The following is a 286,643-nucleotide window of genomic DNA, read 5'->3' on the forward strand; positions in this document are numbered from 1 at the left end:
TAATTAATAATGTGCAGTTTAAATAAACTCCGGGCCCTGATCTCCAGCCTTAGTTCATAGGTGATCTCTATATAACCAGAAAGATAGAGTTTACATATCTAAATTCTTTAAATTCTGTATGCCATGTACCTTTTCAATGGTCATCTCGGCGGGTGATCCAGATTTCCTGGGACAGCCCGGCAGTGGAGTCAGGCAGGCTGAGGGACATGTGTGATGTGGGCTGACGGGCTCTTTGATGGACCACCTGCCCATCATTGTGTTGAGCTGTTTCCTCAGCTATAGAAAGGGCACAACAGGGCTTATCAAACAGGATTGTTTTAAAGGCACACAGTTAAACCCTTTGGATTAGGATCTCATTAAATTTGAATGCGGATGGGATTGAGGGTGAAGTTCACCTTTGTACTATTCAAGGAAGAAAAGGTTTAGAAAACCAAGAACCATATCAATCACATTGCTGGGTAGGTAGAGGGATGTGAAAAAATACCTAAGCAGAGAAACGGCCTTTCAGCCACTTCAAACACCAGGCAAGCATTTATTTGCATGTAGATGAATGACAGGACTGCCTCTGCCTGGAACTGCTTTCCTGTTTTCCCCTTGTGCCTAACTAACTTTTACTTACCCTTCAAGTCCTGCCTTAACTGTCAATGGAAGTCTCAACCAACTAAGTGACTAAGTGACTCACTCCTATTAAACTCTCAGACTAGTATACGTCCTCCATTATTATTTTTTTAGACTAGACTAGTGACTAAGTGACTCATTGTTATTATACTCAGACTATCCTACATTCTCCATTATTACTTTTTAAAATTTATTATCAGAGTAAGAGAGAGAGCACAAGCAGGGGGAGCAGCAGAGGGAGACGGAGAAGCAGGCTCCCCACTGAGCAAGGAACCTAATGCGGGCTTGAGTGCAGGACCCTGAGATCATGACCTGAGCTAAAGGCACATGTTTAATGACTGAGTCACCCAGACACCCCTCCTCTTTCATTCTTTCATCGACTGTTTATTAAATGCTTACTTTGCACCAGATTCTATGTTATGTGATGATGTAGACACAATTTTCTGCACAAAAGCAACTCACTGCATCCCACTTGTGTATATACAGAACCCCCTGTAATGCTTTACAACCCCTGTCTGTGGAGGTATTGTTCTCCAAACCCAGGTTGTAAGCTCTTCGACCTGAGAGTTGGGGTCTTGCCCATCTGACATCACCAGCTGCCGGCACAATGAGTGGCGGCACTTAGAGTAAGTATTTCATAATTACATGTGGTGCAGTGAGCACACTTCTATCACCTCAAAAAGAAATTCATATCCTCATCATTTCTCATTCTTTATTAATCCCCATGTCCTAAAAACAGTAATACACATTCCATTTTTCATATAAATGGAATCACACGATGTGTTGTTTTCTGTCACATGCCTCTTTCAAGTAACGTGATTTTTTTTAATGTTCAGCCGTGTGATAACATGCATCACTACTTCAGTCCTTTCTACTGCCAAATAATATTCCATAGTATGGATACACCACATTTTGTTTATTCATCATTCGATGAACATTCCAGATGTTTCAGCTTTTTGGCTATTATAACTAATGTTGCCGTGAATGTTCATGTACAGGTTTCTTTGCAAACATATTTTTAATTCTCTGGATATATATCTAGGAGTGGCATTGCTGGGTTATATGGTAACTATATGCTTAACATTTTGAGAGAAAGAATTTCCAAAGTGGCTGCATCATTTAATATTATGCGAGCAAGGAATAAGGGCTCCAATTTTCCCACATCCTCATGAACATTTGCTAATGTGTGTCATTTATTTTAGGCATCCTAATGGGTGGAAAGCAGTATCCCATTGTAGTTTGGTTTGCACTGCCCTAATAGCTAATGATGTTGAACATCTTCATGTGCTTTTAGCCATTTTTATCTATTCTTCAAAGAAATGTTTATTCTAGTCCTTTGCCAATCTTTAAATTCAGGTTATTTGTCTTTCTGGTATTATTATTAATTATTTATTCTGGATGAAATTTCATATCAGATAGATGATATCCTCTCAGTCTATGAGTACTTTTTCATTTTCTTTTTGCTTTCCTATTTTTAAAAATTAATTAATTAATCTATTTGATAGACAGAAATCACAAGTAGGCAGAGAGGCAGGCAGAGAGAGGAAGGGAAGCAGGCTTCCTGCTGCGGAGAGAGCCCGATGCAGGGCTTGATGCCAGGACCCTGGGATCATGACCTGAGCCGAAGGCAGAGGCTTTAACCCACTGAGCCACCCAGGTGTCCTTATTTTTGCTTTCCTTTGAAGCACAATTTTTATTTTAATGAAGTCCAATTTATGTTTTTTTTCTTTTTTCATTCCTATGTTCGGTGTCACAACTCAAGATCATGAAAATTTGCCCCTATGTATTTTTCTAAGAGTTTTATACTTTCAGCTTCCACATTGTAAGTTTATATGCCATTTTGAATTAATTTTTGTACCTGATGTGAGGTAGGAATTTAACTTCATTCTTTTGCCTGTGGATATCTACTGATTTCAGTACCGTTTGTTGAAAAGGTGTTTGTTGAAACAACCATTTGTTGTTAAATATTCTTTCTCCAGAGAATGCTTTTAAGAGAAATAAGAAATTCTTCAATAACGGCTGAGAACAGAACCAAGGAAATGGAGTTATTTATTGCTAATGTAGTGTTGCTATATTTAGAACATGAAAATGCAGGATATCCAGTTAAATTTGAAATTCAGATAAATAATGAACAATTTTTGAGCATCAGTGTATCCCAAATATTGCATGGAGCATACCTATATTAAAAATTATTTGTTGTTTATGTCAAATTCAAACTTAACTGGATGTCTTGTTATTTTTCTGGCAACCCTATACAGTGTCTCTCCATTTTATGAACCAAGATGCTGAGGCCTGAAGAAACCAGTTAGGCATTGCACAGAGATAACTGGAATTGTCACCATCATTGGAATGCCCTCCCAGCATCTTGTGTCGTATAATCCAAAACCATGTGACCTTGAATGTGTTTGTCTTTCAATAACTGAGTTTCTCCTATTGCAAAATCAAATTCTTACTAGAGATAAGTAGAGCCAGTAATTGTATGTAAGGCCTCTTTACACAGTGTCATATGCTTGGTAATTTAAAAAATTTTTTAAAAACCCACAAAATTATCCTGTGATTTTGAGATTTCTTTATACTTCCCTGACAGCTTTACAGCCAGCCATTCCGCTTCTTCTCCATTTCTTTTTTTTTTTTTTTTTTTTTAAAGATTGCATTTATTTATTTATTTGGCAAACAGAGATTACAAGTAGGCAAGAGAGGCAGACAGGGAGAGAAAGGAGGAAGCAGGCTCTCCAAGGAGCAGAGCTGCGGGGCTCGATCCCAAGACCCTGGATCACAACCCGAGTTGAAAGCAGAGACCTTAACCCACTGAGTCACCCAGGTGCCCCCCACCCCTTATTTAAGGGTAGGAAATTGAAAAGGCTTAGAGGTTTGAGATGTAGTCCTGATATAATCTATAAGTGACATATACTCTGTTCAAGAGGCAAATCTCTGGTTGTCCTTCAAAGGTGGCAAGAAATTTTTCAACAAATTGATCAACATTCTCCTTTCTCTCAAGAGAGGACAGAATGTCCATCAGCCTCCAAGCACACTTGCATCTATGTCCCTCAGGTCAGGTGTGGCTGATTATCCTAACATAGCCTATGAACCAGGTAGCAGAGGCTTCTAAGTAGACCAGGCAAACACACTGAAGCAAGCTGTGAGAATTGCTCTTGATACATCAGAATCTATGTCAGAGTTACAGTGGAGACCTTGAACTTTACAGGCTGGAACCAGAAACCTTCCTGTGAGTACTTTGTAAAATCCATAATTTGATAGATAGCACCACTATACATCCATAAATGGTCTACTATTTTCTCCATTAAGCACACATGTTCCAAGATTTATAAATTGCTGCATGACTCTCTAACAGATCTGTTTGATCCTTTTGGAGGACAAAACTTAAGTGCTACAGAAATGAGATATTTATGATTTTCTGATAGAATCTTTAAATAACAAGAGGTTCAAATGTCCTTTTTTTTTTTTTTAACCACTTCTCAAGATTTCAGAGTGGATCCCTTTATACAGAAAAAATCTGAATATGTATTGTGTTTTTAGCACTTGATAAAATTCCTTCTTTATAGCTGTTCCCGCTTGAAAAGGTCTAAGAAAAAGTAATGATTCTTTACAGGTTTTTTTTTTTTACTTGATTGATTCATGTGGCATCTAAGTGTAATTGTGAGATATTTACAGGATCTCAGGTTCCCTCTAGAAAAGTCCCAATATACATATGAGATATATATATATATGGCAACCCTAAATATATACATAATAAATATTTTATATAATAAAACCATATATATGTGGTTTTATTACAACTTTTATATAAAATTGTAATAAAACCTTATCAAATTTAATGAAGGGGGCCAAAGTAAAAAATAATTCCAAGAATTTAGAATTCACAAAACTTTATACATGAACCTCTATCTAATTACCTAAAATAAAATAATTATCTAAAAATAAGCATATTGTTTCCTCAAAAGTGTTTTGGTGATAGTCAAACTTTAAAACTCTCTTAGAGTCTGAGATACTTTTTAAGAGAAGAAGTTCCTATGTTCTTCTGATTACAAACTGTAAAACACAAAACACAATTTTAAATAATTTCAAATACAACTGGTATTTTAACCAAGTTCTTCTGCTTCACATACAACCATGTACAACATTTAGATGAAACATTATTTGTAACCACTATGGGTTTAATGAGATTATATGGCTTAAATTAACATTAGCAAGATTAACAACTTAGGCATTGATAGCTTTGGCGTGGTTGATATTAACGTCAATAATAAATAAGGAGAATGTTGATTGAAAGAAGCCTAAGACCTTGGAAAGCAATAAAACTTTGGCATGTGAGGAGTGCTCCTTTCTGAAGGACACATTTACAAGAGACATGGCAGTTGGTTCATAATCTCCATCATTGCCAGGACGATCACATACTCAAGGGTGTGTGGGTGTGGATCCATTTCTCTCAGCAGCCAGAGCTCCGTCACCCCAGATTGCAGTTATCTCTGTCCTTGATGTTACAGCCTCTAGGGTCAGGAGTCCAGCTTGGAAACAGCTCCTCAATTACCCATTTATAAGGAGGCTTTCGGTGTAGTACCCTTGACATGTCCAGATTTCACGTTCTCTTCCCTTTGATCTATAACAGTGAGCTTTGTCAAAACACAGGAGTCAATGGGGGAATCCTTTCAGGATGCCATAAAAGCCGAGCTAATTAAGTCATTTGACCCTTCATAAAAATCATGCATGATGGCCAAGTTGGTCTTCTTTTAGCTGAGTAAAAGTAAGAGGAATTCCAGTACAACTAGGAAACTACAACATCTAAGCTAAGTACATCTCCTTCTCGCTCTTTACTTCAACTTTTAAAATGTGCCTTAGAGGTTGGGAAGCTTTCAGATCAAAGTATACAAAAGGACCGCTAAGTATCTCTCACTGTAGATTCTGCAGCATGTGAACTTCAACTTGGACAGGAGAACTCAGTGCCACACTGGGCTCCTCTTGCAGGCTTTGCCTAGAGAATTCAAATTCATCCTTCAGTGTTCTGCTCCTAGTTTTGCCTCATCTCTTAGCCACACTGGCTTCCATTTTCTTTATACGTAAAATTAAGAAATTAGATTAAATAATAGAACTCTAAATAATTTCCCACGTCCCCACTCTATGATTTCCAAATGATTTCTGGGGGAAAAAAAAAAATCACTTCCCACTTTTACTGAAGCTCTTGTCCTGCCATTGGTGCCCAAGTGGAAGCTGGGTGTGTTTGAACTTTGGGGAGTAGAAGGTGAGGGAGGGGCCAGGAAGGTGAGAAAAAAGCTCAAGGTCAATCAAAGCCTAGGTCTTGGTTTCCTGTCTGTCCTGAAAGAGGGGATTTCCCAAGCTGCAGAGCCAGAGCCCCTACTTATGACTTGTTACTCCAGTGTGGATAACAATCAGCGTAATTAACAATGGAGGCACGCCACACAATCGAAAAGACCTAAAGCTATTTGGCAACAAAATTTTCAAAAAGGAATTGTTGGCTCCCTTTTGTCTGCACTTAGGTACAGATGAAAAATAGAAAAGTCAATTAAAATCATCCTAGCAACCTTCCATTACTTGACCAAAAAAAGAGGTTGAAAATAACTCCAGACTACATAATGCCTTTGAAGACATTAACAGTTCTTAGTGTTTCCAGAATGTTTACTGAAGGCCCGGAGAGAAGCTGGTTGTTTATAGAACTTTCTCATTCCAGAAAGATCTGTGACTACCTAAGTGGCTTGACTGTCCCCTGTGTGCAAAGGATGTGTTTTTTGAGCACACAAAAAAAGAAGGCCATCCAGTGTCTCCCATGAGGTACTGTGTGGGAGGGAAAATCAGTCTCAGCCAAATCACTGTCCTGCAGTGAAGCGCCTTACATGACCTGTGGGAGAATGAGTCAAGAAGCATCAACTCCATGAGAACATCTTGTATTTATTTATAGCAGAAATCAGAGGATTGAGAACACATGGCTGAATCAGGAGCCAGAGTACCATGTATGAATGCTGAGTGCCTACTAAGCGCCAGCAGTGCCTAGGCCCCAGGGACTTGGGCAAAAAATGAACCCAACAGGGTCCCAGCCCTTACTGGAGCTTACAGGTTAGCAAATGAGGCATATGGTAAAGGAATCAAGCCAGGCTGTGAGTTCCCAGCTGTGAAGAGATTAGGACTTTCCAAGCTGCAGAGATAGTTGGTCTTAAGTCAAGGTACCAAAGAAGATGAGTTGGTCCATGTTTGGGGGCATGAGACCTCGCACAACATCCATCCTCAGGACTCTCAAGGTGAATAATGGGAAAAATGGTGCCATTTTCTGGGTCTCAATGATTGACTAGCGACCAGGTACTTTTGTACGTGATCTCATTTAAAATGAGGTCACTGTTGGGCCCTTGATACCATATAATTGTGGTGGTGTTCCACTGGTAATGAGAATAAGCTTGGGTTCTTACAGGGTCTCAGCTAGGTGGATGGCTGGAGGCCAAGGGTCTCATGGTGTCAGGGAGCACAGAATCATACCCTCGGTGTCCCAACTCCCCACCCCAGTATCACTATCCCTAATCTGGGGCAGAGGGCGATGGGAGGGGAGCAAATGCATACAATTTGCCTTATATTAAGCTCAGAAATGTGGCTTTATTCACTCTATCCTCTCTCAATACAGCTTCATAGATCAGACATCCTATCACTGAAGCTCGAGTGTAGGGACTGTGTAATTTTACTAATGTCAAGATCATTTTATAAGCTACTATGGAAAAATTAAATGCACATATTCAAATTCCCACTAAATGTGGATTTCCCTGGACAACTAACAAAGCAGGTCAGTGGACAAAGAGAAGATTTAGTTTTAGGAGGCCTAAAAATAAAATGTGCCACTAGCATCTTTACCCAGTAACAATGAATACTAATAATACATTAAAAAGAGAAATTCAGGGATGCCTGGGTGGCTCAGTTGGTTAAGCTGCTGCCTTCGGCTCAGGTCATGATCCCAGCGTCCTGGGATCGAGTCCCACATCGGGCTCCTTGCTTAGCAGGGAGCCTGCTTCTCCCTCTGCCTCTAGCCTGCCACTTTGTCTGCCTGTGCTTGCACTCTGTATCTCTCTCTCTCTCTCTCTAACAAATAAATAAAAATCTTTAAATTAAAAAAAAAAAAAAGAGAGAAATTCATTGGTGGAATATTTATTAGTACTCATGCCAAGTCATTCACCAGCACAGTTTCCTCATTTCCCATTTTTCTTCCATCAGTATAATTTAATAGCAGGAAAAAATATAGAATTAGAAAAAAATGTAAAAAATATTTCTGGCACAGTTACTTTAACATTAAGTTTTAACCAAAATTTGCTCAGAACAAAAGAGAATCTGGAAACCATGTGAACACTCCAACTGAATGAGTAAGGTAGAAAGTGGGAGGCAGAGAGAATATATGGTAAAAGAAAATATATGATTCATATTGTTGATAAAAATAGTTGTCCTTTAAACTGAAAATTTTCAATAATGCCTAAAATAAGTCATTGTCCTGGAACTTAATGGGGTCAAAGTCTCTTAAATTACCAGCCAGTATTTTTTATTTCTTTTGGAGAAGGTTTTTTTTTTTTTTTTTCCTAATAGTTTACGTAGATTTCATTGAATTCTCTCCCACATAGCATTTAACTCTTGAAATGTGGTCATTTAAAGACATTTTGGATTTCACTAAACATTGGTGCAGCAGTGGGTAGTAGAAAGAATTAAGATGGGAGCCATTCATTATCTTTGTCCCCTTAATCTGTATGCAGATCCCACTGAGATCCTGGAAGAGCCTGATTTGTTGGAGTCTCACTCTTCTGGTCATCCTAGAAACCTTTTGATCATTTGGGCTAACCCCCCCCCTTTTTTTTTAAAGAGAGAGAAAGGGGGAGAGCATGGGTGGGAGGAGCAGAGAAGGAGAGAGAGAATCATGTGGACTCCATGCTGAGTGCTTGCCCATTGCAGGGCTTGATCTCACCACCCTGAGATCATGACCTGAGCCAAAAGCAAGAGGGGGACGCTTAACTGACTGAGCCACCCAGAGCCCCTTCCCCTACTTTTTTTGAGGAAATGAAAGAGAAATATCAGTAGTTCTAGTGTGCCAAATTAGAGGTAGGGTTGTGATAGATAGAGGTGGGGTGAAGAGGAAAATGAATTTCATGAAGGAAATAACGTGAACAATTGTGGGCATGAGGCCAGGAGGACAGAACAGCTTACAGTAGCCCAGTCTGGCTGGTGCAAAGACATGAAGCAATGAAGAAAAGAAAATGAAGGTAGGTTAGGACAAACTGGTGAGATCTCCACCACAATTAAATGATACATGCTTCAGGCATGTCTATAGGTCTTGACCATGTCTATATGGTCTTACAGATTCCTGTAAGTCAGGAATCTACCCCATGTTTTTTTCCAGCTCTGCATTTTCAAATGCCACACTATGGACTTGAATATTGATGAGAAGAGGTTGGTACACAGATTCAAGAGTTGTTGACATAGAGATGAACTTTAAAGCAGTGGTTGGTGAATTTACCAAAGGAAAATGTACAAAGAGAAGACTAGAGGAACAAGAGTAAAATATAAGATCACACCCATGGTCAAAGGAAAGAAGAAGGAAGCAGACCACCAAGTAGATTAAAACTTTGTGTGGAGAGGAAGAATGAGAATCAGGATGGGACCCTCCCAATGGGGTCATTACCACAAGAAATTGAGAAAGATGGAAAATGCTCAAGGAAATGGGATTTGGCAGTGAAGATCTGATTCCTGGTCTTTAAAAGAACACAGTATGTAATAAGCATGACTAAGAACGAGCAGCCCAGAGATCTGGCCCACACTGAGAATGATGAAGTAAGACGAATTCCAGAACCCTTGGTTCTCGATTGTAACATGCCCACTGATGTCTTGAAGTAGGTAAGTTTGGCAAGATCAAGAAATCCAGATGAACAGAACTGAAGCTCCTCCAGAGGAACTGAACAGCTGGCTCACCATTTCGACACTAGCGTTAGCTGGACCAAGACGGGGTTAGTTGGGCCATGTCCATCTCATGATTAATTTCTTGCCTCTGATGGAGAAGACGGTTTGCCGTGGTGATGCCTGATTTATGATAACCCCTTGAGTGCATGTTACCTAGTGCTCCCTGGTATAGCCCTTTCTTCAGAAGCAGGAAAAACAGAAGAATAATTAGGAGCAAATGAAGGTGCCAGAGAGGAAGAGGAAGGTTAGAAGCAGGTTCTTTGCAATGATTCTGAATGCTTGGGTGAACATTTTCCCACAAAGATGAAGTGAGGAGGCCATCATGGGGAGCAAGACCCCTGGAGGGAACCGGTGCTTTCCTCCCCAAGTCATCCATACTCAATAAGAAGTGCATACCAGATAACACACACATTGAAGTCTGTGGGTTGTTGGAAGCAGACACAGGCCTATGGGAATCCCCTGAACCAAGGCATGAAAAACATTCTTTTCCTTAACACCTGTAACACTCTCCAGGATGACTGTTTCTCTTAAAGCCATAGGCATCTGTTTTCGCATTTGCTCCTTGGAGACAGAAACAGGATTACGATATATGATGTTTTTTCTCATTTCCTGCTATGTGTTGTTTCAAGTTTCTGTGACAGTTCTTGTATTCTTTCCTCCAAATGGTCAATCTACGTGTGCCCCACCCCCACCCCCAACAACCCCTGTTGATGGGGCACAGACTTAACAATGGGAATGTTTGGGGCATGGAATGTTCTGTAACCAGTGATTCTTTATCTGCTATTCTTGGGAAAAAAAAAAAAAAAAGTCTTTCTACACATTTCAAGCCCACTTTGCTAGTGCAATAGAATGACCAGATAGAATCTCTCTTTGAAGATTTGGAATCGCACTCGGCTTCAGAGTCATCATTTAGATCATCATTTGGGTCATCACTGACCTCAGTGCCATGAACCATGGGGCAAGCACTGAGGATTGGAGCCAGAAGACGTGGGTTTGGGGATCAGCTCTACTTGAGGAGCCCGGAGGTTCAGAACAAGTTGCTTTAAAAACAAAACCAAAGAACAAAACACTAAGTCTCCGTTCTCCGTTTCCTTCTGGAGATAACAAGCAAATCTACTTACTTCGCAGGATTATGTGAAGATTATGAAAATCTCCCATGAAAGCATTTCCATTAACTTAAAGCACTCTGTAACTACAAGGGTTTTATAACTAGAGATGTAGCTCTAGGGGCATAGGAGCTCAGGCTCAATTTTTGCAGGTGAGTTGGAAAAGTTGGCGGACAAAAGAAATCCCCACATTGAGTCTGACTTCTTACTATTTATTATTTTGCCCACTGAGTGGGATGCTAGGGAAAGAAAGAAATTGAAGCTGCTTTCCAGTTAGCTGCCAGTATCCCCATACAACAGGTAAGGAAACCAAGATTTAGAAAGTTATTGTCTGTTTTTAAGTGGCTTGACCCAAATCTCACAGCTAGCAAGTGTAAGCACGTGATTCACCCCTGAAACTGAGGCCTGCAGAAATAGGCTGCCAGAGGTCCTCGTTTCAGGGAGGGGCAGAAGGATCATGGAGGGGGCATCTGCCTGAAGGCCCCGTGCCAGGACCTGGACTCAGAGGTGAGGGCCACCCCACGACTACTGGGAAAGCCACCCTCGGGAGAGGAGCTCATGCTGATGGGAGAAGCCTGAACGGGGACATCGGAAGGTAGGATGCTTGTGGATGTCACACTGGGGGACACAGGACTCACCCCCTTTGGCAGCTTGGGCCAAATCCTCGAGCAGAAGAATAACACACTTCATGAGTCAACAAAGTAATAACATGCAGCTCTGTGAACAACGGATGGGGCAAGTCTGTAAAAAATTCCACGGATGGGGAGAGAAGGGCCCCTCTCTCCTTTAGTCAGCACTGGGGCTGACAGAGACAAGAGGCCAAGACCTGCGTGGGTGACATCACTGCGGGGCCTTCACTGACGACATGGCCCATTACGGCTGCACACCAATGACTTACATGGTGTTATTACTGCCCAGATTTTCTTCTCCCTTTATTTCATTCCTGTGCTCCCACCAGTGCCTGTGTTTGAGTCAAGAGTTTAACATCTGGGGCGCCTGGGTGGCTCAGTGGGTTAAAGCCTCTGCCTTTGGCTCGGGTCGTGGTCCCAGGGTCCTGGGATCGAGCCCCGCATCGGGCTCTCTGCTCAGCGGGGACCCTGCTTCCCCCTCTCTCTCTGCCTGCCTCTGTGCTTACTTGTGATCTCTGTCTGTCAAATAAGTAAATAAAATCTTAAAAAAAAAAAAAAGTTTAACATCTAAACTTCACATCTAAGTTTTTCTCATTATTCAGGCCTTCTCCGTGGGACCCCTGTTTTCCTTCTAGCCATACCTCCCCTGCCCTGCGAAAACGCACCATGCATAATGTTCTGGGGAGGCGCAGCGGCTTTATGAGCAGACAGAAGTGGGCCTGAGCCTGGGCCTGACTTTTACTGCCCCTGAGACCCCAGAAGGTCACTCAGCACCAGGTCCGTGTTGTTAGAACAGAAGAACAGGAATGCAGATGTCATTCCAAGTTGAATTTCACATCATCGCTCACTATCCCACCCCTTTCTAACATCTCCTCCAAATTTAACATCGTTAAAATCCCTCCCTCTGTGGTATGGTTGATTTGTTGTTGTTGTTGTTTAGGGGGAATTTATGTTTTCCAGCTAAGAAATCCTGTCCTGAACTTTGCCGGACACATATGAACAAATCAGTTTCCCATTCACATTCTGCTCTCCTGGGATGCTGGGAGAATTCGTGAGATGTGGCCTGCAAGACACAGCCTGCTCTTGAGAGAAATATGATATATGACTATCACATTGGACAGAATGCTCTTCTCACAAAAGGCAAGTAACTGGCCGTTAACTGGTTTCAGATCGGCCCATCCCTGCCCTGGGCGACAATGCCTGTGGTCTCTGTCACGCATGGCGGCTTGGCTCTTCTGTGGGTGCAGACCCACAGAATCTGTGTAGGATTCTTTCTTCAAATGTGAGTCTAACACATTGCTAAGGAACTTGCTCATGTGTCCCTCTCCGATTGTGTTCCTACTCTGTGTGTCCTCTTCTCCCACCGTTCTAGGGGAGAATCCCAAATCCATCCCATAAAACGAAATTTTGCTGTAATGAGAAACCAGATCAGTTAGCATCAGCAGCTAACTGAAGGCTAAAAAAGAAATTCAAAGTTTGGACATAGTGTTGGCCATGGTTCTAATTATGTAGTGCGATATTTTTCATTCTTGTCTTCTCTCTTCTGTGCTACTGTACCTGCAACTCCAGGCTGAGCAGAAATGCCTTCTGGAAATGCAGTGCTCAGAAAAGAGGAGAGCAGGTCGACGCAGGCAGCCAAAAACCATCTTCTTGATAAAACGCTGCCCTTTTCCTCTAACTATGAACAACAATAGCAAAGGCCTAATTAGCTTAGTCAAGTCTATTGGAAGGGAAGCATCACTGACTCTCCAAAGGCAGGTTCCGAGGAGCTGCTGCCAGCCCCAAACTCAGCAGCCCGCAGGTCCCCTATGCCACAAGTGGGGCTGGCCAGAGCCTTCCTTTCCTGGAGGATGACATTTCTGTGTAGGCCCTTGGATACAGTATCAGTCACTCCCTCTCCTTTTCTCCTGCTCTTTTCTTTTCTCTCCTGACATGGCAAGTGGTATCAATCTCTTTTTGCTTTATGTCCATTTTGTTCTTCTCTTGGAGATGAGAAGGACGGGGGCGGGAGGCATGAATGATGTCCTCACTTTGTGCCTTCTCCTAGGTGACAGTTCACGTGAGGCCAGCAAGTGGACTGTTCTCAGAATTGTTTCCCAAGTGCTTTGCTTTGTTCTGTTTCCCCTATAAGCCTCCCTGACTTATTTTTGCTCTTGAGAAATTTGAACTCTTGATGGAATGAATATGAGGAAAACATTTTCTGTTTGTTTTCTTTTCTTTTGTTTGTTTGTTTTTATTCTGGGCCCGCTATAAAATCTCTTAGCAAGTCATTATGTTTTCATAAGGAAAGCCCAAGCTTTTGTCTAGTGATCCTTCCCTTTGTTCCTGTACAAGAAGGAGGGCCTGGGAAGGTTTCCTGGTACCATCAGGGGACATCACTGACCCAGGAAAGGTCACTATGGTGGGTACATGATGATAGCACAAAGGCCAAGAGTGGAACAGGGTGCCAAGAGTAACTATTCAGACAAGCCCTCAAGGAAGAATTCCAGTAGGACCCTTTATCTCCCAAACAGATTAAGGTGCTGATTTTGTTGACTTTAAAGCATGACAATTCTGGCCAAGATTCTCTCAATAACGCCATCAGAGTAGGGAAGGAATCCTATTCTCTTGATGCAATTGGAGGCCAGACTCTTAATACCACGGGGTGAGAGGATGTGCTTTTTCCAGCTACACGTGGCCCCGCCCACCCAGAATTACTGCTTTTGAGGAGAAATGCCACTCGCTCATGGGAGTGAGCTAGGTCTTGATGGGGAAGAGGTTAAACAAAACAAAGCTGTGGGGAACCGTTAGAATCTGCCCTGTGTGTGTGTGTGTGTGTGTGTGTGTGTAGCCCATGAGAAAAATGATTCCCAGCTCTCAGACTTTCCTAAAGTATGAACAATGTTAAGAGATCCAACTTTTGATTTGGACTTGGGATTTTAAATTTAATGTGACATATTAATGAAAGCAATGTGCGGTATTTACTCAAATCATGGTTTTCTTCAGGGTAGTGCAAGACTCAGTCATGGATAAATCAGGAGCGTACTCCAGACTCTGAAAGGCAAGAGGACCAGAAATTGCAATGCTGGGGGATGGGGGGGGGCAGACAAAAAGGCACTACTCAAAAAAGAATTACTTAAGTGTAAGAGGCAAGTGATACTATTTGAGGGAAGTATTAAAAGGCATGCAAAGTCATAAACTCCACGAAGGCCAACAGTTGTATGCCCTCTGCTCACCCTCCCGGCACGGCCTATGTGTGGTGGCACTGGGGGCCCTCGTGAAGCGAGAGCCCTGTGCACTTGGTCAGTGAGCATGCTTCTCTCCTGAAGGTCAAGCCGTTTGATGGCTCAGCCCTTGATATACATTTGGATGTAGCGAAGTTGTGTTTCCATTAGTAGTAATGCAAGTGAATCGAGAAACATGACAGACTGAGCCTAACATTTTGTCAGGGTTTAATAACATTGGTTTAATAACACTGGTTGGATTTTAGAAGGACACATATTTTTCTATTTAAAACATTTCTCTGAGGGCTCTAAAGGGTCCAGAGCATTTTTTTTTATAAAGGTGAAAATGTATTCCTGAGCACAATGAAAAAAGTTGGGATGCAAATGTGAAATTTTCCCTAAAATACGGGTACATAGAATTATGAAGATTCCATAGAGACTTTCTGGGAGCTATTATTTACTGAGTGCTTGCTCTGTGCCAGCCCAGCTGGTTTACACAGGTTGTTGGATGAATGGATGAATGAATGAATAAATGAACAAATGAACAAATTACCAGTGAGGAAACCGAGGCTTGGGAGGCTGTAAAATATCACCCCACCTGATAAATCCTGGAATAGAATTCAAACCAAACTCTCTGATTCTATGTGATATAAAAGAGATTCAAAACAGTGCTGGGAAAAATCACATATCCTAAAAACCCTTCCGCCTTAGGCCGGCTGATGAAGATAGCTTTTATTTTTCTCCTTGAAGTTCCTAACTTCCCCAATGAGTGCCGATATCCTCATTCATTTTCTCACATTACTCATCTCTTTTACCCACAAAACTCTGGTTGAAATTAGTGGAATCTTCATGCTTAGGAGCTTCTAATGACATAAAGAACTGGGAATACTAACCCAATGTTCTGATCTTTTAAAAAAGCCCAGACAGAAAAGAATATTGGCCCCAGTGGTCAAAACCCAGACAACTCCAGTTTTGATGGGACAGCTCCCAAAAAGTTCAGATGCTTCCCTGAACTTATCCAAACCTTGGGCGGTCTCCTGCTTTTCCGGAGGGAACATGCTTGGTAGATGATGCACCAAGTTTGAAACACATGGAGAATGCCCTCCATGGGGACTCTTGGGTCTTATGTGAGGTTAAATCCCAACTGCACATCAGGCTGCTATGGTATTTTTTTCTCTGGAGAAATATAAGCAGGCTTTGTTGTGTTGCAAATGAAATCTCAACCACACAGAAAGCACTGGAAGTTATATTAGGTGAAGTTATCAAGTGTCTGTTTATGGTCTTCATTTATTAAGCACATACCGTGTGCCAGAAACTTTCATAGATGCTTCACCTATGTTATTTTCTTTAATCTTGTCAACAAACCCACAACACAGTTGTTATCTCCACTTAACAAATAAGGAAACTGAGGCCGAGCTTGATGAAGTAACACGCCCAGGGTCATATGACTTATAGGTGGCAGTTGGGATTGGAACCAATTATGTCCATATCCAAAATGTGTGCACTTAACCACACCATTATGTGTCCTGATTAGCCCGGAAAGACATGAGCAAAGATTTCATTTGTGGGTGATTTGTATCCTAGCTGTATTTCCATCTGACTGCAGCTTCCTCTCGTCCATTTCAGGAGCAGGGACGGAAGTAGCAGAGCCAGTGGGCACCTCTGGTTCTCTTACAGCAAACATGGGCAGTGTGGTCAAGTCACTGGGTGGAGGTCACCAGCTTCAGGCCAAGTGACAGAAGTTAATGAGTTCTGACTTTAACATCTGTCAAAGCAAACCATCAACGGGCTGGAACCTCTGAGAAGCCACCAGAAAAAAGTCTTACATGATAGACTAAGAAATTCATGGGTGACTTTAGAAATCAGAAATAAATCAGGAAGAAAAAACAACTGATGGGCAAGTCAATTCCCTAAACACTAGAAACTCACAGAACCATTAAAAGTCCCCATAACTTGGGCCTGACTGAAACTGTGGTCACTTCACTGTAGTAATTTAAATCAACTATTTATTTTGGCTTCCCTCCTCAATGACTTGTTCTAATCGAAATGCTTTGATGAGATGTACAAAAGGAATAAAAATATGATTGAGAAGCCAGAGAGTAATATCTTGGTTTAAAACAATTGTGAACATAAACTTTAATCTCTGGCCATGTTACAAGGGCTATTTTGATTGACTGGGGCAGAGAATTTTAAGATACTATTTAGAAAAGAATTTTGGGTTTCAGAGTGGGTGTAAATATATTCTAACACTATCCTTACAGAACATATTTCCACCAAAATGCCTCTTATTCCACCTATAAGTCAATGCACATTTGATATCTAAAACTCCATGTTTTGGAAGCTTTTATAATAATCTATGGCTTATAAGAAACTAAGGTCAGCTTCATGCTGAGTTTGAGCAATATTTGGGGGACCTGGGCTCCTTCTTCTCCTACAAGCAAACCAGTGGGTCTTCCTTCTGCTCGACATGAAGTACTTCCATTCATCTACCTAAAATTCATCTGTGGGTAGTGTGTTTATTTGAACTGGATATTAGCTTCCTGAAACCATTATCAACAATAAAAAACAAATGTTTATATTTATTAAAATATTACCATATATCAGGTATCTTCTAGCAGAACTAGGTTTGAAGCCCAGCCAAGCTATTTGATGACCTATGAGATCATGGATAAGTTACTTATCTCTCAAATCATCGGTTTTCTTATCTACAAACTGGTGATAATAATACATTGGTTTGAGAAAGATGAATGCCATATGATTTCACTTACATGTGAAATCTAAAAAACAAATGAACAAACAAAAGTCAAACTTTTAAATACAGAAGGCCAACTTGGTGGTTGTCAAAGAGGAGATGGATGGGAGATGGGTAAAATAGGGGAAGATGATTAAGAGATAGAAACTTCCAGTAATGAAAATGTAAGTCAAGGAGATGAAAAGTACAACATAGGGAATATAGTCAATAATACCATAATGGTGGTGGATGGTGGTGGATGGTGACTACACTTAACCGTGGTGAGCAGCGAAGAATGTAGAGAATTGTCAAATCACCATGTTGTACACTTGAAAGTAATATAACATTGTATGTTAATTATACTTCAATTAAAAAAAAAAAAAGAGTTGCAAGGAGAACCTGAAAACTAAAGGAGACTTCAAACACTAAGAACCAAAAACCTCAACAACCCAACACTGGTCTTCAGAGAAAAGTCAATAAGATAATATATGTTGTATTAATTTGCTAGGGCTGTCATAATACCACAGAGCTGGTGGCTTAAACAAAAAAAAAAATTATTTTCTCACAATTCTGGAATCTAGAAGTCCTGGGTCAAGGTGTCAGAGGGTTGATTTGTTCTGAGGCCTCTCTGCTTGGCTTGTCCATGGTTGTCTTTGCCTCCAAGTCTTCACATGGTCTTTTCCCTATGTGTGTCTGTGTCCTAATCTATTCTTTTATCCAAGGAGACCAGTCAAATTGAATTAGGCCTATCCTAATGACCTCACTGTAACTTAATTATCTTTCTACAAACCCTGTCTCCACATATAGTCATAGTCTGGGATACTAGAGGATTTCAATATATGAATTTTAGGGAGAAAACAATCTTAAAACATATGTGAAATGCCTAGAATGTGGTACACTTTCAATAAATGCTAGCTTCCCTCTCCTCCCCACTTCTAAGATTTGGTGTAAAGAAGACACAGATTATGAGATACATGGTCTTTTAGTGGACTTTCATGTTCTTTAACAGACATGAAAATGCAAAATAATCCCATTAAAATGGGATGGCCATTGCTGCACACTGGCAGACCTTCAGTTTAAAAACAGAGGCAAATGACTTCATTTTACATCTCAGAAAGTATATGTCAAGGTATAAGGAGGAGTTTTTACTTCCAGAGCTCTCAGTTCCCATTGATTCAACTTGTAGTCAAAGTCAAACAAAGAGCAGAATAACGGTGACAGCAACGACAGTGTGACAGGGTGGTAGCAGCAGCTCCCATTTACGGAGGACAGACTCATATGAAGCTCTTCAAGTGCATTCTCCGTTTCATCTATCACATCTTCTACAAATGAGTAGCTGTGTGTGGTCTTTCAAATAAACTGAAAAAATTTTTAGGACTTTTTTTTTTTTTTAAAGAGAACACATGAGGAATTTCTGCACACAAGAAAGGGTAAAATCAATGTTGATTTCATGAGAAGACTCACCAGCCTAGATGATCATTGTCACTCTAACTGTAGTTTTGCTGATATTTAAGGACAAATAAATCATGTCTGAATTGACTAGAAAATGCTGACATCCACTTTTGGAAGCAGAGCATGTTCTGGAGAGCAGATTGCTTGATAGGTGCTGATTGACCAGGAGAGCTGGAGATGACCTGCTTTCGAGTCCCTGTCCACCTAGCACACTGCTCTGCTTGCCATGAAGACAAAGAAATATCTGTGGACGGAATGCTGCCCCACCCCATCGGACTTCGGAGTCGCTCTCTCCTTTTGGGATCAGCATGCCTAACAGCTCTGATGGACTCACTATTCAAACAGCCGTCCATGCCCCTCTTCTAGACACTCAAAAGAACCCCAAGAACACACTGCTGCAGAAGGAGACAGGCCACCACTTGGCCCCTTTGTAATTTACTCTCAAGTGCTTTGGGGGTTTTGTGCAAGAATCTCAGTCATGTGAACGTATGTGTAAAACAATTGTTGGGAAAGTAGAAAAAGCAAACTTTGACATTTCCAAGATTTTAATTTAGTGGCACTTCTACATCTACCTCCCAAGAGAGACAGATGTGGTGGCTGCCACTGACATTTGATGGAAACACACATTTTGAAATGTTGCAACTTATAGAAACATCTAGGCCAAGGTGATGCCTGTCAGATTCTGCTTTGTCTACACATTTAGCTCAATGCAAGCATCCATCAAGAAGGGTCAAGTGGACATTGCTTTTGGTTAGTTTTCCAGACTTGAACAAAGGCACAGGGGAGACAGATGCATGGGGAGAGCTGCTTCCTGTCAGCTCACTCTCTGGACATGCTCAGGCCTGCGGGCAGGGCTTTTGAGTTTCTGGCCTGCAGTCAACCCCATTGAGCAGCAGCCTTGGCTGGGTCATACACAACATTTTTTCTGTCTGAAGGATGACCTGGTTAGCAAAGGACAAATAGTAGAGCTCCCAAAAAATAATTAAGTCTTTGGACCCCTTTCCGCAAACACAAATCTGTGTGAGGTTTTCTGGAGCAAATGCTGTAGACTGCATTCCAAAGGCCAAAAGGCAAAACACCACACTGGTCAGTAACCCATGTTCCCTCCATAAATAGTACCATGCCTTTCTGAAGAAATGAGACAGAATGTTAGACAGTCCCATCCGTGGTACCAGCCAGATGGAAGCTTTCACTAACAGACGGGAATACGACAAAGACAACAACAAGGACGGACAGAGGACCAATTCAGTCAAAGCACAGTATGTCGGGACAATTCACTTAACTACTTAGGGCCTCAGTTTCCTCAGCTCCCAAGTTAGGCTAATAACTCTGTTCCATGAGGTAATCCATTTAACTGGAACACAATCACTGAGCACCTACCACGTGTGTAGTACCAGGCTAATGTCTGGTGGTAAAGACCAAGAAAATGTGAGGGCCCAGCTGAGCAGCTGCCTCATAAAAGTCTTCCCCAAAATGTTTGTTGACTATGAAAGAAGAGCTGGGAAAGAGATATCCCCGGGTTTCCTTTGAAAATGTGGATATTTATTCCGATTCCTTTGAATTATTTATTAAAATTATTAAAAATCACTTTCTTCTAAGCAAAATGATTAAGTACTAGAAACAGACAACCAAGACCCTGGGAACAGAGAGTTAAGACAGGAACAGTGGGCTCTGTTCCAGCTCAGGGGACCTCAACTGAACTATGACATACGCGAATAGATGCCCAGGAGAATCCGTGGCTTCAGATCTAAGTCCAAAGAGGTAAAGAGAGGAGGGGAAAGGTGCCGGGGGTAGAGGGTGATGAAAGGAGCAAATCAATCTATTACAGTGAAAAGTATAGGATAATTCCTAGGAACACACTAACAGACATGTTTATGCTGTGAGCAGCCTTAGTGATTTCAATGGTTGGCTGGAGGGAGGGGAAAGTCGAGCTAACATTAATCATGCTCCCAAGTCCAACTCCAGCTTCTCAGAAAAGAGACAATAACTGGTCACACCATCCTGGTCCTCACAACAGCCAGGGTCAAGACCTGGCTGGAATTACCCAACAGGATTTCAGACAAGGCGTGGAAACATGTGCACATAAGCTCCTTCTGGAACGCATGCTGCATGCAGAAATGGATTTTTCTCAACCTAATTTTAAGAAAATCTGAACTTCAACCTAATTTTAAGAAAATCTGAACTTCAGAAGAAAAACTCAGTGCTTTAGAGAATCACATCCTTTTTTTTTTCTCAAGAGAAGCATTCTGTGGCCCAAACCAGCTAATGGCACTAACCACACCTATCTCAAGTCCAAGTTTGGACAGTCACCTTTTTTTATTCAATAGAAAAATAGAAATCCTTTTTTAACTACCATATATCATCCAGTTGCCTTTTCCTTGTGCTGTGGGGTTCCTTTTGGCATTCTCATGCTCCTCCAGGGGTTAACAGAAGGTTAGCAGAGATGACCTCGGGGAGCAGAAGGAGCTGGTGCTTCCAAACCTCCCTGGGCGGGGACCACAGATGGCAGGTCAAAGTCGACATCACTCTTCAGCTGCCTGGTATGCACCTTATGAAACCAGGCACACCCACGCTAAAATAACGAACTGGCCCGCACTCAGGGAAAATCACAAATGCGTTTCTTGTTCCCGTGATACATGTAGAAGCAAAGGGTGGAGGTTGGGGATGGACAGAGGAGAGGAGGTGAGACATGGGGAGATGGCAGACAGGGGAAGTAAGGAGCACCAAGCATCCGATGCAACCGAACTGCGAGGAGACCCTCCGAACGCTGGAAGGCCTTCCATGTCAAAGATGCTCAGGATGAGTCCAATTTTAGCCCAGGAGAAATGAATCATCTATAGGGCAAAAGGTTTAAAGAGAAAAAAAAGTATTATTCCAAGTATGCAGCGCTGTCCACATCCAAAACTTCTAGGTCAAATACAGTGAGGAACTGATGTGGGAAAAAGAAAGCAGCCTGACCTCTCAGTGCTCTGGGTCGGCTGGCAGCTGTCCTCGTCCTCACACCACTCATGTCCTGGCCTTGTTGGTGGGCTCTGGGAGGAAAGCTCAGGCCTCGTACCTCTTACTGCTTGGGGAATGCAGGCCGGGAGTTTCTGACTTGTACACCCTCTAAATAAAGGGAATATGGCGTTTGCAATGATGATGATGGTGATAGAAACACCTCAAAAAAGAATGGGGGCATGCGCAGGCTTATGTGTCATTCCAAGTTCTGTGGAAGGCGAGAGGGTCTGAAACAGTAAAATCTCATTTACTCATGCAGCTCTGAGTAACTGAAGGGGGAAAGAGCTCAGAAAATAATTGATTAGATGCCAATTCACATAGCTCACTTAGTCTGCTTTTTATTATCAGTATTTCTTTAAAAGGCTAATAGATCCTGTTCTTGACAAGCATGAAGCCAGAAGGTGGGCTCTTATCCAGTGTTTTCATTTTTCAGCCCTCAAGAGGCAATGATTAGATCTTACTATTGAATGCACAAACCACACTCACTGTGTGAACTCACTGAGAGCACTCCCCACCTAGGGATGAAAAAAAAGTAGAGAAGTTTTATTGGAAGGACTGTAAAAGGAAGAGGGAGGAGCACTGTGGGTCTCTTTGGGCCAACTGATTAGGGATGAGTTGATATTCTTATGACCACTCTAAAGCTACTCTCCCCGGGAGGAGGGAAACGTGAGAAGACTGGACTTCAGTGATTTAATTCCAGGTCTAAGAATAGCCAAACCTGGGCTGGGGAGCAAAAGTCAACCAGGGAAAGTGCGTTCGCGAAGCGATCGAAGATCCTGTGAATCCTAGGTCATTTTTGTGAGTGGAGTTTCTCCCTTCCGCATCTTATAAACTGTCACTGAACTTAGGACGGTATGCCCATCAGTGGAGGCCCTCCCCAGATTGTATGATCTAAAACTGAGCCACAAGGAGCCAAATGTGATTGAAACGTGCTTCCAGTCATAACTTCTTGGCATGCTTCTCAAAGGCATCCTTGAGTCCGATAAGCGCTAGACACATTTTATTCATTACAACACAGTCTATATCAAGTTGCCACACATTGTATCTGCGTCTGCCATTAACTACCCTCAATGTATCCTAAATGTGCAGGTCTCTCTCCTTCCTAATGGGATTGATTAGTGAGTCTCTGGGTGTGCCCTTGAGGGTTAGCTCTCCACGTCCATCACCTGTCCAGTGAATGAAAAGAGAAAAGACTTTTCTCCAAGGAAAAAGAAAAGACATGCCAGTGAATGGATGGCCTAAATCCTAGCCTTTGGGGTTAGCTCCTAGATGATCCCAGTTCCTTCTGATGGTGGCAAACTCCTCCTGTGGGGTGCAGGAGAGGCTGCGTGGGCTGGAGCTCCTTTTCAATATTTGGTTGGTTAGATAAAAATACATTTCCGTTCTTGAGTATTTTGCTGTGCTCGGTTTTTCTGAGCAATTACCCTACTCTTAAGAGAAGCTAAGAAGCAGTGGGGCTGTTTGAGATAATGAGACAATACACACAACTCTAATTCATACACAGCCATCAAATTTTTATAGGTTCCTATCTGTGATGCTGTAATTAAGGAATTTTTACAGTTTTCAGGTTAAATTCCTATTCTTTGGGGATTATAATTCAGTTATAAAATGTTTCTCTTAAACTGAAACTTGGTATATGAAGTCTTAGATCAGAATAAAAACATTATTAGAAATTTCCATAAACTTCACTTATATCATTAAAAGTTATTTTGTAAAATAGTTAAAACCATATCTTTAGAACATATGCAAATGTGACTTAGAATTACATGTTTCTTATTTCTTTGTTATTTGTTTATGTACAAATATGTTCGCCTACCTTTTAAAAAAATCGGGTTTTTCATTATACCATTCAGATTACATTGTTAAATTTAAAATTACCTTTCAATATTTACAGATTAATATTGAGAACATAGCCTCCAGTATAACAATGTGTAGAAATGACAACATAGATGAGTCCAGATATTAAAAAGGCAATACACAAATCAATCTTATTACTTTAAGGGCACATTCAATGTCTCTTATCAATGCCATTGTGCACTGGCAGTGAGCCCCTCTGTGTTCCCTGGGAGCCGTGAGAAGCAGGTGATAACACAACCCCAGGGAAAGCAACAGGTGAGGGGGTTAAGGGCAAACCCGTCTTTTCCATCCTGTTAGAGGTGAGACACTACTACAGCATTTCTCCCACGGTATCTCACAAATATAAATATAAATACAAATATAAATAAATATATATGTATATGTATATACACATATACCTATATAGGTATATGTGTATATACATATACATATATATACATATTTTTTTAAAGGGAGTTTAAATATGTTTGAGCCTTGGGAAATTTGTTACTATAACCACAGCACCAACGATGTGAAACCCATATACCACTGTACTCTGTTACTGTTTTGTCTACCATGTTTTTCCCAGTGCTCAGCCAGGGGGCGCCTGGGTGGCACAGTTGGTTACTCAAGCAACTCTTGTTTTTCGGCTCAGGTTGGTTGGTGATTCAGGGTCATGGGATCAAGCCCCTCATCGGTTCCATGCTCCATGCAGAGTCTGCCCCACAAAATAAATAAATCAATCCTTACCAAAAAAAAAAAAAAAGAAGAAAGAAAGAAAAAGAAATGTTCAGCCAGGTTCTCACCCCTTGCAGCTCCATGGGTGTATGTATTCGAAGGCTGATAGGCAGTTGGGAAAGGTGGCTGTCACACATTCTTGTGGAATTGAAAGAGTTGACACCATCATGCCAACTACTAACACTATATTAAAAAGGCCACAATACTTTTTTCCCCTATTTTTCTAATTGAAGTCCTTTTATTAGATAGGGTTTTTTCACTGCCTCCCTGGTGTCTGTTGTTTTCTCACACTCTTGGCTGACTTACCTTCACTCCCTGGGCATTTGGGAACACACTCCCTGTTGGGTGGAGGGGCCTCTCAGAGCTGCCAAATTCAGAGTGAGTTTGTCCTCCACAAAAAAGTAATTAAAATGTTCCAATGTAGTTCCTCTGAGAGGCTAGAAGCTCTCGCGTTCTCTCCTGCTACTTTATCAAGTAGACATTGAACACCGTTAACAGTGACAAAAATAGAATGTTTTTGTAATCGAAATAATATATGTATTTATTCTTAAGGCCAAATGAAAATCCACTGTTCTCTTTTTAGATATTTTTATTGGGTGGTGCGTGTGCGTGTGTGTGTGTGTGTGAGAGAGCGCCACCCCAGATGACAGCCAGATTGTGTCCCCATCTAATGGGAAGTCCACACTGTATGCTATTTTTCAAAGAGGGGCAGGGAGAATCCCTGAGAATTTACCAGTCGCTTCCAATTTTTATCATTTCACAGTTACTTTCAGAAGTGGCTTACGAAGAGCAGCTCATTGAAGCCCAGGAGTAACTTAATACGTCAAGAGAAACCTTCAAAACCTTGATGCCTTTTGTTTGTAATTTCCTTGTGTGTTTTATGTCCCCCAGAGCAGATAAACAAGGGGTGTTCACTAATTAGAGTCAGAAACCTCGCAACCCAAAATGCCTGGAAAATCCCATGTTCTGCTAGTTCTAATATACCCGCATCAGCCATAAGGGATGTCTAACAGTGCAAGACCATAAAATCCCTTCATGTTTTCTGTTTTAGGGAAATCCTGCGTGGTTGCTCTAGGGTCATAAAAAATTACTAATGTGTTTTCTCATGGCACTGGGCCATAACCTAAGGCCTGTACAACGGTATTGTAAGCAGCCTGTAATCACAAACAAATGTATTCCACCAGCAGATGAGATGTTATATGAGAAAGTGTGAGAGGTTAGAGCTCGAGCCTTGGTGTCAGCTCTGAAGCAGGTCCCTCCATAGCTGAAGGCCCCAGAGGCCATGCAAATGAAAATGACAGTGCCTGGGAGATGGGGGTGAGAAGGGGGATGCCAAGAGAGATGAGGTCACCCCAAAGAACATCCAGCTTCCCTCTGAACAGAAAACAAGAAGAGGCTTCAACTCTGGTGCTAGCTGGATGAAGAAAGGAGTCAGTTTGAGGGAGATATGGGAATCCCCACAAGGAGAAGACAGGTGACATTAGTGGGGGGGTCCCAGGAGACGGGGATGGGTGGCCAACTCTGGAGCCAGCAATCCTGGAACCAGCCTTGTATCGGCAAGGGAAATGGGGTTTCTGTTTCAACCACCACTTATCTGTTATGTTCAATGGTTAGGTTAGTGCACGTGGAGGCAGATGGTTAACATAAGGGCAAGGTTGCTCGCCCACTATAGGTCTGGCTTGGTAGGACATTCAGGGCTGCTTTCATAGACCAAGTATCATTGGCATCGTTCTGTCCCAGATGAAAGGAAACTCTCATAGAGAAGATGATGTGGTTCGCCTTAGCCTCCAAAAAGGAACTTTTGAGCTGTGAACAGTGACATTTCTCCAGGTGAGTTCCTGTCCAAAGTAGGAGTGTTTTCCAGAATTTTCAGATGGGGGTGTGGGGGGATTCCATAGGAGCAACACAATCAGATTACTGGGATACAGTGCAGTGACCCAGAAACAGTGCTGTGCAGTGGAAATGTACAAGTTAAAAATCCTGGCTCCACCATTCCCTAACTGATTTTGAGCAAGTTATTTATTGCTTTCCAAATTTTGGCTCCCTCTTCTGAAAACAGGGAGAGAAATATCTGCCTTAATGATTGTTGTACAAGTAAATCTCCCACTTAAACAATACTCTTATGCCAGCAACTTCCAGGTCTGTTCTCGCCGGCCCGAATTTCTTTTCTAAGTTTCACAACTGTATACTCTATCCCATGTCTCACAGGCTCTTCGAACCAAATGTTCCAAATGGAAAACAGCATCTTTCCTTCCCTCTAACCTCACAGATCGGTTCTCTACTCAACTAAAGAGGCTATCATGCATCACCAGAAAACTTAGAAGTCTCTCAAATTTCTTTCCCCCTCACCACCACTCTCCAAGCACAGAAACCAGCAAGCTTCAGTTCTTGATTCCGGCTCTTTTGAAGCTCACTATCTGTGTCTCCAATCTCTAGTTTAGGAGCCACCATTCCAGCCTAGAGCATTCCAAGAGTCTCCTGTCCCTAAGGTTGGCCCATTTTCCATCCTCCATCCAGAGAGACCTTTGGGAAGAGCAAATCCTTTTGGTTCACTCCCTTCCTTACACAGCTTCTCACTGCCCTCAGGATATTTCTTACCCCCGCTGGTCAAGATCCAGTCCTTTCTTAATACTCTGGAGTCCTATTTGGTCTCCACAGTTCTGGCACCGTAAATTCTCTCTATACTGAACTCTGTTGACTTTTACTCATCTCTGGGCCTTCATAGACGTTGTCTTCTCTTCCTGGAATCTGCTTCCTTCACCGCCCCCTCCCCTTTACCTAATCGCCACTCTTTCTTCAGGTCAATGTAGATGTCACCTCCCATAGGAGCTTTGCCTGTGACCCCAAAGCTGGCTATGCACCCTCCTATGTGTGGCTACCATAGCTTATAATCTCCTTACCTCAGGCACAGGACCTTACAATACTGGACTCTCTGGGAACTGTCAGTCTCTACTAGAGAGTAAACTCTTTAAGGACATTGTAACTTCTTTAAAGGAAGGAAGAGAGGGAGAGAGGGAGGAAGGGAATCATATAACATGTTAAGCACCTAGCACACAACCAGTCACATACCAACAAATGCGAGTCTCCACTCTATAGTGATGAAATGCACATCTTACATTTCTTTCTTTTTTTTTTTTAAGATTTTATTTATTTATTTGGCAGAGATCACAAGTAGGCAGAGAGGCTGGCAGAGAGAAAGGGAGAAGCAGGTTCCCCGCTGAGCAGAGAGCCTGATGCGGGACTCAATACCGGTACCCTGAGATCATGACCTGAGCCAAATGCAGAGGATTTAACCCACTGAGCCACCCAGGTGCCCACATCCTACGTTTCTTAAGCAGGCCCCATAATTATTTTTTCACACTCACTTCACATGCTAAATTTCTACCATCAGCCAAGCCTCCCCCAAACCCAAAAGGCTGTATCAGTTTCAGAAGCCTCCAGACTGGAGGTTTTATTTGTCCAACAAGGTCTCTCATCTCCTTCACTTTTTTTTTTTTTTTTTAATTAACAGACTTTATTTTCTAGAGCAGTTGTGAGTTTACAGAAAAATTGAGTGGAAAGTACAGAATTCTCATATACCTTACTTCTCACCCACACACAGTTTTCCCCTATTATTAACATCTGGCATCAGTGTGGTACATTTATTACCACTGATGAACCAGTGTTGATATCTTTTTATTAAATAAAATCCATAGTTTAGATTAATGGTTACCCTTCATCTTGTAGAAATTTGGAGGTTTCAACAAATGTATAATGACACGATTCCACCATCACGACATCATTCAGAACAGTTTCATTGTCCTAAAATCTGCCAGTGTTCCATTTACTCATCGTTTTCTCTTAACCCCTTCTCATCTTTTCAAACTCCTGGCAACCACTGATCTTTTGATTGTCTCTGCAATTTTACCTTTTCCAGAATGTCATGTAAGTTGGAATCCCACAAAATGTAGCTATTTCAGATTGGTTTCTTTCACTTGATAATGAGCAATTAAGGTTCTTCCCTATCTTTTCATGGCTTGATAGCTCATTCCTTTTTATCACTGAATATATATTCCATTATCTGGATGTGCTATAATTTGTCCATTTACCTACTGAAGGACTTTTGGGACAAGTCTGAATAAGCATTTCTGTGAACATTTCTCTGTGGACATGAGTTTTCAACTCCTTTGGGTAAATATCAGGGAGCACAATTGCTGGGTCATCTGGTAGACTAGGTTTAACTTTGTAAGAAACTGCCACATTGTCTTCCAAAGTGGTTGTGCTATTTTGCATCCTCACCAGCAATGAATGAGAATCCCTGCTGTTCCACATCCTTGTCAGTATTTGGTGTTGTCAGTGATTTGGATATTCTTCATTCAAACAGGTGTGTAGTAGGGTCTCGTTGTTGTTTTAATTTGCAGTTCTCTAAAGATATACATTGAGGATCTTTTCATATGCTTCCTTTCCATCTGTATATCATCTTTGGTGAGGTATCTGTTCAGGTTTGGGGCCACTCTTTGTTGGTGCTCTTGTCCAAGGTTTATTGGGATTTTACAGTCCAGCAGAAGGATTCAAACAGTTCCACGTGGTGTTTTGAAATTCATCCCAACTGTAGGCTGAGTGACCTGTAGACTGGACACACTGCCAAAGTCCAAGAGTTTCAACATGTCCTTAGTGTCAGGATCTACTTCCATGATCTCCTGATGCAGGGCTGAGACATGAGGAACGTCATTCTCTCTCCTTTCTCTCTCCACCTCCTGCTGCTTGCTGGAGATCCCTCTCTCCGGGCCTCTCTGAATCCCCTTCACCAGTTATGTGACATGGCCCACTATCTTGTCACAGAACATCTTGCTGGGAATAACAGTGATATCTTTGCACAAGCCTGTTGGTGTGGAAGTTCTCTAGGCACATGTCATACTCCTCAATTATGAAGGCAGCTGCCTTCATGGTTTTGGTATGAACATTCCAGGTTGGTGGGGATGGTAAAAGAGAACTTTTGACCTATTTCTTACTTGGGTTGTTTGTTTTTTTATCATTGAGTTTTAAGAGTGGTTTGCACATTTTGGCTACAAGTCCTTTATCTGATGGGTGGTTTACAAATATTTTCCCCAGTCTGTGGCTTTTTTTCATTCACACAATCTCCTTCACTTTTCAATGACAGCTTTGTTTGAGGGATGTAGAACCTTGGCTTGATGGATTTTTTTTTCCCAACATTTTGGATATTTCACTCCACTCTCTTGTTGCTTGCATGGTTTTTGATAAGATGCCCAATGTAATTTGTATCCTTGTTTCCCTATAGATAAGATGTTTTGTTTCTCTAGTGTCTTCTTTTTTTTTTTTTTTTTTGAGAAGGGGGTAGTGGGGAGAATAAGCCTGCATAAGCCAGGGCTGGGGAGGGGCAGAAGGAGAGGGAAAGAGAGAATCTCAAGCAGACTCCACTCCTAGTGCAGAGCCCAACATGGGGTTCAGTCTCACAACCCTGAAATCATGACCTGAGTGGAAATCAAGAATCAGACACTTACCTGACTGAGTCACCTAAGTGCCCTTTTTCTGGTTTCTTTAAGGATTTTCCCTTGGTCATTGATTCTCTGAAATTTGAATGATATGCCAACGTGTATACCTTTAAATATTTATCCAACTTGGCATTCTCTGAGTTTCCTGGGTCTGTATCTGTTCTTGGCCATTATCCCTTCAAATATTTTCTCTACTCCATTCCCCTTTTCTTCTCCTTCAGATATTCCAACAATGCATATGTTTCATCTTTTGTAATTGTCCCACAGCTCTTGGATGTTCCGTTTTATTTCATTGCCATTTGTTTTCCCTCTATGCATCTCAGTTTGGGAAGTTTCTGTTGACATATCTGAAAGCTCACTGACTCTTTCCTCCTTCATGTCCAGTCTCCTGATGGATCCACTGCACACACATTCTTTACTTCTATTACAGTGGTTTTGACGTACAGCCTTTCTTTCTTACAGTTCTCATCTCTTTGTTTACATTACCCACTCGTTCGGCCTGTTGACTATTTTTTTTTTCCATTAGAGCCCTTAACATAGGAAACATAATTATTTTAAAACTAATAATTCTAGCAACCGTGTCATATCTAAATCTGGTTCTGATGCTTGCTCTCCTTCTTTAGGCTGTGTATTTTATTTGCTTATTTTGCTTTGTACTTTTTTGGTTGAACGCCTCACACGATATATCAGGTAGTAGTAGGCCTTTCGTGGGAGGTATTATATTAGTCTAGCTAGGAGTTGGGATGTATGGAATATTTGTGTAGCTGCAGGTTCCAGAGACTTCCAATTTCTCTTACCTCTTTGTTTTATCTCCTTTGCCAGCTTTGGGCTTTCCTAAGTACTTCATCTTAGACAAAGCCTGTGTCTTGCAACTCTTGCAGTTATAGGCCACTGCTATTATATTGAAGCCCTGCTGGGTGATAGTGGTGGGGACAGGTGTGGGGGAGGGGAAACCTTCTATAATCTTATTACTACACCTCAGTGTCTTAATGGGCCTGTGTCCCTGGGCTGTGACTTTGCCAGCTGTTTCTTAGCTATCTGCCCTTCCTCCTTAGATAAGACAGGAAGGTTAGAGAAGGGTCTATGAAAATTAAGTGTAGGGCAAAACTGTTTGGGGCCTTAGTGTACATTGTCTGCGCCTAGGAGCAGTTTTAGGTCCACAGGTATTGAAAAGAGTGAGAAGGACAAAGCTTTCGGGAGCCCTAACTCTGAAGAAAGGCTGGAGATGTTGGGATTGTCTGAAACAGAATTTGGAGCAAGAGCGTGATGACTGGGGCGATAGGTAGTGATGTTAACTGGCTCCTGTTTTTTCTGTGGGCTGAAGGAATAAACAGGGAAGTCTTGGGCTAGGAGAGAAAATGCAGGTGAAACTAGTAAGGGAGGTTTAGGTGTTTCAAAGATTGAGAGAATGGATGAGTCAACTAGACAGAAACTGCAAGTTACAGAAATCATGGTCAGTGAACTAAGCTGTATCAAGGTCCTGTCAGTGACCCTGTGCAGCAACTACAACAGAGACTGGAGTGTGTCTGCGACCAGGAGAAACCAGCCCATGAGAATGCATTCAGTGTAGACATTGCAGATTTGTCCTGTCTCTTTTGCTGCCTCTGACATTTGGCATGCAGAGTGAAAAGGATATAATATCGAGAAGGAGATTTTATATATATATATATATTGAGAAGGTTTCCTGATAGCAGAGCATACAGATATTTAAATGTTGCAATTTGAAGCATTTCATGATCCTAATTTAGCAACTGACATGCCCACCTGACACTCTGAATCCAGGTGTAAGCCCCACTCTATTCCTCTTGTAAATCACAACATCGCCTTCTTCCCTTTTTGATCGGCTCAGTTTAGGTGATAATAACACTACCAAACAGCCCAGTTTGCGCAAGGTCAAGAATGGGGAAAAAAATGGCTCTTCGTTTTTCAAACAGTTTCTTTTTTACAACAGAAAAATTCTGCTTTAGTCTCCCTGATTTATCGTTATCTCTGATGTGTAGGCTTACTTCAATATTTATTCACATTTTAGTAAGGAGTTTTCCTCTTTCGAAAGAACAGACTAGAGAAGAAACTATGGAGAAGTTTCTATGGAGAAGAAACCATATGAAGGAGGGAGTACAGAGCAAAGTAAATGGGAAGGGTCAGCTGTTCCCTGATACAGGAACAGGCTTATCCATTTAGACAAGGACACAATGTATAAGGGAATTGAAACAAAATAAAGCAAAACCATACAGCGTCTTGTTCTTTGGGGTGGTGTCAACAGATAAGTGGTCATGGAGACAATTTCCTCAGAGTCTTGTGTATGAGCTTTACTTGAGATTTGCTTCAACACCTGGCTTAGAGCAAAATACGACCATTTGTTCAAAATATTTATTAATATTTTTCTGACCCATTATGTACCAAATATTATTCTCAGCACAGACATAAAGCAATAAAGAAAACACACACACACACACACACAATCCCTTTATACACGGAGACTACATTTTGTGGATGAGAGGGAGAACTTCAGTAAACAAGTAAAATAAATAATATATCCAATGGTGATACACGCTACGGGAAAAAATTAAACAGGAAAAGGGAAGAGAGTGCTGGGATAAGGGATATGGTTATAATTTTAAGTTGGTTGGAGAAGCTTTCTCTGATTAGGTGATATTGGAGCAAAGACCTGAGGGCCAAGTGGGAGTGAGCCATGTGGCTCTGTGGAGGGAGAATGTTGCAAATGGGGAATAGTTAGTATAAAATTTCCAAGTCAGGAGAATTCCTGGAATGTCAGAGAAACAGAAAGGAGGCATGTGGCTGGAGAGGTGTTAGACCTGGAAGAGGAGAAGGAGATGAAATCAGACAGGTTTTAGGTGCCAGGTCATGGAAGGCCTTTTAAGTCATTGTAAGGACAGTTTTTTCTTTATTTTTTTACTCTCAATGAGCTGGGAGCTGCTGGAGAATTTTGAGCAAAGAGGTGACGTGAGATGATATATTTTAAAGGCTCACTCTGCCATGTTCTGGGTAGACGGTAGAGGTACAAAGGAGGGAGCAGGGAGAAAGCTCCTGGTAGCTTCCAGGAAGGAGTTATGGCTAAAGTTGGGGGGAGTAGTGGAGATGGTGAAAGGTTCACATTCTGGATACATTTCAAAGACAGACCCAGCAGAATTTCCTGACTATCAGGATGTGGAATGTGAGAGGAAAGAGGAGTCCATGATGACTCTAAGTTTTTAGTGTGAGCAACTGGAAGGAAAGGGTTGCATCTCTTGAGTGGGAAAGCAGGACCACAAAAGGTGTGGAGGAGTGCTCATGAGCTTGGTTTGCCCTCCAGATGTTAGGGTGTTGGAAAGATGAAGAAGAACCAGTGGAGGACAATGGAAAGGAACAACCAGGATGTAACAGGAAAATGGAGAAAATGTGGTGTTCCAAAATGATCAAGTAAAGAAAGTGTTTCAAGGAGGAGGGATTGATCAACTGTGTCACCTGTTCAGATAATTCAAGTAAAATGCAGACAGAGAAGACCTGTGGATTTAGTCATGGAGAATATGGGAAATTCCTGCAATCCTGGTGCCCATGATCACGTAGGTTAAAACTTCAAAAAAGAAAGCAAAATTAAGTTGCATGTAATTCAGGTGGAGGAATGAGGAATTGAGGTCATTGTCAAAAGGTTGAAGTCTATTTGGCAAGTTATCTGTACAATAAAGGTGTGACTTTTGCTCTATCTCATATCCATGCTCAACTACTGCTCATTAATTACGGTTCAAGTTTGCTAGTGAGTTCAGGGATGGGGTCCATGCTCTCATTATGTAACCTTGAACCTGTGCCTAAAATGACTTAGATTTTCTCATGATGAAAACAAACATAATGGTCACCACTAAACTAAAATATCAAAGCCTGGGAATTGTTGGCCTGAGGGAACAATGCTGGCACTGGATTTTCTGAAAAGGAAAGCCACATTCCACAGCTACCTTGAGGTCTGTAGAATGGAACAATTAAAAATACAGAAAAAGAAAAACTGCCAATCCAAATCCCTTTGGGAGGATTAGATGGCTCCTTCATAACTATGCCCTGATAAGAATGGACATTCCTCACTAGCATAATCACCTGTTGCCATTTGGAATTCAGGAAGTGTTGTAGAGTCAGGGAATAAATGAAATGAATCAATGAATTAGTTATGGTTCAATGGCTCTCCCTGACTCATCTGACCACATGTCAATTATTCTTTCTTATTTCTTTGGCCCTACCAGACTTATCTCTACATTCCTTGAAGACTATATCAAGACTCTATTCTTTGACACACTTAGTTCAGTTTTCGACACTTCATGTATTCGTCAGGGTTCTCCAGAGAAACAAAACCAATAGGATATATGTTCTAAGAGGAGATTATTATAGGAATTGGTTCACATGATTATGGAGGCTGAGAAGCTTTGTGATCTGCCCTCTACAAGCTGGAGAACCAGAAGCTGCTGATATAATTCAGATAGAGTCCGAAGGTAGAAGAACCAAGAGCACCAACATCTGAGGACAGGAGAAAATGGATGCCTTAATTCAAGCAGAGAGAATTTGCTGTTCCTCTACCTTTTTGTTCTATTCAAGCCCTTAGCTGATTAGGGGATGCCTGCCCTCACTGATGAGGGTACTCTTCTTTATTCAGATATGGATTCAAATATCAATCTCTCTAAACACATCTTTGTAGACAAGTCCAGAAATAATGTTTCAGCATGTTATCTGGGCATTCTTCAGTCCAGTCAAGGTGAAGCATGAAATTAACCATCATCATATATAATAATTGACAGAGCAAAAACATTTCCTAAAGAAATTGAACTAATCCAAATCAAGAAACTAAATTTAATTTAAAATCCTCAAGATAAAGAGACAAAAGGAACAATCCAAATAAACTTTACCAAATTCAGATTATTATGGTTTGTAGGTTTAAATAAATTGGATCCATATTGTCACACCTTCCTCCCATGTTTTGGTATTTAAGACTCTCATCAGAAGGTTTCCACCATTAATCACTAACTATTATTTGCTGTTGTCAATCACTGGTAAAGGACTCTCCAGCACAACAACAGCATCCGTCCAGAACCCTGTGTAACTATGTAACTGGTGCGTAGCCCTGTGTAACTGGTGTGATGTTTTTTGCCAGGGATTTTGTTTTCTTGGTTGCACAAACTTAGAGGTATCTCAATGAAATCATGTGATTTTAGTCCACACCACACACACACACACACACACATACACACACAACCTGACTCCTTATGTACCACCCCAGGGGATCTCAGCTAGCATTCTTGCTTGTTTACCCCCAAATAAGTTTACATCATTGCTTAGGTGTTGAGAGGTTTGATGGTGGTCCATCCTACTCAAAGATTGTTGGGCTCATATTCCTTATTCACACTGAAGATAAGAGTTATTGTAACGGTGATCTTCAGCAGTGCCATGGATAATGGGAAGGAAAAGCAAAACGTTGAACTCTAATCTTAGACCTAATTTGTGATCTTTCTCTCTTGCTGACTTAGTAAAGCAGATTTTGTGAGCTTTCAAACAATAGAGATGTGTATTCGGAAATAGAATGTTGCTCTTCTCTGTTTTTACCTCTGCTGCTCTATTGGTAACATGATACTTGAGGTTGCAGCAGAGCTTCCAAAATAAACTTGATCTTTAGAGTTTTACAACAATGATGGGTGAGCCCACAAAGTTCAGAGATTCTGTCTAAACGGAGAGTTAATGGTTTTGCGCCAATTTTCTTTACCTCTGAGTTACGAGCTGAAGTTTTCACAAAGATGGCAATTTCTTAACTGTTTCATGCCACTGATAGAACATTACACAAAAAGAAAACATTTCCTAAACAGCCATTCATCCATCCAACAACAACTCATTGTAGTTTCTAATGTTTTGCCCAAGCCTAGATTAAAACACTGAACATAAGGAATATGGTGTTCAGATTTGCAAAGTGGGATATGAAAGCCCACTCTTCATAGACTTGTACCTTGACACACCCAGTCCTCTCTTGTCCACCAACCTTTGATGGAGGCCATCCTCCAGAAACACTTACTCTTAGGTTGTTAGCTATGTCAACCAAGAGAAAGGCAGATTTCCCAGCCAGGGCTTGTCAAGAAATGAGGAGGGATTTCCTATTCTTATCCTTTGCAATTATTTTTTTAAAAAGAAAGAAAGAAAAGAAAAGAAAAACAAAACAGATGTCACTGAAAGATATTATAATAACCATGGAATCAAATCCTAAAATAAAATTCAGAAAGCCAAGCCAGTATTCTTCTAGATATGGGGATACACTATTAGGATCTCAGAGCTATGACAATAGTGGTTTGGGTTATAGGACAGGATAGTTAGTCACTGGCAATACTACTCACTGAGGTGACATGCCCATGAGGAGGCTGGAACAGACATTCATGCCCACCACACAGTTCTGAAGGGGAGTCTTTTCCACCACATAGATAACAAACTACAGAGTCAGACCTTGGATCAAGATTTCCAGCTTCTAAGTCTGTATCATTCATCTGCCTCTGGGGTGAAATCTTGAATTACATAGACAGTTTCCTTTTATTTGACTAAATATTTGAAAATTGATTTTGAATTATAAAAGCATTATTTGTGCCTAATCTAAACCTACTGCATATAAGTAGGAATTAATGTAATCTGTTCAGCACCAGCCTCTTGGAGTTGTAAGAATTAATTTTTTTTTTAATTTTTATTTATTTAGTTGACAGAAAGAGAGAGAGAGATCACAAGTAGACAGAGAGGCAGGCAGAGAGAGAGGAAGAAGCAGGCTCCCTGCTGAGCAGAGATCCCAATGCAGGGCTTGATCCCAGGACCATGAGATCATGACCTCAGCTGAAGGCAGAGGCCCCAACCCACTGAGCCACCAAGGTGCCCCATGGAGTTGTAAGAATTAAATAGAATAACGCACACAAAGCAGAGAGCTTAATAAATGCTCAATAGACTATGGCTATAATTATTGGTAATAAAAATAAAATATGTCTGTTGTAGACAATACATGCAAGTATAAAGCAGAAAAATAACAATTATCCGTAAATCTATCACACTGATTTAATCACTGAACCATTATGACATATATTCTGGTTTTCTAGATAATGCCACATAATACATTTCTTTGTTATGAAAACTTTCAAATTTATATAAAGCTTAAAAGATAAATATAAAGAATACCTTTATATCTTCAGCCTAGAGACAATATTTATAAACACTTTGCTCTATCTATCTAAATATGGGCATATGTATATATTTTCATAAGTACATATTCATTTTTGCAGACATATTTTAAAATAAATTGAATTCACCATGGGATCTCAACCCTAAATATTTCAATATGCATCTCGTATAAAAAAAGACATTCTCACATGTAATCATCATATCATTATCACAACAGAATATTAATGTTTTTCCCTATGCCATTTAATATCCAGTTCACAATCACATTTTCTTAGTTGTCCACAAAATTACTTTTTCCTTTTTTTCTCCCCAAATCAATTCATGCATTGTGTTTGTTTATATCTCCTCTGGTCTAAAACCATCTTCTCACCAGCTTTAAATTACTTTAATCATATATTTAATGATGCATACCTTCCAGTGTAGGCATGGCCCTCCCAATCCTTTAGCTATAGACACACAAGTTGTTCCCTTTTTTTTTCTTCCTCTTACAAGCCATGCTATGAACATTTGATTCACTAACTTTTCATCTTTTTTTTTAAGATTTTATTTATTTATTTACACAAAGAGAGAGATCACAAGTAGGCAGAGGAACAGGCAGAGAGAGAGGGGGAAGCAGGCTCGCCGCCGAGCAGAGAGCCTAACGCAGGGCTCAATCCCAGGACCCCAAGATCATGACCCAAGCCGAAGGCAGAGGCTTAACCCACTGAGCGATCCAGGTGCCCCAACTTTTCATTTTTTCTGATGACTTCCAAATACTTGTTTTTCCTAAAAGATATACAAATATTTACATATTAACAGATCATGTTCCAGAAAGTTTGATCTACTGCTATTCCCTAAAGTATTTGAGTACGCCAGCTGAGTTGGGGTTCTCAACCTCTAGGTTGAGACTTGAACATCTCCCCTCCAGGGGACATTTCATGGTCATCTATACTGTGTGAGCTTCTGTCTTGTTCCCGTAGTTCATCCTTCCTGGGATTACTTCATTATCTGCCTCCTCCTGCAGAAAAACAAGGAATCTCTACTCGAAGAGGTCATAATTTTTCTCTGAAACTGGAAGCTCAGTGAAACTGATGCATTGCTTTTTTTATTGTGTTGATATTCATAAACTTAACATAAAACTTCTGGCTCTTTAATTTTTGCCAACACTATACACATTAAGATTAAACATTACCATATGTACATTAAAAATTGTCAGTATTTTGAAACCAATGAAAACTAATCCATAAGGGAATCCTTTGAAAATTCTTATTTTAAAATAACCTAAATAAGCAATATTAGGTGAGTGGGCAAGTGAGTGTGGCAAATCTGTATAATAATGCAGTCTGTAGTGATTTGCAATAGTGTTCATAAAAGGTTTGTAATAACATGGGGGGGATATTACTAAACAGTGTGATACAATAATTGTTAGAAATTCAGAATAATAAATATAGGACAAAGAGACTAGTCAGATCTAGTTAATGTTGCAAGTATGGGTGATCAAAATTACTTTTATTAGTGTTTTATTTCTTTCTATCCAAAGCACAACAATGAAAGAATGAACTTTGAAAAAACATTAAACATCCATGGTTCCTGTTTACCAAACTAAAAGTTGAAAAGGAGTTTTCACTCACAAAAATTTCTAAACTTTTTAATCTGATTTTTGTAGCATGAACCTAATGATAATAGTACTTCAATCTATAAAGAATCTGGCAAAAATAAAACAAGCAAGCAACCATCGAGCAAATAAATCTTCTGTGATTTTTCCATTTCCTTCTGAAGATTTTTAGCCATGTTTTCTTCTAGCACTATTTATAATTATTCCAATTTTTAATTTATAGGCCCCTTGACGAAATGTATCCATATCTCTATTTAATCTCGGTATGAAAATAACATAGCAAATGCCAGGTGATTTTACTGTCTTCATTTTGAGCAATAATTAAAGAAGATTTACTAAGCATTTCGAACTCAGCATTATACTTGGTGTTAAATAAAGCAGCTTGCACCATAGACTTGGCCTGAGCTCTAGAACCTTACAGCTAATGACCTGTGATCAACAGACTCATCTTTCGTCGAACCACATGACAAACCTCCTGGACCCAAAGCCAGAGGAATTTACAGCTTTCCAGGGGAAAACGATATTTGCTTTGACAGTTTCACATAGCTTTATCCCGAAGCCAGACAAAGAGCTAAAGTTTCATCTTTACTCGCCTTTCCTGGGATCAAGCCCTTTGATGGAAGAAGATCATTGGGAATCCATCCCTAGGTCTGGAGGTGTTAGAGGCAGAAACCAGACATACAAATCCTGCTCTTTGCATCTCTGGGAAAATACCTAGCCATCGTTGCCCTGATCTACCAGTCTCCTGTTGTCCGTCCAGCTCCAAGGTCAGCACAAGTGCTGACTTGGAGGTGGAAGAGAATAAGAAAGGGAAGGGCAAGAGGTGTGGAGAAGGGCCAGCTAGTAATGCCTGCCCAGAACACTGGCAGACCTCACTGGGTTCTGGGGTGAGTTTTGAAATGCTCTACCACAGATCCTGCCTGGCACCCGAACCTCAACCATTTATAAAGCAAACTTTTAACATTCCCATCTTTTCCCCAGTCCTACAAGGTAAGATCTGAGCCTTTCTCGCAGCTCTGACATCAACACCCTTTTTGAGCAAAACTTTTGCAAGCAATAGATAGTCCTAGTGCCAATGTATCTTAGCCAATTTCTGCAATCCAAGTAAAACAAAGAAAGGAAACTTTTAAAAAATTGGTGTTGTGGAATGTAACGAGACAGAGCAAATAACAGCCTGTGGGCACTCTTAATAACCTAAAGGCTTCGCATCCCAAAGGCTTTCTTGAGGTGTCATGTATGGATTTTTGAGAGGGAGATGGCATTTTCTAACTTGGAAATTAGTTGAGGAACTCTCTGAAACACACAGTCAAAGATAACAGTCAAGTTGCCACACAGCACAATGTTAAGAAATATGTGATTGTGAACCCAAAATACCTTCTCAGAGTGGAGACATGACTTGTAGGATATAAACAAACATGAAGCAACCAGACACAGCCAACAAGGCAATACACTGGAACTCCTCCATCAGGCAACATGCAGTGTGTTGGAAGAACTGAAGGAAGTTCAGAGTGACTTGAATGGAGGTGAGGGAGGGGTGAAGGTTACTGTGAAGGACAGGAGAAGAGGTAAGCAGGACAAGTTCATGAAGGTCCTTGAAGGTCATTTTATAAGGTCGACAGTCATTTTAAGTGTCTAGGCACAGTTGTTGCCTGATCAATTTGTGCTTTAGAAAAATTACTCTTGAAGCATGGAGAATGGACTGAAGACAGGCAAAAGCAGAGGCAAAAAAGACCAGTTGCAATAGCCAAGCGAAAAATGACAGTGGCCAAGTTTGGGGCAGTGGCCATAGAGGTTGAGAGAGATATATAGATTGGGGAGGTATTTAGGAGGTAGAATTGGTAGGTCTTGGTGAATAACTAATGAATCTGGATAAAGAGAGCAGTGAAGGAGACAAAAGAGCCTAGAAAGATGGGCAGATGGACTGTGGCTTGAGATATCAGGCATGAGTGGATGGTGGCACAGAGTCAATGAGGGTGCCCAGGAGAGGCACATTAGGGGTGATGATAATCAATTCACATTTTGTTAGTTTGAGTTTAAAATATGTTTGTAAGATATCACAGATAGATCTCAGTGAAGACCTTTACTAGGCAGCTGGATACATAGATGTGAAGATCTATGTTCTATTTATTGGGTTCTGAGTGATCGGCATATAGATATTAAATGAAGCTGGTGTTGTAGAGAAGTTGTCTGGTAAGAAAAGGCAGAAGGGCACATGCTCATTTGAATACTCTGTTCATTCTTGGCAGGTTAATGTAAAGTCATTTAACAATTCTTCCCTAAGAGAAAGGTCTGGGAATAGGCAGCATGTCACACTGGGCTTAAGGATGGGGAGAGGAAATCACCAAAGTGGGGAAGGAAGAGAAATAAGCCTAGCAGTGGCCTTCATTACTGAGCAGTTTCTATAAGCCAGGTCCTGTGCTGAGAACTTTATGTGCATTGCTCTTTTGAGTTTCGTTTAATCCTCACAACAATCCCACAGAAGGTAGATGGTAGGATCTCCCTTTTATAAAAACAAAAGCAAAACTTGGTTATATTAAGAAACTCTGTGACTGCGGTCTGATATATTTGCTGTTCACTGCATTGGCTATTGAGGGCTTGAAATGTGCAATGGAGGGACTTAGCTTCTAATTTCATTTATTTAAATTCAATTTTATTTAATTGCAATTAATTTAAATTCAATTTTACTTAATTGTAATTAATTTAAATTCAATTTAAAAACCAATACTGGATTCAGTTATTGGAAAACGTTTAAGTATGTTTGGAACAACTTGGATATGTGAATCAACTTTTCCAACTGTAAATTTTATGAAATCTAAGTACAGATCAAGGATTTCCAATGGAAAAACTAGTACCTGAACTGAGATGTGCTGTTAGTGTAAAAATAAATAATGGATTTCAAAGACCTACTGTGACTAAAGGAATATAAAATATCTCTTCCATAATTGTTTATATTGATCATGTATTGAAACAATATTTTGGATATATTAGTCTAAATAATATTATTACTTTTTTTTTTTAACTTTTTCTTAGGAGGCTATTGGAAAAAACTTAAATCCCCTAAGTCTGGGGTGGGATGTCGCCTAAGGCTGGCGAGGGGGCCCATGCCTGCGAAGCAATGTCCCAGCGACGGTGCATTTTAGGGAGCACGGCAACAACAGCGCGCGTGCGCACGTGCGCGTCGGTGCTGTCCAGCCGCGGGTGGACCCAATCTCACCCGGTGCCCACGACTAGCCGGCTTTCCTGTTTGCCTTTTTGAACTCTGTTTTCTCTGAGCCTTGAAGAGCCAGGGGCTGTGATGTCACTGTATAAACAGAGGGAAGGGTGGGGGCGAACGCTGCTCTGGAGAGGACCAGGCAGAGGAGGCCCTGGACGGGAGAATGGGGGGTGGGGACGGGAGGCTTTCAAAGGTGGCTTGGTCTGGAGTGCGTGGGAGCAGCGGGAGACTGCGAGGCCGATAAAGAAACATAATGGGACTGCCAGTCACTAAATGGGGCGGGGGGGGGGAGGGTGGTGGAGGAGGGCGGGAATGGGGACGTGGCTGCAAGAGATGGGGGTTTGGAAAAATATGGGACGCCTAGAGCTAATTCCCCTGATTAAAAATGCATTAGTTTGGAGGTGTCAGGGACACGCAGCTGTTTTCAAGGAAAGCCTGGCTCCAAGAGGTCCTCCCTGGCCGGGCCGCCTGGCGGCTCCATCTCGGAGTGGATGTCAGCGAGCCCCCGGCCCGCCGACGCTTGTCCTCTCCCTGACAGGGCCCTGGCCAATGTCCTGCTGCTGAGGGTCGTGGTAATTTACATCCTCTCTGTGTACATTAACTTATCTGCAGCCGCGCTGGCTGCGCTCCTTCAGTCAGCCTGTCTCCTGTGCAGCCTGGGAGACTTCCCCCACCGCCGGGCCGGCCGGGGGCTGCAGGGGGACTGGGCCGCCGAGTTCCTGCGCCCTGCGAAGCACAACAAACGCCTCCCGAGGAGGAGCCCCGCCGCCTGGGCCCGACCCCGGACGCGCAGCGCCGCGCGGCCCCCACCCCCCCCCACCCCCGGCGTGGGAGGCGACGTGGGGACAGCCCGGGCAGGGCAGAGGCGGGCGGCCCGTGGCTGGAAGCGAAACACTTAGTGGCTAATTCATGACTCATGACTCATGTGCAGGCTCCTCTTCAGTGACAGCCGGGACAGTTACTGGTTATTTGTAGTCCCCCGGCTTTCATTTCGCTGTAATTAAGCAGTCATTTGAGGGTCATTTCATACCAGTTATAGGTTCCCCTGTTTTAATAATGTTTTAAGTTCCAGGGGGGCAACAGGGAGTGGAAGGGGAGGTTGGGAAGGAGGCGTGGAGGGCAAGAGGGTAATCGTCTCTGAGAACGTGTGCACTTTCCATAACTCTTTCCCTGACAGGCCCCAGTGTGGAGTTTCCTCGGATGCCGACTCGAACATTCTGTTTCGGAGCGCGCAGGCCAGATCCTCTTCCATGACACGAACGGTCTGCCCGGAGAAGAGGTCTGGCGGTGTTTGAGTCAGATGCTGGATTTTCTTCTTTCCCCTCTGGCACCACACTAATCATTCTCTTTAATCACTGTAGCTTTTTAATGAGGCCAAGTAGGTATTTATGGAGCCGTCTACTCTCTAAACGCTAATGCTTGATAAGTCATTTATAACTTATCGGTGGGCTTTGCATGGCCAAACCCAGAAGAAAGGAAGTGAGAGTAAAATAGAGTCTGGAGTTTGCTCGGAAAAATGCGGCGTATCTTCAGGTCCTGGATGGTACCAAGCCCTTGTGGGAAATGTTCAATCCATCAGGCATAAGAATAAGAAACAACCGGTCTGTCCCAATTTTGAGAAAATTCCCTGCCTGGCATTCTCGCTGTTTTCTCATTCCCACCCCTTTCTCCTCTGGCTGGTTCATGTATCTTTGGATACCATGTGCAACTTCCATTCTAAGGCCAATTCTCCACAGTTCTGTAAAGAATCCTGGAGCTATCACATGTAGGGTACACGGATGCAGAATGAAAGGACTGAAAAGAAATAAAGGACAGAAACCAGATTTCCTGTCATTGCAAAAGTAGGGGCAACGCGCTCCAAATTTCAGTCGATGTTAAAATTAAAGTTAAGGCTGGAGTATGTAGTAGCAGTGGGAGTGTAGTTGACTTCAAATGAGAAGAGGAGAGAAAGTGTCCCCCCCCCACTCCCACCCCCAAGGAACGTTAGAAGGAGTGGTGAGGAAGAAAGGACTCCACGGACTTTAAAAAAAAAAAAAAAAGAAGATCATAACATATGAGTATTTAATATGCATTATTAAGGAGAATTTTTAAAAGTTTTCAGGCATAACAAGGAATGAAGTGCTGATGTATACTTCAACACAATGAACCTTGAAAACATTATGCTAAGTGCTATTTACAAAAGATCCCATGTTGTAAGATTCCATTTATATAAAATGTCCAGAATAGGAAAATCTATAGAGACAGGCAAGAGATTAGTGGTAGCCTTGAAAGGGGGAGGGAGTGGAGAGAGGAAGGAGTAACTGCCAAAGGGTACAGGTTTCTCTCTGTGGCACTGAAAATGTTCTAGAATGGACTGTGGTGGAGGTTGTACAACTCTGAGTATACTAAAAACCACTGAATGATACACTTCAAATGGGTGAATGGTATCGTATGTGAATTATATCTCAATAAAGCTGTTACCACAAAAAAGTTTTCAAAAAGTTAGAAACAAGCCCCCAACCAAGTGTTATTTTTTAAAAATTGACTTGCTAAGTATACTGCTTCTTTTTCTAAGACAGTGAAGCCAGCAGGTAATGTTCTTCAAAGGGAAGGAGATTTGGTTCTCCGTTGGGCTCTAAGTGCCTAAAACAATGCTGCTTACTGAAGGTACTCAACAAATATCAGAGGTAAGCAAACTCTCAAGTAATCCAGACTAGCCTGGTTCACCTACCACTTCCTCTCTGCATAATTGATCTAGCTTCTATTTATTTTTTATTTATTTAATTTATTTTCTATTTACTTATTATTACTATAAATACAGCTAGAAAAAATAACTAATAAACAAAAAATTTTTTTATCTGTTTGCCAGGCACTGTACATATATTTGTCTCTAAGCTTTATAAAACCCAGCAATGTAAACCCACTAAACCCAGGTCTGTCTTGCTTCCAAAGCTTTAGTCTGCTATAAACACTGCCCCTAAAAATACTAACAAAGGCTGGGAGCACGAACATACATAGACACCAAACCAGCATCACCTATAAAGCAAACCAAAGGACAAATTTGGTTTTTATGCTTATACTGAAGAAAGCATCATGAACACATCACTCAATGATGGGTTTTCTTATTTAAAATTATTCTAATTTTATAAGTATGGGTTATATAGCCTAGAAATATGGAGTACTCACTCTGTATCCAGCCCCGAGTGGAGCCAGGAAGAGTTATAGAAGCAGTTAACATGGGAGCTTAGCCTCACGCCTACTATAAAAATCCCTGTCCCTTAAAAAAGAAAAAAAAAAAGTACTATTGAGTTTATTGCTTGTCTAAATAGTACACAAAAGGTTTAAACATACATAATCTGAAAAGTCCTGGTTTCCTGAGACCTCTTCTTAAAATTGAAACATTTTTGTGGAATGTTAAGGACAAAATCCAGAGCTCTGTGAAGAGCTAATTAAGTGACTGCCGCCCAGTGTGGCTGAGCTGGGACATAAGCAAGCATCCATCCAGACTCCGTGTAAGCCACCGTGGTATCTGTGTGGGCTTGAGCTGGCAGCCAAGATGTCCATCAAATAATTAATATTTCTCATATCTGTAATCCAAGATTCCAGATCCACATCCCCACTGAGACTCAGTCTCACGAACTTATTTCAGGCATTTTAGTTGATATATAAAGGTACCACCTGAAAAGACCCCAAATCTTCTAACTAAAATTCCTACATTCCTCTATTTTACAATAAAAATTTTGATCTAAGGTTTATAATAAAGAGCCCACATTTTATAGTTGGAAAAAGTTGAGTAACCTTGGGAACTATGTACTGAAACCATCCCAAAGGCCCAGAGCTAGTATCAGTAAAAGATCCCAAATAACTGACAAGGTCTCCTCACAGTTATTAGATACAACCCCCCATCTAAACTGATGGGAGGTATTCCTTCTACTTAAAACAGAACTATATATACATTATATATACATTTTTAGGTACAGTATGTATACATATATTTTTCTTAATGAAGTCTGAAAAGGAGATAAATCCCCTTCTCTCCTGCATATGGGAGATTCCAGAAGCAAAGAGCCAACCACTTAGGCTTCAAGGAAGGACTCCAGACTTTGGAATGTGCCTAGGTACCATGGTGTCTGTGGAATGGCCATCCTCCCCCAAGCATATGTGCTTGTCACCCTCTAGTGGATGATCTATGATACTCATTGGCAGCCTCCTGTGGGGGTGTGGGGGGGGCAAGAGCAAATGTCATCCAAGACTGACTTATCTCAAAGAGGTAGATGACAGATAAGCCTGCGCCAGAACTCTTAAGTCTTAGACACGTATTTCCCAGGAAAATGGTTGTTTGTGGGCTGTTTATTCAGTCTGCGTTTCCCTGCTTCTTTGAGTCTCCAGCGTGTGTTTCCTACTGGTATTGTGGCATTTTCAAGAACAATACATATTTCCTTAAGGCAGACTTCGACAATTGAGATAGTTCTAGGCAATTGATTCCCAGAGGTTGTTTGCCTCCAGACTGGCCTCGAAAGCTTTCTCTGGCTGTCGGCCTACAGAGTGTGCCCAACTATACTTAGCTGGTTATATAGAACCTGCCAACTGAACACGAGTTCTGTATTGATCTGCCTAAGGAAGTTGTAAATAAATAAATATCATTGTATAAGGGGCCTAAACAGAATTCTAAAAATTGAAGTCCGGCTTCAGATACATTCATAGTATGAGATTCAAAATATAATAATATGATTTTCCTGTTTCCATTTTATTGGGTAACTGAAGAATTGCATTTCTAATTCTGGATGGGGATTGAATTTCCATATCCCTGACAGTTTCCAGGAGGGAAGGATTATGGGTACAGGAAATACTCTACATTCTCAAAAGCCTACATTGTTGGTGCTTGCGTTTGCTCTGTGAGAACTTACTGAAAGAAACCATTTCTCCGGAAGACAAGTATAATTTCCTGAAGATCTGTTTATCTGTCAGTAGACATGTTGAATGTTTCAAGTCAAGGATGACCTTGGTTCTAAATCGGAGGTTGAATGGGAATCAGAGCATTGTAGAAATGAAATGTCCTTCCCTCATCTTACCCATTTGATAGATGAGGAAACTGAAGTTTGGCCAGGTTAGGCAGTGTTAGCTACTTACAGAGCTGGTACCCAACAAAAGTTTACTCTACAACCCCTAGGCCCTTGTCTTTCCCCCCCATCATTGTTGTCTCTCAGGTTGAATTGTGTTAGTGATTATGAGGAAATCTGTTTCCTAGCTTTGTTCACAGTATGTGTTCTCTTTGGTTAGGAAGGTTTATCTATGGTGACAAAACACACCATAACATAAAATATACCATCTTAACCATTATTTATTTATTTATTTACTTGACAGACAGGGATCACAAGTAGGCAGAGAGGCAGGCAGAGACAGAGGGGGAAGCAGGCTCCCCGCTGAGCAGAGAGCCCGATGTGGGGCTCCATCCCAGGACCCTGAGATCATGACTGAGCTGAAGGCAGAGGCTTAACCCACTGAGCCACCCAGGCACCCCCATCGTAACCATTTTTTTTTTTTAAGATTTTATTTATTTATTTGTCAGAGAGAGAGCGAGCAAGAGCGAGCACAGGCAGACAGAGTGGCAGGCTCCCTGAGGAGCAAGTAGCCCGATGTGGGACCTGATCCCATGACGCTGGGATGATGACCGGAGCTGAAGGCAGCTGCTTAACCAACTGAGCCATCCAGGCGTCCCTCGTAACCATTTTTAAGTGCACAGTTCAGTGGCATTAAGTACATTCATGCTGTTGCACAATCGTCATGACTATCCATCTCCAGAAATTTTTTTCTTCCCAAAAAGGAACTCTGCACCCATTAAACACTAAGTCCCATCCCCTCTTCCCCAATCCTTGGAGACTACCATTCTGTTGTTCATCTCCATGACTTTGAGTACCTCATAAAAGTGGAATATACCGTATTGGTTCTTTTATTTCGGATCATGTCTTCAAGGTTCACCCATGTTGGTCATGGGTCAGGATTTCCTTCTTTTTTTAAGGCTTAATAATATTCCATTTTAAGTATATACGATATTTTGTTTATCTGTTAATGGACATTTGTCGAAAATATTTTTTAAATACACAAGAAAAATAAATAATCTCTTTTTTAAAAAGATTTTATTTCTTTATTTTACAGAAAGAGAATGAGAGCACAAGCAGGGGGAGCAGGAGAGGAAAGGGGAGGAGCAGGCTCTCTGCTGAGCAGGGAGCCCCATGTGGGGCTCCATCCCAGCACCCTGGGATCATGACCTGAGCCACCCAGGCACCCCTAAAAACCTCTTTTAAGAAGTAAAAGCATGTATGCAAGAGGCTTGAAGCTATATATTTTCAATACACTATGGAGTATTATACCTCCATCAGAAAAGACGAATACCCAACTTTTGTAGCAACATGGACGGGAATGGAGGAGATTATGCTGAGTGAAGTAAGTCAAGCAGAGAGAGTCAATTATCACATGGTTTTACTTATTTGTGGAGCATAACAAATAGCATGGTGGACATGGGGAGTTAGGAGAAGGGAGTTCGGGGAAATTGGAAGGGGAGGTGAACCATGAGAGACTATGGACTCTGAAAAACAGTCTGAGGGGTTTGACGTGGCAGGGGGGTGGGCGGATGGGGGAACCAGGTGGTGGGTATTACACAGGGCATGGATTGCATGGAGCACTGGGTGTGGTACAAAAACAATGAATATTGTTATGCTGAAAATAAATAAAAAATTGAAAAATGAAACAAAAAAAAACAAACAAGAAAAAGACAAAAAACAAACAACAACAACAAAAGACTACTGGGATTGTTAGAGTAAAGAAGAATTTAATAATTCAGTGTAGACTTGTTTTCCATGAAAGCTATAGAATTTGGCTTACTTAGCATTATATTCTCTGCCACCACCTCCGATCTCATCCCAGCATCAGCACGGGGTCACGTGTGGTAGGTACACAATAAATGTGTGCTCAACATCCAAGTCAGGCAGAGGAAAAATCAAATGTGGTCTGTATTATCATGGTTTTCCTTAATATTTCCATAGATTATCCTAGAGAATGATGCAAAGGTTCTGGCAGAAATCTGGTAGAAAGAATATTCTCCTGGAAGAACAATGTATTTGTTGATGTTCTTAATGTCTAGCAACAGAAACTAACCCTCAGGAGCAAGCCCCAAAGGAGTTTATAAAAAGAATATTGTATAACTCAGGGAATGGATGGATGGATAGAGGGCCAGGCTCGGGGCTTCCAAAAACAATGCCCCAGACCATGTCTAACACTGACCTGAGGAGGAAACCACCACCAATGGTTATGTTGACACCAAGGAGCTGGTGTCCACTTTGAGCAGCTGCCAGGACTTTGTCGTGCCACCAGTCACTAGCATACATTGCCACCTCTGCTCAGGAGGCAGATCTTGTGTTGTCTGCAGCTCCCACACCCGGAAGCAAAATGGATTCCACAGAGCCCTCTGCTCACACTGTAAGGCGTGTCTCATGTACACCCAGTGACTGATGGGGCACCTGCCTGCGCACACCTGCAAAGCTGACTGGGAAGTAAGTGTTGTTTTTTTTTCTGCCTGAGGGAGGTAGGACCCATGATGAAGACAATTCCCAACACATAGATAGGGTTCCAAAGGTGCCAGGCAGCCTCTACTGAAGGTAAAGGGACTAAGATATAGAGCAGAGGAACAGATAAAATCCATTGTTGATCATTAGAATCAGCCATTATTTTAAAACGCCATTAACACCTGATGTGGAGGAAAGCAAAATGGATTGGCAGGTTTTCAGCCAGCCTCTGACTGCCATTATAAACTTGCAAAGCATCACTGGAGAACTTCTCTCTCTAGAAAGAGCTTTGGCCTTGATAAGGGAAACCAGAGTTCAACTGAGCAATAATTGATAACAGCTGAAATGCTGAAGGAAGGAGCCATACCTTGTACTTAGACATTTGAGTTATTGTTCTTGCGTTAATTCCTATATGTTTTCTTCTCTATTTTGATTGTGAAAGATAATCTACATTATTATTTTAAATTTACATTCAAGTCGGGAAAGCAGAAAGCATTAGATCATGTCTTAAAACTTCTATTTCTATTACCCACATTTTATTAATTGACCCTTATACCATCAACCAAATATCACTAGGCAAAACAGAGACACACTTGAAAAGAAATTGTTCCAAAGGGCTGGCATTGCTGGCTCTGACCGACCAGAGATGGCAGATCTGCTAGTGGTCACATGCATCACCACAAAAGAAAGCTCGGAGTAAGATATCGGAAGTAGAATGTAGTTTCATCCAACTATGGATTTCTCCCCAAAGTACCTGAAATGGGCCAAACCCTAAGTCATCATTTGTCATGACTTGTCATGATTTTTAAAAAAGAAAAGAAAAATCACTTCACTAACTCTCATGAAAACCTGTACCTTCAAGTAACTCCATTCCAGGTAGTTACAGTCACAAGAATCAAGGAAATCTACCTGCTGAGGATACAAGTAATTACTGGCATTTCCCCCAGAGTATTCATCCTTGAGTTCTTCAACTACATGTGATCTATGTCCATGAAAAAGGACTCATTAAATATACTAAAGTTGATAGAGGGAAAAAAATTTAATCTATATTTCAAACTTCCTGGTATAATGTTTTATGAAGTGAACTGGTTTGGTTCATAAAAATGCTATTTAGCAGAATTTTTCTCTCTTTAAATGGCCAAGGATACCCTATACATTGTATCTTTAGGAGGATCTATGGCAATCTAATGAATGCACTATTTAAAAAGAAGAAAAGCATAGAATCCAAAGTAGAAAATGAAAATCATGGGCTAGAATAGAATAATTTTTAGCCTGAAATAAAGCATTCAGATCATCTAATCTAGGGTTCACAAATACATGGGGATAAGGACAGTCATTTTCCTAGTTTCTGTCCAAGGCAGACATTCTGTCCAAGGTGACAATTTTTAGCTGAGCCCACACATATATTGTCTCATGATTCTTCTTACAGGGTTCTAGTCATCCACCTGGAGCTGGCATATATAAAGAAACTATTTGCCATCCCTGGTATTCTGAGCTCCTCAAATTATGTACATATGGAGGCTAAAGAGCACGCAGTGACCAACATCTTGATTAACATCCTGCACTAAAAGAAGGAAAGACTCAGCATTTTAACCCTGATCATCTGTGCATGTCTCAGATCAAATTCATAGAAACATAGAATACATAGGGCTCAGCTGATTGCAATCAAGGCTCTGAATTCCCATTTAGTAATTGGAATGCCCCTAAAAGAGTTTATATTATCAATTTTATAATTTCCATTATAAAAGTGAAATAGGGGAAATATGGCATATTTGAGTACGTATGAGTTCATTTATTGTTCATAAAAAGGTACTTAAAGGAAAATGTTCAAGCTCTTCCTGTACATGAAATTACAATTAGGTTATAGATGCAATTTAAATGCAATGCCCTTACAAAGAGAGGGTGGCATATACAGAGATTGGGACAGAAGAACTCTTCTGCATGAAATTTTCTGTTACAACAACAACAAAAAATCACAATATACCACAGCACCTGCTGTTTATTTTTTTTTTTAAGATTTTATTTATTTGAGAGAGATAGAGATAGAGAGAGCACGAGCACTGAAAAGAGGGAGAAGCAGGCTCTCCACTGAGCAGGGAGCCTGACTCAGGACTCGATCCCAGGACCCTGGGATCATGACCTGAGCCAAAGGCAGAGCCACTCAGGAGTCCCAGCACCTGCAGTTTAAACAACTGTTTACATTCATACAAAAACAGTGATGATCATAAATGTCTTTTGGATTTAATAATGCCTTGTCCCATCCACTAAGACCATATGGTTATCTAGTTTAAGTTTGATGTACCATATACATTACTCTGTTCAAGTCATGAGTGAAAACAAAACCCAGAAATTAGATGCCTAGAAGTAAAAGAAAAGAAGAAAAAAAAGAGTCTTGGTGGTAATCATTCCCATAATATTGGAGAAGTCTGTGTAAAGACACATGCTGTTTCTAGATTTTTAATCTAATGTAATTTTGTTCTTTTCCTTTAACTTTTTTTTTTTTTTTTTTTTTGAGCCACCAGGGGTACCTGGTGGCTCAGTCGGCTGGGCAACTGCCTTGGGCTCAGATCCTGATCCCAGGGTCTTGGGATCAAGCCACTCAAGGAGCTAATTCCCTGCTGGGTGGGGGGGAGGGTTCTGCTTCTCCCACTCTCTGCCCTTTTCCCCCAGCTCCTGCTATCTCTCTCAAATAAATAAATAAAATCTTTTTAAAACTAAAAGTCTTTTATCAATATAACACACACACATTCTTTTAAAAATCAAGTTGTATCAGAAAGCTTTTATTGAAAAACAGCAACAATGCCCTTCCCCCAACACACAGTCACACCCTAAAAGCAAATATTTTTAGCTTTTTTAGTTGTTTATTCTAGCATTTATTCCTGTATTTCTAAATAATATGTTTATATATATTATTTCTAAATAATAATAATAATAATAATAAGCCTTTATTTATCCATGGAGTTTATCTCTTATGGTGGACAAAAATTTTAGTTTCTCTGTTTTATAAAATTTTATACCTTTTTTCTTTCCCTTTGTACTCTCATTTTTTTTTTTTGTTAAATCCAAAAATCAGTGTTTTCATTATTATAACTATGGAAATACTGCTACTATACTGCTGGATCTTCTAGGAAAACAGTGTTCTAGGATTTCTTTCTTGTAAAACTTCTTATTTTTCTTAAAGTTAATAGTTGTCTCATACACTCATTTATTTAGTTTTCTTTGACGGTATGATCAAATATTCCAACGTTTCCCCACAGCTTGGTAAAATGCTTTTCCGTACAGTTTTCCACAAAGTCAAACCCAAAAGTTACTCAGACAGCTTCCTTTTGCTTTTCCTGGAGACATTCCTCTCTACCTGCTCCAGCTTTCCTGGTTGCTCTCCTGGTTCCCTGCAAAAGTATTGTGCTGGTCTTCCCTTGACTGGATCCCCTCTTTCCAGGATTCCATGTCTTCCTCTTCCTTGGAATAAAGCAGTCCACCCTTAAACATGGTTTTTCTTTCCACTTTCAGTTACCTGCCATCACTTTGGTCCAGAGGCAATGATCCTCCTCTGATGTATTGTTAGAAGGTCAGTAATAGCCCAACAGTACATCACAATGCCTACGTCATTCACCTCATTCATCTCATCATATAGTCATTTTACCCTCTCATAGCCTTAAGAAGAAGGGTGAGTACATATATATAGAAAACCCTAAAGACCACCAAGAAACTACTGGAACGGATAAATGAATTCAGTAAGGTCGCCAGACTAAAATCATTACACAGAAACCTGCTGCACGTCTATACACTTATAATAAAGTATCAGAAAGAAAAATTAAGAAAACAATCCCATTTATAGTTGGTGACAGGTTCCACCAGTTCCTTTCTCTTAGCTCATCTTGACCTGCTCTGTGCCAGATGGCCTCAAATTCACAGCATTTCCGACTCAACCTCTTCAGGACCTAAACCTCCTGTCTCCTGTTGTGGGTGTGGGGTGGGGGGCATTCATCTGGCTGCATAAACTGGTGGAAGGAATTCTGGGATCTACAACACCTTAAGTGGACTTTGAAGGGACACCTTATTTTTAGCATCCCTCCCCGCAGATTTTGGCAGAACCTGCTCTATGCCAGTGCCTTTCCTGGGTTCTATGGGGTAAATCACTTTGTTACCAGATGTGGCCCTCTGCAGACCCTGGCTTGTGTCCCCTCCTCTCTCTCCCTCTCTGTTGTTGTATGGCTGTAGATTTCAGAGCTCTCCAGGTACCATTAGCAATGGAACTTCCGCATGATTCTTGCTTTCCTCGCTGTTGGATGGTGATATTTGAAAAAAGAAAGAATGACAAGAGCTGTTACTTGGCTCTCTTGAAGGGGGAGTCTTGAGCACTTCTTGGTGTTGGCTCAGGGCTGCTCAGGAGCAAGTCATTGAGCATCCTGTATCGGTCTCTCGGGGCTGCTGTAATAGAGTACTACAGACTGGGTGGCTTAAACAACGTAAGTGTGTTGTTTCACTGTTCTGGAACTAGGAATCCAAGATCAAGGTGTCAGAACTGTAGAACTAGGAAGCCCAGATCAAGGTTGGTTCCTTCCAAGAGCTGTGAGGGAGAATTTGCTCATGATTCTCTCCTAGCTTCTGGTGGTTTGCTGGCCATCTCTGGTATCCCTTGGCTTCTGTTGCACCATCTCAATCCCTGCCTTTGTCTTCACCCGGCGCTCTCCTTGCGTGCATCTGTGCCCAAATGTTCCCTTTTCCTGCGGGCACAAGTCATATTGGATTTAGGCCCACCTACTCCAGTATAGCCTCATCTTAACTAATTACAACTGCAGCCATTCTATTTCCAAATAAGGTCACATTCTGAAGTAGTGGGTGTTAGGACTGCAACATAGGAATTTTTAGAGGACACCTCTTAACCCATAACACATCCCATGTATGATATCTTCTGTTTAGGGTGATCTTTTGTTCAGGGCAGTCTCAATTCACGTATGTTGTCCCTAATTTTTAATAGTGCCTCCTCCCACCCTCAGTGTGTCCAACTTTGAGGAATCAATGATGTGGAATACTCTATATGATCCTTTCCAATTGAATGAGTTTTGTTTTTTTAAAGATTTTATTTATTTATTTGACAGAAAGAGATCACAAGTAGGCAGAGAGGCAGGTGGGGCAGGGGGAGCAGGTTCCCTGCTGAGCAGAGAGCCCGATGTGGGGTTCGATCCCTGGACCCTGGGATCATGACCTGAGCCGAAGGCAGAGACTCCAACCCACTGAGCCACCCAGGTGCCCCCAATTAAATGAGTTTATCAAAATAAAGGATTTTACCGTCATTCCCAGTAGATTCTGGATGTAAATATTGGAAGAGTATTTTCACGTTTTCCTTTTTTTTATTTTATTGAGAAAAACGTGTGTGTGTGTGTGTTTGTGTATGTATATGATATTTAGAAAATCTTATATAAAATTATGTATGTATATAAAATTACATATTTATAAATATATATATATAACAAATCATTTATATGGATTTAAAATACACTGAAAGCTTATTATGATAGAGTAGCATGGTGTACAAGCAGAATTTTGAGTCTTTTTAAAAAAATAAACATTTCTTTAAAAAAAGAAAGAAAACAGAGTTTTATGTTGCTAACAATAAACAAACAAACTTCCAGCAGCTCAAGAAAATTGGAAACTCAGAACTCCCAGGGTTCACAGAGACTCTGAACTTGGCCAAATCAACTGCTTCGAACCCATTTTTTTTTAATGGGATTGGGGACAGCTCAGATCTTTCCATGGCAACCGACTGTGCTGTCATAAACACTACAGGATGGTCTCTAAATGATCCAGCAGTTGCTGGACTACAAGGGAGATAAGATCTTATTAAAAATACAAAAATTGGAGAGAACATACCAGAATATGGAGATACATTGACACAGGGATTTGCATTATATATAAACAGTCCTTTCTCATTTGGCCTCATTAGTAAAAGGCCCGTTTTGTGGAAACCAATATGAATTAATGATGGTCTTCCTTAAATAGTTTACACAAATTACCTACCAACAGAAAAGGTTGTAAGAAGGAAAATAGGCAATACCTATTGAAGTGTGATCTGTGCTTTTGTCCAAAAACATAACCCCACAACTTAGGGTATTTCTTGGTGAAGAGCTTTTTTTCTCTAAAAAAAAGATAAAACTTGTTGTATTCTTTCTCAATTATAAAAATAATCTCACTTCATAAAGTTTAGAAATACAGGGTTCCTGGGGGACTCAGTTGGTTAAGCATCTGCCATCTGCTCAGGTCATGATCCCAGGGTCCAGGATGGACTCCCTCATCTGGCTCCCTGCTCAGCAGAGGGTCTGCTTCTCCCTTTACCCCCCTCCTCATGATATCTCTCTCTCTCTCTCACTCTCTCTCTCAAATAAAAAAATAAAGTCTTCTTAAAAAATTTAGAAATACATAAAACTTAGAAAATAAAAATCACCTATAATTTCATAACCCTGAAAATTTTTTAAACAACTAGAATCATGTAGAACATGGAGTTTTATATCTTGCTATTTTTCACATAGCATTACAGCATGAGCTTTATCTAATGTCATGAAAAATGCTTCACAAATGTGACAGTTATTGAATGTCTAATAGTCTAGCATATGGATGATCCATAGTTTACATACCATTTTCATGTTGTGGTGAGATGTTTTTAATGAACTAAATTTTTCAATATCATGAGTAACAGGATAGTGAACATCTTATAAATGTTTATTCATATTTCCCATTATTTTATTGAAATATATAGTTAGAAATAATATCAGTTTTAAGAAATGAACTTTTGGGTCTTCATCAAGATAAAAAGCTTCTACATAGCAAAAGAAACAGTCAACAAAACAAAGAGACAACCCACGGAATGACAGAAGATATTTGCAAATTACACTACAGATAAAGGGCCGGTGTCCAAGATCTATAAAGAGCTTCTCAAAGTCCATACGCAAACCACCCCCCAAAAAAGTCAAGTCAAAAAATGGGCAGAAGACATAAACAGACACTTTTCCAAAGAAGACGCACAAATAGCTAACAGACACATGAAAAAAATGTTCAACATCATTAGCTATTGGGGAAATTCAAATCAAAACCACACTGAGATATCACCAGTTAGAATGGCAAAAATTGACGAGACAAGAATCAACAAATGTTGGAGAGGTTGTGGAGAAAGGGGAACCCTCCTACTCTGTTGGTAGGAATACAAGCTAGTGCAGCCACTTTGGAAAACAGTGTGGAGGTTCCTCAAAAAGTTACCAGTAGAGCTACATTATGATGCAGAAATTGCACTACTGGGTCTTTACCACAAAGATACAGATGTCATGAAAAGAAGGGCCACATGCACCCCAATTTTCATAGCAGCAACAGCCACAATAGCCAAACTGTGGAAGGAGCTGAGATGCCCTTCAACAGATAAATGGATAAAGAAGATGTGGTCCATATATACAATGGAATATTACTCAGCTATCAGAAAGGATGAATACCCAACATTTGCATCAACGTAGATGGAACTGGAGGAGATTATGCTGAGTGAAGTAAGTCAAGTGGAGAAAGTAAATTATCATAGGATTTCACTTATTTGTGGAACATAAGGAATACCGAGGAGGACATTAGGAGAAGGAAGGCAAAAATGAAAGCAAATCAGAGGGGGATAGGAACCATGAGAAACTATGGACTCCAGGAATCAAACTGAGGGTTTTAGAGGGGAGGGGGGTGGAGGGAAGGGTGAGTCGGGTGGTGAGTATTAAGCAGAGCACATATTACATGGAACACTGGGTGTTATACTCAAACAGTGAATCATGGAACACTACATCAAAAACTAATGATGTACTGTATGGTGACTAACATAATAAAAAATTTTTTAAATAATAAATAATAAAGGAAAATAAAAAGGTTACAAACATTTTTAAGGTTTTTCTCTGCCTTGAAAACCCTTTTCATAAGTTGTCTCTATTCTTACTTGTTTTATCCCAAGATGCACTTTAAAATTTTCACATTCCAGAAATAGTTATAGGGATAACATTAAAACTATAAATTCAAATGGGAAGAACTGACATTTTTACAATTTTCAGAAACCTGATACATGTATCCATTTCTTAAAATCTTTTATATCTCAATAAACTTCTGCAGTTTTTTTCATATTGTTCCCATACATCCCTTGTATTGATATTTCTTGTTGCTATTATAAACACAATATTCTGGTCATTGTATTGTTTAACCAGAGATTGCTGGGAAAGAAAAAAGTTACTACTTCTAGAAATTTTTATCTTCTAATCAATTTATTTAACTACCTTGTTCTTTACAACAAGCTTATAGTTGATTGTGTGGTGAATATGTGTGTGTGTGTGTGTGTGTGTGTGTGTGTGTGTGTGAGAGATGTGGCATATAATTACTTCAGTAGACACTGTTTCATTATCTTTGGGCTTTTGGTTGTACAATTACCATCCGAGGACCAGTACCACTGTTCGAACTGGACAGGCAGGGTCCCTGTCCCACAACCCACTCCTCAGGAGGACTAGCACTCTGGAGCACCTTCCTCGAAACTTTCTACGTCTTCATCTGGTACCAGGACCACTGAGGAGGAGCCGCAGAGCCATCCAGTCAGGGTCCTCTGAATCCAGACTATTGGACCCCAGTCCCATCTCTTCCTTTTGAGACACCAGATGACTTTGAATAATTAGAATTTACAGATCTCAAGATCTCAATCTTAGCAGCATTCCAGAAGTCTCCCTCATTACTGCCAACATGGAACTGCTATTCTAACTTCTTGCCATAGATTAGTTTTGCCTGATTTTGACTTTGTGTGCATGGAATCATACATTGTGTACTCCCTTATGGCTTCCTGGCTTTTTCACACAATATTTTATCTGTGAGTTCATCCCTATGATAGTACATAGCAAAAGCTCATTTTCTTTTCATGATTTATAAGATACCATAGTGTGTATATTCCACAATGTTTCCATTCTACTCCTGATGAATATGTGGGTTGTTTCTAGCTTAGGGGTGTTATAAATAGTGTGGTATTGAGCCTCCTTGTATATGTGTATATACAACAGTATTGCTGTAGCAAATATTCCAATAAGAGCTATATATACACTAGTGTAAGAGCTACTATACACTATATATATAGTGTATATATATATACACTAGTGTAAGAGCTACTATATACTATATACTGTAATCTACTATACACTAGTAGATTCTGTCAAACAGCTTTCCAAAGAGGTTGTACCACTGAACATTCCTACTATCAGCGCATGAGTGTTCCTGTCATTTGACATCTTCATCAAGCATTAATACTGTCGGTTATTTGTTTTTAAGTTAGCCATTCAGGTTCATGTGTAATAGTTTCTCATTGAGGTTCTAATTTGCATCTTACTGATGGCTAATAATATTGAACACTTTTTATATGCTTTAGTAGCCTGAATATCTTCTCTTGGAAAATGCTTATTCAAAGATTTTACCCAATTTTAGTGAGTTGTTGGATTGTCTGCTTTTTCTCACTGACATATAGCAGTTCTTTTTATATCACAAAACAAGCTTTAAGTTTTATATATGTATTGCAAAGTACAAATCTACTCATCTTTTTGCACCTTAATGGCATTTTCTAATTTAAAAAGAGTTCTCAATTTTAATGGAGATTTTAATCAATCTTTTCCTTTATAGTTAGTATTCTTTAGGAATGTTTGCTTATCCCCAGGTTCTAAATTTATTTCTAAAAGTTTCATCACTTTACCTTTCACACTGTGGTTTATAATTCACCTACAATTGTTATTTTGTGAATGAAACAAGGAGGAAATCAAGTTTCACTTGCTGACAGATATATATGCATTTGCTCTAAATTTGTTGGAAAAAACAACCTTTTTTTCCCACTGCATTGCTGCAATACATTTTTTGTGAATCTGGTAGCTGTAATATCACCTTCAGATATAGGTCAGTGAACCTCTGTCCAGAGCCACATATGCCTTAGGCTCCACCTTTTGGAATGCTTTCCTCTGATCTTCCTTAGGTCCTAGGGCTGGACATACTGTCCAGATGCCCTAAGCCCAGAATGGAGACCTGCATGCCCTGTCCCAGTTTTCTCTTTTGAGGTAGGGGATGCTCTATCTCTACATAGAGAGTCAATCACATGCCTTGAAGATCATTCAGACTCAACTGTAGGGTCATCTGAGGGTCCCACGGATGGGTCCTGGTTCCAGAAGGGGGACCTGGTGAGGGTTTAACTCCTGCTAGCTGGAATGATATTTTGTTCACAGGGTTGGGTAATACTGGACCACTGGAATGGTACTAATGTGCTTATATGGGGTGACACAGGACACAGGACACAGGACAAGTTCAGGGCTCTAGGCTGTTAATTGTCTACCATTGAACCTTGGTCTTGACCTACATGTGTAGGTATTTGTGTGATCAGCTTTCTGACTGTGGTGCTGCATTTGGTCTGCAGCTCCCAGGGCAGCAGACAAGGGAGTGGCAGGCATTTCTACCCTGGCTCCAGGGTATCTGGCTCCAGGCAGCTGCCCCAGTGTGTTTTCACCCCTTTCCATCCTTTATGACACATGTCAGTTAGTCCCAGGCTTTGGCCTCAACTACCTCCTCCGGAGATTTCAAGACTCTTGTTCCTCTCTGTGAACCGACTCTTCAGTTGATATAAGGTTCTTTCTTGCTTCTAATTAATGTGGCAACATCGGACTCTCCCAGGTTGCCTTAAAGCACTTGGATGAGAGACACACATTCCTTGCATAAACGACAGTACTCTTCTTGTTCTGCGCATGGGACTCTCACCCCACTGATGGCAGGATGTAGAAGGCAGGGGTATAGTCAACAGTAAAAGTGATCGCATCCTGGAATGCATCACCTTGACTTCCACCACCTTAGTCAAAATCCAGCAGCCTCCTAACCAGTCTTTCTTTGTCTGCTCCTGACCACCAACCACTGCTCTGGCCTCAGACTATTTTCTCTTTGTGTAAGAGTGGTCAGTTACAACCATGAATTGTGTAATATTACTGCCAACCCTTCTTAAAATTCTTCAGTGACTTCCTATTGCACTTTGAATGAAATCCAAGATCTGTAACTTGGCCTTTAGGGTCTTACATGGTCCATACCTTCCTCACCAGCCTCACTTCATACCACTCTCCACCCAGCCCTGTATGCTCATTGCATGGATTTTATTTCAGTGCCTTCAATATACCAAGTTCTATTCAGCCTCAGGATCTTTGCACATAGTTTCTCTCTGTCTGGAACGCTCTTCTTCCACAAGCATTTATGCAGAGCTCCTTCTCATGTTTTGGAAATGATTCTGAATTCTTATGGTCACTTTCTAAGAAAAACCTTCTTTAATCACCTAATCTGAGATCCCTCCACTCCACTGCTTTCTTATCATAGCTGCATGCTTGTTTCTCTTAATAGTAATCATGATGATTTGTTAAGTATTTGCTTATTTATTGTCTGTTTCCTTCAACTAAGCCATAACTCCTCAAGAGACCATGTTTCTCTTATTCACTGCACACAATGTATGGTCAATATTTGCTGAGGGAATGATGAATGCCTCAAAGGTGATATGTTAGACAGATAGATAATGTAAGGTCTGGAAAGGTAAAAGCAGACTGATTTACCTGCCTTGCATCTAGAATCAAATGCTAAGGTTACAAATGAGTTCGAAAATAGTTTTAATGAATTAACCTAGACCTATACAATAGGAATTTTAAATATTTGCTGAAGTGAAACAATTCAGCATAGTTAAGAGAAAAGGGCACTAACAATTAAGGACTTCTGTATCTTATTTACAGTAGATTTTTAAAAAAGTTTTGTCATAATTTATATTCCTAAAAGACTCACTATAAGAAATTTTGGAAATGCATTAAGTAAAAAAATTTTTATTTTTATATTTAAATTCAAGTTAGTTAACATATAGTGTAATATTGTTTTCAGGAGTAGAATTTAATGATTCATCACTAACATGTAACACCTAGAGCTCATCCTAAGAAGTACCTTCCTTAATGCCCATCACCCATTTAGTCCACTTCCCCCACTCACCTCCCCTCCAGCAACCCTCAGGAGTCTCTTATGGTTTGCGTCCCTCTCTGTTTTTATTTTATATTTCCTTCCCTTCCTCTATATTCATTTGTTTTGTCTCTTAAATTCCACATATGAATAAAATCCTATGGTATTTGTCTTTCTCTGACTGACTAATTTCACTTAGTGTAATACACTCTTGTTTTATCCACATTGTGGCAAATGGCAAGATTTCGTTCTTTTTGGTGGCTGAGTAATATTTTATTGTGTATATGTACCACATCTTTATCCATTCATCAGTCAATGGACATTTGGACTCTTTCCATAATTTGGCTATTGTTGATAGTGCTGCTCTAAACATTGGGGTGCATGTGTCCCTTCAAATCACTATTTTGTATCCTTTGGATAAATACCTACTAGTGCAATTGCTGGGTTCTAGCTCTATTTTTAACTTTTTGAGGGAACTCCATATTATTTTCCGGGGTGGCTGCACTAGTTTGCATTCCCACCAACAGTGCAAAAGTGTTCACCTTCGTCCACATCCTTGTCAACATCTGTTGTTTCCTGAGTAGTAATAAAATGTTTTAAATTAAATATAATATCACCATGCAGCTATAATAATGGCTAACATTTTGGTGTATTTTTATTCTACACTATTATTGAATATATAATATATAGTTGATAAATATAATCACATATACAACATTTTGTTGTATTTTTAATCTTCCATGCATACAATGTATAAAATGAATAAAAATAGCACATTTAAGTATTATAAATAATATTATTATAAAATTAAGATTATATTTTATGTAAGGTTTCATAATATACTTCTTCCAGTTCACATTATATACTGAACATTTTCTCATGACACTAAATGATTTTTAAAATACATTTTAAAAATTTCTGCATAGTATTCTATCATAGTAATGTATCATAAATTACTTAATGTTCTTTCTGTGTTATGTAGATTTATCCAAATTTTTAATGTTATATATATTACAACAATAAAAATTCGTGTATACAAATCTTTGTACACATCTCTGATTAGTTCTTTTGGATAAATTCCTAGACATGAAATGACTAGACCCAAGGGTATGAATTTTTCAAATTTGGATATACATTGCCAAATTGTCTTTCAGTTGTGGTTGGGTACGTTCCCACCAGCAAACTACAAGATTATTCATTCTCATCTCACCAATATTGAATATTAAATTTTGCCAATCTGATGGGGAAAATGTTTTAATTTACATTTCTTTGACTATAAGTAAAATTAAAATATGTATTTTAATATATTTATTGGGATTTTGATATTTTTTCTTTTGTTAATTATGTGCCTATATCCTTTGCCAACTTTTCTATTTGGATATACATCATCTTTTATATTTTATATCTTCAGGATATAATATGTTAGTCACATATGTTTCAAATATTTATTTGTAGTTTATTCTCTGCTTTTTCATCAGTGTTGATTTATTTAACATATAAATTAAAACTGTCATAAAGTCAAATATTTTTCAATTTTTGGTTCTTTTTCATTTATGTTAAGGAAAACCTTTTCAATTCCAATATCAAATAAGAAAATCACCTATGCATTTTCTACTTCTTTCAAGATTTCTTTTTTTTAATTTAATATTGTAAAACAGCTGGATATGTGTGAAAGGGTGAAAATACGGATATAGTCTTGTTTTTGTTTTGTTTTCCCACAAACATTTAACCAGTTGTCACGGATTCATTTTCACATACTAATGTCACTCCCTTTCCATGAATTTGAAAGGTTTTATTATTTTTTAATCAAGTTCTGAGATTTATAAATACTAGGATCAATTTCAGAGCTTTCAAGTCTCACCAGTTTTGTCCAGTGTGACGCTCTTCAAATTATTGTATCTCTATAATGGAGTTTATTATGTGAGAGTGTAAATACTTCCTATTTACTTTTTTTAAGGATTTAATTTATTGATTTATCAGAGAAGGAGCGAGCATAAGCAGGGGGAGCTACAGGCAGAGGGAGAAGCTGTGTGACTCAATCTCAGGACCCTGACCTCATGACCTAAGCCAAAGGCAGCTGCTTAACTGACTGAGCTCTCCAGGCATCCCCTTCCTATATATTTTTGAAAACTTCCTGACTTATCAATAATTTGATTAAGGTGCAAATCAAATTGGTTCTCTGTGTCTTGTTTTACTTAGTTTCTTAGTTTTCTTAGTTTCTGCTTAGAAAATAGTGTGTAGATGATATATACTTTCTTTGGCAACAGTTTTTTTAAGATTTTATTTATTTATTTAACAGAGAGATAGAGCGCAAGAAAGCAGAGAGGCAGGCAGAGGGAGAGGGAGAAACAGGCTTTCCACTGAGCAGAGAGCCTGATGAGGGGTTCAATCCCAGGACCCTGGGATCATGACCTGAGCTGAAGGCAGCCGCTTAACTGACTGAGTCACCCAGGCGCCCCTTGGCAACAGTATTAATGTTAATTCTTTTGTACCACTAATTTCTTCTTCTAGACCTAATTAACCATTAGAAAAATTAACCAACTTTAGGGAAGGCATTTAACCTTTCTTGGCCGCAATATCTTCATCTTAAAAAGAAAAGAAATCTCTTTTGAATTCCAATTTTAAAATACCTGAGTAATGTTTCTTCTCAAAAATTTCAAAACCATCAAAGAATAAAAAACAATTTTGAATTCAATCTCTAACAAAACAAACAAATGAAAAATCTGAAATATAAAACCACAGCGGGAAGACCCTAAAAAGGATAAGTATCATCAAATAAGGATGTGGAAGAATGAAGACAGGATGGAAGTAGATACATTTCTTATTTCAACAAGTCAGCAACCCTTTTTTAAGGTAAGAAATATACCCTGAGGTGTAAATCACAAGTGTTTCCCCCATCAATAGATGCGGTCTGTGCCAACTGGTGAAGGGCCCTTTCCTTGACCTGGCTTGGGTCCCAAGAGAAGCAGAAGCAGAAAAGGCAAGATTGGACAAGGAATCACACTGACAAACCATGTTTTCAGGAAATAGTCTGTCAAGGAAGAGGGTAGAAGGAAAGGAACTACCTTTTGAGCTGCCTTGCAGTGCTAAATTTGGTTGGTTTGCAAGAAGTAAAGGCTGAAAGAACTCTTGAGACACTCTGAGCTCTGTGTCATAATAACTGCTGACCTGGAACATGGGCCTCTCCCTGACCCACACGAGGGTCCTACAAAAGGTTGGTCTAGGAAGAACTACGTTCATTACCAGATGAGCAGCAAAAAGGCCAAGATTCCATTATTTAAAAACTGAAGAAAAAAAATGTTATCATTTGAAGAAATTCACCAGAAAATTGTTGCCAAAAAGCAGGTGAAATTTTTGAGCAAACATTTCATTAAGAATTTTAAAAACTGGGGCATCAGGGTGGCTCAGTTTGTTCAGCCTCTGCCTTGGGCTCAGGTTATGATCCCAGGGTCCTGGGATCGAGCCCTGCATCAGGCTCTCTGCTCAGCAGGGAGCCTGCTTCCTCCTCCTCTCTCTCTCTGTCTGCCTACTTGTGATCTCTCGCTCTCTGTCAAATAAATAAATAAATAAAATCTTTTTTTAAAAAAAGAATTTTAAAAACTTGGTGAGAAGAAAAATATAAAGCTCTAGTAAACAATCAAAGCCCAAATAAATGAAGGTATATATCATGTTCACAAATGCCATAACATAGTAAGATGTCATCTCTTACCACATTAATCTAGTAACTGAATGCAAAATAAACTTCCATTTGGATGTTTGTCAGAACTCAACGAACTTATTCTCAAATGTATATAAAATAATAATGTATGTCTAAGAACCCAAGTAATTAAGTAAAATATGGTAAAGAAGAGCAGAGAGAGTAGAGTAGATTCCTTACCAGGTATCAAGATATACTGCAGAACTTTAGGAAAAAGTCCGGTAAGGTTTTGGTGCAGAGATCTATGAATCAATGGAACAAATAGAGAGAAAGCTCAAAAGCAGATCTATGTGTATGTGACAACTTTTAATACTATAAAAAGTGCAAGAAGTATTTATTAAATAATGACATCAGAAAAACTGGCTTTTTAATGGAAAAAAAGAAAGTTGGATCACTACCTTACACCATAAACCAGGGTGGACTCTAGATAGATTCAAGACCAAGGTAAGACATATAAAGTGTAAAAGAAAGTACTACACATCGATAGAAGAAAATACAAGAGACTGTTTTGTAAAATAGGATGGGTAAACTCTTCCTAGCCAAGACCCTCCAAAAGTAAAAACCAAATTTGAGATTTTTGCTTAATGAAAGACACCATAAACAAACAAACAAAAAAGATGACTAACAGGAAGTTCAGACTTAACTAGTTATCAGAGGAAAACAAATTAAAATAACAATGAGATACCACTTGACATTTGTAATAAGAAAAAGTTAGAAAAGTGGATAATATCAAGCATTGCTGAGGATGTGGGAAGAATGAAACTTTCATGTGTTGTTATTGAATGGATAAATTAGTATAGACAATCTCAAGAGCAATCTGGCAGTACTTAGAGAAACAGAGCATGTGTCTACTTTATGACTCGATAATTCTACTTCTGAGGTTTTGTACCAGAGAATTCTTGAACTGCTTGGGAATTGAGCAAAACTATAATTGCCGAGGTTTGGGTGGCAAATACAGAGGTGATCTTAGATGTCATCACATAGAAAATACAGAGGTGAAGTGAGCAGCAGAATGATGGACCATTATACTGCAGTTAGAATAAATGGACTAGATATATAGACAGTACCATGGATAGTTATTAAAAGTATAAGACTGAGTAAGTAAATAAAAGTAAAGAACAATCCTCATCTTTTGATCTCTCTCATCTTTCTATTTCCTTTCTATTCTATCTACCTTTCTATTTCTTATCCAGCTTAAATTCCGTGATCCATAATTAGAACCACTCTTTTACATATATCCAGACTGTCTTTCCCTTCTTTCATTCTGTGGTATTAACCTCCCTATTGGAGTCAGACTTTTTAGAAAGAAAGGACATAAAAATTTAATATCAACAATTAAGTAAAAAAAAAAAAATTAAGTAAAAGCCCTATTGTCCTGAATTTGAACTGGAAGTACTAGGATAAATTCATGATGTAATTCATCTTTGAAGCATAGGCATGCACACATTTCCCAGCTCTACTTAAAAGACCCAAAAATGATAGCCAACACAATAGCAATAAGCACCCTTAGGATCCAGACTGTAGTTTCTAAAAATAATTTCCCACTAAAAGTAACTAAGTCTTCTTGGAGAGTTGTCCACTTCCAGATCTGGGACAGGAAATGTGTAAGATAAGCCTGGAATATCTTTTCATACATGCAAGTTAAGAATTACCAATGACTGTAATCATGGAAAGAACTCAGGAGCCAATTTCAATAGGTTTCCACTGGCCAAAGAGAGAACAATTTGAGTATCAATGAGGATAATAACTACAATGGACTAAAGCACATCAAATTATGTTTAAAATCCATATGTTCATAATAATGCAAACCAAAACAGAACAAATCTCACTAGTCATCTTTGATAGATACTAAGAACAAACTTGTTTTGAAAATAAAGGGAAGAAATCAAGCCTTTATCCTGCCTTTCCTACATGAATGCTCCTCCAATGATCATACCTCAGTATAATTTGCATACATACAAATAGTTAATGAAGAACACATCTCTGTTAAGAAGTATTCCATCTAATAAATGGAGAAAAATGATACAATTAGAATATCACCATTTTCCACGTTCTAGTAAATCAACAGACCCAGGAAATAATTATCAATGACTTTTAATGCCACAAAAAGAAAAACAACCAGACATTATTTAGTCTTCCCCTCAAAAAAATCAAACTTGAATTTGATCACATCTCTAGATCTAATTAAATTTATAGGAAATACAGAGGAATAAAGGAATACGATAACCCCATGGGGAGCCAATCAACAAAATCCAAAATATAAGAACCTCTACAGGATAAATGATCCAATTTCTTCAACAAAATTTGCAAGGTAAAAAAAAGCTAGAGAGTGAACCTATAGATTAAAAAGAGACTTCAGGGACATATCAAATAATTGCAATATGTGGATTTTATTTAGATCCCAATTCAGACAAATGAGCTAGAAGAAAACCTAAAGACAATTAAGGAAATATGTACATTGACTAGATATTTAAGGATATTATGAAACTATGGTGAAATATTTTAGGATATAAGAAGTCAAAAATGGTTGTGTTTTTTCAAGTTTCTGTCTCCCCCTCCCCAAATTACTCTCTTTTAGACATCTACACTTAAATATTTACAGAAGAAATTATATGAAGTATTGGATTTTCTTCACAACAATCTGAGTGGGGGAGAGAAGACAGCTAGAGATAGATGAAGAGAAATTGGCTATAAACTGAAGACTACTGAAGCTGGATGATGGCTATTTGGAGTTTCATCATTCTAGTCTCTCTGCTTTTGATATGTTTGAAGTTTTCTATAATACAATGTCTTAAATAGTTATAATGGGATAAAAAAAATTCTCTTTACCACAGGAACAAAAATATAAAAAACCTCGGAAAACGGGTAATAGGTATATGAAATTAAAACTTTATTTTATTTTATTTTATTTTATTTGACAGACAGAGATCACAAGTAGTCAGAGAGGCAGGCTGAGACAGAGAGGGGAAGCAGGCTCCCCCCCGAACAGAGAGCCTGATGCGGTGCTTGATCCCAGGACCCTAGGACCCTGAGATCATGACCTGAGCAAAAGGCAGAGGCTTTAACCCACTGAGCCACCCAGGTGCCCCTGAAATTAAAACTTTAAAGCAATACTGAAAGATATAATAGAAGACTCTGACCAAAGGGGGGAAAAAAGTGCAGCATTGGGTGATAAGTATCATCACACATAGATGATTTTCCTAACCCTAACTCTTTTTCATAATGCAGTCTAAAAAAAAAAAAATGCAATCCCAATAAAAATACACAAAGTGTTTTTTATGCCAGATAAGGTGATTCGTATGAAAAAAGAAAAGTATATATCATAATCCAGAAAATTGGGGAGGAGGGATATAGGAAGGGGACAAACCTTAATATATATTAAAGTGCAAGAAACAGATCAGTGAAAAGGAAAACAAAATCAGAAATAAATCTAACAACTACACAGTAATATAACATAGAATATGGGTGGCATTTTAAATATGTGAAGAAAAGATGGGTTGTTTGATAATGGCATGGTTACTGAGTAATCATCTGAAAAAATTAAACTTGAACCTATATCACTAGAATTCTACATTCTACAAACGCCATTAACAAAGATTTATAAATCAGCCTATATAAATAGCAAAGACTAAACAAAGCAAAAGCAAAATCTTAAAAAAAAAAAAAAATCCGAAGTCAAAAGACAAATCAGGGAAAAACAAACCATACATCACAATTTCCTTAATGTATAAAGAACTCTTAAAATAAAAATGAAAAGACTAAAAAAAGAGAGAGAGAGAGAGAGAGACTAACAATCCAGTAGGAAATCAGAGCATAGAATAAAGACACAAATGGTCAGTCTGCAGAAAAGTAAATGCACATAACATTTAAACTTGAAAGGCTTAAGCTCACCAATGCAAGTTCACAGCACACTAGGTTTTCACAAAATGAAGGAACAGGCACTCATGTGTTCTTAGTGTGAGTGAAAGTCATTTACAGCTTACATTATATTTTAGTGGACAGTCCTGAACAAGGCAGCTTAGGAATGACTTCCTCAAGGCAAGATTTGGATTTGCCCTGGAAGGAGAAATAGGACTTGGAGAGAAGTCAGCGAGAAACAGAGGAAAGGAGGGAAGAATTTCAGACATATACAGGACAGTCCTATGCAGGGCATCAACTCGAGTGCTGGTGAAGATGTTGCCTGAACGGTTGGGAGAAATCCAAGTGAGAAGAGGCAGCACTGGACAAGCGATGTGAGTCTGAGGATCAGGCTGAGGTGTGCATCTCGCTGGGAGTGTTTGTGAAGCAGGCATGCGTGCAGAGAAAGTCGAGGCAGGCGGTGATAACTGCCAAGCAACGTTTTAGCAACAGTGAACCTGTTATTATCCAGCTGCAGTGTATATGTTCACTGTGTTTGCTCTCTACTCCAAGACTGTCCGGATTTGGGATGTCTTATATTGATGGAGAAGAAGGAAATGAGGAAGAGAAAGAGCTAAAAAAGGAGTTCGTGTTTATTGGCACTTAGAGCACTATGCAAGGCATATAGCATATACTACCCCGTGTTCTCGTACAGTCCTATGGGAATCTGAACACTGTCTCCATTTTACATAAGGAACGATCACCCAGACATAAGTTGTCAGAGGTCATTCCAACTATCCCATACAGGACTAGCCCTGAAGGCCAGTTCTGACTGACCAGTTCTCACCATACCATACAATGCTACCTATTAGAAAGAAAAAGGTGAACTATAAACTATGCCATCGAAACGATTTCTTTACTTATAAGCATACATAGCAAAAGAGTGAAAGGAGGAAAGGTGCATGTATTCAACGAAATCGTGGTGGATTTGAATAATGAACATTCTATTCATAGCTCCATGACTATAAATAAATAAGACTTCAATGTACTCCTGCATTAATACATCTGGGATGAAAGGGCGAATTTCAAACGACGGCTTTTAACTACATTGAAGGATTTGTTGTTTTTGTTTTTTAACTGACCGCGCATTTAGTGAGACAGAGTAGTGACATCACAGTGGTTCAGATTTTGAATCTCTGTGGGGGGACGTGGAGGGGGAGGATGGAAAAACCAGAGAACATGACATCGAGTAACTGTGGGAAGGGAGGAAGTGGTTTCTCTCCTATTCTTCCTGAGAAGGCTGTAAGAAAGTGAGCAGTTTGATACATAAAAAAGAAATGAGGGGAAGAGGAAGAATAGAACGTGGGGTCGGAGGGGTGGCATGGGGAGTCATATCTACCTCCTATTTCCCTCCTTTTGGTGGGGGAAGGTCATGATTTCCATGTTCGTGAATCTCTAATCTAGAAGGTACCCTTGCAAAACAAAGACCATAAGCTTGTGGAACAACATAGTCTCTGTAAGGAAGGGACGTGTCTGGTCAAGCTGTCAGAAACCACCCAAAGTCTCTCAGCATGTGCCCCTTTGCTGTCCTGGAAGCTGTGTCAGTTCTTTGAACAAACTTTATTTTTTTAGGCAACACACCAAAGGCTGATGTAAACCTCGAAGGCTGACAATTTGGATCTCAGTTCTAGCTTTTTCTCAGAAAACGTTGCTCTGTTGGTTAGAACAACTTCTAGAAGATGCGGGGGAGGAGACCTTTATTGACTGGGATAGTAACTGACAGCACTGGGAAGTTAGCGCAAACCCAAGTTGAGGAGAGTTAACTGGATGTCTGAAACACTTTGATTATAATAATTGTTCTTAATATTTTTTTATGATTCTGTATCATAAATACCTAGAATTAGATCCTGCAGGACTGAAGTGCAGAGTTCTGGGCAAAATGGCTTTCATGGAAAAGTCTGGTGTTTTCAACTACATCTGTTCATTAAAATGGTGGTTTTTTAAAGTGCCTACGTTGTTCCTAGCATTAATGTTAGGGAGATTATAAAGAAGAATAAAAACAGGGGCGCCTGGGTGGCTCAGTGGGTTAAGCCTCTGCCTTCGGCACAGGTCATGATTTCGGGGTCCTGGGATCGAGCCCACATGGGGCTCTCTGTTCGGTGGGGAGCCTGCTCCCCCCCCCCGCCGCCTGCCTCTCTGCTTACTTATGATCTCTCTCTCTGTCAAAAAAATAAATAAAATCTTAAAAAAAAAAAGAAGAAGAAGAAGAAGAAAACAAGTCTCTGCTCATAAAGGACAAATAATTAAATTAAATACATAAAATCAAATATGATTATAAGAGAGTATAAAATGAAAACACATGAATGGTATAAACAGAAACAGATTACCACAGTATGTAAACTTGTGCATCATTTGGAGAAAGGAGAAAAAAAAGAGCCATTATCTGATTCCATGTAAATTTCTAACTTGAACCACTGGAAGCTAAGGAGGGAGGAGGGTCAGCTCTTGTTGCTTCTTCTGATGCCTTTGATGTGGGAACCAAGATAAATTATAGAAAGTAGATTTTTATAGCTCTTCCAGAAAAATCCTCTTAATAATATGAAAGATAGATGGCTCAGAATACTATAAACTCAGAAGACAGACTCCTAACTCTGAAAAAATATATTAAAACTAATGAATGAATTAATAGTTGTTTCTTTTTGTTTTATTAAATTTGCCAGGAAGCAAAGGTAAATGAAACAAACTAAAACTTTGAGGATTAGAAACAGAATGACAGCTCTCTCTACTCCACAAGCATAATGATTCCGATTACATTAAGAACATTCACTTAGTAGGTTATATAAGAATTCAAAGAATACATTCCTCAGTGGTGTAAATGAATAGGGGAGCAACAATGGGAAATCTTGTTGGCACCATCTTACAAATTTGGCATTGAATTTTCCATCGGGGCGGGGGAGAAATGTGGTTTCAGTTCCTCAATGCTATGAATAAAATTCGGCAGTTTTGAAACTGACTTATATATTGATTTTGTTCACATAGTCACATAACTAATCCCCAATGCTAAACCATCCCCTAAGATGGTAGAAATGGTCAGTATTCAGTTATAATTCAAGAAGTGTATGTCATAAGGTAAATGGACAAATATAATAAGTTGTCCCCTATGAAGACATTATGAACATTCTTTGAGATGATATCAGAGAAAACTGTTTTAAATTTTGGTTTAAATTTTGGAGTTCATGTCTTTTTAACTAGCTATTTTTAAAATGATTTGACGGGGAAATGTTCAATCATATTATTAATTATTAATAATATGAGGGTAATTATAGACAAAATATATTTGTTTCCAAACAAATTACCTAAGATTGTTTTTAATGAGAACAACCACTGCTATGAAAGTGTGCAGTAGAATGGGCATTTTCATACATTGCTGATGCAAGCATTCACTGAAACAGTTGTTTTCTAAAACAATTTAATAATACATCTCAAAAGCTGTGAAGGTGTTCAAGCCCTTTGATTCACTATTCCTACTTCTGGGAATCCATCTTATAAAAAAAAATAGAAACGTAGAAATTTTATGAACAAAAATCTCACTAATGGAATAAAAGTCCTTCCTTTCAAACTGACTGAACCAATATAGGTCCTGTACTCACCACTGGACCAGGCGCAATGCCTGGAGCATATTCAGATAAGCTAAGAGGGAGTTTCTAAATCAGTCATCAGAAGCAAAATGGGATGATCAATACTGGCCTAGACTAATCACCAATGAATGACGCCCCAGAGCTGAAGTAATTCCTGGAACTACGTCCCTGCTACCCAATGGGAGAGGAGATGAAGGCATGATAAGAGCTGACCTCCATGGTCACCACATCGTGTCCTCCAGTTTTCCCCACCTCAGTGGCCCCTGCGTCTATCAGCTTAGTTAAGCCGATAAAATGGAACCATCCCGCACATCCAGTGCAACACTAAATCCTAGTATTAGGCAGAAGTGTGTGAAATTCCCAATACATGACATCTTGACTCACAAAAATGACAATTACACATAATTCAATATATATGTCTACCTGCAAAATATTTCTCAAATCCACTCACTTTTTTCTTTTCCACTGCAACACCCTCATTGAAGCCACCCCATTCTCCATGAAGATAACAGTTATGCCCTCCTAAATGATCTTATTTCCTCTCATTTGCATTCCTTATGGTAAAGTTCATCAATGGTTCCTTATGGCTCTTAGAACACACTGCAGACTTGTTAGCCAGGCCATGGAAGTCCTGCATCATCAGACCCTTGACTACCAACCTGGTCTCCTCTGAGGTCATTCTCCCCATCACACTCTGTGCTTCAGCTTCACTGACCCCTTGTTCCTCTCTCATATCTTCTCTCTTAGCCATGCCCTCTGCCTGAAATGCTTTCCCCTCACTCATCAACTTGCCAGTTGTACACACCCTTCCTCTTTGCACATTAGTTTACTTCCTCAAACCTGCCTTCCCAGATTTCCCAACCTAATTTACTTTTCTCCAGATATTCTCCCTTGTAATACCCTATTTGTTTCCTTTCTAAAAACAATTTTCAATTACCCCTTTATTTTGTTGTTGCACATTTGTTTAATACTCTCTTTCTACTACATTGGAAACTACCTAAGGACAGAGATAGGTTTTTTGTTTGTTTGTTTGATTTCATTTGTCTTGGGTACCTAGTAAACCTTCAATAAATATTTGCTGAATGAATACTTGTATGATGAAAAAAGAAACAATCAAAAGGCTAGGTTAAAATGTTGATGGAAAAAAATAGGTTATAAAATTTTGTGAATACTATCATTACAACTATTTCGTTAGACCAAGCATTAAAGAAGCGCTAAGAAGGAAATAAAACAAAATGTTAGTAGAAGCTGTTTAAGTGATGGGATATTGAATAACTTGAACTCCTTTCTCTGTGCTTTTCTGTATTTCCAAATTTTTCTTAAGAAGTATCTAAAACTTGAAAATTACATATTTTACAGCTTTGTGAACAATCTTTGCTTCCTCTATAATTCTCTTCCTTACTAACATGAAATGAATTTTTGATCTCCAAATACTTATAAAATGTTTTCATGTAAACTTTTCCAACATAGATAGCCAATTTCCCTCTTTCTGGTATATAGACTTTGAAGAGTGTATAGGGAGATTCTAAATGGAATCCTTGCTCTCTATGGATAAGTGAGAAGACAGTCATTAATTCCTCATTCCAATATGGAGAAAAATAATTTGATTACATAAAAATCTACATGTCATATATGTATGTTATATATACATAGTGAATAATTACACATTTTCCATATAAGTTGATGTATTTGGTCTTTCCTAGCAATTTCACACATGTAGGCCTCTGAAACTTCATCACTGGGACTTTCAGAACTCAATGTAATCATCAGTAAAGAGCACTCTCTATTATCTGAATAAACGACCTGTTCATCCCCATCAAATATTCCAGAAACTTTCCCTTCACTCTGACTTTTCCATTTTTAAAATATCAGATGTGTTCGCATGTTGGAAAGAGTGCAAAATTCTTTCACTTTCCAACACCTTCCAAACCCATACACTTCTTGTCATATCTCTCCATCACAACCTTACCCCTTTAATCCAGGTCATTGTCATCTCCAACCTGGACATGGCTGCAATCTCCTAACTGGTCCCTTCTGTCCATTAGAAAACAAAACAAAACAAAACAGAACAAAAAAACTCTTTCTTAGAATTCATTTTACATAAAATATAGCACATCTATTTGGTTGTACATTTCAAGGATTCCTGACAAATTTATATGTCAGCGGACTCACCACCACCACCACCATAAAGACATAGAATATTTCCATCATCCTAAAATTTCTTTTATGTACCATCCTAGTTAATCCATAGTATGGAAATACTACAGCTTGCTTATTCATTCCTTCTTGATGGACACGAGAGTTATTTCCAGTTTTTTGACTATTGTGAATAAATCTGCTACCAACATTCATGTATTAGTCTTTCTGTAGGCATGTTGGACAATATGCTATGTATATATTTAACTTCATAAGAAAACTGACAGCTGTTTTCCAAAGTGGATGTACCATGTTCCATTTGACCAGCAATATAGAAAAATTCCAGTTACTAACATCCTTTTCAACATTTGGCATTGTCAATTCTTCCAATTTCAGCTATTCTGATTCTCCACTGCAACATCTTATTATGGTTTAAATTTTCATTTCCCTAATGGCTAACGATGTTGGCATCTTTTTATGTAATTATTTGTTTTTTGTTTATCTCTTTTTGTTAAGTGGTTTTCAAATATATTGCCCATTTTAAAAATTGGGTTGTTTGTCTACTTATAATTGAGTTGTAAGCTTTTAATGTAATTTAGATACAATTATTTTGGCAGTTATATGTGTTACAAATATTTTCTCCCAGTCTTTGGTATGAACTTTTATAACCATGAGAATATTTTCCAAAAAGCAGAAGTTTTTAATTATGATGAAGTTTAATTGTCAAAATTTTCTTTTATGGTTCATGCTTTTTGTGTCCTAAAAATCTTTGCCTATCCCAAAGATTTGTTAAGATTTTCATCTATATTTTTTCCAAAAGTTTTATAGGTTTTGCATTCCCATAACAATTTTAAATCTTGTTGGAAATATTTACCGAAGGAAAAAAAATCCTGCTAAAACTTAATTGGTATTGTGTTCAATAGATCACTTTGCTGAGAATAGCTATCTTACAAATGTTGAGACTTCCCATCCATAATCTGGTATATCTCTTCATTATTTATCTTTAATTTCTCCCAGCAATGTTTTATGGTTTTACTACAAAGATTCTGTACTTTCTTTGTTAACTTTATCCCTAAGTATTTCCTCCTTTTCTGATTCCTTATAATTGGTATTTACAATTCCAATTTACAACTGTCCATTACTAGTATTTAAAGATTAAATTGATTTTTGATACTGATCTTGTATTCTGCAACTTTGTTAAACTTATTAGTTCTAGTAACTTTTTATAGATTCCTTAAATTTTCTTTAAACATAATCACATTAATAGCAAATAAAAATACTTTCCTTCTTTATAATTTGTGTCTTTTTTTTTTTTCCTGCCTTTCTGCAGTGACTAGAACCCTCTAATATAATATTGAGTATAAATGGTGAGAGTTGGCATCCTTATTTAAATTTAGTAAGAAATCATTCAATCTTTCAGAATTAATCATGATGTTGGGGCGCATGAATAGTTCAGTGGGTTAAAGTCTCTGCCTTTGGCTCAGGCCATGGTCCCAGGGTCCTGGGATCAAGCCCCACATCAATGCCACATCGGGCTCTCTGCTCAGCAGGGAGCCTGCTTCCCCCCCCTCTCTCTCTGCCTACTTGTGATCTCTGTCAAATAAATAAATAAAATCTAAAAAAAATTAATCATGATGTCAATTATAAGTGTTTATGAATAGTCTATCAGGTTGAAGAAGTTTGCTTCTATTGCTAGTTTGCTGAGAGCTTTTATCACAAATGGGCATGATATCATTTAATACATTACTAAATTCTATTTGCTAATATATTGTAAGGATTTTTGCAATCATGTCTGTGTGGTATACTGATCTTTGGTTTTCCCTTTGTTTGCAATGCTCTTATCTAGTTTTGGTAGAGAAACAAAAATTATTTGTAAAATGTTCTCTCCTCCTCTCATTCCTGAATGATTTTGTATAGAAATGGTATTATTTTTTTTTTCTTAAATTTGAATAGAATATACCAATATAATTATCTGGGCCCAGGATGTGTGTGCATGTGTGTGTATATGTGTGAATGTGTGTGTATCTTTGAAAGTTTTCAATTACTAATTCAGTTTCTTTATATATATAGGGCTCCTCAGATTTTCTATTTCTTGACTCAGTTTTAATACATTGTCTTTCAAAGAATTTTCCCTTTTCACCTAAGTTTTCTAATTTATTGACATGATTTTCAAAATATTCCTTATTCTTATTATATCTATAAGATTTGTGGTAATTCCCTTATATTCTCCATCAGTCTACCAACCATTTTAATAATTTTAGTGATTTTTCAAAAAACCAGCTTTTGGTTTCATTTTGTTTTCTCTATTGTTTTTCTTTTCTTTTTTTTTTTTTTTTTTTCAGTTGTATGGGTTTTCTATTTCCTTTCTTCTACCTATTTTAGGCTTAATTTTCTCTTGTTTTTCTAGTTTCTTAAAACAGAAGCATGTGGTTTGCAATACTCTTCCTTTTTATAGTGTCCATCTCTTTCCTTATTATATCTTGTGTTTTCCTATACACTCTGGATCATATTTATAATAATTTCTGGTTTTTGCTAATACCATTATCTCTCTTTTGCTATGTACACACATTTTATTTTTCTTGGTTGTAAGTCACATTTTTCCGTTTCTTTGTATGTCTAGTAATTGTTTAATGGTTGCTGGACATTTTGAAGTGAATGTTGCTGTGTGCTGGAGTTTGTACTGCTTTTAGGACAGTTGGGCTTTGTTGGTAGACAGTGAAGTTATTTGCAGATTGGTTTACTCTTCTGAGGCTTATCATTATATTCTTTTAGAGTAGGTATCAAGTAGCTTTTATTCTGGAGCTGATTTAGCCCATTTCTAAAGCATCACTCTTTCAGGGTCTCTGCTAAACACTGTAAGTATTTAATAAAGTCTCTCTTCTTGGTTGAAGGGAATTTGGGCTACTTGAAACTCTCTTTGAGCTGCAGAAGTTACTTGTATCCCAGCTCCACACTGATAGTGCTTCCTTTGAGATTTATTCTTGCTCGGCTTTACAGGTTTCACCCTCTGCGTGTGTACATTGATATTCAGCCAATATACATGCAGATTGCTGGAACTCTTCCTCCAAATAACTCTCTCTTGGGTAATTGCCTACACCCTTGCCCCCGCAAATTCGAAATGCCTCAGCTTCCTGAAACCTTGCCCTCTTTCTCTTCAACTCAGAAAAATGGCTGAACCCTATTTGAGCTCCTGCTTCCTGCATTTAAGACTGGAAATTACCTCCATAAAGAAAGCCTTAACTATGGTAGGGCTTACATCATTTTTTCCTCATTCCTCGGGGATTACAGTCCTTTGCTGCCTGTTGTGTACTATCTGAAAATAGTTGTCTCTTTTATTTTGTCCAGTTTTCTCATTGTTTACAGTAAAGTATACGTCCAGTTCCTGTATATTTCCCATGCCTGCAAGCATAAATTTCTTCCCTCCACATTTGACATCTGCCATTCATTCTCCATATATTCTCTCAACACAAATCTGATCTTATGGAAGGTTGCAGGCCCTACCTGGTCTCATCCTGACTTACCCTGCAGCATAATTTGTCTCCATTCCCCAATTTCTACATTGTGGTCCAGCACTACTAAATTTCTTCCAGTGATATGCCATGCTCTCCCTCACATCTAGACCACTGCATATATTCTCTTGATTTAGGATACTCACATACTCCGCACCCTGCATACATGTTCGTGACTTATATCTACTTGTCCTTCATAACTAAATTTATGTTTCCTTTTCAGAGAGGTCTCCTACAAAACTTAGAGTTGATGTTACACCTGCCTGACTCTGTAATAATATCCTCTGTTTGCCTTACAAAAACACTCATCATTTCATTATCATTACTTGATTAATATGTCTTCTTCATTACACGGTTAAATCCAAGTGAAAGTTCAACATCTCTCTCACTAAACCTGTTAAATCTCCAGTGCCTAACACAGCAGCTGGCAGAGTAGATCTCAGCAAATATTCGATGAATAAATTAATGAAAACACAAGGTAATTAATCAAAGAACCGATAGTGGCGGGCGGGGAACGTGGAGAGACAGGAGGAAGGAAACAAACAACAACCCTAACGTTCAAAAAAATAGAAGGATCTTAAAGACAGCACTTTGCCATTTTGTTGACTCCGTGGGTCAAATTTTCCAGATGTCCTTTAATTCCTGACTTTGTTTTGCCTGTGTCGACAGAGGCACTAAGATGAGAATGGTGCATTTGGAATCTTTTTCTCTGAGAACCAAGAAGACTGAGTAAATTCTTTTCCGTAATGGAGTTCTCAGAAGCAATCATGATGAACAAAGTTTCACAATAATTAAGTGTAATACCTGACTATTCTATTACTTTGTCTTGGGTAATTCCATGGAAAGGGAGATCCATTATGCCTTAACCTGTTTTTTGTCACCACTGTTGTTTTAGTGTCAAGGTAAAAGAATGTCCACAGACCTGATATGATATTCATCATCCTAATGAAGTCATGTGAACAAACAAAATTAGGTTGTGGCAATCAAAGATCCAGGAAAGAATGTTTAGAAGAATTGAGAGATTTCATGTTTCATAGAAAGAAACTATGCAGAGGCTGTAACATTTTAATTCAAAAGTTGTGATCCATTGCCTGAAATGTAGAAGTAGCTTGCTCATTTGTCATCATTCAGCCTTTATCATTTATCATTTTACCGAAAGATAAAATTTACCCCCATCCATAGCCTGGACTCCATAGCACGTGTTTCAGCGCTGCTCTAACTAGCAAACTAGGTCTCCTTATGCTCCTAACCTATCCTGTTTACCATTCCAGTGCCCCAGCTCTGGGCCAGCCTCATGTCCTCAAAGTCATCTTGGACATTTCTCTGGCAATCATCTCCTCTCTGGCTAACATTTTTAACCCTTTCATTGATTTACGGGAGTGAGTCACTCAACTCTAAGAACTCAATGCACTCCAGAGTCATGCTATCTGTCCTCAAGGGACTCCCCAGTGCTGCTCTTTGGGTTGTTAACTCACCTCGTAATGCTCTGTTGCATTTCACATTCACAGAATCTTCAAACCATGGGATTTTATAAATACCTAGAACCCTAGAGTCCAGCATATCTAAATTCTTTATTTTATAAATTTAAAAAAAAAATGGAAGAAAGCTCAAGAAAGAAGTCACAGAGTTTATGATAAAGGTCTGACTACAATCCTAAAAAGGGAAACTTTGTATCCCACTTTAGTTCACCTGTGCTCTGACCCTTCCAGGGATGAGTTTTCATTTCAATGCCTATTCCACTAATAAAAATAAATCATCCAGCAAAAACTCCCCCAATTTTCCCAATGTCTACCCCAACATGGGGAGTAAAAAGAATATGGGTCTTGTTGCCAGAAAGACTAGCAACTAAATCTCAGGTCTGGCATTTACTATCCATGTGATCTTGAAGAAGTTACTAAACCCATTTTGGCCTAAATTTCTTCATTTGTTAAGCAACAAAAATAGACTGACAATCTATCCTGTAGGGGGTTTTTGAGGGTTAGGACTAATAAGTATAAAAGAGATAAATGGCTGGCAGACAGATGGTCAATAATAACAGTTATTTTTACTTAAACTCTTTTAGCATACTTTTCTCTCCACCTCCAAAATCATCCTAATTTTCACCCACACTTTCCTCCTTCCAACCTCTTTCCCTCAGAAGATGTAGTTTTCATCCTCCTCCTCTAAGGATTCTTTTCATCTGGCTTCTCACTTGCTCAGAGTTCCCTTGGCCTTTATAACACCTTAGGAGAGATGTTGCAGCAGAGTGGTTCCAACTGGGGAACAGGGAAAAAGCAAGTGACAGGTCCAGGACATGGTGGATATTTGACAATGCTACAAGGAGTTTCGACATGCCACTTTGTAGAAATTTTCCACCCACTTTGTAAAAATTTTGTCTTATTGAATAACACGTTTCTAGCTCTCTTATTCCATTGGCCACCAATTTCTAAAAAAGGGGGGGGGCAGTAGAGAGGTAAGTAATAAACTTATATATGCCCTTTTATCATGGCTCAGTCACTCTTAAACCAAGATGACTTGCTATAACATGGATTTCTGAACATTTGATTGTGTCTGGAATAGGGCTGAGAACATTACTTCTAACAAGTTCCAAGGTGATACTGAGGTCCTTGTCCAGGCACAATGCAAGACCCACTGCTCCAGAGCCTTATTACTCTAAGTGTGGTCTGTGAGCCAGCTGCATGGTTCTCACCAGCGAGTGTCACAAATGCAGCACCCAGGACCGCCCAGACCTACTGACCCAGAATCTACAGTATTTTAGCAAGATCCCACGTGACTCATATGCACATTAAAGATTGAGAAACACTGCTCCAGATCCATGGTTCTCAATCCCGAATAAATGTTTAAAATCACTTGGAAGTTTTAAGGTTTTTGTTTTTGTTTTTGTTTTTTAAATTCTAATTCCTGGACCTCAACCCTGAGAGTCTGATTAAGTTAGGTGGGAATGGAGCCTGGAGCATTAGCATTTTTAAATACCTGGGAATCTTGTTTAAGTGCAGATTTAGACTGGGGGGGCAGGGGGCTGAGGTGGAGCTCAGGTTCTGCATTTCTAGAAAGCTCCCAGATGATCCACATTTGTGGTCTAGGTGATACTGTAAGTAGCAAACCATCCCAGGAAGGGCCATCAGGGCTCTCCTTCTCCCTAGACTCAACCATCTTTTTTCAACCCTCATTCATCTTCAACTCTCTGCAGCTGTTACCCGTTCTTCCTGCTTTAAAACACTGCTTCTTAGTTTTGACTGCAAATTGCCATCACCTAAAAAAGTGCTCAGAAATAGATTCTGATAGAATCCCAAAGATTCTGATGTAACTGGTATAGGGGGCAGCCCAAGAACTGGAATGTCTACTTTGCACCCCCACCCCTCCCCTGCCCCATATTCCTAATGGGAAGAAAGTTTAAGAAGCACTGGTTTAAAACCATTGCTTGCCATATTCCTGAGACACAGCAGTAGTCTATATATTTCCTACCTCTTCTCTATATCTGTCACTTGGTACTTTTTCTATCATTCTGATGGCTTTATACATCATTACTATGCAGGAACATGATTCTTATATCTGTTACTTAAAACTTGACATCTACCTAGGCTCCCCAATCCTGCCTCCTTCAACATCTACATTTGAGTTAGAAGTCCATTTATTCTCATAGCCACCCAGGCATAAACACCCAGACACTTAAGAGTTTGATTCCTCTTTCTGATGCTTCTGCCCTACCCGGCCAGGGGCAGGCTATTTCCTCTCCTCTCCTTGGATGTCTCTCCTGCATGGCTTTTCATTTCCATTTCCTCTCACATCTGCTTCCAGCCTTCATGGTCTTTCATGGCTACTACCATAGCCTTCAGAATGTCTCTGTTTCTCAAGTCTCTCCCCTAGCTCAGCTTACATACCTTGACCATGGAACCAACTCCTCATCCTACCTCTGGCATCTATAAGTATCCCACTGAAGTAACATTCTTAGGGGCCCAGCATGGGAATGCTACAATGAATTATTTTACAAAATAATATCTCCCCCAACATACATACCAGCCCACCTTCTCTGGTGCCTGTCTTTTCTTCATAGCACTTATCACCTTCTAACTTTATATTATTTGTTTGTTACATTGACTGTTAAGTTTCTGTCTTCTACCGTCAGAGTTAAGCTTCATGAGGACAGACAGTTTTGTCTCTTTTGTTCTTTGATTTGGCTGAAGAGCCTAGAGGAATGTCTGGCATTCAATTGCTATTTGTTGAATAAACTAATAGATTTCAACCACAGTCAGCAATGTAGATATCAGCTAATTATTCATAAATTAGGCAAGGCCTGCTACCAGAATTGGGAGTTCCCTGGCAGGATTCCCTCAAGCCCTTGTCCTCCGTAAGGACAACCCTGGGCTTCAGGAGGTGGGGGGGTGGGGGGTGGGGGGGTGGGAAGCAGAAGTCGGGGAGGGAGGCAGGGGTGGAAGGGAGAACAGTCATCAGACAAGACTGTCAGGATATTGATTTTTACAAGCCTTTGTTTCGTTGTTCCTATGTGAATGCTTTTATAAGACGTGGCAGTCCCTCGACCGGTCCCTGTTCAGCCCGGGCGCAAGCTGCAGAGGGTTGCAAGGAGGGGACAAGGGCTAACCCACCGGCTGAGAAGGGATCAAGAGGCAAAAATGACTTCTTCAGGGCCTCCCCGCACCAAGGACGCGGCAAGCAATCTTTCTTCTCTGAGATTAACCTGGCCTAGAGCCACAGTAAACACCCAATCTCCCTTACAGGGAGGAAAGATTAAATATCTGATTAAAATTTTTGGCTGCTAATTTATTGAACTTGGATGGATGAACCGTTTGGAAGTCACGTGACTTTCCCTGTGTGTCTGCCGCTGTTGTTCCACGGAGCAAGGTCACGGGCTCCGCGTGGGCGGGTGGGGCCTGCTGTTAGGGCCAGGGGCGCTCTCTCCGGCCACCTCTGGAAACTCGGGGGGCCGGTGCTTTCGGGCCAGTTGGTTCGGGAATGTCTACTTCGACCGCGGCAGCTTCTGTCGCAACCTCTCGCTTGGTTCTTGTTGCTTTGTAGATTGGTTCACGGCCGCCCTCCCCCGCCTATTGTTCGGAGCCGCCTAGCAAAATGATGTCATGGGCAGCTTGAAAGTATACAGGAAGTCTTCAAAGCTGAATGACTTCAATATACTTTATTCCGGGGACTCCTGCTGCTGGCTGTCTATAGAAACCGCGGCCTATAGGCCTCGGGAGCCAGCCATAGGATGAGGTCCCTTCTCCCTGCCCCGCTGCGTTTTCTCCCCCCACCTCGCGGCACCTCCGCCCACTCCTCACCTGCATCTCAGGGCGCTGGACACAGGCCAGCCGCAGAAGAGAGAAGGGAAGCTAGAAGGAAAGCCAGAGGAGTAGGAGGTCAAAGGGAGTTTTCTTAGAAAAACAGGGGCACCGGATCTCAGGAAAACCAAAGGTCACCTTCACTGGCCTTTGGATGATAGAGTCAGTCAGTGTGGCCAGAGCTGTCCAGTCATGGCAATGTCCCCACAGAGGGCAAAGTGACAGAAACCACAAGGGACTTGCCTCAACTTGCAAAGGGCAGCGAGCTGGCTGCTTTGAGACTGCTGCCCAGTGATTTTGAGTAAAGTTAAACAGAGGGCAGATTGTAACAAGGTAATAATAACAAATGTATGTCCAGGGCTTCAGGGTTTACACAGCAGGCTTTTATGTATGTACTATTGTGTGTGGCTATCGCAGAAAGCCTGTGGGATATTAGCCCCCCTTTTAACAATGGGGATCAAAAACATAAAGCAGAGATCTCTTTTCTTTTCTTTTCCTTTCCTTTCCTTCCCTTCCTCTTCCTCTTTCCCTTCCTTCCTTTCTTCTTTCTTTTCTTACACAAGGTCACCCAGCTGTCAGGGGTGGAACTGGGACTGAAGGCCGAACCCCACCTACTTCACAGCTCTCTACTCTGTGCTCTCATGGGGGTCCTAGCTTCCTTTCCTCATTCCTACTCTTTATAGAAATTGCCCCAAACAATTCTTGGGGCAGCTGTCTAGTTTATAGTAGTGCTCCATCTTATGAAACCTCTAGAACTTTCCTTTGTCCCCATAAATGACATAGTTTGTGCCTGGCCCTGGTGCATCGGCCTGTCTCTCTCTGCCTGCTCAACCTTCCAAGGCTCTGGAGATAACTAATTTCACATGTCCTCAGTCTGGCCCCTGCAGTGGGGCTGGGAATTGCCTTGTCATTATTACATAAACTAGAGACACGGTAGCTCAGTAATAGTGCTGTTGAGGTAAGCAAATGTACCCAGAATGGGAGGCATGAGTTTCTAAAGGCATTTTCCACTAACACAGTAAGCAGGAGGTCTTAATCTGAGGTCTATGGAAACCGCGGTCTATAGAAACCCTGAGACAGAATTTCAGGGGTCTGTTGAAAAAGATGGGAGAAAGTTACATCATTTCTTTTCATTACCCTTAACTAGATTGACCAAGTTCTCCAATTATGAATGTAGGCAACACGCCACATTAGTCTTGGAGTACCTGTGACTTTGTCACCAATGGAAACTACACATTTTTCAAATCACTTTTCTATTGTAGCAGATATCTCAAAATACCTTTTATGCTCATCACTACTTAGAATTATGGTATCTGGGCCTGCTGTTAAGTCTTGTTATTTATTATATTATTAAAGGTACACATATATTTTAACATCAGAAATTTAATTTTTAGACATTTTAGTCTTGCAGACTCTTACCTGCATTGAAGGAACTCGACCCCCTTTCAAGGCCCTAATAAGCACCTGGCCTTACTTATTTCTTAAAGTCCCTACAAATATTTCAGACTATATGTCCATATAATCAGCTTCCTTGTCATCCTAATCATATTATTTTATGCATTTAAAAACATTATTCTGGGGGTGCCTGGGTGGCTCAGTGAGTTAAGCCTCTGCCTTCGGCTCAGGTCATGATCTTAGGGTCCTGGGATCGAGCCCCACATTAGGTTCTCTGCTTGGCAGGGAGCCTGCTTCCCCCTCTCTCTCTGCCTGCTTCTCTGCCTACTCGTGATCTCTCTCTCTCCCTGTCAAATAAATAAATAAAATCTTAAAAATAAAATAAAAATAAAAACATTTTTCTGATAAAGAGTCTACAGGCTTCACCAGACAGCCAAAGGGGGTCCATGTTCCAATACAAGTTAAAGGGCCCTAGATGTCATTTTGCTGGAGCTGGAATGTTGATGGAATATAGAAGGCTTGGTAAGCTGAGCAGGACTTTCCCACCACCTGCTGCAATTTCATTCTGGGCAGGGAGAATGTGACGGCCATCAAGTCAGGGCCACATCCAGTGAGGAACTGAGGTAATGTGGGAGGTTGTGCTCACCGGACATTTCACAGGGCTCAACCTGTGGGCTCTAGGTGGGCTCAACCTCCACATTTGCCTGGGGAACTGTGTCTTCCATCTGTAAGTGCTCCCACTCACTATGCCTCAGATCAGCATTCTGGAAGTTTCATTTTGGGTGTCGTGGCTACACAGTCACACTAGTCATCTCCAAGACTTTGCTGCGGGCTCTCTCTTTAACTTTAGAGAAAGTGGGGTCAGGATGAGCTGTTCCATATAGAGTTACTAAGCCTGATTTCATAGCACACTTAAGAGGCAACTAGGCACCAGAACTTACACAACATGGCAGTCAACTTGAACCTCTCTGTGGCCCTCAGTATGGGGAGTAGTCAAGTGAGGGGTGAGGAGGGATCTGCACTGTTGGCACTAGGGAGTATGTGCCATCATTAGGGATTTTTGCTCAGCCTGTCTCACTATGGTGGTGTGATCCCATGAGACACTAATATCTATTTACTATATGCCAGCCATGCTCTTCTGGATTCTCACTGCAGACACGGTAACGTTCACAGCCAACTCTCAAGGGTTCCTGGCCTCAACCTGCATAAAAGAAATCCAACCCCTTTTTAAGATCCTTTTCTCTACCCAGCCCTAATTATTTCCTTAATTCCCTGGGGATATTTCAGACATTCTTATGAATTAGTCTAGATTGAGTCTTGACTACCACCCCTTCAGCCTGACACAGGAATCCAGGCCCCTCTTTACTGCTGACTTTGTTGCCCCACACCCCCAGACCACAGCCCCTGAATACTCCTGATGATCTCCACCTCCCCTGAGTGAGGACCAGTTCTGGGCTACCAGTCTCAGCCCTCCGTCATCTTGGCTACTCAGCAGCTGGCTACAAAGACAGAAGAGCTCACAGTCTGGAGAGGGCGGTGGTAGGGCAGCCGGGGCTCAGGGTTGCTAGAAGACTGACTCATGGAGTAGCACCTTCTCTTACACAGATAGCCCTCCCCACTCCAGGATGCACAGAGCCCTCCAGAGGAGCAGGGTAGGGACATGTTCAAGAAAAACCAAGTTGGCCATACTCAGAACTGCATCTTCTCCTCACTTAGTCAAATTCACCATCCCTGACACCACTTTCCTCAAGCTGAATCCTCTCTTAGAAGATTTGAAAGACACTCTTCTGCAATCTGACCTCTGATGACTGATCTTGTGCTCCTAATTTTGTTCTCCGGACAAACCTGCATATATCAGAACCATGTTCAAGGGCCTAATTTGACATCTATTACTAGAAGCCTCCCGAGCCCCCAGAAAAATCCAAGACACAGTTGAGAGCAGGGTGAAGAGGAAAGGATCATCCTAACTACACACCCCAGACTTGTCAACATTTGATAGAACTAGCCTCCTTCAGACACTCTTGAGGAAACCAAGAGTAAAGCAGCAAGAAGCTCTCCAGCACTAACTTTCTGGATTTCTAGTACAATCTTGGCATTATGGTTATGGGTTAGAGTAAGCTCTGCTCTGGCAGCAGCTTTAACATTTACTGTGAAACTTGAGTAAGAGCTCTCTGAACCTACTTTCTTATATAGAACTGGGAAACAGTCATACTTGCCTTTAGGGTTATTTTGAGGATTAAATGCAATACCTAATACAATACCTTGCACATAGTTGATAATTGATACATCTTAATTCTTATTTGAATGTTACTTTTTTTTTTCTTATGCTTAGGTGTACCAGTTGGATGTACAAAGCACTGACAGGAGGTTTCTGGAATTGCATAACAAGGTTATTGATTAGAAAAATATTCCTTTGCTATTCACTAAGTCCTAAAAAAAAAAAGGAAGGAAGGAAGGAAGGAAGAAAGAAAGAAAGAGAAAGAAAGAAAGAAAGAGAAAGAAAGAAAGGTAAGCAATATGAAATTGTTTATGTTATGGAATAATAACATGTATTATCAACTAATCTGCAAAGTAAAATAAAAATTACATTATTTGATATTAGTATATAGTAAAAAGAAAAAGGAAAAAGAGGCAGGGAAGAGAATTTACATTATTTATGTACCTATATGTACCAAACAATATGCCAACATTTCTGCTGTACCTTCTAAGGTCACATTACAGTGAAGACACTTAGGTTCTCTAGATTTGATCTCTAGAAAATAATAAATGTCATTCTTTCTTCTTCTTTCACTTTCTTGTATATGTCTAAAACTCGGGCTTAATTATCCAGTTCCTACATAAATCCAATTCCATGCTCCTTAGTTCCGAGCCTCGTTGGCTTTATGCCAGACATGAAGTACCCTGGCTTGGTTCTTCCTTGGGATCCCACCTGAGACCAACCACCTTTCTAGACCTGTGCACTAACAGAGAAGCAGCTCTGCTAATACACCGAAAGCATCCAGAGACCTGCTTTGTCAATGATGCTTCCTTCCCAATAATTTCCAAAGCAGCTTTCACTGTGATCTGTTTTGATTGGGAACCCCTGGAAATTCCAAGCAATCCTCTACTTAAATTTAGCAAAATCCCACTTCTAATAGAACTAGGTGGGCAGAAGAACTGAAGGAAAGGGGGAATCTCCCTTCTGTGGCTCCACATGATCTGATTCTGTGACCTTCAGAGTCTGAAAAAGAACATCGAGTTGATTCATAAACAACCAGGGACTAAAATACTTCTGGTTTCCTTTTATTGTACTTCTGGGAACCAACTGATTATGTGCAAAACTCTGGGTGATTGGAAGGGTTGGGCTTTTTAAAAGCTGATTCAAGAACCATAGTGAGTTTTCTAGGCTGTTCACTTTGACGTTTTTTCTAGGTTTTTTTTTTGGTCTGTCAATCATAAAAGGAACAGAAAAGGTTCATCTTTAAAGTAAGAAACCAATCAGTGACCAAGGCTGCCAGGTTAAACACCAGAAACAAGCCCAAAGGGCTGAATGCCCATACGTCCCCACTGAGCACATTTTTCAGAGCAGAACCCATAAGGCAAAAGGGAGACTGCTGTGCCTCGGGACTTAGTATTTAATCTCAGGTGGCTGAAGTATGCCTTCTGCTTCAGCTGAAAGGATGGTGATGCTGAGACATTAAACAAAACCTGTGTCACCCTTAAATAAATAAAGAAGGGAGCCAAGAGTTGACATGGTCATCACGCTTTGCACTTCAGCAGCATCCGAGTTCAAAGCATCTTCATAAACATATATTTTGTTTGATTCCTTATCACGATCCAAATAGGATTAGCCCCATTTCTGATAATTTTGTGGCTAAAAGGCTGCCAGCACTGATGTTCTTTTGAAGAAAAAAAAAGTAGGTAGTCTAAAAACAATTAGGAAAAGACTTTCGACCACCCCTCCCACAGAAGAGAAACTTCCCGACTCTGGGCTAGAGTTTCAGAAAAATGCAGGTCCTGGAGAGCAGCTGTTCAAATATCCATCTTTGACTCTGATGCTTTTTGTACAAGTCAAGACTTGAAGAATATTCCACAAAATCTACTTTCTTCTCCATTCAATGGGGAGAATTTAAAGCTCCCAGGTAAGATCATGGGAGTAGCATAACCCCATGCTTATAATTTATCTCACCTGCCAGGGAAGGTGAGATACCATTCTCTAGAACAATCAGTGCTTGCCCACTAACAATTTCTCTGATTTGGGGCAGGGGGAGCGATTCTATCTTTAGGTGTTTTATTCTGTAACCTGTATATGATTGCAACATATTTAAATTGGGGGGAGTGGGAGATGTTGGTGTGGTATAAATCTAAATAAACAATGATAACAGAGGGCAACAAAGGTTTCCAAGAAGGTCTCCCTCACCAGACAAAAGACCAGCAATCTGGCTTTTCTGCGCTTGCAACTTTAGGTGATACATTTAATTCTTGGAGAGTACTCATCAAATGGGGAATAAAAACATTTTACCAATTTAAAAACAAGGCATTAGATCCATTTGCTTGTAGTCCTTTTATTTCTTAAGATCTATGGTTCTTTCATCAAAGCATTTAACTCTAAAACAATCTTGTAGATGAACACAAAGTCCAACCACAAAAATGTGTCTAAAGTTGTTTTTAACAGTCAATGCTCCGCATGGATTTTGCGTTGACGTTTGAGAAGGAAGTAAAGCAAATCAGTGTTTCTGTCTGGCTCTCCTGTTGCTAAGGTCAGTAAAATAACCCAAGCACCTGCTCTGGGTGATGAGGCACAGGAGATGAAAGTTTGCTGCTCCCAGGCTGATCTAAAAAGAGGGCGGATCATTGATCTTAGGGAAATTTCCAGCTCTAAGTGTGTCTTTTTAAAACTTCTCCTTTGCTTTTATGTTTCCCAGGTTACCGTCAACTGAACCCACACAAACATTTTGTTTGTAGCTTCATCATGTCTTGGATTGAAATGCTATGCTATCTTAGATTTCTAACTAGCCTCTTAGCTCGCTAAGGTAAGTATCTATTTCTTCATCGTCCTCAACTCAGTGTCTCACCTGTAACAGGGACATAAAAAAGGTTGAACTGAATCAAACTGACTTCTTCATTATTCAGCTGACTCTTTAGCTTCTGCTAAATGTTTCTTAGCTCTACTTGGAAGCGAAAGAATTGAGAAGATTTTACTAACAATGAAAAGTAATACTAAAAGTAGGAGTTCCTAGCCCAGAAGAGATTATGTTCACCTCAAATTAAGAACAGATGAGAAATATTAATATGTCCATTACAGTACTACAGAGCGCTTTAGTTCTTGTCTCTTTCCCTCTGGAGTCAGGGATCCTTTGGAGTTCACCTGCAACTTCAAATCTGCATAAGAAAGCCTTCCATTGTAAAGCGCAGAGTCATTTTGCAAATTCAAAATATCCAAGATAGACTGTTCCTTTTTATTTGTATTTATAAATATTTTTCCAAAGTCACTTTTAATAACACAATCTCTTTCTTAATGCAGTTTGACTTGGGAATTTCTGATGCGCTTCTGAAGTACAATGTGTAGGAAAATACAGAAAGGTATAACCATCCCGAAGATAAGAGAAGTGATGCCCAGAGGAGATAACACAGCTAGCTCAGTATCTCCAGGGTGCCCAGGATTTAGGAAACTTCACAGTGACAGTAAGAGTCTGGTAGCCGGTTTTCACCTAACAGTTTTTCAATAACGGGAGCCTGCCAGTCTGCTGTAACATCTCCTTAAACTTTGATAGAGTCTCCACAATACAAAATCCACTCCCAGGGCAATGTTGTGAGAAAGCCACGAGCTCTCCAAGTAAAACACAAGAGCTCCCTCTACAGCGGGTAGAGGGTTGCCCTGTTCGGGGACCCAGACTGAAGGCAACAAACAAAATAAAAACAAAAACAAAACAGAAGGAAGTTCTGTTGGCTTCTTTTCGTGGGTACATAATAGGGTGAGAATGAGAAAGTGGAATTGCTCTGTTCGCCAAGCAGAGGAGGGGAGCGATGAAAGAGAAGTTATTGTGTAAGAGCATGTAGTACATGTAAGCTGATTATTGCTCTGTATAAAGCTTTCCTGTAATAACAATGAGTAATTTAGTTCATTTCAAGCTACACAAATCCTTGGTTCTGTCTCTCTTTTTCTTTTTAAGGTGAAAAAGGAACAGCACAAGGGGCATCAGGAGGAGGAGGAGGTAGAAAATTAGAAAACAATACAGCAGCAAGCCCGGCTTCCCAGCACCACATTCCTCTAGGCGCCATGGACAGGCCAGATGAAGACCTTCAAGGTCATCCGAGGAAGGAGAAATGAGGAGTTGCCTGAATCTGTGCTGATTGGTGCACTGCACAGGATGAAATGTAAAACGCAAAGGGGAAGGGCAAAACAGATGAGGAATGATATTCCTGAAGAAACCGTGCAGTTTGAGAACTGTGAAATGTCACTGGCAGGTAGCCCGTTACTGTTACGAAAATGTGAAGTATGTGCCGTGCAGACAAAGGGGACCCACTGTAAACACGGCTCACTAACTCTTTCAAACAGGACACAGACACACACTCACACACACACACACACACACACACACACGGGGGTGGGGGTTGGTGGGGGGAGAGTATTTACCTTTCAGAGACATTGGGTCACCCTGCCTTACACAGAAAGAAGGAAATGTCTCTAACACCTTGAAACCTTGAGTGCATACCACATACCACAAGACTTGAATGTGGCTGATAATGGGCACAGCGGTCACTGAAAGGTAACCGACTCAGCAGAAGCATTCATATGGGCAATATACTCCAGCAACTCCCAAAGGTTAATTTATGTCCTTTCCCCAGAAGTCGAAGTGTATTCCTCTGTTTAAAAGGTAAATATATGATTAGAATGAGACTCTTTTCTTTAACCTTCAAATAAAAAATGAAGAGTGGGTGAGAGCTTTCTGCCTACCTCCCCAATAGACTCCCCCGCCCCCAAACAGAGACAACCTGGAGTGCTAAGCATTTAATGACTTTAATTAGATTTTCCTAGGAAATTTGGGCAAGGACAAAGACAGGATTCTGGAATATGTGTGAGATAGGGTCACTTTCTATAGTACTCTTTATTTGCAGGGGGTGAGGGGAGAAGAGGGAGAACTAAAATTAACTGAAGATTAAAAAGTTAATGGGTGACTGGTAAATAGATCAGTAAAATGTGGTATATCCATCCAGTTTAACACAATTTAACAATCTAAAAGGAAATGAACTACTAATGCATACTATAACAGGGATGGACTTCAGAAATACTTGCTAAGTATACCTCCTGCAAAGGTATACCTAAAGAGACTGAAAGTAAAACAGTGTTTTCCTGGGGCCAGGAATGGGAATTAACTGTAAATGGAAGTAAGGGATCTTATTGGAGTGATGGGGAGATTCTCAAATTGGATGACTGGGGGCACCTGGGTGGCTCAGTGGGCTAAATAAAGCCTCTGCCTTCGGCTCGGGTCATGATCTCAGGGTCCTGGGACAGAGCCCTGCATCGGGCTCTCTGCTCGGCGGGGAGCCTGCTTCCTCCTCTCTCTCTGTCTGCCTCTCTGCCTACTCGTGATCTCTGTCGAATAAATAAATAAAATCTTCAAATTGGATGACTGTGATGATTGTACAACTCAGTAAATTTACTAAAATTACTGAATTGTATATTGCAAATGGGTGAACTGTTGGCATATAAATAATACCTCAATAAAGCTTTTTTAAAAAAAAAAAGTGAATAGATGATTTGATAGAAGCAGCCACCAATTTGATTTTATAAGATTGTAAGGAAAGAAAATTTAAAAAAATAAAAATTTATAACTGCTCCCTTAACTCCCTGGGGTAGGTCTATACCTACTCCAACTAATTTAACACTTTTTCTCTTAACTAAAGTATTTCACATACCACATATTAAGGTTACCTGTGTGTGTATCTTTCTCTCTCCTAGACTGTGAGATTGTAGAAGAAAGGACCCCTTTTGTATTTATTTTGTACAAACCTCAGTGCCATGCATAGAAGCTTTCACAGAGAAGACACTTAAACAATATTTTCTGATGTAAAAAAAAAAATCTTTAAATTTTTTTTTAAATTAAAAAAGAATATTTAGGAAAGGAAAACAAGTGGGACAAGAGGAAAGATAAACATCCAAAAGAGTTAGTTATTATGCAAATAGGCATGTTTTCTCTAGAAAACCAACTTCTAAATAAAGATCTATTTTAAAAAGAGCATTTTTAGAAAGAATCCAAGTCCTCAAAGGAAAGGAGGGAAGAAATCTAGTTAAAAATGAAGTACCAGGGGAGCCTGGGTGGCTTAGTTGGTTAAGCATCTACCTTAACCGATGGCAGGGTCCTGGGATGGAGCCCTGAGCTGGGCTCTCTGCTCAGAAGAGAGTCTGCTTCTCCTTCTCACTTTCCCTCTGTGCTCTCCCTCTCTCTCTTTCAAATAAATAAAATACTTAAAAAAGAAATAAAGTACCAGAAACAAAAATTTATCTACTAATATGTCACAATATTATCTTTCCATGTATGCAGATATTTTCCTTTCTTTGACCACCACTCTCAATGCACACACATGCACACAGACACATCAGAAACCTAGGAGCAGAAGGCAATGGCAAGCACTGAGAAGAACTCTTTAAGTTGTGGGATCTGGTACAGGGAGGAGGCAGCTGTGAGGCATGGGGGCTGATAGCGATGGTCTGGCAACAGACTGCAGACTGCTGATTCAGGCATCCTTGGCAAACCATGAGAACAGGGCATGGTCAGAAGATGCCTGAGTGAAGGGGCACTTCCTCAACTGATCAATATTGATCAATGAATGAAATATAATCCTTGTGCATGGCATTTTACTGCAAAGACAACTCAGCTGAGACAGGACTCTTCTGTCTCATAAAAAATACCCTGGAATTGGGGCATCTGGGTGGCTCAGTGGGTTAAGCCTCTGCCTTCAGCTCAGGCCATGATCTCAGGGTCCTGGGATAGAGCCCCACATCAGGCTCTCTGCTCAGCGGGGAGCCTACTTCTCCCTCTCTGCCTACTTGTGGTCTCTCTCTGTCAAATAAATAAATAAAATCTTTTAAATTTAAAAAAAAAAATACCCTGGAACCAAAACCACCAGCTAGAATAGGCAACCAAGAATTTCCTCTGGCCCTGTGATTGATCTGCTCTCTTAGACAAAGCTTGGTTAAGATAGGGAGCAGAGTCTATTGTTCATCCAAGTTGGCAGCAGTGCTTAGGACAAAGGCTCACATATAGAAATAACCAAGTAAACATCTGTTAGACTGGAAGTTTGAAAAGGAAAGAAATAAAGGGAATGAGGAAGGAAGGAGAGAAAGGAGGAAAGACAACAATCCTTAAAAACAGAAAAATAATGATTAAAGGGGTAAAAAATAGCATCAATTCAATTTTACAGTTGGTTAATTTGTGTGAGTACCTGGGGAGGCCAACGACGACAATTATTCTCACTTTTTTCAAAGAATAATTATGAAAAGCAGAGCGGAGAAACAAAGAAAAGGCACTTGAGTTGCAAAGAGAGGAACTTCAATTAGCCATAAAGTGATCTTGACAATAAGGGGAACTTAGCAGTGTCCAAGGAGAACTCACATCCCATTCATCCCTGGAGATGACTGAGAAGGCACTTACTATTTTTCTTAGCTGGAGGAAATATAGACCTGTGTAAGGCAAGAAGTTGAACTAGGAACCACTTCTGTTCCTTTCCTGATCTCTGATTTTACTCAATTTTCTATTGCTTATCTTCCAAATGTGCTTGTAATAACCTGCCCTCTTGTGAGCACCTTCTTGTAAATGAGATGCCTATCTAGGTTCATCCCAGCTAAATAAACTGAATTCAATAAAACCCATCCTGGGTTATGCTCCAGGAGAGTTATTACCCCAGGAACATGCTACTGTTGCTACTGTTACCTAATGCTTTAACTTCTCCTTTAGGCTTGAGTTATGCTATGTTGTTGTATATCTAAGATAAGAGGCTGTCTGGAGTCTGTTCAATGTTATCGCATAACACACAGTGACTTTTTTATTGAAGGCACTCTATGCGTACCTCTATGCTGATGCAGCTTTTATTGAAACTAATTCAGAGACTCTGTGTGTGTGTGTGTGTGCAAATGCACGCACAAGCACATGCATAGGGGTACACACTCATATATATCCGTATTTAAGAATTTGTATGTATTTTTAAAGATGAATGCTGAACTGAAAACAAAGCCATGATGTTACTCTCCACAGTTAGTTGATAATCTGCATTAATGTGTCAGACTCGTACACTCTGTGTTGTGTTAATCTAGCTTGAAACTTAAAGTGAGGACTCCAATCACTTAAATAAATACCGGCACCATGGGAGTCTGCTTGTCTCTCCATGATAACCAACCCAGGTTCTGCTCAAGTTCTGCTACTTCAGATTCTTGAAGAGGCAGCAGTTCACAACCATGAGGTCCCCAGACTGGTAGGCCTTCAAAGATTTGAAAATGGGGTATTCTGATAGAATGTCAATGTTTTAAAAAGTCTAAAGGTAATTTTATATTTTCTACAAAGGTTGCAATGGACAAGTAGTCTTCCTTGTTGGGCTTTCATTTTATCAAATCCTTGAATCATCCCGATTATCTCATACTTATCAGAGGCTCTAGCTGACATCATACATGATTTTGATGAGTCAATTATTGGTAGAAATTAGTTACTCCTTAAAACTAGTTTGAATCTCACAAAACAAACTGAGGGTTGCCGGGGAGGAGGGAGGAATGGAGAGGGGGGGGTTGGGCTATGGACACTGGGGTGGGTATGTGCTATGGTGAGTGCTGTGAAGTGTGTAAGCCTGACAATTCACAGAACTGTACCCCTGGGGCAAATAATACATTATATGTTAATTTAAAAAAAAAAAAAAACTTTAGTTTGATGGGAGAAAAATATTTCAAAGCATGGAATCTAAAAAAGAAAAAAGCATGGAAGCTCCTTAGTGATAGAAAGGTTTGGTACCCCTACCATCAAGACAGCATGAGGGAATAAGGGAACATTGACCTGGGAATCATCATTTATTAAATGAAAGCATACCCAGACATCTCATAAAACAAAGTGCAACTAAAAAAAGAAACAAAAATACATGTCATACTTCTACTTCCTGCCGCATGATTCAGGGCCCAAATTCAACATGAACCTGAAAAAATCTACAACTATTTCTTTTTTCCATAGGCCCAGACTTCTGAGGCAGCCAGAGGAATACCCTAGTTTCTCTCTTCTGCCCATCTTCTTACATCCATTCAGAGAATACAACTTCTAGGAAAAAATTTTGCAACAAGTAGTTGGAAGATTAGTTTCAGCATTTCTGTGCTTCTGACCAGGGCAAAAAAAGAAAGAAATTCTGTAGCTTTTTTGTTTTATGGGAACTATGGATTTTTAGGGTACCCCATCGGTTTTGAGTATGGAAGAAACAAATAATGAGTGGGAAAAGATGCCACCTTAAGAAAGCAACGTTGTGATAGGAGAATGTTAGCTGGAAACTGGAAATTGGCCCAGTAGTTCTCTGATAGGCTACCCTCTAGGCTGTAGATCAAATAAAGGAATGTGACCATTACATGATACAAGCAGGTTGAAACCAGGAAAAACCACACATTTTATGTGGTACATCCATAGAATGGAAGGTCATTTGACCATAAAAAGTAATGAAATACTGACACATGCTGCAAAACACTTGAACATTGGAAATATGATGCCAGGTGAATGAAACCAAAATCATACATTATATGCAAAAATCACATACTGTAAGATCCAAGTTATGTAAAATATTCAGAAAAGGTAAATCTATGTCTACAGAAATTAAGTCATGGCTCCCTGGGGCTAGGAATGGATGGGAATGGGGAGGGACCATGAACGGACCCAAGAGATTATTTCCGGGGTAATGCAAACGTTCTATCACAGGATGTACATGTAAAATTGGTGAGTTTTATGGTATGTGTTATACCTCAATAAAACTGCTAAAATATTTTTAAAATTTTAAAATCATATGATATGTTCTTGCTCCTTGCACACCATACCTGAGACTTCCTGTTCCTATGAAGAGCATGGGGCAGTTGGGCAGCCAGCGAGGACATCCCCCCCATAGCTGCCAGCAAGAAGCCTTCACATCCCCATAGGGGAGAGATCCCCTCCGCCACCTTGAGGCACCCAGTGACTACGCCCCTTTAGGCAGCGCTAGCAGGGAGCTGTGGCAGCTCTGGAAATTAAACTGTCATTGGAAAACAGCCCACGAAATAGGCCAGGATCTTCATGCTAAACCTGAATAAGGTGACTACCCCGACTAAAAGATTTAAATAGGACTCAGAGTCTCCTAACATAATAGCCAAAATGTTCAGGATGACATAAAAAATCCCCAGGGGAACCACAAATTGAATGTAAAGACAACTGATGTTACTTAGGTACCAGAGATTAGAAGGTGGACATCTTTAGTGGGGAGGCTTTGTTTTGCCTACCACGGCACAGTTCTAACTCATGCATAGGCAAATAAATGAAATACAATAAAAAATATTACAGAAATATTACGGAAAGCTGAGTAGTAGATTACAACAGATATAAGGGATTTTCTATTATAAATGCCATTTCCAATCAGTTGGAGAAATGATTGCTTATTCAATACTTATTATTGAGGTAACTGGATTACAATTGGAAACTAATTAAATTGGATACCAAACTCACATGCTACAACAAAATTAACTCCAAATGGATCACAGATTTAAATGTTAAAAAAAAAAGTAAAGAACTAATATAAACTATGGAGGAACTTTTTATATTTTGTAAGTGCAAAAACCATAAAATAAAATATAATAAATGAAGCTACTTTAAATTTTTTAAATCTGCATGGTAAAACCATACCAGAAAACAAATCAAAACATAAACCATGAGCTATGTTTTTTTTTTAAGTTGCAACTTATTTCATTGCATAAGGTTAATTTTGTTACTATATAAAGAACCCCTACATATCAATTAAAAAAATACCAGGAAAATTGACAAAAGTTACACAGAGTTCACAGAAAAGAAATTCAATGAAATATCTCTTAAACACATAAAAGCAGAAAAATGGAAACTACCCCAAAATACCATTTTTACCTAGCAGTAATAGTGATAAATAAATCTGATAATATACTTCATTAACTAGGGTACAAGTATACAGCACTGGAGTAGATGTTAATTGCTAAAACTGCCATGAAAAGAAATTTGCAGCACATGCTAAAACTAAAAATGCATATACACTTTGATAAAGCAATTTTGTTTCTACAAATTATGCTACAGAACAGTAAAACAGAATGTGTACAGAAATACTCGTTCATTACTTTTTGGTATAACAAAATGTTGAGCAAAAGATGTTCACTAATAGGTCTCTGGTTATACAGCAATCCATACATTCAGATACTCTGAAATACTCTTCAGCCATCAAAAAAAATGAGGTAACCTCTATGTACTGTTATAGATGATAACTTATGCTCACAATTGTGTTAATAGACAAGTTTACAAGGACAAGTAGGAATAATTTTTACATTGTTTTTTTGGTTGTTTGTGTTTTCAAAGGATTTTATTTATTTATTTGTCAGAGAGAGAAAGACTACAAGCAGGGGGAACAGCAGGCAGAGGGAGAAGCAGGCTCCCTGCCTGGCAGGGATGCCCGACTAGATCCCAGGACTCTGGGATCATGACCTGAGCTGAAGGCAGATGCTTAACTGACTGAACCACCCAGGCCTCCCCGGATAATTTTTAAATTGTATTATTCTCTCCTTTTGCCTTGAATCATCAAAAGCGGATTACAAATACCAATACTAAATGTTATTGTTATAAATCATCTTTTAGGCACGGTAACAGAATATCAAGTATAAGCCAGCAGAATTTGTGTGGGTAGCTCCCCCTTTTCTTTCCACCTTTCCCTAACAAATATTCTGGGAAATAAGGCACTTTCTTTTCCCTGCATCAAGGGTGCTTCACTGTGACATCATTCCTTCTTCCTTCACCCAATAATTGACCCACAACTCAAACCCACAACAACTTGACCCACAACTCAAACTACATTCTTTTCCCATCGGAACTGAAAGTTTCGAGAAAATGATATTTAACCACACAAAAAGAACCCTCAATCTAAAGGTTAATTTTCATAAATTCCCTGTTATTGCAAAATCACTTGGCAATGGTTATAGATTGTTATTCGACCTGCTTAGTTTTCAGAGATACTATATATTAGGGATAACTGGAAAGAGAGACTTCCTGAAGTTTATGGGCACATCTGTTTTCAAAACCTATTTTCCGAAATGATTGTTGACTCCTAGGTATTTATTCTTTTCCTTTGCTTATTAGATATCTTGCATTAGAATATGACTCAGCAAAGTAATACAACTGTAATCTGTCTTTCACCCTTGATCTGGTTCACCCTCAAATCTCTGTCTACCAGGAAATGTGATTGTTAAAATGAAAGTCTTGGAACACAGATAAGGAATGACACTCTTCCTGCAGACATAGACTTTATACCAGGACAACCTGCGTGTTTTCTAATTTGGCTTTATTTTCCATAATCTTCATAGTGGACACCAGGCTTTGTGACTGTCGAGTAAACGACATCTCTTGTCTATCCCTGGGAGAAGTCCAGTCGCTTCTGCCCACTGCACTTACACACTGAGTCTGAAATAGAGAAAGATACCCCACACTAGTTGTCAAGCCAGCGCAGGTGTGAGGATTCCTTATTTCTTGGTAAGGAAGTGTTCCAGGCTCAAGGCCCTTTCTGATGTGACTGAATGGGGGTCAAAAGACTGCATGTATGAGGCTGCCTTTCCCAAGAGTGCCCCTGTAACTGGTGATGGCTTCCTCCTTGTCTGGGAACAGTCTCATACACAAACCATGTCTATTTATAAGATCCTGCTCTTTTAGTCATAGGTGTGGGTTGATGACTGACTGAATCTGGACTAATCAGTCCTTACTCCCAATTTTTTGTTTCAGAAGGGAAGAGTCAGTCTCTCTCAGGAGTGGGAAACAGAACGTTTCCTGTGAAAACCAGGAGCTGTGAAACCCAGGAACTGCCATGAATTCTGTTATATGGAGGAAGTTTATGGGCAGCAGGTAAGAATTAAGGCAACAATTTAGAGAAGAGCAGAAATGAGACATACAAGAGAGACCTGGTAGCCTCGAAGTCTTAACTCCAGTAGACCTTGGGCTTCACTGCATCTCTGTTTTCCCCATCATCTAATAAACTTCTTCTGAATTACACATTTTGTCTAAGTTAGGGGTGGTGATGGCGGTAGCTGGGTTTCTCTGGTTCTAACCAAATTAGCTCTGCCTAATGCACATTGCCACCCGCCACCCACCCCAACTTGAGCTCTGGGCATGAATCTTTGGCTCCACCACTTATAAGCTGAATAATCTTGGATAGTTATTTAACCTCTTTTGACTCAATCTACTCATATGTATGGTGAATCCACCTCAATCCACCTCAAAGGATTCTTACAATGTTTCAGTGAAAGAATAAATTAAAATTGCTCATAATAGTGCCTGAAACACCACAGATATTCAAAAGAGCAACTATTATTATTACCATATATCACTCTACTCATATATATTATCATATAACATAATATAATCTAGTAATATGTTTAGAACAATAATGAATGCAAACTCTTTTGTCTGCTTGTCATATGCCAGACATAGTGCTAATTTAATCATCTCATTTAACACTCACAAAATCTATGCGGTAGGAAGTATTACTCACCCCACATTACTGATAGGAAATTACATGATTTGCCCAAAATCAAACAGCTAGAAATTCTCAGGATTATTCATTGGAGACATGCCCTTTTAAATTCAAAACCTATATTCCTTTCTCTCTCTCTTTTCTTTTTTACTTTTTTTGAAGTGTGTATTTGAGGATATATAACATATGTAAAGGAAAATTTATAAAACCTAGATGTTCTGCTAACTGGGTTTTCACGAAGTGCACACGAGGTGACCATCAGCCAGGCAAAGAAATAGAACATTGTCAGCCTGCCACATGGCCCTCTGAAGGCTTCTCTCAATCTCTCTCTTGCCCTCTTCCCCAAAGACAAGCCATTTTTTTTTTTTTTAAGATTTTATTTATTTGACAGAGAGATAGAAAGCACAAGTAGGCAGAGTGGCAGGCAGAGGGAAAGGGAGAAGCAGGCTCCTCGCTAAGCAGGGAGCCTGGGTCATGACCTGAGCCAAAGGCAGATGCACCAAATGAGCCACCCAGGTGCCCCAAGACAAACCATTCTTTCACTGACTTATACTGTGTCAAGTTAGGTAAGCTGGAACTACATTTCCCAGAATTCCAGGTTAGGGTTTGGTCATAAAAGAAATTTGCTCAAGATTTGGAAGGCAGGAATAAAACAGTAGCCATTCTGCTATGAAAGTCACTGGAGGGCACCAAGGCATTGTTAATGCTGACACTGATTTGCTCACTCCCCTCACTGGCACAAGGAAGCAGCCAGGTCTGTTCCTTCAGGCCTGCTAATCTCCTCCTTCAGCTTCTCCCAGTGCTAGGCCAAATGTACGTGTAGCTTCGTGGCTGAGAGAAAAATATAGATAGGTTTGTCCTTATGGGACCCAGGTTGTCCTTTATGCTTTCAGTGTGTCTATACAGAGCTCAGTCTGTCCTTAATCTCATTGGGCTTTCCCTCGCAGCTAGAGCTCCTAGACTCCCAGCCACCTAGCCCCACCCCCAAATGCAGGGGCAATATCTTTGCCCCTTCTCCATTCCTGACAGCTACAGAGAATCCAATCCTTGAAATAAACCCCTTAATCCACAGCACTCTGAGAAATTCTGCTTCCCTGATTGGGATCCTAGCTGATACAACTCTCCTTATTTCTCAAGCCCTGTAGTTTGTTTTGCCTGTTTTGAATTTTTTATAAGTGAAATCCCACAATACGGATTTTGTATCTGGCTTTTCAAATTCAGTATTAACGTCCGTGGGATTGATTCACGTTGTGGCATGTCTCTAGTGTGGTCCTTTATGCTGCCATTTCATACCTTATATGAATATATTGTAGATAATTTATCTATCTTAGTGTTGATTTGTCAGTGGGGGTGTTTCTAGTTTGCATCTAAAGATTTAATTATTTATTTGAGAGAGAGAGAGAGCAAGAGAGTGTGCACATGAGCAGGGAGGGGCCGAGGGAGAGGGAGAAGCAGACTCCCTGCGAGCAGGACCTTGAGATCATGACCGGAGCCAAAATCAGAGCCACGCAGGCACCCCAGGTCTAGTTTGTGTTTATTGTAAATAACGTTACTATGAACATTTTTGTATCTATCTATTAGTACCAATGACAAATGTTTTCGTTGAGTAGCTGACTAGAGGAATTGCTGGGCCATAGGGTATTCATTTCTTTGACTTTAATAGAAAATGTTAAACTATATCTTAAAGTCTTTATGCCAATTTACACGCCCACCTTAAACCTTTCATTTCAGTTTTAATTTCTTGATTTGTGCAATATATGCATATTCTTGTCTTCCCTTTTGTTGTACCCTCCCCCCACCAGATTCCATTTTTTAATGCTCTCTAGTTTTATCCAAGATAAGACTTAGCTTTGGGTACCTCTTGCTGAAGCTTTAATGCTTTGTAAATAAAATCAAACATTAAAATAAAAAATACACTGGGGCACCTGGGTGGCTCAGATGGCTAAGCGTCTGCCTTCAGCTCAGGTTACGATTTCTGGGTCCTGGACTGAGCCCCATGTCAGGATCCCAGCTCACTGGGGAGTCTGCTTCTCCCTCTCCCTCTGCCTCTCCCCCTGCTTGTGGTCTCTCTTTCTCTGTCTCTGTCTCTCTCAAATGAATAAATAAAATCTTTTTTTAAAAATTTAAAATTTAAAAAATTTTAAATAAATATATATATTTTATTTTTACATATATATGTAAAAATAAAATACATTACCAATACTGAAGAGCATTGCAAATATCTTCTTCTATTCAGTGGCTTGCTTTTGTAGTTTTCCAGTGGAGTCTTAGATTACTAAAAGTTTTTCTTGTTCATTTGTTTTTTGTTTTTTGGGTTTTTTTTTGAGAGATGGTAGAAGGTGGTGGGAAGGGGCCAAGGGAGAGGTAAAGAGAGAATCTTAAGCAGGTTCCACCAGATGCCCAGTGTGGAGCCTGATGCAGGGCCCAAACGTTTGACCTTGAGATCATGCATGAGCATAAATCAAGAGTCAGACACTTAACGGACTGAGCCACCCAGGCACGCAAAAGTTCTTCATTTTAAAGTGATCCAATTAATCAATCTTTTCCTCTAGTTGACTTTTTTTATTCTGTTTAATAAATTTTTCTCTACCCTTGAGAACATGAAGAGGTTGTACGATATTGGCTTCTGGAAGCTTTGTTTTTTGCCTTTTACATACAGATTTGTAGGTTACAAACCGATTTTAATTTGATTTCATTTCATTTGTATTCTTAGGATGAGACAGGGGCTCAATTTAATTTGTTCCAAATGGTTTTCAAAATGATCTAGTACCATTCATTGAAAAGACCATCTTTCTCAAAAATTAAGACATAAATGAATGCCTGTTTCTTGTATCCAGTTCCATTTATTTATCTCTCTTGGCACCATTACCACATTGTATATATTATTCTAGCTTTATAAAATGTCTCGATATCTAGTATAAGTTCTCCTACCTTGTTCATCTTCTTGAAGAGCAACTTGGCCTCCCTTGGTCTTTTGCTTTTCCACCTACAATTGAAAACCAGCTTATTAATTTTCACTAATAAAAATCTGTAAGGATTTCTCACTGAGATTGGACCAACTGAAAAGAAAAATACCTTACATCTTTAAAATAGTGAGTCTTTTTAGACATTCTTTAAATGTTCTCAATTATAATCTATAATTTTCTGTGTGGATGTCTTAGACATCAGTTCACCAGTGGGCAGAAGACTGAGAACTGGAATATTTTCCTAGTCTCAAAGTATCTCTCCCAAGATACTTACAAATTATAAGAGGAAAAACAGTAATTGTATAGTGCAAAAACCTGGCAGACACTCTCATAACCAAATGATCAAGGCTAATATCACCAGTAATAAAAGAATACTGTAGCCTAATATAATGTAGCAAAAATAATATAATATCACATTTGTGATTTTCTTGCCCAAAATGCATAATTTCAATCTAAACATGAAAAAATATTAGGCAAACCAAATTGAAAGATGTTCTATAAAATAACTGACAACTACTCAATCAAAAGTGTCAAGTTCGGGGTACCTGGGTGGCTCAGTGGGTTAAAGCCTCTGCCTTCGGCTTAGGTCATGATCCCAGGGTTCTGGGATGGAGCCCCACATCGGGATCTCTGCTCAGTGGGGAGCCCGCTTCCTCCAATCTCTCTCTCTGCCTGCCTCTCTGCCTACTTGTGATCTCTGTCTGTCAAATAAATAAATAAAAATCTTAAAAAAAAAAAAGTGGCAAGTTCATAAAGAAAAGAATGAAGAACTGTCACAGATTGGATGACACTAAGGTGACACAACAATTAAATGCATTATGAGATCCTAGATGGTTTCATGGAATTGAAAAAGAACATTAGTGGTAAAACTGGTGAAATCTGAGTACGGACTTACTAGTTAACGGTATCGTCCAATGCTAATTTTTCTGTTTTAATAATCGTACTATGGTTATGCAAGTTTAGGAAAGGATAAATAAAAAGTATATGTGAATTTTCTGTACTATTTTTGTAACTTTTATGTAAGTCTAAAATTATTTCAAAATTAAAAAATAAAGGGAAAGTAAAGGTATATTGATTCTTTATTCTTTTTATATTTTCTGGAAGAATTTGTGTAAGATTAATATTACTCTTAAATGTTTGGTAGAATTTTATCAACAAAGCCATCTGGATTAAATAGTTTTACATTATGAATTTAATTTAATTAATATTCATAGGAGAGTTGAGATTTTCTAATTTTTCTTAAGACTACTTTTAGTTTATTTAGGAACTTTTCAATTTATTCATTTTACTTAATTTTCAAATATGTGGTCTCAGAGACTTCTGTAGTATCTTATCTTTTTTCTGACTACAGGGTCCATAATGATGTCATCTTTCTCATTTCTGGTATTGCCTATCTTGCCCTCTCTCGTTTTCCTGATCATCCTTGCCGTTGTTTTGCCAACTTTATTAGTTACAAAAAGAGAAATTTTAACTTCTTAGAAGTTTTTATGTTTTTCTCTTTTATTTTCTTAGATTTATTATTTCATTCTTTCTACTTTATTTGGTTTTATTTTATTTTTTTACTAACTTCTGGAAAGAGATGCCTGGCCATTGGTTTTCAGCCTTTCTTATTTTCTAACATATTCATTTAAAGCCATAATTTCACTCTACGCGAACTCTATCTGCAACTCTCAATCTATGATGTCTTATTTTCATTATGATATATTTCAAAAGTTCTTTACTGCTTCAGAAACCTACAGTGTTCACATTAGCATATTCTTCACTTATTCCCTTTTCTGGAAACATTTTCTTAATCATTAGAGTCTATAATGTAAAAGAATTCTACTAGGCATAACAAGGACACACAATTGAAGAAGTGAGGTACATAAACATGACCATAAAATTATAAATACCATAAAAATTATTTTAAAAATTATAAATACATCCATAAAATTATAAATGGTAAATGACATGAGTGGTACAGACAATACAAAGAAACACTGAATGCAGTGTTTGGAGAGAATTTCATGAAGAATGTACATTTTAGCTGAGTTTGTACTTATTGGAGGGATTTAGGTGGAGGGGAATGTAAGGGCCTATTTAGCCAGAGGGATTCAATCTTGGGTTAAACAGTGATTTTGTTGTTCATACAGTAAAACTTAAACTGACTCTGTCCCTCTTCCCCCCAGGGGAGGACTTACTTAAAAACAAGTCCCAGAAACCAGTCCCAAGTAACAAAGCCCAAATACAAGGGTGGGTCAGGCCAGGTGGAGACATCCAATCAGTGTGTTGGGGGGGGGGGGCACATACTGTCTCCCTAGTTACCAAGGAGTATGGGCCCTGCCCTTTGGGCACCTTTTGGGCGCCAATTCTGACCAAGGTGATAGGCTAGTTCAAATACCTACTAGGGTAAATTGTAATTCAACTGGTCACTTATGTGTGACCTAGTATGACTGTGCAGGTTTCTCTGTGTGTTACAATTTCATTGGCCACCTGTGCGGGGCCAGGCCCAACCACATGGCCTTGGTGCTTAAAAGCTAGTCTGTAAAGCAGAGAGAGGTCGCCCTCTCTGTAAGAGGCATGGTCCCAAGTGTTCGGTTTGATTCTCGATGCTTGGCGCGAAATAAAGCTTTGCTTGACCTTCGCTTTGTATCAGTTTTGCTCCTTTAATCACGGACCCATTATTGGGGGACCTTTCAGGGAAAGGATAAGAGGGACTGGGGTAAGCAAAGACCTAGGGGTAGAAAATTCAAAGAGATATTTGGGAAAACAGTGTGTAAGTCACTTGGACTTACTGAAGAATTTGTGTGATGAAATCAAAGAACTGAAGATGAAAAAAATTGGTTCCTCCTATGTATCATTTTATCTTTTTTAATTTTTTTTAAAGATTTTTTTTATTTATTTGACAGAGAGAGAGAGGGATGACAAGTAGGCAGAGAGGCAGGCAGAGAGAGAGAGGAGGAAGCAGGCTCCTGCTGAGCAGAGAGCCCAATGCGGGACTCGATCCCAGGACCCTGAGACCATGACCTGATCTGAAGGCAGAGGCTTAACCCACTGAGCCACTCAGGTGCCCCCTATGTGTCATTTTAAATATTGGGTTAGTGAACTTGATATTACTTTATAGAGAATAAAAAGACCATTTAAAATTTTTTAGATTGACAACTGAAATAAAGAATATTGTAGGAATATTTATCAGTAGGCTTGAGCTGTGTAAATTGAAGAAAAAAGAAACTAAAAGCAGGAAACCAGGAATGTGTACTGAAGTCTTTATTGAGGTGCTACTAGTGGGAATTAGACGATCTATAGAACTTGCCTGGGGATGTCTCATTGACTCCCACGGTCACTTTGGCTCCAGTGAATAGGACAAAAGAATTTCTCTTATCACATCAAAGGCACTATACATTTTATTTTAGGCTGAGAAGAGAATCAGAAGTAACGATATAGGTAGCCTGCAGCATTTGTTTAAATGCTTTTTCTCACTTTTTTCTTTTTTTGGAGAAGGCCTTGCTGGTGTTTTGGATTTCTGCTATTTCAGCAGGTATGTGGGGAATTGTTACAATTTTCACTGTGTCAATTACATTGGCCAAAAGATAGTGTATTGCATTTCAACCTGATGCCTTCCACATTTGTATAGATCTCAAACCCCATAGTTTAGCAATGAGGCAAAAATATGCCACATCTGCATGATCCTAAAGGTCATTCCCTTGAAATGCATCATACTAAATGGAATTTTATTTCTTGCCAAAAACTTTGTGGGCCTCTGTCACAACATTTATCTTTCTTCCATCAACAGCAGCAACAGAAGCAGCATCAAAATATTTCATGTTCAACCTTGGATGACATCAGAGACTCTCCAGTATGTTTCTATGGGTTTTCACCATATTCCTGGAACCTTAGACTCACTGTTTCCACATTCCCCATCTCATCACCATTACAGATCAAGATTCACTTTCTTTGCAAATGGCTTGGTTAACCTTGCCCACTAGCAAAATCACTGACTTAACCATCTCTACACTAAAAGTTTACATATGCAAATATCTATTTCTCTTGCGTTGCTTTTTGTCTTTTCTATTAGGTTATAAACTTCGTATGAGCTGTGAGTGTTCAAAAACTGTCTTACAACTGACCAACCCCCATTTTTTTATGATTTGTTAATTTCATAAGACTGCCTATAAATTTATCCTATTCTTCATAACTTTATTCTCTTTCTCGCAGACTCACCACGCATCACTCTAATAGGCTAACGTTTTCAGAACATCTCCTGGTATTGTGAAAACACTCAGAAACACTGACAATACTGAGAAAAAGAGCACTCTTTAAACCATCTTCTCCGTTGTTATGCTATAGTCCCCAAAGCTGCCTGAGAAAGTCACCATATTTTTATTGTCAATCATGAAAGTGCTGATGTTTATTCCAAGAGCACTTTTTTTGAGGAAGGAACACACCTTCCACTCCTCTGGCTTCTCTGACGAGAATTTTTCCTAAGCCACTTGTGAGTTCTTGGCCCACCCCTTACTTTTCACTACGGAAATAGAGTGAGTTACCTGACTTGATAAGTCTGGGAGTGGGAGACAAATTGAACATTTACAACTCAGCATCTTCTTCTTTTTTTTTTCTTTTTAAAGATTTTATTTATTTATTTGACAGAGACACAGTGAGAGAGGGAACACAAGCAGGTGCAGTGGGAGAGAGAGAAGTAGGCTTCTCACTGAGCGGGAAGCCTGATGTGGGGCTCGATATCAAGACCCTGGGATCATGACCTGAGCCAGAGGCAGATGCTTAACTGACTGAGCCACCCAGGCACCTCCAACTCAGCATCTTCTTATCATTCTCTTCCTCTTGGGAGACAGTGAGGCTCCTCCATGCCAGAAGTTTTACAGGGCAAACCCCTCAGAAGACAGCCTACAGAGGAGCAGTGCTGCCTGAGGCTTGTACATCAGTCTCGTTCCAGTATTAAGTATTAATATTAAGCTATCCATTTTTGCTGCACACTTAAGCTTCTAACAGCTGGACTCTTGATTTCCAACCAACTTACTCTTTGTTTTATGCCATAAAATTAGTCATGAAAGGAGTGTGTTTATTGGGTCCCCCTCCAATATCAACAGTGCTACCAGACATTTGGCTGGCATTGGCCGAAGTTAGTAAGATCCCAAGGCAATGTTGCCCTCTATGAATGTGAGCATGGCGGACATTCCCGAAAGCCTATGCTACAGTTAGCACTCACAGTGTCCACTGTGGTCCCCTATACTTCTCTCTCTGATAAACTGCCAAGTTTCCCTCATCCCACTGTCCTGTGACCTACAGCCACAAACCAGTCTCAAGGAACACATGGCATCCTACAGTGATCGACCAATACCTTTCCTTTATCAGGACAGGGCCATTTCCCAGGCTGCCTGATTCTATAAGCCCTTATTGAATGACAATTCTGTACACATTGTGATCCTACCATGATATTTATCTCTTGGTTTGCCAAAGCACTAAGGACATTCTAATACTTGTTCATTAAGTTGCATTTTATAGCCTCCTTTTAAGTAGCTGACAACAAGTGGGATTATCACAGTGGAGGGTTTTTTATACCTCAAAGGAAAGAAGTACTCTAGTCCAGTCTATAAATGTACACTTTAAACTTGTTCTGGATATTGTTCATGTCTCTACCAATCTAAAGATGAGGTATCCAAAGGTCATTTTCTAAAAAATCAGATGAATTTAAATCAAGTGAAAGTGTGGCCAAAATCAATCTCAGAATTGAACATTGCTGCTCCAGTACCTGACTTCCAAATGACACAGAAAGCCTCAAAGACAACTGGGAAAAATAGACACAGGTGAAACCTCCCTTCACTGGTTCTTTCCTCCTACCTCCTACCCATATCACCTAGTTTCCAGGCTTTTTTCTCTTCTAGGCCCAGATATGGCTGATGTATGTGGAAATAAAATCTCCCAACTTTCCCTCTCTGAGACCAACTGAGCTTATTATACAATCTCAGCTCTTGTTCCAAGAAAACCAAGATCAATCTCAAAACGCAGTCTTCTGAACTTGGCAGACACTTGTGTGGGAAAGTCTTTAAACAAAAACAAATTTGTTGATGTACTGGGACAAGAAACTCAGAGAACAGATAAAATGTTCCATGAGCCAACTCTGCCCTCAGCTTCAGCATTCACACTTTTCTCAGCCAACAGTCCTTGTTCCACTATAGCTGAAGCCAACTCATCAGCTTGTCATGATTAAGTCAAATGCCTTTACCAAAGGGCCAAAAGAACACCAACACAACCACGGAGAGAATCCCGAACTGCAGAAACCTTGGGCTTTGGTGCATGAAGGAAACACTTGATCCACAAAAGAAGTGAAGAAAGGTATGAACAACAATTACATTGAGACGGCTTTTATACCTCCAGTTCACGCCAACCAATTAATTTCTTCAGGCCACACTTTTTCTCCTCGCCAAGGGTACATAGAGACGGGTCCCCGTATCTTTGTTACAGGGAGTGACAACATGACAAAACTGAGTGAGTTCTGCTTCAAAATAGAAATAGAAATAAAGATTAGGGTTCCCTGAGGAAGGAAGTTGCTTTTCCTTTCCCAAGAAACAAGTGAAAGAGACAAGGAGATGAGGGTCCTGGGGAATATCAAAACAGCTGCAGCTCCTTAGACAAGGGAAAACTATATTGTTAAGGGATAGTCTTGAGCCCGGAACAGAGATACTACTAAGAAACCCGGTCTTATAAAGGACCACCGCAGCCAGAAAGCAAAGCTAATCCTTTTATATCTAGTGAATATAGAGGCTCATGATGACTGAGTGGGTTGATACATTATTCAAAAGGAAACGTAGCCCTTTGGGATTTGTGCCTGTGCCCAACTTTTTTTCCTCTGTGACTTCTCTAAGAACAGGTGCTTAAAATGTGCACATGAGAGCGAAACAGAAGATGCAAGACTGTCAACTAACTCCCAACAATGCTGCATATTTTCAGTCTACAGATTTTATTGAGTTGTTTCTTCTCAAGAGTTAATGATAGTGGAACTAAAAGAACCGCCACTGAGATGCTCATCCTGGTCTTCCTCAGAAGCCCATCTTCACTGATAAAAGTCCATAATAAGAATTAATATCAAGCCCAGTGGCACTGTACCCAAGCAGAGACCTTTATTTCCCAGGGCTCAAAGTGCTTCCCAAACACCAATTCTGTGATCCACAATCTGAATCAGTGTGTAGCAAACAGGATAAGTTTATCTTCTAAATACCAATATCTATGTTCAAATCAAGAATGGTTCCAACCAACAGTGGAGGGATTAGAACATGGAAGTCAGTGTCCCACCAATATAACCCCGGGGCCATCATATCAGTGCTACTAAAAATGTTATTAACTAATTATGTGAACCCCATTGATGCAAGTTGTGATGTAATGTCTTTGACAGTGTTGTTGCCCTGTTGATCCATGCCATTATTCTGAGCCTGGATCCAGACCTATTACACACTCACGCCCCATAATATGAGCAAGATCCAAAAAGCCGATATTACTTTCTCACATTCTTAGACAGTAATAATACTCTTGTTTTCTGTGAATAAACTAGTCTTTTCAAAGAGAGCCTCATATATTATAACTAGTTCCCCGATTTCTTTTCACAAAGTACAGGTAGGTATCTGGTAGAGCTCGCAGCCTAGAAGTAGAATATTCCTTGCAATGGAATGTTCCAGCTCATTGACAATAATAAATTGTTAATTGTGGGGTAATTTCTATGGTATTTATAGAATTTAAAGAAAACATTTCTATTCTTTCAGAAATTGACCATGAGTTAAACAAGGCCAACTTTATCAAAATTCCCCAAGTTCACAAAATCTCAATGCTGGAAAGAACTTTGAAAGTTCATGTAGTTCATTTTTAACCTGTTAGAAAATAAAAGACCAAAAGAACTGGGAATAAAGGAAAAAAATAAAACTCTGGATTATAATCCTATCTCAACCACTAATCCATTCGACCTGGAACGCATCACATCATTTCCCTCAAGTTCAATGTTATGATGATTGGTTTGGACCAGAGTATGTCTAAAGTGAAAATTGGTGATTTTATGAAATCAGACTACTTTTAAAGTTGACTAGAGAGAAAGAATCTACATCCTGCCTTAAAGATATATGCCAGAACATTATAATTTTCAGACTAGAGGAACACTAATTGTCATAGCTGACATCTGGGGAAATTTTAATCTATACCAAAGTTAAGCTTCTACATAATCATTAAAAAGTGAGAATACTTTTTCTACTCAAGACAACCTAAGAGAATGACAGAATGAGAAAACAGAAGATGTGTCACCATTTGCTGCTCTTATTTAATGCCATCTGTAACATGACTAGAGACCAGCTGAATAGTGTACCTGCCTAGGGAACAGTTCGGATCTCTCTCTTAAGGTTATTCCACTTTTGCACTGTATGTTAACTAACTAAAATTTAAATTAAAAGAAAAAAGTTTAGGGGCGCCTGGGTGGCTCTGTCATTTAAATGTGCCCAACTCTTGATTTTGGCTCAGGTCATGATCTCAGGATCATGAGATCGAGCCCCATATCAGGCCAAGCACTCAGCAGGGAGTCTGCTTCCCCTCTGCCTTTCCCTCTGCCTCTCCCCCTACTTGTACTCTCTCTCTCTCTCTCTAAAATAAATAAAACAAATCTTTAAATAAATAAATAAGTTTATTCTTAAATATTATTTTTGATGCTAGTGTAAATGGAATTGTTCTCTTAATTTTCTTTTAGGACAACTTGTCATTAGTGAACAAAACACAATTGATATTTGTACACTGATTTTGTATCCTGCAACTTCATTAAATTCATTTACTAGTTCTAAAAGTTTTTTGGTAGAGTCTTCAGAATATTTTACGTATAAGATCATGTCATCAACAAAAAGAGATCATTTTACTTCTTCCTTCCTGATTTGGATGCCTATTTACTCCTTTTCTTGCAGTTCACTCTAGCTACATTTCCTGTACTATGTTGAATACAAGTAGTGAAAGTTGACAGTTTTGCTTTTTTCTAGATCTTAGAGGAAAAGCTTTCAGTTTTTCACTGAAGAACTGAACTGGGTATGATTGTATGGCCTTTACTATGTTCAAGTAATTTCCTCATTTATTTAATTTGTTGAGAGATTTATTTTTCTACCATAAAAGGGTGTTGAATTTTTTCAAATGTTTTTTCTGCATCTATTGAGATGATCATGATTTTATCTTTCATTCTGTTAATGATATGGTGTTATCACATTGATTATGTTGTATGTTGAACCATCCTTGCATCCCTAGGATAAATCCCACTTAGTCACCTTTAATACGCTGTTGAATTTGGTTTGCCAACTTTTGTAGAAGGCTTTTGCATCATGTTCATCATGGATATTGGCCTGTAATATTCTTTTCTTGTGGTGTTTTTGTCTGTCTTTTATATCAGAATGAGGCTGGTTTTGTAAAAAGACTTGAGAGTGCTCCCTCTTTTTCTATCTTTTAGAAGAGCTTAAAAAGTGTTGGTATTAATTCTTTTTTAAATGTTTGGGGAAGTCACCTGTGAAACCAACTAGTCCTGAACTTTTCTCCATTGGAAAAATTGTTATTATGATTAAATCTCCTTATTTATTATTGATCTGTTTAGATGCTTTCTATTTCCTCTTAATTCAGTCTTGGTACCCTTATATCTATTTTTATTTCTGTGATGTTAGTTATAGCATCTCCTCTTCCACTTCTGATTTTATTTGTTTGAGTCTTCTCTCTGTCTCTGATTGATTCTTCTGTCTCTCTGTTCATTTAAGGGTTTCTTGATTTCATTCATCTTTTCTAAAAATGAACTGTTAGTTTCATTGACTTTTTTTTCTATTTCATTTCATTCATTTCTATTTCATTTATTTTTCCCATGATCTTTATTATCTCTTTCTTTTTGCTAACTTTTGGCTTAATTTGTTCATTTTCTTATTCCTTGTGGTACAATGTTAGGTTGTTTACTTGAGATCTTTCTTCTTTTTTAAATGTATGCATTTATCGCTACAAACATCCCTGTTAGTACTATTTTTGCTCGCATCCCATCAGCAATTTTACATTGTGCTTTTGTTTTCATTTGTCTCAAGATACATCCTAATTCCTGATTTCCTTTTTGATTTCTTCTTCAGTCCAGTGGTTGTTCAAGAGTATATGTTTTCTATTTTTACCATTTGGTCTTTTTTCCCTTTTCCCTCTTTTTCTTCTTTCTTTTGAATTAAGTGTTCTGTTTCCCATTTTACATCCTTTTCACCTAATTAGCTAAATATTAGAAAATATTATCTAAATATCCCTGTAATTATTTTAGGGCTTATAAGATATATATTTTAATTATTTCAATCTGCCTTCAAGTAATATTGAACCACTTCACATATAGTACAAGAACTGTATAATCCTCTACTTCCATAATTTTCTTCCCTGTGTTTTTATTCATTTTATTCTACATGTTATAAGTCTCAGACTACATTGTTATTATTTTTGCTTCATGCGTTCACTTATCTTTTTAAAAGTCAAATAATCAAAACTACTGTTCTTTACTTAAATATTTACCATTTCTGGTACTTTTCATTGTTTTATTTAGATCAGAGTCTCTATGTGGTGTGATTTTTCTTCTGCCTAAAGGATTTCCTTAATATTTCCTATTAAGCAGCCTTGATAATGATGAAGTATTTCACATTTTATATTAATTTTGAAGATATTTTTGCTGGGTGAAGAATTGTAAGTTGACTATTTTTTCTCTCAGTACACTAAAGATACTGTCCCATTGTCCATCTAGCATTCACTGTTCACAATAAGAAATCTGTTTGCATTTATTTTTGTTCTTCTGTAGACAGTGTATATTATTTCTCTAACAACTTTTAAGGTTTTTTAAAAAATCATTGTCTTTGAGGGATTGTAATGTGTATCAAAGTCATTTTCTTCATGTTTCTCTTGCTTGAGGTTCATTCAGCTTCTTTGATCCAAGGTTTTTAACTTTTACCAAATTGGGAAAATTTTTAGCCATCATTTTTTCAAAAGTTTTCCTACCAACCTTCTTCCCCTTCAGGGACTTCAATTACATATATACCAAGTTGTCCCACTCTTCACTAATGCTCTGCTCATTCCTTTCAGTCTTTCTCTCTGTGTTTCATTTTGGAAGTTTCTATTGTGATATCTTCAATTTCATTAATCTTTTATTCTATAATTTATAATGTGCATTAATCTCGTATATTATATATTTCATACTAGATATTATAACTTTCATCTCTGCAAGTTCAGTTTTCATCTTTTATGTCTTCCATGTCTATTTGACTTGTTCAATCTTCTTGAACATAAAATATAGCTATAATTACTATTTTAATGCCTTTATCTACTAATTTTCTCCTTTGAGTCAGTTTTGATTGATTGATTTTTCTTCTCATGATGGATCCTATTTTTCCTTCTTTGTGTGCCTACTTATTTTTATTGAATGCTACACATGATTACTTTTACCCTGTTGGGTGCTGAATATTGTTGTAATTCTATAAATATTATGAGCTCCCTTTTGGGATGCAGTTAAGTTACTTGGAACAGGTTAATCCTTTTATTTATTTATTTATTTTAAATCAGAGAGAGAGAGAGAGAGAGCACAAGCAGGGTAGTGGCAGACAGAGGGAGAAGCAAGAAACCCAATGTGAGACTTGATCCCAGGACATTAGGATCATGAACTGAACTGAAGGCAGCCATTTAACTGTCTGAGTCACCCAAGCATCCCAGGTTAATACTTTTAGATTGTGCTTTTAAGCTTTGCTAAATAAGACCAGGAACGCATTTAATCTAGGGCTAATTTTGTACTACAAGTGAAGCAAAGCCCTCCTTTGTACTCTACCTGATGTCTTGTGAATTATGAGACTTTCCACTTTGGCTGGTGGACAGTTACTATTCCTGTGCCTTTTGGGAGCTCTGAGGATTGTTCACTGTAATCTTTTTGTGTGTGTGTTTTTTTCCCCTGGTCTTTAGTCATTTCCTCATAGGCATACACTGATTGGTATTTACCTGAATACTTGAAAGGACATAACTTCTGCAGCTCCTCAGAGTTCTTTCTCTTTGTGCAGCTCCAGTACTCTGTCCTTCAAACTTTAGCCTTTTTGGCTGCCAAGGATGTTCACCTCTTTCTTCTCAATTTAAGAGATTACTGGGCTCTGCTTTGGTTACTTCTCCCTAGGGCACAGCTTAGAAATTTTCTTCAAGTAGTAATCTGGGGCATTTGCAAGGTTCACCTCATTTGTCTCCCTTTCCTCAGGGACCCATGTCTTTCATTGGCTGATGTTCAATATCCAAGAACCATTGTTTGTCCAGATACTCTGCTGCTTCAGTCAGGAGAATGAATCCAGTCTCCATTACTTCATCTTGGCCGGAAAAAGAGTTGATCATACAATTTGAAAATTTCTTCACCCTGCAGAGTCTCTGTGTTCAAGTTTTCTATTGTAGTATAATAAATCACTTCAAAAATTATTGGATTATCACAATGATAGTATTTATTTTGCTCATGAATCTATAGTTTGGGTATGACTATATGAGGACACCTCATCTTTGCTCTACCTGGCATTAGCTGTGTGGTTCAAAAGCTGGGAGATGGGATCATCTGGATATTTACTTATTCAAAAATGTCTGGCCACTCAGGTGAAGCTGTTTTCAGAACACCTCATGCCATCTTGTCAGATGGTGATTTGGCTTCTTCACAGCATGTGGCTGGGTTCTCAAGGGCAAGTGTTTAGAGATAGAGAAAATCATGTGAATGCTACATCATCTTTTTTAACCTCACTTTGAAAATGACATTAGCTAAGTTCCTCACATTATACTCTTGAGAAGCAGGTCACTAAAATCAGGTCATATTCAAGGAGAGAGGAATTGGACTCCACCTTTTGATGTGAGAAATGTCAAAGAATTTGTGAGCATGTTTTTAAAACTCCAAACTGTTTTCTCTATGTTGCCCTTTGCTGCTTATTTTGATCTCCATTTTTTCATATCAGATATTTTCCTCTCCCAACTGATACCCATTGGTTAGATATTCTTATTTAAGATAGGGGTACTAAATATCTCCAAGTGTGTGGGAGGATTTGTCTATTCTGAACTTTATTGTGGTCTGGTTGGAGAAAATAAAATATATATATATATGTTTTGGCATTTCCTCTTATGCCAATCTGACTTCCTAGGATAAAAATAATCTCCAGTCTCTCCTTTGGAGGATGAAGGTGAATATTCTGGGACATGAATGAAGGAAAAGGGCTGGGATACTTCAGAATCCAGGATGCAAATAATGTCTAGTTCCCCATTTTCTGTCCAGTATCTCCAACCACAACTGAACTTGAAGTTCCATCTACCTATCTCCTCTAGAGAATATAACTTTATTCTTTTTTTAGGATGAAAGAAGGACCATTCATCAGGTGGCTCCTCAGAGTGTGGGAGGCAATGTGGAATCTGCATAGTTCTTAAGCGGGCTTTCAAACAATCCTTCCCTTTTTAAAAAATTTAATTTAATTTTTTATTAATTATTTTTATTAACATATAATATATTATTTGTCCCAGGGGTACAAGTCTGTGAATCATCAGGCTTACACACTTCACAGCACTCACCATATCGCATACCCTTCCTAATGTCCATAACCCAATCAAACAGTCCTTATTCATACTCCACTACCAGAGGAATCTAGCACCAGAAATCACTGCGTCTTTGGACAATTCCTCTATGTAAACCAGATGGATTTCTGCCTTTCCTCACTGCTGCCATAGAATTCTTTTTTCATAGGTGTAGTAAGAATTTGTCACTCATCTCCATCAGTTTTCCTATTTTCAAAATTTTGTTTTTGCTGGCTTCTCTCTCATTCTTTCCTTTTATGTAGGTTTAGTCTTCTAAAAAATTCTTTTGTTGGCATTTGGTGTGATTGAGGGAAGAAGCAAGTATAAGCATGTGTTTAATCTATTACCTTTTCTAAAGCTTTACCTTCAGATTACTCAACACCAAGATTTTCTAGGTTCAACTATCTTCTTTGCAACATCCAAGTCTCTAATTAGTCATACTCTGCTCCCTTGGAATCTTTCCAGCACTCACTTAAGAAATCTTCCTTTTTTTTTTTTTTTTCCTATCTGTTGGTATAAATTCTCCTAAGTGACTGCTAAACATTTTCATGCCTTTTTTGGATGATTTGATGCTGTTGGTTTAAAAAAAGCCAAACACTTCCAGATTAGATTATCTGCATTAAAACCTTCACCTTCAATGTTCTCTCTAGTACTTAATGTTTTGGAGATTTTCCTCAAAGTTCCATTTAACATTTTTATTCCTATTCCTATCCCTGTTTGGATCATGCATATATATATCAGGATTCTACTTCATTGTTTTTCTAAAAACAAACATTAAATATCTAATACAGTGATCACCTTTACAAACATTGTCTATAAATAAAGCAAAGTAAAATAAAATTCAAATTTTACAGGGGTACCTGGTTTGGTCAATTGGTTAAGATTCTGCCTTTAGCTCAGGTCAGGACCCCAGGATCCTGGGATCCGAGCCCTAAGTTGGGCTCCCCCTGCTCAATGGGGAGACTGCTTCTCCCTCTCCCTCTGCCTACCACTCCCTTTGCTTGTACTCTCTCTCTCTGTGTCAAATATATAAATAAAATCTTTTTTAAAAATTCAAATTTTACAGATGATTAGGACATTTTTCTAACGAGCACACTTTTTTCTTGAAATCCTCAAGGCAATTAACTAACACTTGTCACATGTACAATGAACACAGAAGCCTAGAATAGTTAAGAGTTTGTCAAATGTCATGCAGCCAGATCATGGCAGAACTAACTTTAGTTCTTTTCAAACTTTCATACTGACTCATATATGGTTAGAACCTATTTTTAAAGGAATAAATAAGTGCTACTAAGTATTTATCTAGTTGAGATGCATAATAAACTGAGAATAAAATAATAAATTCTTACATGCCCATCACCCAAGTCAAACAATTTTCAACTCATGATTTCATCTCATTCATACCCCACCTTTTCTTTATTTTTTTTTTTAAGATTTTATTTATTTGAGAGAGACAGCACGCACGCATGCACAGGAGCAGGAGACAGGACAGAGGAAGAGGGACAAGCAGACTCATGATGAGCAGGGAGCCCAGGGGGTAAGGGGCTTGATCCCAGGGTGCCAAGATCATGACCTGATGCGAAGACAGCCATTTAACTGACTGAGCCACCCAGGCGCTGCCATACCCTACCTATTTCTTTAACTGGATTGCTTCAGAGCAAATCCCTGACATCATATCATTTCATTAATGATGAACTTTTTTAAAAAATTTTATTTATTTATTTCACAGACCGAGATCACAAGTAGGCAGAGAGGCAGGTAGGGGTTGGGGGGGGGGGCGGGGAAGCAGGCTCTCTGCTGAGCAGAAAGCTGACTCAGGGCTAGATCCCAGGACCCTAGGATCATGACCTGAGCCGAAGGCAGAGGCTTTAACCCACTGACCCACCCAGGTGCCCCATAAATGATGAACTTTAAAGTTGAAAAACCAATCAATATCAATTGTATGTGTCAATTACATGTAACATATTTAAACTATGAATAAAATGTTCCTAATTAGAAGTGAGCTCTACCAAGGTGACCATGTGAAAATATTATTTGATATTTCAGTAGGAAAACGTATATATTGAGGTAAGCCAACATGGGCAAACCTCAGAAATCTCAGCTTCAAGCCTGATAATTATTCAACCTCTTGACTCTAGGTCTAATTTCTGCCCTTTGTACTTGAATTTCATTTCAGTTTCACTGGTTTGAGCTGCTCTCAACAGATACAGACTTGTCTCATCTCTCTGATTCTTCCTGTTCTATTTCAAGTAGGATTTCTCTCTACATTTCCAAACATAGCTTAATTCCCAACACAAAGTAGAAAAATTCACCTGATACTTATTGAAAAAGTGAGGAGGATGGCAAAGAAATCTCAGTGACAGAAGAAATACTGGCCACCTGCTCTATGGCTCATCTCATCAAAGCAACAGTTTTCTTTTCAATTTTCAGTCTATTTTGCTGTTCATGAAAATTCTGACACCCAGTTACTTCTCATCCGCAGAAACATTCAAATAATCTTGGGTGTGCAAACCAGCCAAGGTGGCCTCTGCAATGGGAACAACCAGAGGATCCCTGCAGGTTGCCTAATCATACTTCATTTCTAATGATCCCTGAGCAGCCTACGTCTTAGACAGAAGATGCCTTCTCGGTGCCATTAAGAGCTTTTTAGGAAACCATGTAAGGGTCCATCAATGGATGAATGGATAAAGAAGATATAGTATGTATATACAAAAAAGAAGGAATCCTGTCATTTGTGACAACATGAATGGAACTTGAGGGCCTTATGCTAAGTGAAATAAGCCAGACCAGAGAAAGACAAATGGTGTATAGTGTCACTTATACATGGAATTTTTTAAAAATAAAGTCAAAGTTAGAAACAGAGAGTAGAAAAGTGGTTACCAAGGGCTGGGGGACAGTAAGAAATAGGAAGAGTTGGTAAAAGGCTACAAACTTCCAGCTATGTGATGGATAAGGTCTGAGAACCTAATGTAAAATGTGGTGACTGTAGTTGCTAACACTATATAATTGAAATTTGTTAAGAGAGTAGAACTTAAAATGTTTTCACATATATAGGCATATATGTGTGTGAAGTGATGGATATGCTAATTAACTAGGAAAGAATCCTTTCACAAGATTTACATACATAAATCCTAACAATGCACATTTTAAATACCTTACAAAAATTTTGCTGATTACAGCGCAATAAAACTGGAAAAAAAGAGCTTTCTATTCATGTGGAAGGAATGAAGGGGGTACGGGAAGGACACTCTTTCCCTGGGGTGTTTCCTTACAGAGCGCCCATTGCTCCAAAAGCAGGATACACTTGGTGGAATAAGAAAATATTTTTTTAACAGTGCTATCTTCTACATGAGAGAAAATCCAGATGCCAGACAGCCTCCTGCCACCAGAAGGCCTTTGTCAGCATCACCATATAGACTGGTGCAGTAAAGCCCCAGAAGAGAGCTGGGGTGGGTGTCAGGCACAGCCCAGAAGGAGGAACTTCAGAGTGCACACTCCCGGCTCCGCTAAGGACTTGGCTGTGTGACCTCAGGTCACAGAACTCCTCAGGACCCTCATGGGTAAAGCAGAATTCACAACACTGAGCCAACCACAAAGATCATGTGAGTGCAACAGCAGTCCTGTGGAGAAGGTGTTAGAGAATAAAAAGTTTCCATGTTTCGTTCCCGTAGAAAAATCTCTACACCCCCAAAGTGTGACCACTGTCCTTGACTTGTACAAGTAAGAGAGAGAAACGGTTTTGGAGAGCAAACTGTGTTGGCCCTGAGAATAATTTCTTACTTGTGTAGTTGAGGACGGTTTATTATGGGTCTGTTTAGTGTCACAGTCAAGGGAGGGAAGGCATAAAAGGCTGATCCAAGAAGCCATCTTGCTCTGAGGAGTGATGAAGTACATTTTTGTGTGCTGAGGCACACTTATGGGTCAGATTTCTTTGCAGAATGAGCCCAAATAGGCAGGTACAGGAATAGAACGGTTCACTGAGAGAAGGTTATTAGTGAAACCAGAGGCTTATCTGGCCCTGTGTCTCTGGGGGAGCCGTACAAAGAGGGAGAACTAATCCATTCCGAGAAGAAGAAAGAGATGGCGCCTTATCCCTAATTTGATATATCACTCATATGGTGGGTGGGAAAGTTCTTTCAAGTCCTTTTGGCCTGGGCAGTAAATTATTCTTCAAGTTTCTGTTTTGTAGTGGTCAGTGAGCTGTGAGTCATACAGTGACTCACAGCATCATCATCAATGTATGTTTTGGGGTGCTCACTGGGTTCTTGGGTTCATACTGATAAGGCAAGCTAGCCTTTGTTGTGACTGGTCTTTTTCCGTGCTACGTGTTTTCTGTGTTTTCTTACTGCCACAGTCATCCTGATGGTGTCATACTACTGAGAGTGACAGAAATGCAAAACACTCTTTGAAACTGGGCGGACAAGAACATTATACATTTGGGGAATTTTAAAATGCACACCCACGTGTTGGGCCCACTAACTATGTATTTGTAATCATTTTCATTTTTATCTTGCTTTAACAAAAGGAAGTACATTGATATTCTGTTTTGGGAAAATTGTCTCATTCTGCCGCTCAATGGCTATGTGACCTGGGGCCCATCTCTTAATTTCCAACGGCTTCAGTTTCCTTGCTTACTGTATACAACTCTTACTCTACAGTAACATATCATTAGTCTTTGAAAGAAGCACAGAAGTTAGCACAACACATATCTCTCTTTCAAAGAGCCTTGCTGCCCTTCAACCCAGGCTATGCCCACTGATGATTTCTCTATGAGCAGCTGACAGCTCGAGTATGGTTTATGGGAGGTTCACACAATGTGCTGGCACTAGCAGGAAATAGACTACTGGGAACTTGAAGCCCCATTCAAGTATTTTCATCCATTTAACAGTTATCCAACATCTACAATGTACCAGGCGCTATTCTAGATGCCAAGGATATAGCAATGTCACAACAGAAAAAGTTCTGACTCTCATGAAGCTCCCCTTGTAGCACAGGAAGATGGACAATAAACACTAAAATAAGTAAATTCTATAGACGGACTAAACACTACAGAAAATTAGATTAGGTTGTAAGAGAAGGAACGCTGGAGTATTGGTGGAGATTGAAATTTTTAGTGGTAGGTTTGGACTTGGCTTCAGTCCAGAGGTGACTTGAAGGAGGTGAGAGAGTGAGCTATAAAGATACCCAAAAAGAGAAAAGATCCACTGCAGAGAACCAGGAGTAGAAACATAGCTGGTGTGTTGAAAGGAGGAAGTGCAAAATGGCCAGCGGCTGGAGCAGAGTGAATTCAGTGGAGAGTAAGAGATGAGGTCAGAGGTGTACAGGGAGCCAAAGCATGTAGGGCTTTGTAAGGATTTTGACTTTTACTTTGAACAAAATGGGAAGCCACTGGAGGATTTTGAGCAGAGGAATAGCAAGATCTGACTTACATTTTATAATAAAGATCAATCTGTTCAGTGTACTGAAGAATAAAATGAAAGGAAGTGGTCACTTTGGAAATACTAAGGCCATTTAGGAGACTATTTAGTAATCCAGAGGAGAAACTGTTTGCTTGGACCAGGGTGGTTGCAGGGAGGTATGTACATGGAGGAGAAGGGGTGGTATTGGACTCCAAATATAATTTGAAGGTAGATCTGTTAAAACATCCAGGTGAATTGGAAGTGGAATATAAGAAAAAGAGAAGAATTATGGGTGATTAAGGTGAGAGCCTCATTTGTAGGAGATTTTTTGGGGGGTTTTAATCTGAGACATAAAGATCCATATGTTTTATGCCCACTCTCATGGGTCCAACCTACATCTTCTTTCCCTATTTAATAGAAGAAAAATAATCTTCTTTTATTCCTTCCAGACCTCTGCCCAGGAGCTATGTAAACCTACACTAGAGACCACTTCTCACTGCGAGGTTACATTCATGTGACGTCAGCCTGAGTGGGTTACACTCAGTACGGTCATGTGTAAAGCTGCAGTAATGGGATGCCTGGGTAGCTCAGTCAGTTGGGCGTCTCCCTTCAACTTAGGTCATCTGGAATCAAGTCCCGCCTTGGACTCCCTGCTCAGAGAGGAGTCTGCTTCTCCCTCTGCCTGTCCCCCCACTTGGCCTCTCTCTCTCTCTAATAAGTAAATAAATATTTTTTTAAACTGCAGTAATGGTTAAGGCAGGGAAAATGGCTAAGGGTACCCAAGACAGGTTACACTGAGAGGATATGAAGAGATTCAGAAGAAGTGCCTCAGACATACGGAGTGTGGGTTACAGTTAAATTTATGATATAGCCCTTGCAGCACAATTAAGACATATTATATCAGAACTGGATGAGGAATAGACGTTTGCCAAACATCCTGCTCATGTAGATAAATGCAGTAACTAATGAAACTCTGCTTCATTTCACCTTGAGAAGAGGTTGAGCATTTTCCTGCTTTTTTGAGAGGTTGCTACATCATATTCCACAGGAATATGTTTTTGAGGAAGAATGAGTCTTTGAGCTATCATGTAAGTGGATGCTGGTAGCCAAAGAGTGGACTGTGGTATTTATTTGCCCTTTGTTTCTGGCTGCCCAGCATCTGACTCCCTTAACAACTGTGGAGAATTTGCAACTGTTTTATGTTGGTGGGAAGCAAGACCCTGGCCATCAGAATAGAAGCTGAAAGTGCCAGATAATTTTTTACCCTGCCCCTTCCAATGAGGGCATGAGGACCTAGCTCAGCCACTCAGATACTCTTGCCTCGGAATTTGAATTTGGAGAAAGATCAGCAAATAAGTAATAATTCGTTCCACTGATAAAGATGGCAGGACCCTGTGTCCAGTAGCAGCCAGGTCAATGGCAGTATCTCCTTTCCAGGGTGGCAGCTGCAACACCAAAACTGTGCTATTCCTCAAATGTGGCATGACCTTCAATGTGGTTCTGCTTACCTAGATTTTTATAGCTCCTGCTTATTTTCCAAACCCTGGTTCTTGAGCCTTCCTGTTGAGCCTTCCTGAGAACTACTAATATTCTTTGAATGAATTTCTTTTTTTTCCCTTAAATTTAGGGAAATTGATTTTTTTTTTGTGCATAATAAAAATCCCTGCCTGGCACACTAACTGTCAGTTACCCAATATTTATCTATTTTCCCAACACTCTTACTATTTGAATCTGGATTTCGGAAGGGTCAGCCCTAGGGCTTCAGGCAAGCTACTTATATTCCCACCTCCAATTCAACTAAATGTGTCCACATGACACAGAAATGGCTAACAAGTTGCAATCAGAAGTTGACCCATGTACTGTATTAGATACATCTTGCGTGTTTCTACCTATTTATTCAGTATCAACTCTCCTCACACCCTTAGCCACTTACTCCATCTCAACTATTGCTGTGGTGACAAACTGTGTGCTGTATTCAGTTCCACTGCCCAAATCCAACATTCAAAGTCTCTGTATCCTCCTCTGACTCTCAAACTCAGAGGAAAGACTATGTTTCAGGACATGGACATTGATTTCCCTAGTAGCTGTTCAAAGGGCCAGGTAACACCACCCAGAAAAGTGAGAACTTAAACCAACAAGAGACAAGAAATGGGAGAAAACCAGATGATAAATACTTTTTTCATTCCTCCTTCAATTAGACTGTTCTAAGCCATGGTTTTTCTACATAGCCTGTTTGGTGACGTCTCACATGACATAAAGAGTACACTCGATCAAACAGATCTCTGTCTCTTAGTGCCTTGAGCAGAGAAGCAGTACTTGGCATGGAAGTAAATCAAGTTTCATTTTCTCTCTCACTCTGCCTTTATTTCATTCTTGCTACCTCCCAATAATGCACTAGCATTTAAACCTTGCAAAGAGCCTTGATTTTCCTCTCTGCTGAAACAACCTCTTTTAAGACTTTTTCTGATAAACAGAACAGGCTGGCACAGTTCTTTCTCCCTTGTTCCCACCTTGAACATGGACAGGGTGTCTAAAGACATTTTGTGCACATTAGGGAAAGGTCAAAAGAATCAATGAAACCCTGGTTCTGACAGCATCTGACAGTTGCTGAACCACAGTCAACAGTTCACCTATCTGTAAAGCACATGAGAAAAATCTATTTCTTTTTTTTTTTTAAGAATTTATTTATTTTTTTGACAGAGAGAAATCACAAGTAGATGGAGAGGCAGGCAGAGAGAGAGAGAGGGAAGCAGGCTCTCTGCTGAGCAGAGAGCCCAATGCGGGACTCGATCCCAGGACTCTGAGATCATGACCTGAGCCGAAGGCAGCAGCTTAACCCACTGAGCCACCCAGGCGCCCTATTTCGTTTTTTAAAGTAGGGTTTCTTGGTACTTGCAGCTAAATAAAGTCTTAACGAGATACTGACCCATGAGCATATTTTCAATTTCTTTAATAGTATGTCTTGCCACACAAGGTATTCTACTAAATAAAAATAAAAAATTTTATTCAGCAATAGTTCTATTTGATTTTGTTTGTTTATGGGAAGCATAGCTCCCAATTAAATTTCTAGTGAACATAGTGAATATTTCTACCTCTCGTGTCTGGCCCACTCTGCAATTCCATATGCTCCTTACCATCTCTGGGAGTCGTTAGCAACCGAATTTTAGCTTTCTCTCCAACCGTTATGTTTTTGACTTCTGGGTCCCTTTTCCTGAGGCTTCCTTACAAATACATATTACACGGATCTTCTCTAAAAACTGTGGGCGGGGAGGGGGCGGTGTGCTGGGTCAATGAGAGGTAGTCCTATGTTATGGAAAGGGAAAAATGCCAGATTTAAAACAAACAGATACACACACACACACACACACACACACACACGCCCCTTTCTTCTAGAGATTCCTAAAAACAGAATAAAAAAGGTCAAGTAAGGGACTTTGTCCTGTCCTCCAGTATTCTAGGCCTCCAGCAGAGAAGAGAAATACACATTTTAGTCCTTCAGTAAGGCAGGACTTAGAATCACCTATAGCCGATGATAGCAACGGAAAGAGTCCCTCAATCTGTCAAGGCTGGAACAGACCTGTAAAGGAAAGGCTGCAAACTTCCAGTTCCTTCATAGATCAGTGGAGTCCATCTTTTGTGAAAGGAAATGGGAGTAGATTTATAATAACATATGCCAAAAAACTATGCTTTTATTCCATCTAAATTTAATAATCATAATTTCCTCAATGCTCAGTATATTATACTATTTGTCAAAATTATTGTAGAGTTAGCTCAAAGTCCCGTATAACAGATTGATAAGAAGTCCAGTGTCACATTCTTAGGGCTCCCTCATCTCTCCTGATCTATCCCAGAACCTTGTACTGCAAAAGAGTTCTGCAGAACTTTCCCTCCAAAGTAAAAGAGAACCCTGGTGTCCATCTCCCAGTGAAATGGACACTGGATCTCCTCTCCCATCTGGCATTGTCCATCTTGCCTATGAAAGGTTTTCATATGCCCCTAACCTACAGGTACCCAAAGATCACCAGGCTCCTTCAAAAAGAGGCAACTCAAAGGCACTTTCACTATTCTACAACCAGGATACCCCTCACCAATTTTCTAGGCTCTCCATTTCCCTTCAAAGCCCGAATGCTCCCAGAAGCACTATGTAGAACTGACCAAGTCCTCTCTACAGTGGAATCCACAACCATTAACCTACTGCACAGTCCCAGAGAACCAGAGAGCAGTTGAGTCACTTCATTTTTTAGTCGCCCAAACAAGAAAGATCCCTTTCCTTTCTCAACTAAAAAAGGAAGATGGGCCCAATCCTTCAAATCATGCATAGCTTTCCACACATGAATATGTTCAGAATAGGGCACACAGGCCTGGTAACACCTTTTCCCCCACAATCGCAAAGGCTCAACATCTAAATGGAAAAAATGCCTTCTGATCCTCAAAGTGTACATTATTACCTCATGACTATCAAAGGAATTTTCAGGGTTCCCTCTTGCCAAAAACAAGAGGGAAATAAAATGCAAGTGTAGCATTTTGTAGGTTACCTTCCTACACACACAATAACCAGGAAAAGAACATAATGGAAACACTCTGCTCTATAATGGACCCCCTACCGTTTTGTCTGCAGACTCTCAGATTCTGAAAAATGGCCCGTACCATTCATATGGTCAAGCAACAATCTTCCAGTCATAATGTTCCATGTGAAATTGTATCCTTGGTTACAGGTAATTGAATAAGAAGGGGAATCGCTGATCCAAACTTGGCCAGTCCAAGTCTCATTCTTGGGAATTAGAACTGAGTTGTAGAGAGATATAACATGTAAATTCAGGCACTGTCAACACCCAAATTTTCTACCCTATGGACTGGAGAATAAGAGAAATTGGGTCCATAGAGAGAAGAATGATGAACAGATGCACAGAGAGAAGTGATGATGAAAAGAGAAGAAAGAGTAGTTTGGGCATCAAGTTGTTCCAGTTTACTCCTGGGGCTAGTTGTATTCCCATTTTGAATTCCAGGAGATGCTTTTATACAGTCTAATAATAAATTGCGTACTTTGCTAAAATTAGTTAAGCTGTTTTATGTTATTTGCAACCAAATCTCCTAGTAGTTAAACATTCAGAATAACAACAGAAGATCTAAAAACTTAGGAATAAAACTTAGTAAGTGTCAGAGCTATGATGAATAAATCTAAACAACTACATATAAACTTAACTCTTTTTCTTATCTAAAGGGAGTTTCTTAGAGATAACATCTAGTCAGTTCCTGTTTATTTTTACACACTCTGTCAGTCTCTTAATTGATATATTTGGACTATCCAACACTTAAAGTGATTATTAATACAGTTGGTTAAGATCAATCGCATCTGTAACTGTTCTGTATTTATTATACTTGTTCTTGTTTCTTTTTTACCTTCCCCTCTTTTTCTGCCTTTTCTAGTTTTAGCTGAACATTCTATATGATTCCACCTTCTCTACTCTCATAGTATAATCAATCATCATTGTTTTTAAATTTTTTAATGGTTGTCCTAGAATCTGCAACATACAGTCACAACTAATATAAGTCTACTTTCAAATAACAGAGCATTTCCATTTCCTCCCTCCTTCCCTTATAACGTTGCTATCATTCATTTCACTTGTCTATAGCTATAGTCACCAGAAACAGGTTGTTTTTAGCCTATTTAGCCTATTAGAAAAAATAAGAACAAAAATAAAAGGTTTGGATTTTTTTTCATTTAATCCTTTCCTAAGTTTCTCTTCTTTATGTAAATATAGGTTTCTGAACTATCTCATTTTCCAGCTCTCTGAAGAACTTCTATTAATATGTCCTGCAAAGCAGGTTTATTTGTGGCAAATTCCCTCAACTTTTATTTATCTGAGAAAGTGTTTATTTCTCTTTCTCTTTTGAATAATTTTAGTGGTTATAGAATCCTAGGTTGGAGGCTTCTTTCTTTTCATTCTTTCTTTCTTATTTATTTATTTATTTTAGAGAGGGAACACAAGCAGCTGGAGAGGGAGAGGGAGAAGCAGGCTTCCCGCTGAGCAAGGAGCCCGATGCAGGACTCAATCCCAGGACCCTGGGATCATGACCTGAGCCAAAGGCAGCCACTTAATGACTGAGCCACCCTGGTGGCTTCTTTCAAGACCAAATATTTTTCTCTGTCTTCTTGTTTACTGGTTTATGAAGAGAAGTTCTATGTATTCTTATCCTATTCCTTTGTAAGCAAAGTATTTTTTCCCTCTCTGGCTTCTTTCAAGATATTCTCTTTGTCCTAGGTTTTCTGCAGTTTGAATATAATATGCCTACATGTAAATTTTTTGGTATTTATCTTTCTTGGTGTTCTCTGAGTTTCCTGGATCTATGGTCTGGTGTCTGTCATTAGTTCTCGGAAATTCTCAGCCATTATCACTGCAAATATTTCTTCTTCTCTTTTCTCTCCTTACAGTAGCTCTATTACATGTATTACTTTCTGTAATTGTTCCACATTTCTTGATTGCACAGTTCCTTTTTTTTTTTTAATTTTTCATTCTTTTTTCTCTTTCGCTTTTCAGTTTGAGAAGTTTCTATTGAATATTTCCAAGCTCCCTGATTCTTTCACTGGACATGAGCAGTCTACTGATTTGACCATCAGTTATTCTTTATTTTTTATTATAGTGTTTTCTTTGTATTTCTAGCATGTCTTTTTGAGTCTTTCTTACAGACACAGTCTTTCTGTTTACATTGCCCATCTGCTCTTGCATGATGCCCACTTTTTCCACTAGAGCCCTCAGCATATTCATCAGGTTATTTTTAATTCCTTATCTGATAATTCCAAAATCTCTGCCATATCTGATTCTAGTTCTTGTTTGCTTTGTTCTTCATACTTTTTGTTGTTGCTGTTTTTAGCATACCTTCTAAATTTTGTTAAAGCCAGATATAATGTTTTGGATAATAGGAACAGAACTAAGTTGGCCTTTAGTATGAGGGTTTCTCTAGCTGGAAGTTATACTGTATGTCTTGCTGTAATTACAGGTATCTGAGGTTTCAGTCTCCTCTAGTGTCCTTGTTTTTGTCTCCTCTGTTGTATTTGGGTTTCCCTATAAACTCCTTTCTAAATAGAGTATGAGACTTAAAGTCCTTTCATCTGTAGTTCTGTTATTATACAGGAGCCCTGTTATTGTCATGATAAGGGGTATGGTAGACACAAGCATTCTATAATTCCATATTAGGTTTTGGTGTTTCAGTGGGGCTGTAACCCTATGCTTCTCAGCTTTCCTCTCCCTTCCACACACAAACACATATACACCCCGAAAGAGTTAGTAGGAGCTGAACTTAGATACTTCCTTTCCTCCACTTCAGTGAGACAAGGCAGAGAACAGAATGCTCCAGGTTAATTTCAAAATGACTACTTTTCCTTGGGCATATTGCAAAATTGTTGCCTCCCTGACCCTTGCTGAAAGCATGGGCAATTTTTCTTCACTTCTCATTGTGAGAAAAAAAAAAAAAAAACAACTTGTGGAGCTTCTGGAAATAAAACTCATGAAAGTGTGGGGCCTTCTCACACTAAGTTTTTTAATTCCAAACCTGGTCCACACTCAAGTCTCCAGCAGTTCATCAATTATAGTTTAAGTCTTCCTGTTTCTGGCTTCAACAGTTTCTGCCCTTAGGAAACTGTGATTCTCTGTTGTTTCCTCTCTCTCCAGTTAATGGAGTTTTGGCTTGTCTTGTGATCTCAATTCTCTGATAGACCTAAAAGAGCTACTGATTTTTTGTTTATTCAGCTTTTTTACTTGTTATGAGGATGAGAGTGACAACCTCCAAGCTCTTTCCTTGTTGAAGCAAAAACTAAAAGTCTAAATCTTTTTTTTTTTTTTTAAACTCATGGGTATAAGTGCTTTTTGTTCTTGGGAAGGAATAATATAGTAGATATCAATTTCCCATTATTTAATTTGCATGATCAATTCGATCCAAATTCCCAATTGATTCTTTCTTAGAATTAAAAAATGTATATTTTAAATTCATCTAAAAAATTAAAGATATAACAAATAGCCCATAAAATATTAAAAAATCAAGAGTGAAAAAGGGCCTGTTCTGTCAGATATCAAAACACATTACAAAGCTATAGTAATTAAAACAGGCAGGAGCTATACCAAAATGTACTTCCAGATGAATGGCACAGGATAGATGGTGCAAGAATAGACCAAAATTCATTTGAGAATTCATTCTGTGACTGAAGCAGAATTTCAGTTCCCCACGTCAGAGGGGAAAATATGGATTATGCAATGAGTATTAGTGAAACAACTGGTTAGACAGTAGGGGGGAAAGAGAATGAAGTTAGAGTGATCCTGATACATTTTTTTAAAACATTTTATTTATTTATTTGAAAGAGAGAGAGAGCGAGAGAGGAGCAGAGGGAGAGGGAGAACTAGACTCACCTCTGAGTAGAAAACCCAACGCAGGGCTCAATGCCAGGACCCTGGGATCATGACCTGAGCCAAAGGCAGATGCTTACCTGACTAAACCAATCAGGCACCCCTCATCCTAATACCTTGAAACAAAATAAATTCCAAATGGTTCAAAGTTTTAAACATTAAAAATTAAACATAGGATACCTGAGTGGAACAGTCAGTTAAGCCTTGGATCAGGTCATGATCTCAGGATCATGAAATCAAGCCCTACATCTGGCTCCATGCTCAGTACAAAGTCTGCTAAAGCCATCATCCCTCAGCCCCTCCCCCTCCAAAATAAATAAATCTAAAAAAAATTAAACACAAAAAGTACTAGTAGCAAGGAAGATGGTGACTTAAATGCATCCCTGCTGCTCTCTCTTCCAAGCTCCAATCCAACTCCCAACTGTCCCCACTGTTTTCAATCTTCTTCCTTTAATAATGAAGATACTTAGTGCTATAAAATTTCATTTGAATTTAGCTTTATCCATGTAACATAAGTTCTGGTATGAAGTTTTCTCTTCTATACTATGTCTTAGTTAGTTTGAATTTTCTTTTGAAAAGGGTTAATAAGAGCAGTATTTCTTAAATTCCAAGTAGTTAAGTTTTTTGGTCATCTTTTCATTATTTACTTTTCAGAAATGAAGGACATTTGAACCTAAAATCTCTATACCCAGACAAACTAGCATCAAGGAGGGGGTTTGAAATTAAAAGCTTATAGGCATACAAATAATCAAAAAACTTATCACACACATTCTCTGAGTTATTTAATTATATTCTCCATAAAAATGAAAAGTAAAATAAAATAAAATGAAATAAAAATGAAAATGAAAAGCAATTCAGAAAAAAGGCAAGATTTGAAATTTTAGAAGTGGTGAGCAAAGGAGTCAGTATATTTTATAATTATCAAAATAATTATTGTATAACTATTAGTACATAAAATTAATACATGAAATAATTGTTGGTACAAAAAATTTATATCTAAAACTCCTGGATAATCTCAACATTGAAGGTATGAGAAGACTGAAAGAAGAAGGAAAGAACTGAAAACATGCCAGATTTCTTGTCCTGAAACGAAATGTGGGAACAAGGTTGCTACAAATTCTAACTAATTTGAAATGACTAGATAAATTTAAATATGTGTTTTAAAATGTAAGTGAAACCACTCAAAGAATAGGAATAGCATATTCACCAGAGGAAAAGAGATAAAGAAAATGTAATCGATGTATCAAAAAAACAAGAAAGGAATCAGAAATAGAGAAAGAAAAGGAAGGAAAGATGAAAGGGAGAGGAACATGAGAAAAATGAGAAGGAATGCTCGGCAAATGGAACTATAAAGTAAGATTTCAGGAACATATCCGAAGATGTTATTAATCACAAGAAATACAGCTGGGTTAAATTTCTCAATCAGATTGTGGGAGAATAAAATCCAGCTTTTTTCATTGTAATAGGTTACCTGTAAGACAAAATAACTTTTGAAATATTTTTTTAAAATTTGAATTTTAAATTTCAAATAAAAATAAGTCAGAGAAAGACAAATACCATATGATTTCACTCATACATGGAATTAAAGAAATAAAACAAATGAACAAACAAAGTAAAAAGAGAGAACACCCTACCCTCCCACCCTTGCCAAAAAAAAAAGACTCTTAAGTAAGGAGAACAAACTGGTGGTTGCCAGAGGGGAGGTGGGTGGGGGGAATGGGTGAAATAGATAACAGGGATTAAGAATGCCTTATCTTGATGAGCACTAAAGAAATGTATAGAATTGTTGAATCACTATATTGTACACCTGAAACCAATATAACACTGTATGTATGTTAGTTATACTTATTCTTCAATTTTTAAAAATTGGAAAAATTGAAAATAAAGGTTAAAAAGAGCAAGCTAACATTAACAAAGAGAAAACAGGTAGAAAAATATTACTATTCTATAATAGGGAATTTAAAGCAAATAGTATTAATTTGAAAAGAGGAACATTTTATATAAATAAAAGTCTTACCCTAATGAAAGTACGTGAGTTTGAATCTTTTAATACCACAAAACATAGCTTTAAAATATATAAAGGATCTTAAGCTTCATGAAGCATAAAAATTTGATGGGAAACTTGTTTAAAATGCTGATTCTCAGGGTCTATCTCCATCTCTACCACCATTCTAGTGCAACTTAACATCACTTCTTACCTGATTTATACTAACATGCTCTCACCAGTTCAAAATTGCACTTAAAATGTTAAACCTGAGGAATTAAGTAAGATTGAGAGAAGGAATAGGGACTGGTTCAAGTCATGCAGTTAGACAATGGCAGATCTGAAACTAAGATCTAAGAGTTAGGAGAATTCACTTGCCAAAAACAGCATTGATTCAAATATACTTCACATCAAGACTGGTTTTTCTAGAGCTTAGATTTTGCTCACATCAGTTTCTGCACAGAGACTTTGTCTAGGCAAAGCTGACCAAGTGTGGGATGTCCATGAGTCAGAGAGCAGACAGACCTATCTGGGTGAGTCAGAAAATCACTAAAGGTTCCACCATGGATGAAAAAAGAATGAAGCAGAGGGTAAATGTATGGCAGCTGGTAAATAATACAGACCAGACTCAAATCCATCTTACCATGCTGGGTGCGATCTGAAAGAAGATTATGGGCAGAGATTTTAGCAGACTTTTTCCTAGTCAGCCAGGTGGAAGGAAAAGCAACCAAGAGGAACAGGCAAAGTCACAGCAGATAAATGGATTATACATAGGACCAGGTGGAAGGTGGGGAGTATGGTGCTTAGGAAGACCATGGAGAGCAAACCACAAAGAATGGACTGAAAGGTAGAATATAGTCCTAGCAGCCTGGCAGTTCCCAAGTCCTTTAAAAACTAGGATAGCAGACCAGAAACCAACCCAGGAATTCAGGCATGGAAAGTGAGAACAGAAACTGTTTACACCCACACAGCTTACTAATGGCATTAATATGGTCTTCTTATTCTACAGTCTTCATCAGAATGACATTAATGTTCCAAGAAACTCTTGCCCAGGAAGATACACACTCAAACAGCTATAAAATTTAAATAACATCAAATTGTACATCTCTACAACAGGTAGTATCAAATGATAATTCACTTCTCAAGATTCTTTGAATCTCCCCACCTCAAAAACCCTCATCTTCCTATGTCCAGTCCTAAGCTATTATGTCAGGATTCTAATCCATCCTATTCAAGCCTGTATATTGCAAGACCTGCCTTAAAACCACATTCCAAAAATTCACAAATGTTCCAACCTTACCTTTCCACCTTAAGACACTGCTAACACTGTCAAGATAGTGTTCTCCTTACTGGGTTAGGGGGAAAATTCAGCTTTATCTTATTTACAAGTTGTCTGGTAAAATTTTTAAGGATCCAGCACTTGATAACGTTGGAACTCCAAAATTCATTGAAACCTTCACAGTGCCATTGGGCAAGACCCATCTTAACTTATTTCTCCCCAGATTTGCATTAAACATTCTTTTTTTTTTTTTTTTAAGATTTTATTTATTTATTTGACAGACGGAGACCACAAGTAGGCAGAGAAGCAGGCAGAGAGAGGAGGAAGCAGGCTCCCTGCTGAGCAGAGAGCCTGATGCTGGGCTCAATCCCAGGACCCTGGGATCACAACCTGAGCCTAAGGCAGAGGCTTCAACCCACTGAGCCACCCAGGTGCCCCTACATTAAAAATTCTTAAATGAGAAGATAAGCAAAGACTAAAACTGGTTGTAGAAAGTCTAGTAAGGAAAAGACTCATCATAACTCATCCTAGTCCTTGTAACATTCCTGTCCTTCCAGGTAAAAACCCCAATAGGCAATAGATTCATTAGGCCCTTGGGGCAATAAATAACATAGTTATTCAGGTCTTCCCTGTACTACTAAATACTAAATTTTTAAGGATCCAGCGCTTGATACTAGCACTTAATACTATTTTGTATTAGGTGCTTCCCGAGACTCCATATTTTACATTTGTAGATGTGTGTTCTGCTTTTTTAAAGTGTCATTTTAGGTCAAAATAGTTGATACTTGTTTGACTTTTGTAAGGAAAATCAATGATACACCTGAACTTTTATGCCCCAGAAGTTTACTAAGGCACCTGCTACTTTTCATAAATCCTCAACCAGGACCACACTGACTTGGAGTTGAATCAGTCAATGGCCAATGACTTAGCCAGCCATAACTATGTTCTGTTAAAAAATGAAGTAAACTCTAAGACTAACTCATCCATCTACTTATTGTTTTAGCTCAGTAAAAGCTTATTTCCAAATGTTTTCGAAGTTCCTTATGTAGGACAGTAATTGGCAAACCATAGCCACAAATCAAATCCAGCCTGCTACCTACTTTTATAAATAAAATTTTGTTGGAACAAAGTCACATCCATTCATGTACATACTGTTTATGGTTACTTTGACATTAGAACAACCTAGCTGAATAGTAGTGACAGAGACTGTATGCTCCACTCTTTCAGGGTTCCCAGACCCAATTCCAGTGGGGAGGGGGTTGTTCCCCCATACACAATACCAACCTGCCACTATCTACCAAGAGAGACCATCAGATTCCACAGGTTAAGGGTTAAGTGTTCAATCTTACAAGACTTCTCCCCATCCCTGACTTCAGACACCAGTCACAAGCCTCAGGCTGTTAACCTGTGCTTCTGACCAACGGGCTACAGATTGGAGGCTCCAACAACTTCCTCGTTAGGTTCTATTAGTTTGCTATAGTGGCTCACAGAACTCAGAGTAACACACACATTTACCAGTTTATTAAAAGATATGACAAAGGATATGAATCCACGTCTAGGTGAAAAGATAACACAGGCAACTTATGGGGAACAGGGATGCCAACAGCAATGTGTGGGGAATGGGTGCAGAGCTCCCATGATCTCTGCAGGGGCGCCACTCTCCCCACATCTCCACGCATTCACCAACCAGTAAGCTCTCTGAACCCAGTCCTTTTGGGCTTTATGGAGGTTTCACTACATAGTCATGATTGAAGTCATTGACCATTGGCTGATTCAACCCCCCTGTCCCTCTCCCTTCCTCAGAGATCTGGGGGTGGGACTGAAAGTTCCAAACCTCTTGTCATAGGGTTGGTCCTCCTAGCACTTGGCACTCACCCTTGGGTCTTCATTAACATAATAACAGACACCTTTATTGCCCTTTTTATAGGAAATTCCAAGGATTTAAGGAGCTATGAGCCAGAAACCATGAAGAATACCTAATATATATGAGAAATATGTGTGTGTGTATATTTAATTTTTAGTTTTATATAAATATATTTTTATATATAAAATGTTACATTATCCACCTACAGAATTCCAACCTATTGCTCTAAGGACACCTATTTTACTGGGTGCAATGGGTAGACTCTAATATGGCTCCCCCAGGATCTCCATTTCCTAGGGCTTATACCTTTCTGGAATCCTCTCTCCTTGACTATGATCAGAACCTGGGAATTGCTTCTAACCAATATGACAAAAGTGATGAGATGACACTCCTGTGATTGTTATATAAGATTTGTCTTAATAGCAGACTTACTCTAAAGATCGCCTTACTGACTTCATGAACTAAGCAACCATGTTGGGGAAATCCACATGGCAAGGAAGAGCAGGCAGTTGCTAAGAGCAGGGAACAGCTTCCAGCTGACAACTAGCAAGAAGCTGTAGGTCTCAGGCTACAACTACAAGGGAATGAATTCTTCCAAAAAACTGATGAGGTTAGAAACAAATTCTCCCCCATTAGAGCCTTCACATGAGAATGCAGCCTGCCAACACCTTGACTTCAACCTTGTGAAACCCTAAACTGAGGATCCCGTCAAGTTGTGCCCAGACTCTTGACCCACAACAAATGTGAGATAATAAATTTATGTTGTTTTTAAATCAGTAGGTCATGGGTAACTTGTCACACAGCAGTAAAAAACTAATTCATTCGGCTATTATTTAAGAGCTTTGAAAATTTCTGCCATTTACTCAGGAAGGTTACTGTCAATGATCAGGAAAGGGGAAAAGAACAATTAGAATTTCTAAACCTGAAATTAGCAAAATTTTCAAGATTCTTAAACTTTTATGCCCTACGGTATTTCCATTGATTTAAATGATAACGAGATCAATTCTTTATGGGGTTCATCAACTCTCCCTTATGAATTAGTGACTGGTCAATCCATGCATTAAGGATTATCACCTCTTTGGGACACCTCACTTGTTCAGTAGGATTATCACCTTTTTAGACTCTACAATATTGTGAACAAACACAGTCAAATATTACAGGGAGTACATGTAATACACCTAGTATAAAGTCAATAGGTATGAGTAGCCTTTCCTTAACATCATCCTAAACAACACTAACATGACCTGAGACCTTGAACTTTTGTAACTGAACTTTCATAGAAATGGAAATCGAAGAGAACTAGGGAAGAAATGCAATCTATTTGGAGGCTGAGTCACTTTCACCAATAACACAATTAGACACTACTTCTCTTTTGCTTTAGAGCTACCTAATTTTCTTAATATTCCAAATTTTATTGCCTGGCACTGGACCATTCTTGATGAGTACTGACAAAATGTTAGATCACTATTTCAGCCCTATTTTGGCCAAAGACCATTCATAGGTGTCTCCTAATGACTGCCATTGATTTTAGTATATGTGCTGCCGAAGCAAGCACCAATGACTGCCATTGAATTTGCAGCATAAAAGCCTCTGGCTGCTACCTGCAAATTGCATAGGTACTTGTTATCTTGGTAAACTGATTCCTGCCTTCAGGATAATCCTTGATATCACTTAGAATCCATTTTGGTATGTCAGTTTACCCTCCAGGAACTGTTACCTTCTAAGAACTGTTGATAGATAATATATTTTAAAGAGAAAGTGAGTCTTAATTTGAGAACCCAAATTCTAACTCTCAGAGGGTACTTTGAATTCTTTTCTTCCCTTTTTATACTTCTTCATTTCATACCATACAAGCGATTCCCAAAACAGAGAACATCCTGAATGCTGTAGTTCAGAGAATACAGAAGAGTTAGACAATACCAACACAGCCATAGAACTCCTTGTCTGGTAGGTTCATGAAATCTGAAGGTGGTGGATCAGAATAGGGCCACTTTGGATATAATACTGGCCTCTTGAGAGTAAACATGTACTATTTTAGGGGGGAAATGTTGCACTTAGATCCTTGCAGGTCTCTCTGGGGTCTTTAATGTTATTCCAAATAACTAGCAAATAAATAGTCATAAATTTAGGTAGTATGGCTAATCATCTGGTTCTGTGGGCTCTTTAGATTTGGGATAAGTTCTATTCTCTTGGTGTAAATTGGGAACCACTGGCTTCTGGCTAGGAAGTGGACAATGAACTCTGATCATAGTATTGGTCCATATTGCTGCAATGTTTAAAGGTGTGATCTCTAGGGTCTAAAATTCTGCTGTAAAACTACTGTCAAACAATCCATCCATGTGTCTTACTTGTGATGTTCACCACAGGAATAACCAAAAAGAAGAGGAAAACCTGATAGGCACAGAGGGTAAAAGACCCCCCGCCAATCCTGATTGGTCAAATGCCCAGATGTTGATGGGTCTAGCTTTTAGCTCAGGCTTAATAATGACCACAAGGTGGGACACTGAGAGACAAAATCTTCTACAACCAAACAGCTTACTGTCAACATCAACATGACTTTACTATTCTCCAATATTCACTAACATGGCTTTACTATTTCTAGAAACTCTTACCCAGGAAGATAAAAGTCACAAATCATCTGTTTTGTTCATTTTAGGAACTCCTCCCCCCCCCCCGCCAAAAGACATTTAAATGAATATCAAATGGCTCGACTCTTCAATAGATAGCATCAAAATAAAGTTTATCTCCAAGATTCTTTGAATCCTCAGCTTCAAAATTCTTGCCTTACTACATTTTCCACTTTTACACTATTATATCGTGATCCTTACTCAACCCTAATCAAACCCTGAGATTGAAAGACCTGCATTAAACTAGACTCGAAAACCTCATAAATACCATAACTTGCCCTCCCCACCCTGAAATGCTACTAAGACTCTCTCAAAGTAATGTTCTCCCTTACTACAACAATATTAAACTCAACTTTGTTTTGGTGTTATTTTTGAGAGGTCACTCACAGTTTAACAATGACCAATTAGGGCGCCTGGGTGGCTCAGTGGGTTAAGCCGCTGCCTTCGGCTCAGGTCATGATCTCGGGGTCCTGGGATCGAGTCCCGCATCAGGCTGTCTGCTCAGCAGGAGCCTGCTTCCTCCTCTCTCTCTCTGCCTGCCTCTCTGCCTACTCGTGATCTCTGTCAAATAAATAAATAAAATCTTAAAAAAAAAAAAAGAACATTAAAAAAAAAAAAAACAATGACCAATTAGGGGAACTGAGGAATAGGGAGGGTCTTGATTAAATATTCAGAAATGACAGTAAACTCTAGAAGAACAAGCTACAAGGCCATGTGGACCCATAGATTGAGGAGCCCTTTTATTTGTCCTATCAAAATCCTGTTCCAAGCATCTGGAATAACACTGAGCCTACACAGAGCAGTTATTTCCAGCTATAAGGAATTTGGGAAAGGACTTCAGGGACAGCAAGGTAGACAGGTGATTAAAATGTATGCCACTGGAGAGGGACAAGGACAACAGAAGTTAACTGGAGTATATAAATCTTATCCTTAAGTGCACATTTAAATGCTGGAAACTTAGAATCTTGTTTTGAAGCTGGTTTAGGGCAATTCAGGAAGGAAAGGGCCCAAGAGAACTCTTATCTGTATCTCATTCATGGGATAAGTTCTTCCATCTCTCTGTGCCCCGGTTTTTACCCTGTGCAAAGTACAAATGGTAATTACTTTAGTCTCTTTGTTATTTATCCCCTTGTTCCTTTGCTTTGCTCTACTGTATTTTATTTCTCCTTCTTCTTTTATCCCCCTCTTTTCAAATTTGCCATATTTACTTCATCTTTTGTCACAGAAACATGTCTGCAACCACTCACTAGACGAAAGAACTGGAAATTGGGGAAAAAAGTGTAATATTCAAATAAGAATTTGTTGAAAGAACTAACACGATTAAGTCATTTTTCCTCTGCCTATGTTTCAATATGTGTCATAGCAGGTAAAAAGATCACCATAATCTGTAAACACTACACATTTTCCAGCCAACTTTCAACTATCCAGAGGCTGATTATTCAGCTTTCTTACTTTGATCCTTGAGAGGAAAACTGGCATGATGTAGAAGAAAGAATGCTAGCCAAGCTTGATAAGCCTTGGCTTTTTCACTTATTAGCTTTGAGCCCTTGGGCTAGCTACTGAACCATTCTGAAGCTCAATTTCCTTGCTGGTCAAAAAAGACTATTCACGCCACTGTGTTGTGAAGATAATTTCTGTCTGCAAAGTCCCTGATGGATAAATGGTAGTGGCTATTATAATCCCAGTGTAATAAATATTTACGGATTATTACTGGCATCCTCATTGTAAAAAAAAAAAAAAAAAAATGGAGACTGGGAAATCTGCTAGACTGGACTAACAGAACCATTGTGAAGTTTAAGAAAGTTCTTTGTAGGGGCGCCTGGGTGGCTCAGAGGGTTAAAGCCTCTGCCTTGGCTCAGGTCATGATCCCAGGGTCCTGGGATCCAGCCCCACATCAGGCTCTCTTCTCAGCAGGGAGCCTGCTTCCTCCTCTCTCTGACTGCCTCTCTGCCTACTTGTAATCTCTGTCTATCAAATAAATAAATTAAATCTTTAAAAAAAGTTCTTTGTAAACTATAAAACAAATTGTAGAAGTCAAACGAGGCTCTGCATTCTTTCCCTTCTGTGTATGTTTAAATTTTTTATTGTTCATTTGTAGCTTCAAAGAAAATGAACTTCAAATCAGGCAGTAATTTTCCATAACTAATCATGAGTGGGAGTTGAAACTATTGCTTCAAATGAGATTTGAACTATCCATGAATCTGGCCCCTTTGTGTCATGCATCACCCCACCATTTTCAGTGAAAATGGACATTCCTTTCTTTCCACTTCCTTTTCCTTCCTGTAAGGTGCTATGGAAACAGGAAGGCCTTGAGTTCAGATACTCCTGACTCTATGTTAAAACAAAGAAATTAATATCTACTGCATAGAAAAAAATGAAACCACTTTCATAAAGCTCATAGTAGCCAAAAGATTGACTTTTCTCCATCCTGAGGACTTACAACTTAAAGCAACCTCAGTGTGCACATCTTTCCTTGATTTCTGATACCCCATGCCTCAAGTTTTAATCACATCTAACAAACCTACCTTCAAACTATGACTCTTCCACTAAATTATTCAACCTCAGTTTCCTCTTCTATAAAATTGAGATAATAATAGAACCAAGCTCAACAGAACCTCCTCTCATCTGAGGAGAAGAACAGACGAGAAAGCGCATGCAAATCCTTAACCTGGTATCTGGCACGTAATAAATTTTAGTCAGCAGACCTATAGTAATAGCAACAGCATTTGAGATATATTCTAATTTTCACCCTAACGAACACTACTGTGGGTCAGTAGCAAAGCTATTGGGATAGTTTGCCACTTTTTCTTCTTAGGTTTCCTTGGCTCTATTTCTCTCGCGCACTTCCCAGGGCAGGTCTGTTTCAATTCAGCTGCTGGCTGGAACATCTGGCAGGGTGCCCACCCTGACGTTTTCTGTTTGTGGAGCCAACAGGGTGGGGAGGTAGGGGGTTTGATCATCTTGACCACTGAGACATTGGAATCTGTTGAGTTAAACATAGCTCTACTGTTACCATCCCCTCCCTTTTTCTCTCCCTCCCTGTGAATGAATCTGGAAAGAATGAACCTGAAGTCTATCTTGAACAGCTATAAAACCTTTATGGTACGTGGGCTGCTCCTCGAGAAGTAGGGCATTAGCCTCCCTGTTCGTTCCTGGAGTAAATATAATGCGTCAGCATATTCCCTAACACGAGGTCAATGTCTGAGGGAGCAGTGCTCTCTGTGCCTGGCACCTGCTGGTGTGGAGCGGTCAGCTGGCAGCAATACACCACAATCAGCTTTGATAACTCCAACAAGTACAGAGCTCAGTGCTCCAGTGCCTTTTAATTCACCAAGTAATAGTTATCCTGGGACAGAAACATCTCCAAGACTCTACACTTTTGCTCAACCCCCTAAACTTACAGAATCCTATAAAAATCCTATATTCTTCTGTAAGAAAATAGGATATAATATATACATGTATGTGACAGAATGTGTTATATAGTACCTAGGTATCCAGCATTAAAATTGCACTTAATTTTCTAAGTTATCTCTACGAGAAAAACCCAAAGTAGAACTTGTCTCTTTCATGGACTTGCACACTAATTCTTGATTCAGGATTTAGAGTTGCCCTGCTATCTTGTTTGATGTCATCCATAAAATGCTATCTCCCTAATGGCAACAGTCTGTCTGGAGACCCTCAGCCTTGGATTTATTACAGGTGCCATCTGTAAAGAATCTATGCGCCATACCCTAACTAGTGCCTGTTTACCTGAAACTTCTCAAGTTGTAGCACCAGATCTGTAACCCTTTCGGATTCTACAGAAGGGGCGAGGGAAAGCATAATTCATTTTACTGGAAGTCACCATTATTCTTCCTTCTGTCTTTATCCTGTGACAACCAAACAATCATGTCCTATTTCCAGTAAGTAACTTTTCTCCAGTCAGGGCTTCAGAAGCCTCTCTGGCCACAGAGCCCTCTATGACTCCTTATCTCTATGGCACATTCTTGTACTTTCATTTGGGCTCTATTGTAGAATCAATGAGTCCATATTCTGGGCAGAACTGTTCATTGCTTACAAGCATCAGGCCACCAATAGCTGGTGACAGTGAACAACCAGCCAGGGATAATGATGGATACACTTACCCTTGCTTTCATGACATAACCTTGGGAGGTGAGTTCAAGAGTGCGAGCTCCATTTTATTAAAATGATTATGAAATTAAGAGGTTCAGTCTCTTATTTTTGGTCACCTAGTTAGTCTAAAAACAGTGCTGTAATCTGTACTAAAATGAGGACAGAAGAGAGAATCTCAGAAAAATTTCAAAGCCATAGGAGGAGGAGGAAGTAAAATCACACCTTTGGTTGGCAAAGATAACAAGTACATTGAACATTGTATATCAACAAACAAATTTTTTTAAAGATTTTATTTATTTGAAAGGCAAAGCATGGGGGTAGGGATAGAGAAGCAGCTCTCTACTGACAAGGGAGCCCGATGCGGGGCTTGATCCCAAGACCCCAGGATCATGACCTGAGCAGAAGGCAGATGCTTAACTGACTGAGCCACTCAGGTGCCCTGAAAAAAGTTGCTGGGTTTTTTTTTTTTATTTCAATCCCCAATTACAATCCAAAATTAATCTGTGGTAGATTTGGTTACAATTTCTTTCTGAGATGAGAGAGAACTGGGCTGGGTACTAATTTAGTCATCAAATATTTTCCATGAATAAGCCAAACCTGAACCTATGAGTGTATTTCCTCTAAGCACAAGTTCATCATAAATCTTAATCCAATCCATGGAGTCAGATTCTATAGTTTTATATTTTTATTGTGAACAACAACTCTGAAATGGAAAAAAAGTTATATTTTTGTACTTTTTAATGCATTTTACTTTATATAATCTTTTTCTAAATGCATAATTATTATATAAATTTAATACTATATTGAAAAGTACAAAAAAGAACAAAAGTTATATTTATTTCCACCATGTAGAGGCAACTGATAAGATTTTGCTGTCTTTTTTTACATGTAAACACACAACTTTTTTTTAAATTTGGAGCACACTATTCATACCTTGGAAATGTGCTTTTTTCATCTGCTAAAAACACATGCTAAATATGCTAAAAACATTTTTCATTTAATGATATTCTTCTAAAAGATTATTTTAAATACCCACAGGATAGTTATATTAATATAGCACCTCCTTCCTTTGTGTTTCTCTGACATGCTATTTGTATTCTTCCAAAGGTTACAAGCAACCATATGTCAAGATTTAAATAAATTCTTAATCCAGTATGTTCCAAACCTCCAAGTATAAAAGTTCCAACACTGAAAATAATATGGATTTTGGCACACTCCCACTACCAAATCCACCAGTTTAGCCACGTTTGTATACCCATATTCTGCCTTCTTTGTACCATAAAGCATGAACTGACCCTAAGACCAACCCTTTCGCTTGTGCCCTGGATCTCAACTCCTAAGTACTGATCAAAGACTTCGCTCTTATAATTGTCGCCTTTTACCCGCATCATCATTTTTCTCCCTCTTACCATCACATTCAAACACGTAATATTTCTCATCTTTTTTTTTTAAGTTCTTTTTACTGAAGTAATCTTCACACCCAACATGAGGCTCGAACTCATGACCCTGAGATCAAGAGTTGCAGGCCCTTCAAATGAGTCAGCCAGGTGCCCCTTACTCTCACCTTTAAAAACTCTCCCTTGACCTTCAGTCTCCCTCCAGCTTCCACCTCATTCCTCTGTACCCTTGTTCACTGTTTCCAATTCTACTCCTTGCATTCTCTCTGAAACAACAGAATCAGGCTTCACTCCCACCACATCAAAATGCCTCTGTCAGTTCAGCAGTGACCTCCACATTACCTAACCCAGTGATCCCTTCTCATTCCTTATCTTAGTCTCCCAGCAGCATTTTACATAGCAGATCACTTTCTCCTTCTTGAAACAGTTTCTTCGTTTGACTTGCAGGACACAACACTCGCCTTCCCTCACTGTCAGTTCCTACTCAGTCTCCTTTGCTGGTTCGTCTCAGCTTCCTGATCTCTAAACACTGTAGGGGAGCAGGAAGCGGGATGCTTCCTTTCTCCATCTACACTCACTCTGTAGATCAGTAATTTTCAACTCTTGTTTATGGTAGAATGGCTTGGAGAGCTTTCAAAAACCCCAGAGTTATGATCTAGTCGATCTAGGATGGGGCCCAGTCATCCTTACATGTTTTAAGCACTCATGGTGATTCTAATGTATAGCCCAGGTTAAGAATTTATGGCCTGGGCCCTATGTGATCTCATTCAGTCCCACAGCTTTAAATACTATCAATACAATGACAATTCCCAATTCAATCAGTACAGAGACAATTATCCTGTACTCCAGATTCAAATAACCTAACTACCATGTTGACATCTCCATTTGGATGTTTACTAGGCATCTCAAACTTCACATGCCTAAAACCAAACTCTTGGTTTCCTTCCACCCAAACTTGCTCCTTTGTAGTCCTCTGTATCTCAGAAAAGAACAACCTTGGGGCGCCTGGGTGACTCAGGTTAAAGCCTCTGCCTTCGGCTCAGATCATGGTCTCAGGGTCCTGGGATCAAGTCCCACATCGGGCTCTCTGCTCAGCAGGGAGCCTGCTTCCTCCTCTCTCTCTGCCTGCTTCTCTGTGATCTCTGTCTGTCAAATAAATAAATAAAATCTTTAAAAAAAAAAAGAAAGAAAGAAAGAAAGAAAATAACAACCTCCATCTTACTGTTGTCCAATACAAAACATTGGAGTCATCCTTGAAACCTCTCTTTCTCTCACATTGCATTTCAATCCATCAGTAAATCTGGTGGATCCTGTATTTCAAACTATACCCAGGATCTAACCACGTCTCACCAATTCTGTCACTACCAGCCTGACCCAAGTCACTCTCCCATCTGGTCTGAATTCTGCTGTAGATTCCTCCTTAACGAGTCTCACTGCTTTTGTCCTTGTTCCCCTCCAGCCATTTCTCAACACAGTAGCCAGAGTGATGCTTTAAAAAAGGAATGCCAGTTGTGTCATTCCTTTGCTCCGAACCCTCCAGCGGCTTCCCATCCCACTCAGAATAAAAGCCAGAAGTCTTTCTGTCACTGCTGTTGCCTGACTCCCTGTGCTTCCCCAAGCTCATCTTCTGTGACTTTGCAGCTTATTCACTCTGATCCAGCCGCTGGCATCTTCGGTAATCCTTAGACAAATAAAGCATATGCCCACCTGAGGGCTTTTGCATTTGCTGTTCTCTTCACTTGGATTGTTCTCCCTCCAGATCTCCCAGGCCCCTTTTCCCTCACACTCCTAACGATCCTGTGCAAATGTTACCTTATAAAAGAGAATTTCCCTCACCAGCCAGTACCTCACCACTGCCAGCCTCCATTCATGCCCAGGGCTCTGGTTTTTCTCAGAACATCTCTCACCACTGACATACACACATATCTTATATACTCATTGTCTATCTTCCCACACAGGACTATGAGCCCCGTAGGTTTGTCAGTTTTGCTTACTGCTAAATACTCCTGGTATTTAGATGCAATACCCTCTCCTTGTATCCCCAAATCATCCTTATTTTTATCATTCCCTTCATCTTAGGGCAATTCAACCATCAACTAATGTATACTTACACTATCATCACTAAGCTCAATTATTGTACTCAAGGCAAATCAATGCCAACGAAGAAACAGAGATCTGATGAGAAGAGGAATTTCAAAGATACAACCAACACCTAAACCTAGAATCAAATAGAAAATGAAAAGCATCTTTCCCACCACTTAACTTCCCATCCTTATTTCCATGCCACACTAAAACTATCATACTGCACTTTTTTTTTTTTTTTTGGAAATATTTTATTTATTTATTTGACAGAGAGAGATCACAGATAGGCAGAGAGAAAAAGATCGATGCGGGGCTTGATCCCAGGACCCTGGGATCGTGACCTGAGTCGAAGGCAGAGGCTTCAACCCATGGAGCCACCCAGGTGCCCCTCATACTGCACTCTTAATGCCCCCTTGAGTTTGCCTTTTATTGTTCCCAATAACAGATACGAAAATTGAGGCAGAGACCAAGAGGAGAGAACTGCCCCAAAAAACTGACAGAGAAGTGCAGTTCTGAGGTGATTTATGGTCATGATTAAATGCACAGAGACACGGAGTAAGGGGGAATAAAGAGGAGACAGTTTTGTATCGAAGAACCTGACTTTTATCTCCAGTCGTTTTAGCTATTTAGTATGTGCGAAGGAGAAGGATCCCGAAAAACATATCAAGCTGGCCTACAAGCCCCAGATCTGAGGACCCGAGGATTTTTTTTTAACCATTCAAGTTCTGTCCATTTGCTATAAGCAGCAAATCTGGCTCTGAGCCCAACTCCTATAACAGAAGATTAACATGATAACCAGTTCCACTACTTTCCCTCCCCAAAGACTCATCCTTAACTTCCTTTTGCTAAATCACAAAGTGTGTTTTTCATTTGCAGGGAAAATGGAGGCGGTGGGGAGGCGGGGTGGAGAGAAGATGTAGTTTCTTATAACCACCCCCCCTAATTCAAAAAAAGACTCAGCTTAAAAAAACAAACTTAAGCAATAGTCATTTTTCAATTCTTCTATAAAAAAAGTAGAATAATTTACTTTTTATTACAGAGAAAAGTTTTTGTTTCTTTAAACACCACTTGAAATAGTTTCAAAGTGTTGGGAAATCAGTACATGAATCAAAGACATATCCAAGGAATCCTGTAAATTTTAGTGAAATCCCGTTTGCCACAGATTTGGAGCATTTTCCCCTCTGTCCTTTTGAACTTGTTTCTGTTATGCTGCTCTTGCAAAATACCCTTATATATACTTTAAAACCTCTGACAGTGCAGTTCTCTTCATAGCTCACTTGCAAATCATTTGGTCTAGCTGGGATAGGCAGGTGGGTAGGGAAGGGAGCTGGGTAATCTTCATTATCAGAATTGCTCCATTTTCTCCAGGATTCTGAAAAGAGCCTTGCAGACCCAGAGATCGTGGCCTTATTTGTAAGACGATCCAAATCGAACATAAGCTCTAGGAACTACACATGCCAAAATACAGACTACATAGGCATAGGCCTCCAAACCTCACTGGCCTGTAAGAAATGATGTAAATAGGACTAGTAACCATGATTGCACAGAAAATATGTAAGTAGGGGACAGGGGAAGGGAATAGGCTCTAAGAAAATAGATCCTGTTTTGACCTCAATTTCTATTTTAACATTGTAAGCCATGGAGTTTTTATCACCTAATCCCAGCCTACAGCTGATGGTTAATCTTGGCCACCCAAGAAGACATCTTAGAAACATAACAAAATATATTGTTACCAAATGGTCTCATAAGATTTGGTAGTGTGTGTGTACACTTGTGGGACTAGACTGCTTAGTTCCTAAATATCAAGACTATCCTTAACCCATCCGGAGACTTGTCAGCACTACTTAAGAAGGTCCTCGGGGCCTAATCCCAAATTCAAGATCCTTTTCCCTCTTTGAAATCCAAAAGGGTAGCTAATGTCATTTATCTAGAAAATATATGGCCAACAGTTAAAACTTGGCATGATGTCAGCTCAAGTATTCCATTACCAGGCCCAGAAAAAGTCCTTTGGAGAGGAAAAGGCACCTGGAGGCTCTTCTATTTGGCCTCAGTTCAATTCTTTAGGTGTTTATTGAACTGAACAATGCACAGTTCTAGGCGTATTGACTTTTTTTTTTCTCAACACCATAACCTTATGTTGACAAAGGGTCTGACAAACAAAACATATGTAACCATCTTGACGGCTGAAGTCTAACACCGGGAACCTCTAATGTTCCTCAAAGTTCTGAGCTCTAGGCATCCTAAAGGCTTCTGGCCTCCTGCTAGCATTACAGTCATTACCTTAAAATTAGCAGGCCTTTTGGCAAAGTCTGAGGATCCTTTCGTTTGGTGAAGCTACATTTAACAAAACTATCTATACACCAGGATGGTCGAAAGTCGCAAGCCAAAACCCAAGTGACAAAAGTGGCAAGCCAAAACCCAAGTGACTCTCCCTTCAGACATCACTGAAGGACGCTAACTAGAGACCCTTTTCCTAGGGCCATTGACAGGTGCTTTACTGAGCATTCAGCCTATGTGAACTCCACACACACAAACACCTTAGGCAAATTGTAAGTGTATCAGAAGCTTACCTTCCCCGGACTCTCATTCTTCCTCTTTCTATAGTACCTCAGCACAGATGACACAGGGTTCTCTGAACTCCTACACAGATTGCTGTCCATGAGCTCTCCAGTTACTGTGGGTTTATGATGCCTGCCCAATTAGATGCCTCCGACACAAATGCGGACTGTGCTATCACTTCCTCCCAAAAAGAAGCGCCTGGGGACAGGCTGAGTATACAGCAGGTATACCTTTGTTCTGGGTCGGGGAATGAGTGAGTGAATGAATGAGGCAAGTGAGCAAAAGACCACAGCATACATTCTTTCCTCTCTAACAAGAGGTTTTCTCTGACTATCCACTACGGCTTTTCCTTCTTTAACTTTACATTTTCTCTTCAGGGAATCGGGAAATTCGACAACTCTTTTTCCCTCATATTTTTTCTTTTACCTTCACATTCCCAATTTTATTTTGTAGTCAGGATCTGTGATTTCTCATCTCACCATGTTATCACTCCACATGGATAGAGTGTGGGCCTCTCTTTCCAAGTGGCCCTCCCAGCACACCGGGGGAGCTTCTTTCCACTGTTCCTCTCCTCATGGTGGCCTTTTTCACCCATTTTCTGATTGCATACCCAGGCCTCTCACATCTGAATTAATTTGCCTTACTTATTTGCACTTATCAATATGGTAACGTGACCCTAAAAACCCCTCCCAAACCAACAAAGGTAATCTCCCTGTCACTGCTATAGAAAAACACTCTTAAAAGAGTACAAAACTGGGTTTCAAAGCATGATAGGATTGCACGCAGTACAAAATCCATATTTTTGGATTCCCCCAACTCAGTTTTTCTTAACAACCACAGCTGGGGATGAGTTTCACTGCTGGGGACAGGCAGTGGTCTCAGCTGGGGCAGTAGACGAGCTGGGTGTAAGATTCAGCTCTGACACTTGGGTCGTATGCAGCTAATCAGAGCTCCCTGAGCAGTAGTTTCTTCATTTGTGAAGTGAAGCTTTATGAGGTTGCTGGGAGGACAAAATGGAATAAATATGTGAAGATGCATCATAAGCTACTTGTTAAAGGAACACTGAGTATTTATTGAATGCTTAGTATGTTACGATCTCTATGCTAAGAACTCCACATACATACTCTGAATGTCAGCATTACTTAAGAAAGGCTTTGGGGCTTACCTCAAATTCAAGATCCTTTTTCCCCTTTGAAGTCTGATTGAGGAGCCATTGCATTTATCTAAGAAGTATTTGAGTAATAGTTAAGACTTCATTTTACAGAATAGGAAACTGAGTCTGAGGTAAGTTATTTACTTTATCCCAAGTCGCACAGCTAGCACAGCTCAAAGCCCTCCATCAAACCAGGTCTGTCTTCTGACCCCAACTGACCCCAAGTTTTTAGCTACTATCTCATTTTTTATTACAGAATTCCTTTAACTGCTCTGAAATACCAAGTGGTGAGATGCCATGAAAACTCTTTGTTCTTTTCTTCTTCCAAAGTAATTATGAGGAACCAAATTGGGAACAGGCATGAAGACACTGGGTAAACTATAAAGGGCTAAAGAGAAGTAGGTTACTTCAGTTACTCACCTCTCTCCAGCAATAAAAGGGTGTGGCTATGCTATTTGATAGGGTTTATTATGTTAAAGCAAGTGTATTGAGTGAACAGTACTCATTCCTGTTTATAGAAAGCCCAAGAATGACCAGGGGAATTTCCTATTTATATGTGAGCCATGGATTACTTCATGTTTTATATAGTTAAGTTATAGTCATCGGTTTTTTGTTGTTGCTTTTTTTTAAATCTAGAATTTCCTGCAGCTGGCGATTCCAATGCTGCAAGGCCTAAACCACCTCCACGCCAGACAGACTGGGGTGTACCTAACACCTCTCTTTCCAGATTCTGCTGGGCCCCAGCACTGGCTATTTTTAAACCAAATCCTAAGTCCCCACAAAACAAGAAGGAGATAATGTAACTTTATTACTTTTACATTTCAAAAGTCCTTTATCATTGGCTACACCTAGGAATGCTGAGGTTATCAGGGGAAGGTGCTTTGGCTTCATTTTATAAGAAGAAAAATAAAAAGGAGAAAGAACAAGGCATTCGTCTAGGCTTATAGATAGAATGTGCTGGAGTTGAGACAAATTCAGGATCTCCGAATGCCCCCATTTTGCACTCGCAGATACATATCTACTTTGCCATGATTCTATCTTCATTGCTATGCCACCTCTCTCAAAAGTATCTACATCTATTCAATTCTACTCAATTCAACAGAAAGTTATTGAAAATCAGTTTTATACCAGGCATGTTGTAGGTGCTGGAAATTGAAAGAGGAAAAGACAGTCTCTGGACTGAAAGTACTTCCAATCTAGAAAAGGGACAGACACGCCTGGCTACCAGGCAATTGACTGTAGTATAGTGAACTAGAGGGCTATTTTAAAATCTTTCCGATGATGGAATGAAAGGCTTGCTACCAACCAGAGGAGTTTTAGACATCAGCTGGCAGCTGAGGAGTTCTCTGGTGAGAGCGTGATGGATATAGGCCACCTTGAGAGAAGCATGTCTGGGTCATACAAGGGTGCCTGGGCAGGGGTCGGGACTGATGGGCCCGACATAGACCTCCCAGTTTCCCCCATATTCCCCTGGAATAACGAGCCTATCCTCTGTGAGTTTTGGTGGCCTGGTTCTGGCAAGTGCTCTAGCTACTTCTTCCAACCACATCTCTGATTTCTACCACAAATGCTGGACCTATTGAATCCTTTCCTCTACCCAAGACTCCCGGAGGCCAAGAGTCCAGTGTCCTCTCTCAAACCCTCTCCCCTCTTCTCAATTAGGAAAAACCATGCCCTGGTGCTAGAAATCCTTATAGAACGGCATATCTGGGCCTTACTTTTTTTCTGAAGACACGAAGAAGCAGAATCCATAGCCCAAGAACAAGTCTGCTGGGAAAACCCCGAAGGGTGACCGTGAACATCTCAGGTCTAAGAAAAGGGCAAAGCCTATTGGAATAGGAGACCCCAGGAACTGACTACAGAGTCGACACACAGATCCTTGCTTTTCAATATGATAAGTGTGCATGGGGTGACCCTGAACATGACCTGCTCTGCTCTCCCACTACAGGAAGCATAGCTGACTGATGGACCATCTACTGCCTACTGGGTCACTGCCATGATCGAACCTAGGCCATGGTTCCAGCAGGCTGCTCCCAGCCAGGTACAGAGCATGGCAGGGAAACAGTGCGAGCTTTCCCATGAGACTCCAGACTTCTAACAGGTTACCTGGGCACCAGGACTGGACTCCCCATTGGAAAACCTTGGCAAAACCTTTCTTGAAACTGCTCTACTGTCTGGGATTCCTCACACCACATCCTTTTTCCTCTTTTCCCTCACAGTTGTCAGACCTGTATCTTCACTGGAATGCTCTCCCTGCCTGCTCCTACCCTTCCCCTTTATTCCCCACAGGCCTGTCCCCCAGTGAGTCTCTAGCACATCTAATCCCACCTTGACATCTGCTTCTTTAGAGGACCAGAATTTACACAGTGTGTTACACAGTGTTCAACTAACCCAAACTGTGACAACGGTAGAGTATAGGATACTCCGAGCTAAGAAATAAAAGGAAATAAAGCCATAAAAATATGTCTTGCTGGCATTTAAGTAATAATAATTACAGGAATTTATATGAACTGCTCACCCTGTATGCCTAACTATATGAGGACAAATCACAGTCATGCACATCATTGAACAAATTAGCTCTGTTGTATTTGATTATGGTGCTGAACAGCAGTTTTTGAATCTACTAAAAATGACCACAACTTTTTTTAAAGATTCAGGGAAACAATGTAGACAAAGACCAATTATCTTCAAAATCCAAGTATCAGAAAGAAACAAACTTCAATAGATCCTTAAAGACATTTAGCAGCAAAGATTTTTTCCTTCTTGGTTTCACCTTGGATTATAAGATTTCAAGTATGAGAAAAGAAATCACCTTCATTTCCTATGTGTGATTCTTTCATTTTTTGTTTTTCTTCCAGCCCAGTATTGCCTTCCTGGGATTGCTTCACATTCCCTAATGAAAATGGCTTCATAAAGCCATTCATGCTCTCCAGGGCACCTGAGCCTAAGACTGGGAATGGGGGCACCTATTCTACTAACACAGAATGTGCCCAACAGCCTGGCCCTGCACACAGGTAACAGCTGGTGCTGTCTGAATCACAGAGCCCACAAGCTCTGGTCAAACCCAGGCAGCTGCCGGTGAGCGTAACCATACTCCCCATCTGTGAACACACAGTCTGTTCAACCTCTTTGTGAATCAGTGCCAACCAGGGTAAGCACTCTCTTACAAGGTGAGACAGGAAAGGTCAGAAGTTCACAGGGAATGCCAAGCCCTCCCCCCAGGTTACATACTGTAGATCCTCTTAGCTTTGGGGTTTGGATAAAATCTCTACACCAGCCTTTTTGCTTTGACTCACACTGAGAAGCTATGATGGGATGGGTATCTTCCCAGAGCTCTGAGGCTTCCTAAAACAAGGTAGAAACTGCCAAGTAGACCATATTTGTGCAATAAATCTTCTAATACTCTGGTAAAGACAGGGGCGGGGGGTGGTGGATAACACTTCTTGAAGATCTACTATGAAGGTAATCATCTAGGCCTTATCCTGGATATTTTACACATCTTACCATATTTAACTCTCATTATAAGCCCTTTTCCTGATTAAAAAAATTAGGGCCACAGAAGTTAAACAATTTATTTAATGTCACACAGACAGAAGTGGCAAAATCAGGATTCCAACAGCACCCTGTTGAACTTCCAACTTCTCTTTCTCCTTCACCATGTTACCTCTCAGGAGTTTTCTCTGAAGATAAAGGGAACTTTGGGTCACCTAGATATTAGTTTCCTATAGTGGCTGTCACAAGTTACCATAAACTTAATAACTAAAAACAACACAAGTTTATCATCTTAACAGTTCTGGAAGTCAGAAGAGTCCAAAATGGGTCCAAGGGGGCTAAAAGCAAGCTGTGGACAGTGCCACATTCTTTCTAGAGACTCCAGGTGAGAGGCATTTCCTGCTTTTTCCAGCTTGTAGGGGTCACCCATATTCCTTTTTCCCCATGGCCCCTTCTTCCATCCTCAAAGCACATCACTGCAACCTCTGCTGTCGTTGTCATACTGCCTTTGTCTGGCTTTGACCCTTTAGCCTCCCACTTACAAGGACCTGTGTGATTATGGGGGGCCCACCGGATTATCTCCCCATCTCAGTGTCCTAATTTAATCCCATGTGCACGGTATGTAAGGGAACACATCTGCAAGTCTGGGGATTAGCGCAAGGACCTCTTGGGAGACCATTTTCTGTCTACCACCTAGCCTGTCCCCCTCTCCCCGTTTGGGTCCTCATGCAGAGCTTACACAAGATGTCTGCTATCAGTCTAAACCAAACAAAATCTCTTGGAGACTTCTACTGGATTTTAAAACCTCCAAATCAAGCACCATTTCTTTGTATATAATGGTACATATCTACCACCTGAAAAGCCAAAAACATAGTTGCAACATTTCAACAAGCTAACATTATGGATGCTTCTTGCTTTAGGGTTGTTTTGCTAAAGAAGATGGCGACTTTGGAACCTGAAGAAGCTATCAATTCTCCTTAATGAAAATGTATTAAATGTTTGAATTCCTTTCTGCTTTCAGTGTTGAAAAGCTGACATAACATTTAAGTCCTACCAAGGACAGTTGTATAAATCATGCCAGTTCACTCAAACTAATAGCGTTTTGCCTAAAAGTAAAATGTAATAAGCAGACAAAATAAATATTTCGAGTAGAATCATTTCCTATTGGGTAAAAATTAACACTTCACCTTGACAATAATATATACTTGTTTAATATTTTGTTTATACTTTGAAATCTGTTAGTTTATCTTTATTTAGTGGGAATCACTACACACCAAGTATGACATGGAATTTTTTTTTAAATATTTATTTTCCTGGGTTGAAGAAATTTGTGAAACTGAACTGTATCTAAATCTAAATTAATAATAATTTAATTAATATAGTACTCTTAGAAACTTGTGTTGCTTCAAGATTTTTTTTTTTTTTAACAGAGATCACAAGTAGGCAGAGAGGCAGACAGAGAGAGGTGGGGAAGCAGGCTCCCTGCTGAGCAGACAGCCTGATGTGGGGCTTGATCCCAGGACCCTGGGATCATGACCTGAGCCGAAGGCAGAGGCTTTAACCCACTGAACCACCTAGGCACCCCTCTTAATGTTGCTTTAAAATGTCATTCCCATGACCTAGGAATCTGTCCCATTTTAAGTCTTCAGTATTGTTCCACCTGAATCCTTGGAAATATTGGCTTGATCCATAGTATCAACCTTCTTTGCAACATTCTAGATGCTAGATGCTAGGTACTAGGTGACATTCACTCACATGACATACTTCCATTGAAATGGTAAAACTCCAAATAATTTGAGGGGGAAGTAAAGCAGTAATTTATAGTCAATACAGTTATTAACTCCATATCAGCACTAGACAGAGTTCACTCTTTTTTGATGGAAATATTATAGGTTACAGGTTATACAGAGTTCCAGAGTGCCAACTGCAACCCTGTTCCTTTATTAAGAAATTATGTTGGAATGAAAGTGAGGAAGGGTGGTTATAAGACTATAAGAATTTATAAGAATAACCTTAAACATTGAATTTAATTTAATTTTCTTTTCAAATAATTACAAATAGATTTGCATAAATATTGTTTAAATATGTGTATAAGTATTTAATAATTACAAACACTAATACTTTATCAGCATTCATCACTATCAGATTCAGGACAGCTGATATGAGGCAGAAATGGGGAGGCCCAGGCTCTCTTCTAAGACCTTTTGTTTTTAACCTGACATTAACTCCTTTTTGTCTGTTCTGAACAAAATTGCCAAGCCATAAAATACACCTTTGGCATCTCCCACCTCCTCTATCTGGGGTCCCCGTCCAAGCCTTGGCACCACGGCCTTGACTCCTGACTCCCAGGGCCTCTACAGGGCAGTCCTGCAACATTGCCCATGCTTCACGGCTTCTCTTTCCCCATCAAGATTTACCTGTTCAGTGTTCTGTTTTCTAGGACTCTGCTGTCTGCAATGTGAATAGGACCACTGGTGGGTCGCTATGTTATTTCTTTTCTGGTCACTGGTTGCATTTTAACCTTGTCCAGAACTTGTCTTAACCAAAGAAGTTCATAGGAGGCAGCAGATATCTTTGGGTGAGTCCAGCCTAAAATCTCACTCTTTAGTAATTATACTATCAATAGATTTGGCTTTTAAGCACTTTGTCCCTTCCTTTATCATCCCTTTAATAACAGAATTGTACCATCTAGTCTCTGGGGGAAAAAAAAAAAAAGCTCTACCAGCTGAGTACTTAAATATATAGAATTCGGTAGAATGCGTCTGTGATTTCTTTACTTCTGATTCAAGATATCCACTGTAGCCCATATAGATTAACCAGCCTGTGGTATGCTTCCTTTACCCTCTTCAGCTCATTCCACCAGCTTCTCAAACTTCTTTCCTAACTTTTGGGGCCAACCATTTGCTTATCATGTCCCCATTCTTCAGGGAGCTTCCTCTTCCTGTAGCATCTCTCTCTTCACCCTTCACTACCATGAGATGTTTGGTCTCCTGAAAACCTCCAATTCTCCACCTCGCCACCCGCCCCCCATCCTGGGATTCCTTTCTTCTCTCCAATATCCAGAATGGGCTTGTCATTTATTTCCTTCCTTCTGATTTGAGTTTCTTTCTAGATGGATCTGGATAAAATTTCCACTCATGAAAACAGAGGAGGAAATGGAAAACCAATCCTATTAGGGTCACATATCTTCGAAACAATCACACTTCTACATTGCCAAGAAAGACTCCTAGTTCGCATAATCGCCCTGTGTTTTTAGACTTAAAAATTAAGTCTTTGTCTCCTTTCTCTAGCTGGAGTTGCTTTAATTTGATATGTACATTATTTCAGAAGGGGGATAGATATAGCCCATGCTTCCTAGAAAGAGAGGCTGGGTGGGGGGAAATCTATCCTGCCACAGTTCATTCACTGGTTTTGCAAACATCACTGGCCACTGACTCTGTGCCAAGCACTAGAGGTAAAAAGTAAATCAAACAAAGTTTCCTGCCCTCCTGGAGCTTCTGATCCAGATTCTAGAGTTAGAACAGGCTTTAAAGACTTCTTAACTCAGTGATTCCCAAATTATCTACCAAAGGTCACTAATATATGTTAATTGCTGTTTCTTGGATTTCTTGCTGTTTCAAAATTAAGTTTGAAATGCCGGGTTAAATAAAGTGAAGCCACTTTCCTCACTCCAGGCCTTTAATATGCTGACATACACTGTGACTCTCTGATAGTGTGGGTAGAGAAGGAGACACACTGTAATAATTTGCTTTCCTCAAACCTATTTCAACACAAATCTTTTTTTGAAGAGTACCTATTAACATCAACTGTTGGCAAAACACATTTCTGTTAATGCTTCTAAGACCCATGTCCAAATGCACATGAAGAAGCAAAGGTGGCCCAGAATGGTGAGAGGCCGAGCTGAAACCAGAACTGGGACTCCGTGTTATTCCCATGATCTTTTGGCCATTCCATACTGTTTATTTCTACTATCTTCTCTCATCCCCTGGCAAAACATATAAAATCAGTGCTTCCTCCTTTTTTTAACTTCCCTCCTTCTTCTCAGATAATGTTCATGGTACCTGTCTTTTCACATATTTGCTGGGTTTTTTCTTCTATTGTTTGTGCTGTTGGATCTTAAGCTCTTAAATGGCAAGGACCAGCTTTTAGACAATAAAATAATGGACGTTTTGTGCTCAGTAAATATTTGTAGCCAAAAGATGATAACAGCTTCCTTTTTTTAAAATATTTTATTTATTCATTTGACAGAAAGAGAGAGATCACAAGTAGGCAGAGCAGCAGGCAGAGTGAGAGGGGGAAGCAGGCTCCCCGCTGAGCAGAGAGCCCGATGCAGGGCTTGATCCCAGGACCCTGAGATCATGACCAGAGCTGAAGGCAGAGGCTTAAGCCACTAAGCCACCCAGGTGCCCCTGATAACAGCTTCCTTATGTACTTTCCCTTCTAGTCTCATATACACCTTCCTCTTATGGACTCCCTCCTCTTCCCAGCCCAGAACTACAGAGGCATCTCATCTACAATAATAACACCCACCTCAAGTGGGTTATTCTTTGTATATTGCCTTAAAACTTGCATTAACAAGATTTCTAACTGATTTTACCTACTTACACAAGATATTGCTTAATTATTAATACATATAATTCACATATTAACTATGTGCTGGACAGAACATACAGAATATTCATCTTATCATATGGGACAGATTGTATATGAGAATATCTGTGAGTGTGCAAGTACTTGTACTTTTGTGGGTATGTGTTTAATTACAAATATACCTAGCTACAAATTAGGACATATGGACATGATTTTAGATTTTGGAAATTTGAGGGGGAAAAAAATACTTACTCTCTCAGTTTAAAAGATATCCATGTTACTAATAAACAAGTAGAGGCTGTTATACTGCCATCTTGTGGCAAGTATGCTAAAGAGCTAATTAAATAAATAGTTCTATAATATCTAAGAGGAAAACAGTTTTATAAAAGTGTTATACAGGAAAAATGATATATTTTACCATTTATATAACTAAATGGCTATAGATATGTCATTTGAACCCTAAATCAGGTTTTGCCTTAAAAATCACACCAGCAAATGGTCACCCCTGAGTACTCACCATACACATGACCCACTTACTCTGCAGAAGGATTTCCAAACTTGTGATGGATAAAAATGGGAACCACATGTCAGCAGTCTCTGATGCAAGCTCTGGGGTTATATCAGGAGGCATGACCTAAGAAAGTGACTTGAGTTGTTCCATCTCCGGTATCTGCTGGGAGAACAGTGCTGACCTGGGCCATCGGGATTTGGTACATTAGGGTCAACCATCAAACATCCTACCTACATGTGGCCTCATAGGCCTCATGTGAGAGCAACATGCCAAGGAGCTAAGATACTCTGACAAGGAGGGACAACCAAGGCCATCTCCCCACCTCTTGACCATCAGCCTTCCCACAGGGCGAGGAAGTCACCCGGACCAGTCAAGATAATACGTTCACTCATTTTCTCATTAAACCAATAACTATTAAGCATCTAATACTTGCCAGGCACTGCTAAATGGAAGAACTATAATGGAGAGAAGTGATCTAATGGCAAGACAGTCTCCACTCTCATGGATTTTACAGAACACTAATTAGACTTGCATAGGAGGAGGATCAATGGAAAATTATAATCTCACATGCACTCTCTCCTCGTGTCTTCCAACCTGGCCCTGAGGAAAACTATGTCAAGTTCTGAGATAAAAGACAACAGTGACAAACCAAACAAGCTGGCCAATTAAGAGTTTTAACTCTAAGGAAACTAAAAAACTGAGGGAAGAGAACCTCCATGTTAGGGTCCCATTGAAAGATCTTAGTTATGGGCTTAGCCCACATAACGGGTGTCTACTGAGTTTGTAGTCTGAGTCTAGCACTGTGTTAGAAAATACAGATAACTTGAAGTCCAGCCCACACCTCCAAATTACTGAGTTCTCATTGCAGAATGAGACATTTCAAGTCAATTTATGTGAGGGATCACAAAGCCGCTTAAAATAAAATCTAAATGAATGGTACTGGCAGTAAAGGACAGAGAAAAATCATGAAGGAGGCAGCAACTCCTTCGTGAGCTGGGCCTCAAGGATGAGCACAAACTGGATAAGCAGAAAGGAAGGAATAGAGGTAAAGGAAAATAATTCTAGGAGACAGAAATAGCAGAGAGCAACAGGGATAAGACATGACTTGACATGTACACTGGAGACCTGTGCGAAGGAGTCTGAGATTCCTGGTGCCTGCCGAGAAGTCCATTTTCTGACCACAATTTTTCTGACTACAATACAGAAATTCGTGATGTTTGAAGAACATGCTTTAGCCTATGGTTTCTCTGATTTGCCCTTCTAGCCTTAGTGCCAGAGTTAGCTAGCCAGGTGAGCAGCAAAAGCGTCACCAAATAATGAGGTCTTCAGCCTGGTGCCAGAAGTCAGAGGAAGAAGGCAAAGACATGTTTCTATCAAGCCTCCCAGCTCCTCTCCCTTGTCAAGGCTTCTGGTCTTGACCTCAGGGAAGAGCATGCATTTTTATCTCCAGGAAGCAAGTTCCAGGATATTTGTCATTCAGAAGGGAGATGACAGCTTCTGGGAGAAGTACTTAGAGTAGCAAATGTGGGGCTTCCAGCTCAGTCTGAGGCATGACCAAGTCATCAGTAAAGGAGAGAGCTAAGAAAAGATCCACAGGGTTCCCAGGGCCCTTGTGCTACAAAGGCACCTGGAAAATCCGCTGATCAGCATCATCCACTTGCCTGACCAGCTGTGGGTATCTCCTGGGGTCCTGCCACCTCACTATCAAGTAACATGCACATTAACGAACTTTCCTGTGTTCTTTCTTCATTAGCTGAATCATATTAGGTTAGCTCGTGTTCCTCTACACTCCGTTATTTAATATCCATGTTTTGAGAATTCAGATTTACAAAAGCATCCAATGGCCCATGAATCCTTACTCTTGACATAGGGTTGATTACAGCCTTATGGTGTAGGCCAGAAATCTGCAAACTACGGCCCAGAGGCCATATCCTGCGCACAGCCTACTTTTGTAAATAAGACTGTCTATATGACTGAAACACAACCATAGCATTTGTTTATATATTGTGTATGTGTACTACAATGGCAAAGTTGTATGGTTGTGACAAGACCATGTGGTGCACAAAGCCTGAAATATTTAATCTGGGACTTCACGAGTGACCCTGCACATAGTAGACACAGTTGATGATCACAAGACTGAATTCCAGACTTACTGGCAGTAAAGTCTGGTCATCTCTCAACATCTCAGTTTATCACCTCAAAAGTGGGAATGATAAAGACTACTCAGTCTCATACGACACTGAAGTGAGCAGCAAATGAAGGAACACCCGAGTCCTTATTAACCATAAACGTATGGCTCCAGTGCTCCAGAGCCCTTAATCTTCCCATTGTAACTCTGCAACAGCTCCAAGACACCTTCCTTCCCTCCTCTGCAGACATGAGTGATCCCAATCTTCCTGCTGGCTGGATTTCTTGCCTTGGTTGCATTCTCATCCTCTCTCCCAACACTGCTACAAAAGGGCTTCCAAATAAGCCTTTGGCTCCTGCTAGTCTCTCCTTTCCTTTGGCATTTTTGTCAACTACAACAAATTCAAAGGAGGGGAATTCAATCATTCGCTCAATGACTCAACGACAATGGGTGACTAAGCTTTACAAGGGAGAAAGCCAGCTGCAGCTATCGGAAGACGATGTCTAGGTCCAAGAATGACTAGAAGATATGCACAGATGTTTAAAATGTAATGAGAAGACTATGGAGACAGTGGCCAGAAGTTTATACTTGATTCAGTGAATGGTGGGAAGTCCCTGGAGGACTGAGTAATAAAGCTAAAGCAGCAAGTGCAGAGAAGGCCCTCCAATAAGATGGGGAGGCCCCCAACCAGCAGCTCTTCTGCATAGGGCTTCCTCCCAGCCACCATCTGACACTGAGACCAGGCCTGAAGTTACCTTTCATGGCCTCCCCACCCCTCACCCTCCGGTTTCCTCAGTGATTAAGAGCCTGGCTCTGGGCCTGACAGTAAGCTGTAGCCTCCAACTCAAAGGAAGCTCAGCAAGAATGACCTTGGTAAACCCACTCTGCAGAGCACCGTGGATGTCAGTGAGCATCTCTCAGAGATTTACGGCCCTGAACCTAGTCTCGTTACTTAGCAATTCCGCGAATTTTCCATTGAGCAATAAGAGCAGGATAACAGGAGAGCCGCCCAAGGTTAGCAGCCTTCTGAAGTCCACCCAGTTCTACACAACTTCTTCCTAATGGTATACAGAGGAGATTTATTGGGATGTTTTTGCAGGCCAGGAAATTGCTACATGCTTTTGTCATTGACAAAGGACCACACGTCACTGCCCAGTTTCTGTTGGACTTTCTCCACCTCGTTAGCTCTTGAACTGGAAATGATGAAAACAGGCTGATTCCTTGTTCAGTTATCAGGTGGGAAGGCAACCCAAACACTATTCTAATTTCATTGTTTTCACTTCAGGGATTATTGATGGCAACTTTAGGGTACAGCTTATATTTGGATTTCCACTTGGTTTCCTGTTCTTGTGGGATTCATTTGAATAGCTACTTGGTTGGGCAGTCAATGTTTCTCTTATTATGTTGGTCCTCAACTAGTGAGGAAAAAGTACAATGTCAGAAGTGATTTTATTTCCACCATCTTTGCAGATTTATCAAAGCCAGTGATCAAAACTAGTTTTTCTTTATAGAAGGGAAAGCTGTAGATATGGCCCCCAATTACAATTTCCATAGGGTGATCTGTCATCTACTCACTCTTCCTGACAGTCAGGGAATTTTCAAGCCAGGCGTATCTGTTCTTATACTCTCTGTGCCTGCCCTGGCGTAAAGGTAGTCCAAATGGTAAACATACCATAGCAGTATGCATCATATTGGTAATAACTGAACTTCATGCCCACAACAGCATTCATTCTTGCCACATTCCCTCCACGAGACCAGTTAGGAACAGGGACATGAGGCAAAACAAGGAGGGGGTATAGTTAAAGATGACTTTCTGATCTGGGAGATTAGAACAAGAGTAGGCCTGCTGGTGGAAGACGGAGATTTTGAAAAGTTGTACCGTTGGTAGTGACTTCTGGGTTTTCTAGTTTTCTAGCCATCTCTCTTACATGCCATCTGAAAAATATGAACTCTTTACTGTAATTGAATTACATATGGCACTTCAGCACTCATTGAAGCTAAAGGCATAAGGACGAAAGGAAGTGCTCCCAAATTTGAGAAAGTGCTCTACGTCACAGCAGGGAGGAATTCAGACTGCAGATGCCTAGGTTCCAGCAACTGCTCTGAGTCACTTACCTGTAAATCATATTTTCCATCTGTTCAAAAAAAAATTATGAGTAGCAACTAGTATGTTACCTTGTTTTAGGAATTAGAAAGGATACAGTTTGGGGAAGGCCTTTGGAAGCTCTACAGCGTAAAGTTACCCCTCATCTCTCCCCATTCCACAGGAAGTCAAATAGAAAGGAATACTAGAATTTTTATATAGAATGGTGAAATAACTTTCTCTCTGACAACTATCAGTTAGTAGAGAAGCTAAATTATCCACACTGCCCCAGAGATGGTCTTCCCGTGCTCTTCCCACTACCTCAGTTGCTACTTCCCCCACCTCCCACATACACACATTCTCTGTGGTTGACACTGTCCGTGAAGCTCCACTCCCTTCCTTTTTCCCTAGTCACAGTTACAGGAACTATTGCAAGATTAACTCTCGTATTATATTTCATTCAATAAAGCAGCAACTCAAGGGTTTGGGCTTCTGGAACAAGAATAAAAGATCTTCTACAAAATATTAAGTTCCTTGGAAAGAATCTTTTAAGACAATCTGTGTCGGTGAGAAGTGTCACAGCAGCAGCCACAAAGTCTGAGTTTATGTTTGTTCAACTAGTAGGTGAAGATTCATAATACTGTACAAATATCCCACCAACCTACAAGACTAGGTAGATTCTGTGTAACAAGATGACTCCTTACTCATTCTCATGTTGCAATCTCCACAATATTCCTAGCACTTTCACATGAATTACGTTATTTAACTATTCCTGTGACTACCTAAAATGACAGTGATAATGATGGATGTATAAACACACCACTTAACCCGCTTTAGCCAAGAGTGTTTACATCTTTTTTTGTATTAAGTAAGGCTTTATTTTTATCAGTTTTAGGCATACAGAAAAACTTAGTTGTTTATGTCCTTTTTAAGGCAGTTTTTCTTCTTAAAAGCTAATGTGTGTTTTGCGGTGATGAAAGAAATTTATTTTCCAGAGTGAGAGACAATGTGTAAGAGGACAAACATGGAGCCTAGAATCCTATATTAATTTTACCCTTATCAGCTCTGTAATCTTTGGTACATGAATTCCTTATCCCATATGACCCTCAGTTTTCTCACCTCCAAAATTAGAGTAACATTCAACAACCTGATGCAAAGGGCTATACGGATTAAATGAAATAACAATGATAAGTACCTAGCACAGTGCAGAGCACAAAGTAGGTGCTCAAAAAATGTTTCATTTCCATTCACATTGTATTTAGAAGTTGAGAAGTTACTGTACCAAGGTATTCCACATAAATCACACCTGGGATTCTGATATTCTGAGTGAGTTTACTCCGCCTGAGGTCTCTTGCATTAGACTAAAAAGGAAGAGAAGCTTCTTGTGATCTGTACAGAAGCCGGGAATTGGAAAAGTCTGGTTCCACCAAGCTTGTTAACTAAGCTTTTCATCAGCTTTGAAGAGACGGGATTAGAGGGAAAGGCCGGAGAAACAGCCCCTGGACCAATACAGGACTGTGCCTGGCAGAGAGGAATGGTGGAGGGAACAGCAGAGCACTAGATGGAGCTCAGCTGAGTATAGCAAGTGCCCAAGGAGATCACTAGAAGCCTGAAGCCACCATTCCTATTTACCAATGCAATCTGGTAAAATACCAGACAGCCCTGGAAACCACCAGGAATACCTAGGGGAGTATTGCAGGGCACTCTAAGATTCAAGTGCAGACAGTGATGGACAGAAGAATCTGGGTGGAAATGTTACAGGAGCTCATCTGTATTCACAAGCTATGGAGCCTGAGGACTTTCAGATTGCGTCCTCAGCCATGTCTTGGAGCTCATTCTGACAGCTTTTTTCTGCCCTTGATGGAGGAAAAGGAACAAGAACTTTGGAGGCTTATATATGAGTGTACAGGAAGGGAGGATGATGAGCTAAGAACACAGAAAACGGAAAGAACAAAGATTTATTTGCCAACCAAGAGAGCATTTGCAATTATTTCTCCCACCATCCCAAACAGATAGATTTCAAGGCCAGGAAAATAATAGCACCTGTTGGATATCAACTGATTAAAGCTCCAGGGAAAACCAGCAAATGTCTTCATTTCCTTATTCAAGGACTCCTTTTTACAATCAAACACAAAAGGAGAAAGTTTTAAGTAGGTGTGTGAGTCATAAGATATATGAAATGTTTGACAGGTTGCTTAGTTCTACAAAGAGAAACTTCAAAATAATTTATAATGCAACTTTTTTTTCAGATATTCACTTTGGAGGAGTCTTAAAATTCTATAAACAGGAATATAAGGAATATAATTTTTTAAATGTTGAGAAGCAAAGGTTTCCCCATATAGCAATTATACAATTATGTATGTGTAACTTCAAACTTAAAAGGCAATGATTTCACTTCAGAGGTCAACTATTTTAGGACCCTCCAGTCTCCTTCCCTGTGGATAATACTTTTGTTGAACCAATGCAACTCTAAGAGTGATAGGAGTCTTCCTGCTTAGACAGCAATCCACAGTTAACCTCCTTTTAGTTCTTTCCTGAGAAGGCAGGTCCTAACATATCCTTTAAAGATGGTATCACCGGTACCCTAGAACTTCTCCCTAGTTATCACACTTCATTAGATTTTAAAAAAGCTGTGTGTGTACACTTTCTCACTGGACTAAAAGAAACATATAAACCAATAAACCAAAAGAAAGTAAAAGTGTGGTTATAAAGTCCCTTAAGAAAAATTTAATGGTCCATGGAATTGACCATTTCCCGTGTTCCCTGATTATATCAAGCCTTAAAGTCAGCCACATTAATAACTTTTTTAACCACTTTGAAAAGGTTTAATTTAAAGGCTTGCACCAAGTGACAAAAAGGAATTAACAGGCATCTCTTAAGAGGAAAAAAAATAGCCATATTTTTAAATATGAATTTTCATTTGTATTTCTCTCTGTTAATAGACTTTTTTGTTTTTAAAGACTTATCTATTCATTTATTTGAGTGAGAAAGACAGTGTGGGGAGGGATAGGGGGAGAAGGAAGAGAGAAGCAGACTCCACACGAGGGGGAGGGCTTCCCAAAGTGAATATCTGAAAAAAAATTGGAGGGCTCCATGTGGGGCTCCATCTCCTGACCCATGAGATCAAGACCCACGAGATGACCTGAGTGGAAATCAAGAATCAGATATTCAACTGACTGAGCCTCCCAAATGTCCCTCTCTAAATAGACTTCAACTAGATTCAAGGCTAAGAATGATTTGGCAAGATCAGTTCCCGAGTGTGAGCTGCTCCCTCGAACTCCAAAGTGGTTTTGTCAACTTTAAGCTTAGAATTGAATCTCCAAAAATTGTTAGATAATGCATGTTTCATATTGTGCTTTTCGCCATTTACATGTGAAGAAAAAGTCCTTGTAATTCTCCTGTATAGACTAAGCGGCAAAGTATCATTTAATTTCAGTAAATTCATGAAAAAGGCAAAATAAAAGCTAAAAAATACAGATTAAAAAGCTGAAATATTTGATAACACTCTGAATTAACTAAAGACAAGTTAATGTTAAAGTTTAGATTTCTTCCTACCTATACCTGCTGAAGTGGCCCTCTGAGGCAAAGAAGGGGGGGTATGTATTGTACTCTGCTAAGCTATATTCCATTTGAGTGGGTTTTAGAGAGAATTGGGAAAATTCCATTTTACTGAATCATAGATAGAGCTAACAAATTTGTCCTAAGTTTCATAAGTAAGTCAAAATTCTGCAAAAAAATATATATATAGCTTAATAAAATCTTTTTAAGTATGCAATATGAATCCTTGCAAGAGGACCTGGGGAGATGGAGAGGAGAAGTGAGTTGGGGGAAATCAGAGGGGGAGACAAACCATGAGAGACTGTGGACTCTGAGAAACAAACTGAGGGTTTTGGAGGGGAGAGGGTGGGGGATTGGGCGAGACTGGTGGTGGGAATTAAGGAGGGCACGTATTGCATGGAGCAGTGGGTATGGTGCATAAACAATGGATTCTGGAACACTGAAAAGAAATAAAAAATAAAATAAAATAAAATGAATACTATTACAAAATATATGTTAAACTGAAATAATGATCAGTACAAAATGATGGAATGGAAATTATTTTTCTTTCGATGATATTAGGCCAGATCCTGTCAGGTGATCAACTGATACCCTGCAAGCAAAAAGAAGGCACACTCCCATAGAAATCTGCTATATTTCTATCTAATAATAACAAAGTAGCAAAAAGAGAAATTAAGAAAATCCCATTTACAACTGCACCAAACGTATTAGGATACCTAGGGATAAATTTAACCAAGGAGGTGAAAGGCCTATACTGCAAAACTATAAGACATTGATAAAAGAAACTGAAGATGACACAAACAATAGAAATACATTCCATGGTCATGGATTGGTGGAACTAAAACTATTTAAATGTCCATACTACTCAAAGCAATCTATAGACTCACTGCAATCCCTACCAAAATATCAATAGCATTTTTCATAGAACTAGGACAAATAATCTTAAAATTTGTATGGAACCACAAAAAATCCCAATAGCCGAAGCAATTTTGAGAAAGAAGAACAAAGCTGGAGGTATCACAATCCCAGATCTCAAGATATACTATAAAGCTGTAGTAATCAAAACAATATGATACTGGCACCAAAAAAAAAAAAAAGACACATAAATCAATGGAACACGATAGAGGTCCAGAAATAAACCCACATCTACATGGTCAATTAACCTACAATAAAAGAGATAAGAATATACAATGGGAAAAGGACAGTCACTTCAACAAATGGTGTTGGAAAAATTGGACAGCTACATGCAAAAGAATGAAACTGGACTACTTTCTTATATTATACATAAAAATAAACTCGAAATAGATTAAAGACCTAAATGTGAGACCTGAAACCATAGAAATCATTAAAGAAAACATAAGCATTATTCTCTTGAATATCAGTCTTAGCACTATATTTACAGATATATCTCCCCAGGCAAGGGGAACAAAAACAAAATTAAACTACTGGGACAACATCAAAATAAAAAGATTTTGCACGGCAAAGGAATCCATCAACAAAATGAAAAGGCAACCTAGTGAATGGGAGAAGATATTAACAAATGATACATATGATAAGGAGTTAATACCCAGAGTACATAAAGAACTTATACAACTCAAAGCTTAAAAAGCAAATAATCCAATTAAAAATGGTCAGAGAACCTGAATAAACTTTTTTTCCAAAGAAGACGTACAGGTGGCCAGTAGAGGGATGAAAAGATGCTTACATCAGTAATCATCAGGGAAATGCAAATCAAACCACAATGAGGTATCACCTCACACCAGTTAGAATGGCGAGCATCAAAAAGACAAGAAACAGCAAGTGTTGGTGAGGGTATGGAGAAAAGAGAACCCTTGTATACTGTTGGTGTGAAATAGAAATCCTATATGATCCAGTAATTCCACTCCTGGGTATTTATCCAAAGAAAATGAAAACACTAATTTGAAAAGATATATGCACGCCTACATTTACTGCAGCATTACCTATAATAGCCAAGATATTGGAACAAGTATCATGAATAGACAAATGGATAATGAAAATGAGATGCATATATGTACAATTTAATATTACTCCCCCATCAAGTAGAACGAAATCTTGCCATCTGCAACAACATGGATGGACCTAGAAGCACTATGCTAAGTATAATTAGTCACACAGAAAAAGACAAATACATGATTTCACTTATACATGGAGTATACATGGAGCAAACGAACAAAAACCATAAACAGACTTGTAAATACAAGAGCTCAAACTGGTAGTTGCCAAAGGGTATGGGGATGGGATGATGGGTGAAATAGGTAAAAGGGATTAAAGTGGACAAAATTCTAGTTAGAAAATAAGTAAGTCATACCATGAAAAGCAGAGCATAGAGAATAGAGTCAATAAAATTGTAATAATGTTGTACGGTGATGGAAGTGTAGATGGTAACTCACATTGTGGTGAGCACTGAGTAATTATAGAATTGTTGAATCATTTAAAAATGTTGTACATCAGAAACCAAGACTGTACATCAACTACACCTCAATAACAAATACATATTTTTAAAATTTTTATTAACATATTCTGTATTATTTGCCCCAGGATTATAGGCCAGTGAATCATCAGGCTTACACATTTCACAGCACTCACCACAGCACATACCCTCCCCAATGTCCATCACCCAGCCACCCTATCCCTCCCTCCCCACCCCCCAGCAACCCTCAGTTTGTTTCATGAGATTTAAGAGTCTCTTATGGTTTGTCTCCCTCCCGATCCCACCTTGTTTCATCTTTTCCTTCCTCCCTTCTTTCCTTTCCTTTCCCTTCCCTTCCCTTTCCTTCTTTCCTTCCTTTCCTTTCCTTTCTTTCCTTCCTTCCTACCCCCCAAAACCCCCACCAAATTCCTCATATCAGAGAGATCTTATGATAATTGTCTTTCTCCGATTGACTTATTTCATTCAGCATAATACCCTCTAGTTCCATCCACATCATTACAAATGGCAAGATTTCATTTCTTTTGATGGCTGTATAGTATTCCATTGATAAATACAAAATTTTTAAAAAAGAAGGCACACTCAAGAATAGGTCCATCCTCTTGAGCTCGTGGAAAACAACTGAGTAATTTCTATCTCTGACATGTGGTCATCGGGAGCTGCCCCCCACTCCTTGTGTGTGACCCACCATAAAGTCATGCCAGCTCATGTATCTGAGACTATTATGTATGTGGGTAAAATACTACCAACACTTAACATTCTCACAAACTGGAAACCCCTTTTCCATCCCTCTGTTGTCCCCCTCAAGTGTCCCTCCTTCCTTCTAAATCAAATTCCTCCACCCTACCTCAGATCCCATGAATTCCCACCTACCTTCTTGAGAATCTCATGTTATCTGTCACTCCCTCACTCTTCTCTTCAATGGTATCTTCTTTTTATCAACACTTAATCATACTTTTCCACCTTCCAAAAAACTGCTTCCTTCAGCTGCTACCCTATCTTCTGCTCCCTGTCACAGCCAAACTTGGAGATGTAGTGCTCACTTTATCAATTTCTCTACCTTCTTCTTCCAACATCCCCATCATCAATCCACTGAACCTGCTTTTAGCAAGGTCTTCAATATTTCCCACGCCAAGACCCTTCAATGTCCTTGTGTGACTTCTTGGCATGTTCTGTTTACCCCCATCCTTCTCAGGTTCTTCCCTAGGCTTCCTGACACCACTGTCTGCTGAGATTCCTCCTACCTTCTGCCATCTCAGTCACAAACCCCTTTTTTTCTCCTAAATCCAAGGCAGCACCCCAGAACTGCTGTGCCTTACATTTGGTACACTCTCCTGGATGGTCTCATCAATCCCCATGGCTCCCATTATCACTCATGACCCACACATGTGTCTCTCTTCAGCCCTTGTGAGCTCCAGATGCATGTATTCATCCTAATAACCCACTGGATGGCCCAAGTCCTCAAACTCAACATGTCTGTCCAAAGCTTAACTTGGTCAAAGTTATATTTCTACACTTCATGTAAGATATCAGTTTTCTGCACAAAACCTTTCAATGTCTACCCACCTTGCTCTATGTAAAAAACAAAAGCATTAAAATGGCCTACAAATCCCTACATAATTTATCTCCATTTTTTCACTTCTGTGAAGACTACTCTTACTCAGACCATTCTGTCTGTATTGACCAGACATGCTCCATCCACAGAGTCTTTGAACTTGATTTTCTTCTATTCTTCCTCCAGATATAAGAACTTGCTTTCTTACATCCTTGAAGACTTGAACCAACTATCACCACTCTGTAAGGCTTTCCTGAAAATCCTATATAAAACTGTAGCCCACCCCTTGACCTAGCACTTCTTGCCCATTTTTCCTGGTTTTTCCCTCCATGTAACACTTATAAGTATCTTACATACTATATATTTTGTTCATTTATTGTCTATTTCCCTGAATTCAGTTATAGGTTACACCACAGCAAGAATTTTGGTCTGTTTTGCTCATTGTTGTATTCCTAACACTAGAACAGAGCCTGGTACAAAGGATACAGTTAATATGTAACTGTGGAATAAATAAATGAATGTGTCACTAATGCTTCACTCCCTAAACCTGCTATTTATTATTTCAGTAAACAGCACTCTCATCTACTCAGCTGCCTAAGACAGAAAGCCAGTGCTAGGGTGAACTCAACTCACTTGCTCTTACTCTACATTAAACCATCACTCAGCCCTCCAGCTATCTCCTAAAAATCTCCTTCCTCTCCTACCTCCTGTCACATAGTTATTTCCTATTCATTTTTCAGGTTCCAGCCTAAACATCATTTTTACAGACTATGTCTGTTATGTTTCCTTTAAATACACAACCAGGCCTAATACATGTCTGGTCCGTACTAAGTATTCATCCAATATTTGTTGAATGAATAAATGGCATTTCTGAGAAATGCCAGATTAGGTTCTCCCACTCTCTGTTGTTATGGCACCCTGTAAATTTCATATAACACTCATCTCACTTTATGATAATTACTTTCATGTCCTCCTTCGCCATTAGATTTTAAGTTCCCTAAAAACAGAAATCTGCATGAAGGTGGGAACAAGCAAGGGAAGGTCCTAAAACACAGAGAAGATTAGCCTGACTATGGAAGAATCATGCTGGAAATACAGGGAACTCAGTTGAATAAGTGGGAGCAGGAGCTTTATTGCAGAGGGATGGATCCAAAGAAAGGGACTTCATCATTAGATAAAGAGAGAAGGAAATATTTGTTCATTTTTTTAACTTATGGATTTCAATGACTTCTAATTTCAAGCTTGTATTCTCTTAGATATCAGACTGCAGCCTAATTGGTCTAATAATACCTTTTATCCCTTTACATAGTTTAATTACTAATTTAGAAAAACATCTACCTATATCTATGTAGACAGACAGATGCTGATATATGTGCACACACATACAAATATCCATTCTATAAATGAAGAAATTGACACAACAGCATTTTTTATTTACTTCAAGATCACAAAATTCATAAGTGACGGAGTTATAATTTGAACTGAGGTCTGTATGACTTCAAAATCCATGCAGTTTTAATTTGAACTGAGGTCTGTATGACTTCAAAATCCATGCAGTTTTACTAGTTCACAATACCTCCATAGTAACTTCCTATTACTATATAACTTCCCATTTCCTGTAGGAAATTCATGTCTATAGGCTATTGGTGTAAATTCAGAATGAAACTATTTATATAAAGAATTATGAAAAAAATTAACATAAATTAAGACTATTTTAGCCCAGTACTAAGAACTTAGGGCAGTTCTTGGATGAATTTAATATTAATTTGCTTTGAGGTGATGAAAGAAATGTCTACCATGAAGGTCATCAAATTTTCTCTGACCTTTTGCTAGATATAAATGATAGAGCCATCATCCTCAGCTTAAACTTAACCTATTATTTTCATCAACAATGATCCCCACTCAAGCCTGGTCAGCTTTATTTCACTCTGAATTTATTTCTACAGTTTAAACTGAAGAGTAATATCCTGTTTCTTCTCTTTATTGTGCCCCATGGCACCCTTTGGTTCTTGTTGAGTAAGTGAATTATTTAGGATGAGGAGAAAACAGACACAAACCCTTCTACCCACCTCCAATTCCAGCACAAGCTACTATCAACAAATCATAGCCTCGAATCTGCATTCTTATATCATACGGTAATTAACTATAAATGTATCAGTTGGTTTGAGTCAACCCTTCAATTGATAAGAGTAAATACCTAGGAAGCATTTATAATCACATAAGACTGAGATCATCAACACCTAGGACTTGTCCTAATAAATGTGGAATGGATTTCTATAAAGTTTCAAAATCCTGGAACTACATCACTGTAATGACAAGACAGTGCTGCAATCATACATAACAGCAACTGTTATGCCTGACTAAACTATTTGATAGTCTAAGGCAAAAGCCCAATAAGTTATTATTTACAAGCCTTTTCATCATAGTTATTTTTCAACTTTTTTTTTTAAGATTTAATTTATTTTTTTGACAGAGAGAGATCGCAAGTAGGCAGAGAGGCAGGCAGAGAGAGAGAGAGAGAGAGAAGCAGGCTCCCTGCTGAGCAGAGAGCCCGATGCGGGACTCGATCCCATGACCCCGAGATCACGACCTGAGCTGAAGTCAGCGGCTTAACCCACTGAGCCACTGAGGCGCCCCTATTTTTCAACTTTTAAAACTAAATTACATTATTATAGCTTTGAAGATATATATATATATATATATATATATATATATATATATATATCCATTATTATCAGGGCTCCTGGGTGGCTCAGTTGGTTAAGTGACTGCCTTCGGTTCAGGTCATGATCCTGGAGTCATGTGATCAAGTCCCACATTGGGATCTCTGCTCAGCAGGAAGTCTGCTTCTCCCTCTGACCCTCCCCTTCTTGTGCTCTCTCTCTCATTCTCTCTCTCTCTCTCTCAGATAAGTAAATAAGATCCTAAAAAAAAGGGGTGGGGGGAAGCAATAGTCAACACTTGGTTCTAACCTATTTAACTGCCTGATCTACTTGATTGTCCCATTAGGGACTTTTAGTCCACTACAAACAGCATTTAAGCTATCACTGCCTTTGGCTCAAGGAGGAAAAAATAAGACATATGATTAACTGTTTTAATAGACTCAACAGGGAGTTTTGATATTCTAACAGATTCAAATTAAGACAGTAGCCACCAGCTCAATTTTAAAAAGCCATTAGAATATAAACAGAAGAATATGGATAATTATCTCTATACCTGGTCTTCTCTCAGCCTCTTGCCCTTTCTCTTCACTGGCCGCCTCCTCCTTACCCATACAGATTCAGGTTAAAGGGCCCTTTCTCCTAAATTAGGCCCCCTTATTATATGCTTCCTCTACTTTCCCTAACGTTCATCATGCTTTGTTGTAGCTAAATACTCTTAATGTCTGATTTTGTTGCTGGGTTATAAAATCCTTGAGGACAGGGTTCATGCCCATCTTGTTTTCCACATTGTACCTAACACCCAGCACCGTGCCTGACCCGCCTGCAGTCTGCAATACACGTTTGCTGAATTGAAATGAAATTGAAGTTAATTCCATCATTACCAAAATTATGTGTAGCTGGGACCTTAGGGAAGCCCATTAGTTTCACTTCCTGTTACCCAAAGGAGCATGTCTACGGGTGAAGAATCACATACAATGATTTTCTGAACAGCATTATGACAGAGAAAAATAAGAAAATGGATAAGTAAATTATTGCAGTCATACAAGTAGATACTTCAAAGTCTAGCTAAGTTTATATTTCTGAAGTGGTTTTGAATGACATGGGGAAATTCTCACTATGGTATGTATAATAATAATAAACTTCATGTTTATAGAGTGTTATAAATCAGCCATTCCCCCAATAGCTTAAATGTATTAATTTAATCCTCACAATTCTATAAGATCCCCCACGTGATTCATATATACATGAAAATCTGAGAAGCACTGACCATTCCCATCCATTTTATAGAGGAGAAAAACTGAGGCCCAGAAAGTCAACACCCTTTTCCCAAAATCCCGTAGCTAAAAAGTGAATGCACGGCAAGAAGTGAAGAATTGGATTCAAACCCAAGATGTTCGAAACTTAGACCAGTGTTCTTTCTGTCACACCGTGTCATAAAGCTTTGAATTTGATGGATCTTTCTTTGGCTCCCCTTTCTCCCACCTTCAAATGGTTTTCACCCCATACAGAACCTAAAACGTGGTGATGCACAAATGCTGTGTCATTCCCTGAGGAAATTTAGTGTTGGCAGAATGAGGCTTAGAAATTAAGTGCCTGAAAGCCAGTAACTGGCCCCAGAGATCACCATAGACTGCTGTCCGGCCCAAGATTCCATGACATCTGCACCACAGCCATGAATAGAAACCAGAGTGCCGGTACCCAATGCAGTGAGAATTTATTTTGTAGTTATCAAAGCAAACCAAAGGTTATCAGCGTGTGGGACATTTAAAGATTAAGTACAGCTGATCGTACTCAACTCTTATGCAGGTAGCTTAACTTCAGTGGGTCTGGTCTCTCTCTGAAGGGAAAATGGAGGTGTTTATGATCCTGTATCATAATGGGTTCCAGGTGACCCAGACCAGGCGGCTGAGTCAGACCCTCTCTTCTTTGATTTACATGGCAGGATCCAGGCCATCCCTCAATTGAAAAGATAGAGTAATGAGCAAATGCAGAAAAAGAAAAAAAAAGAAGAAAAAAAGAGAGCTGAGGGAAAACCTGGAGTGCTTTTCCAAGTCCAAAGTGAGCTATGGCTGCTCTCTCTGCCTCAGAAGGTATGATCATAAATTACTAGCTAATGTTTAGCACTGGGGCTCTGGCTCATGATATATTACACAAGACAAGATGCCTCCAAGCAGAAAACACTGTAATTGGGGAGCAATAACATCTGTGTCAGTCATGGGACTGCAGCTAAAGTGAACTAAGAAGTTACAGGCTGGGCTGCACATGCAAAGTAATAATATGCACATTTCTTAGCTAAAAAGATATGTCATCAAGATATGGGTCTCTTTAAATTCTTCAGTGTCATGATAGCCTTAAGAGTATCAGTAGGTCCCCCACTTTTCTGTTTTAATATTAGCACTATGTTAGCCAATATCTCAAGGGAATTACAGTTTGGAAAGCAAAGAAGCATGATGAAATCAGAGTTTGGGCTTGATTGGGGCAGGGGGTGGGGTGCATGGATTGTAGGTCGTTGCAATGCTTTGCCATACCGAGCAGTCACCTAATCTCTCTTGAGCTTCCTAACTGTGGCATGGTCGAGGAATTCATGCATGATAGAGCTGAGTCTCAAAGCCAGATCATCTGGCTTTAAATCCTGTCATCTTCGTAGTGGATCTCTGTTATAATGTTGATATTTAAGTAATTTTAACACAGTGAGCAGATGTTTAGTTATTCTGGGACTGACCTGTATATGAGGGATTTTTGTTCCTTGATAGATCAAAATAAAAGAGAATAAGAAATTGTAGCCTTTCGTTTTAAAAATTTGCCAGCAGCACGACAAGAGCTAGAAAGCCAAATCACCCAGAAGTGTTCAGGAAGGACTGCATTGACCTGAATTGAATTAAAATGTCTGCCTACATGGCCAGCCACTGAGGACACTTTTCAACTCAGATCATTGACGATTCTAGGCCTACTGGGCCCAAAGTCTACCTGTGATTTCAAACATGTTCTTTCTTCACAGGGTCCTGGCCGCCCAACTCCTTACTACCGCGCTGTGTCTCCTTGGCCCTTATCCAAATGAGCACACTGCTCTTAACTGCAGCTTCCTACATGCAGGCAAGGCTAAATGCACGATATAAAAACAAGTCCTCATCACTCTACTATGGATCTTAAACCTCTAAGAGGCTTCATCTCGCATTTATTCCAACTTGCATGCTCAACTACCTAGGCAAGTACCTGGGTTTCTCTAGCTAGTCTTCTTAGAGCAACCCTTCAGGTGGGCTGTCTACCTGGCTGTACCACCAGACATTGACTTTCACACCCACCAGCCTCACCCTCTTCCTGCCCGACCCAGTTTACGTGTTTCTATTGCTGGGCCCTCACTCATCAAGGAGTGCTACTGGGCTGCCCTTATGCCATTACTGCTGCCTCGTCCTAGCCAATGTAAGGTCTAATTCAACATCAAGGCTGCCATGTGGATTTCTCGCTGCCAAACTACTACATCAACTCTGGATCTACTGTTAGAATTTTTAACAAGATGATTGTACGCATAGCTTTCCAAGGATTCAAAGATACTGTTTTACAAGCTTATTTGTTTACTTGTTTGCTAACTTGTATTATCTTTGACCATGTTGAATATCTTCCCCTTGTGGTACAAAGATCTCCTTTAATTTTTAACAATAAATGAATTCTTAACATTAAAAAATGAGAGAACGTGAAGAATGGTATATTGAAAAGTCCAATTTTTGTTTTTTTGTTGGATTGAAGCCTGTTGGCCTATTTTAAACTATTCTCAGGTTGTTTTCATTTTACATTTATGTCTCAGGAGATGCTGCGAAGATGAAACTATATAGAATGGATTGATACTTAGCACAGAGCCCAAAACCCTTTGTCCTCTTCACTCGGAAAGTTAGAGACATTCCTAACAATCCTTAGGATTGTTGTGTTGTTGTGTTTATATATATTCCTATATTCCTGTCTTACAGGAATCCTATCTTAAAAAAGGATCTGAAGAAGTCTTCTGGAAAGATGGACAATGTCCTCAGGCTCTTGTTCTGGAACATCCAGCACTGCTAACTGGTAGAACGAAAAGGAGAGGTTGAAGGGAAGATGCTGAGATGTTCCCAGTTAAGAAAGTATTTAAAATGCTGTGAGATTCTGATGCCTACCTGGAAGAACACTGGAATACATTTCCACCGGGGGCAGAATCTTCTGGTTGTCAATCCAATATTCAATTTCTTCTTCTTCCTTACTAGCAGAACATCTGTTTTCTTATATGCACCCATTCATTTTCCCTTACAGCTGATGGTGATCAAGAGTTCATAAAAGAGGCTTACTCAACTGGGAAGAACAACCCTAAAACCTTCAGCCTCTCCTTTTCTTCCCTCTTTCCATCTAGAATACATCAGTTTGCCAGATTTCACAAATAAAAATACAGAATATCTAGTTAAATTTAAATTTCAGATACACAATGGATAAACTTTTGATATAAGTATACCTTGTGCAGTTTGGGACATACTTAAAAAATAATATTTACCTAAAATTCAAATTAACTGGACATCTTGCATTTTATCTATTTTATCATGTCAACAAGAATATGTACATGAAGACTGAAGTAGCCATCATGGACCATATAGAGAACTTATGGCCAGAAGTCATATACCAATGATGATAGAGAGGAAATATGTAAGATCCCAGTCACAGAAGACCAGGAAGTTCCATACTGACCCCAGACTACCTTCCTCCAAACTTTTTCTACAGGAGATAATTAAAGTTTTACCTTTTTTGAACCACAATTATGTGGAATTTATTACCTGTAGCCAAACTCAGTCCCAACTGGTAAACCACTGTTTCCACATTTCTTCTCCTCTCCATCCACTTTCATTCTTCTTTTTCTCTTCCTATTGTCCGTCATATGTATTTTAGGTTCATTTTTTTTCAAAGATTTTATTTATTTATTTGATAGAAAGAGATCACAGATAGGCAGAAAAGAAGGCAGAGAGAGAGGGAGAAGCAGACTCCCCACAAGCAGAGAGCCCGATGCGGGGCTGGATCCCAGGACACTGAGATCATGACCTGAGCCAAAGGCAGAGGCTTAACCCACTGAGCCACCCAGGTGCACCTTTTAGGTTCATTTTATTCATTTACAAGTATGAATGGGGACAGTAAATTCCACATTATAACTTGTGCCCTTTCTACATCCTCAGAAATAGCTTTCACTAAGAGGAAAAATATAGAAGTGTGACCTGGGGTTCTTTAGAAAAACAGTGCCCGTGGGGGCACCCAAAAGACCACCAAGCAGTGAAGAGATTTCCTCAAAGGGCCACCATGAACATATTGTATCTGGAGAGGCTTGTTTTGGGGAATGTGTGAAATTGGGCAGAGATAGGAAGTACCAAAGAAAATTCTAAAGAGAAGGGAATACATTAGAAAATATCCTACCCTATTTATTTATTTATTTATTTATTATAAGTTGAGGGAGATCTATACAAAACAACATATTTTTATCAGGTGCTCTTTTTAATCAGGCTGTTGTGAATCTGAGCCCTGCATACTGAGTGGAGAAAGTGATACCCAGGAATCAGAATATCCTAGGAAAGTTAGAACTGGAGGGGATAGGGAATACCTCTGAAGAAGAATTAAAATTTATTCTAAAGTGACCCGAGCAACACACATTTAACCTTCTCTATGAGTTTGCTGTTACCATGAGAACAGTTCCATTTTTAGGTCTCTTTAAACCACAGATTGATCAGGCAAACCCACCACACAGACTCACTTTGCTTTAACTTGGCTTTCACATTCTCTGAGAATATCCACAAAATTTGGACTGGACTTGGCCTCCCTGGACCTGCAGACAGAGGCCACGGTGGTTTAACATGATGAAGAGCTCCCTCTGAAGATGGCTGAATCACAGGAAAAGCACAAACCAAGCAGGAAAAGCGTGCCTTGCACTTTTCCACGGAATTCACCTACTGCAACTGGGGGTGGTTAGATTTTCATGAATAGGGCACCCAAGGAGAATAGCTAATAACAGACTGATCCAGAATTGAGAAAGAATAGCATGGCATCTTGCCCCAGTCATGAATAGATGACATAACAAAGAGAGAGGAAAAAGAAACAAGGAACCCAGGAGTAATGGGGAGACCAGTGCTCACCAGCCAGGCGTCTGGTAAGCACAGAGTGTGGGAACTTTTCCTTGCCTCTGAGACACATATTGTTGTCCAACAATGGCACAGTGGCTGACGTTGCAAAGACTCCATTTCAGAGGAGAAACCAGCAGAGGTGTTCTGCTCCTCCTCTCCCCTGTGGGAAATCCTGGGAAGTGCCAGCCAGCTTACATTATTGTTAGAGATGTGAAATAACAACATGCCGCAAGCTCTGTTTTTATAACAGACAAGGAATGGGATTACTAGAATTCTCAGGGCCTCACGGCAACACCATGTAATAAAACTCACCCAGGACTAGGACGCCAAAGGATAGCAGTGTAGTCCTGGCTCCGCCATCAGCTTGACAAGAGACTTTGATGAGTAACTCCACCTCTCTGGTCACCCTGGCTGATGAAAGTAGATCGTTTATTCACTCATTAATAATCTACTGAGCACCAGTGTCCATCAGGCTTTGTTGCAAGTGCAAGAGGGTACATCAATTTGAATTTGAAAGGTCACACAGTTTGATCATAAAGGAAGAGAAAATGGGCAGCAGCTACCGAGATGGCAGTGTTTATTTGTGGGTTGTTTGCTTGTTTTCCTTTTTTTAAAGATTTATTTATTTATTTTAGGGGTAGGGAGAGAGTATGAGCAGGGGGAGGACAGAGGTTAAGAATCTTTCAAGCAGGGCACCTGGGTGGCTCAGTGGGTTGAGCCTCTGCCTTCGGCTCGTGTCGTGGTCTTGGGGTCCTGGGATTGAGCCCCACGTCGGGCTCTCTGCTCAGCAGGGAGCCTGCTTCCCCCTCTCTCTCTCTGCCTTCTGCTCTGCCTGCTTGTGATCTCTCTTTCTGTCAAATAAACCAATAAAAAGAATCTTTCAAGCAGACTCCCTGCTGAGCTCAGAGCCTCATGTGGGGCTCCATGCAGGGCTCCATGCGGGGCTCAATCCCAGAACCCATGTGATCACAACCTGAGACAAAACCAAGAGTCAGACACTCAGCTGACTGAGCCCCTCAGGCACCCCATTTATTCGTTTTTAAGATGGAAGCTGACATTTGAGAAACCAACTGAAAAAAGTCTTTTTAAATAATCATGGAAATTTGAGTGAAGACTGATATAAAATGATATGAAGGAATTGTTATTAATTGTGCTAAGAGAGATAATGGAATAGAGTATGATTTTTTTTAATTCCTTATGAAGTATATATTACTAAATAAAATAATACCTGGGATTTTCTGTAAAATACAGGAGCAATAAAAAGAAAGTTTGGAGAGACAGATGAAACTATATTGGCAAAATATAATAGTGGGATTTAAATGATGCAAATAGATGCAGTTCATTGCATTCCTCTCTGCTTTTGCGCATATGACAAAAGTTTTTTTAAAGAGGAAGAAAATGAAAAAGAAGACATGAGAGCCAGTTACATTACGGCAGTCTGCTATTGCCATTGTGGTCCACCCACCTGCTAGACTCAGCGTCAGAGGAGGCTGAGTGGGAAACAGGGGCTTTCAGCACCTCCTGGAAAGAGGGAATGCCCTCCCCTCTCAGTGTCAGTGGAGGGCATATAGACAGCATTAATAGATGCCCTCTCTCTTCCAGCCAAGGTGTTGTCAGCAGAGGCCTGGGGGCAAACGTGACCCCACCCACCCCCAGCAATAATAAAGCACCTCTCCACCCCCTTCACCCCTTACCCCCACAGAATGTCAGTGGAGGCTGAGTGGGGAACAGGACTTCCTCCTCTGCTCAGCAATATTAAGGCGGGACTCCCTTCCCCCACCAGCATGGAATCAGAGGAGGCCTGCTAAAACAGAAGATTTAAATAAGATCCAGAGTCTCATTGCACAATACCCAAAATGTCCAAGATACAAAAGAAAATCACTTGTCGTACAAAAAACCAGGAAAATCTCAACTTGAGTGAGAAAAGACAATTAACAGAGGCCAACACCAAGATGACAGAGATGTTGGAATTATATGATAAGAATTTTAAAGTATCCATCATAAAAACGCTTCAAAGAACAATTATGAGCACACTTGAAGCAAATGAAAAACAATTAAAAGTCTCAAACAGTACGGGCAAAAACAGCAATTTCGGAAAATGAGCTTGAAGAAAAATCGCAATCTCCGACTTTGTCTAAATTGAGAAACTGAGTGTCCCAGAGTCAGGAGGCTTGAATAATCTTGGTCCACAGCTGGTCCACTGTATCACCATCCCTGGAGTCCCCGCAATTTAACACACTACTTATTTCCCAAAACTCAGGCTGCATTTCGGCAACTCCATAGCTTATTGCATCACTGAATGTTTCCCCAGCTTGCTCCCTGGAAAGAAGGTTTAGGATTTCAGCATGTCACTTCAGTAAAAATTGCATCCAAATTAATGTTAACTCCCAAAGAGTAAAATTTCACAGATTTCTCCAGTTTTATCCTGTTTCTCCTTTTCCCAGTTGTGAACTTGAAAAAACACTTATTAATACTTTCCAGAAAGATCAGTTAGAACACACCCCAGGGAGGTAATCAGAAATGAGTTGTGGTAGTCATGCTCTAACCATTTCAGAATATGTCTGCAGGCTTCCTATTTGTGCAATATCCATGAAAAAAAAAAAAGTGGTAGAGAAACGAATAAAAAAACACAGCATATCCTTGAAGCCTGATGTTTGTCTTCCTTTGTCTACTTTTCAGCCTTGGTTCACAGTTCACAGTTCATAGTACCTGTGGATATGTCTTTCTAAATAAGCTTATTTCTAAAAGAAAGGAGAACATTTATTAGATAACATTTATTAGATACCTAAATACCTACCAAATGCCAGACTCTCTACCAGATGCCTTACATGTTATCCTTTCTATTCTTCAAAGTAACTCCATGAAGTAATATTATTATCATCATGTTACAAATGAGGAAGCTGAAATTCACATAATCAGATAATTTACCTAATTTTCGACATGATTTTGAATGCAGGACTGATGGATCCCTAGGTGATTATGCTTCTACCATACTATAAAGTTTACCAATAGGTACCAGGTTCTTAGGATGGTACTGGGTTCTTAGGATGGTACCAGCTGAGGCGAACTCCAGGCCTCTCTTCTCATGTTCCACATAGGAAAGTGCTTTGTTGTTGTTTCTGGTTTTTTTTTTTTAAGTGTCCATTTATATGCCAATTTTCAAGATCTTGTCTGTTTTGAAGGGGCGGGAGGGGGGAGGTTGGGGGAGCCAGGTGGTTGGTATTATGGAGGGCACACATTGCATGGAGCACTGGGTATAGTGCAAAAACAATGAATTCTGTTACGCTGAAAATAAATAAAAATAAAATTAAAAAAAAATAAAGATCCTGTCTGTGGAGAAAATAGGCTCTACTGCATGTCGCATAAGTAGACTATTTACTTGGGCACTGGATCTTCCTTTTCAGATATTTCTACTACTACATTCTGAAGGGTTTTTTGGATTTTGTGGGTTTTTTTTTAAGGAGATGAAGAAAATAAAGTATTTAAAGAGAGAATGGCTATGCAGTAGCGGGAGGCATATTCTGGAAAACCTAGGCCTATTATGCCAAGGTTCTGGCTAAACACTGTGTGAGACCTAAAATACAAGGCACACTTCTGCCCTTCCTGAAGGCTTAGGAGGAAGGCATATCATAGGAAGCTGCTAACATGTAAGCAGTCCAGGCAGTCTCCGACATAAAGACCCCAACACTCAGCCAATCCAGAAACCAAGCACCCCAGACTAGATACAGGTGCTGTGCTACCAGGGGTCTCAAGCTCTGTCCCCAGACAGATCAGGTGGGAGCTGCCACTGCTGAAACCACCAGAGCCAAGGACGGCCTATTGTCATGGGTCAGGTCACCGTATTGAGATGGGACTCTGCGTTGAACTCTTCCAAAAAATAATGTTGCATATCATGGTTAGATTCCAGTCCTGAATTTCACAATTCATGTCCACTGTGAGCTCAAAGGGCTTACATGGAGCAGCCTGTTAACCCATGTACCATTTCAGCAATTGCTTAAGCCATGCTGGGTCACATCTTTCCTGTGGTAGAAGGCACTGAGAGGTCTACACAAACGACTGACAAAGAAACCAGTGGAACCCAGCATCTGTCAGTTCATGAGAGGTGGACATGGGGGAGGCTACCTGTATGGGACCAAGTGTCAAGGGAGTCATCTGAGCAAGGGAGGCAGAACTGTATGGACTGGAATGGTCAGTGACCACTTTCAGAAAAGACTAAGGAACTTTACCTGGGCTCTGGAAGACAGGATTCAGATTCGCAGACACTCAAAAAGCTTCTGAAGGTAAGGGTGATATAAGCAAGCTTTTGAGAAAGGGTAACACCCTTCTAGGGATCCGTGGAAAGAACAGACTTTTCTCACTGGAACAGAGGGTCCGGTTGGAGCATGGAGCTGAAACAGTTGTGAGGGAAGTTTGCTGCTTGCGTTGGTGAGGATTCCATCCGGAGACGGAAAGCCAATTATTTCAACGGAGAGAGTTTAATATAAAGAATCATTAACGAGGCATAAAGTTGTTCACTAACAGAAAGGCTGAAAGAGAACTCTAAGGTATTAGAGATACAGCAAATGCGGGAAGCAGCTAGTACCCTGGGGCTGAGAACAAATGGAAAAGGATGATTAAAACTTAGAAACGTACAGCAAGGGGCCCTGGGACCCAAGCCGCTGAGAAGAGCCTAGAGCTGAGTCTGTGAGGGGGCTCCAGGAGGCTAGTGCTCCAAGTGTGCCGAATGGCACACTGGTTTCTTCTGCTGCTACTCCTAAAAGTCACTGCTACAGACACAGTGAAGCAATGGGGCTGGAACTGCACTCCCGGGAGCCACCAGCAGGCAGGCAGGAAGAGAAGCGGCGAGTTCCTGCTCTCCCTCCAGCCCCCAGGTTCTCTCTAGCGCCTCCTGTTGGCAGAACCTATAGAGATCCGGCCGGCAAAGCGGGAATGCAGCGCCAGTCTCCCACCCTCAAAAGGCAAAAAAACACCAGGTCGGGGGTTGAGCTGAGAGGCTCAATAAACCACCAAAGGGCCAAACCAGAGTGCCGTGAATGTTGGACTCCAAAACGTTATCTGTCTCTTACAATAAAAAGGGAGAGATTTAACCCTTTTTTTTTTTTTTGGTAGGAAAGTTATATGATAAAAGTGGAGCTTAAAAAATTTAATCTGGGAGATGCCTGGGTGGCTCAGTTGTTAAAGCAGCTGCCTTCGGCTCAGGTCATGATCCCAGGGTCCTGGTATCAAGCCCCGCATTGGGCTCCCTGCTCAGTGCAGAGAGCCTGCTTCTCCCTCTCCCTCTGACTGCCTTTCTGACTACTTGTGCTCTCTCTCTATCTCTGTGTCAAACAATAAATAAAATCTTAAAAAAAAAAAAAAAAAGTTTAATCTGGAATATTGGGGAGGGTATGTGCTATGGTGAGCACTGTGAATTGTTTAAGACTGATGATTCACAGACCTGCACCCCTGAAGCAAATAATACATTATATGTTAATTTTTTTAAAGTTTAATCTGGTTGCAATGTGTAGCATGACTTGGAATGAGGCTCAAAGCAGAAAGAACAGTTAAGACACCACAATATTTTTTTAATTTAAATTCAATTAATTATAACATATAATGTATTATTAGTTCCAGAGGTAGAGGTCAGTGATTCATCATTTGCAAAAAATATCCAGTGCTTATTACATCAAGTGCCTTCCTTAATGTCTATCACCCAGTTACCCCATCTGCCCACTCATCTCCCCTCCAGCAACCTTCAGTTTCCCACAGTTAAGAGTCTCTTATGGTTTGTCTCCCTCTCTGATTTCATTTTATTTTAATTTTACCTCTCTTCCCCTAAGATCCTCTGTTTTGTTTCTTAAATTCCTCATACAAGTGAGATCATATGATAATTGTCTTTCTCTGATTGACTTATTTCGCTCAGCATAATGCCTTCTAGTTCCATCCATGTCATTGCAAATGTTAAGATTTCATTTTTTGATGGCTGAGTAATATTCCATTGTATATATCTCCCACATCTTCTTTATCCATTCACCTGTGGATGGACATCTGCTCTTCCCATATTTTGGCTACCATGGACATTGCTGTTATAAGCATTGGGGTACACGTGCCACTTCAAATCACTATGTTTGTACCCTTTGGATAAATAACCTAGTAGTGCAATTCCTTGGTCCTAGGGTAGCTTTATTTTTAACTTTTTTTTTAAAGATTTCATTTATTTATTTGACAAACAGATCACAAGTAGGCAGAGAGGCAGGCAGAGAGAGAGAAGGGAGGAAGCAGGCCCCCCGCCGAGCAGAGAACCCGACATGGGGCTTGATCCCGGGACCCTGAGATCATGACCTGACCCGAAGGCAGAGGCTTTAACCCACCGAGCCACCCAGGTGCCCCTATTTTTAACTTTTTGAAGAACCTCCATACTGTTTTCCAGAGTGGCTGCACCAGTCTGCATTCCCACCAGCACTGTAAGAGGGTTCCCCCTTCTCTGCATTCTTGCCAACATCTGTCATTTCCTGACTTGTTAATTTTAGCCCTTTTGACTAGGACACCACAGTGCTTTAGCCCAGAGTCTGAATAAAGCAGGCAAAATGGAAATGAAAAGGAAAGCATAAAAGCCAGAGATGTTGCATAAGGAAAACTAACAGCATGTTATGACTGGTAGTAGGAGAAAAAAGAAGAGTGAAATTTTAAAGATGACCAAATATTCTTGCATATATTTATATAATATGAACTTGCAAATGATTCTAGAGATAGCTTCTCTGAAGGTCGTAAGAACATGTTCTATTTAGATTGTTGTCCAAAACTGTGAATTTTATAAAAATGAATTATTAGATAATGATATTGAGACAAGTGGGTATCCATTAAAAATGAAACATAAAAATGTCTCAAAGAGTTAAACAGAAAGAGAAAGACATAGAGAGGTCATAAAAGTAATAGAAAAGTACATGAGAAAGTTACACATAAGCTCAGAATGAGGAAGGCATTAGGCACAAAACCTAAAACTTCAAAGGAAAACAAAAAAATTCAACTACATCCCCCCAAGATTAAATTTGATATAAAAAATAAAGTAATCAAAAATCTCACAACAAACAAGAGTCCAGGTCTACATGGTTTCTCTGATTCCCCTGGGAAGCCAGGGGAATTCTATCAATCATCTAAAGAAGAAATAATGCCTATTTTACTGAAGTTGTTTTAAAAAAAATAGAAATGGAAGAAAAACTTCCAAACTCATTCTATGAAGCCAGCATTACCTTGATTCCAAAACCAGACAGAGACCCCACATAAAAGGAGAATTACAAATTTCCCTAATGAACACAGATGCAAAAATTCTCAGCATGATATTAGCTAATTGAATCCAACAGCACGTTAAAAGGATTATTCACCATGACCAAGTGGGATTTATTCCTGGGCACAGGGGTGGTTTGATATCTGCAAATCAATCAATGTGATACCACATTAATAAAAGATAAGAACCATATTATCCTCTCAATAGATGCAGAAAAATCAAATGACAAAATACAGCATCTTTTCTTGATAAAAACCCTCTTTCAGAAAGTAGGGATAGAAGGAGCATACCTCAACATCATAAAGGCCATATACAAAAGACCCATACCTAATATCATCTTCAATGGGGAAAAAGTGAGAACATTTCCCCTAAGGTCAGGAACACAACAGGGATGTCCACTCTCACCACTGTTGTTCAACATAGTACTGTAAGTCCTAGCCTCAAACAACAAAAAGAAAGAAAAGGTGTCCAAATCAACTAGGAAGCAGTTAAACTTTCACTCTTCACAGATGACATGATACTCTATGTAAAAAACCCAAAAGACTCCACCAAAAACAATTGCTTGAACTGATATAGGAATTCAGCAAAGTGGCAGAATATAATATCAATACACAGAAGTATGTTGCATTTCTATACACCAATAATGAAGCAGCAAAAAGAAAATCAAGGAATCAATTCCTTTTACAATTGCACCAAAAACCGTAAGATACCTCAGAATAAACTTAACCAAAGAGGTAAAATATCTATACTCTGAAAACTATGTAGAACACTTATGAAAGAAATAGGAACACACAAAGAAATAGAAATAGAAAAACATTCTATGCTCATGGATTAGAAGAACAAATATTGTTAAAATGTCTATACTACCCAAAGCCATCTACACATTCTATGCAATCTGTATCAAAATAACACCAGCATTTTTCACAGAGCTGAAAAAAAATTCTAAAATTTGCATGGAATCAGAAAAGAGCCCAGATAGCCAAAGTAATGTTGAAAAAGAGAACTAAAGCTGGAGGCATCACAATTTCAGACTTCAAACTATATTAAAAACCTGTAATCATCAAGACAGTATGGTACTCAATAGCTATTAGGTGAATAACAAAATACTAAATTAATGAACATTTTTAAAACAAACAAACAAAAAGTATGATACTAGCACAAAAAAAGACAAATAGATCAGTGGAATAGAATAGAGAGCCCAGAAATGGACCCACAACTATATGGTCAACTAATCTTCAACAGAACAGGAAAGAATACCCAGTGGAAAAAAGACAATGTCTTCAAAAAACTGTGTTGAGAAAATTGGACAGCAACGTGCAGAAGAGTGAAACTGAACCACTTTTAATCTCACATTTAGGTCTTTCATCCATTTTGAATATGTGTGATGATCACATCAAAATCCAAGAGGAGAACAGAGGCAGCAACCTCTTTGACCTGAGCTTCAGCAGCTTCTTACTAGACATGTCTCTAGAGGCCAGGGAAACAAAATAAAAAAATGAACTATTAGGACTTAATCAAGATAAAAACTTATACACAGAAAAGGAAACAATCAACAAAGCTTTAAAGGCTTTTAAAATGGAATGTGAGAAGATATTGGCAAATGACATTTCTAATAAAGGGCTAGTATCCAAAATCTATAAAGAACTTATCAAACTTAACACCCCAAAATAAAAAATCCAGTTAAGAAATGGGCAGAAGACATGAACAGACATTTTTCCAAAGAAGACATACAAATAAATGGCTAACAGAAAAAGTGCTCAACATCACTCATCATGAGGGAAATACAAATCAAAAGCACAATGATGTGCCACTTCCACTAGAATGGCTAAAGTTAACAACTCAGGAAACAACTCAGATGTTGGCAAGGATACAAAGAAAGGGGAACCCTCTTACACTATTGGTAGGACTGGTGAACTAGTATAGCCACTCTGGAAAACAATATGGATGGACTCACAAATTTTAATCCCTCCAAAAGACAGTCCATTGCTGTTGGTCCTCCCAACAACAACAACAAAAAACAAAGCCCTGAACCTTATTTGGCTATTGGAGACAACGTGTGTCCTACTGTGCATCTATGAACCTGCAAATCTACATGGGGCTTTGAATGGGCCTCAAATCCCATTGCATTGGAAGCTGTCCAGAAGGTTGTGGCACACATTTGGGACTCCACAATCTTAATGACCTCCTGAAACTACCAGTCTCTGAGCCTAAGTTTTTGCCAAAGAAAGGCTTTCAGGGAATGAGGCAGAATCTACCCAAAGTCAAACTTTGGGGTTTTGGATTCATCATTTCTCCAATATGATCATCCTTTAGAAAAGCAGCTTTTAGGGCACCTGGGTGGCTCAGTCGGTTAAAGCCTCTGCCTTCAGCTCAGGTCATGATCTCAGAGTCCTGGGATCAAATCCCGCATCGGGCTCTCTGCTCAGCGGGGAGTCTGCTTCCTCCTCTCTCTCTGTCTGCCTCTCTGCCTACTTGTGATCTGTCTGTCAAATAAATAAATAAATAAATATCTTTAAAAAAAAGAAAAGAAAAGCAGCTTTTAGCCTTCTACTGAGCTTTTATCAAAATGAACACCTAACCAATGGAGCCCTGTGACACCCCAGCCTGACATCCACATTTTAGGATGGGTAAATTAGGACATAAGGCCCTCACCAACCAAGTAAAAATGGTATACTCGACACTGCAGCCAGTCTGACCCCCAGCAGTATTTCAGTTTCATGCAAATAAATCACTATTACCTCTTTGGGGAAACTTTATTCCCTACTCTGCCACCTAAAACAAAGTTGCTGGTTCACAGAGTCTCCTCTAAATGCCTGGGACTAATTCACAAATGATTCAGCTAAGTTGAAAGCTGATGTATTCACTGGACAGTAGCAGCTTTCCAGTCCCAGTGAAATTCTAGAAAAAGGACTGTGTCAAGAACCTTTCATTACAATATGCTGAATCAAAAATCATAATCCTTGCCTTAAACGATATTCCTAAGGACCAATCACATCATGTTTTTACTGACTTAGATTGTTGTCAGTGGTCTAGCACTTGATTTGTCACTTGGAAGGAAGACCATAGACTGGAGATTAAAGATTTTATTCTTTCAGACTATATACCATGAAAATAAATTGTGACTGCCAATTTGGAAGTCTGGGTCATTCATGTAGACCCCTATGATAAGGGTCCATTCCCTGGTATGACTGACTAGAATCAAACCTGCACCACCCAGGTGAACACCATTACCACTTGGATCTACCGCTGCATGGGACATGGCATTCCCTCCACCACGATTAGAAGGGTACAAAGTAAAGCTTCAGATACAAAAGCTACCATTGCACATGAGGCTTGCAACTCATGCCAAAATCTGGCCCATTTGTCTTGTGGTGAAGAAGCCCAACCCCTCTTGGACTACCAGTGGTTGTTGACACTTATTCAGAGTATAGTATTACTGTTTCAGTTCAACCAGAAAAACCCAGCTACACCCTTGTAACTAAACTGTGTCATGGTTTTGGCTTTCCAGACCATTTATAGTCTAACAATAGTGTGCTGTTTAGTTACAAAGCCCACAAACAACGGGACAATAATCAAGCTAGTCTATGGACATTTTACGCTACTTTCCATCATAAAGAGGTGGAATAGACTTCTAAAAACTCAACTCAAAATGATTTCTGATTCTGCCTCCCATACCTCCTCCTTTGGTCATTGCAAATGACCATCCCTCAAAATGGCTCAGCTCAGCTCCTTTTACCTGCCTCCTGGTTATCATAAAGGATTAAAATGGTTGTGTTATATATATTTTGAAAACTTGGAATTCTTTCCTGACCATTTTGGGGCATAATATTCTTTCTTTCACCTAACAGCAACCCCAGGCAATTCTGTTTGATATATTGTCTGGGTGGCAGCCTGGCTAAAAGGGGCCCTAGAGGATTCAAATTTAATTCTGGTTCAGCCTCCTGGATTCTCTTGTTGGACTGACATAGTTCTCAATCAAAAAGATATATACCGGATGTAGAATGACCTCTTAGTTTAGTACCCTGTTGACCAAGTTTCCCTATGGTGGCCCATGTGTACAAGGTGGGGATAAAATGGGTCTTTGTAAATTTTATAAAAGTGCTTTATCCCTCTTATACCTGATCACTCTAAATAAAAGGTTTGGTTATAAGTAGGAGATATTTAAGGGAAAGGTGGAGTTATTGCAACTGGAATGGGGCACACAGATTTTGTGGGATGGAGGAAAAGTAACAACCCTAGAGGGAACACTTTAATCTCAGGAGGTATGGGGGAGGAAGGCTCATTAATGATTTCTTTGTCTCTCAGAGCCATACCTGGGGCCTTCCATGCAAAGGAAAACTGTAGTGCTGCTCTCTCAAACCACAGTAAGAGCTTTAAATTTAAATTAAATTTAAACCATTACAAGAGCTTTATATTTAAACTTAACTTAAAGTTAAGCTGGATCTGGTATCTTCTGCCAGACAAATCTAAGCATGATTTAATTGCCATTGTCCTTCACCTTGCTAAGAAGTCAATCAGAAGCATTAGGAGGTAGCTCCAGCTCCTGTACCTCCATCACAAAACACCTATCAATACTTCTGGATATTTCTCCTCAGACCCATTTGCAGACTATCACTCAATCATTCTGTGGGACAGATAAATACCACTCTATTCGTGGCATGGACAAATAGGACAGGTCAAATGGACTGCCTGCCCATGGGCAATCCCTCCAAAGATGAGTATTAGATTCAATTATCCAAGCTGAGGTGAATACTCTAATATTTACAAGCTTGCTGGGAGGACAGTTTGATGGCATTATCAATCTGTGTCCCCAACTGATGTAAGTCGCTCTTGGGAGAAACCACAATTATAAACAACACCTGTTTTCTAGAGGTACTAGGTATATCCCCAGAATTGTACCTATGTGTACTCTAGACATTAATCTGTCTGATCTCCAAAACCATAGCAACATACACCCTAGGGCTGGTCATAAACACCCTCAAGCATTTGAGGAATCACCAGCAGCAGATCATACAATCTTTAGACATCTGTGAGACTGTTCTGAAAAACTACTTTTAATCATTTGGGGAAGGTCTCCAGAGGGATATTGGACTCATTTATCCATATACTATAGGTGCTTATCCCTCCAATTAGAAAAGATTATTAAGAAATCCGTTCTCGACTTTAGCGGAAGAAATGAGTGACACCATTTTGAGTCTTGAAGGCATTCAAGTCAGCACTTCAACTTAATGACCAGAATTGTTATTGATGAAAGAATTGCTCAAGACTTCCTCACAAGCTAAGGCAGAGCCTGTGAAACCGCAAACACATCCTGTTGCACCTAGATTAACGCCTGGGACCAAATGGAGAAGTCAACATAGCAGGTTCAGGTTCTGGCTTTCTGAAGTAAACCCTGGTGGTTTGTAGAACTTGCTAGTAGACCAAGTCCCAGACCCTAGGGAGCATGTTTAGAGTCTGCACTGAAGATTGGCCCTATCCTGCTGCTTGAAGTTTGGCCCTTCTGGTGTTGATTGTTAGTAGTCTCAGTAAATGCTGCATGAGACTAATTAAATGAATTTGGTCTCAGCTTCAACTGGTCATAGTAACCAAATCTCAGGCCTGACAACTGCCTGTTGCATCCTACCCTGTGGTTTTTCTGTTGCACTGAGGGGTTAATGCCACAAGTGCCTAGTCCATAAGAGCACAGACCCCCACACATGGTCTGATTGGTCATGCATTACATATACTACAGAAGATATCCCAAGGAAAGAATAGGAACTCCATGAAGGAAAGAAACTTTCAGGAACCTCTCACTTGTTTGCTTACTTACTCTGTAGGGCCACATATGTCAGTTTATATAAGCCTGAAGAAGTAAACTTATGAATCATATCATCTAGTGTTAAGCTAGTCCTCAAAAAATGAACAAATGCTTTCAAAAGACATCCACAAAGACACAATAAATTGGGGATAATATTATTAAGTACAACAAAACAAGATTAGAAATTGAACATAAAATTAATAACAACTACAAACAAGAGCACAGTGGAGTAGATACTTCTCTTACTTGTGGTATATACTCCTTGTCTACTTTATTACAGAGTCAATCCAACCAGATGTGGCAGGAAGCCAACTTCTGGATGATGGTCTCCTCCCAAGCCACAAAATAATTAGTGGAGTAAGCTATTTGCATCCCCAGCTCAACAGAAGCCCAGTACTACCACTACTCAACCCGAGGAAAACATAGGGAAAACCAGAACATGTTCTATTAGTGACCCCATTGGTTTATACATGAGGAAAGGCCAATCAGATGGCACTCTCCTGTGAAAAGAAGGAGGGAAGAAGTTTAGGGAGAGTATGGACTCTTCCTCCCCATAACTGTTGAGAGGACAAAATCTTAGCAAAAGATCCCCTTATATAAAACATGAGAAGAGAAGATAGTAATCATCATCTGCCCTCCTCCCACTGCCCCACAAAGCATAGTTCCAGTTAGAGAGGTTATGTTTTGTAGGAGTTTTGAAATAAAGACTGACAAAAATGCAAAGAACAGAGTTCTGAGATGTTAAACCATATTCCTTATATTAAGTAATATATTCAAGTCAATGGAGTAAGAATGTTTAGTGAGAAGAACACGAGGGCTGGATTAAAGATAATGAAGATATGTCCTCAGGAGAAGCAGTGCCATGATTTTGGTTGGGAGGCCATAGTTGATGAGCAATTCAAAACAGCCTGTGAAGGCCTTTACACACTAAGGATCCAGGCTCTGATGTGATGGAAGGCTTCTCTAGGCTTCAGGATTAGTGTACCTCAGTGAAAGCAAATCATGAAAAAGATGATAGTGATCCACAAGTATTAGCGTATGGAAGTCTTGAAAAAATACTCCATATTTCAATAGGCTTTTGGCAGAGTTGAATTCAATTCAGATGGAAGCAGAATAGCACAGTGAAAAGAAAATGGGCTTTTGATTGAACTAGGTTCAAATTCCAGCTCTTGCACTTACTAGCTGTGTGACTTTGGATAAGATGTCTAACCTTTCTGAGGCTCACTTTCCTCCCTAAAAGGGGGGGAGGGGATAATATTGCCTACCTCAGACAGTTATTTTGAGGGGTAAGTAACATAATAATTTGGAACACTTAGTACACTGGCTGACTACATCCAAATGGGTCTGCAGTAATGATGGCTGTGGGTATAGAGAAGAGAAACAGCAGAACTGTATTAGAACATGAACAGTATTAGATACAAATGGAAATGACTCTGGTGTTTGTTGCTTGTAACTTCATGGAGAAGACACACATTGAGTAAGAACATAGAAGAGATGAAACGTGGACTTTCATAAGTTGACATGTTTCCTTTGGAAATTTTAGCTCCGTGTTCAGTTTTCCGTTTGAGAATCCACTGTGTTGACCACCTATGTTTGCCTGCCTCCCCCACACAATCATCAGGGACAAGAGGGAATCTCCTTCAGCTGACAAGAGAGACTCGCCAAGTGACAAAGTCCTCCCTGCGGAAGATATCACCTCACTGTGTCATGGTTTGTCCAAGAAAGGTAGCAGAAAATCACCAAGGATGTCCTGTCATAGGTGGGGTACATGTGTTATGATGCCACTGTGTTTATTCTATGCCTGTTTTATTCCAGTGCAGGCTATAAGGAAAAAGAAGACTTGTCCAAGGCCAGGACTACACAGATACTCATGGAACTAATTTCAAGTATCTAGGAAACTTTTTAAAATCTTTCTCAGAATACTAAAGAGCTCCCAGACACTCAGTCATGAGGCCTTTAAAGACTACCAATGAAATGATATTTCACTTACGAGTGCATTCCACAGGGTGAACTGAGACCCGTCTCATTTTTCCTTTTTGAAACAAGATTTTTTTAATGAATAAACATATCAATGACCTATACATAATGAATTGGTGTCTGGCTTTTTCTTGGATGAACTTTAGGTTGAAGATCCAAAGCATGTGTGTTCTGAGGGCAAAGATCTCAGAACATTTGTACGCATGCTCTTGGCTACATTTAGCCAGGGGCAATGACCACAGGAAACGAAACAAGGGTTCCTGTTCCAGGCTTGATGATACACCGCCTCAAACCAGCCCCACAAGTGTGCTCTCAATTCTGAATAAAGAGCCTGGGAGATTACGTCAGGGTCCAAGAAAGGAGCTCTCTCTGAATCATGGGATGACAGAGGTGGAATTGTAGAAATGATCTTTACCAACAAGCCCAGTAGAGAATTTCTCATGCTCGGCAACTCTGAAAGGTGGCATCCGGTCTCTGATTACATCCAGGCATTGCGTGCTCATTACCACCCAGGATAGACCATTTCCATACTCGAACAGTGACAATGTTCTGGAGGCACTTTTGAAACTTGAGCCAAACCCAGACACTGTGCTATAATTCTAGCCTTCTAGGAAACAAAGCTCTCTTCCATCTCAGGGTTGCAGGGAAACACACTACAACACTAGAGTGACCAACTGGTTTGATTTGCCTGGCACTGTCCTGGTTTTAAGCACTGAAAGTCCTGTTTTCCAGGAAGCTCTGGTGAAATATGCCCCACGGCTAAACACTACAGACTGTCTAGTCATAAGGGACCTGTGTTAGAGCCCCAGCTTCACCATTTAACCTGTTGTATAGCTTTAAGCAAATCAATTCTCCATTCTAAGCCTCAGTTTCCTCATCTATACAATGGGGATAATACTATCCACCTTACGGAGTTGATGGAAGGATAAAATTAGTGGTATGTAAAAGGAGTAATATATAAGAGAACTTAGCAGAGTGCCTTGCATATAATGAGAGTCTATAAATGCCAGTGTGTACAAACACTCTAAGTATACTTGGACACGTATTGACAAAAAATTTCCTTGTTTTCAATTTCCAATCTTAGTCTTTCGTCCCTCCTTTGAAACATCACAGAGCAAGTCTATTCCTTGTCCAAATGAGAACTCTTCCAACATTAAAGGCTGCAGTGTGCTCCATGCCACTCTCTCTCCACCTGCCATCCCTGCACCACTCCAGGTTCCTCTTTTCCAGACTAAACATCCCAGGCTCCTTTGACCACTGATCATATGACATGGTTTCCAGAACTCTTGACCTGCTTATTAACCTTCTTCTAGATCTATCTCTTTTAAAGCACGGCCAAGAACTGTGCACAATCCCTTGATGTTGTCCACCCAGTGCAATGACACTTGGACGATAACCTCGTTTCTTCTGGATGCTCTATTTCCATCACATGGCCCCAGATCACATTAGCTTTTTGGCAGACTTCACCCAGTTGGCTTATGTTAAGCTGACAGACAAGCTAACACCCATGAGCCTCTCTCTTATAAACGATTAAGTGAGGTCTCCCTTGTTCTTGTTTCAGATGATTCTTTAAACACAAAAGCAACAGTCTAAATTTGTCCCTGTTAATTGTATCATGTTGGTTTCAGCCTATCCTTCTTGGTTGTTGAGATGTTTATGGCTCCTCCGCCTTTCAGCCAAAATATTAGCTGTTTTTCTCAGTTTTGTGTCATCTTTAAATTTGATAAGAATGCTTCAAGCTGTTGATTAAAAATACTGAATAATTTGGGGCCAAGAATAAAACCATTCAAAAGTTCTGTAAAGGTTAAGTCTGGTTAATATTAACAACTTCTACCATTTGTTCAGTAATGGCTTGGAGCCAGGCACTGAGTTAGATACATTATGAATATTATCTCATTTCACTGCACACATCTCTTCAAAGTGAACATGATTGTCCTCTCCTTACAACGGAGAAAACAGAGGCTTGAAAATGTCAAATGTCTTGCTCAAAGTCAGACAGCCATAACTGTTGTAGCCACATTTTGCAACCAGGTTTGTCAGATAGCAAAGTCAAAACTGTTTCTACAGTGCCATGCTACCTTTGGAAGGGATGTTGGTGAGGTCATAGGAAAAAAGATCTTTAAGCCAATGTTCTGTTTGTAACCCCAAGGTTGGGTAAGGCCCAGCTACCTCCATCCTTCCTGCCTCCACTTCCGTGTAGCCTTCACTATAGTGATCCAGTCACAACTCAAGATATAAACTCTTCACCTCATACTACTGTCCCTTCATCAGGGCACTGCCCTTCCTTGCTTCATCCTCACCCCTGCTACCTTCTTCCCACTCTATCCTTTAGCATTCCCATTAGTTGTCAAGAAACCCTCTTACATTCTACTCTTCCTAGAACCCCCCCTCCTTTGCAATCCCTGACATTAAAACTAAGGGCACTGTTTTCCTAATCCATTTCTCTCACAGAGATCATTCATTCAATTAGTTGTTCACTTAACAAGTACTTACTGAGAAAATTCCCTGTTCTGGGCCCTGTGCCAGGAACAAGAGTAAGACAGCAGAAAAGAGATGTGGTCCCTGCCCTCATATAGCCTATAATCTAGGAAAGGAGCAAACATCAAACAATTACACAAGTACAGAGCCACAAATATGATAAGTTCTGCAAAGGAGAAGTTCAGTGCTCTACAAGAATATACAGTATAAGCACTGGTCTGGACAGGAAGAAAGCTTTCCTAAACAACAAGTTTTGGCAAGGATGTGGAGGAAAAGAAACCCTCATGCACTATTGGTGAGAATATAAATTGGCACAAACACTGTGGAAAACAGTATGGAGTTTCCTCAAAAAATTAAAAATAAAATTACCATATGAGCCAATAATTACACTATTGGGTATTTACCCAAGGAAAACACTAACTTGAAAAGATGTGCACATCTATGTATTGCAGCATTATTTACAATAGCAAAGACATGGAAGAAACCTAAATGTCCATCAACAGACAAACTGATAAGGGAAATATGGTGTGTGTGCGTGTGTGTGTGTGTGTGTGTGTATGTATGTGTGTAATATTACACAGCCATAAAAAAGTATGGGATCATGACATCTGAGACATGGATGAACCTACAGGGCATTATGCTAAGTGAAATAAGTCAGACAAGAAAGACAAATACCATATGATTCCACTCATAAATGGAATCTAAAAAATTAATAAACAAAAAAGTAGAATCAGAACTGTAAATAGGGAGAACAACCTGATGGTTGCCGGAGAGTGGTGGGGTGGGCAAAACGGGTGAAGGGGAGAAGGAAATACAGGCCTCCAGTTATGAAATGAGTACATCAAAGAACTTAAGGAATACAATAATGATATTGTAATAGTGATGAAATGGGACAGATGGTAGATACATTGTGGTGAACATAAGGTATAAATTTATCAAATCAGTAAGCTGTGTACCTGAAAGTAATATAACACTGTGTGTCAACTATATTCAAGTAAAAAAAAAAAATTAGAAAGGTCTCCTACCTTTTTAAGATTTTATTTATTTATTTGACAGAAAGAAAGAGAGAGAACAAGCAGAGGGGAATGGCAGGCAGAGGGAGAGGGAGAACCAGGCTCCTAGCTGAGAAGGGAGCTAGACGCTGGACTCAGTCCCAGGGTTCTGGGATCATGACCCAAGCCAAAGGCAGCCACTTAACTGACTGAGCCACGCAGGTGCCCTGAAAGGTCTCCTACTTTAAAAAGAATCTTTATCATACTTGTTGAGCATTTCCTCTGTCTCAGATAGTAGTAGGACCTATTATATATGACATAATCCCTAGATACACAATGTTAGTAAAAGACAGAAGGAAATCAACATTTATAGAGCAGTGCAATATCTGATATGCAAAGGATAAGCACAAAGGCATTTGACAAAGTGCTAGGAATCAGGGAACACTTCCTGGAAAGCACTTAGCCTCATTTTGGTAGGTAAGAATTATTGAACCACAGAAAGGGGACATTCCAGTCAAAGGGGAGAACATATGCAAAACTTTGGAGGTGGTTGTATCAAAACACATTTGGAAATCTGCAAAGAGTTCACTGTGATTAAAGCAGAGCATATGTTTAGAGGTAGGGATGATTTTGACCCATCTATGGGTCACTCTGACAATCCAAACCTTAAAAATAAAAATCTTCGGGGCACCTGGGTGGCTCAGTGGGTTAAAGCCTCTATCTTCGGCTGAGGTCATGGTCCCAGGGTCCTGGGATCGAGCCCTGCATTGGGCTCCCTGCTCAGCAGGAAGCCTGCTTCCTCTTCTCTCTCTCTCTCTCTCTCTGCCTGCCTCGCTGCCTACTTGTGATCTGTTTGTCAAACAAATAAATAAAATTTTTAAAAATAAAATAAATAAAAATCTTCAAGGATAGATGGTGATTCACCAATACAATGTCAACTACACATAAATTATAATTACAATAATTTGCTAGAAAAAAGCTATTTGTGGATATTTAAGAGAGCTGGAAGGTGTGTGTGTGGATGTATGTGTGCACATGCATGCAGCAAAGGAAAATTGGAAATTAAGGCAAACTAGACTCTAAAATTATTTTTAAACAACCTGCAACAGTTTGAGTAGGAATTTGTTTGCAGTCCAGGCCATAACATCATAAAACATTGCCAGAAATGTAGCTATGACACTGCATAAACAAAAGGAAAATAAAGTATAATGATTCCATTACTGATCACTCACACTGGCATACACCAGTATACACTGGCTAATTAAACTAAGTTAAAGAGGTTGAAGTATCCTGCTAATGAAAAAAGTTTTTTAAAAGTTGGAATGTAGGGTCACAATCTGCCCATCCTAGCAGTGTTGCCTACAAATAGTCATTAACCAGAAAGGGAATTATTATTTCCTTATGGAATTCAGCTTCAGTAATTTCCCTCTTGAACTTACCTGGAAATCTTGAATGTGGAGAGTCATGCTACACCCATTCCCAACTGGAAAACTCAACTCATCCTTCAGTGTATCTCCTGAAGCCTGCTCCTCCTTTTTATTTAGTCAGAAAGGACCAACTGAAATGTAGTTCCTTTCCATCTCTCACATGTATGCTTCTGTCACTGTTCTGAATTATGGAAATTAATTTTAAGGGGAGCAGTTGAAAGCCTACATATGGGGTTGTTTAAACAAAACCACATTTTTAACCACCAATTAACTAAACGATGATCCAGAAACCCAAATCTGAGAAAAGCTTATTCTGTATGTTTGGGTTTGTTTGGGTTTTTTTAAATTAAATGATTATTGAGGTTTGGGGACATGACCAAAGCCTGAAATGAAATCTTAGGGTATCCTTTTTAAAACTTCATATACCAGCAGATGTTTTTGTGGGTTTTTTTTTCACTTTTGCTTTAAAGGCTGTCTTAAATTTCTTGCTTCTTTTTTAATGAAGAAGCCCTATCAGGAGTATAAGTTACTGAGACATTATCAATCTCTCCCACCACACCAGATTCACTACGCAAGGACTTGTTCTACTGGTTAGACCAAGAAATCATTAGTATTGGAATCAATAGTAAGGTTACTTCATTATTGGACTGTAATTTCCATTTTCACTTGCCCTCTGTCCTTGATTCTGCCCTTCTAACATCAGTGAATAACAAGATGCAAATACAAAAGTTACACTTAGCAAATTTGTAGATGATAAAAATGCAGGAAGGACAACAAATATTGTTGAAAAAATATTCAGGATTCAGAAAGAGCAGGAGAGGTTAGAACAATGGGGCAAATCTAACAAGCAAAATTTAGAATGAATAAGCACAAAATCCTATACATAGGTTCAAAAATAAGCTGTGCAAAGTTTAGAGTCGGTAAGTACGTAAGAGACATTTGATTTTTAATTAATAATAAACTAAATATGTGTCAATAGTGTGATATGATTGCAAAAGAAATCTAATGGTTCTTTATGGTGCTCTCATAAATATATAATATTAAGAATGAGAAAACGTGGATAACTCCGTGCGAAGTTCAACTCTGGGTACACATATTAGAGTGTGCATGGGATACGCTTGGTAAAAGAGACTGAATCCAAGTTCCAAGAGAATATGTTCAAGAAACTAGGTTATTTAACCTACAGACAAAACTTGGGGAACAGACAGTAGCTATCTTCAAATGTTTGAGAAGGGATTTGACTTAATGTGCATTGACCCACAGAGGAAGAACTAGGATTAATGACCCTGAGATTTAAGGGAAAAGACATCAGTTGAACAGAAGAAAGAACTTTCTGTAGTCTGCCAAATAGTAAGTCAAAGATGAAATGGGCTGGCTCTAAGTCCCCTGCCCTTCACTGGTGGTATTCAAGTCCAAGCTGGACAATCCCAGCCAGGAGAAAAGCAGCAAACATCGCACTGAGGACGCGAGCATTACGTGGCTTATTGGACTGGGTAATCTATGATCCAGTCTTTTTGGACAAACTCAGCTATCACAAAGGGGCTCATCTGGGCCCCCACAAAGCACAAGATCTCTTACAGCTGTCAGAAATTACAGCCTCAAGTATGGCAAAGCTGACAGGAAGCTAATATGTTAGTTGTTCTACATGGAATCTTAGCCAAAAGGTCAAGAGGCAATATATTTTAGCAATGCGCAGTGGTCTGAGAGAAGGGCCATTGTTTTATGATGTGACCCTTCTTCCAACTGGGTGAGATCATCCCTGTCTTTCCAAAAACATTGCCCAGACCCTGTGGGGACCTCAGGGTGAAGTAATGCCATACTTGGGCCTTTCAGAAAAATGATGTGCTGAGAAGAAACCCAGCTCAGAACCCCTAAACACAAATCTAAGGGTGCTTTAGCCAATGCAGAGACTATAAAGACCTATAAAGATGGGAGCTTTACAGATGAAACTAAATAGGTCATTTACTTACCTAAAAGATTTTCAAGCCATATATCTTCAATGCTCAGATTTCCACCCTGATGCATTCAATAAACGAAGCAAATCCACGTGATGCTTTACCTTATATAATATCATCTGATACAAAGTAGGGTGGGGAGAGTGCAGTAAAACCTAGTATCCTCATTTTCTCAGATTTTGTTTGAGGATATTTTTCTAATTCTGTGAAAATACTTTTTTTCTCTCTCCCTGAGAAAATTGCTGATACTTGACACCATGATCACACTCAGAACTGCAGAACTAATAGAAGTACAAAAAGATTATCTCCCTCAAACCTTAATCAAGTAATGACACGAAGCGTCGCTAATAGTGGGACAACCTGACTGTTATGTTCTCTTGAGGTGATGCACAGACCATCACTTATGATGTACACTTGCTACACATGTTCAAACTGAATCTTATTGAGGGCTTAGACATCATTTCCAGTCTACAGGATGTAAAGAATCTAAAAGAACAAGATTAAAAATAAACTAAGAAAACGGTAAACAGTAAGACAAATCCAGAATGTGGAATGTCTTATAATGAACTAAATATATATCAGACCTCCCATGTTTGTTGGCATATTATTCACAGTAGACAAGAGATGGAAACAGCCTAAACGTCCATTAACAGAAATGAGATAAAGAAATGGGTGGGAGGTCGGGGTACCAGGCGGTGGGTATTATAGAGGGCACGGATTGCATGGAGCACTGGGTGTGGTGCAAAAATAATGCATACTGTTATGCTGAAGATTAAAAAAAAAATTTAAAAAGGAAATGGAGTGTATGTGTATGTACACGATGGAATATTAGTCAGCCATTAAAAAGGAAGGAAATTCTACCATGTACTACACCATAGATGAACTGTGAGGACATTATGTTAAGAGAAATAAGACAGTCACAGAAGGACAAATGCTGCATGATTCCATTTCTATAAAGTTTCTAAAGTAGTCAAACTCATCAAAGCATAATGTAGAATTATGGCTGCCAGAGGCTGTGCAAAAGGGAAATTGGGATTTGTAATCAGTGGTTATAAATTCCATTCATACAAGATGTAAAAGTTCTAGAGATCTGTTGTACAACATGATGCTTATAGTAAACAATAGTGTTCTGCACACTTAAAACCTTGTTAAGAGGATAGATCTCATGTTCTAGGATCTTTACAATTAGGATGTTTAAAAAAAAAAAAAAAAAAACCTTGTGAAACTAATTAGTTCAGCCAAGCTACAAGATCAATGCCTAGTATCAACTGCACTTCTATATACAATAAGAATATAGAAACCAAAATTTAAAACATGATGTCATTTAAAATTGCTTCAAAGAAAATGAAATGAAATGAAAATGAAATACTTAAGTGTAAATGTAACAAAACAAGTACAAGATCTGTACCTTTTTCATTACAAAATGTAATGAAAGGGGCGCCTGGGTGGCTCAGTGGGTTAAAGTCCCTGTCTTTGGCTCAGGTCATGATCCCAGAGCCCTGGGATCGAGCCTCTCTGCTCAGCATGTAGCCTGCTTCCCTTCCTTTCTCTCTGCCTGACTCTCTGCCTGTCAAATAAATAAATTTTTAAAATCTTTTTTAAAAATGTAATGAAAGAAATCAAAGACCAGGATAATTGGAGAGTTCATAGGTGGAAAGATTTTGTTTATACATTGGAAGACTTGACATAATTCAGATATTGATTCTCCCCATATTGATATATAGGCTTAACACAATTCCTATCAAAAACCCCAGTGAGACGTTTTGTGAATATAGGAAAGTTAATACTGAAATTTATGTGGAAAGGCAAAGGATCTATATTAGCCAAAACAATTTCCAAAAAGAATAAAGTGGGAAGAATTATTGTTTCTGATGTTAAGATTTATTGTGTAGCTATAGTAATCAAGACAGTATGATACCAGAAGAGGAATAAACATATATATAGATCAATGGAATAGAATTGAGAATCCAGAAATAGACTCACACCTATTGCTTAACTAATTTTGGTCAAAGGTGCAAAAACAATTCAGTGGAGAAAGGATAGTTATTTCAACAAACAGTACTGGAGCAATGGAACATCCATAGGCAAAGGAAGGAAGGAAGGGGGGGGGAGGAAGGGAGGAAATAGAAACTTGACCTCAAAAATACAAAATTTAAGTCAAGATGGATCAAAGAGTTCAACCTGTGTCCCCATTCATGACTGTCATTAACTCATAATCAGCCTTAAGATGGAATTTTTTTTCTAAGATTTTATTTATTTATTTGACCGAGAGATAGAGCACAAGTAGGCAGAGCGGCAGACAGAGGGAGAGGGAGAAGCAGGTTCTCCACTGAGCCGGGAGCCCGGTGCAGGGCTTGAGCGAGTATCGTGTTTTCTTTTTTCACTCTCTTAAGTTTCCTTGGAGTTCCTTTTAAGTTCCAGAATAAGAAATTCGTGCCCATTTATGAAAACTTCACAAATAACTATACCCGTATCTCAGAGGCCCTTATGTCCCTCTGACTCTCGTGGGAATCAATTATAGAGTAAGCACTTCCTACCTCCCTCGAAGTCCTTGAGCAAAATATTTTCCAGACAGTTATCCAATCCAGTCAACTAATTTCAGTTTTTTGTATTGACTTGAAATAAAAGGATTATGAATACATAAAAATCAATCTGTAGCTAAGAGATTTGTGAGAGCTAGTATCTATCTGCTTTCCCATCTGCAAAAAGTCTTGATTTCAGATGTTTTTCACTAAAACCATGGAATCTTAACACACACTGTCTGGGTATGAATATTCATCATCCCACTGACTACATGACTTAACTGTCTGTACCTCAGTCTCTTCATCTATGAAATGAAAATAAAAATAACAATTTCATAGGGTTGTACTGAAGATTAAATAGATTAATATTTTCAAAGCACATAGAATAGTGCCTGACACAAAATAAGTACTATAAAATTATTCGTTTCTTTTTTTAAAGAGTTTATTTATTTATTTGAGAGAGCAGGAATGGGGAAGGGGCAAAGGGAAGCGGATTACCCACTGAGCCAAGAACCTACACGGGGCTCTATCCCAGGACCCCGAGATCATGACCTGAGCCCAAGGCAGATGCTTAACCAACTGAGCCACCCAGGTGTCCCAAATTGTTAGTTTATACCCATTTTGTCCCAATTGGTTTTCTCTTTGTATTTCTCCTTATTTTTTTATGGGCACTTCATCCCCACTCTCAGGCTTAACTTGGAAATGATAAAGTTTTTCTTTATTACATCAAGACAAAATGTTATTGTTGGATCCCTCTTTAGGTACAGGCCTCTTAACCACATTAAACCTTGTACTTTTGCAACTTTCTGAAATGCTGAGTTGGCTGTTGTGATGACTGTATTCAGAAATAGCATGGAGATAAACAGTGCCAGGATTTGAACCCAACCCATCTGCTGGGGAGCTCACAAGAGCTGTGAAATCCAGACCATAGCCATGTCCTAAGTGCTGAAGAAATTTATTCCTTACTACCCCCAGGAGGAACCCAGGCATTTCTGTCACTAAAAAGCTGCAGAAAAATGATATTTTGTACCCCAAAAGTGTTACAACTGAAATTAACATTTTAACCCTATGGCTAAAAAATGTAATTTGTATTATAGTCTAAAACGTGCTCTCATTACACAGGTAATGTTGAAATTAAACCAATAAAAATCAATAATTATTCACTAATTACATGTCAGCTATACTTCAATTAAGAATAAAAAATTTAATGATTATTCATGAAGGACATAATAGTGACAACTCACATTCACAGATTTTATTTTTTGCAAAAGTGTTTCAGGAATATTACCTTGTATGTTCTTCATGAAAACCTAATAAAATATGTATTATCCTCATTTATAAATAAGAAGTTGAGACTTAAAGAGTCCAACTCACCTAAAATAACATGGCTAATAGTGAAGCAGCCTTTCCACATGGGCTTTCTGGCTTCAAGTACAGTGCATTTTATTCTCTGACTTGGTGTTGAGTGTTGAGCACTGTGAAGTAAGCCAGAAGTGAAAATGAGAATCTCTACATTTGAGAAACTCATAGCCTAATTGGGAAACAAAATGATATGTTAGATAACAAGATTATTAATAAAACAATGCAGACTTTTATGATGTATGATTTTATAAATGTATTTGAGGTGGGGATATTAAACTCTTAGTGGATTTCTGGAGAGAACCACCACCAGTGGAGAATGGCACTGTTGCTTGTACCTTCTCTTCAGTTTCCTGAAAGGGCCCTATAACCCATTTCTGCTTACTATGAGAAAACCTGGGAAAACCAAGGAAACCTAAGCTGTCATCCATAAGATAGCACCTTATACCTACCCAGAAAAGAGATTAGGAGGCATTTATATAGTCTACTAGATATTTTAATAAATATACAAGGATACTAAATATATTAGTAAGCATAAACACAGCTTACTAAATATTTTGAATGAATATTACATACTATAATAAGTGGTCTAAAAGAAATTTAATAGCATGCATGCTTTCCTAGAGAATAACAATGAAGAATCTTAATTTAGAAAGCATTCCTTTTTCCTCTGACCATTACATGTTTGGCTTCTACTCATCTTATCTGGGCAATTTAAATGTTACCTCCTTAAAAAGGGCTACCAAAATGATCCTTAAAAATTAAAAAATAAATTTTAAAAATTTTTAATAAAATTAAAGTTTTTTAAAAAATTATGATCCCCAGTATTATTCTCCAATAAAGCATTCTATTTATTCCTGACAATCAGAGGAAAGAGAAACACTTGGTATAAATGTCATTAGAAGAGTAAAAGCTTTTGCTGGTCAAAACCACAATGAGATACCACCTGACACCAGTCAGAATGACTAAAATTAACAAGCCAGGAAAAGACAGATGTTGGTGACGATGTGGAGAAAGGGGAACCCTCCTGCACTGTTGGTGGGAATGCAAGATGGTGCAAACACTCTAGAAAACAGTATGGAGTTTCCTCAAAACGTTGACAATAGAGCTACCCTATGACCCAGCAATCACAATACTGGGTATTTACCCTAAAGATACAAATGTAGTGATCCAAAGGGGCATGTGCACCCAAATGTTTATAGCAGCAATGTCCACAATAGCCAAACTATGGAAAGAACCTAGATGTCCATCAACAGATGAATGGATAAAGAATGGTATATATATACAATGGAATACTATGCAGCCATCAAAAGAAATGAAATCTTGCCATTTGCAATGATGTGGATGGAACTAGAGGGTATTATGCTGAATTAAACAAGTCAATCAGAGAAAGACAATTATCAAATTATCTCTCTGATGTGAGGAATTTGAGAGGCAGGGCAGGAGGTCGTGGGGGATAGGGAAGGAAAAAAATGAAACAAGATGGGATCGGGAGGGAGACAAACCATGAGACTCTTAATCTCACAAAACAAATCAAGGGGTGCTGGGGGGTGAAGGGGTAGGGTTAGGGTGGCTGGGTTATGGACATTGGGGAGGATATGTGCTATGGTGAGTGCTACGAAATATGTAAGCCTGATGATTCACAGACCTACACCCCTGGGGCAAATAATACATTATATGTATAAACAAACAAGCAAAGCTTTTGCTGGTGGAACAAAAAGAAGGCCCATGTGACCAAAGCATGAGGCAGAGTAACATAAGATGAGTTTGGAAAGGTAAGCAGAGGCCAGCTCTTCATAAAGTCTTTGTGAACCAGGGTCAGGAGTTTGGATTTTGCTTTATATGTAGTAAAAAGTTAATGAAGAGTTCTCAGGTAAGCAAAATGATGCTATTTACATTTTTTTTTAATTTTCTGTTTCATTTTTTTTTAGGATTTTATTTATTTATTTGACAGACAGAGATCACAAGCAGGCAGAGAGGCAGGCAGAGAGAGAGAGAGAAGGAAGCAGGCTCCCGGCTGAGCAGAGAGCCCAATGCAGGGCTCCATCCCAGGACCCTGCAATCATGACCTGAGCTGAAGGCAGCGGCCTAACCCACTGAGCCACCCAGGCGCCCCAAATTTTCTGTTTCTATATAAAAAGATTTTCTACTCATAAAACGTCTTCTATGATCTCAAATCATTGACAAGCAATATCTACCACTTTTCTTCTGCCAAATTTTAAAATCTATAGGAAACAAGTGATTTTCCATCAAAATATGTTTCCAAAATTGATTCAGTGAAAAGTAGAATACCTAAACATGTATAGAATTTTTAAAAATACATACTAAAGTGTTACCATTTAAAGTGGCACCAGATTCAGAAGATGTGCAGGTAAGTTGTCTCTAAATTCATTGAAAAATCATTCCCATGTATCCTACTTCAGGGTGTATGGAGGTAGGAGAACATAAGTTTCCCTATCCATTCTATCATAATACTAATGCCAAAAACAAATAAAGGTATTCCAGTAAAGAAAACTAGAATAATTATAATAAAAATTAAAATCTGAGATTAGATATTAACAAATCAAATCTAACAATGCATGGAAATAGTTATTCTGTAACTAATTAAAGTTTATTCCAGAAAAGCAAAATTTCCCAATTTTGAGAAATGTATTAGTATTATTAATTACATTAAAAATTAAAAGAGAAAAATAAGTGATCACATAAATATACACACTCCCCCAAATTGAGATATTAAATTGGATATTCCTGAGCTAACAAAACAACTAAAAAATGAGAGTGGTTCCAAACATGACAAAAATATTAAATAAATCAATAAAGGGGCACCTCGGTGGCTCAGTTTGGCTCAGGTCATGACCCCAGGGTCCTGATAATGAGCCCCCCTCCTACTCCTCCTGCTTGTGTTTCATCTCTCACTATGTCTCTCTCTGTCAAATAAATAAATAAAATCTTAATACACACACACACACACACACACACATATATGGAGAAAGGACAAAAATAATTATTTTCAGAGAACTTGGCACATGTCTGGAAAATACAAAAGATTCAACTAAAGACTCAACTAAAGAGTTCTTTGTCCTAATTAGAGATTTTGGTAATGTGATTAAAAGTATGATAGTATATAAAAATTATAATTTATTTCATGTTAACACTGACCAGCTCAAAAAGTGAAGAGATTGGTAGGGAGGGAGTTTATAACCTATTCAAAATAGTGACAAAACCTAAAAATACATTCAACAAGAAAGTCATAAAACTTGTTGAAAATAGATTCAGGGAGGAGTCAAGATGGAGGAGAAGAGGCAGGCTGAGATGATATCAGGTAGCAGAAGATCAGCTAGATAGCTTATCTAAACATTGCGAACACCTACAAATCCAATGGGAAATCGAAGAAAAGAGCAACAATTCTAGAAACAGAAAATTGACCACTTTCTGAAAGGTAGGACCTGCAGAGAAGTGAGTCCCAAGCCACGGAAATAGACCGCGGGGGGAGGGGCCGGCTCCCAGCAAGTGGCGGAGCGACAGAGCACTAAATCAGGACTTTTAAAAGTCTGCTCCACTGAGGGACATCACTCCAGAGGCTAAACCGGGGTGAAGCCCACATGGGGTCAGCATAACCCCAGGTCCCGTGGAATCACAGAAGAACCTGCGGTGTCTGAGTGTCACAGAGCTCACAGGTATTAGAGCAGGGAAGCTGGCTACAGCAACAAAACTGAGGAGTGAGCTCTCAGCTTGAGGTTACCTTGAACCGGGCACAGGCTTGGTGAGCTCGGATTGTGGCCAGAGGTCACAGAGATGGAAGCGACCACGCGCTTTCCTCCAAGCGCAAACAACTGGGCGCTTTTCTCCAAACGTGACCAGAGGCCAGGGAGACGGGAGCAATTGGGTGCTTTTCTCTGAGGGCGCACTGAGGAGCAGGACCCCGAGCTCTCAGCTCCTCTGGGCCAGAGATTGGGAGGCTGCCATTATCATTCCCACCCTCCGGAACTCTACAGAAAGCGTTCAGGGAACAAAAGCTCCCCAAAGCGAACCCCGGCAGATTACTTAGCCTGACTCCTGATAAGGGCGGGGAAATTCTGCCTTGGGCAAAGACACTTGAGAATCACTACAACGGCCCCTCCCCCAGGAGATCAACAAGAAACCCAGCAAGACCAACTTCACTTACCAAGAAGAAGAGTGGAATTCCAGAGGAGGAGAAAGCTAAGCAAGGAATTCATGGCTTTCTCCCCATGATTCTTTAGTCTTGCAGTTAATTTTTTTTTTCTCTTCTGCTAATTTTTTTTAACTTTTACCCTTTCCTCTTTTAACATTTTTTAACTAGTTTATCTTAACAATACCTTACCAAAAATAATAATAATAATAGCAATCTTTTTTTGAACCTTCATTATTATAGTCATATTTTATCCTCCATTGTATCTAGCTATATTTTTTGTATATACGTATATTTTCTTTTTTAATATTTTATCCTTATTTGTTTTCTTTTCTTTTCTTTTTCTTTATTCCTTTCTCCCTCCCACGGTTTGGGGTCTCTTCTGATTGGTTAAAGCACATTTCCCTGGAGTCTTTGCCACCCTTTAAACATTTTATTTGCTCCTTTATATATTCTTATCTGGACAAAATGACAAGGCAAAAAAACTCACCACAAAAAGAAGAACAAGAAGCAGTACCAAAGGCTAGGGACCTAATCAATATGGGCATTGGTAATATGACAGATCCAGAGTTCAGAATGATGATTCTCAAGGTTGTAGCCAGGCTCGAAAAAAGGCATGGAAGATATTAAAGAAACCCTCTCCGGAGAGATAAAAGCCCTTTCTGGAGAAATAAAGGAACTAAAAACTAACCAAATAGAAATTAAAAAAAAGCTATTAATGAAGTGTAATCAAAAATGGAAGCTCTTACGCTCAGATAAATGAGGCAGAAGAAAGAATTAGTGACATAGAAGACCAAATGACAGAGAATAAAGAAGCTGAGCAAAAGAGAGACAAACAAATACTGGACCACGAGGAGAGAATTCGAGAGATAAGTGACACCATAAGATGAAACAACAATAGAATAATTGGGATTCCAGAAGAAGAAGAAAGAGAGAGGGGAGAAGAAGGTATATTGGAGAGAATTATTGTAGAGAATTTCCCTAATATGGCAAAGGGAACAAACATCAAAATCCAGGAGATGCAAAGAGCGCCCCTCAAAATCAATAAAAATAGATCCACACCCCATCACCTGATAGTAAAATTTACAAGTCTTAGTGACAAAGAGAAAATCCTGAAAGCAGCCCGGGAAAAGAAGTCTGTAACATACAAGGGTAAAAACATTAGATTGGCAGCAGACTTATCCACAGAGACCTGGCAGGCTAGAAAGAACTGACATGTTATATTTAGAGCACTAAACCAGAAAAACATGGAGCCAAGAATTCTATATTCAGCTAGGCTATCATTGAAAATAGAAGGAGAGATAAAAAAAACTTCCAGGACAAACAAAAACTGACAGAATTTGCAAACACCAAACCAGCTGTACAGGAAACATTGAAAGGGGTCCTCTAAACAAAGAGAGACTCTAAAAGTAGTAGATCAGAAAGGAACAGAGACAATATACAGTAAAAAGTCACCTTACAGGCAATACAATGGCACTAAATTCATATCTCTCAATAGTTACCCTGAATGTTAATGGGCTAAATGCACCAATCAAAAGAAACAGGGTATCAGATTGGATAAGAAAACAAAACCCATCAATATTCTGCCTACAAGAAACTAATTTTAGACCCGAAGTCACCCCCACATTTAAAGTGAGGGGGTGGAAAACAATGTACCATGCTAGTAGACATCAGAAGAAAGCTGGGGTGGCAATCCTTATATCAGATAGATTAGATTTTAAGCCAAAGACTATAAGAGATGAGGAAGGACACTATATCATACTCAAAGGGTCTGTCCAACAAGAAGACCTAACAATTTTAAATATCTATGCCCCTAACATGGGAGCAGCCAACTATATAAACCAGTTAATAACAAAATCAAAGAAACACATTGACAAGAATACAATAATAGTAGGGGACTTTAACACTCCCCTCACTGAAATGGACAGATCATCCAAGCAAAAGATCAACAAGGAAATAAAGGCCTTGAATGACACACTGGACCAGATGGACATTGAAAAAATTCATGGAAATAAATGATAATGAAAACACAATGGTGTTTTCAAAATCTGTGGGACACAACAAAGGCAGTCCTGAGAAGAAAATATATAGCGGTACAAGCCTTTCTCAAGAAACAATAAAGTTCTCAAGTACACAACCTAACACTACACCTAAAGGAGCTGGAGAAAGAACAACAAAGAAAGCCTAAACCCATCAGGAGAAATCCTAAAGATCAGAGCAGAAATCAATGAAATAGAAACTAAAAAAAAAAAAAAAAAAAAAAAAAAAAAAAAAAAAAAAAAAAACAATAGAACAAATCAACGAACTAGGAGCTGGTTCTTCAAAAGAATTAATAAGATTGATAAACCCCTGGCTAGACTTATGAAAAAGAAAAGAGAAAGGACCCAAATAAATAAACTCATGAATGAAAGAAGAGAGATCATAAACAACACCAAAGAAATACAAACAATTATAAGAACATGCTATGAGCAACTCTACACCAACAAATTCGACAATCTGGAAGAAATGGATACATTTCTAGAAACATATCAACTACCACAACTGAACCAGGAAGAAATAGAAAACCTGAACAGACCCATAACCAGTAAGGAGATTGAAACAGTCATAAAAAATGTCCAAACAAACAAAAGTCCAGGGCCAGACGGCTTCCCAGGGGAATTCTACCAAACATTTAAAGAAGAATTAATTCCTATTCTCCTGAAACTGTTTCAAAAAATAGAAATGGAAGGAAAACTTCCAAACTCTTTTTATGAGGCCAGCATAACCTTGATCCCAAAACCAGACAAGGATCCCACCAAAAAAGAGAATGACAGACCAATATCCTTGATGAACACAGATGCGAAAATTCTCACCAAAATACTAGCCAATAGGATCCAACAGTACATTAAAAGGATTATTCACCACGACCAAGTGGGATTTATTCCAGGGCTGCAAGGTTGGTTCAACATCCGCAAATCAATCAATGTGATACAATACATTAATAAAAGAAAGAAAAAATTAAAAGAAAGAAAAAGAACTATATGATACTCTCAATAGATGCTGAAAAAGCATTTGACAAAGAGCAGCATCCTTTCCTGATTAAAACTCTTCAAAGTGTAGGGATAGAGGGCACATACCTCAATATTATCAAAGCCATCTATGAAAAACCCACCGCAAATATCATTCTCAATGGAGAAAAACTGAAAGCTTTTCTGCTAAGGTCAGGAACATGGCAGGGATGTCCATTATCACCACTGCTATTCAATATAGTACTAGAAGTCCTAGCCTCAGCAATCAGACAACAAAAAGAAATTAAAGGCATCCAAATCGGCAAAGAAGAAGTCAAACTATCACTTTTTTGTAGATGATATGATACTATATGTGGAAAACCCAAAAGCCTCCACTCCAAAACTGCTAGAACTCATACAGGAATTCAGTAAAGTGTCAGGATATAAACTCAATGCACAGAAATCAGTTGCATTTCTTTACACCAACAAGACAGAAGAAAGAGAAATTAAGAAGTCAATCCCATTTACAATTCCACCAAAAACCATAAGATACCTAGGAATAAACCTAACCAAAGAGGCAAAGAATCTATACTCAGAAAACTATAAAGTACTCATGAAAGAAATTGAGGAAGACACAAAGAAATGGAAAAATGTTCCATGCTTATGGATTGGAAGAACAAATATTGTGAAAATGTCTATTCTACCTAAAGCAATCTACATATTGAATGCAATCCCTACCAAAATCCCATCCATTTTTTTTCAAAGAAATAGAACAAATAATCGTAAAATTTATATGGAACCAGAAAAGACCTCGAATAGCCAAAGGAATATTGGAAAAGAAAGCCAAAGTTGGTGGCATTACAATTCCAGACTTCAAGCTCTATTACAAAGCTGTCATTATCAAGACAGTATGGTACTGGCACAAAAACAGACACATAGATCAATGGAACAGAATAGAGAGCCCAGAAATAGACCCTCAACTCTATGGTCAACTAATCTTCGACAAAGCAGGAAAGAATGTCCAATGGAAAAAAGACAGCCTCTTCAATAAATGGTGTTGGGAAAATTGGACAGCCACATGCAGAAAAATGAAATTGGACCATTTCCTTATACCACACACGAAAATAGACTCAAAATGGATGAAGGACCTCAATGTGCAAAAGGAATCCATCAAAATCCTTGAGGAGAACACAGGCAGCAACCTCTTCGACCTCAGCCGCAGCAACATCTTCCTAGGAACATCGCCAAAGTCTCAATATATAATTTGCCTGCCGAGGGCAAAAATGAACTATTGGGATTTCATCAAGATCAAAAGCTCTTGCACAGCAAAGGAAACAGTTAACAAAATCAAAAGACAACTGACAGAATGGGAGAAGTTATTTGCAAATGACATATCAGATAAAGGGCTAGTATCCAAAATCTATACAGAGCTTAGCAAACTCAACACCCAAAGAACAAATAATCCAATCAAGAAATGGGCGGAGGACATGAACAGACATTTCTGCAAAGAAGACATCCAGATGGCCAACAGACACATGAAAAGGTGCTCCACATCACTCGCATCAGGGAAATACAAATCAAAACCACAATGAGATACCACCTCACACCAGTCAGAATGGCTACAATTAACAAGTCAGGAAATGACAGATGCTGGTGAGGATGCGGAGAGAGGGGAACCCTTCTATACTGTTGGTGGGAATGCAAGCTGGTGCAACCACTCTGGAAGACAGTGTGGAGGTTCCTCAAAAAACTGAAAATAGAGCTACCATATGATCCAGCAATTGCACTACTGGTTATATATCCTAAAGATATAAACGTGGTGCTCCGAAGGGGCACGTGCACCCAAATGTTTATGGCAGCAATGTCCACAATAGCCAAACTATGGAAAGAACCTAGATGTCCATCAACAGATGAATGGATAAAGAAGATGTGATATATATATACAAAAGAATATTATGCAGCCATCAAAAGAAATGAAATCTTGCCATTTGCAATGACGTGAATGGAACTAGAGGGTATTATGCTTAGCGAAGTGAGTAAGTCAGAGAAAGACAACTATCATATGATCTCCCTGATATGAAGAAGTGGAGATGCAACATAGGGGGTTTGGGTGGTAGGAAAAGAAAAAATGAAAGAAGATGGGATCGAGAGGGAGACAAACCATAAAAGACTCAATCAAAAAACAGACTGAGGGTTGCTGGGGGGGGAGTGGGGATGGGAGAGGGTGGTGGGGATATGGACATTGGGGAAGGTATGTGCTATGATGAGTGCTGTGAAATGTTGTAAAACTGGCGATTCACAGACCTGTACCCCTGGGGATAAAAACACATTATATGTTTATTAAAAATTTTAAAAATAAAAAAAAGAATCATTCATAAGATAATAAATTTTTAAAAACTTGTTGAAAATATGGAATAATGAAGAAACACATTATAACTCTCATTTTTTTTAAGATTTTATTTACTTACTTGACAAAGAGGGAGAGAATATACGCAGGGGAAGCAGCAGGCAGAGGGAGAGGGAGAGGGAAAAGCAGGCTCTCTATAGAACAAGGAGCCTGATGCAGGCCTCAATCCCAGGACCCTGGGGTCATGACCTGAGCCGAAGGCAGCCACTTAACTGACTGAGACACCCATGTGCCCCTATAACTCTCATACTGAAAACGAAAAGTCTATCATTCTCAAGCCATTGTATAAATTTAATGTAATATCAATTAGAATCCCAAAGCACTATTTTGTTTTTGGCGTGATGATTTGGGTAGAAGTTGGGACTAGATAAAATAATTCTCAAAATCACCCAGAAGAATAAATGTGTAAGAGAAAATTATGAAAAAAATAACAATGAAGGGGCTCACCTCTAAGTTTAGAATTTACGATACAGCTTATATAAACAAATAATCATGGTATAAAACAGCACAGAAAAGTAGGTCAGTAAAACAAACTACAGAACAAATTAAAGTATATTCAGAAATTTAACATTTAATAAAAATAGCACATCAATGCAGTGGGAAAAGATGTATTCTTTAATAAAAATTAAAGTTGGGGCAAGTGTCTATCCAAGGAAAGGAAACAATGTTAAATACTAAAATAAATTTCAGACATAAAAGAGTAAACAAGAAAAAATTATGTAAACATATTTTAAATAGTAAAACATTTTTATAACCTTCAGATAAATAAGAAAAAAAAAACTCAGAAGCCATTAGGGGAAAAACATATTATTGACCACATGAAAATCAGAAGATTCTCTACAGAAAATTAGGCCATAAACAATGTAAAAACAGAGTAAAAGAAAGAGACAAAGGGCCAATATTCTAATATAGTCAATCCATTTCTGGGGTATTAGATGAACAGAAAGAGAAACAATCATTTCCTATTTTATGTTTTTAAGTGTTTAAATTACATGACTTTCATTTTTGAGGTTATTTGGGAGTTTTCAGGAAAAAAAGAAGAATTTCACTGGAGGTAAAAACCATATTATGACGGATTAAGAAATCAAAGGGAATTGATAAAACAAGGTGGTGACAGGAAAGAAAGAGATAGTGAAAGTGAGGGAAGTTTTTTCTTAAGTTGTGAACATTTTTACATTTGGGGAGAAACAGCTAGTAGAAGAGAGAAAAGACAGATACAAAAGGGGGAAGGAATGAGACTCGGGAAAGAAGCAAAGAATTGCCTTAAAATAAGGGAGATACCTCTTCCTGTAAGAGGATAAGATCTGCCCCAGGCAACTTTTAAGGGAGACAGGAAGAGACCTGAGAGAATGCCTTTCTGATGATGGTCTCTATTTTCTCTTGGAAGAGGAAAAGACTATGAACACATTACTGGCTAAGAATGAAAAGGGATAGAACTCCTAAAGAAAGTAGTACATTTTAAAATAGCTGCTATGGGGAAAAAGAAAACACGCTGACCAACGACGAGTCAGAAGGTTTCTGAACATTATGGAATGCCTTGCTGGAGTTTGTATTAATGCCCATCTGACTGGCCATACAGTTTTCTCCAGCTGATTCCTAAGACAGAGAACAGAACATAGATGCTGGAAGGATTCACACAGAGTGAGAGATTGATGGGATGGAATATGCAGGGAATAAAAGGAATTGAGGACATTATTATTATGATTATCAGTGAAATCCAGGCTTGGTGGGAAAGGAAATAAAGACAGAGCCCCAGATAAACCAAAAGTGTTTCCCAAACTTTATTATAAAGGGAGAGCATCTTCAGAGGAATCTAAGGGGCATACTCTGAAAAATGCTAGTCTAAAAGAATGAGGCGCGTAGAAGAGATGAGTTTCCAAAAAGTCAAAAACATGACAGAAAGAGTAAGAAAGTTCTGAAGGGAAGTGGGCATAAGTGTGGTTTAGTCTGGTGCATTGTCAGCAAAGGAAGGGAGTTAAGAGTTGAGGGTTTCTTAATTCTACTACCACACACTAGATATCCTTCTTTGCCTTAATTTCTCCACTAAAGATACTAAGATGCTATTTTCTCTCCTTGTATTTTTTTAGTTAAGGGTAAGTGTCACTAATGAGAAGTTTGAGGGGTTTTTTTAAACTGTTTAAAAAAAAAAAATTTAAGCCACTTAAGCTTGAGATGTGGTGAAATAATTTACCCAGAAGGCTTTCCAACCTATTAGTTTTCATTATTAGGGAGGTAATAGGACTTTGTTTATTTTTTGTGGTTTTGCTTTTTTGAAATATGGTTACCTAAGTGCGGCCTGTATTTTATGTGTCACTTCACTTGGCTAAAGGACACCTATATAGCTCATAATCAATTATTTCTGGAAGTGTCTGAGGGTATTTCCAGAAGAGGTTAGCATTTGAATGGGTAGACTGAGTAAAGAAGATGCCCTTATCAATCTGAGTTGGCATCTCCCAACCCCCGAGAGCCTAAACAGAACAAAAGGTAGAGCAAGGATGAATTTGTTCTCTGTGTGAGCTGAGACCGCCATCTTTTCCTGCTCAGACATTGATTCTCCTGGTTCTTGGGTCTTTGGACTCAGACTAAAGCATACCTCCAAATTTCCTCTTCTCCAGGCTTAAAATAGCTTCTCAACATCCGTGTGAACCATTTCCTAAAATAAGTCTCCTTTTAAATACACATGTATCCTATTAGTTTTGTTTCTCTGGAAAACCCTGACTAATGTATTAAGTAATAGCTCTAATACTGAACTAAGTGTGATAAGAAATATAGAGAAATAAATATTGTAATATCATCCTCAAGTAATTTAGAGTTGAGTTGGTAGGGCCAAAGAAACAAGAAATAATGATTAGTAAGTGGTTAGATTAGTCAGAGAAAGCTCCTAAAAGGCAACTAAGGGATCTTATTCCTTGATTCATTTCATTTATTCACTTACTGCACAAGGTTTCCTGAATTTCAAATGACAGCTGATGATTATGCTAGTAAGGAACGTCCGTCTATTCTTATCAGAACCTCACCAACTTTAACAGAGCTTTATAATTATGCAAAAGCCACCTGATCTAGCCTTTGTATTTGGATTGGCAGTTTTTCTTTTTCTCTATTTTTAAGAATTTTCACTTCCACAGATGTAAAGATAGTTCTGAAATGTGGTTTTCCTTTGAAAAAAAAAAAAAAATCCAGTACCAACACTGTTCCCTCAGGCCAGTAATTCCCAGGCTTTGATATTTTAGTTTAGTTTGATATTTTAGTTTAGTGGTGACCATTATGTTTGTTTTCATCATGAGAAAATTTGAGTCATTTTGGGCACAGGTTCAAGGTTACATGCTGAAGGCACGGACCCTATCCCTGAATTCACTAGCAAACTCAACCATAATTAATGAGCTGTGGTTAAGCATGGAGATAAGAAAGGGCTAAAGTCACACCTATACTGTACAGATAACTTACCAAGTAGACTTCAATTTTGGACAATGACCCCCTTTCCTCCTTTCTTAATCTGGAATTATATGCATCTTATTTTTTCTTTTCTTGCTTAAAGAATTAGCTTATGTGATCATGGGCACTGGGATTGCCAGAGGTGCACATATTCTCCATGGCTAAATCCACAGGTCTTTTCCCTGTCTTCATTTTACTTGAATTATCTGAACAGGTGACACAGTTGATCAATCCCTCCTCCTTGAAACACCTTCTTGATCTTTTGGGGACACCGCATTCTCTCCATTATTCTGCTATCCCCCTGGCTTCTCCTTTCCATTGTCTTTTGCTGGTTCTTCTTCAACAGCCCAACACCCTAACATTTGGAGTTTAAATCAAGCTCATGATCATTCCTCCACATCTGTTGTGATCTCACTTCCCCACCTCAAGAAATACAACTTTTTCCTTCAAGTTGCTCCTACTAAAAACTTGGGAGTCATCATCAACTCCTCTTTCCTCTCACATTCCACATCCTTTTAGTCAGGAAATTCTGTCGGATCTGTCGCTGAAGTATATCTGAATGTGAACCCTTCACCACCTCCACTCTCCACCCCCCAGGCATGATTCCTTCCTGGAAGCCACCACTAGCTTCCTCCATTGTACCTCTAAAGTGCACCCATAACACTGCAGAGTGAGTCTTTAAAATATGTCATCTCATGTCACCCCTTTGCTCAAAATTCTCTAATAGCTTCCATCTCACTTAAAGTAAAAGACAGTCCGTATAATGACTTACAAGGTCTTCCATGACCTGACACCTAAAGCTTTTCTGATTTCATGTCTTTCTGCTCTTTCTCTAATGTCTCTCCAGTCACAGATCTGCTTTCTGTTTCCCTGACATTCAAGGAATGCTCCTGACTTGGAAATTTTATACCAACTATACCCTCTGTTTGCAATGCTCTCCCTCTGTGGAGCTACATGGCTCACTCCCACACAGCCCTCAGGTCTTTGCTCAAACATCACCTAATCACAGAAAGCTTCCCTAACCAACTTGCAATTGCAAATAACAACAACAACAACAAAAGAACCCCATCCCAGCACACTCTTCTCTTTTCTTATTTAATTTTTCCCATAGCACATACCATCATTCAATATGCTATTTATTTTAACTTATTTATTGTTGCTTTTCCTCCCATCTACCAGATGTAGAATCCTCCTAACCAGGGACTTTCTGTTGTGTGTTTTCTTCATTGCTATATGCTTAGTGCCTAGAACAGTGTCTGACACATAGTAGGTACTTAATGTTTTGAATAAATAGTCGTATCTTACTCCAAAGCCATGTAATAAAACAAATCTCAAGTAAAGCTCAAACACAAGACTCTGAAGAAGTTGTGTCCATGACCACTTAACCGCTTACACCACCCCAAAGAACAAGAAAGTGTATTGTTTTGCTTTATTTTGTTTCAGTTCCCTTATATATCATGTCCTTTTATCCCAGGATAACTGGCCTTTCCCATATACTTTACTCTGTTCTCCCATCGTCATGTGGTTTCTTCACCACAGTATAATCTGTTCCTTTCTAAAGAGAAAAACTACCTTACTAAAATGTAAATACATCTTAGGAGTGTCCTGCACCTCCAAGATAACTCTAAAACAATGGAGTGAAGCAGAATTTTTCCATTATAAAAAACAAACTACTTGAAAAGCCATGGAACCATATTTTTCCTGCTCTTGACCTTGACCAAACTGGGCTGGTTATTAATAAAAATAATATCACATTTGGGTCATTCAAAAGGGAAGAAAGAGGTATAGTAAGTTAGGGTAGAACAGAATAAGGCTCATAGCTAAACTGAAGGTGCCAATTGGGCCTATTAGTTGCTAATCTGGGATCATGAAATGCTTCAGATAACATTAAATATCTGATATGCTCTGTTCTTGGGAAAAGTTCTCAGTTACATCCTGGTCACACTGCATGTCAAGTGGCAAAACTACCAAAACAGCAGGGTGGATCTGTAATACCTAAGCTTGATACACTCCACTGGGCTGGTTCCCACTGGTCACACACACACCAATTACTCTTACAGTTGATGCACATGATCCCTCACAGGACCTTGATGTAGCTTAGTTCATGGACCACGATTTATACGACTTATGGTTTCTGTCTAGTTGATTCATCCATTCTGTCCCAGTCCTTGAATCATCTGAGCCTTCCCCTAGTGTCATCTGCATTTCATCTCCAATCCAAGACTTTCCTGTTCATTCCTTTAACCCAATGAGGAAACATGAACCAGTTAACATCCCCACATATCACCCCAACCACCACACTCTTGCTCCAAAATTCTGTTTGGGGCAATCCTAGCATCTCCAACCTTTCTTCAGAGTAAGATCTCCTGAAAGTCTTGTTCTTCTCACTCTTTTCAACACCTGTGGTTCCATCACTGCTTTTAAGAGCAGACAATATAAAATTGGGGTTCAAACAGTTTTTCCTTAAACTTGATTTTCATAAAAACCTCCTCTGGCCTTCCTGTCTCACCTAAGGGAGAAAGGGAATAGTTAAGACAGACCTGCAAAGCCCAGATACACAAGCCCAAGAAAAGACTGGGGTTTAGTAGTAAGATATAGAATTTAGATTTAATTTAATTTAAATATAGACATTTTACTCCCATTACTGCCACCCAAAGGACTCAGTATAACAGTGACCTATAGCTAAAGAACCACAAGACAGAGAATCTGTCTAAGAAAGAATACTTACGGAAGCCTGAAGTTAATAGCAAAGACAAAAGCACCTCTGGCACCTAGAGCTATAGCAAACATTAAATACAATCCAACCTACACTATTTGCTTCCCTGGTCCTCAGACTTTTGGGTTTGGACTAGACTATATCATCAGCTTTCTAGGACCTCCAGATTGCAGATGGCAGATCACTGACCTCTCATCCTCCATAATCATATGAGCTAATCCCTAATAATAAATCTCCTTCTATATATCCAGATAGATAGATATAGATAATATAGATATAGATAGATATAGATATATCTTATTTGTTCTATTTTTCTGGAGAATCCTGACTAATGCAGAGTCTCCTATACTTTTGAGTGATAATCATATTAAGGACAGTCTGTAGTCCAGTGTAGGCCAGGATATACCATAGATCCTCTAAATTACTAGGAGGAAATTGAAATTTATTCTTAGTCCAAATGAATTTCAAGGGCCCTTGAAAGTTCTTCCAGTCTATTTTTTTATTTTCCTACCTCTTTATATGTCTAAATATCCATGATTGTTAAACAAAAGGTGATTAGATATCAACTTGCTAAGCATAAATTGAAATTATACCATTCTAAGGAATTACAAGTAAAGAAATGAGCCCAGCCGCCTGAGATGAAGCTCTGCCATATTTTTGGAAATATAAAGATAAGGATAGCCTCTGCTTTCTTGAGGTGTCTCCTCCTTCTAACCTATTTTTGAGGTAACGGCCTCCAAATGCTAAGGCTTAGGGAGATGAAACAAAGAGAAGCACCAAAATAAAGTCTTCTCCCCCTAGGGAGAGTTGACTTAATTAAATTATTCTTTCTAATGCCTTGCGAGAAAAAAAGTTCTGGCTTTACTTAATTGGCTCTCCCCCATGCTCAATTTATCCATAGAAAGAATTTCCTTTCTGGCCATTCAAATATAAGATGTATATATTCGAAAACTTTGTAGAAATATAAAGAAATCTAAAGTAAAAATAAATGGTTATGCATTTTTTTTTCAGTAAACATATATATTGAGTACCTCCTATGTGTCTGACACAACTAAGAGATAAAAAGAAACATGAGGCATTTCCCTGAATGTTGCAGAGTCAGGGAGAGATGCAACATGTAAATATGTAGCATTTCCCTCAAAGGCTAATAAAGAAAATAGAAACATTCCAGGTATTTCAGCAAAGAAAATTTAAAATGGGGAATTGGTTACACAAGTGATGGAAGCATTGATAAAACAAAGAGGAGTGGTGAAGCAACCCAGAGATTAACCAAAACAGGAAACCACTCCCAGATCTAGAGGTAGAAGGCTATAGGGTGCCTGGATGGCTCAGTCAGTTAAGCAGCCAACTCTTTATTTTGGCTCAGGCCCTGATCTTGTGAGATCAAGTCCCATGTTGAGCCCCATACAGGGCTCCACACTGGGCATGGAGCCTGCTTAACATTCTCTCCCTCTCTCTCCCTCTCCAACTCTCTCTCTCTCTTTAAAAAAAGGTGGGGCTGGAGAAGGTGTTAACAGAAACTTTAAGCCTCAGAGAAGATGTAGCCCCTGCTGAAAACTGGGAAAATACTCTTAGAAATGGAGAAAGGGAGAAATAAAGAGGGAGAGACGCAATTCTCCTTCCTCTGCCCTCTATTCTCCTTCCAGACTCTCTCATAATTCAAACTCATTTAAAAAGTGTTAGTAAGGGAGCCAGAGAAATGGAGTTTGCAGAAGAAGGGTGAGGAATGGACCTTAGAAATAGGAAATGATTGGTATATGAAGCAATGGTCCATTAGGTGAGTCTAGTCTAGTCTAGTCTAGTCTATTCTCACTTCATCATACCAAAGCAAGCTTCCAGGAGAACTTATATTTGCAAGAGAACTCCATAGCCACATGTGCAAACAAAGACCAGATTGCCCCCATCCAAATTTTATTATGCCTCTTCTATATATCCCATCATCTTACATACTCAATTTGCCCCATTGACAAATCCTGACACATGTTCACAGTGATTTTTGTGATGCAAATATTTTGTCTCTCATATATATTGCAAACCTCTCTCATACCATATAGTGTTTCCTTCTGCAACCTGCATCCATCCCCTCCACCCCTACTCTGACTAGATTTCTAAGTAGTGTAGACAAACTATGTATTTAGAAATAGTTTAAGTACACATTTCAAAAGATTAGACTAAAGTAATGATTCATGAAAAAAACTTCCATGGCCAAGTAAGTTAGTGAAAATCATATATTGTTTTCTTCTTAGAGAATTGCAGTGAAGGTTGATTAATTTAGAGACTCAGAGAAGTCCTCCAAGTTTTCCCAAATTAATTGAACACAGAAAACTTTTGTTCTTATAATACCTATTAATACTCCATGAATACACTGTGATAAACACTGATTCAGATCATGTCACCACAATGTCAGTCTTAGCATCAGTAACATTTATTGTTCAAGGCATTGTGTGAGGTACTGCTGGAGATATTGGATTGTAAGATACAATCTATTCCCACAGATGATTATAATAAAGTTGAGCCTGAACATATAAATAAAGAGATAAATAATAATTTAAGGCAGCATGGCATAAGTATCAAATGGGTGGCCCAAACCAAGACGGCGGCAAGCATGAACAGGAGGCAGGATTGTTGTAATCTAAATGTCTGGGGAAGGTTCTAGAAGAATCTGAGACTTGAGTTCATCCTTGGGAGGAAACACGCACACATTCACATACACAGGGGCAAAAATACAGATGGCATATTTGGGGAAAACAAGAAGACCGGTTTAGACTCGTTCAAGTAGATAGGGTCAAAGTGTAACATACCTTGCTTCAATTGCTATAATAAGGATCTGGATCTTTATTATACAGGCCAAGAGAACTACTGAAATTCCTTGAGAGAAAAAGGAGCATCTCAGATAAATAAATGTGTTTATATAAAGTGTGGTTCCCCTCAGCAACTAGAACAAAAGTGTTCAAAAAAGGCTTTTTGGTTGATCTGGCTTAGTCTAGGCTCCCCCCAAAACCAGAATCTAGGACAAAGTCTTTGTACAGGTGCTTTATTTTTGAGCTGTGATCCCAAGGAACCAGAGAGGGAGACTGGGAAGAGTTCAAGAGGGAAGAGAGGAAGCCAATCAATCAAGTTCCTCACCACTGTGGGTAATTGAGGCTTGATCCCCCTGAAACCGTCTAAGAAAACTATGAAGAATGCACCTCAGAATTGTTCACCCAAGAAATGAAAGACAGGAATATTTACCTACCAGTTTCTATCCCCCACAAATCAAGGTTGCCCCACACATCTGCATATATGCTCCAGAATGCTCTAGTGTGTTTCTGCACGCAACCCACTTAATGTAGGCTGAGAAACCCCATGTCTGAGAGTAAGAAATAAATGTGAGGCTAAGGTATGGTGATGTAAAGTTACACCTGTATGCATCTTGTGACCCCTGCCGTGGCTGGGAATAAAGAGAGGGGTAGGAGAGGATGTCTACATGAGAGGCATCTGATATAACCTCCAAAGGAAGATCAATCTAATCCAACACCATATTTCCAGGTTCCTACCTGGTTCCTTTCTCTTTGGTCCTTTGCACCATGATTCTTACACCAACTCCAGGGTCTTTAGCATTATTCTCTTTATCTGCTTCCATTTTCCCCATCATTGAAAAAAAAATAAAAACAAAAGTAGCCAGATTTGGGACATCTGGGTGGCTAAGATGTTAAGCATCTGTCTTTGACTCAGGTCATGATCCCAGGGTCGTACAGTTAAGCTCCACATCCAGATATCAAGCTCCTCGTTCAGTGGGGAGCCTGTTTCTCCCTCTCCCACTGTCCCTCCCCACCCCTTGTGTTCTCTCTCTCAGTTGCTCTTGCTCTCTCTATCTCAAATAAATACTAAAATCTTTTTTAAAAATAGTCAAATTATAAGGAACTATGTTACCTTATTTACACACACACAAAAAAAGTCACTTTTCAGATTTAATACAGAACGTTTGTTGGCAAAAAGACCACCAAAAGTTCCCAGAAAAGATGTACTTGTTCTGCAGACAAAATGTATCTTCCATAAAAATGTTGTCAATAAAATTTTACACTTCTAGAACAATTCTGCATCTGCATTCAGAATAAAGTAAAGTCACCGCCTTGCTCAGCACCCTACACCAGGTCTGCATTAGCAGAAGCTATACTTGGAGATAATGGTTCTTCAGAACTGCCTCAAACCAGCAATGTTCATCATTCATTCATTCAACAAATACTGTTAAGAACTTACTATGATTGAGGCACTGTTCTAAGCTCTGGGGTTAAAATTCTAAACAAAAAGACCAAATCTCTGCCCTTGTGAAACAGAATTTAGTTGCAGGGGAAATGTACAAATAAATATGTAACATGTTGGATAGGACAGAAGCTATGGGGAAGAAAATCCAAAACAATATAAGAGAATAAAGGATTGTCAAATAAGGAGTGGAAGAAGAGGGATTACTATTTTCTATAGTATGTTATAAAATGTGATATTTGCACAGAAACACGTGGAAGAAATATACCAGATGCAAGTGAAACGTGTACCAAGACCTTGAGGCAAAGATGCTTGGCCTGCCCAAGGAAGGGCAGGGAGGCCAGGGCAGCTAGAGCAGAGTGAGTGGGCGAATGTGAAAGGAGAGCAGTCAGAGAGGCAGCCTTTGGGGGGGGGGGGCAGGTAACATAGGGCCTTGGACGTCCTTAGAGAACTTCAGCTTTGACTCTGATTGAAACACAACTGAAGGATTTTGAGTGGAGGAGTCACACGGTAAAGGCTCACTCTGATTGCAGGGGGAGAATGAATGCAATGGCCTTGGGGTAAAATGAGGAGGCCAGTTGGGTGATGCTGGCCGTATGAGGGTGATAGCAGTGGGGCTCCAGAGAAACAGGAGCATTCTAATAAACTGTGAACTTAGAGTGGACAAAATCAGATGCTGGGTTGGATGTGCAGTAGAAGAGAAAGTGAAGAATCAGCAATGGCACCAAGTTTTTTTGACCTAAACAACTAGAAGAACGGAGTCTGTCATTTAACAAGAAAGGAGGATTGCAAGCTTATGGCTGGAGAAAATTAAAAGTTCCATTTATGGCATGTTAAGTATAAGATATTTATTAAACAAGAGGGTATGTCCAAGTAGACAGTTGAAGGCAGGCAGTCCTGTCTCTGCACCACTCTAAAGTTACGCTCACATTTCAGTTACCATGATTCCATTAAATAATACCAGTCCTCTGACAGTGTGGTCCAAATTCTAGTGACCTCAGTATATTAACTGTGAGCAACTGCAGAATGAACAATGCCTCCGCCTCCTCGGCCTACAAATCACCGGGTGTGTAACAAATATACATCATGATCAGTGACCAGTCATGTCACTTTTTCCAGAGTCTGTCTGTGACTAGTCACCGTGCATCTCTTATTCAGTTCCCACACAGATAGCAAAATGTGTCCTTGTATTGCCTCTTTGTCTCCCAATGATAAATCCACATGACATCCCACCAAAATGAGCACTCGAAAGAGGAAACTGACCAGCAAAGATGAAAGTGTAGCAAAGAAAAAAATGGTAATACTGAAAGTGAAATAGGAATCAAACATAAGTGGAGGTATAGAAGCAATCGCTGGCCAGGGAATGTTGACCCGGCTTCCATTCCAGACTCTACTCCTATGGCCATGCATGCCTGGCAAAGGCAAGCTGACCAACACGAACGAAGAAGGTGGCTGTAACAAAAAAGATGAACATGTCCCAGAGAGGGTGATACTAGTAAAACAATTCACATTAGAGAATCTCTTGGATATATGCCATGCATGGAAAGTACAAGAACCAAAATATTAGAAGATAATCCAAACTTGGAAAGGACTGTGATAATTCACCAAGGCATAGAAAAGATGCTTGTTCCATATTATGTAATACAATAAGAAGAAGGCAAGCATGGTTCAGTTACTCTTGATAAGTATCTTAGAATTAAAACATGATTTCTCAGGATACCTGGGTGGCTCAGTGGGTTAAAGCCTCTGCCTTCACCTCAGGTCATGATCCCAGGGTCCTGGGATCGAGCCCCTCATTGGGCTCTCTGCTCAGCGGGAAGCCTGTCTCCCCCTCTCTCTCTGCCTGCCTCTCTGCTTACTTGTGATCTCTGTCTGTCAAATAAGTAAATAAAATCTTTTAAAAAATAATATGATTTCTCATATTTCTAATGCTTTAAATTAATGTACTAAATCTTGCTTTCTAAATATAAATCCTTATTTTTTCACTTCCCTATACATTTATAACCAATATTAAGAGCTTTTAATTTTTTATAAAATTTTGAAGTTTCCCCCCAAAGTCATAATTTTTACTACTCATTATTAAGAACACATTGCACAGTTTCAGCTTGCATGGTCACTGTTATGGTCCCACACTACGCAAAGTGAAGACTGTCTATAATTTACGAGAGAGGTCCAGGCTGCAGACATAAATTTGTGAATTATGACTGAATAAACTATATTCTAGGACGAGATCACCTCAGGAGTGAGTGTAGATAAAGAAAAGTTCTAAAGACAGAGTGAGCCCTGGGGAACTCCAGTGATTAGAAGAAAGAGAAAGGAGTAAGAATTGATAAAGAAGGTTAAGAGGGAGTGGCTAGTGAGCTAAAAGGAGATCAGGGGAGAGTGTTCCAAAACAAAAAAGGGAATTCAAGGTCAGAATGATCACGGCCGATAATGAGACCAGCCAACCAAGACCCAAGAACCAACCATTATATTTGGCGATATGAAGGTTGCTGATGTCTTGAGAAGAGCTGTTTCAATAAGGTGATCTGATGAGAGCCAGCTTTGAGTGAGTTCAAGAGAGAATGGGAAAAGAGAATAAGGACAATGACCATAGACAGCCCCTCTGAGGAGATTTTCTATAGAGCTTAGCTGGACCGGGATGTGAGCCCTGGGAGTGGTGTTTTTAAGATGGACACTATTACAGAATGTTTCTATGCTGACTAACATAACTAACTAGAGAGTTAATGCAGGAGATGTTGATGCTAAGAGAAGGGACAATCATTAAAATGTCTTTGAGAGAAGGTAATAATGTGTGCTCAAGTGGAGGAGTTTATCCTGGACAGGGATAGGGCCTAACAGGAGAGCCAAACACTTACTTGACTTCTTCAAGACTCATTTGGTTCAACTAGAAAATGACCTGGACACTGGACCGGATCAGAAGTGATCCAAGTGTGATCCCCAGACCAACAGCATCAACATCATCTGAGAATTTGTTAAAAATCTAGGTTCTTGGGCCCCAACAAAAAACCTACCATATCAGAAACTCTGAAGTGGGTCCTGCAGTCTGTGCTTTAACAAGCCGTCCCACGTAATCTGATGCATTCTAGGGCTCAGATCACTGGACTAGATGATCTTTCAAGTATCTCCTGACTAGAAGATCTATGAAGCTGTGCTTCGATCATCTATTGCTTCCAATAGCTATTCATGGTTTTCATAAGACTGAAGTAATATTTTCAAATAAAAGTTTGTGAAACAAAAGCTCCTTTCTAGTTTTTGATGGCCCGCAAAAGTCTATGTTCAAGCCTCCACAAACAACAGTGACACTATGCATCTTAAAATCTTTCATGACCATTTCCAATACAACTGACTCATGGTGGAGTATTCAACTTGGCTTGGAGGGAACCGGTAAGGCTTGTACTTTTTCCTGTCCTTTTAAAATAATATATAAGTAGACCTTTACGTGAAAAAGTCTTTGAGAATCAAAAGCCATTGCTCTCAAGTTGTTTAGCATTGCTTTGTGTTGCTTGAAGTGAGTTATTCCCCAAGAACAGAGCAGACAAGGAAAGACAGGTGACATTAATGCCGTCCCACACTCTTGTTCTTTGGGAACTTGGGTCTCTCCAGCCACACACTTGGAGGAAATTCCATACAAACAGAGGAAGCCAGACTCTTTCTGGGAGAAGTTAGTAGCTGACTTACTACATTCGACATTGATGCCTGCCAAAGATAAAACCTGGGAAAAGACCTCAGGTCCTATTCTCCATTGTTGCTGCCTGGGCCCAGTGTGTATGTCTGCACTGTGTGCACATTTCCCCGGGTGGGGGGCGCCATCAGCAGCTGTCTGTGCGGGACTGCTGATGTTTACAGAACCGAGTTAGCGCTGCTGTATGCCAAAGCATGTTGTTTCTTATTTTAAAGATGGGAACAATTGCTTCTCTCCCCCCAGTCCATTGTTGTTTGGTTTACTAGACTTGCAGGAGAAGGAAGCAGTAAATTACTAAAAAAAAAAAAAAAAAAAAAAGTGTAAACCTCACCAGGGTGTGCTCCTTGAATTTGGATGAAGTTTAGCATACCAGAAAGATGTGATGATACGGAAAACAGGTCCTCTGTTTTGTCGTAAGTTCGTGTAGGGAAGTGAATTAAAAGTCATTAGACACTTACCTCTGTCCGAATCTGCACCTTACTAGAAGCTCCAGGCACTGCCTTAGTTTGATGGCTCCAGAAAGCCAACTGGTTAGCAAGCTGTGAGGACTCAGCAGGCCAAGGCTGCTCCCTGCCAGCCAGACCTCTCTGTGGTTTCCTGAAGTGTTTTCTTTATTTCATGCTTGTCCTCAGTGTCTGTTCATAATGATACGCTGGGGTGTATGATGGGGCGGGCAGGGTAAATGTTCCCTCAATCACAATGGAAAAAGAAAAAGAAAAGAAAGGAAAATTTACCTGAAATTACTTTTTAATAATACAAATTACTTTCAAACCACATCTATCGAAAGCCAGTATTAAAGAAAGCAGATGTAGCAAGAAATTTACCTATAATCTAAATAAATAATCTACTTCCCCATTCTATTCAACAAACCCTTCCTGAACACTCAGTTCCTGCCTGGGCTCAGCCACCTCCCTCTTACAGCCATGATCTCAACCCTGGCTGTACACAGGGGTCACCTAGTGAGCTTCAGACCTGAGTCCCAACCCCAAGATTCTGAGCATTTGCAAAACCTCTCCTAAGACAGTTCTAAAGTGCAGCTTTAGATAAATAAAATCTTTAAGGAAAAAAAAAAGTAGGGGGGCGATGCCTTCGTGGCTCAGTCATTGAGCCTCTGCCTTCAGCTCAGGTCATGATCCCAGGGTTCTGGGATCATTTTTAGAATTAAAAATGTAAATTAAATACATTGGAAGGGGAGGTGAAAAATGAGAGACTAAGGACTCTGAAAATCAACATGAGGGCTTTAAAGGGGCGAGGGGTGGGAGGTTGGGGGAACCAAGTGGTGGTTATTAGAGAGGGCCCAGATTGCATGGAGCACTGGGCTTGGGCTCCCTGCTCAGTGGGGAGCCTGCTTCTCCATCTCCCACTCCCCCTGTTTGTGTTCCCTCTCTCGCTGTATCTCTCTCTGTCAAATAAATAAATAAAATCTTGAAAAATAAAGTGCATCCATAGTGGAGATAGTTTTGCTGCTTCCCTCTCCTATCCCTTCAGCTCACATCTTCCCTTCAAGACAAGCACCTCTAATTCCCTCCTCCCCAGCAGAGGCTGAGGTACTAAAGGTGGTATGCCTGATTGGTCTTAGGACACAGATTCTCAAATTGTCTAATGTAAGTATGAATGTGCACTCATGAAAAATGCACATTCCTAGGCCCCTCCCCTGGAGATTCTGACTTAGTAGTTCTGGGACAAGAACCTAGAATCCACATTTGCTCCCCATGAATTCATGTGAATAGCAAAGGTGGCGAAAGTCTATTTTATGACTTTTCTACTCAACGTGAAGTCAGTAAACTAGCAGCATTGACACCATGTTAGAGCTTATTAGAAATGAAAATCTTGGGCCCCAGGTCAAACCCACTGAAACAGATTCTGCATTTTTTTTAAAGATTTTATTTATTTGACAGAGAGAGAGAAATCACAAGTAGGCAGAGAGACAGGCAGAGAGAGAGAGGGGAGGAAGCAGGCTCCCTGCGGAGCAGAGAGCCCGACGTGGGGACTCAATCCCAGGATCCTGGGATCATGACCTGAGCCGAAGGCAGAGGCTTTAACCCACAGAGCGACCCAGGTGCCCCCAGATTCTGCATTTTAACAAGATCTCAGGTGACTCATATCACATTACAATTTCCCTAGCTAGTTTCCCTACCTTTAATCTCTAAAACTTTGATTCTTCATTTTCCCTGTCAGATTAGCTCAGTCTCACCTCTCCATTGCAATAATTACTCATGAGAAATAATTATACTGAAACCGATAAAATACATTATCTGATTTATCACCAATGGACCAGTTACTTTAAAACATTTATTTGATTGGGTGTTTCTGGCTTCTTATCCTCTGTTTTTTTGTAATATGTACGATGAACCTTACAGAGCGTTGGAGAGCCTCAGACAATTCAAGAATGGAATGTTGCACTTGGTTGGATAAATAATAGATAACAATCCATTTCAAAGCACAACAAACACCAAGTAGAAGCTCAAGATAGAAAAGGATTTTAAAAGTAGTCTAGTCCTGGGGCACCTGGGTGGTTCAGTGGGTTAAAGCCTCTGCTTTCGGCTTAGGTTACGGGATCCAGCCCCACATCGAGCCTCACATCGGGCCCTCTGCTCAGCGGGGAGCCTGCTTCCCTCTCACTCTCTGCCTGCCTCTCTGCTTACTTATGATCTCTCTCTCTGTCAAATAAATAAATAAACCCTTAAAAAAAAAAAGGTAACCTAGTCCTACAGTTAATATGAATCCCTAAAAATTCCCAAATCAAGCAGCCATTTAGTTTAGACATGAAAATCCTCAAGTGACAGGGAACTCATTACCTCTCCAGGCAGTCCATTTCATCTTTGGTCAGCCCTGACTAAAAGATTTTCATACATTGAAAAAACTATTTCTGGGGTGCCTGGGTGGCTCAGCTGGCTGAGCATCTGACTCCTGACCTCAGCTCAGGTCTTGATCTGCGCTGAGCTCCACACTGGGCATGAGCCCTGCACTGGGCTCCACACTGGGCATGGAGACTACTTTAAAAAAAGAAAAAAACTCTCTATATATACTTCTTTTAATTAGAAACTTTTTTCCTTTGGAAAAAAATGTAGAATTTTAGAGATCATAAAACAGTTTATAGCATTGATGAAGTTTCTCTGTATGATTAACACAAATATTTAAAATGTCTAGTAGGTGATAGCCAGCATGCTGACACTGTGTACACGCTGGCAAACAAAACACATTCCCTGACCTCAACATACTTGCAGCCTCATGAAATACAGAGTAAACAGGAGTTAATATTATTCAGCCATAAAAACGAATGAGATCTTGCCATCTCCAACATGAATAGACCTGAAGGGCATTATGCCAAGTGAAATATGTCAGACAGAGAAAGACAAATATCATGTGATTTCACTTATAGATGTATTTCACTTGTATATGTGATTTCACGTATATATGGACTCTAAAAACAAAACAAAAGAAAAGAACAAATAAATGAAAAAAAGCAGAAACAGACTCATAAATACAGAGAACAAGCTGGAAGTTGCCAGAGGGCAGGGGGCTTGGGAGTTGGGCAAAATGGGTGAAGGCGAGTGGAGGGTACAGGGTTCCAGTTACAGATCAAAGGACAGCAGAGAGGGTGTAGTTCACCTTCACGGTATTGTACTAGTGTTGTAGGGAACAGATGGCAGCCACACTTGTGAGCACAGCATAAAGTATACAGTTGTCCCATTGCGATGCCGTACACCTGAAACTAATGTAACATTGTGTGTCAACTCCGCTTCAGCTTAAAAAATAAATAAATAAGAACAAATCAGGAGTTAAGTCCTTTGTGATATATGATAGCTTAGGGGTAAATGAGGGACTACAGAAGCTTATCAGAGTAACACCAATCCAGTCTAGAGGGTGACCATTCCTGAGAAGCGACATCGAAGCTGAAGCATGAGTGGATCTATGTCAGTGTTGCCAGTTTTTGCATAGTAGGAAACGTTTACCTCAATGTTATATTGAATCTCTTTTAAGTGATGATAACTTTCTATTTTTGGCTTTCAAACCCTAGAACAAGCTCATGCAAACATGCAACCTCATATCTGATTTAAAGGCTCTAGCTCCTTTACTGGGAGGAGGATGAAGGAAAGAGACAAGCATCCCTTTATTTAAATGGACACAATAAAGGTTTTCTCAATGCACCTCTGGTTGCCATGGATTTCTCTTGGTGCAGGCTCTCTTACGGGCACATGTGTGAGGTCCTGCAAGTTCTTCCCACTAAACAGTTCCCAGACACTTCTCCTCTTCTTCCCTCATCCATTGGTCCAACCCACAGTCTCCAGGAACCAGTGCCCCTTACTTACTGATAGTCTTTCTGACTAGCGTATTAGCAAGAGGTCTTAATTTAGCTGCTTCTCATGGCGTCCATTATCCAGTTTGCAAAATACAAGATAAACACACACAGGAACGAAATCATATTTCTAAATCCTAGGAACAAATAATTAAAGACCAAAATTTAAAAAACAATATCATTTAGAATACCTCCCCACAGATTAAATACTCAGGTATACATCTAACAAGAATGTGCAGACTCTGGCTAAAAACTATAAAAGGCTAATGAAATAAGACCTAAATAAATGGAGACACATAGCACGTTTGCAAATTGGAAAACTCAATATACTTAAAGTGTCAGTTCTTCCCAATTTGATGTATGGTTTAACACAATTTCAACCCAAATCCCAGCAGAACATTTTGTTGGTATATACGAATAAGTTACATAATTTATAGAGAAGGGCAAAGGAACCACAATAGCCAAAATTCACACTCCTGATGTTAAAATTACTAATAAACATGGTCATCAAGACAGTGTGTTATCAAAGAAGGAATACAGCCATCAGTGAATGGAACAGAATTAAGATTCACACAAATAATGTCAATTGATTTTTGAAATAAGATATGGGAATTCAAAGGAGAAAGAATACTCTTTTCAACAAATCGTGGAGGAACACTTGGACATCCATTATTCAAAAAAATGAACTTCAGCCTAAATCGTACACCCTATACAAAACTAAATCAAAATATGGATCATAGGTGGGAGGGGTGGGGTGGCTGGGTGATGGACACTGGGGAAGGTATGTGCTGTGGTGAGTGCTGTAAATTGTATAAGCCTGATGAATCACAGACCTGTACCCCTGAAGCAAATAATACATTATATGTTAATAAAAAAATTTTTAGGGGCGCCTGGGTGGCTCAGTGGGTTAAAGCCTCTGCCTTCGGCTCAGGTCATGATCCCAGGGTCCTGGGATCGAGCCCCGCATCGGGCTGTCTGCTCTGCGGAGAGCCTGCTTCCTCTTCTCTCTCTGTCTGCCTGCCTCTCTGCCTACTTGTGATCTCTGTCTGTCAAATAAATAAATAAAATCTTTAAAAAAATATTTTTAAATGGATCATAGATGTAAACGTAAAACAGAAAACTTTGTAAAACGTTTATAATAAGACATAGGAAAATACCTTCAAGACCTCAGCTTAGGCAAAAAGCTCTTTAAAATGACACTGAACACACAACTCACTTTAAAAATTAAGAAATTGAATTTCATCAGAATGAAAAACCTTTCCTTTGAGGTCCCATAAAAAGCTAAACATAGACTTAACCTATGACTCAGCAATCCCACTTCTAAGTATGCCAAAAGAACTAAAAGCAGGAACTCCAACGAATACTTATATACCAATGTCATTGCAAACACTGCAGCATTTTTCACAATTGCCAAAAGGTGAAAACAGCCCAAGTCGTGATCAAATGAATGGATAAACAACATATTCTATATACAAGCAGTGGAATATTATTCAGCCTCAAAGAAGAATGAATTTCTGATATGTGCCATAACATGAGTAAACCTTGAAAACCTTATACTTTGTAAAGTAAGCCAGTCACAAACACTGTAGGGCTCCCCTTATCTGAGGTACCCAGAATAGACAAAATCAGAGAGATGGGAGTAGAATAAAAGTTACCAGGAGTCCGGAGCAGGAGGGAATGGGGAATAGTTTAATGGGTACAGAATTTCAGTTTGGGGTGAAGAAAAAGTTTTGCAAATGAGTGGTAGCTAATGTGGTGATGTTTCCACAATACTAGAATGGAATAAATTGTGCATTTTAAAATGGTTTAAATTGTGTGTGCATTTATATATATACAATAAGCCTTTATAAAACTTATTTTTATTTATTTATTTATTTAAGGGAGGACAGAGGGAGAGGGAGAGAGAGTCCCAAGCAGAGTCCACACTGAGCATGAAGCCCCATGCGGGGCAGGATCCCAAGATCCTGAGATCATGACTGAGCCAAAACCAAGAGTCTGACTCTCAACCAGGTGCACCAAGTACACAATTTAAACAAGAAAAGAATAGGGGGAAAAACTTTCCTCTGTGAAACACTCTGTGAAAAGAATGAAAGGACAAGCTCTAGACCAAGAGAAAATATTTGCAAATCACATGTCCACTAAAAGACTTGTATCCAGAATATATAAAGAACTCTCTAAATTTAACAGTAACAACAAGATTATAAATAAGCATGGAACGTAAATAGAAACAATTAAAATTTGAAATAATAAGTTTAAAAGTTGAACAGTAAAAAAGAAACATTTTTTTTTTAATGGGCGGGGCACGTGGGTGGCTCAGTCTGTTGAGCGTCTGCCTTTGGCTCAGGTCATGATCCCAGGGTCCTGGGATCGAGCCCCATGTCTGGCTCCCTGCTCACCAAGGAGCCTGCTTCTCCCTCTCCTCCCAGCTCCTGCTCTCTCCCACTATCTGTATCTCCCTCTCGCAAATAAATAAATAAAATCTTTAAAAAATAAAATTTAAAAAAGGGCAAATGACACTTCACCCGAGGATATGCAATGGCAAATAAACTCATAGAAAGATGCTCGACATCACTAGCCATTAGGGAAATGCAAATTAAAACCATAATAAGCTATCACTGCACACACGAGGATCACTAAAATGAAAAATCATGACAATACCAAGTACAGACCGAACAACTAGAACTGGCATATGTTACTGGTGGGAATTCAAAATAGTACCAGCCACTCTGGAAAGCAGACAGTTTTCATTTTCATGTTATCAAATTAAACATCCACTCATTATATGACCCATCCAGACACTCATACTTACTCATCCTAGAGAAATAAATATAATGTTCACCCCAAAACCTGTACACAATTTTTTTTAACAGCAGCTCTATTTATAATCTCCAAATCTCAAAATGACTCAAATGTACTTCAAGGGGTAAATGAATTTTTTATAATGTGGTACATCCATCCAATAGAACACGACTCCATCAGAAAGGAATACTATCTTAGTTTAGGCCAGTATACTACGGATACTATCTTAGTTTAGGCCACTACAACAAAATACCATAAACTGGGTGGTTTAAGCAGCAGACATTTATTTCTTACAGTTCTGGAGGCTGGGAGTCCCAAGTTCAAGGCGCTAACAGATTCAGTTCTTGGTGAAGGACTGAAAGAGAGAGAGAGTTCTAGTATCTCTTTATCCTCTTAGGGGGGCTCTAATCCCCGTCATGGGGACTCCACCCTCTTGACCTCATTTAAACCTAATTACTTTCCAAACATAAAATGACAGGAATGACTATCAAAGACATTATGCTCAAGGAAAGAAGCCAGTCTCAAAAATTTATATACTGTATGCTTCCATGTATATGATGTCATGAAAAGGCAGAACTGTAGGCACTGAGAACAGATCAGGTGTTACTGGGGAGTGAGGGGTGGGGAAAGATACGACAATAAAGGGGTAGCATAAAGGAGTATTTTGGGTGATAGAACTGGTCCATATCTTGATTTTGATGGTTGTTGCATGAATATATAAGTGTTAATACTCCTGGAGCTATACTCTCCTCCCAGAGAAGTCAATTTGGCCGTATGTTCATTTAAAAATTAAATGAAATGAAAATTAAAAATTAAATGAGAAAATGACATCAGATTCCAGTTGGAGAACTTCGATATGAGAAAAGCATCACACAGGACATTTTCCTACCTAAGTATACTACAGGTGGGATCATTACTAGTTATAAGTAGATCATAGAGACAGTCTGTTTAAGAAAAAAAACATTAGAACATCAACAACAAAAGTAATGGAACTACAGTTAACCTCACAAATGTCAAAAGAGCAAAATATGTAGGGGCAAATTGACATCACCCTGTGAATCCAACAGTGGAAAGAATTTGCACCGGGAGAGAAGTAAGAGGTACTGCTCAAACACCAACGTCCAAAACAAAGTAATGAGAGAAGAAGGTGAGGAACAGTCAGATCTGAAGCAGGCAAAGACAGTTCTTCAGGGTCCACTTTTGAAAGGTACTATAAAGAGGGCCACTGACTCGGTGTCTGAACCCAGGAAAGTCTCCAAAGGGCTTGGAGCTGCCCAGGGAATAGGGCCCCAGAGGAAGCCACAGGAGTCTGCATTCCCTGGGCGTAGCCCTGAGGAGAGCTACCAGGATTCACACTAAAGCCGGAGTCAAGCAGTACCTGCATTAAGGCTAAGGGTTAGGGGGTGGTCAAGTCCCAGCACTTTACTACAAATGACAAAATTTAAATCTTCCATGCTTGGGTCATCTCTGTTCAAACAGAAATAGAGAAGGACAAACTGTTTTCTTCTTTCATCTACTGTTGGGGGGCGGATGGTGGAAGACTAGGTTTTTAGTTACAAGGAGCTATTCGCTTTCAAGGTGAGGGTAAATTCTTGGAAATAAAACAGAATTTTATAAAAAATCAATAAATAAAAAAGTCATAAATAAAAAAATTTATAGAGGTGAGCAGGTAATTTAAGAATTTTAATTATTGTATAGAAAATAGTGATGCATGGTGGTGTTATCTTATTTTTTATTTAATTTTTAAATTTTTTAATAAACATATAATGTATTTTTATCCCCAGGGGTAAAGGTCTGTGAATCACCAGGTTTACACGTTTCACAGCACTCATCATAGCACACACCCTCCCCAATGTCCATATCCCCACCACCCTCTCCCGTCCCCCCTCCCCCCAGCAACCCTCAGTCTGTTTTTTGAGATTGAGTCTTTTATGGTTTGTCTCCCTCTCGATCCCATCTTCTTTCATTTTTTCTTTTCCTACCCCCTAAATCCCGCACAATGCATCTCCACTTCCTCATATCAGGGAGATCATATGATAGTTGTCTTTCTCCGACTGATTTATTTCACTAAGCATAATACCCTCTAGTTCCATCCACGTCGTCGCAAATGGCAAGATTTCATTTCTTTTGATGGCTGCATAATATTCCATTGTGTATATATACCACATCTTCTTTATGCATTCATCTGTTGATGAACATCTAGGTTCTTTCCATAGTTTGGCTATTGTGGACATTGCAATATTAGGGTGCACGTGCCCCTTCAGAGCACCATGTTTATATCTCTAGGATATATACCCAGTAGTGCAATCACTGGGTCATATGGTAGCTCTATTTTCAGTTTTTTGAGGAACCTCCACACCATTTTCCAGAGTGGTTGCACCAGCTTGCATTTCCACCAACAGTGTGGGAGGGTTCCCCTTTCTCCACATCCTCGCCAGCATCTGTCATTTCTTGACTTGTTAATTTTAGCCATTCTGACTGGTGTGAGGTGGTATCTCATTGTGGTTTTGATTTGTATTTCTCTGATGCCAAGAGATTTGGAGCATTCTTTCATGTGTTTGTTGGCCATCTGGATGTCCACTTTGCAGAAATATCTGTTCGTGTCCTCTGCCCATTTCTTGATTGGATTATTTGTTCTTTGGGTGTTGAGTTTGCTAAGCTCTTTATAGATTTTGGATACTAGCCATGGTGGTGTTATCTTAAAATAGTTTTACTATATATACCATAGATCCTTTGTACATTAGTTTCTGAAATCTGTCCCTTAATTTAGCAGAGCTGGAAGTGGATTACTATAATTGTCCACCAGAGGGAGATGCGAGACTGTGGTTTCCCCCTGGGACAGTTCGTTTAATGGGCGCTTTGGCCAAAATTTTTACCACGTGTTGGTATTGAGATAATCCAAGATGGAGAAAAGATTTATGATTCAGGGATGAGATAAAAAGATAAAGAGGAGAGAAGGAGTTCTGGCCTCTTTAAATGTCCTGTTTTTCCTCTGGGTTTGGGGGGACTTTCTCCTGATCCTCTGAGGTCTGCAAAGCCGAGCTATTTGTCTGCCTTGGAAAGCAGAGCTCTTAGGATTCCTGGCACTGTCCAAGCTGAGCGAACCGAATAGGAGTACTCCCACCCCACCCACTGGCTGCCGGAGGAATGTGTCCTTCAGCTCAAGGAGGCATTTACTAAATTTCAGGAGAGCCCTCCAGGGGAGCCTAAGTGCCCTGACAGAGCCAAAGCAATCCAGTCCTTAGCCATACCATAGAATTTGGTGGAGGATGGTTTTAGTCTTCTTGGGAAGCCTTCCTTTGTTAATTCACTCATAAAAGAGGACGACTTTATCGGGCGGCAGGCATTGTTTCGTGTTTTAAAAGGGGTGTCTAGTAATAAGAAAGATCTAACAATGAAATAAACCCATGATTAGAAGCATACGAATGTTTCTCTAAAACTAATATTTCTGAACAGAAAGTACTGTTAGTGTAGTTTATATTTGAGGTTCTAGAGGACAACTACATATCACCTATTACGTGCAAAGAAAGATTCAAAAGTAGAAAAGACTTCTTGACAAACAGATACTAAGAAATGTGCAAGTATACAGTACAACTGGAAAGTACTGAGAGATTCTTCTTCATCATTCTTTTATAATAAATCAGACATATGTGGTTGCACAACTACTTTCCATTCATAATCACCTAATGTCCCACATTAAGCCTCTCAAACAGATCTCGAAAATGAAAATAAAATTAGGGCTCAGCTTACCACCCACTAGGTAACAAGCAAACACCTCGAGCATGGCTTGGCTTTTTTTTTTTTTTTTTAATTACTTTAATTTAGTGAAATAATTTAAAATTGTTGCCTAACATTAAAGAGTGTTCCCTTTTCTGACCAGTTTTTATTTGTTTGTTTTTTTTAATAATTTAAATCCCACTTTATTTTAATGTCTAGGACTTTGGGGTCTGGAGGATGGGGTAAAAGTGGGGTCATAACAGGAGAGTGTTTTTCCCTTACTGCTGGTTGAGCAGATTGTTATGAGAAAGCAGTGACTTGGGCTGAGAGTGCAAGCCCACAGGTCTGCGGTGGGGAAGAACCCCCGAGTCTTAGTATGCTTTTCCTTGGGCTCTAATCAGCTGAGGGAACCAGTGAACGATGACGTACAAGATGGGAGTTTTTTAGTGAGATCCTCTCCAGACATGGGTTCTGATGCAGAACTGCTCTCCCCGGGTCGCAGGAGCGCAGGTGTGGCTGCAGCTGCAAAGCTGGGACGGCCAGGGGATGGCCATGGGCCTCTGCACTGGGTAGCCAGCTACAGAGCTCCCTGGATGGGGTCCCCTGATGTCTGCCAACAGTCATGCAAGCGAGTGGGAATTCATCTTTGGTTCCAGAGGACATAAAATGACCTGTTTCAGGGAAACAGAAACTTAAGAAGGGAAAACAAACCAGCATAAAATGTAAACTTAGTTATGTCTGTTTTGGTCCTAGAGGAGCAGAGGTGATCGGAATGACTGCAGAGACTCCCGACACCTCACCCCTTCCTTTGGTTCATGAACAGACACGGAATTGCAAGAACTTTTAGAGCCAAAGGTTAATCACAGAAAGGGATCAGTTTCCAGCTCCCAGGAACAAATCTGTGTAAGAAATCTGATGACATGTTCCTGGATTGACCGTAAAAACCATTTTCCCAAATAACATCAGCTAACTTTCTGGATTCTATCTTTGGGACTATCCCCAAATTCTTTAGGGAAATCACTGTGTTAAATCAGTTCAGTTTTACCAGGGTATGATACAATTTGCAAAGCTATGTCATACAACCACATAGTTAGTGTGGATGAAAATACTATTAATTAGAGATAAGCATTTGTCCAAGAACTTGCTGTCATCACATCTTGTGGGGAATTTAACGCAGTACTTTGCCAATCAGAAATACAAAATAGATTTAAATGTGGAAAATGAAGTCTATCTTACAGAAATAGGTTCCTGTAACTTTTTCATTTTAAGAGAAATAAAAAACTTGTTCAATTCATCACACTCACCTTACTTTCTTGATTAAAAAACATGACCATGTTGAAAATAATACGCAATGAGTCCTAATTTTTGGTATTATCTTTTCAAAAGACTTCTAAAAATTGCCTTTTAAAAGCAGTTTAGGCTTGATCCCAAAAAACCTACAGTTGGATCATAAAAATGAAATTTCTAATGTACAAAATTATTTCAGAAAAGTCTTTTACAAGATAATAAAAATGTAAAGCTCACTGCACGTTTTTTACAAAGACTGGAAATTAGACATGACAAATGATCAAATGATCAAATTTCTTCACGATCAACTTTTTAATGACAAAATATATTTATCTCAGAGCTTAATACATTTGTGTTTCCTAATAGCAACAGTGTAAGACAAACCAGCATAAAATGTAAACTTAGTTATGTCTAACGAATTTAGAGAGTGAATTTAGAGAAACATGTGACCTAGCCAAAGGAACAAAGGAGTTCAAAGGAGTCAAAGGAACAAAGGAACAAAGGAGTTCAAGGTAGATTCAGGCTTAGAACACAAGTCTCCTAATCCGGTGCTCTTTCATTGCCATTGTGATGTTCTGCTCTCCCTTGACTTGTCCTTCAACAATTTAGCAGGTGCCCCAAGCCCTCCTCTTGGTGCTGAGCCCTGGACCTTCCTGGTCTGGCCTTCTTGATGCAACACATCACATCACTTGGCCTCCCTCGGTTCATCTTCCCTGGTCATTCTTTCTTGCCCTCTACTAATAAAATCATGCGAGCATACGTCTGACCTTTTTTTCTCCAATCAAAAAGTCATACCCTCTTCCTCCAACCCCAGAACTAAATTTGCTAATTTGCCTAACAAATGTATCTGTCCTATATGTCCCTGATAGGTGACATATGCACTGTTTCTAGAGACAGAGAAAACATCATGACAGCATTGAGGCACGCCATGGAGGTATCCCCCCTGAAAACCTATCCCCAGGCATATTATTACCACTAACCACAGATCATGGCAATTCAACCGTTACCTTTAAGAATAAGTATGTCAACACAAAAAGATTCTGGCCTTTGATGGACAAAGATCAATGTAAAAATAGAGTTAACAGGGGATGCCTGGATGGCTCAGTTGGTTAAGCAGCTGCCTTCAGCTCAGGTCATGATCCCGGTGTCTTGGGATCGAGTCCCACATCGAGCTCCTTGCTCAGCAGGGAACCTGCTTCTCCCTCTGCCTCTGCCTGCCATTCTGTCTGCCTGTGTTCACTCTCTCTCTCTCTCTGACAAATAAATAAAATCTTTTTTTTTAAATAGAGTTAACAGTTTATAAAATAACAAATAGTAACTTCTAAAAAGTGAGCACCTGTCCTGGTCCAAAAACTATCACTGATTAATTAGTTGCTTAGTTAATTCAACATCTATTCATGAATAATAGTGTGTAGGCACACTTTAAGGTCTGGAGAGAAGAAGAATGATGTTTTCGAGATAGTTCAACAAGATCAGAATATGAAGTTGTTTCCGGAAGGGAGTGGAAGATGAGGCTCAAGGGGCAAACCAAAGAGCAAACCATGAAAGAGTCTTGGTGCTCCATAAAGGATTTTTTACATCAATCCTTGACAGAAAAAGAGAGGAAGGGTTGTTGGCTCAGTCAAAAGGACATGTGACTCTTGATCTCGGGGTTGTAAATTCCAGTCCTATGTCGGGTGCAGAGATTACTTAAAAATAAAATCCTAAAAAAGGAAAAAAAAAAAAAAAAGATGGACCCCTGGGTGGCTCAGTTCGTTAAGCATTAAACTTCAGCTCAGGTCATGATCTCAGAATCCTGGGATTGAGCCCCACGTCAGGCTCCCTGCTCAGTAGGGAGTCTGCTTCTCCTTCTGCCCCTCCCCCTGCTCACGCTCTCTCCCTCTCTCTCTCTCTCTCAAATAAGTAAATAAAATCTTTTTTTAAAAAAGAAGAAAGTAAAGGAAAGAAGAGGAGAGGGGAGAGAGAGGAGGGGAGGGAAAAAGAGGAAAAAGGGAAAGGGAAGATGCTGAAGAGTTCTAATTGGGAAGAAATTCACATTTGAGAAAAATTCCTCTGACAGAGATGAGAGGAATGGATTGGAGAGAAGCAAAATTCAAGAGAGAATAATCAGTAATCCAGAGTGAGATAACTGCCAGAACAAAGATGGGAAAAGAAAGAATCAGAAACATTTGAGAGAGAGAAGTAGAATTAGCAGTTCTTAGGAACTATTTGAGTGAGGTGAGTTGGAAATGGAGAAGTTGAAGGTGACTCCCATGTTTTAGGTTTGGGCAGCTGGGTGAATGAAGATACATTAACGGACATAAGAAGGAACATGTTTGGGGAAAAGATAATGCTTTGACTTGTCTACTGGATTTCAGACGTTGGTGGAGTATCTAACTGTCCAGTAGCCAATTGGCTATAGAAATCTGGAACTTGATTGAAATATTGCAAACTGAAGATACAGATTTGGTATCTGTCAAATATATAATAATCCTCAGCAATAAATCTTCAAAAGTCAGTATTATAAAACCCATATAAAAAGTCCATTGTGTACATCTATGAATTTTCTCTCTCTAGAAACCCCTTTCTTCCTCATCTAGTAATAGCCTCTCTCTTCTTTTAGGAACATGCTCCCTCCTCAACTCCCCACCATGGTTCAGGTAGAGCCAATGTATGAGCGCTGAGCCCTCCGGGACCAGTGACCCAAGCTGGGCCATCACAATATCTTACACTCTTGTCCAGTGTCAGAGTGACCTGACCAGAGCCTCTTATCTAGGTTTTTCTGAATTGTAACTGGGTTAAAGGGCTCCTTCCTCTCATAGCAAAGTTGCACACATGTCAGCACATAACCGTTGGCTTATAGCACAGATAGGCAGAACTTCGGTGAGAGGGACTCAAACTGGTGCCTATGAGAATTAGGGAAGGCAACCCCAATTGCAAAAGGACCTCCGTTCCCACTGTGCTCTGCTATACCTCTGCTGATAGCAATAATAAATTCTTCCCAGGATCCAAGCTAGTTCAAGCTGAGTTTCTGTCACTACTAACCAGAAGTCCTGACTAATACAGAAATTGAAGCTTGGATTGGCTACATGTCTTGACCAAGGCAGGTAGCGGGCCAAACTGAGAATCAGACCCAGGGAATTCTGACCCAGCACTATGCTGCAGAGTACCAGGGTTCTAAAGTGATGTCCACTTTTAGTCTAGAGAATCTCAGTTGACATGGTCACATGAATAAAAAATAAAAAATGAATCAAGGGGCACCTGGGTGCCTCAGTGGGTTAAGCCTCTGCCTTTGGCTCAGGTCATGATCTCAGGGTCCTGGGATCAAGCCCCGAGTCGGGCTCTCTGCTCAGCAGGGAGCCTGCTTCCTCCTCTCTCTCTGCCTGCCTCTCTGCCTACTTGTGATTTCTGTCTGTCAAAATAAATAAATAAATCCAAAAAAAAAAAAAAAGAATCAAGAGCTAGGTTCAAATTCAGACAAGCTCAATCACAGCAATGTTAGACAAATTGATTAATCTCCTTGAGCTCCATTTGTAAAATGAAATAAAAATATGTCCTCACTTCGTAGCTATTTGGTTAATTAAGAGGCTAATATATGTGACAGCATTTTGAAAATAATAAAGAACCTAACCCAAGGTAAGTGTTGCCAATCTCAATCAGTAATAGAAATGTGTATTAAATCCATTCTCTCTCATGTTGCTTAAACCTACAATCCTAGGGGTGGGAAACAGAAATCCAGAATGTTATCTCATCCATGTTAATTTCCATCTGAATAAACAGTCACTTCTGTGTTATTGTTGTTACTGAACATTTACTGAAAGCCAGACAGGGTCTGGGTGCCCTGCAAAATACAAAATCTAGAGAAATCTCTGGGAAAGGCAGGAAACCCAGAGCAATGGTTGGCATGGTACTTGGGAACAAAAAACCAAAGGTGTGGTTCCCAAGTCCCCTTCATAATTAATGTGGCAGTGTGTCCATATTCTGAGCCTGATCTGCCTTGTCTTTTCCATTCCCCCTTCTCATGGGGCATTTTTAAGACTGGTCAGATAATTCAGTATGCATGTTTTAGGGGACAGAGCATGCTGTTCTGTAGTTAGGCCTGGTTCTGGTTATTGCAGATACCACTTCATTTTGAAAACAGAACGCTGTCTTTTCCTTTGGGGTATTTTTTTTATGACATCATAAGGATATTAGTGTTTTCCTTTGCTGCACAGGTGTACCATGCTTAGACAATAGGAGATTCTTTGTTCTGAAAATGTCCGTGTAAATCACATTTCATCAAAATAAAATTATCTCCCAAAGGCAGTGGGATCAACTCATATGGGAGGCGGTGTTGTATACAACAGAGAGTGGGAGGTTGGGAGTCAGAAAATCAAGATTCAAGCATTAGCTCAATCATTCCCTATGTGCATGACTCTTGGCAAGACATTTAACCTCTTTGTCCAAAAACTTTCACATCTGTGAAATGAGGATGGTAACAGTTTTTGACCAAACTTAAGGATTTGGGTGAGCACCCACTGAGGTGTTTTCAAATCCATATCCTCTGGGATTTCAAGCCCTGTTCATAAAAATCCAGCTACAAGAATTGCAAACAGCAAGGAAGGGGAGGGCAGTGGATGTGAAAACGAAACCATCCCAAACACCAGGCCTATTGCTGCACACAGCCAGCACTCAGTATTTCTTGAGGGAGTATTATACAGGCATAGCTGCTTCGGCTGTTTACTGTCCTGTACACTGGAAATCACAGGTATCCCTACACCTGGGTAGCACTCGTTTATTCTTACAACCAAGGTCACCAGCAACCTAATGAAAAATAATTTATCATCAGAGACCCCGGTTGCACAAACCATTTGCATATCTTAAGTCATTCATTTACTTGAGAAGTCTTTTATGTTTCAAGACAATTCTCAGAGTATGGTTCTCAAGACAGCAGAGTCAGAACCCACTCCAAGATTACATTTTGAAAATGTAGAGTCCCGGATCCCAGGCTAGTTTTGGTGAATTAGAATTCCTGGGGATGAAACTAGGTAATTTTTAACAAACGCACATACACGCATGCACGTGTGCGTGCTTCCCCCCCCACACACACACACACACTCACAACTAACCTACACTATAATTCTAAAGTTTGAGAGTGACTTCCAGGTTTTCCGGAACAAGAAGAACTATATTTTGGAAAAATCTGGCTCAGTAGAAATGCCTTCAACTTCCGGCTTTCTTTTTTATGCTAAATATAATAAATACTTCTAGTGAGTCCTAGAAATTTATCATGCTATAAAGAGTTGACCAAAATTGTATTAAACCTATTTTAAAAATCAGTACCTGAAATTCCAATGTTACAGAATTACACATATGCATTTTGAAGTGTAATACACATGTTACATATTATGTAGCTAATCATCCATGGTTTTAGTTTTTAATATTTGGAGTATTCTTTTTTTTTTTAATTTTAATTTTTTATTTTTTTGACAGAGAGAGATCACAAGTAGGCCAAGAGGCAGGCAGAGAGAGAGAGAGGAGGAAGCAGGCTCCCTGCTAAGCAGAGAGCCCGATGCGGGGCTCGATCCCAGGACCCCAGGATCATGACCAGAGCTGAAGGCAGAGGCTTAACCCACTGAGCCACTCAGGCGCCCCTGGAGTATTCTTAATATCTGATTTTCTTGAAATGGGACAAAACTGCAGTCAGAGCAAGGGCACGGTAAATTGGAACCCTCTTTCTGAACAACGGGGAGGTCAGGCACTACATGACCGTAGGAGCCAGATGTCTAGACTGGGCATAACTTGGAGTGGTCACTGTAAAAGACTGCAAAGCATCTGACCCCCCCCTTTTTTTTTAAGATTTTATTTATTTATTTGATAGACAGACACAAGTAGGCAGAGAGGCAGGCAGAGAGAGAGAGAAGCAGGCCCCCTGCTGAGCAGAGAGCCTGACTCAAGGCTCAATCCCAGGACCCGGGGGATCATGACCTGAGCTGAGGGCAGAAGCTTAACCCACTGAGCCACCCAGGTGCCCCAGCATCTGACACTTTTTAGTAAGCCTGCCACAATTTCACTGGTGCTACTAGAAGATACACAATTCTGGATCAGAGAAAAGACTTTATTACTCAAGACATGGCAAGCAGCATGAATTTCATACTGGCCACCATTTCCCTTGCCCCCAGATCCTACAGAGGGAGAGGGGAGATGCCAGGTGGGTGCTGAACACACTGTAGGTTTGTATCACAGCTGAGCAACCCCAGGCTTAGGAAACCCAAACCTTAGAGCTGTAAGCAAACTTGTCCAGCCTTTGTTCTGGAGAGACATTATCTTTATTACCAATGGAGAAAAACAAACCCCTGCTCTGAAGGGAGACACTATCTCTATTTTCCGAGACCATTCACTATAAAACGTTCTTTTTTTATTGTTTTTTATTTTAGTTCTAGTTTAGTTAACACAGAATTTTTTTAAAAGATTTTTATTTATTTGACAGAGAGAGGGAGAGAGAGATCACAAGTAGGCAGAGAGGCAGGCAGAGAGAGAGAGAGGAGGAAGCAGGCTCCCGGCTGAGCAGAGAACCCGATGTGGGGCTGGATCCCAGGACCCTGGGATCATGACCTGAGCCAAAGGCAGAGGTTTAACCCACTGAGCCACCCAGGTGCTCCGTTAACATAGAATTACATTAGTTCCAGGTGTCCAGTACAGTGATTCAACAATTCTATGTATTACTCAGTGCTTATGATAAGTGTACTCTTAATCTTCACTTATTTCCCCCACCGCCCACCTACCTCCCCTCTGGCAACCATCAGTTTGTTCTCTGTGGTTAAGAGTCTGTTTCTTGCTTTGGCTCTCTCTCACACACACGCTTTTTTCCTTGGTTTGATTTGTTTCTTAAATTCTATATACAAGTGAAATCATACGGTATTTTTCTCCTCTGACCGACTTATTTGACTCAGCATTACACCCTGTAGCTCCATCCATGCTGTCACAAGTGGCAAGATATCATTCTTTTCTTGGGCTGAGTGATATTCCATTACATGTATACACCACTTCTTCTTTATCCATTCATCTACTGATGGATAGTTGGGTTGCTTCCATAACTTGGTTATTGTAAATAATGCTATGGTGAACATAGCACTGCATACATCCTTTCAAATTAGTGTATTTGTCTCCTTTGGGTAAATACTCAATAGCACAATTACTGGATCCATTTTTAATTTTTCCAGGAACCTCCATATTGTTCTCCAGAGTGGTTGTGCCAGTTTGCACCACCAACAGTACACTAGGGTTCCTTTTTTTCCATGTCCTTGCCAACCCTTGTTTTTTCTTGTGTTTTTATTTCAGTCATTCTGAGGTGTAGAGGTGATACCTCATTGTGGTTTTAATTTGCATATCTCTGATGATGAGTGATGTTGAGCATCTTTTCATCTATAGGTCTTCTTTGGAGAAATGTCTGCTCATATCTTCTGCTCATTTTTTTTTAAAGATTTATCTATTTATTTATTTATTTATTTGACAGAGATCGTGAGTAGGTAGAGAGGCAGGCAGAGAGAGAGAGGAGGGGGGAGGCAGGCTCCCCGCAGAGCAGAGAGCTGGAGGCGGGGCTTGATCCCAGGACCCTGTAATCATGCCCCAAGCCAGAGGCAGAGGCTTAACCCACTGAGCCACCCAGGTGCCCCTTCTGCTCATTTTTAATTGGATTTTTGGTGTTGCGTTATATAAGTTCTTTATATAATTTTGGACACTAACCCTTTATCAGATATATCATTTACAAATATTTTCTCCCATTCAGTAGGCCATTCTTTTGATTTGTTGATTGTTTCCTTTGCTGTGCAGAAGCTTTTTATTTCAATGCAGTCCCAATAGTTTATTTTTGCTTTTATTTCCCTTGCCTCAGGAGGCATATCTAGGAAAAATGTTGCTCTGATTGATGTTAGAGAAATTACTGTCTGTGCTTTCTTCTAGGATATTTATGGTTTTAGGTCTCACATTTGGGTCTTTAGTCCATTTTGAATTTATTTTCATGTATGGTGCAAAAACGTGGTCCAGTTTCATTCTTTTGCATGTAGCTATCTAGTTTTCCTAACGTCTGTTGAAGAGACTGCCCTTTTTCCCATTACCTATTCTTGCCTCTTTTGTTAAAGATTAATTGACCATAAAATCATGTGTTTGTTTCTGGGCTTTCTATTCTCTTCTATTGATCTATGTATCTATTTTGGGGCCAGCAACATACTGTTTTGATTGCTACAGCTTTGTAGTCTAACTCCACATCTGGAATTCTGATACCTCTAGCTTTTTCTTTTTCAAGATTATTTTGGCAATTCAGGGTCTTTGTCGTTCCATACAAATTTTAAGATTGTTCTAGTTCTGTGAAAAAATGCTCTTGGTATTTTGATAGGGATTGCATTAAATGTGTAGATTGAGTTGGGTAGTATGGACCTTTTAACCATATTTGTGCTTCTATTCCACAAGCAAGGAATATCTTTCCATTTGTTTGTGTCACCTTCATGTTCTCTCATCAGTATTTTAGTTTTTGGAGTACAGGTCTTTGACCTCCTTGGTTAAGTTTATTCCTAGGTGGGGACACCTGGGTGACTCAGTGGGTTAAGCATCTGACTTCGGCTCAAGTTTTGATCTCAGGGGACCTGTGTCAAGCCCCAAGTCACAGGGCTCCATGCTCATCGGGGAGTCTGCTTATCTCTCTCCCTCTTTCTCTGCCCTTCTGCCTGCTCTCTCTCCCTCTCCCAAACAAATAAATAAAATCTTTAAGAAAAAAAGTTGATTCCTAGGTGTTTTATTATTTTTGGTACAATTGTAAACGAGATTGTTTTCTTAATTTTCCTGAGTGCTGCTCCATCAACTTGCACAAAAGAGGAGTTAGTGAGAGAGAAAAATCCCAACTCTGCTCTCTCCTTCAAGAAAACGTAAGCAGAGCATGCAGCCTGGTAAATGGTAGGTATTCAGTAAATATTAATTCCCTTCCCCAATCTCCCTACACATCCTTCTACATATTCTCAGTACTCATTTATTCTTTTTCTCTGACATCTTAAGTTCTCCATTTTCAACTTTATAAAAAAAAATGTTGAAGCTAAAAGGATGAAGCAAAAAGGAATTTTTCCTAGATGGCATTAACTATAACTTCGCCAAAAATCTAAAAGACTTTTTTGGATGTTTTGTCCTGGAGCTTGACTCTGTGTTTCTATGCCTACATGGTAACACTAGGGGGTGCCAATGGCCTTAGCCTTATCTGAGCTGGGACACTTTTTCCAGATAGATAAAAGGCTAACTAACTAACCTTACTTGGAATAGATGTTTTCGTACATGTTATTCCAAAGGAGTAAATCTATTATTATTTTTCCCCACCCCCTTCCCCCGAACTATTATTATTATTATTATTACCTATTCTTTTTGAAAGTATAATGGGAAAATATTGCTTTAAGTTAAGAATGATCATAGGCCTTTTCCTTCCCAAATTATTTCTAGTTACCTGCTTTACCAAGGACAGAATTCAGCTATAACTCTGCAGATGTCGTGTTATATTTATCTTCAAGAAAAGCTGTAGCCTGAGTGAAACCTTCTAAACTAGAAAGTCACCAGTCCAGGAGGAGTGACAATACAGAGAAGTGCTTTGTACAACAAGGCAGAATTTTTCTTCCAGATCCAGACATGTTCAGGCAAGAACATGAAACTACAGCCAGCTTCAAGGGGGAATAAAATTCCTCTGCTGGTCCAGATCAACCAACAATTAAATCACTAAACTAAAGGACTCCTTTAACAATCTGTCTCATATAGTCAGAAACTTAACTCAAAGAAGAAAGGAAGTCTGGTCTGAGTTAACTGTTTCCCGACTTTATATAAACTCTCAACCAGCATGTAATCCAGTGCCAGGAGAAAACACAAACGAAGATTCATGTGAATCACACTTCCTTTGAATTGGATTAAGGGAGAAAACCAGTTCTAATTTGTGAATGTTAAAATTTCTTACCCTTAAATAACTCACTGGCTTGTACAACTAAACACATATGACAGCTTGTAGTCTCTTTCTCCTTCATGGACACTGAGGCAGTGTCAGGAAGCATCTTTGAAATACCACACCAGGGGGGCCTAGCTGGCTCAGTTGTTAAGTGTCTGCCTTTGGCTCAGGCCATGGTCCCATGGTCCTGGGATCCAACCCTGTGTTGGGCCCCCTGCTCAGCGGGAAACCTGCTTCCCCTCTCCCACTCCCCCTGCTTGTGTTCCCTCTCTAGCTACCTGTCAAATAAATAAATAAAATCTTTTTTAAAAAAATTCATTCAATAAATAAATAAGAAATGTACAGAATTGTCAAATTACTATGTTGAACACGTGAAACTAATATAACATTTATAGCAACTATACATTAGTGATCATTTTTTTTAAAGATTATTTATTTATTTATTTGAAAGAGATCACAAGCAGGCAGAGAGGCAGGCAGAGAGAGAGGAGGAAGCAAGCTCCCTGCTGAGCAGAGAGCCCAATTCGGGGCTTGATCCCAGGACCCTGGGATCATGACCTGAGCCGAAGGCAGAGGCTTTAACCCACTGAGCCACCCAGGCGCCCCAAGTGATAATTTTTTAAAATAAAATAAATATGAGTCAATGATGAAACAATGACAATAGTATTTGATGAACCAAGGACTATGATTAATCCAATTATGTTCACTTAAATAAGTAAACACGTCAAAAGCAACATAATTTATTGTACATCAGTGTGACTTTGCATTACCAGCTCTTCAGCTCAGTCCTGGATGACAACCTGAACAGAGATACTCAGAATCAGGATATCTAGTTCTCCACCTCGGTGTGACCATGAAAGAGCATGGTGGTGATGATCTTACGGGCTTTACGTCAGAGCAAGGGGACAGGTGCTTCCTTCCTTAGGAATTAAGGTGTGCATAGGTCAGAAGAAACATTGGAATTGTCCTGGGAGAACACTGAGTCCAAAGCCAGAAGCTTTGAAAGCAGCACATGAAGCAAGGGAGCTTGGCAAGGGTCATGTGTCAGCAGGGGGTCAGGACAGAAAATGACAGACACAGGGTACCCTTCCTTGTCTGAAACCCTCTCTAGCCAGACCCAAGGAGTGCAATGATTAAAAACTGGGGACCCTGCTTCAGGGACACACAAGTCAGAAGATGAAAAAAGTCTCTGGTTTTGTTTAAGGTTTACAAACACTTTCTACTTTAGCCCTTAACGTTAAAAGTCTTCTTAAAACTAAGGAGCATGCCTTAGTTCTTTCCGTAAGTGCAGAATGCTATGTACAAACATTATTGGAGCATACATCTATTTAACTCAGCAACACTTACCTACCTTGTTTTTGGGACTCTGCGAGACATCAGAGTCACCGTAAGGAAACCCAGAAGTTAAACAGCAATGACTGAATTGGCTCTGAATGTGACTTTCATGTCCCTGGTAAGAGAACTTCCTACTGACATTTTCCTCGTGTGTATCAAGTCTCCTGAACTGGAAGTCCTGGTAAGTTTAGGATCTAGTTTATTTTTACTTCCTGTACTATACTTGTCCCAAATGCAAAAGCCTAAAAACTTATTTTTATTATACTTTCCTTTCACCAGCAAGGTACCTGATCCCCTTCCCAAGATTCTAAAAGACCACAGATGCTAATGAGGATGCCAAGTCCAAAACAAACACATTATCAAGTCCCTGGAAGTGTGCAAAGAAAGGAACACAGGCAGGGACTTTCCACCCTGTCAAGCAAATGCATCATAAGACCTCAGCCCAGGCAGTTACCAGGTTAGGCATAAATTCTTTGATGGGCTTGTTTTTAGGGAAGCAGATAAACTGGAGGCAATTCAAAGGCAGGGACTATGTTCTCAACTTCTTTGTAATTCCCCACACTAACATAACACGATGCTTGGTTGAGGGTTGTTCCCTGATTAACAATTAGCTTTTGTTGACCTATCCCTTTTCTGTGCTTTTCTTTCTTTTTTTTTTTTTAAGACTTTATTTATTTATTTGACAGACAGAGATCACAAGTACGCAGAGAGGCAGAAAGAGAAGGAGGGGGAAGCAGACTCCCTGCTGAGCAGAGAGCCTCCTTGGGGGCCCAATCCGAGAACCCTGAGACCATGACCTGAGCTGAAGGCAGAGGCTTTAACCCACTGAGCCACCCAGGCACCCCTTTTCTGTGCTTTTCAAACAAAAAATAGGGCAGTGAGTGTCATGAGGATTACATGAGCAGCAGGATATTCTTCACACACTTTCCTGGAATGTAAAATCCACTCAAAGATCTAGAGGCATAACACATTACACTGGATTTTTTTAATAGAGTGCAAAAATCAGCATGAATTTTTAAGATAAAATACGAAAATCAAAGACAACTCACACTTGCAGCTGGCATTTAAAGACATATTCTCAGACCTCAGGAGATGAACATTTCACTCTTCCTAGTGGAAAAGTCTGCAGCACACTTCTTGATGTCTGGTTGCACACACACACATGCACAAGCATGCAAACACACACGCATGCATACACATACAATTTGCTTCCCCCCCCTCTCCTCCCCAAAACCTACAGATTTAAGCCCAGAAATTCTACTTTTAGGAGCTTATCTTAATAAATAATTAAATTATTTATAGTGAGTTCAAATATTTATATATATGGGTGCAGCATATATATATGCAAATATATGAGTGCAGCTATTCATCTAGGATTGTTTTTAAAATAATGAAAATTGGGACGCCTGGGTGGCTCAGTTGGTTAAGCAGCTGCCTTCGGCTCAGGTCATGATCCCAGGATCCTGGGATCGAGTCCCACATCGGGCTCCTTGCTCGGCAGGGAGCCTGCTTCTCCCTCTGCCTCTGCCTGCCTCTGTGTCTGCCTGTGCTCACTCGCTCTCTCTCCCTCTGTCTCTGGCAAATAAATAAATAAATAATCTTTAAAAAAATAAAATAAAATAATGAAAATTATTGAACATTCTAAATATCTCCTTAGGAGACTGGTAAAATAAATTATGTAATAGATGCACAATGAAATTTTACATAATGGTGTGGATACATTTACTGATATTAAAAGATGTCCACATATAATAAATAAGCACATTAAAAAATAGTGTGAACACTATGATCTCAAGTTGTTTAAAGATAATGTGTATGCATGTATGACCATGTATGTATCTTAAAAAAAAAGTCTGAAAGGATATATAACAAAATAATAACTAAAAATTTCTGGGTGGTAGAATTATAAGTGACTTTTCTTGATTGTGCTTTTCTATAAATTCTTCATTTTTTAAAATGAGACATTTTAAATCAATGCTTATTAATTTATATAATACAACAAGTGTAAGGAAGAAAGTAAAATAATCATCCCCAAATCTTGCCATCCAAAAATAACCACTTTTTTCATTAAGTGACTGTAATTCCAAATATGAGAATCATCCTAGATATTTCTATATCTATGCACATAGGCATGTACATTAGATAAATGCTAACTATATAAGCAGATCAGTTAAAATGTATTAAAATAGAATTACATTAAACATGCTACATTTTCAATAAGAGCATTAAATCTATCATTGATTTTAAAAGAAGAAAATGAAGTGTACTAAAATAATTACTGAACTTTAGCTGTTTTTATCACTACAAAATGTATTATTTCTTAAAAGATTATTTTTCTCAAATGTTATGAAAAAATTATAAAATACAAACAGTTTAAATCATTAAGTAATGATTAACTACATGTTTAATATGGACAGCATCAATCGATTTCTTCTTAAGCAAGGTAAGAAAAACTAGCAAGCTTTCACTTCCTCCTACAATTTTATTTTGGTTAGTTATTACATTCATACTTTCAGGTTCTGTAACAATTATATTTGCTTCTACAGTCATAATTCTTATGGTTGCTAAACCTTAAACTGATCTAAATGGACCTCATAATCATTGCTTGTTCTTGTACCACATTCTTTCCATTCCTAAGCTCTATATTTTTAATTTATTAATTGGTTGTCAGTATTTCAGTAGATAGTCTCTTTTTTCCTCCCAATGAGGATATGCTGTATTCACTGAGTTCTTGAATGTGTAGGAATAATTTCTTGTTACCTTTATATACATGAATGGAAACATGACTGGGTATTACATTCTTGGGTTTCCCTCCCACCATTATCTTCTGACATTGAATCGTACTATATATAATATATTTCTACTGATTTATGTATAGATTTTCTGTGCTATTTGTTGTTCCTACTTTAGAGACTCGAATTATCTTTCTACCATAGCAGTTTTGTCTCCTCTACATTATCTTCTATCTAATTATTTTAAAGTATTGTTTGCTTTTATTCAGTCAAGTGTTTCCTCCACTTCAATAGCTCAGTTTTAAGCCATGTCAACTTTGCTCATTACTCTACTGGATAAGTTAGTTGTATATGGTGTTGGTCCTCTGGGTCTTTTTGTTTGTTGGTTGGTTGGTTGGTTTTGTTTTGTTTTTGCTCTGTGCCCTTCCTTTTCATTTCATTACACTACGTGAAAACTTATTATATGCCTGCCATGTTTTTATTAAATCCTTTTATGTACAAAACACTCATGGAGAAATTTTTTCCATTCCTTTTATTGATATGTTTTCTGGACTAGGTGCTTCCTCAGTCTGTTTTCCTATATGTTTTGCTTATTATCATTTATTGATTTATTTGCTATGTTATGTTCATATAGCTGCCACATTGTTAATTTTCAAGTCAATATCAGAAATTCTATTCAGATCTTCTGTTTGTATTAATGTATATAAATTCTCTGCATCTAATCTAAAACTTACTTGATTGGTTTCTAAGAGCCCTGTTTTATGTATTTTAACATCTCTAAAATTGTTGGGCATCTTACAATTTAATTAGCAGTGGGGGGGGGTTCATTATTTTATTTTTCCCTTCTGACTGCAGTATCAGAAAATCTATACCTCTACTTTCCTCAAACTTCCAACCTCAAGACAATTTCTCATTCACTGTAAATAGTCACTTATCCCATTTCATAAGTGAATAAAATCATTAGATGATAAATTCCTCAGCTTTCCATTATAGAACTTAAAACATCAGAATTCTCCCCTCCAGCTGCAATGGAAAAGTGTCCCTCCTCCCCCACCTAAGGCTGACTTGGACTAAGTTAGCCTTAGTCTAAGACTGACTGCCTTGCTCTGTGATCTAGACCACACTTCCTCTAACCTTCTTAGGAACCTTAGCCTTTCACTTGTCCACTGTCACTATCTTCAAACTCTTCTCTTTCCACTAACTCTTTCCCAACAAGAGTAGGCCATCTTTTAAAAATAAATAAATAACCTCCTTCAGGGTCACATTCCTTTTTCTCATACCAAGCCAAACTTCTTAAGGATCTGTCTAGACTCACTATTTCCATTTGCTCTACTTTGACTCACTACTTAACCACTTCAAATTGTTTCTGACCCTGCCTTTCCAGCAAAAATTGCTCTCAGCCAGTCAGCAACAAATTCCTTACTGCTAAATGCAATGAACTTCAGTCTCATCTGTACTCTTGCATTTGTGGTGGCTGACCATTCCTTCTTCTCAACATCCTTCCACTGGTTTCTGTTCTGACACACCCTTCCGGTTTTCCTTCTACCTCTCTGATTACTTCTTCTCAATATCTTTTGTGGCATGCTCTTCCTTTGACTATCTCTTAAATTTTCTGTTCTATGGGGATCATGTTCAGACCTTTTCTCATTCCACATACTCTCAGTATGTGAGTCTATCCACTCTCTTGGCTTCTATTACATCGATAAGCCTCTTAATTTATAGCTCTATTACCAAATGTCTTTCCTGTATATTCAATCATTTATTAAAATCTCAGTTTGGATTTTCCACAACCAACTCAAACTCATCAAATCCAAAATTGAATTCATAATATTCCACTCAAACCTGATCCTCGTCTTCCAGTGGCAGCTTCTCTAAATGTTGTCTACCATTTGTACAAGTCAGATACTTGGGAATCATCTTTAAAGCTGTGTCTTCCTTCTTTCATAACTAATCACCAGGCCTACAATTTTACTTCTTAAAAAAATTCTCTAATCTACTCTCTACCACCATCACCATTGACTATTTCAAGTTCCTATTTCACATTTCCACTGTTGTTACAGTAGTCTCTAAATTTCTTTCTGAAGTGGTGTTACTTATGGACAGAGGCAAGGGAAATAAAAGCAAAAATGAACTATTGGGACATCGTCAAGATAAAAAGCTTTTGCACAGTGAAGGAAACAATCAACAAAACTAAAGACAACCTATTGAAATGGAGAAGATATTTGCAAATTACATATCTGATAAAGGGTTAGTATCTAAAATCTATAAAAAAGTTATCAAACTCAACAACCCCCCCAAAATCCAATTAAGAAATGGGCAGAAGATATGAATAGACACTTTTCCAAAAAAGACATCCAGATAGCTAACAGACACATGAAAAGATGCTCAACATCACTCGTCATCATGAAAATACAAATCAGAACCACAATGAGATACCACCTCACACCTGTCAGAATGGCTAAAATTAACAACACAGGAAACAATAGATTTTGGTGAGGATGTGGAGAAAAGGAAAACCTCTTGTGCTGTTGGAAGGAATGCAAACTGGAAAACAGTATGGCGGTTCCTCAAAAAGTTAAAAATAGAACTATCCTACTATCCAGCAATTGCACTACTAGGTTTACCCCAAAGGATAAAAAAATACAGAATTGAAGGGGTACATGCACCCCAATGTTCATAGCAGTATTATCAACAGCCAAGCTATGGAAAGAGCCCAAATGTCCATCTACTAATGAATAGATAAAGAAGACATCATATATTACACAAAAGAATATTATTCAGCCATCCAAAAGAATGAAATCTTGCCATTCTCAACAATGTGGATGGAGCTAGAGTGTATTATACTAATTGAAATAAGTCAGTCAGAGAAAGACTTATGATTTCACTCATATGTGGAATGGAAGAAACAAAACAGATAAACATATGGGAGAGGGGGAAGAAAAAGGAGAGAAGGAAGAAAAAGGAGAGAAGGAAACAAACCATAAAAGACTTTTAATGATAGAGAATAAACTGAGGGTTGATGGAGGGAGGCGGGTGGGGGAGCTAGATGGATGATAGGGATTATCACTTGTGATAAGCAGGAGGTATTGTATGTAAGTGATGAATCACTGTATTCTATTCCTGAAACAAACGTGGCATTGTGTGTTAACTAACTAGAATTTAAATAAAAATGTGAAGAATAAAAAACTAAAAGGGTGGTATTAAAATTTCAAATCTCATCATACTATATCCTGTTCCTTTTAAAAAAACTTTCAGTAACTATCCATTGCCTATGGCATAACCTCCAAAAACCTTAACCTGGCATAAATGATCCTCCTTGATTATGGTTTCTTCCTACCTCTCCAGACTTATATTGTGCACCTCACATTACATACTGCAGTCAAGCTAGACGATTCATAGTTACTAAAAATAGTCAGATCCTCTTTCAGCTTTGCATAAATTATTCCATGTATGTCCATCACTCTTGTACCTCCCCTTGACCTTGCTAAATCCTAATTACACTTCTACTCTCAGATCCATTCCTTTCAGGAAACCTTTCTGAATTCCCAGTTTCAAGTTAAATGTCCCCTGCCTAAGTACCTTCACACCATCCTGAGCTTCCCTTAACACATTTTACTGTATGTAACAGAATTTTGCCTGTTCATTTCCCTAAAACATGAGAACCAAGAGAATGAGTGTGGATTATATCTTGCTCACAATTATATTTCCAATTTCTTTAAAAAAAATACTTTTGGGGGGGGGGGTACCTCAGTGGGTTAAGCTCTGCCTTCAGCTTAGATCATGATCTCAGTCAGGGTCCTGGGATTGAGTCCCACATCGGGCTCTCTGCTAGGCAGTGAGCCTGCTTCCTCCTCTCCCTCTCTGCCTGCCTCTCTACCTACTTGTGATCCCTCTTTGTCAAATAAAATAAATAAATAAATAAATAAAATAAAATACTTTTTGAAAGACTGAACATACGTTGAATGACTGAATTGAGACATCAGGAGGAGAATTTGGCTTTACAGAGAGAAAAGCAGTCATATAAACTAAAAATACCTCTTCCTTAGAGTATGTGTCTTGTTTTTTTGTTAGTTCTTGATGGAAAATATTAGATTAGTCATATGGGATAGGCATCATTTGACAATTTCTTTTACCTACAAAAATAACAATTTCATAGAGGTTAATTTTATACGGTCTTATGGTATCAAATCAAATCTGGAGAAACCAGTATCCTGATACCAGTCTGGGAGTCCCTGAGTGGCTCAGTCAGTTAGGCATCTGCCTTGGGCTCAGGTCATGATCCCAGCTGAGCCTCACATCAGGCTCTCCGCTTAGCAGGGAGCCTGCTTCTCCCTTTCCCTCTGCCTGCCCCTCCTCCTGCCTGCGCACGTGCACTCTCTCAGGTGCCCTCGCGCTCGCACTCTCTCTCTCTCTCTCTCTGCATCAAGTAAATAAATACAATCTTTAAAAAAAAAAAAAAAAAAGATCAAAGGCTGGAGCCAGGTACCTGAACTTTAACCTCCTTCAGTGACTTTAATCTGCGAATTTCGATAAATGAGTCAAGAATATATCTCTGTGCATAAAGTACAACCGAAGCAACTGAAGTTGAACCACTTTTGCACAAGACATGCTCTGTCCAAGAGAAAAAAGAAAAAAAAAACTTTCTCTGTCCAGTTATATCCTTATCACCTCCTCTTGTCTCATACACCTGACCTGTCCATATATGTATGCTACTAATCCAGCGCCTTCAAAAAATTTGGATTTGGGACCCTCAGTTAAGAACCATACCCATTTTTTTTTTGCCCCAGGTCAAACTCAAGACAAACATTTCTGATTTCCCTGCGCATAGGAGAGAGTAAGCCTAGCAGTTTCCTCTAAAAGACCATCATTCATTCTCATTAGTATCTGAGAAAGGAGGTATCTTTAGGATCAGGGACAATGACTGCTTAACATACAAAATGTTTACAGAAACCTCATATACCAAGTGGTGTTTAATAATTATTTTTAAAAATTCTCAAAGTGACAGGGGCGCCTGGATCGCTCAGTCGAATTAAGCTTCTGCCTTTGGCTCCGGTCATGATCCCAGGGTCCTGGGATGGAGCCCTGCATCAGGCTCCCCTGCCTACTGGTGAGTCTGCATCTCCTTCTGCCTAGGTCTGCTGTTCCCTCTGCTTGTGCTCTCTCTCAACTGATTGACTAAACCGTTCAGTTTTCAACTGGGTGTGTTAGTTTAATGCAAATGCAATATTATTACAGCATCAGGTCAAGCACAGAAAAAACTCAGTCCCTGAGTCGGACAATTTTCACTTTGCTCAATGAAGATTGAGCAATTCTTCACTTACCAGGATAGATGACTATAATAAAACTTCTATTTATAGTCTAAAGGCAACTGGAGCCCATGTGATAAATTAACATCTGTAATATTCAGCCCAGAATGGTATCTTGTGAAGCAGGGTTCTTTTCGGTCTTGTTTACTACTTCTTGTCTATGCCTAAATTGTGAGCATTCAGAAAATACTTGTTAGAGGAGTTAATGCCTATATATCCATAGAAAACATTTTGGCAATAAAAAATCTGACCAGTCACATTTGATGTCTCAAGATCTCCCATTATAAAGACTCCTAGGTAATTACAGAATTAAAAAAAAAAATACTGTGGGCCCCAGTACTGATTTGGGTTCAAGATAGTGGTTTCCAAACTGTAGCATGTATCAGGATCATCTAGAGGACTGGTTAAAATCAGATCAGCCCTAGAGTTTCTGTACAGTAGGTCTGTGTAGGGCCTTGAGAATCTGCATTAATAATAAGGTTCTTGGTGAAGCTGATGCTCTTGGTCCAGAGAACACATTTTAACAACCACGAATTAAGAAAAGCAGACAACAGTTGACCCTTGAATTAGATTAGAAGAACCAATCCCTCCTCCCATGTAATCAAAAATCCATGTATGGGGGTGGCCTGACTGATTCAGTCAGCAGAGCATGCAACTCTACTGAGTTCAAGGCACATTTGGGGTATGGAGCCTACTTTAAAAAATCCATATGTCATAATTGACTCCCCCAAAACTTAATTACTATCAGCTTACTATTGACAGGAAGCCTTGCAAATGATATGAATGTTCATGTAACACATATTGTATGGTATATGTACTATATACATCATTCTTACAACAACACCTAACTTTTTCTTAATTTTTATGGTATTTCTAGGCTATTTCATCTGAAAGTTTTTTCAAATTATTGCAAATCTGCAAAAAGTTTTCCAATATATTTATTGAAAAAACTCCCCAAGTAAGGGGACCCATGTATTTCAAACACATATTGTTTAAGGGTCGACTATACTGGGTAAGAATAGCATTTTATTTTGTTGACTACTATGTTTCCTGCAAAAATCATGTTTATAAGCAGTAGATTTCTTGCATATGTAACACAGTCTTATCAGTTCCTTGGAATTCATATTGTCTCTATTATCTTGTGCGGTATCCAACAGTAAATCTTTCTAGTTCAGTTAGAACCTGTCAATTTGCTGGCAAGAAAAAATCTGTAAGCACACTATTTTTCTTGATACCACACAACTGTCCAAACAAAATTTACTTTGCTAGGTAGGCATGATTTCTTAGACTAGGTTTAATTGCCGTATAATTGCATTGTAAGACACTATCTAAATAACCTATGTCATTAAAAGCACTAACAAACTACAGCTGCTCTTCATCAGACTGAGGGATGGCAGGTACATTAGTGGTAAATACCTTCAAATGGTAACAAGCCTTATGGACAAAATTTTGGCACATTGGTAAGAACTACATTTGTAGCAATATTGTTAATATTTCTAGCCTCATCTTTGGAGCTTAGCCAGTGTAACATACCTATCTTTGTTAAGAATTTTGCAGGTACTTCATAAAGGCTAAATAATACTCATCCTTTAGCAAATGCATAACCTCTTGCAGATTTTAGATACCAGCGCTTTTTTTTTTTTTTTTTAACAAAAGAACTGTTGTGGCTGGGTGATGGACACTGAGGAGGGTATGTGCTATGGTGAGTGCTGTGAATTGTGTAAGACTGATGATTCACAGACGTGTACCCCTGAAACAAACAATACATTATGTTATTTTTTTAATAAATAAATAAAATTTTTAAAAAGAAGTATTAAATAGGCTCCTTAATTGCCCTAGGGGGGTGTTTAACAAATAAAGAACAATAGCCCAGCACATTTATTAACCCACCTCTCTCTGAAAGGCATAATTTTCTTTAGAAGCTTTATATATCTCAATAGGCAAGTAAAATAGAGAACATTTCATCTGGTTATTTGACAGGACTTCCAAAATTGTTCATGCCGGGGTGGGGGGGGGGGTGGAATGGGAGAATGTGTGCAGGAAGGAAATCACTCTGCTTTTCTCCTTAAAATATTACCTGCAAGGGTCACACCTTTGTATTAACCATGCCCACACATGCTCATGAGTGTCCTCCCTCCTACCCGGGGGGAAATGCTAAGGGAGAAATTACTTACTTCAAATGTTGCCAAGGCTGAGTATCTAAAGACTGGTTTGTGTTGCACATCCAGCAAGGAAGCAGGTTTGGGGCAAGTGCAAGCATCTGAGGACAGCACAGGAAGGCTTTCTGACAGTCCTTAGTTGGGGATTTTCTCAAAAAGATTTGCTAGATGCCAAGTTAATCTTGAGGCTTCTTGCCTCACCTCCTTTTATGTCCCTCCTTGAGCATTCTTGTATAAACTTGTCCTCAGGATGTCTTTCCGCCTCCTATAAACTCCCACCTCTGGGTAGCCTTGGCACCTTTACCTTACCCTGAGGTCCTTGAATTACTTGCCCATTTCCACATTTCTATGCTTAAAAACCTCCCTTTGAGGCAGGAATGCAACATACACCACATTCTCCTTTCTGGGTCAGGCAGAGAGCAGAGTCATTTCCGGGCCAAGTAGCCTTTCACTCAAGCAGTAATCCCCTTTGTCCCAGAAGATGCTCCTTCCCTCCAGAAATAAGAAAATAAACTATCTTGACAATTAATTACCTAGCAAGGGCCAGTTTCCAGACCATTTTGATTCAGAGCAAAACCTGAACTGAATCTAGAGGAAGGGGAAAGCAGCCAGCTACGATAATACAAGTTGCACCTCTTCAGTGTTACCTTCCATGCAACACTGGAACATGAACACAATTCAGCCAAGTTCTTTGACACTTTACAGCAAGGATTGCCTTTCCTCTCATTTCCAATAACATGTTATTCATTTCTACCTGACACTTCACCGGAAATGACCCTTAATGTCCTTATATCTATCAACATTACACGTTAGTATTTATGGATTCTCTGGGAAGGTGGAAGCTTTCTCTCTAGCTCTACTCCTTTTTTTCTGAGCTCTCGCCACCATTTTCCTTAACATCCGTATTTCTCAAACGCACCTCAAAACTCTTCCAGTCTCTATTTAGTACCCCTCCCAAAGCCACTGCCACATGTTTAGGTATTTGTTAGAACAGTACCCTACTTCTCCGCCAAGCACTACCTCTTACCTCTAGCACCACCTCTCCCTCTGAGCAAAATCTCACAATCATATTGGGATTTCATACATTTCTTTGTTCCTCTTTCCACAGCTCCAAAATTACAGAAGCTTCTCATTTGCTGCATGAAATTACACTTGTCCTTTCCTTATCCAACCTACATTCTCTTTTGCCTTTATCTTAACTCTTTAGCTTAAAATTTTGCTTATGTTGGTTCATCGTCTTCCCCAATTCTTTCTCTCTATTAACTCTTGATCTCCTTTTCAGAATTCTATTTCTTCCTTGTCTCTTAAAATAGTTATATTCTCCAGCTGTTTTTCTTTGGTGCCTATAGAAACTCTAGAACTAATTTTCACTCTAGAAAATTTTCACTCTAGAAACTAATTCTTCCCTTTGGGGTGGAAAAAAGCTATAGAAATCTCTTCAGAACATACATTTATTAGACATGTTTTCAGAGCCTATTATGTGCCAGGCACTGTTCTAGTTGTTGAACACGTAATAGAGAACAAAACAGCCAAGAACCCTGTTCTCATAGGGAAGACAGACAATAAGTAAATATGTTTAAATATATGTGTGATTTCAAATAGTGATAATTGCTATGAAGAAAAACAAAGCAGGGCAGAGAGTCATAGAGAAGAAAGACCTCTCTGAGACAGATATTTGACCAGATGTTATTTAAAGCCATGACTTTGGATGAGATCACCTCAAAAAAAGAGCAATAGAGAAGGGAAAGCTGAGGACTCAGCTCACCCTTTCAATTTCAGTAAGAATAGAAAGACCCAGTGAAGGAGACTGAGAAGGAAGCAGCTGGTAAGGTAAGAAGAAACCTAAGAAAATAATCGGTTCTGGAAGGATACAACAAAAAAGTGTTTCAAGTGAGAGGGAGTAATCAACTGTGTTGCATGCTGCTGAGAGGTTGAGTAAGATGAAGATTAAGAATTATCTATTGAACTTGGCAAGAAAGAGATCTTTACCAACCATAACATTGGTTTTAGTGGAATCAGAGAACAAGAGCCTGACTGGAATGCATTCCAGAAATACTGGGAGGTGAGAGAGTGATTATAGACATCTCTTTCAAGAGAATTCCTATAAAAGAGAACAGAGAAATGGTGAGGGATAGGGATGTGAGGCTCACGAGAGATCTTTTCTCCATGGGGATGTATTACAGCATTTGGATGGGAATCATGAGTAAAGAGGAGAAAATAGATGATGCAAAAGAGAAAGAAGATGATTGCAAAAGCAAAGTCTTTGAGTCAAAGAGGGGCCAAGACCCAGTACACAACGAGAGTTAGAAGCTGGAACAGTTTTCATGTTGCAACAGGAATAAAAGCTATGTGTGTACAGATGCATAGTAACCAGTAGATTTGGTGGTGAGAAGGTGAAGTACTTTCTTATGAGTGTTCCTATTTTCTCAGTCAATTAGATGCAAAAATCATCAGCTGAGTGTGAAGAGAAAAGAAGGATTGTTAGAGGTTTGAGAATAAGATTGCTGCATGCGTTGGAAGGATCACTTAAAACATAAAGTCATAGTTTTAAAGTGAGACCCATTAGCACAGTTGGATGTTTTCCTCCAGCTACACTAAGCAAACTTCAGATCAAGAAATTTTGCTCTGCACTCTCTCTCTGAGTGACCTCATTCAAATGCATGACTTAGTCAACACTTATGTCTCATGATTCCCCAATCTGTATTTAGCCCAAGTCTCTTTTTGGAACTCCAAATTCATAATATCTACTACATTTGTCAACTTAAAGTCTCCCATATATCTTTTAAACTCAACATACCAAAACTAGAATAGTATTTTATAACTAATCCTCTAGTTGTTAGCTCTGCCAATGTCTAATCATTCTGAAAGTCCTGCTATATTTCTTCTTTGCATACTCCACTCCTTGACCTCCAAACAGTCAGACTCTTGTGGATCCTAATTTCTTCACATTTTGTGTATCTGTTCCTTTTAATTTCACTGCCATTTGCCTGAATTTAGTCCTTTATCACTTTTCACCTGGGTTCCTGCAACAATGTCCTGTCTATCTATCCCCACTTCAATCCATCTTCTGCACTGCTCCTAGGCGTCTCTTTGGAAAATATAAATCTCATCACCTCACTTTCCTACTTAAAATAATTCACAAGTTTGCTTTTACTCAAAAAGTAAATTCACTTCAAGATGTCTTGCTGACTAACCTTTAGCCTAATATCCTACCAATTTGCCTCATGACCTTTTCTTTCAGTCATTTCCAATCACAAGTAATTTGCCAAACATCACGTTGTGTTACACTTAGGTACTTTCAAACATATCCCTCATTTGAAAAAATCTTCTCTTCATCTTCTGTTAGTACTAAGTCCTGGACCTTCCTTGCAAACACTATCCTAACATCTGCGGCAAACTTCCTATGTACTTCCAAAGCAGCCTAACTACACCACACCTATACCCACTTATCATACTGCCCTCACTTGATCCTACACCCCCTCCAACTACCTCCCCATCTCTCTGCTCTCCAGTATAGCAAATCATCATAAAATTGTTGATACCCACTGTCACCCCTTCCACTCTTCCCTTATCTCTGGAACACATTTAAATTGGTTTTTTCACCTTGAATATTCTAGCAAAATAACTCTTAACAAAGTCACAAATGTTCTCAACATAGCCATGAATAGCGGTGAACCCTCAGTCCTCATCTTACTAACCTAGAATGGTTGTAGCATTTGATAAAAATCAATCATTCCTGGGATGCCTGGGTGGCCCAGTTGGTAAAGCATCTGTCTTTGGCTCAGATCATAATCCCAGGGTCCTGGGATCAAGTCCCACATCAGGATCCTTGCTCAGTGGAGAGCCTGCTTCTACCCTCTGCCTGCTGCTCACCCGTTTGTGCTCTCTTCCTCTCTCTCTCTGACAGATAAATAAATAAATTATTTTTTTAAAAATGGACCATTCCTTCTTTCTTGGAAGACTCTCTTCTCTTGACTTCTAGTCAGCACTTTGTTCTCCTGTCTACTGGCAGCTACAATTCATCCCCTTTGTTGCTTTTCCTCATCAGCCTGATCTCAAAAGCCTGGAGTGCTCTTTTTTGTGTTCCATTGACTCACTTTCTAGGTGATGTTATCAATTTCACACATTAATTTACACCTGTAGGGATAGCAGTGCCAAAATAAGAATCCCATCCCAAACATCTATACTGAACTCTAGACTAGAATATCCAACTGACAACTTAACACATGCACTTGAATGTCTAATAGGCATCTTACCAAACTCCTTCAGCAATGTTCCATTTTCATCCTCCAGTTGCTCAAGGAGAAAACCTTGGAGTCATCCTTGAGTCCTCTTTCTCTCACACCTTACATTCAATCCACAAGCAAATCTTGTAAGGCCTGCCTTCAATTCAACAATCTAACCACTTCCTACTCATCATCCTGGTCAGCTCATTCTGTCTCACTTGGATTATGTAACAGCCCCCCACTGGTCTCCCAGCTTCCATCTCATTTCCCTTCATACAACAACCTAAGTGATTTAAAAAGGAGAAAAAAAGTATATTACATCTCTGCTCAGAAATTATTTCCAGGCCTCCAAATTATTCCCATATCAGAGATATTACAGTAATTTATAAGACCCTACATAATCTAGTCCCTGCACCATCTCCCTAAAGTCACCTCCAACAACTCTCCCCAGTACTCCATTCCAACTACACTGGCCGAGATGGTCCTGCCTCAGGCCCTTTACACCTGATGTTTCCCCTTCTACTATGTTCTTCCTGAGGATATACACATGCTCACTCCCTCACTTCTTCACATCTTCTCCACCCTCTCAAAGTGGGCTTTTCTGACTATTATCAATTGTAACTGTCACTATCTCCTGTACTTTGTTTCTTGTTTTACCTTGTCTTATTCCATCACAATGTAAGCTCTATTTTATTCTATTTTACTGCTGTATCCCTAGCACTAAAATAATACCAAGCATTCAATAGATATTCACTAAATCAAAAGGATTTAAATACTATTTAACTTATGTGTCTCCCTCATTAGAATCTATGCTCTTTGAAAAGAAGGACCACATCATAGTCAACTTTAAATCCCCTTTGCCTAATATAACACCTCATAAATTCAATCTTATCATGAATAAATGACTGAATGAGTATACAACTCAACTGCAAGCATGAGGATATCCCATGGCTAGCAAAAATCTGATACTACCAGCCAAGGGAAAAGAGAAAATTTGCTCCTGAGATAATCTTGGCTCCAGAGGTGGAGCTAAGGAAACTTGGCCAATTAAACTCAGCCAGTTAACTGTAACTTCCCATTCCCTTAGCCACAATGATGGTTTCAGACATGGATCTCCATCAGAGCCATGGCTTCCAGGACAAAGACAAGTGTTCTGTATACTAGAACATAAGTGAGAGGCTATAAAGCCTGAAGTCTCTGCTACCACCACCTTGTGACTATATGGGATGTTAGACTGAAGAAAACACCACAGAGAACAGAACAGGAGATAGAGAAACCAAAACCTGAAGGCGTTGTTTTAACTCTGAATTCAGTATTGCCTAAATATCTACTCCATAGACTTCTAAATTACAGGAATAAATATATACCATTTTTTAAAAAACTGGTTTGAATTCAGTTCTGTCACTTTCTGTAGAAAAAAAAAAGTACTGATTGATTCAGGATTTTTAAAAAATTAGATTCCTGTGCCCCTATGCCAGATATTCTGATTGTTTTTGTCTAGACCATGGAATCTATATTTTCACAAGTTTCCCACAAGTACCCATCAGGTTCTAAGTTGCAAGCAGCAAACCAAAGTCCAGCAGAACTAAAGTGAAAATATCTATTAAAAGGACATTAGACAGCTTACAAAATAAATGGGTCTGGAAAATCAAACTTGGATCTACATAGCAAGAAATGAAGGCCAAAATTATGTTACCAAACTTAACCCATGAAGCAGTCACAACTAATGCCAAAGAACACTAAACACTATGGGTTGCACAACTGTCTCCAGTAATTCAGTTATGGGGAACAAGTGCCTCCAGTAATTCAGTTATGGGGAACTACCATCATCCCTAACACTGCTGTCACTACTACCCTGTAAATTCAGTCTTGTTGCAACTACTACTGCAAACCAGTCCACTGCCACTGCCACTGCCAAGCCAGAAGGTTGATGTTGCTACTATTACTATTGCTATGAGAAAGCCAGAAAGATTTTTCTGTGACCCTCTCTCCTTTATACCCCTAGATTCTCTGAATCCCACGAGAATTTTCTAATTCTTGAAAAGAAAACAGGTTCTGCCTTATAATGATACTCATAACTGGCAAAGCCTCTAATCGTTTTCTACTCTATTTTGGTCTGAGAATGGAATGTAGAAGCAACCAACCATGAAGTAGAATCAACCAAAAGAAGTCATTTATTCTGCCAATAAGCAAGCCACAAGGAGGCCTATTCTTTGCTTGGGGGTCCAGCATTTATTTTATGCCACTGGCATTATTTCCCTCTTTCTCATATCAAAAGGCATTACAAATATTCTGTTCAGACAGACCAAATATACCATTTTGATCAAATTGCTAGAACAATCCAGGCTTACAAGTGATTTTACTAATTTTTTCTTCAAATTCCTCATAGAATTAATAGTCCATACAACCTTCTAATCTAATGCTCACATACTAAAGATTAAAACCACCCGAAAGAAATTTAATTTAGTGACATGTTCCAGGCATTTAACATAATACATGGCATACTCACCAAAAAGCTATTAAGGAGAATTTTCTGTAATCTTATAGTACGATTAAACATCAAAAATCTTTCTCTATAACTCCCTCTCTCTTTAGCATGAGAATGAAAGATTTTTCTCTCCTTCCACATGGACATTTGTCCTCAGCAGTTCTATTCAAATTATTCCAGTCAAGCAATCAGTCCCCTCTCTAATGATCCACTGATTTGTTCTACTCTGTCTGTGTTCCCTTGTGGTCTCTGACAGGGCTCTGGGAAAAACAAAACAAAACAAAACAGACCCCTTCATTAAACTCAACATGAAGCATGGCTGGCATGCTCCCTGCTTTGTCAAACATGAAACTGTTACCCACTAGCAGACATGCTGAAAATTCTCAGGTGATGGGTCAGATCAAGAATGAAGACTTTTCTGGCTCTCTTGCCACAATGAAATCTGTTTCTCACTGTGGCCCCTGGATAACTGATGCAGTCCCAGAAGAGCTATCTTCCCTGCCATCCTGCTTTAGGCAAGCAGTCCCACATGCTGATTAGTAACCTGCAGGCACTTCCTTGATCACTGACAATATTTTTGACTAAGACCTCTACCTCCACTCTATACCTCATTTGTATACTGCCACAGTATCATTGGTAGAAGCTGTTGCAATCCACCTTTCCTCTTTGACAGTTTATTTCAGTGGCTCCCACACACAGCTAAAGCTCTGAGTCATTTTCTGTATGTTTTTCCACTGCATGACCTCAGGGAAAGGCTTTGCAAGTGTTTGATGATGGGGCTTTTACCCACACCTTAACTGGATTCTCTTGGAACACTGCTAGAAGGTTTCCCTCCTGAGCACTGAAATTATGCCAGCCCTTTGTCTTTTTTCTCATCTTGCTCTTTGACTCCTGGGCCTTCCCCAGAAGCTTTGTTTAGGTTATGTTACCTCATGTGCAGTTAGAGTTTTACAGTTCTTTTCTGGTAGCAAAAGCAGAATGTAGGTCTCTTTTATCTAAAGAACTGAACCTCCTTTAAAACCTATATGCCTTGAATCTACTCTACAATGAACACATTTCATATATGCTTTAAAAAAAAAAAGATTTTATTTATTTATTTGACAGAGAGAGAGAGAGAGAGATCACAAGTAGGCAGAGAGGCAGGCAGAGAGAGGGGAGGAAGCAGGCTCCCTACCTAGCAGAGAGCCCGATGCAGGGCTCAGTTCCAGGACCCTGAGACCATGCCGAAGGCAGAGGCTTAACCCACTGAGCCACCCAGGTGCCCCTCATATCTGCTTTAATCAAATTACAGGACATATAAGATTTATCAAATTATAGAAACAGAAGGATGAGAGACTTCCCTAGTTATTTTTTCCTTACAAGAAAACAGAGATTTAGAGAGGTAGGTTATTTTAAAAAACAAACAGCTATTGCTAAACAGATCTGGAACAAGAGCTCAAGTTCAGGGATCATTCTTCTCTACTATGCTTTTTCTTCTAAAAAAGAAAAAGTTTCCACGTAGAAACTTTCTGTTTAAGATAATCATTGCATGTAGTTACTTAATGAGTGCTTTAACTGGAGAGAATGAAGAAGATTTACATCAATACTTTACACAACAGGGTGGTAGGCTGAGTATCCCAAAGAGATCCACATCCTAATCCATAAGAACCTGTGAATATGTTATCCTACATTACAGAAGGGACTTTACAGATGTGATTAAGTTAAGGATCTTTAGATGGAGTGATTATTCTGGATTATGTGGGTGGACTCAATGTAATTACAAGGGCCCTTACAAGTGAATGATGGAGGTAGTACAATACAACTTGATGGTAGACTATCATAACTTAAAAATGCATGATAGAAACACTAAACAACCACTAAAAAATAAAACAATGAATACAGCAAAATAAAACAAAAAAATTTAAATATGCTATTAATTCAAAAGAAGGTCGGGGGGGGGGGAAGGAGCAAAACCATACGGAACAAGTAGAAAACAAATAGTAACACAGAGCAACCTACGGCTTCAGAGACACCATCAAGCATGCTAACATATACATAATGTGAGTTCCAGAAGGAAAGGAGAGCAAGAAAGAAGCAGAAAGAATATTTGAAGAAATAACGGCTGGGACAACTTCCCAGATTTGAGGAAAGATATGAACCTTGACATTCAAGAAACTCATCAAAGTCCAAGTGATAAACTTCACATATAGGATAAGATCCACATTGACATGGTATAATAAAATTGTTGAAAGCCAAAGACACAGAAAGAATCTTGACAGCAGCAAGAGAGAAGTAATTTGTCATATCTAAGGGATCCTTAAAAAGATTAATAGCTAATTTCTTGTTAGAAGCCACAGAATCTAGAAGGTATTGAGATGACTTATTTAAAGAGCTAAAAGGGGTGGGGGGAACCTGCCAATAAAGAATTATACATTTGGTAAAACTATCTTTCAAAATTGAAGGAGAGGGGCACCTGGCTGGCTCAGTCTATAGAGCATGCATCTCTTGATCTTGGGGTCATGCGTTCAAGCCCCACGTTGGACACAGAGATTTCTTTAAAAAAAAAAAAAAAACAAAACAAAACACTAAGCAAAAGAAGCCAGACACAAATGTAAGGGCCTATTTAACCAGAGCGATTCCATCGGTTGAACAGTGATTTTGTTTATGCAATAAAACTTAAACTGACCCTGCCCCCCCTCCCAGGGGAACTTACTTAAAAGCAAGCCCCAGAAACCAGTCCCAGGTAACAAAGCCCAAATACAAGGGCGGGTCAGGTCAGGTGGAGATAATGGCCCAAATGCAGGGATGAGTTGGGTCAGGTGGAGACCAGTAGAGCATGCATACTGTCTCCCTAGCTACCAAGGAGTGTGGGCCCCACCTTTTGGGTGCCTTTTGGGCACCAATTCTGACCAAGGTGATAGGCTAGTTCAAATAGCTACTATAGAGTAAATTGTAATTCAATTGGCCACCCGTGTGTGACCTAGCATGACTGTGCAGCTTTCTCTGTGTGTTACAATCTCATTGGACACCTGTGTGTGGCCAGACCCAACCACATGGCCTTTGCTCTATAAAAGTTAGTCTGTGAGGCAGGGAGGGGTCGCCTCTTGGTTAGAGACGGCCCTGACCAGTCAGTTTGATTCTCGATGCTTGGCATGAAATAAAGCTTTGCTTGACCTTTGCTTTGTATCAGTCTTGCTCCTTTAATCATGGACCCATTATTGGGGGACCTTTCACAAACAGTATATACTCTATGATTTCATTCTTGTGAAGTTCAATAATGAATAAGCTATTTAAAACTTTTTAAAGTAAAGATGAAATTAAGACACTTTCAGATAAACAAAAAGCTGGAAAAGCTCATCAATAATAGCAACAATAATATATTGTTATATAATTATTATTGTTATATATATTGTTATATATAACATTGTTACATATAACATTGTTATATATAACAATAACATATTGTTATATAATTATATAATTATTATATAATAATAGCAACAATATTAGTAGGTTGGCCCTACAAGAAATACAAAAGGGACTCCTTCAGTAACTAAAGCCATATAAAGAAATAAAGAACTCTAGTAAAGTTAACTACATTCATAGGTAAATGCAAGTGGCAGTATTATTTTATTTTTGGTTTGTAACTCCTCTTTTTTTCCTATAGGATATGCCAAAATTAAATAAAAAGTCAAGTTTATTTAAAAGGCCAGAGTCATGAAAAATGATTATAATTCCATGTTAATAGGTACACAATGGATAAAGATAAAATTTGTGACAATAACATAAAGGAAGCAAAGCTGTACAGGAGCACAATTTGTTTGTTTAAGATTTTATTTATTAATTTTTGAAAGAGCAAGAGATCAAGAGAGGGAGCATGAGTTGCAGAGGTGGGGGGGGCAGAGGAGAAACAGACTTCCCGTGGAGCAGGGAGCCTAACTCGGGACTTGACCCCAGGACCCTGGGATCATGACCTGAGCTGAAGTCAGATGCTTAACCAACTGAGCCACCCAGGTGCCCAGGAGCAGTTTTTTATGGTATTGAAACTAAGTTGGTATCAATTCAAACTTTCGTGTTATAAATGTAAGATTGTTAATTATAATTCTCATGGTAACCACTATGAAAATAACTATAAGTCTATACAGAAGAGGAAATAAGAGGAGAATCACATGATACCGTAGAAAGAAAAGATCAAACACAAATGAAGGCAGTATTAGAGGAACTGAGAAACAAACAAATATATATATATAAGTATATATATATAATATATATATATATATATGACACAGAAAAATGGCAGAAGTAGTTCTTCCTTATCAGTAATCACTTTAAATATAAATAGGCTAAATTTGCCAATAAAAGACAGATACTGCCAGAATGTATTAAAAGTAAAGAGAAAATGATCCAACTAAGTGCTGCCTACAGGGGACTCACTTTAGTCAGAAAGAGAGAGAATTCTGGATCATTTCAGCATAATAGTTTAGAAAAAACAGTAGGAAGCAGTATAGTAAACAGAAATAGTCGCGGATGAGGCAGGAAAATCAGAAAAGCCAAGTGATGAACAATTTTTAAAGAGAAAGCATCAACTTCTTCAAAGGCGATTTCTGTCTTTTCTTCCCACGTCTTGTTTAGGATATTCTGTTGACTGGCTTTCCTTTCTCTGGATAATGGCATTTATAAAGAAAAACTAATTTCAAATGATGATATTCAGGAGGTAATGATTCATCTTGTTCTAGGAGGCCTCCTTTAGGAAAATGAAATACTCCTTTAACAAAGCTGCTTTGATAGCTAAATAGGTGGAAAGGAAGAGAAGAAAAATGATAAACAGGTCCATCAGAAGCAACAGAGATGAAAATAACCCTTTGAATATAAAGGTAATATAGCTCCTAAATCAAAACTTCTTCCCCAACAGCATGACGGTTCTTACTCTTTTCTTAACTCCCAACCATCATCAGACCGCTTTCCCTGTAACACAAAAGATGTTATAATTCCCTTTCCCACTTCAAAAACCTGAAACTTCCACATGGAATTTATTTGCTATTTATGGCATTGTCATTTTTTTTGTTAGATTAAGTTCTATTTCTTTGGGGGTAGGGTGTGAGGCAGGGGGTTGGGGGTTGGTGGGAGGGAGAAGAAACGAATTAGAGAACAGAGAGGCATGAAATGAAGCCATCTGAAAGCCAGAACCCTCCAAGAAAGCTACGATGGTTAATTCTTTAAGCCAATCTTCTCAATCTCTTTTCCCTTGGTTTCTTCAGTGTGCTTCCTTGCTTACACCATTTGGATTAAGTAATGAGGAAAACTGAGTACAGAAGAAGGTACATAAAAAATGTTTTACAATATGCTGTCAAATCACAAAAAGGGCAAGATAGTCTTCGTTGTGTCACAAAAGATAAATACGCTTCAAAAACCACATATGGTCTATAGCCCAACTAGTACAGTTTGAGAACCCCAAATTAATAGTATTTATCAGCTTACCTGCATATCCCAACTGCTAACTCAAGCACATAGTTTCTGTTTTGACCCTAAGATCACATAGCTTTTATTCATTTAGACTCAGGGAACTCCTACAGCCCTGAACAGGGTTCACTGAAGTAATCTCTCCTGTCTCTGCCTTATCTCCGTTATAAATCGAAGGTGTCTTTGGAGATAGATGGGTAGGTACCAAGTTATCTGGCTTAGCTTTGCCATACAGGCATCTGGGGAATTTCTCCTGATAATACGTTAAGAACAAAGGAGTCCCAAAAGTATAGAGGACATATGCAAAGGTATGTTTCACCAGTCTTAGTTTTTCTGCCCAACATATGCCACTATTCCCAAAATGCCAAAGGAAAAACAAGAGTTACCCAGAAAAAGAACAAACTTGGAAAGAAATTAGAAAAATTATGGTTTATCAAGATAACAGGGGGAAAGCACACACTCTAGCTAGGTAAGAAATTACCTAGCAAGACACATGCTGAAGATACCTAACATGAGTTGGAGAAACATCCTGAATCAACAAATTGCAAGTAACACTATTATTACCAATCTCACCGATAGTTACCGAACTTTTTTGGTATGGTATCTGGACTTTAATAATACAGTGAGGAGGTGGATAAAGACAGAAAGAAAACATGGGCAAGAGGAAAAACAAGGCAAATAGCTACTTGGAAGATAAAACTACTTGCATGAAGCAGGAGTCTCGAAAGACTCTGTCTGAAGCAGTCACACTGCAATACACAACAGGAGCAGGACTTTATTTCTGATCATTCTCTCAGTAGGTCCAAAATTCCACAGTGATATTGGTAGTGTGATCATCTGAACAAGCTGAAACTTTCATTATACCACAGCAAAATGACACCCGCACACCCATACCCTTTTTTGGGGTCCAAAAAGCCACTAGGGCACCAGAGAGAATGTGGAGGTGTGGGGTCCACGTTATCTAACCTGAGTTAGGTTTGTTATTCTACTTTCATGATGTAAACTGTTCAGATACATTTATTTAGTTTTCCTTCTACAAAATAAAAAATGAAAAGTGATCATGTCAGTGATGTTAAAATATCTCAGAAGTACCTACTTAGCCTTTTTCATTTCAGCCGTTTTCAACAGCAATACGCAAATACGGCTGACCTGTGAAGAACGAAAATCATTAGCAGCTGGGTTGCCCTGTGTCAGTCATGAAAATGTTCTTCTCAAACCTTTTGTTGTGAGAGCATAATTGACAGACAGACTCAGATCCGGTCCCTCTGGATCCACCACTGCATTTGCCCTGAGGCCACACTTCCCGTGGCCAGCTCCCAGCCAATGGCAGCACAGCAGAGGCACTGAGGCAGGCTCGTTCTGGCAATACACAGGACTCCTTGGTGAATGTGATCTCAGGATTCCCCAACAATCTGGCCAAACGTTTCCTGGCACTGAACCGCCCTCTGAGACACTTCCTACTCAGTCCTCTGTCCTTCCCTCTCTTCTACACAACCTGAAGAACCTTCCCCACCTTCTCCTGCTCACTCCCCCATAGATCTATTTCTTGGAGAACCTGAACTAACGCACTTGGAAAACCTGAAGGACTATAGGAGAAAAGATCTGCATTTCCACAAGCAATCAGAATGTTTTAAAACTTTACGAGGGCACAGAGACTTATTTTTATTGCAGTGAAGATAACCTGTTTAGCAAAAGCAGAGTCTGAAGATGACTAAGAAAATAAACCTGGAACAAAATGCTTTTTATCTTAAAATTTGCATAGAACATAACCGGAGCACAAAGGGGCAAATGTGGCCTCAGTGCCCAGGTAAACATGCACTGTGCCGTTGCTGCCAGTCCCACAAATGGGATCTGCCCAGAGCTGGTCTTACTTGTGTTCCTAACTTGTCTGAAAATGTTTAGAGATTGTCATTCCTGGATCAGCACTTTTACTTTGGGTTTTGGTGCCAAAAACACCTTTAATTTTGTGGTTTCCATTCAACTGCTATTGACTGGGCTGTTGATTCATACAACCTCACCCACAGAATAATAAATGGTTTGCCAGTTCTGGTGGAGTAAACCTAGATTAGAAGCCATAGTTTGGTGGACCCCGCTCAGATGAGTCAGGTTCTCCCAGGTTTGTGGTTGACTTAACCTAAAATAAAGTGCAACGATCTATTCACTTTCCAGATTGTCCAGGATTCTAGGAGTGGTCCAAAGTTGATTTGGATGCATGTAAGGTGTGGTTTTCTGAGACTCACCCAGAACATAGGGATCCTAGAGTTATTCTCATTCTTTGTGACTAATGTGTCTGTACTTCCATTTCCTATGGGATATAAATAAACCTTCCCTTTGAGAAGGTTGTGATGCTTTATATATTTATATAAAATGGCTTGAACTCCTTAATTAGGATTAAGGTAAAAAGTTCTCATATGCACCACTTTTAATTTTAGGACAAAGAATTTGATCATACCTTGAGGCTTAGTTCATTAGGTTTTCTCAACATAATTGTTCTTATCTATACTTAAGTCTCTTGAATGAACATTTTTTTGGCACATTTTATTTTATTTTTCAGGGGTGTGGGCTATGCCCAACATCTCTGGCAGCAGTATCCAGCACTGTGATGGATGTTTAATAAATGTATATCAAACTTGCAGGAAGCAATGTGGCAAAATGAAGAAGTCATTGACAGAATCCTAAGACTATGGTTCAAGTTCCAGCGGTACTGCTAATGCACTATGGAATCTTCCATAAATCACTAGGCTTTAATTTTCTCTTCTGAGCATTAGAACATTGGTGTTAATCATCTCTTAAATAACATGCAGGTCTGTATTAAAAAAAAAAAAAGAAAGAAACCTATCACAATTTATGAAGTTGTTATTCATTCTAATGAGGAGTTACTTCAAAAAAAAAAAGACATATGGAGACATTTATAAGTAAATACTTTTATATTTTATTTTTCTCAAAATCTGTAGTGCTTTTTAAAAGACATCGTGGTAGGGATGCCTGAGTGGCTCAGTTGGTAAAGCATCTGCCTTTGGCTCAGGTCATGATCCGAGGGTCCTAGGCTCAGGTCATGATCCCGGAGTCTCAGAATCCAGCCCTGCATGGGATTCCCTGCTCCTCAGAGAGCTGGCTTCTTCCCCTCCCTCTGCCTGCCACTCCCCCTGCTTGTGCTCTCCCTCTAGCTCTCTTTCTCCCTCTGTGAAGTAAATAAATAAATAAATCTTTAAAAAATAATAAAAAAAAAAATTAAAAGACACTGCAGTATAATTCCAAGAGTACCAGACCTGTGTTTTAAATTTTTTTAAAGATTTTATTTATTTATTTGACACACAGAGATCACAAGTAGGCAGAGAAGCAGGCAGAGAGAGAGGGGTGGGGGGAGAAGAGGCTCCCCGCTGAGCAGAGAGCCCGATGTGGGGCTCGACCCCAGGACCCTGGGATAATGATCTGAGCTGAAGGCAGAGGCTTTAACCCACTGAGGCATCCAGGTGCCCCCAGACCTATGTTTCAAAAATGGATTTGCTACTAACTAACTGCTTTGGTGGGTTTGGGTAACTCATTTCACATTTGTAGGATTCAGTTTTCTTATTTGTAAAGTGAGGGTGTTAGGTTAGATTAATTCTAAAGACCTTTCTTATGCAATCTAAAGCCTATTCCAATCCCAATAGTCTAAAATTCTTCCAGGTGACATTTTCAAATGTCTGCTTTTTTTTTTCCCCCTGATTACAGTGGCAATAACTGTTCATTTACATATTCAAAGACCCCAGAAATATATCAAGTAAAAACTTAAGAGTCCATCATAATGCTATTATTTGTGGATTAGTGCTACCAGCTGGGCATATAATTTTTCAAATTTTTTATATATTTAGATGTATTATTATTATTATTACTATTATTTTACAAAATAAAAGCATATCATGCATGCTTTTATGGTATTTGTTTCTGCATTTAATAATATATAATGAACATCTTTCAGTTGAATATACATACCTCTATCTCATTCTTTTTCATAATTCTTTTCCATTGAATTATTTCGTTTATTTATCTATCTTCAATTGATGAAAATTTAAATTTTTTAAAAATTTTTAGGGACACATGGGTGGCTTAGTAAAGTATCTACCTTCAGCTCAGGTCATGATCTTGGGGTCCTGGGATAGAGTCCTGTCTCTCTTTCTTTCTCCCTTGCTCTTGCTCTATCAAATAAATAAATAAAATCTTTAAAAAAATTTTTTTATAATGAGCACCTGGCCCACCTATAGGTATCTTTGTTCATCGGTTATTGTACAACTTTGAAAATATTTTATTATAGTAAATTCCTAAAAACAGAATTTCTGGATGAAATGGTACAATTTCATATGTAGAGTCAAACTTCTCTCCAATGAAGTGTTAACAATTTATACTCCCACAATATATGCAGTAAGAATACCAGGTGGTGCTCGGCATGTTAATCCAGTCACACCACGAGGCAAGAATTGAGGAGGCAAATTGTGTTTTGGGCCTTGCCTCAAAATAAATCTAAACTAGTGCTGATGTAAGGATATACCCTTAATTTGGTTATGGTGGGCCTGCCACCAGGTATTTTACAAGTGGTCCAGAAAGTGAACCAGTTCCAGTGCATGGAAATTCTAGCTCAATAGGACAAAAGTTTCTAGCATCAGAATTTCACCATTAAGAAAAAGTGCATTCTGTCTTAACTAGTGAGTACTGAGTCACTTTATTATAGATTGTGTTCAACTGAAGGCTGGATGACTATTCTCAAATAAGTAATTAGATCTGATGATCTCTAACATTTCCTTCAGATGCTGAGGCTCAGGGATACCCAGATTTGAAGGATAAGAATTGGGGTTAAAATCTTCCACAGGCACTGTCTCTCTAAACTATTTCATGTCAAAATATCAATTTTTATATTCTCTTAGTCCTCCATATTTGATTATGTCATTGGGTTAATTTTTGTAAGTTTAGATAACTACCTCTTTCAGAGCTCAACGTTAAAATTTCTAGTTCCATTCAATTATTCAACAAGTATTTGTTGAGCCCTTACTATGAGCCAGGCAGAGTACTAAGTAAGGATCCAACAGTGAACAAAACAGACAATTCCAGCTCGTGGAATTTATGGATATCAACATATGCAATACTTGCAGACAGCCATAAAACATTTGTTTTAACTGACTATAAAATTGATCAGATAGGGGCGCCTGGGTGGCTCAGTGGGTTAAAGCCTCTGCCTTCGGCTCAGGTCATGATCCCAGGGACCTGGGATTGAGCCCTGAGTCGGGCTCTCTGCTCAGCAGGGAGCCTGCTTCCTCCTCTCTCTCTGCTTGCCTCTCTGCCTACCTGTGATCTCTGCCTGTCAAATAAATAAATAAAATCTAAAAAAAAAAAATTGATCAGATAGGCTGTCCAAGAAATCTATGTTCATTAAAAAAAAAAAAAAAAAATCAGAGGGCACCTGGGTGGCTCAGTTGGTTAAGCAACTGCCTTCAGCTCAGGTCATGGTCCCAGAACCTTGGGGTCGAGTCCCACCTCGGGCTCCCAGCTCCCTGGGGAGTCTGCTTCTCCCTCTGACCTCCCGACTCATGCTCTCTCTCTCTCTCAAAATAAACAACAACAACAACAAAAAAAATCAGAAACATGTGACCAATATTTTTAAACCATTTCACACTGCTGATTCTCTTCAGTAGACATAAAGAAAAACAGAAAGCAGAAATAATTACCTGAACATTTGAGGTCAAATTAAGAGCCAACATAATTACCTAATCTAAAAGTAAAACAAACAAAAACACATTTACTCTGATTGTCTAGGAAATTGCATCTGTGTTCCTTTTTCACCTATGGATCTTAAAAGGGCCCAAATCCTAAGATTAGAAACTTCTGAATACTCTAAGAATTTGATGACACCTCTGGCCCCAAGACTAACATGAAATTTCCCATCAGAAATGTTCTAGAAACAAGAGAAAAACAAGGAGAGAAAGGTCCACTTGGGCTTGGGCTGAACTGCATGTGTTTATGATGAAAACTGCCAAGTAGACCACACGTGTCAAGGGGATAAACACCATAAAGAGATTTCCCAAATAAATCCCTGTGCCAAAACTCATAGGTAAAAATATCATTATCTCAGGGCACATTCCTCTCCTATCAAGCATGCATGAGCAGAATGTTTCCTGTTGAAAGCTCATTCTGAAAATGAAATGCAGTTCAATGGCAAGCCTGGCTTCCTATGATGGCAGAACAGAGTACACAAAATAATTCTTACTTTCAGTTACATTTCTTTATGATTTTAGGTAGGATCTAGAGTGTTCAGAGAATAGGAATCCTTTGAGAAATTTGGGCCCTTTGAGATATAGTGATACCAGTTACACTTGGCCAAAGGTTTTTAAATCTCATTTCAAAACACTAAGCCAGGAAATTTGTATAGTGCAGGAGCTTAAATAAAAAATCTGGCAATGATTTCTCTATAAAATTCTCAACCTGCCATCAGTACAAAACATTACCTTATATCCTATGACCTAAATGTGTCCCTGACTACATGTAACTAATTGGTAAGGCCACAGCAGCCGACATGATTTCTCTCCTAAAATTTGAAGGTTAACTCATTTGATGTTTCATTATCACTCTACATATTAATTCCCTTCTTTTTATCATACTCAAAGAGAATTCTGTATCCTGGTGTAGAATGTACACTATGATTGTTTTTAGGTTGCAACAGAAGAAATGGCCGATCTTGGACCATTCTGACTTACTAAAACAGCAATTTCACATGATTCAACTCAAGCAAGATCTCATCTTTCTAGGCTTCAATCTTCATCTGTAACTTGAGGACTTCTTTTTTTTTTTTTAAGATTTTATTTATTTATTTGACAGAGAGAGAGAGAGAGCACAAAAGGGGGAGGGGGGCGGGCAGTAGACAGAGGGAAAGGGAGAAGCATGCTCCCCACCGAGCAGGGAGTCCCACATGGGGCTCAATCCCAGGACCCTGAGATCATGAATGCTCACATATATGTTATACTTTCAATTACATTTAGTTTTCAAAATATTTTCTTTTTTTTTTTTAAGATTTTATTTATTTATTTGACAGAGATCGTAAGTAGGCAGAGAGGCAGCAGAGAGAGAGGAGGAAGCAGGCTCCCAGCTGAGCAGAGAGCCCAATGTGGGGCTCAATCCCAGGACCCTGGGATCACGACCTGAGCTGAAGGCAGAGGCTTTAACCCACTGAGCCACCCAGGCGTCCCGTCTTTTTTTTTTTTTTTTTTTTTTTTAAGTTGGCTCCACACTCGATGTGGAGCCCAAAGCAGTGCTCAAACTCATGACCCTGAAATCAAGACCGAGCTGAGATCAAGAGTCAAATCCTTAACCAAGTGTTCCACCCAATTTTCTAATTGGCCTTGAGACTTTCTTTGACACAAGGACCTTTTTTCCACCAAAAATGAGGCTTGAACTCATGATCCCAAGATCAAGAGTCACATACTTTATGGACTGAGCCAGCCCCCCCCCCCCGCAAGGATTATTTAGAAATCATTAAATTTCCAAGGATTCTGTGATTTACCTTTGTTATTTCTACTGCGGTCAGAGAACTATTTTGTATGACTTCAATTATTTTATATTTATGAAGATCTTATGTCTTATGAACCTGGATATGGTCTATTTGGTGAATGTTCCTTATTCATTTGAAAAGAATATATATTCTACTGTTATTGGATTAACATAGTCTAGAAATGTTAGTTCATACAGTTGTTCAGTTCTTCTATAGCTTTGATGATTTTCTGCCTATTAGTTTTATTACTGAGAGAAAAGCATTTAAGTCTCAAATACAATTGTAAATTTATCTACTTCTTTCAATTTTGTCCATTTTTTGCTTTAAGTATCTTGAAAGTCTGTTATTAGGTACATACACATTTAAAGTTTTTATGTCTTCTTAGTGGATTGACTCTTCTATTATTATGCAATGTCTATCCCTGGTGATTTTGTTAGCTCTGAAGTCTACTTCATCTCATATTACTATAATTATTCCAGCTTTCTTTTGATGAGTGTTTGCATGATATGCTTTTTTCTTTCTTTTACATTTACCTTTTCTGTATCATTATACCTGAAGTAAGTTTCTTGTAGATAGCAGATAGTTGGGTAAGGTCTTTTTAACCATTCTGATTATCTTTTAATTGGTGTGTTTAGACCATTCACATTTTTTAAAATTTATTTTCAGCATAACAGTATTCATTATTTTTGCACCACACCCAGTGCTCCATGCAATCCTTGCCCTCTATAATACCCACCACCTGGTACCCCGACCTCCCACCCCCCGCCCCTTCAAAACCCTCACATTGTTTTTCAGAGTCCATAGTCTCTCATGGTTCACCTCCCCTTCCAATTTCCCCCAACTTCCTTCTCCTCTCTATCTCTCCATGTCCTCGATACTATTTGTTATGCTCCACAAATAAGTGAAACCATATGATAATTGACTCTCTCTGCTTGACTTATTTCACTCAGCATAATCTCTTCCAATCCCATCCATGTTGTGACAAAAGTTGGGTATTCGTCCTTTCTGACGGAGGCATAATACTCCATAGTGTATATGGACCACATCTTCCTTTATCCATTTGTCCATTGAAGGGCATCTTGGTTCTTTCCACAGTTTGGCGACCGTGGCCATTGCTGCTATAAACATTGGGGTACAGATGGCCCTTCTTTTCACTACATCTGTATCTTTGGGGTAAATACCCAGTAGTGCAATTGCAGGGTCATAGGGAAGTTCCCTAACCAAAGAGGTAAAGGATCTGTATCGAGGAACTACAGAACACTCATGAAAGAAATTGAAGAAGACACAAAAAGATGGAAGACCATTCCATGCTCTAGGATTGGAAAAATAAACATTGTTAAAATGTCTATACTGCCTAGAGCAATCTATACTTTTAATGCCATTTAGACCATTCACATTTAATACAATTATTGATGTATTTGAATTTAGGCCTATCGTTTTATTAGCTTACTCTTTCTTTGCTATGTTTTTTCCTTCCTCTCTAGCCTTTCCCTTCCTTCTTTTGGGTTATTTGAGTACTTTTATGTATTCTCTTTTAATTTATCTAATGTGCATTTGTTTTGTTTTGTTTCATTGTTTTACTTTTTCTCTTTGTATAGTTTGTGTGTTGGTCGTTGAAGGTATTACAGCGTACACATTAAAGGTTTCTCATTCTAATTAGAACCAGTATTTTGCCACTTCAAATGCAGTGTAGAAATTTTTCCACAATATAGATCACTTAACCCTCCCAACCTCGTGTTGTAATTGTCTGTGTGTTATATCTACATACATTGAAAACGCCATCATATACTGTTACAGCTTTTTCTTTTTCTTTTTTTAAGATTTTATTTATTTATTTGACAGACAGATCACAAGCAGGCAGAGAAGCAAGCAGAGAGAGGGGGAAGCAGGCTCCCTTCTGAGCAGAGAGCCCCATTCGGGGCTTGATCCCAGGACCCTAGGATCATGACCTGAGCTGAAGGCAGAGGCTTTAACCCACTGAGCCACCCAGGCGACCCACAGGTTTTCTTTTGACTATCAATAATACCCTGACTAACTGAAAAGGAAAAAATTGTCCATTACATTTAACCTGATATTTGCCATTTATATTGCTCTTCCTTCATTCCAGATGCTCCAAACTTCCCTCTGGTATCGCCTCCTTTCTGTGTTAAGAATTTCAATTAATAATTCTTTTAAGACAGGTCTATTGGTGATACCTTCTATTAGTTTCTCTTTATCTGAGAATGTTTTTACTTCACCTTCATTCCTGAAGGATATTTTCATTGGATGAAAAATTCTGGTTGACAATTCTTTTCCTTCTGCATTTTTAAAATGTCCCATTTTCTTCTAGTCTGTATAATTTTTTTAAACTTATTTGAGAGAGAGAAAGTGAGAGAGAGCACAAGCAAGGGAACGGGGAGGGGCAAAAGGAGAGGGAGAAGCAGGCTGCCCACTTAGCATGGAGCCCAATACAGGGCTCAATCCCAGGACCCCAGGATCATGACCTGAGCCAAAGGCAGGTGCTTAACTGACTGAACTACCCAGGTACCCCTTGCCTGTATAATTTTTAATGAATAACTGTAGTTATTTGAATAATACATTTTTTTATCTTGCTTCTTTCAAAATATTTTGTCTTTAGTTTTTAGCAGTTTAATTGTGATGTGTCTAGGCATAGATTTATCTGGGTTTGTCCTGGTTAGGATTCACTCAACTCTTTGAATCTGTAGGTTTGACAACATGGATGAACCTTGAGGACATTATGCTAAGTGAAATAAGCCAGTCACAGAAATACAAATACTACATAATTCTACTTAATTTAATTCATAGAAACTCATAGTCAAATTCATAGACTCAAATAATGGAATGCCAGTTTCTAGGGGCTGGGCACAAGGGAAATGGGGGTTACTAATCAACAGGCATAATGTATCAGGTAAGTAAATAAGTTTTAGAGATCTGTTGTAACAACACTGTTGTAAAAACAACAATAATGTATTAGTTGTATACTTTATAACATTCTCTCTTTTTTTTTTTTAAGATTTTCTTTATTTATTGACAGAAGGAGAGATCACAAGTAGGCAGAGAGGCAGGCAGAAAGAGAGGGGGAAGCAGGCTCCCTGCTGAGCAGAGAGCCCAATGCAGGGCTCCGTCCCAGGACCCTGAGATCATGACCTGAGCTGAAAGCAGAGGCTTAACCCACTGAGCCACCCAGGCGCCCCTACTTTATAACATTCTTAAGTCTGTACATCTCGTGTTCTGTTCTTAACACCATAAAATATTTATTTTTTAAAAAGAAATGTATGCTCTTACCTCTTTGAACATATTTTGCTGGGTAATTCCAGCAGCAATGACACATTAGCGTCTGTCAATTCTCAGATTGCTCAGATTGACTAGCCTCTGTCAATTTTCATGCAAGTTGAGAAACCTAGTGTTCAGTTCCATTCCATGTGTGTGCCACCCAGTGATCATTCTGAGACTTGGGCTGTGGCCTATCCTGTAGTTCAGTTCTCAGTCTTTAGTATGCTTTTTAGGATCAGATCCATGCATACACAGCTCTAGAATGAGCCCAAGAGTTCATAGACAACTTTACAGGTTTTCTTCTCAGATTCCACTCTCTCTATTATGTCCCTGGTATGTCTGGGTATCCTGGGGCTCCCTTTTCAATTATCTGGTCAGGAAGCTGGACTTCTCTCCACACTTCCTGAGGTTGATCCTTCACTGGGGTCTAGTAGCAAATAACAGAAAAAGAGGGGAAAAAAATCAATATTCACCTCACTCTTTTGGGACTACTTCTCCAGTAAGAGAGAATTGTTCCTCTCCCTCAGTCTTAGTTGCTGAACGCCCCACTGCTGCTCTTCTTGCTGCCACTGCCACTACCGTAGCATGATTGCCTAAGGGCTGGAGCACACAAGAATGGAAAGAAAAGAGATTCAAAAGAGGAAAAGGAGGAACAGGAAACCCTCCTCATTTTTTCAGGGACTCCCTCTGCACCCTGGCGGTGTCACCACTTTCTCAGCCCCTCTCGCTACTCCCTCCTCTCTTTTTTTTTTTTTTTTTTTTAATCAACTGATCGTTTTTCTGCTCCTTAAGCTACTACTAGAGGTTTTCTCCTGGAACTCATTCTGTCCCTCTCGATGCTTGCTTCTTGATTTGGGGTTACCTTATGTTCAGGCTGGAGGTTACCAGAGGATAAGAAATGGTGATCTCATCCTATTTGGTGGTGTTTTGAATTCTTTTCTTCTACCATCTGCCTACTACTAGTTACCTTTCAGAGTCCTTAAATGCATTCTGTCAAGATTTTATAGATGAATTTAAAGGGAGAGATAAGGTAGAATTGCTTGCTCCATCTTACCTACAACCAGAAACCTGGCAGGCATTTGCAAAGATTGTGCCTGCACCTTCAAAGGATTAAAATCGCAGTACTGCTTCCATTAAGCTGCTGTTTGTTTTTTTTCCCATAAGTAACCTAGTTCAACCACATATTATCCATTGACTTACCAGAGGTATGTTTATTTTCAGAAATCAGAAGCATTCTCACCAATAATTTCCAAAAACATTTAGCCATGTGCTTTCTACTTCCTCTGCTGTTTTCTACCTTATTAGGCTGACAGACTATAAAACATTTAACTATATGAAGACAAAATTTGTATTTAGAAAAAGAAATAAGAGTACTGCATTGCTTGACAGCAATTTGAATCCCTGACTGGCTGGATCATTTGATTATGCTATTTAAAACAACAAATGACAGGATAAAGAGTCCCAATATACCAAAGACTAGCCAACTGAATGGCCACTGACACAAATAAAGAACTATTTTTAAAGAACATCTGTGCCATTAATATTTTGAACCAATCCATAATGATGAATCATTTAAAGAGATTTTTCTATTTATATGCCTAGTTTTACAATGTTACTTACATTTTTTAAGATCATTATGTCTTTCATAAAATAAAGTTTTTATGAAAGAAATATAGGCAGGAGCCACTTCTCCCAAAAGGCATATGT

The 286,643-nt window shown here is 39.4% G+C and overlaps 1 long non-coding RNA gene and 1 pseudogene across 1 annotated transcript; both read right to left on the minus strand.

Moving 5' to 3' along the window:
* Positions 1 to 28,812: 28,812 nt before the first annotated feature.
* On the minus strand, positions 28,813 to 33,531 carry LOC123387666 (annotated as a pseudogene).
* A 4,045-nt stretch (positions 33,532 to 37,576) lies between these two features.
* Positions 37,577 to 229,196, minus strand: LOC101675262. The gene is made up of 3 exons (XR_198742.3): positions 228,890 to 229,196; positions 103,431 to 103,485; positions 37,577 to 37,695 (listed from the first exon to the last, which is right to left on the minus strand). It is a non-coding gene; the product is annotated as an uncharacterized LOC101675262 (long non-coding RNA).
* Between the last annotated feature and the right edge of the window lie 57,447 nt (positions 229,197 to 286,643).

Source organism: Mustela putorius, unplaced genomic scaffold (genome assembly GCF_011764305.1).
Source record: "Mustela putorius furo isolate JIRA1106 unplaced genomic scaffold, ASM1176430v1.1 tig00003858_pilon_pilon_pilon, whole genome shotgun sequence".
Lineage (NCBI taxonomy): Eukaryota > Metazoa > Chordata > Mammalia > Carnivora > Mustelidae > Mustela > Mustela putorius.